At 39.5% G+C, this 288,358-nt stretch overlaps 6 protein-coding genes across 10 annotated transcripts in view; 4 read left to right on the forward strand and 2 right to left on the reverse strand.

Annotated features, from left to right (window-relative positions):
• Positions 1–3,636: 3,636 nt before the first annotated feature.
• On the reverse strand, positions 3,637–12,275 carry bhmt (betaine-homocysteine methyltransferase). Its single transcript, XM_041811795.1, has 8 exons — positions 12,119–12,275; positions 11,838–11,970; positions 11,623–11,735; positions 11,270–11,461; positions 7,490–7,637; positions 4,538–4,720; positions 4,231–4,459; positions 3,637–4,156 (listed from the first exon to the last, which is right to left on the reverse strand). Exons 1-8 carry the CDS (start codon positions 12,140–12,142, stop codon positions 3,976–3,978), a joined length of 1,203 nt encoding a protein of 400 aa, XP_041667729.1. The 5' UTR covers positions 12,143–12,275; the 3' UTR covers positions 3,637–3,975.
• An 11,431-nt stretch (positions 12,276–23,706) lies between these two features.
• dmgdh (dimethylglycine dehydrogenase) lies at positions 23,707–57,019 on the forward strand. Its single transcript, XM_041811824.1, has 16 exons — positions 23,707–23,956; positions 24,261–24,429; positions 29,200–29,298; positions 29,389–29,553; positions 30,011–30,215; positions 40,823–41,071; positions 42,667–42,865; positions 42,946–43,115; positions 43,215–43,368; positions 47,972–48,137; positions 48,318–48,448; positions 52,891–53,108; positions 53,304–53,461; positions 53,774–53,833; positions 55,759–55,893; positions 56,274–57,019. The coding sequence occupies exons 1-16, from the start codon at positions 23,838–23,840 to the stop codon at positions 56,484–56,486; spliced, it is 2,610 nt and encodes an 869-aa protein (XP_041667758.1). The 5' UTR covers positions 23,707–23,837; the 3' UTR covers positions 56,487–57,019.
• Positions 57,020–58,174: 1,155 nt separating this feature from the next.
• Positions 58,175–85,420, forward strand: arsb (arylsulfatase B). The gene is made up of 8 exons (XM_041810051.1): positions 58,175–58,637; positions 59,433–59,619; positions 60,282–60,478; positions 60,880–61,087; positions 67,306–67,549; positions 70,859–70,929; positions 82,517–82,636; positions 83,690–85,420. Exons 1-8 carry the CDS (start codon positions 58,377–58,379, stop codon positions 83,953–83,955), a joined length of 1,554 nt encoding a protein of 517 aa, XP_041665985.1. The 5' UTR covers positions 58,175–58,376; the 3' UTR covers positions 83,956–85,420.
• Positions 85,421–95,594: 10,174 nt separating this feature from the next.
• On the forward strand, positions 95,595–173,133 carry lhfpl2a (LHFPL tetraspan subfamily member 2a). Of its 2 annotated transcripts, XM_041810236.1 has the most exons (4): positions 95,595–95,805; positions 127,760–127,833; positions 152,164–152,951; positions 172,100–173,133. In XM_041810236.1, exons 3-4 carry the CDS (start codon positions 152,531–152,533, stop codon positions 172,354–172,356), a joined length of 678 nt encoding a protein of 225 aa, XP_041666170.1. In that variant the 5' UTR covers positions 95,595–95,805; positions 127,760–127,833; positions 152,164–152,530; the 3' UTR covers positions 172,357–173,133. The 2 variants fall into 2 exon arrangements, with proteins under 2 accessions (XP_041666170.1, XP_041666171.1); XM_041810237.1 differs by lacking the exons at positions 95,595–95,805; positions 127,760–127,833 and adding an exon at positions 142,906–142,973.
• A 10,292-nt stretch (positions 173,134–183,425) lies between these two features.
• On the reverse strand, positions 183,426–207,216 carry LOC121525301 (secretory carrier-associated membrane protein 1-like). Of its 3 annotated transcripts, none has more exons than XM_041811203.1 (9): positions 206,971–207,216; positions 197,796–197,873; positions 195,399–195,506; positions 194,815–194,926; positions 191,707–191,835; positions 189,267–189,426; positions 187,046–187,147; positions 186,442–186,559; positions 183,426–186,258 (listed from the first exon to the last, which is right to left on the reverse strand). In XM_041811203.1, exons 1-9 carry the CDS (start codon positions 207,025–207,027, stop codon positions 186,097–186,099), a joined length of 1,026 nt encoding a protein of 341 aa, XP_041667137.1. In that variant the 5' UTR covers positions 207,028–207,216; the 3' UTR covers positions 183,426–186,096. The 3 variants fall into 3 exon arrangements, with proteins under 3 accessions (XP_041667137.1, XP_041667139.1, XP_041667140.1); XM_041811205.1 differs by having other exon boundaries at positions 207,130–207,196; XM_041811206.1 differs by lacking the exon at positions 206,971–207,216 and adding an exon at positions 203,354–203,562.
• A 1,628-nt stretch (positions 207,217–208,844) lies between these two features.
• Positions 208,845–288,358, forward strand: part of ap3b1a (adaptor related protein complex 3 subunit beta 1a) — a 91,485-nt gene continuing 11,971 nt past the window's right edge. Inside the window, exons 1-26 of one of the 2 annotated variants that reach the window (XM_041810989.1) lie at positions 208,845–209,137; positions 222,389–222,464; positions 222,570–222,644; positions 229,726–229,821; positions 231,574–231,734; positions 233,198–233,264; positions 240,546–240,728; positions 241,615–241,770; positions 244,400–244,497; positions 244,623–244,677; positions 244,762–244,833; positions 246,770–246,832; positions 246,964–247,096; positions 247,220–247,329; positions 247,562–247,738; positions 248,194–248,380; positions 251,325–251,455; positions 251,981–252,125; positions 252,519–252,696; positions 257,331–257,484; positions 258,737–258,785; positions 261,344–261,447; positions 274,374–274,602; positions 279,785–279,869; positions 280,474–280,571; positions 285,958–286,096. In XM_041810989.1, the coding sequence (XP_041666923.1) occupies positions 209,010–209,137; positions 222,389–222,464; positions 222,570–222,644; positions 229,726–229,821; positions 231,574–231,734; positions 233,198–233,264; positions 240,546–240,728; positions 241,615–241,770; positions 244,400–244,497; positions 244,623–244,677; positions 244,762–244,833; positions 246,770–246,832; positions 246,964–247,096; positions 247,220–247,329; positions 247,562–247,738; positions 248,194–248,380; positions 251,325–251,455; positions 251,981–252,125; positions 252,519–252,696; positions 257,331–257,484; positions 258,737–258,785; positions 261,344–261,447; positions 274,374–274,602; positions 279,785–279,869; positions 280,474–280,571; positions 285,958–286,096 (3,149 nt within the window). In that variant the 5' untranslated portion in view covers positions 208,845–209,009. Of the gene's footprint in view, positions 209,138–217,829; positions 218,495–222,388; positions 222,465–222,569; positions 222,645–229,725; positions 229,822–231,573; positions 231,735–233,197; positions 233,265–240,545; positions 240,729–241,614; positions 241,771–244,399; positions 244,498–244,622; positions 244,678–244,761; positions 244,834–246,769; positions 246,833–246,963; positions 247,097–247,219; positions 247,330–247,561; positions 247,739–248,193; positions 248,381–251,324; positions 251,456–251,980; positions 252,126–252,518; positions 252,697–257,330; positions 257,485–258,736; positions 258,786–261,343; positions 261,448–274,373; positions 274,603–279,784; positions 279,870–280,473; positions 280,572–285,957; positions 286,097–288,358 lie in introns of those variants that run through there. The other variant, XM_041810988.1, reaches the window with a different exon arrangement.

The following is a 288,358-nucleotide window of genomic DNA, read 5'->3' on the forward strand; positions in this document are numbered from 1 at the left end:
ATACCCTGAACATTGTGACAATAATAATAAAAAGCTCAATAATAATAAACTTAGAATTCCTTGCAGTTTCACTTATCTAAGAGCTTTGTGGAATTATTTACTAAAAAGTTAACTGGCATATATTAAGCTATTGACATTCAAGACAGCCACCGATAAATCAATCAGTGCAAACATATACTTCCCCATGTCGCCTGAAGGCAGCACGGTAGCCGTTTTATGAAAGCAGTTTGTTTAACAAAAGATCAGAAAGAGACACTAAACAAATCCACTGCAATTCATTTTATCTTTCTATATTTTGATTTCCTTCATTAAAAAATTTGACATTTCTCCTTTATTCTACCTTTATTCTCCGTACATCGTGCTCTCTGCTCATGTACCTCTCTGGCAGACGTGCACGAGGAGCATAAACATCTGCACGTGGGTAAATCCATGACGCAAACGCGCAGAAACGTCAAGACGTAGACAAGCTGTACGGCAACCCAACGGGGACAAAATACATTAAACTACAGATGAAAGAAAAAATAAGAAAGAAATGCCAGTTTCAAACTTATTGGTACCATTCAAACAGCGAAAATACATTTAATAAATAATAAATAAACTTATACTACTTATATTTCCAGCTAACTTATTATTCAAATGACTATTTTTGGTTTGCTCTGTTTTTTGAACAACGCTATTTTTATTACGCTGTGTACTATTTTTGGCTAGTTGCTATCCGTTTTTCATGGTGTCTAAGGTTTAACAGAAACAAACAATTCAAACTTCATTTCTGGTACAATGCCAGGATTTCCTGTCCACAATAGGCATCACCGCAGTAAAGTGTTTTGACAAGCAACAAGCACCAGTACTAACATACTGTAAGATGAGACATTTTAACTGAAATTATTTTTTTAATAAACTCTAACAAAACAAACATATCTGGTAGAACATCTACAGCTAGATGTGTCTGCCTCAAAGTCATTTGACCTCCTCTAAAAAGCATCCCAAGCTCATTTGATTTGAGTTATGCTAAGGTCTAGAGCAGATATTAAGGCTTTAAATCCCCTTTAGGACTTTATTGTGTTTAAGTTTGGGGTCCTAACATTTCAAAGCGCCTACTCAAACAGAAAAATGCTGGATGAATGTTCACACAAGTGGAAAAATGTACCTACAAACTCGGTTTCTGCCGTTGTTTTTTTAGATTGTTCAAAAATATGTTGCAAGGTTATTGAAAAGAAATACATATGGCTCACGGGATGAAGGTCATGCATTATATCATCAAAAGAAGTCAGCCAGTGGGGTAATACCACATCCTTATATTTTTCCACAGCACAATGACTGCCCACAGTCAGCTGAATAAACACAGGAAATCACAATACCCAGTGGACGTCTGGTTGAAAACAGGCCAGAGTTATATAACAGCGTGAGGCGTGTGGGTTTTACAGTCACACACACTTAGCATGAGATCAAATTATCAGTCTACAAAAAAAAGGCTGCTTAATTGTAGAGCATAAAGAAAATACAAAATAGGAATATTTCCTCATTTACAGGAGTAGGAAAGTTGTCCTGCTGTTATGGTAGCTCTCCTTATGGTGGCAGCAGAGGACCTTTATAGATTAATCACTTCCTCTTTGAAGAAATAATGGCTAAATTGAAGAATGGCAGTCTTGATAAAGTTAGGTCTTGCATTGGCTGTGCTACTCTTTTTGGTAGTTAAATAAACAGAAGCAGCCTGTCCCAAACCATGTTTCTATGGCACAGTTTTTGAAGTAGTACACCCAAGAAGTCTTCTGAGAAGAATTAATGACAATTGTAGCTATGGTGTAGCATGCAAATCAAGACAGACAGACAGACAGGCCAGCTAATATAGTAGTAAAATACCTGCCATTCACCCGATATCTCCACTCACAGATCTCCACCCATGGCCATGGAAGCTCACAGCTCTACTCTTGTTGGCACAGAGGAGAGGTGCTGGGTGAGAAGAAGGTCATTTGCATTTAATTTAAAGAGATTCAAAACAGGACAGCCAGCGAGAGACACAAACCTTGGGAAATGCTTTAATGCACGACAGGGTTTCAATTATTTTAAAACTAAACTTAGCAAAGATAGGAAATCATTTGAGTAAACTGTCACTGGAAAGTATATTTATTTCACAACACTTGGGGTCCATTATTTCTTTTCTAGGAAACACTGATTTAAACAGAAAAATGTAAGTAACCAGGATGATTGTTGAGTGACCCTCTTCAGCTTTGTAGGGGCTTTGTAAACCTAAATCTTTTATCCCTAATAAGCGAGACTATAATGATATACAGGTGCGTCTCAACAAATTAGAATAGTATGGATATAAATCAGTGATTCAGTTCAAGAACTGAAACCATCTTATATGCTAGATTCATGTCATACAAATTGAAATATTTTATGACAGCTTATAGCTCATAAAAATTAAAATCCCCTGTCTCAAAATTTTAGACTATCACAAAACAGAAGTCCAAAAGTCCAGTCCAAAAAATGTTATAATACAGAATTGTCAACCTGGAAAATGTGCTCATTTATGCCCTCAGTAATTGGTTGGGGCTGCTTTAATTGCATCTATGCGATGTGGCATGGAGACAATCAGTCTGTGGCACTGCTGGGGTGTTGCTCTGACAGCAGCCTTCAGCTTGTCTGTATTGTTGAGTCAGGTGTCTCAGTTTCGGGTAGTTTTGGCTTCACTGTGGGCAGGTGCCAAGTCCTGCTGGAAAAGGAAATCAGTATCTCCATAAAGCTTCTCCGCAGCTTGAAAAATCTCCTGGTAGACGGCTGACATTGTTGGCTCTGGACTTGATAAAGACCAGCATATGATATGGGACCCCCAACCATCACTGACCGTGGAAACTGAAAACACTGGACTTCAAGCACCTTGGATTCTGTGCCTCTCTGATCTTCCTTCAGAATCTGGGCTTTGATTTACAATCTAAATCAAAACGTACTTTCATCTGAAAACAGGACTTTGGACCACTGAGCAATGGTCCAGTTCTTTTTTCTCCTTAACCCAGGTGAGATGCTGATCATGTCTGGGGTTCAGGATTGGCATGATACTAAACCAAGAAGCTGGACCCATCTGTGCGGAAGCTCTTGATCCACCGACTCCAGCCTCAGTCCACTTCTTGTAAAGCTCCCCTATGTTCTTCAATCAGCTTTAACAGTCCTCTGAAGGCTGAGCTGATCCCTGTTGATTGTGCACCTTTTCTTACTTGTCCCTTCCAGTTGTCTTTCCATGAATCAGCTTTGATACAGCCTCTGAGAACAGCCTGCCCTTTCAGCAGTGACCTTCTTTGGCTGACCTTTCTTGTGGAGGATGTCAACGATCGTCATCTGGACATTTGTAAAGTCAGCAGTCTTCCCCATGATTGTGGTTGTGTGTACTGAACCACTGAGCTAATGAAGGCTCAGGAAACCTTTGAAAATTTGACTTTTCCACAAAATTCTAATATTTTGATAGTGGATTTTTTTGTGCTGTAAACCAGATTAAAACAGAAAAATGCCATGCCGTTTGTGTGAATGGAACTTCAAATAAACTTGATTGTCCCATTTTCTAAACTGCATGCTCAATTAAACATGGTACAGATGCAATTAAACAATCATGGCTTGCTGAATAAACACCAACTCAAGTGCTCCTTTGGTTCAATTATTTTTTATTATTTCACATCATGTTTTTTTGTTTTGCAAGACAACATTGAGCAGATTTGGAGTGTTTAAGGCATTATCTGTGTGCATTCACAACTGCTCTTTAGAGTCACAGTAACTTCGTGATTGAGAGGATCTACACAAAGCAGACAGTTGTACTCTAGTCTGGAAAGCTAATATGAAGCATCAATCATCAAAACAGAGGAAAAAAATGGTCCTAAAAGACAAACAACTTCAGCATTTTTGATATTTTTGGTATGTAAACGTAGGGGAGTGTTGAGTACGCCACCCCTCGGCTTTTCCTTCTTTTTGGACGCCTTTCAGAGGAGCTTAGTGGCATTTGTTGGCCTTATCAAAGAGCACCTTCAGCTGCTCCTGGCTGGTGGCCTCCTTCTGTTGCATCAGGTCAGCATGGCCTTTGGTGACACCCCAACCATCAGGTTTGGCCATCGAGGGGCAGAAAGGACGGCCGGAAGCAGGCTTCAGCTTTTCCCAGTAGTCGCGACGAGCCCTACAGAGAAGACCAGTTATATTTTTGCCAAACTGAATGGATTTAAAAAAAAAAATTGGGGGAAAAATCTCTACCTTGCTCTGACCCAAGGCTTCGTGTGCATCCCCAGGCCGCTGCCCCAAACGCCATGCTTGTCTGACCCTGCAGGCAGGAAACCCCTCTCGGCTGCCAGCTCCTCGGACAGAGCACGGATGTGATAGGGCTCAAAGCCACAGCAGCCTCCGATGTAACGAATGCCGACGTCGTAGGCTTCCCTGGCGTATCTCTGCATGTCCCATCTGGTCAGAATCCTCGGCTCCAGACCTTCAAGAAAAAGCACATTTGAGCGTATAATTTCCTCTGCTAAATGTTAATCTGCAGCAGATTTCAGTGTTTACGTACTGAAGGGGAACTCAGGCAGATCGATGAAGCCTTGGCAGTTGCAGTCAGGAGTGTGGTAAGCCAGAGGCTGGCACATGTAGTGAGCCTTCAGGCCGGCTTTCTCCACTCCCTCCTTCATCATCTTTACGGTCTTCACACAGGTCGCAGGGTCAAAGTGGCAGTTAATGCCAACAATCTGAGCACCTAAAGAGAGAAAATGAAAACTTTTAAATCTGGAAAAAAACTACACCGCAGGTTTGAGATGCCTCAATTGATCTGAAACCAATTATAATCTAAGTTTTTAGTAAAGACGTGATTGATAGACAGGAATTCATGGTCCTGGTCACCATCACCTATAGTTAACTCTGAACCAGTCATATAAAGTCCAAGAATCCTCTCAGAGAGCTTCCAACTCAGCTTAAAAGTTATTTAAAACATCAAAAGACTTGTGTGCTTCTTTATCAGGTAACACTGCCACCTGTAGGCAGCTGTAGTGAACTACAAAGCTGCTTGGATGAAAGTATTAATGTAACTAGAATGGCCGTCAGAGGCGGCAGACCCACACCTAAGCAGCGCCACCGAGGAACTCACGCTCCCATTGATTACTATGGTGTTCAAAATTTCGAAGTCCAAGAAAAATCGAACGGGTGCTAAAATTTACCTTCAAAATTTGAAAGAAATAATCAAGAAACTATCTCAAGCCCGTTACAGACTGGGAGCTTGTTTTGCTGCTTGCTTGTGTCACATGTGTCAGCTCCGGCTCCTGTTGGTGAGGCTTTCACAAAGGGCGCGAGTTTGCTGGTGTCAGCCACATCTCCCTGCTCTCAAAGCCCTGTCCTTCATAAGTTTTACCTGAATAAACCCCCCCTACAAGCTCCTTGATTCAGTGTATAGAGAAAGTGTGTCGGTATCTATTCAAAACAAAAGCATCTTATACAAGTGAAAGGAGTTTCTCTACAGACATGCTAAACCAGCCTTTTAATTTGAAAAGCACAAACCAGAAAAATACTAAGGCTATAGTGTTTAACTTTCCTGTGACTTTCCAAGGCATTCTACTAGTGAGGAGACAGAAAGTTTCACTTATAGTAGATCTTTAGAGAACAACTTTATAAAACAGACACATTTAAGCTTGTGGTCTTCCTCAGGGTTATCAAGAAACACATTGTAAACATATTCTATGTGCATATGTGCCATAAAAATGTAAATATGGCTCTCCAGTTATCATTTTCCTGTCTAATATGCGCGGAAAAAAAGAAGCGAGACTTCGAATCTCTGAACTCCCTGCACCTGAGCTGGGCGTATTTGGCGCACAAGACGCGGCACACATGCAGACAGTCTGAATGCCCTGACTCGTTAATATGCAATCAAACTGAAAATCTCAACGTGCGTGTCACACTCCCAGTCTGAAACGGGCTTAAAACTTGCATGGGAATTATGGAAGAGGGACTCACTTTAATTTAGTGGATTTATAGACAAAATTACCAAAAATTACCCAAAAATGACTTATGAAGAAAGTTTATGAAATTATGAATGAAGGCATTCAGAAATTACCTATACGTTTCTTTATTATTCTGGATTGACTCACTTAAATTTAGTAGGCCAAAATAAATACATTGCCTGAGGATTATCAAGCAGCTTTTATAGAAAACTCTAAGAAATGACTTTGTGAAACACCACCCAATTACAGAGATATTACGAGGAATTATTTTAGAATAAATACATTACTAGGTAAATACTTATTACCACATTCCCTAGTAATTACTGTTACATTAAGTAATTACTTCCCTTTTCTTGAGAAATTAGAGGATTAAATTTACCATAAAATTACTGTGCAGTTACTCTCAAATTACTTGGTAATTGGAGCCCACAAATATAAAGTGCTACCAAAATATTATTTTGGTAGCACTACTGTAAAAACTTCAAGTCTTGTATTTTAAGCTACTTAATATCTGTATGTTCTGAGTTGAGAAATACACTCTTCAAAACCACTAATCAGTATTAGCCAAAAAAAAAAAACTGCTGCAGTGTTTGGACCACTAGAGGGCAGCAAAGTTATGTTTACAAATCCCACGACTGCTCGCCACAGTAGAAGCGCTTTTACCTTCTGTCACTCCAGCTGGAGGAGTTTGGTGTAGTTTGATATGCTTTTTAAAAATTCCTGTAGTACTTCAAACAGTGCAGGTGGGGAAAAGGATGTTTCATGTTTGAAGCTTTATCTATACAAGGTTCACAACCCCCCAAAAATGCAATAGAGAAATTCGAAAACACCAAAATGTATTCCTTTTTAAATAAAAAATACAATCTTAGGCTTATTTCACTAAAACACCAGGATTTGGCCTTAAATGGCAAAGTATTGTCTATGTGTCCGCACCATGCTGCATTTACATTATAAGGATCATGTGAAAGCATTTCATTGGTTTTAAGAATGTTTATGCGTTACATGAAAATCAGATTTCCCCTGACCATTGCACCTCCTTTCATTCTCTAAAGAGGGAACACTTAAATGCAAAGCCAAGTAGTACTCTAAATTTAACAGTTACTGATTCAGAAAACTTTTTTACTACCGTCATTTAAGTGCTTGAAAAAGTTTGACTGAACAGCTTGTTGCTGGATTGCCATGTTATACTTAATTTTCAGCAAGTTGTTCCCAAATTTCCTGGTAACTGCAGGGAATTTCAACAGATGATTGCCATGCCTGTATTCTGCCAAAAGTTGGAAATGTTTAAACTCTCCTCAGTGACTCTTTTGCAGAGTCAGACCTTAGACTGTACGTTCTTAATATTTAAACTAGAATCACAAGACCAGAGGTCCTTAGGATGTTTGACTGAGCTTGAACCGTCACATCTGTCAGTGATGGGCTCGTCTGTAGGCTGAACCTTCATCTTCCATTCAGGCTAATGATCTCTGCTGATGAAGCTGAAGGGCAGCACTGTAAGAAGCCTACACACCCAGATTTATCCTGACATTTCCTACCAGCTTTCACGAGTTTGACGGCACATTCTCCAGGGCTGACACCGTTCAAGTCTCCTTCAGGTCCGATGCACAGAGTCGCAGCCACAGGCAATTTGGTGTCCTTCAGGATTTGGACTGCCCATTCTGCCTCTTCAACGTGCTCAAAGTACTGCAGGGAGGCAAAACAAAACATGTGAATGTGAGAACAGAATCTGAATCTTTAAGCTGCAATGCTCAAGTTTTAAGATTTACATTATGAACAGGAAAACCCAGCTGGTAGTTACAGATTGAATACTGAAGTTCCATTTTCTGTTAGGCCACAATCTGAATATATATAATAATGCACCAGACATGATGACGGCCTGAAGTGATCAACTTTCCCTGCTCAACGTTTTTTTCCTGCAAGTAGAAAAAGGTCTAAACCTTGGTGTAGTAACTGCTCAGGAGGCAGCAAATAAAGAACAGCATTAACATAGCTGAATTTTTAGCAGCTTTAAGGCCATAAATGTCCCTTTGGAGCAGTAAGAGCCAGAAAAAGATCACATGACCTATCAAATTATATGTTCAGAGATGGATCTACACATTTCAAAACAGTTGAACCTTTATCCATCTTATTCGTTTTTCCTTCCAATTTCCCTCAATATCCATTTCCACTGCTTTCATGGCTTTAATTTACGCTTACACTTTTAGACTACTTGGCTTTTTCAGTTTATAACACTTATGGCTTTTATTTACGTTAATGTTCTTTCACTGTAGCTCACATGAACTTATCTTTCGTCTTAGTTCATGTTCTTAAGTTCACATGCTGTTTGGGTATTTTTTAAATTTTGGTTATTTTGCTGAGTCATTTTCCTTTGTATGGAATCTTTTTGCAATAGTAAAGTCCTTTTAAAAAGAGAAACCCTGCATGTTAAGACATGTTGACTACACACGTCTTGTGGGCATGTTGCATACAGAAACACCAGGTTTCTACTTTGAAGTTAAAGTTGAGAATTCATATGCTGGGTGCCTTTTTTGTGCATTGCACCTTAGGTTTTAATGCCATCTGGCTGCATTGTTCATCTCTATCTAGATCACAACAATTTCTTCTTTGCTAAAACTATACTCCGGTTTAAAATTAAAAAGGTCTTCATTATTATACTCTATAACGGGGAGGACAATGCAGCCTTCATACTTCAAACCTTTTCATTTTAGACCAGAGTGCAGTTTTAGTGAAGACAATAAGAAAGAAGTGACTGTAATTTAGATCCAGGCAAGTACAGTCCAAAAGATGTGGGGAAAAAAATACAATGCAGCCAGATTAAGTCACTACCCAGGGTGCATTGCAAAAAAATGGTACCCTACATGAGCATCCCTTTTTCTGTTTCCAAAATTGACAACTCTAGTGTTTCCCTGTACAATATACATAGAGAAGAAATGCTACTCTAGTGAGGTCAATATTTTTAAAGGTGCAGTGTGTATAATCTAACTGCTAGGTTCTAGATTGCATTGCTCACTTCTTATGATAACTGTAGCATTCAGTGGTATTAAGAAAAATATGCATTTGTTATTTGGTTCTTTCTGTGGTACAAAAATCCAAGATGGTGGCGTCCACAGAGGGGATCCTCCCTGCGTATGAATGAAGGCTTATTTCAAGTTAAATATAAAAATAATTTTATATTTTCAGGGAGATGAAACCCTAATTTAGACATGAGTACTTCTAAAGATTACATTTCATTTTTACCAAGTTTTTTTCTGCTGGATGCAACTGAGCTAAATATTTCACACTGCACCTTTAAAGTCTTGGTTCTCAACTTGTGGGTCACAGAGACATCTTTAGTGGGTTGCCTGGAAAAACAATGTGAATTTGAGGTTCTCTTTTAAAGTGAAGTCTGTATCCGTTTCATCACGTTTTTGTCCAAACTTTGCATTAAAAAATAGTTTGATAAAATATTAAAATGTTTGGGTTGTCAAAGGTTGGTTGGGAGTTGGTGATGGGTTCTGATGCTAGGTCAGATGAGATCAAAGGATTTATTTTTGAACTTTTTATGCCTTTATGGTGGATTAAGACCATGTGTAGAGTCAGATAGGGCACAACCCAACAAACAGGACATCTGTGTCCCATCAAAATCCTAAAAAAAAAATCCTTAAAAAAAAAAAAAAAAAAAAAAAAAAAAGTTCAAGGCATCTGTTATCTAAAAGGTAAACTTGTTGTGCAGACAGGAGTTTCAGCATTCCCAAGACAGAACAAAAAAATTGCAAAACTGATGAACAAGTCAGGACAAAGATGAAATGCATGTTTTATAAAGTATTTCATCAGATTGTGTTCTGAAATGTTAATCTGTTTCTCTTTTAATCTTTGCAATGCTGAAACTCCTTTCTGCTCAAGTTTAACTTTTTAGGTACTAACAGAGATACCTTGAAGATTTTTTAAGATGTTTAACCATCCTTTTAAATCTACTACAGTGCATGCCAAATTTGCTTGCTGCTTCCCTTTATTGGCCATTAAAAGATTTTTGGATTTTATGCCTTTATGGTAGAGAAAGACCAGGGAAGATTCAGATAGGGCAGGATGTCTGTGTTCCATCAAAGCCCTGTTATAAAAAAATCTGCTTTATTTTTATTTTAACTTTATTTTCCAGCATGTCAAGGTTGCTTGTATTTGCTGCCCGTCAGTGGTTATTTGAAAGATTTTTTTTTTTGACTTTTTAAACCTTATTTTAGTAAAGGAAGTGTCCAAACTTTCTTCCACATATGGACACTTTCATATTCCTAGCCATGAAGATTTTAAACTTAGTAAGAGTAATCCAATGTAAGGGTAAAATAGGAGGCAATAATCAATTTCAATCAGGTTTCAGACAGCCCTGTTTGGCCGTGGCAACCACTGGCTTTGCCCATGAAATGTTACTGATGCTGCCATAATCCATCAGGATGTTATCAATCAAGAGCTCTTCTTGTCAAAATGTTTGTTTACAGAACAAACACGTTAGCACTGCATTGTGCTGAAACTAAACAATACAATATAGTTAAGCACAAGCTTCATGTTTTAACGTGGGCCACATTTAGTTTCATTGCTAGAATTTACTGCAGGTCAATCAAAACTGGGCTGCATTTGGCCCCTAGACCATAGTTTGGACACCCCTGATATTTGCACCCAACATTTCAAATTCACTTGTCATCTCAAACCATTTCCATCATGTCCAGGTGCTTTCAATCAGCTTTAAATGGGATAAACCAAACCTCTTAACATACAAAATGCTACTTCTCTGTAAAAACATGCTCTACCTCATTTGCTTGAACAGTGAATTTAATTTAAAAAGGTTAGGATGACACCCAGTGATGCACTTTTGCCATTGGCCAGATATTAAACAGAATCTAGTGATTGATTGTGCCCAAATTTCTAGCCGATTTGTGCTTTGATTAAATTTGTCTTAGTCAAAATAGCTCATCAGTCCCATATTTTTGTTCCTTGGCTGAAACAGCTACATAACTGAAAAATCAGAGTACCTGCATGCAGTTATTTGCATCTACAGTCTGTCTTGAGGGGCTTGATTAAGTCCAAGACTAGCTTCAGCATGGACTTAGAGTGAGGGAAAGCCTGATTCACAAATTTGGAGGATGAAAATTTATGGTGCAATTGGTTCTAGTCTACTCAGTTTGGGGGTTTTAACTAAACTTAAGCCTTCTTGGATTTGCTTGGCACAGGTTGAACATCATTAAATCTTGTCAGCAGGTGTTTCCCTCCTTTAAATTTTTAGGTTTCATGCCAAACTTAGCAGCAGCTTGGAGACAAAGGGGAACAATGCAGGTTTTTCTACATACCTCTGCAATCAAGAAGTCCACCTTTTTATTGACAAAGACATCAAGCTGCTTCTTGAAGATGGCCTTGACATCATCCTCGCTCTTGCAGCTGAGGTAAGAGGGGGTCTGAGAGACTCCACCGGCCACCAGAGCATCTCCCTCATTGGCCACCTCTCTAGCCAGGTCACAGGCAGCTTCATTTATCTCCTTACCCTGAAGTTTAAAGACAAAAACAGTAGTAGTAGATCAAGAGCTCTGTTCCCGTGCCTTTCTGCAAGCTCTGGAGTCATGCCAACACTGCTGCCAAGCTGCCATCTCCTCAGCATGAGGCCTGAGAGCAGCTGCAGACACATTACCAGCTTTACTCTACTCACAGTGAATGTCTGACGGTTGCCTCTGTTCTCCAGTTTGTCATCGCTGGCGTAGAAAGTGAAAGTCTGCATGACATTTGCGCCAGCTCTCAGGAACTCCCTGTGCAGCTGTCGCACTGAAACGCAAAGATTCATAAGAGTCAGAAATCTTCACAACTGCATTTGCAGGTTTCAACACTCATAATTGGTTAATGCATGCAGAACGGAGCAAAAAGTACCTGCTTCAGGGTGCTCTGCTGCAGCCTCAGGTGTCCATGGTCCTGCCTTGACGTAGCCTCTCTTTTCAAGGGCGAAGACAAAGCCTCCGTCTCCGATGACGATCTCTCCAGCATCCAGACGCTCCAATATACCCTACATGGAATTAAAAGCGTGCAACAATGCGCTTAGTTCCTACTTCTACAAGTTTCAAGTCTGCAAGCTACTTCCTTCTCCCCTGCAACAAGTTAAACGTAGCAGTTTACACAGTCGTCTCCCAGTCTAGCCAGCGGGCGTCATTTACCTTCTTTGCTCCACCTGGTGCCATGATGATTTAGTTGCAGTAGTGACCTGCCCTCTCCTCTCAGCTAGAGTCTCTCTGAGTTTGGAAAGGACTTTCTGCAGGCATCCATGCTGCATTTATAATCAGAGAGAGGGGCGCGGTGCTCCTGATGTCACTCCAAGAAGCGCCTGCCCACCAAAACAAGCCATCCTGCTTTTTACCACTCCCTTTTGGAAAGTTTGCTCAAGAAAACGTACTGTTTGTGCAAACTGCTGCACCTTCTAATAAAGTGTTACCCGTGACATTTTACTGAGTAAATGTGTGCATGGACTTAGCGTTTTAATGTGTGAGAACAGGATGATTATTGTTGGGTGAACTTTGAGAATCTGACTTATGCAGACTATCAGGTTTTGCATGCTGAAACTTGGATGCTATTTTTTGAACACATAAAGCCAATCTAGCTTTGGTGGAGCTGGTGTTGACAAATGAAGAGCAGGCCTTCATTTAAACAGTCCTGGTCTCCAGGGATCTACTTAATCATAAATTACTTGATATGAAGACATTTTTGGGCCTTTTTGAAGGGCTTAGACGTTGCTGTTGGGGACAGATATCTTTCCTAGGAATTTTTGGATCATCAAACTCTCTTCTGATGCTTTTTTATTCACTCTTGGGCCCTCATTTGTATTTCAAATCCACTTCTTAATCAGTGAAAGTGATTTCACACTCATGCCTCATAGTTGATCCACACCCAGAACGACTATGGCTTGGCCCCATGACACCTCTTAGCCCTACCCAGACATGCAGTACTCAGGCAAACCCACAGAATGGGCCCTCTGCAGTTGATAATATCAGTGTATGTTGGATCAGTAGCATTGGGGCTAGCTAACCTGGCTAACAGTTTGGAGTTTGGTTACAATTTGGAGCTGAAAGGTGTTTCAAGCTTGGATCTGATGTTGAAGTTGTTAATTTGTGCCACTTTTAAACTCTTTAAACACTTTTTTAGCCTACTTCTGCAACTTTTGTTTGCCACTTCTTATCTCTTTTGTGCACTTTTTACCCAATTTGCCATTTGCAATTTAAACCACTTTTTCTGCAATTTTTGCATCTTTCAACCTATCATTTTACCTCTGTTAACCCTTTTCCCACCTTTAACCAATTTTTGAGAATTTAAATCAATTTTTGCCTTTTTTTTTTTTTTTTTTTTACCAATGTGCATGTCTATTATTCACATTTCACCACCTTTTGTGCTCATTTTGGGGGATTTAAGCCATCTGGCCAAATTTGCACCACTTTTTTTTGCCCATTTTCCTTCTGTTAACCCCTTTTCCCCCACTTTTGACTGTTCTGTTGCCCATTTTAACCCATTTTTGCATTTTTAAGCAATTTTTACACCTATTTATAATATTTTACCACATTTTGTACTCATTTTCAGGGATTTAAGCTATTTGGCCACATTTTCACCACTTTTTTGCATCCTTTGTCTCTGTTAACCCCCTTTCCCCCATTTTAAAATGTTTTAATGCCCATTTTGAACCCATTTTTGCCTTTTTTTAAACCAATTTTTGTCCCTTATAATGATATCAGCCTTCAGTGCTGAAGCTCCCACCCTCTGGAACACTCTTCCTGCAGACATCCGTAGCGCTCCATCTCTGGACATTTTCAAAAAACGTCTCAAGCACCACCTGTTCACCACAGCCTACAGTCTTCACTAAACCACCCCTTACGTTCATCCTACCCCTCACATAGTTTGTCCATGTCTATGTGTTCCTGTAAAGCGTCCTTGGGTTTCTCGAAAGGCGCTATATAAATTCAAGATATTATTATTATTTTTATATTTCACCACTTCTGTTCTCATTTTGGGGGATTTAAGCCAATTGGCATCTTTTGCACCATGTTTTTTGCCCATCTTGCCTCTGTTAACCCCTTTCTCCCCACTTTTAACTGTTTTTTGCCAACTTAAGCCAGTTTTTGCCCTTCTTTAACAAATTTTAGTGCCCCTATTACTCATATTTTACTACATTTGGTGATAATTTTGAGAGATTTAAGCCATTTGGCCTCTTTTGCACCACTTTTTGCACATGTTGCTTCTGTTAACCCCTTTCCCCCACTTTAAACCTTTTTTTGCTAATTTAAACCCATTTTTTTCTTTTTTTTATTTCATAATTTTTGCACCTGTTATCATAATTTACCAGCTTTTGTGCTTATTTTGGGGGGATTCAAGCCATTTGTCCATTTTTGCATCACTTTCTCCGCCCATTTTTCCTATATTAACCCAGTTTTGCCACTTTAACCCATTTTATTCTGTTTTTAGAAACTGCGTTGATATTTTGAAGAAGGCTACATACTACAGCATAAATAAATAAATTGTTGGAGTGGTTCTTACTAAGGTGAAAAAATAGATTATCATTACAGTTATCACAGCTTAAATTTTCAATGGATCGTGATTCTGCTGACCTCCATGGGCCCCCACATTTGGCTGGGCCCTGGAAAGCTCTCCCCTTTAACCCCTTCTTGGTAGTAATGCCTGCAAAACCACTTTCTATTAGTGATCCATCTAGCCAAGGATAAATGGCCCGTCATAGACTGGCCTTGCCTAAAAACAGGCCTGTTGTATTTGATACTCAGCTTCTGCTGTAAGGTAGTCAGGTTGTGAGGAGGGACATGGATTTATGATGAGTGAAGCAAACTGATAGAAAGTAGTGCCAACAGCTCCTTTCACGTAACAAAGATATCCCATAGAACTGCAAAGTGTAACAGCCTGTCTGACTCCCCCTCTGATTGGCTTAGCCTGTTGTTTTTTTACCCAACCAAGCAACGAAGGCATAGCAAGTACTCACCAATTAGAGGCAGAGTAAAGAGGGTAATGTCCCATGTAAATCTCAACAAAGTGATGTGCAGAATGATGTGCCAAATTCGTGTGTACAGTCTGTATAGCTTCATATGCATATGCACTATGACCCTGCACCTGCAGAGTCTAGATGTAGGGTGTCTTGATTCTTGTTTGAATGGGGAGGAGCAAGAGGTATATTGGCCTTTAAATGGACATTTTCTAGAGGTATACTCCAAACTGAGTATCATGGGAAATCTCCCAACCTACAGGTGTTTAAAAAACACCTGTAGTGGGAATGCTGGGTATTGTAGTTACATCTATTTATGTATAGATCATACACCCCATCTCCTCCATGTTAATAGAAGGGACATGGGTCTAACTGCAAAGGTAAGAAGCATATCAAATATTTAAACTTTTATAAGGTCAGAAAAATACGGTGGCTGGTAAGCAAAAACACAAACAGCCAAAGCATGAATGCATATAACAAAGAGGTGCAACACAAATGCATATTCAAAAATCAAAATGATATTGTATAAAAGCCTCAGATGACAATGACTGGCTTAAGCAATAGAATTGATCCAATCTAAAGCGGCTGTCAACTTTTACACCAAGACTGTAGATTCAATAAAAGGTAGCTGTGGAGACAGGCCTATAAGAGAGGCACCACAGACTCTACTAGTGCCTAACACCTTCAGCTCTGTTTTACTTCCATTAAATGTTTAAAAGCTTAAAGCCATCCAGGCTCAGAGTCTCTAAGATAGTCTGGTGTCATGTGCTCATTAATCCTGGGCCAGTGTGAAACTCACACAAGTAAAGAGTTGAAACTTGAAGCCTGTGAGTAAAAAAAAAAAAAATGATGACTTCAGTGCAGGTGAGAGGAGCTTGTGCCAAGTAGTTAAACTTTTCATAATTAAACTGTCATGATTTCTGCATGTTAACTGGAAGGGAAAAAACATTTTGAAGAAGAACAAACATGAAAAAACTTTAAGCCAGACAGGGTGTGTTTCATAGCTGTTGGAATTGTTACCTAAACCCTCACCAGTTCCCTCCATATGTCAGTGAACTCTGCAGACTTTGTCATTCCTCACGTGTCCACCAGAGTTTCCCATTTATTCACCTTACCTGAACATACATTCAGGCTACACCTGGCCCTGACTACACCAGCATCAGCTGTGTACCTGCAGATTAAACATGGATTTAAATCCTGAGAGCAATCAGATATTTACTTTTTGCATGCAACTTAAGCAAAAGTTCAGTCTTAGACACCATTTTTGACACCAACTCTTTTCTAAATACTCAAGTTGCCAGCTAGATACTAAAAGGCAGTATGTGGACAAGGAAGTCTTGCCCTGATGTCCTCTGTCCATATGTACTGGTGGACTGGAACCTTTTAATATCAGCTGTCATTCCCAAAGGCTTCCCAAAGGATGGGACAGCCTTCAAAGCACTGTGATTGGTCTTTAAATTTGCACTTAGAAGGATGCATCACCTGAATTGGGACACAGCAGACAAAACAAACCTACGGGAGCATGTACTGGACTGAAAGAAGAAGCTGGAGTGCCTTTGGAGAACTTGGAGGGAGAACATGCAGACTAATAGAAAAGCTCCGGTCCAACAGGGGATCTGAACTTGAACCCACCTGTGAAGAACCGGTGTGCTACTATGCCACACTGACAATCAGTGTAAAATATCATATACAGCTAAAACTTAAATGCACAGCAGTTGCATAAAAGAATAAAATGAGGTTTAAAATGCGCTCATGCATAAGATCTGGTTTACTCTTGCTCAGTCTGATAACGGCTTTAATAAAAGAACTGGTTTCTAAGGATCAAGACTCAACCTGTAAAGGGATGAGTTTATCAGTATTTTATGCAACAATACACCCTGAGGGGCCTCCAGATAGCCTCCAGATCTCCAGACAGTTGCTCCTACAGCAGCGACTTTCCCTGGCAAGCAGTCAAGATCAGCACAACAGGCAGAGTCATGGCAACCAGTGGTATGTCGGTATGAGTTGGGGGTTTTTGAGGACGGGGGGATTTTCTTTAAGAAGCCACAGAGGCTGAATGAAAGTTTGATCAAGGAGAACACCACAGGACAGCAGGGTCACACTGATCAGTGTGTTTTTTCTTGTTTAGGGATTGCTGATTTAACTGTTAATAATATGCAATCCAAAACTTTTCATACCTTTATGTCAAGCAATGTTTCTGTCAAAATTACAAAGACATATAAACATACATTTAACCCATGATTTATTTCAATGATTCTGGCTTTATGATACAATTTGACCATGATTTACTGATGATTTTCTAATGTTATGCACACATGAGATTAAAAAAAATTAATGAACATCATTTGATATTCTATCCTCAAACAGTAAAACTGCAATATATCCTTCTTTCTTTTCTTTTACACCTTCCTTCCCTGTATTTTGACGTTAAATAAGAGAAGCCAAAAACAGACAGCACCCTCTACTGGTGTAGAAGAGTATTGCAGTATACATTTTGTCTCATCTGTTCAAACTGTCCTGTATTTACAGTCATGGACGAAAGTATTAGCACCCCTGAAATTTTTCCAGAAAATGCAACATTTCACCCAAAAAATTGTTGCAATTATAAATGTTCTTGATATACACGTTTATTTACTGTATGCGCATTGGAACAACACAAAAATGATAAGAAAAAAGCCAAAATTGACATTATTTTACACCAAACTCAAAAAAGGGCCAGACAAAACTACTGGCCCCCTTTAAAACTGTGGGTAAATCATTTTATTTTAAGCATGTGATGCTCATTTAAACTCACCTGTGGCAGTAACAGGTGCTGGCAATCTAGAAATCCTTCCTGAAGCCAGTTAGAATGTATAAAAGTTGACTCAACCTTTGTGTTGTGTGCCTGTGTGTGTCACACCAAGCGTGGAGAAGAGAAAGAAGAGCCCAGAATTGTCTGAGGACTTAAGAAGCAAAACTGTGGAAAAATATGAACAATCTCAAGGTTACAAGACCATCTCCAGAGATCTTGAAATTCCTTTGTCCACTGTGTGTAATATAATCAAGAAGATTATAACCCATGGAACTGTGGCTAATCTCCCTGGATGTGGACGGAAGAGAAAATCTGAGAAAAGAATGCAATGCAGGATAGTTGGAATGGTGGATAAACATCCTCAGTCAACTTCCACACAAAATCAGGCTGTCCTGCAGACTCAGGGTGCAAAAGTGTCAGCCTCGGACCATATGTCGTCATCTGAATGAGATGAAGCGCTATGGCAGGAGACCGAGGAGAACCCCACTGCTGACAAAGAGACATACAAAAGCCAGACTGGAGTTTGCAAAAATGTACCTGAGTAAGCCTCAATTCTTCTAGGAGAACATTTTGTGGACAGGTGAGACTAAGGTAGAGCTTTTTGGAAAAGCACGTCATTCTACTGTTTACAGAAAACAGAATGAGGCCTACAAAGAAAAGAACACAGTGCCTACAGTCAAACATGGTGGAGGTTCAAAGATGTTTTGGGGTTGTTTTGCTGCCTCTGGCACTGGCTGCCTTGACTGTGTGCAAGGAATCACGACTATCAAAAAATTTTGGGCCGCAATGTAGGGCCGATTGTCAGAAAGCTGGGTCTGTGTCAGAGGTCATGGGTGTTCCAGGACAATGACCCCAAACATACCTCAAAAAGCACCAAGAAATGGTTGGAAACAAAGTGCTGGAGAGTTCTGAAGTGGCCAGAAATGAGTCCAGATCTAAATCCCGTTGAACACCTATGGAAAGCTCTCAAAATTGCTACAAGAAGGCACCCTTCAAATCTGAGAGACCTGGAGCAGTTTGCAAAAAAAAGAGTGGTCCAAAATTCCACTTGAGAAGTGTAAGAAGCTTGTTGATGGTTATAGGAAGTGATTGGTTTCAGTTATTTTTCCCAAGGGTGTGCAACCAAATATTAAGTTGAGGGTGCCAACAATTTTGCCCTGCCCATTTTTTAAATTTTGTATAAAATTATGTCAATTTTGGCTTTACAATAGAAGAAACAGTAGTTTTGGCTGACTGCTGAGGTCAGCCTTACAGATGGGTCTGTGTGTGTCTGGCTGACTGAGTGAGTGATGCTATGTTCAGAGCCGTACATACAGAGTTGCACTGTGGGTTTAGTTGTACACAAAGCCGTTTATAAAGGCTGCCTCCACTGTGGTGATTAAACTGGATATAGCTTTAGCAAACAGTCAGTTTTACTGGAACAGAACCACGTTTCTGTATGGCATAAAGAATAAAAAGAACCCTAAAAGCTTTTCATGATGTGAAGTATTAGATGGTTAGGGGGAAAGGGTTAGTTTTTGTGTGAATGCTTGTATACAATGCCTGCTAGTGGAGTGATTAGCTCAGACTTAGCCACAGAGGCAGTTTTGTCAGACCTTGACAACATGTCTTTATTAGAACAAGGGTAAGGAGCAACACCAAAAGCTTTTTGTGACACAAAAGATGTTTTTGCTCTTCTCCCTGTCTGCTTCGGCGCAGCTTTGCAGTTTTTACAGGTGGGGGTGGCTACTGCCGTGGTAGCTGTTAGCTTGGATGTAGCTTTAGGAAAGCGGCAGCTAAACTGAAAATGGACTGCATTTCTTTTTAAAACAAGAGCATAGAGCCACACCAAAAGCTTGTCTTGGCAGAGAAGATGTTTTTGCAAGTCTCCTGACCAGCATCAATTATATTCATCGAGAAGCTCCGCCATTAACAATCTACAGCAGCAGTGGCCTCAGCTTAAGAGTTGCGCAAGCGCTCAATGCCATTTTGCCTTGTCTAGGCAAAATAGTCCCTGATTGGCTTGTCACGCATGTGACAAACAGAACGTTCCTCCAATGACCTTTTGAGAATTTTGGAAAAGTCCTGCCCTTCCCAAACCCTTTCTATGGGAGCTTTCCCAGATAAATGTGAAATAATTTCATGCAACGGACATAAGAAACAGTCTATCTGGCTGTTAACAGGTTAGCTGTTTCCTGCTGACAGGACTCTATGTTTTAAACGTTTAGGATCGTTCAATTCTCAACCCACAGACATTAGGGATGTTTTCAAACTTCATTCTCTGAGTAAAGGACCAGCATGGTTTGATTTTGGAGCTCAAAGGCCAGGGTAACTGTGACCTCTTATAATCACAATATTTCAAGAATGCATTTGGAGGATTTTAGTCAGATTGAAAAAAACCTGCACTTTGATTTGAGGGTGAAGTAATGACATTTTGTAAACAAAAGCCATCATTATGCCTTAATTTGATACCTATACACCTAATCAGCTCTGTAATCCAACACTTCTAACAAAACATGCACCTACACCACCTAAGAAATAAGATTTATTCTATTCACACCTCCACAAAATCCATGCCCAGGCCTCCTTCTCCACCCACCACTCTACTTCCAGTTTGTCTTTGTATACCTCACAGAGACGTATAAACACCAGGGGTAGTTCTAGTTTCTTCTTCCTTTCCAAAATGCTAACACAACAGTCCATGACACTGCAGAGAAATTGTTCGATAATTAACTCCACTTTACAGTTGTGTAACTTTATTTGATTAAGTTGAGTGCACTATTGTTGCTGATGCTAACCTTTTAATGTCAAATCTGCTTTATTCGCTCTAATCCCCAGGCAATATTTTCCAAATGCCTGTTTAATTATTGACATCAAGACCGTCAGCCATATCCAATTTTAGCTGAATACTGAGATTATCTTAAAAATGATCAATAGAGCAGACTTGTTCCTCTCAATGATCTGTTAAATCAGTTTTGTGCAGACCTTGAATCCTCTGTGTGGGCTTAAATGTTTCATGCTGAAAAGAACTCATTAACCCATAAGACATGTGTTTTTGGATTTCAGTGTTTATATAAACCAGCTGTGAAGATAAATATCCAGTTCAAACCTGCTGCAGCTGTTTCTGGTGGGCTGGAGACTGTTTTGCAATAAATGGCTCAAGGACCATGTAGAGATAAAAGTTTTGCTCAGACCGGATCAGAGGCTTCCAGGTCAATTCTTTTTAAACTTTTTTGGTGTGCACATTACATGAACCAAGTTAACAAAAAAACTAGTGCAAGGGGCAGGGGTGGATCAGTGTTGACTTGCAATGTTATGCTCTTTAATGGTAGTATGCTAATTCAGGGTACACAAGCTTATAGAATAGACCTGTTACAGTTCTGAATTTGTAAGGTCTACAACAAACCAGGATGGCAGACAAATCAGCAGATTCAGATTATCTTTTGTCATTGGTATTTGTGATGGGAAGTATAAAGGAAGAAGTGTTTGCAGAACACACAGTCAGCACAAAGTTGAGTACAACAACTGCACTGATAGCAATGCAGGATATAAACCTCATCACCCTTGCCCACTCACTTGTGGAGAATTTTCCTGCTGCGTTCACACTTCAGCTCGGCCCGGTTTCTCTGACATTTAACCTTGAGGTTGGCAGGAAAAGTCTGGATCACTCTGGAGTTATAAAATTCAGCAAGTTAAATCCTTACATGCAGCCCGTACCAAAAATCATGGGACAGTTTAAGGACCACAATGCCTAACTAACAGAGCTAACAAAACAAACTTTAATAAAAGTAATGTATATTGATATGCATGGCAGAATTTTATAATTAGTATTCTCTATATAAAACCTAAAATAAAACCCCAGGGCCAAAAAAATTGGGATGCTGTGTAAATGCAAATGAAAGCAGAATGCAATGATTGTCAAAACTCACAAACCCATGTTTATTCACAATAGGACATAAACAACATGCTTGATGTTGAAATTGAGACATTTTACCACTTCATGAAACAATACTAGCTCATTCTGAATTTCATGGCACCAGCACGTCTCAAAAAAATAGGGACAGGGCAAAAAAATGGAGTCTGTCTGGAGTCTCTCAGTAGTCAAGATGGGTAGAGGTTCACCAATATGCAAAAATGCATCTAAAATTTGTGGTACAATTTCAGAAAAATGATCCTTAATGAAAAAGTGTGAAGACTTTGAATATCCCACCATCTACAGTATATAAGATCATCAAAAGATTCAGAGAATCTGAAGAAATCTGTGCAAAAGGGACGAGGCAAAGGTCAAGAAGGTCATGATCCAGAAATGGCACCACCTTCTCTGGGCCAAAGCTCATTTAAAACAGACTGAGGCAAAATGGAAAACTGTTCTGTGGTCACATGAATTTAAAATTTGAATTGTTTTTTGGATGCCATGTCCTGGGGACTGAATAGGAAGGACCATCCAACTAGTTATCAGTGCACAGTTCAAAAGCCTGCATCTCTGATGGTATCAAGTTGCATTAGTGCCTATGGCGTGGGCAGCTTACAAATCTGTAAAGGCACTATCAATGCTGTAGTATATAGAGGTTTTAGAGCCACATATTCTCCCACCCAGTCTCTTTCAGGGAAGGCCTTGCATACTTCAGTAAGACAATGCTAAACCACAGACCACATCCATCACAACAGCATGGCTTAACACAGGGTTCCTATGTGCTTTAGAAAAAAAATTCAGACCTAAACTGAGAAAATCACCTCTTTTTGCAAATTAAATGGACAAAAATCAATGGCACATGAGATTTGGGTACACCAGATCAGAGCTGAATTTTCTGATTTAATGTATTGTTTATGAAATGTCAAATGGCACAGAGCAAATATATTTTTTGGCCATAAACACCAAAATTTAATAATTTCTGGCACATTCAATGCCACTATTCCATCAATATGCCGTATACTGATATAAATCATACATTTTAGCAGATGTACTAAGCTGATTCTAGACAGTGTGACTATTAAAGCAGAATAATGCTTTTTGTCAGGGAAAACCTACTCAAGGGAGGGCTGCATGGATTTTAAGCGGGAAACCTGGTAGCCCAAATGTTAGAGAACAGGACTAGAGCTTTACAACAGTACAGAGTCTATTTAATCCCAGTGAGTCAGATAAAACCATATAGGGGTCTGGAGTCCTCCCTCTGGAAGTTTAGACCATCCAACACTGAATTCCCTGAATTTTGGAGATGAATTATGCAACAATTTATGGAGGACGTGGTTTAAAATCATATAAGGTTGGCTAGAAAACAAAGATTGGATATGAAAACGTCTTAGTTAAATTTAAGACCTCTCACTGGTAAAAATCGGACTTTTTATGACTTTCAACTGACTTAAAATTCAAATGTGCAATTTAAGACTATTTAAGGAGTCTAGACCTTTCAGCAACAAAACATATAAAACAGATACCCTACAAGAATGGGACAACATTCCTGCTACACATTGGTAACAAGGCCCTGTACCTACTTTCTTGAGAGTGCTGCTGTCAATGAAATCCATAAAGAGCTAATAATTTATGAAATGGTAAAATGTCTCAGTTTTAACATCGGGTATTTTGTTTATGCTTTACTGTTAAGAAAATATGCATTTACAAAACATTACATTCTGTTTTAACTTATATTTTACACAGCAACCCAACTTTTTTGGAATTGGGGTTGTAAATTGATAATTAAAACTTTTTTATTTATTTTCTGTAAATAAAACCAATGTCTGATAGGAATTATATGGAATAAGCTAAATGTAACACATTACTAGCGTTAGTGTTGTTTACCTGCTAGCAAAGTTTAGCATGCTAGCCAGACGTTAACAGCCTATCATTAATTGAAAACAGAATCTATACCCATAAACCATCCTTACATGTTTTCCCCGGATTATGTGACCTACATTTGGGCTAATGGCACTCAAAGTGTTAACCTGGCTGAGTGTTGATCTGGGTAAAGTTTCTTACTCGGTCCTCAAACTGTGGGCGGGTTAAACACGGCTGTCAGTGCAAAAGAGGGATATTTGTAACAACACACGACACTGCTGGGTCCACTGAGAGGGGGAGGTAATGCTTTAAGTTACGTGTACAGTTAGTTTTTATATTTTCTAACATTTTACCTCAGACATGTCGCGGCTAATAAATTTATTTAATCATCTGCGGAGGGATCTGTCGGCGTGTGGAGGCATTGCACGGCTTCCTTTAAGGACAGTCTCTACAACGTCAAGAAAACAAGCCGAGGAAGGGTGAGTTAGATCAAGTTTCTCCATAAATTTGCTTTGCATTTACTTAAACACGAGATTTTAGGCAAACAAAGCAAAAGTAACTTGCATTTATGCCTCTAAACCAAACAAACCAGCACAGCTGCATGCAAAGATTTAGTGCCTATTTCTGCAGCAGTTCTGGTGACCCTGCGTAAGTTCACACATGGTCAACATGGAGACAACATCTCTGGTTGCAGACATGTTTGAGTCGTGGCACTAATGCATGTCTGAGCTGTGATTACTCACCTGTAACTTTTACTCTTCCTGTGTTTTCTCTTTATTTCAGTGATGCAAACACAGTTTTGGGAAAAAGATGGAAAGACACTGCAGAAACTGTCATCATTGGAGGTGGATGTGTGGGGGTCAGCTTGGCCTATCACCTGGCCAAAGGTGGCATGAAGGATGTGGTGCTGCTGGAGAAGTCTGAGCTGACTGCTGGATCCACCTGGCATGCTGTATGTCTGACAAACTCTGCTTTTATGTATTTAATTCAAGCATGCAAGGGTATTGTAGCAAAATATGACCCTGGGTTAACCGCAGTTTAAACACATTAAGATTAGAAAAAACTGTTATTTATTTAGAAGTAACATTAAGTCCATTGAGATCTGAAATTGTGAAAACTGATGGACATCTTTATAACAAAAAGGCCTGTATTTATCTTAATTTCACTGCCACAATGCCAAATTGTCACAAAATGCAGGAGTAGGGGTTATAATTACTTGTAGCATATTGCATCTAAATTCATTTTACCAGCTTTATTATCTAAAACTTAAATGCAAAGCACATAGAGCTAAATACAGAAAATACAGAATTAAAGCCAATTTAAGGCACCTTTTCAGTGCAATGAAAATAATATTTACTATTTTTAAAAGGTATATATTAAAGTATATATATATGTATATATATATATATATATATATATATATATATATATATATATATATACCTGTCAGTGTCCCACACATTGACCTGTTTAGGCCACCCAGATGTTTCTAAAGCCACCCAAGTTTATTTGCCAACCATTTTCCTTAAAAAAAAAAAGTATATAATTTCAATGCATACATAAGAAAGACATTCATTTGCTCATCGCTCTTGTAAATGCACCCATAGAGGTGCAGTGTCTCATGTGCAAAATTAAGCTTCATATGCTGTCATTTCAACAGTTTCTGCAGCTTCTAGTGCCAACGTTATCCTGTACTCATGCACTCTAGGATGATAGTTTCATAAGCTTTGGCATCAACATTAAGCATTCACAGATGCAGATGCATAATGGATTTTATGTTAAACATTTAAATGTGAGTGTTGTAGGGATGCACAATATTGGATTTTTGCCGATTCATTTTAGCAGATACTGATATGGACACTTATATTTAAAAATGTTTTACATAACTAAAAATTCAGTCCTTTGAACACGGTTTAAGGTATAGAGATGAAAAAAAAAACCAAACTGTTTTTCTTAAAACACACTCCACTAATTCATTAACATATGGCCAAATTTTACAGTCTATATATGCTGATATTCATGGCCAAATATCGGTTGTAAATATCAGCAGAAATTTGGACATCTGCCGATAGCAATAGTTGCCTTTTTTAGTTAATATCTGCAGATATCGATATCAGGTCAATAATATCATACATTCCTAGAGTGTTGGTATTTGGGGTTTTAACACAGTGTACTGTTAATGAACACTGTCAAAGAGCAGAAAATTGAATATGAAAAAAGAGGCAGGTAGGGATGCACAGATGCATTGGTTTAACATCAGTATCGGTCGATATTGGCCCTGTTTACAAAGATCCGGCAGATTAAATAAATGAATAGTTATCAGTCACCTGTGTTTATCTGTTGTGTCCAAACATTTTATGCTGGCATCTGGTATCTAACGTCTAGTTGCTACATCAAATAAGATACTTTTCGCAGGATAGAAGAAATGACAAGTTAGACAGACTCTGGTCTGTTTTCTTGAAAATGTTGACATACGAGAAGTCTTACACCGGAAGCTGTGATGAAAAAAATCACTGGTATCTGCATCTGATCAGTTTTTAAATTAAAAATTGGTTTCGGTATCAGCCCTTAATTTTCACACTTGATGCATCTCTAGAAGCAGGGCAGGATTTCCATCACTACTGCAGAGGTACAGTGTCAATCGGTGGGAAAAGCTGCCTTTAGTAATAGATATAAACACGTTTTACTGATTTAAATAAATACAGCCAATTTTATCTGTAGTGTTTTGCACTGAGCTTAATATAATAGTGTATTTCCATGTTTTATAGGCAGATTTTGCCTTTTTTTCTTTATGTTTACAATGAGGATGAGGGATATATGTTGTTGCCAGCTGCCCACCCCTGCACTAAAAACCAAAGTTACGTCACCAGATTGTTTGTTTTGTCAAAGCGACGGTCCAAAATCCATATTTATCCAGGTCACTGTCACAAAGGACCACAGCCACATCTAATTGGTATTTCCATTTTTTTTTAATAATCTGCAGCCAACTTTCCCAACAGAGTTCAGGCCACAAAAATAACCCAGAAGTGACAGTTTAAATTCCCAGTTTTGTTCAACCTTAAATAAAAAAAAAAAACAGATAGAAAGAAAATCAGCAATTTTATAGCTAGAATAAAGGTACATTTTTTCATCTTTGCTTGAAAAATAGAAAACAGACTAATTTACCTTTCTTGTATGCCATCTTTACTTATAATATTCCATTTTTATAGAGTAATGGTCTCTTTGAAGTTTGAAAATATGACTTTAAGAGGCCTCAAACTGCATAGACATAGCATCCATAGTGTTAATAGGAAAGGTTGCAAGGCTAATTCTTCGACAGTCTCATTTAATGTATGTGTTTACAGCCCCGACTTTAACATAGCACACATTATGAGCATCTGTTAGATATTTTCAAGGCATTTGAGGTCTTGACCCACTTTCCTGTAACTCATTCACACAGAAGCACTCCACTGTATCACTATAAATACACGTTTAACATGTCAGAGGGGGGGCTTACTCTTATTCAGTTACTGTCTTCATGTGGGTGGGAGGGGGGTGTAGCATATGTCCACATGTTTGATAAGAAGCAGTTGTAGTATGGAGGTTTTGCCATCTTTTCATGCAGAATAGTTACATTTTGAATGCTTTTTTTTTGCCTCGAAAGACAAATATTCCTCTTGGTCCAATGGGGGAAAATCCATAGCCTTGTGTTGATATTAAATCTGAATTATCTTCTGAATTGAACAAAATCTTTGCACCAGCTTTTGTCCTGCTCATAATTAACAAAAATTTGAAATTATTCAGATTTTTAACCCTTTCTGTGCCAGCTTATGTCCACGCTGCCTTGAAAATATTGGTTATAAGAGTTGTAGTCTTGTCAGATATTTTCAACAAAAATGATGTGTTGCACATTTATAGTTTTCAGTGTCTGGTTAAACAAAAATATCAACTTGTCATGCACATGTGTGAAAATCTCTAGTGCATGCTTTTTGGCTGTTTAAGGAGAATAAGGCGTCTAGAGGAAGTCTACAGAAAAAGAGAGAACACAGAGCCTTTTCACAGCCATGTTTCTTGTAGTGTAAGACAAACTAATAAATAAGCACATTGAATACAAAGGTAAAAAGATGAAATAAAGATAAAAAATAAAGATAAAAGATAATGCCAAATGCTTTGTTAATTTTTAGTTCTGTGGAAAAATCCATTAGTGGAGCATGTAAGCTGCTAAAATAGATAACTAATGTTCAAGAGCTGGCTCTTAATACCAATCCATGCAGTCTCAAGCAAAGAAGAGAAGAGGCAGAAATGTTCCCTGCAAACAGACACAGTTAGCAGCACCCATGTAGCTAACACAGAGGAGCTTTCAGGAGCCAGAGAGATATTTGTCTGAGGAGTTTGCAGAGGAAAATTCAGGGCCAACAGAGTAAATATTAGACTTGCTTAAAACGACACAGAAACCACTTCAAATGGGCCATAACGCTGCTCTTTCTCAGAGTTTGTAGATTTCTATTTACAAATCAACCCAATCAACTTTAAGGTGAGACTGTATCAGTGTAACTCTCTGCTTTCCTCTGAAAACCATTTTCCTCTTCTACAGCCTTCATTAAAAAAATAATGATTATTCTGGAAAAATCATTAATTTTACTTGTGTCACTCCACACTAAAAATAGGAATAATAAAAATATATTTAAGTGTTGTGCACACTACATTTCAACAAACAAATACAAAAATGCAATACTAATGATAACTTTGCTTCTGTTTGATCTTTATTAAAGACAGAAAAGTCATAAAAACATAAAGACGACAACAAAATGGAAATGGAAGGATAGAAATTAAGCTATGCATGAGTGATATAAAAACTTTATCTGATCTTTACAAGCTAATTTTTGCCAATACTGGTATAGATACCAATATACGTTTTTCCTAAAACTCCACAAACTTTAGTAATGATTTCACTGGCTGTTACCTTGATATTACTTTACTTTAAATCTGTATTTTTGACTTTTCATTCACCATCTTTACTCCATTCTTCTTTGCCAAATTGCTCAAGCTCTGTCAGGTTGCACAGGGATTAGTCATGATCGGCCCTTCGCAAGTTTAGCCTCAAATTCCCTGTTGGATTGAGCTCTAGGCTTTGACTTGGGCATTCCAGAAATTCACCTTGTTATCTTTAATTCATTTATGCATCATTGTCTTGATGGGAAATAAATCTTCTCCCAAGCTGTAGTTCTCTTGCAGACTGAATAAGATTGTCCTGCAGGATTTCTGTATATTTTGCAGCATTCATTTTACTCTCTACTAGGGGTGGAAGAAAAAACGGATACAGCATAGTGTCGCAATATTTTGCCTGGTGATATATCGTATCATCTCGTCCACCAAGAATCTATGTTTTTTCAAAATCAGTTGCTAAGATGAACTGAAGTCTATGATAATGGAAAAATAAAATCCATTGTTCGGACAATTGTTTTGTCCAGTGAGGTCTGCAGAGGTAACGGTCATAGAGCAGGAGAAAGTTAGTACAGCAAACATGCCAGCACCAGGGGACATTGGGAATGAGATGGACATGGAAGAAGTGCAACATGAAAATAAAATACTGCAGAAATACGAATTTTTGGCCCAAACATGCTTGAAAAGTTTTGTGTTTGTTTCAAGTAAATAATGCCTCCTAAAAAGCTGTACCAGTGTGTTGTGGGATGCATTTTCCTACAGATGTAACATGCGTTTTCTTTCCTTCTGTATTCTTCAGGCTGGTTTGACAACATATTACCATCCAGGCATCAATGTGAAGAAAGTGCACTATGACAGCATTAAATTATATGAGAGTCTTGAGGCTGAAACAGGACAGGTGAGGTGCTTCACTGATTTTTTTCACCTTTGAATGTGTTTTAGTGAAGCTTATATGGTCACACGTGTCAATGTTGTGTTTTCTCTGCAGGCGGTGGGCTTTCACCAGCCCGGTAGCGTCCGTATTGCTTCAACGCCAGCTCGGGTTGATGAAATGAAGTACCAGATGACAAGAACACACTGGCATGTGACACCACAGTTCCTCATCGGACCGGAGAAAGTTCATGAACTTTTCCCTCTGCTAGATATTAATAAGGTGTGTATGAACCATGAGACAATACAAAAATCACCAGTTTGGGTTTAATAACCTGCAGTTCTTTGAGTACAGGTGCAATCTACACCTTTAGCTCTTGAATCTCTCTCAGGCCATACGTTTTTACATACAACAACCTGTGAAAGTCATCATACATTCAGCCAATTGTAAGGAGTTTTAGCACAAATATTCTTGATCCCTTGGAGATTATTAGGTCTAGCACAATCATGAGATGAATGCAACTCTGTTCTCAAAAAGTGCATGGAAATTCAGGCATTCATAGAGGAAAAACACTCTCTATTTTGACTCAGTCTGCTGTCTACTCCACATCAGTGCCCCCTTTAGTATTTTGGTTCTAGGATATAAGACCACGTCAAAGAGCATAATTTTTTGATTATTCTTCGTTTTAAAGATCATGTAGTATTTGTGCTTAGAGGAAGGTTTCTCCTTGTATTTCCAGGTGTTAGCAGGTCTGTACACCCCAGGAGACGGCCACATTGACCCGTACTCTCTGACCATGGCTCTGGCTGCTGGTGCGCGAATGTACGGGGCCCAAATCTACAACCCAGCCCCTGTCACCGGCCTCACACCAACCACTGATGGGAAGTGGGATGTCCAGACTCCTCATGGAACAATCAGAGCAAATCGCATTGTCAATGCAACAGGTGTGTACTTAAATGTTCCCATTATAAATTCATATTTACTTGTTTTCACCTCGTTTTTTTAGACATGTGACATTCTGCATTTTCAGATGTGAGCAGGGTTGTTTTTTGGCAACAGTGCAGACTCATGGGCTCTGTCAGCCCCTCCCACCAAAACAGCTCTCACTTTAATTTAAGTGAGGAGCAGAGAGAGCCACAGCACACTCGAAAGGTTAAAAAGCATAGAGCTAAAAAAGATTAAAGAAAAGCTTTTAAGAAGTTACCTAAAGGAAATATTCAAGGACATGGAAAGATGGTCAGTATTGATGTTCAAATCTCAAAGAATATTTCTATGCTGCACAGCTCTGGCATTTGATATGTTCGTGTGATACAAAGTACTTCACAAGATGGAAGAGGTTGTTCTGAATGTGGAAGGATGTCATGATAGCAAACAGACGAATGTTTAAAGAAAAAGAGGAAATGCTAGACCCAGTCACTAGGTTCGCCTTGGAAATCTGGTTCAAAGTAGTTAAGAGATACAACTTGGAGAAAGAAACAAAGAAACCTGTATGGACCGAATAATGGGGCAGGTATCAGGGAAAGCGAAATGTGGAGTGTCATTTGGCAATGTGCAGACTGATCTGGACTTTGCTGATGATGCTGTGACCGTTGCAGAGACTGTAGACATCCTTTTGGAAGCTCTTTACCTGCTGAGTGAGGAGGCTGTAGCGTTGGGAATGCACATCTGCTGGGCCAAAACAAAGAACCGATGCCTCGGATGAACAAATAAATCTGTGTCTATGAATGATGAAAGCGTGGAAGTTGTGGAACAGTTCACCTTTCTTGGCAGCGTAATCCACTGACCCGCTGACTGCAAGCCTGAGAACGGTGCAGACTTGGACTCATGGGGCGATGGTTTCACTGAGCAAGACAGTGCGGCACTCTGGGCACCTGAGTTTGTAGATGAAAGTCTACAGTCTATTGGTCCTTCAGGTCTTACTATACTCTTGTGAAGCCTGGATGTTGACTGATGACCAAAGATGCCTGCTTAACGTCTTTTCTCTTTAGTGCGTCTTTGGGTATCCTTGGCTAGACCGTGCGTCTAATGCTGATGTGCTCAGGGAAGTGGGGATGGGAAGGGTCAGCTGTTAGATATGGGAACTGCAGCTGCTCTTTTACGGGCATCTGGCGTGCATTCCCAGGCCTGATCCAGCTCATAGAAAGGCACTGTCTGATTGGGATTCAGACCAGGAGCCTTCTTGCTGTGTGGCAACAGTGCTAACCGCTTACTGCACTACCTCACAGCACATAGTTCCTGCACAAAACAGCATAAAAATAAGCATTATCTCAGTTTTAATCAAACTAATCATGGTTAGATTTACCATAATTGAGCAGCCCTACTTTCACATGAACTGTAAGGTGTAACACTGTATCATTATTTCACTTAATTTCTGCTGATTTAGGACAAAAGCAGACACATCCCTTGGTCACTGCTCCATAAATCTTATCTGTAGACCCTCTGCAGCAGCAGCAGCAGACCTTTGCCCACACGGACCACCACTCACAGAGTTCAGGGAAAGTGAGATTTTGCTTTGAACTGGGTCATACCAGTTCTGGGAAGATTTTGTTGGCTGACACTCCTTCCGTCCCTGCCGCTTTTACTTATTTGTCTGGCACAGGTTCAGGAATTCGCTGCAGCCTCTTCTCTGTAGAGGATATTGTGTAACTTATGGGAATTTATGGGTCATGCTTCAATTTCCTTAGTCAACTTTTCTTTGAAGTTTAAATCAGGTGAAACTGCTTTGACAAGAAACGAAGGAACTGCCCTGCAGTGCTAGTCACATAGAAAGTTTGTAATGATATACACAGTTTGCATCTTTAAATCAATGCCTTGACTGCTGTTGTGATGCAGAAACTGTCTGCTTAAATGATCCAGCACATCCACAAGCATTGCATTGAGAAAAGCTTTGCAGAACTAACCTTCCCATCTCGTTCACTTCCTCCTGCTTCATATTTTCACCCTAAATTTGCACATTCTGTACTCTGGTTGAAGCAAGATTTATCGTAGGTCATGTTGGCCCTTTGCCTTCTCTGTGTCTGGCAGCCAATCCAAACAGGCCAGCAGTTCACATTTCATCCAATCTTGAAGCAGCAGCACATGCACACCTCCTGACACAGTTTTCTTTTCACATCTAGCTGCTTTTTGGATCCTCAAACCTAACCATTACACTCCGCCATATCACACTTGTGTTTCCTTGCAACTTTTTTGACCCTATTTCCAAAATTAAACATGCATTTTTCACAAAATAAGAACTAGATTGCTTCAGATATGTGGAGTTTGTCGATGAAATGTAAAAGTTTGCAGTAGTTGCTGGTTCTTTGGAGGCTGCAGAAATGAGCCTCATGAGATAGCAGCAACTTTTATCTCCTCTGCGAAAATCCCACATTGTGAAGGAGGAAAACAACTCCCTAAACAACAGCAGCCTCAGCATTTTAAGAATGCATTGTGCTCAAATTGTTGCTCCACAGCCATTACCCACAAGCAGCTCAGTTTTTTGAGCTTACATAACATCAGCCATCCTCAGCTAAACTTTCTCCCAGCTCTATCTGGGTTTTTTTTTCTTTTGCATACTTCATCTCTCCCATTCTTTACCTCCACCCCCACAAACCTCATCCAGGGCCTCCATTGCTTCTTTTGTATCATCTCAAGTACTTATTTTCTACTCGATCATTGTTGAGACTCAAACCCAGGCATCATCTGGAATGGAGGCCATATCCCCCCTGCCAATAAATTTCCCCCCAAGCAAAGAAAGCCTAAATCAAGGTCAAAGGTCTGTTCGAAGGAATGTAGACCTCCCATAAGATCTGTTTCAAAAGATCAGGCTTGAGACCTGACAAAAGGCAAAGGTTTGACCATTTTGAAAACCTTAAAAGCTTTTGGATTTGGAGCCCAGTAGCTCCAATGTGTTGTATGGTTTTCAAAATGTTCAAAACTTTAAAACTTTTAGCAACCAGAGGTTTTATAATGATGTAATCTCCCTTAGTTTTATGTTTGAAAGTTTGGAAGAACCAAAGCATCACTAAAAAGTGCAAATTGCAGTCATATTTAAGATGTAAGGAGATGCAATAATGGCAAAAAAAGATTGTAAAAGGACATTTAAGACTGGTTGCATCTTGACTTTGTCACCATGCATGTTGAAGTCAAGGCTGTCAGACTGCCTACATGTGTGCAGCACCTATTTTTTCCACAAGCCATGCATGTCTCTCAGCTAAAAAATGTACAAATAAAGAAGAGATGTTTACCTTCTTTGAGTAGTTATGAATGTCCACATGGGTAGAAAATGTTTGCAATGTGTTTCCTTAAGACCCAGATGAAAGCCATGAGCCAAAATGCCTCTGTCTGTTCTCTAAACTTTTAACTATTATGGGAGCTTTACGTTTCCTGTATTGGTAGAATGTCACAGAGAAATAAACTCTATATGATTACACTTTTGGATTGTGCTTTTCTGTGTAAAAGCCTGGTTTGGAATTTCAGTGGAGAAACTCGCCTTGTTTGAATTTTTCCCCGCACAGTTATAAAATGAAATCAAGTCACTTGAATGGGGGTTAATTAAGCTAAAACTTATGAAGAAAGACAGGGCTGTAGAGGTGCTGTAAAGGTTCAAGTGAGAGCGTACATGTGCCACACCTGTCATACAGCAAACATACACCCTGTATGAAACCGGCATTAGGGACTGATGAGAGAATATTTTAAAAATATTTTCCCATTCCCTGTTTTTGGGGACAACCAAAGGCACTGTCTGTTTGCACAAATACACTGGCAATGTTTTTCTTGCATTTTTTATTTTAGAACAGCAGAAAAAGAAACTACCTTATATTTTAGCACTTTGAATTTCCATTTTTAACCGCTTTTCTCCCTCATTATGAGAAATTCATCCATGAAAAGAAAACAGTGGTTTACTGTTTAGTAAATACACCTTATGGAGTGAAGTTTGTACATAGCAGAGCGGTCTGTTTTAAACAAGAGTTAAGCAGCAGAGGTGAATGGAGCTGACCAATGCCTCTACTCCACATAAAAATGTCTAGTGGGGCCACAGTGTCACAGGATAAGGTTTGGGAGGATAGAGTTAGGCGATACAGGGTTAGCTAGATCCCACAGTGGGTGGTAGAGAATAACTTTACATATTTTAGGTAAAGCATAGACTGTTATTTCTCTAAACATGTTGACTCCAGCCATCACTACCCCTGGTTAACCCAGGGAATCAGCTCTTCCTGCAAACCTCGAGGAAAGCATGTTCCTCTGCTGCCTGACACCTGCCTAAACTGCCTGGAACCTTATCTGGATGTTGTGTGTTTGCACCCCCAGCCCCCTCCTCAACTGTAGAAATAGTTCACATATGGTGCATTATAAATAGAATTTGAAATGTTAATGAGCTGCAGACTTGTAAGCAATCTAACACATTAACTCTTGAACTATAACACACTTCAAGTGGGATTTATATGACTTTAGATTTACTTTGTAAAGCAGTGTTTAGGAGAGTTACTACTCTTGCGACACATGGCTGAAGATAGCAGTGAGATCAACAGGTCTGTGGCGGTCCCTGGCCTCACTCTCCAGGTCACAGCAGCTGAGTTGGCACAAGTCGGACATTGATCTTTTAACGTTTACATGACCTACTTAGAGCATGTTTGTTGTGCGACTGCCACTGACAAAGTTGGTGTTTCTGTTTGCTACCTGGGAAGCCATTTGACATAGTTAATGACAAGATGGTAGACAAAGTAAAGCATTCAGCAGCTCTAGAGCCAGATATTTCCCCCACGCCTTGATTTAATTGGTCGTTGCATTGGCAAAGACCTAAAACAAAGTTATGTTGGAGGAAATTTTGCACTGAGATTAACTGGAGGTGTAAGTTTTGTTGTGCAGGGCCAGTTTGGGGGGCTGGTGGTGAACTGGGGTTCCTTTGCATAATACCTTTCCTAAGTGTTACAACATGAAAACTTTGGTTCTTCCACTCGATCCTTAATTTTGACATGTTTTAGTGTTACAGTCAGCAATTTTTCTGGCTTCATTTTTAAGTGCATCTTCACTGGATTTTAGAAATAAAACAGTTTGTTTTTAGATTCTCTGAAGATGAGCCAGAGTCATTGGGTTTAGGTTCTATAGAGCAGTGGTTCTCAACGTGGGGGCCGGGACCCCCTTTGGGGTCGCAGGACACTGAGAGGGGGTTACCAGATGCCTTTAAAAAGCTAAGAATATTTTTGTCATGTTTAAAAATTGTTCATTTTAGCCATTTTATGGCCCCTGACAACCCCATAGAATGGGCCCTGCCCAGCTGTGATTTATTGATAATATTAATGCATGTGTGTTTCATCAATAGCATTGGTGTTAGCATTCTGAATAACAGTTACCTCATTTTGGAGCTGAAAAGTGTTTCAAACTGTTAAAGGTGTTAATGTACTTATTTGTGCAACGTTTAACAGCTTTTCCTACCCAATTTCGCTACTATTATTTGCCACTTTTCATCAGCTTTTGCACAATTTTTGACCATTTCTTTTCCTCTAGCAACTTTATATGGATGCATGGGTCGTAGCAACTTTGCTACTCATTTTTGTCCATTTTATAACCTTTCCTCCATTTTTCTTTTTTTTTTTTGCCACTTCTAAACCAATTCTTGCCACTTTCCACTTATTCTTGCCTCTGTTGACCCATTAATGCCACTGTTAACACCTTTGGCCACTTTATGGGCCAATTTTTGACAATTGTTTTCACATTTCATTTTATCATACCTATTTTTGCCAATTTCTGCATATTTTTGCTTCAGTTAACCCAGTTTTGCCCTTTTAAATGACTTTTTTCCATTTTAAATTGCTTTCACCACATTTTCCGACATTTTTTGCCACTCTTTAAAAAAAATTCTGTTCTTTTTTTGTCCCATTTGAGTACTGTATTCCTGTTTTTCCACTTTAACCAATTTTTGCCAATTTTTTCCTATTTTTTGTCATTTTCAAAATACAATTTCTCCACCTAACCCATTTTAGCAATTAACCCACTCTATTTTGTTTTTGTTTTTTTTTAGAATTATTTTGAGCATTTTTGTGCTTTTATTTCATAGAGGAGGACAGTGGATAGAGACAGAAACAGGGGTGAGAGCGGGCGAGAGACATGCGATAAAGGGCCCCAGGCTGGATTTGACCCCGGGCCGTCCGCATACATGGCGTGTGCCTTAAACCACTAGGCTACCTGTGTTCTGTTTTTAAGAAAAGGGATTTACATCTTTAAGAAGGCTTTTTACTTCTGCACGAATGAATAGAAATATTTCTTGCTTTGATAAGAGTGGTTATTATTCATATTAAATATAAAGAATAGATATCACAGCTTAACTTTCCAATGGACTATGATTTCCCAGACCTCCATCGGCCCCCAGGTTGGCTGGGCCCCAGATAGCTCTCCCTTTATCCTCCCTTAGGGCAGTCTTGTCTGCTCGACTATTCTTGAATGTGCATGGCTGTGTTCAACCACATTCAGGTACAGTGGGGGTCCCGAGTCTCTGGAATCTGTATTTTGGGGGTTGCGGGGGGAAAAGGTTGAGAACCCCTGCTACAGAGTAGTCAGATAAACCCTCCATCAGCTTGTAGCAGCTTTTAAAAATGGTAAGATTTGCCTCTTTCCCTAAAAAGATGGTGATATAGCATGACTGATATGTCTTCAAGTTGCTCAAAATGAGTAAATACTGTACATAGTATTGGCTATAATTAATATGTAGATATCAGCATGTCGGATACAGTCAAAAATACGATTTCATGTACAGTTTTAATCAGGCATTGATCTTGACTAAAACTAATGAGCATTTACATTTGAATCTCAAACAGCTGCCAAATCAAGTCTAAATTAGGGCAGTAATGAAGTTCACCAAGCATGTCATTTCAAAAATATCCTCTCCAGCTAGTAGAAAAGTCCCGGGACTCTTCTGAAGGATCATTTATTGTCCATGGTCTTTTAATCAGATAAAACCTTCATGCTGTTAAAGAAAGCTGTCTTAGTGTTGCGTGTCATATTACAATCGCCTGACTAATTCTTATATCTTGATCATGGTAATCTCAGGAATTTAACAGTGGAAAAACATAGGAGCCTTTAAAAGGCTGAGCTGTAAAGAATGGCTGCGGTTATATAATGTTTATTGTATACATCCCTGAGGGTAACTGCTGCTCCACAGAAAATATTACCCACTGTTCTCACTCATACGTCAGGTGTCGCATGACAGTGTGGCTTTGGGCTGCTACTGTTCCAGCTGTTGGAGTGAACATAGAGTACGAGCACTCGCTGAACTTTAATCCAAGTTTATACACATTATATATTCAGTATAGGCCCGTGATTCTTTATCTTACAGTTAGGAAATCCTTTTTGGGGGTTTAAAGTGTTGGCTTGAAATAGTTTGTTTTCCTTGTGGTTGACAATGCAGAGTTTCTTCATGCATACATTTGTCAGCATCTTGAATATACAGTACATGTTTTCCTTCTACCACAGCATTTAGTGTCTATTTTTGCAGCTGTGTGTATTTATATTTTCTACACGTTTGCATGTTTTTTTCTTGGAGACCTTTTTTTTTTATTCTAACCATAAAATCACAGGACATTTGGTGCCTTGTAGAGATGCATTGATACCACTTTTTCCAGCCCAAGTATGAGTGTGTAGTTAACAGTCTGCTGTACTTTATTCTCCCTTCTTTCTAATAAAATATCACCAATCTGCAGGCATGGCTCCAACCTCACCTACCTGCAGATATGAGTACTTGGGCTGCAGATGTACTTGCTTTTAATTAAGCCTACATGCATGCATGATGGCTGTCATGCATGTTCTAGGGTCAGTTTGGCGCATCAACTGTGCACATCCTCAAAAATGAACCTGATGTGGGCGCAAGATTCAGTGTGCACATGTGTGGCAGGGGTGGTGTAGAGACACAGGGGATGTGAGCGTGAACACAGCAGCAGGAAAATCAATCAGCATTGAGGGAAAATAAAAAAAAAAAAAAACGTATTAACTGATCTCACAACTGTCCATATCTTTATGATGTGTGATCGAGCTCAACAGCATGGTTCAGGAAATAAAAATCCCATTTATTTTATCTGTAGTGGATTTGATTATGAGACATAATATAAAAAATATCCAAGTCACACTTACCATAAGCTACTTGAGCATGAAACAATGGTATAAACTCCTGTAGAAGACAAAATTCGATAAGAGATGAACTTCTTTTTAAGCCAAACATCGTCAATTTGTGATCTCAGCAAAAATAAATCGATACAAAAAAATACAGCACCCACAATCCTAGACTGGAAATATCTTCCATATACCTGTGAATGATGACTGTCAACTGACTGTATATGCTGCCATAGCATGGTGCAATCTATATGCAAACTACGATAACCTTTGTATTTCAATGTTATAATTCTACAACCCCAGTTCCAAAAAAGTTAGGGCAATGTGAAAACGGTGGATAAAAACAGAATGCAACCATTTTCAAATCTCAAAAACCCATATTTTGGTCACATTTGGATAGAGACAACATATCAGATGTTTAAACTTGGACAATTTACCATTTCACAAAAAAATATTAGCTCCTTTTAAATTTGATAGGAGAGACACATACTAAAAAGTAGGGACGGTGCACCAAAAGGCTGGAAAGTAAGTGGAAAAACAGCATTTTGCAATAGGTCAGTCACATGACTGGGTATAAAGGAAGCATTTTAGAAAGGGTGCACCAATCAGAAAAAACTGCATCTAAAAAAACCATAGAACTTCAGAAAAATGTTTCTCAATGTTAAAATGCAAAGACTTTGATTATCCTACCATCTATAGTCTATGATATCATCAAAAGACTCAGAAAATCTGGAGAAATCTCTGTGCAGGAGAGACAAGGCCAAAGGTCAGTATTAGATGCCAATGATCTTCAGGCCCTTAGGTGGCACTGCATTAAAAACAGGCATGATTCTGAAATCACTGCATGGACTCAGGAACACTTACAGAAATCATTGTCTGTCAACACAGATGGCCATGCCATCTACAAATGTAAGTTAAAGCTGTGTCATGCAAAGAAGAAGCCATGCCTGAACATGATGCCATCTTCTCTGAGCCAAAGCTCATTTAAAATGGATTGAGACAAAATGGAAAACTGTTCTGTGATCACATGAATCAAAATTTGAAATTCTTTTTGGAAACCATGTCTTGCGGACCAGAGAGAAGAGGGACCATCCAGCTTGTTATCTTGGCACTGTTCAAAAATCTGCATCTCTGATGGAATGGGGTTGCATTAGTGCCTATGGCGTGGATAGCTTACACATCTGGAAAGGCGCTATCAATGCTGTAGTATATAGAGGTTTTAGAGCAACTTATGCTACCATCCAGACAGCGTCTCTGTCAGGAAAGGCCTTGCATATTTCAGCAAGACAATGCTAAACCGCATACCACATCCATCACAACAGCATGGCTTCACAGTAGAAGAGTCCGGCTGCTGTAATGGCCTTCCTGCAGTCCAGACCTTTCACCAATAAAAAACATTTGACACTAAATAAAGGGAAAACTCGGGCAAAGAAGACCCAGGACTGTTTAGCAGGACGAATCCTACAAAATCATTCACTTCCCTACACCAAACCTGTTGGGCCTCGACCTAAGTGCATCATTTGCCCCAGACAAACTATAGCCAACTCCCATCAACCGCTCAATCCCACTCTTCACACTTCGCTATTAGGCCACAGATGCAAGACTCTAAGATTGATAGGGGCTCCATCAGGAGGAGCTTTGTCCCTACAGACACAGCAGCACTCAATAACCTCCCACACTAATGATCCACTGTGTCTACTTCTAACTAAGCCCTGCATTTATGGTGTGTTCAACATGTGCTCATGTGTTCATGTGCTTCTGTCCATGCCAATACTGAGCTCTACTCTACAATGAGGCAGAACCCTGTGAATACAGTTAAAAACCCATGTCTTTTCTGCTGGTGGTTTTAATTTAGTTTTCTGTGCCATGAGTTTTAGGTCTTGGGATTGTCGTCTTTCAACCAAATGCAATAAAGGCATCAATGTATTCTAAATTTCCTGTGTTTTGCATGTATCATCTGTATATCTCTAAAGAAACTGGAGTTCATACAAAAAGCTCTGTATGAAAACCTGGGGGAAACTCTGATCATGGTCTGAGGTTGGTAGTTGATGTTTCTCCGTCAGTACAGAGCGTCCTGTATTGAACATCAGGTAGAAAAATGGCACCGTCAGCACATTCTGTTTACGTGGAAAAAATGATTCACTACCCCTACAGAAGAGTGAAAGAGGGGCGTTTCATGGGGAGTAACTTCGCATGTACAAACCAAATCATTCATCAAACTTTGTGTCCCCACCAGGAGACATAAACTACGGTATATTACAGGGCCAATAAAACATAGAGGTGGTGGAGAACAGGCTGTAACAGCCAAATTTGACAGGTACAGTGAAAGCAGGATGATGTAAGGAAGAGTCGAAATGTATAGACATGACGCAGACTTGATGGATTTTCATGTGAAGAAATATGATGAAATTGTTTGTGTTAGTCTTATCTTACCTTTCCCTCTGTTCTTGTTTTTTTTTTTTTTTTTTTTAAGGTTTCTGGGCCCGGGAGGTGGGCAAGATGATCGGGTTCGACCACCCCACCATCCCCGTGCATCACCAGTATGTGGTGACAGCAACGGTACCAGAGGTGAAGGCTCTGAAGAAGGAACTAGCTGTCATCAGGGACCTGGAGGGCTCTTACTACCTGCGTCAGGAGAGAGACGGCCTGCTGTTCGGCCCGTATGAAAAGATGGAGAAGATGGTGCTGCAAGACTCCTGGGTCAGAGAAGGAGTCCCTCCAGGTCTGTTTGTCATAACGTCATGACTTGCCTTTGCTTCTCCTCCATTGTGTGGTTTTTAGGTGTAATTCAACAGACTTACAATGATTAAGATGCACTTTAATACCCTTTGTTTCATCTAAAAAATTGTATAGGTCCTTAATACTGGTACGACCCATGCATCACTATAAAATGTCGAGACATTCCCCATCAGGTTGTATGTTTCGTGATAGGGATGTGCATGATTAGCCAGCTAAATGGTTAAGCACCTGGTCTCTTGGTAGTCTGCTCCAGAATTACAAGATGGTAAACCTAATTTGTTATATTTTAATGATTTAAGACCCACAGTCCCAATTAGATGCTCTGTCTAAATTGTGACACGACCGCTTTGTGGTTGTGCTAGTAGCCACCGTAGCTTTAGCTAAGAGCTACTTCCATGCAGCCACAGTGTTCACAGTGTAAGCTGAAGGTAAACAGCAATGAACAGATAGCATTGATAGCATCTTTATAGAACAGGGAGGTTTAGCGCCATTCAATTATACTCACGTAAAACCCCAGAACAGCTACCACTGCTAACATTATAGGCTAACATTAGCCACATTCTACAACCAACTTCCCAACATTTACCCACTGGCACTCCTGACTTAAATAAATGGTGCTTAATCATCCATTTTTTCCTGAGTATTTTCTTAACCTTCAACCAGTCAAAACAGATAATCAGATTTGAAATGATATGACTAGGTAGTCCAAGTAGCATATACTAATCATATATTAGCAGCAAATGATCAAACCGACCTTCATTCATCAAATAAGTTTTTTAGGGCTCTGGTTTTGCTCAGTTGGTAGAACAACAAAGTCTATAGTCCTTGACACAATGGTGCAGGATTGAATCCCAATCCTGGTGCATGTTTGGTAGATCGGTCCCCACTCTCTGCTCTTTCTCTTCCTGTCTCTGTTCAGCTGTCCAATCTAATATAGGCAATAGCCCAAACAATCCTAAAAACAAAAGAAAGAAAGAAAGAAAGAAGCCTTTTTGAGGAAAGACTCTTGCAGATTTTAGCATACTGAAGTCCGATTAATTGTAAGTAAACCACAGGAAAATTGGTGCCTTTTTTGGTTCGTTAAGTTTATGCAAGTCAGAGTGAAGCCTCTGCATACTGACTATTTACAGTGGAACTGGGACTCCTCCAATAGGATGCTACGTATAAACCAAGATCTTCATTTTGCAGACATATCTGGAGGAGTAAATTTGCTTTGGTTTTGATCTGAACACACTCCTAGCATTGCTGACTGGTCTGTAAACAATAGAGCACACAGACAATTTAGCCTTGGTGTTTAGTTGTTGGCATCTGTTCTGTGAGGAAGAAATCACTCTCTGTTGATAACAGACAGTGATTTTGAGACAAACTTGTTTGTAATCACGTTCCCAAATATTCCCTTTGTTTTAGGCATGATACATCTTTGCACTGTGGTAAATGTTGACTACTTTTTTTTTAACTGATTAAGAGGGCTTCCAAGTGCACCAGAGTTTGGTTTCTGTTTGGTTTCTGAATATCACCAAGTCTTATCAGACTCTATGCTAAAGACAGTTAAGAGCTTCTCTGTTGGGTTTTCTGCAGGTTTCGGAAAGGAGCTGTTTGAGTCAGATCTCGACAGGATAATGGAGCACGTTGAGATGGCGATGGAGATGATCCCTGTGCTAAAGACCGCTGACATCATCAACATCGTGTCTGGACCAATCACATACACCCCTGACCTGCTGCCGATGGTCGGACCACACCAAGGAGTCAGGAACTACTGGTGTGCCATAGGCTTTGGGTATGTGTTGACACCTTAATTCTTTTCTACCTTTTATATTTTACAAGAGGGATATCTGCCAAAGCTTTGACTGTCTTCAGGTATGGAGTCATCCATGCTGGCGGTATGGGTAAGTTCCTGAGCGACTGGATTATAAATGGAGAACCTCCTTATGATTTGGTTGAATGCGACCCCAACCGCTATGGCACATGGGCAGACATACCTTACATGTGTGCTAAAGCTCGAGAATCCTATGGCTTCAACAACGTAGGTGAGAAGAATCTGAGATAATAAAAACACATAAATTTTCTCTTGTTTACTGGCACTTCATGCATTGATATGTCTTCCTGAACTCTGTCGGTCCTTCCAGTCGGTTACCCCAAGGAGGAGCGGTTTTGTGGTCGACCAACAAGCCGGACAAGCGGCGTTTATGAACTACTGAAGGACAAATGCTCCATGGGCTTTCACGCTGGATGGGAACAACCTCACTGGTTTTACAAACCTGGAGATGACATCGGATACAAGTAAGACTTACTGGCAGGAGAGCTGAATATGATATTTATATACAATCTAAATATGTGTAATAACGATGCTTTAATCATGATTTGCATGCTGCCAGTATCATTTATGATTGAGATTGGCAGAAATGGATTGGCAGATCACCACAGTATTAAACACTGTTCAGTCAGGAACACTGGTCATACCTTTAACCATGTTATTGCAAAAATGGATCTACAGTTTTACTTGGCGGAGAAGGCTCTGCTCAAAAGATGTGCTATGGGTTAGTCTAGAGGAATGCTTTGACTTTCCAGGGAGTGCACGACTAGGAACCTCCGTATGGATAGATGCATTTATGACAATGTTAATTGAATACAATAAAATTAGTTCAAAAGCATTTAATCCATCATTGAATGAATCTGAATATGAGGGTGCAACAAACTTTATGCTATAAAGGATGACGCTGGGGTGGAGGAGGTTACGCTTTGCCAGCAGCAGCAGCAGCAGTGTGGTGCATCAGCATTTATGCAAGCAGGGATTAGTGAGAAATATATCATGTTTGATCAGTTTTGGTGATTTGTGACTTGAGGCTTTAGATCCTGTCTATCAATCACATTTTTTTAAAATTCAAAATGGTCAGTGATGACTGGTTCTCAATCAATTGGGAAATCCCTTATACCCTGGTATTAAACTGTTTTTTTTGTTTTTTGTTTTTTTTGTTTTTTTACTGGAAAGAAAGTAGTAAAATCATTCAAAGATGAAGACATTCAAAGTATTTCCTATCTGCTGTTGTAGCTCTTGTTTTGTAGTTACTTTTAGTTAACTGGCTTTCAAAGTGTGAGGTGGGCCTTCCCTGGGGGAGTGCCCAAGAACTTCAGGGGAGGTGCAGAACCATAAACCAGAAGGTGATTTGCTATGCTAACTTCTGCTGTCTGTGGGGCAAAATGGACAGATTTATATTTCCTACAGAAACTATACTATAGACTCGACTGTTAAAGTTAGGATTTTCCTGCATTAGTCTTGATGATGCTCAGCAGCCACAGTGTTGAATTTGCAAAGATGAATAAGCTGATGACAGCATAAGGCTATGTATAAACTCTAGGGGCAGAGATAAAGCACTAAGTCTAGTGAAAAAAACCAAGGGAAGTTTTTGACAGGTAGTAAAAGGAATTTTGGTGATTGAAGGTAACAGACATTTAGTGCCATAAACAAGAAGACAGCCACAGCATGTGCAGGTTTTTGGCCCCAAAAGCATTAGGCAAGGCTGAAGGTGGAGGATGAACTGCAGTTATGCAAACCTGCATCACCTGCATAGATGCAAACTCATAGATCCCATTAAAACAGAGCATAAAGCATAAAAAAATCAGGTAGTATTCACACTTAACTCATTACTGAAAGTAAATGACTGATTGCCTTGGTAAGATGGATGTTTAAAGACAAAAAAAAAGATTTAAAAAAACATTAAAAATTTAAAAATGTTGAAAGATGAAACATAAATCTTTGAAAAATAGTTACTTATATTTTCATTATCTTGTTTTTTATGGAGGTGGGGGTCCACAGACAAATTATTTCCTCCGAGGCGAGGCTCACTCTCAGACACTTTGAAAACCCTGTTTTATTTTAATTGCAAACTGCCATTGCAGTCCTCTAACTAGCTGTCTACAGCCACACCCACCCAATCCATTCTGAAATAACCTCTTACTACAATAGAGGAAGAAGGACAATAAAGTTAAAGCTCCTGAGTATTGACCTAACACTTACCAAAGATTATGCACGCAGAAAAAGATTCTGGTGGTGTCTGGTGGAGACGCAACCAGTCTGAATAAATATTTGAGGTCACTGCGTTCCTCGCTAAAGATGGGAGGTTTGCAGCAGAGGACAAACAAATGTGCTCATCCAGAGCTCCCTGCCAACCTCTGCAGAGACAAACTCACCACAGGTCATTTCACAGTTCCTGTATCCCTGAGCAGCAGCACAAGAGGACCATTTAGATGTTATGATACCACTCATAAAGAGCAGGACAGCTGCTAACAGCACATGCAGATGGCTGCCAGTGACTGCATTGGACACAGCCACACAATGTGCAAGATCTAAGTCTCTGAGTCCAAACCGTGACATTTTAAAAACCACCATAGCAGAAGTCTCAAGATGATTCAGCATGTGTTGGGGTCTTGACAAACCCTTAAGTGTTTGGGACTGCAAACATGCTCAATATCCATTAAATGGAGGGTTGTCATTAACTAATGTCGAAACCCGGTCATGATGTTCTGGCAGCATCATGCCCAGACATTTTCATAGAACATTTTCAGTAATAGCATCAGCTTGTCTCTAGATATGGCAGTGTAGGATGGTATGTACGTTATTTGTACACTTGCTAAAAGATCTCAACAGCTATTGAATTTATGACAATTAAATTTTGTGCATATACTCAATGACTTTCAGAGGATAAATGACAATGTTTTTGGCGAACCCTGGAATTTTCATGTAGCGCCAACATGAGGCCTATTTCTGGTAATTTTGAGACACATTGCCACAGTATCCCCTAGTTTTTATTTCAGCTTTGTCATGTCAATAAAAAGAATTACTCACCCATTTCTTGCACGGCAAAAAAAGTAAAACATACCAGTTAGCCTTAGGTATATTTCAGTGCTAAATAAATATGAGCATGCTGTGACATGGTTAACAGTCAGTCTTCTGGATATCAGTGCATTTTCATGTCATAATGAGGATTTCAGCATCAACATTCATTCCAAACAGGAGCTGTTCTCTTTGGGTACTCTGGCCTCCTTCCACAAACCAAAAACATGGTCGTTAGGTTAATTGGCAGCTCTAAATTGCTCGTGGGTGTGACTGTGACTGGTTGTTTGTCCCTGTATATCAGTCCTATGACTGACTGGGGACCAGTCTTGGGTGTACCCTGCCTCTTGCCCAATGAAAGCTGGGATTGCCCCCTGTGACTCCAATCAGAATAAGTGGTGACTACAATGGATGCACGCATGGATTTGTTTCAGGCACTCATGTAAAAATACAGTCTCATAAACCTGTTAACTTGGCAGTATTCACACTGCTCTTGTTCTGGAGCACACTCTTCTTTATTTTCATACAGTACATCCCAAAAAAAGTCCTTGTCGATGCATATAAAGTGAAACGTTGCAAGCTTTTTCTGTTTAAGTCTTGATTATTATGGCTTACAGCTCATGAAAAAAGGATGGAAAACACACTTTGCTCGTCTGTTTTGTGTAACTTGTGTTAAGGTTGATGTGTTGAACGAAAAACCTCCCACTGACTGTCTAACTAGCAAATAACTAAGCGTAGTGCAAGTTCAGGCAGGCTACAGTATTAATTAGCACAACATCACTAAAAAACAGCTGTCTTCATGCAAGCCCTGACATTTAGGTGATTCACCTCTTGGCATCCAATTGAAAAATTGTACTTTCACTGCCCTATTTAAGCTGCTCTAGCTTGCCTGCTCTTTGCTGCTCCCTCTGTAAGCTGCTTGTTGGCATCCTTCCTCCAACCAAGCTCCTCCATTATGATAATTCTGACTTAATCAAAGTAACACTGTCATTGATGCCTGCTCTGTTCTGGGGTTTTGCTGCTTCTTTACCTGCCTCAGGTTTTCCCTGTATGCACGAGAAGGGCAGACGTGTGCTACTCTTGCTCAGTGCTTTCCATTTAAGCACAAGGATGGGCAGGTTGATCTCAGAATTTATAAATAACTGCTGATTAAGTCCAAATTTTAACTGCTAATAAAGCTCATTTTAAATAACTGCAGTTCTGTTTTTGTCTTGATAAAGTGGTCCTGGCTGAAAAGTCATTTGGTCAGGGCTCTTTTAACATAGATTATAACATCAATGCATCAAGGAGGCAATCAGCCTGTGGCACTGCTGAGGTTCCTATAAAGGCCCAGGTTTCTTTGATAGCAGCCTTCAGCTGGACTGTATCGGTGGCTCTGCTCTCTCTCCTCCTCATGACAATACTCTCTAGATTCTCTATGGGGTTCTAGTCATGTCTGCTGGCTTGCAAATCAAGCACAGTAAAACTATGACCAGCAAACCAGTTTCTTTTGTCCTACTGGGAAAGGAAGTCAGCATTTCCTGAAAAGTTGTCAGTGGCTGGAATCATGATGCACTGTGAAACCTCCTGGTCAGCTGTAGTGACCAAATGAATCATCTCCAACTCTAGCTGCTAGCTGTTGCTTAGGGGTTGAAATCAAGGTTCCAGAGTGGAGCAAGAGCGGAGATGCACTATAAGGTTTAAGTTAAGTGTAAAATGTCCACATTCGGTGATGATTTGAGGTGCCATGTCATCTGCTGGTGTTGTTCAACTCTCTTTTATCAAGTCCAAAGTCAAAGCAGGTGTCTAAAAGGAGATTTTAGAGGCCGCAATATCTCTATAGAGCAGTTACCAAGTTTCTCACTGTGATTATAGAGTGTTATAATATTCTAGCAAGAAATGCCTCATTGTGCCTTTGTGCTAGAACAATGTTCCTCTTCATACCCTCACATTGGTTTGGCATTATGCAACATGGTCAATAAAAAGAAGTAGAAAAGATTGGTTCTGCTTGGATTTGTCTTAATTAACTAAACAGACACAGGTATAAAGAGAGTATTGTTTTTTTGTTATCAGGCCCAGTTTCAGACGCACCAACTGGTTTGGACCGGTTGGCAGAGAGTGCAAGCTGGTGATGGAGAAGGTGGGAGTGATCGACCTGACTCCTTTTGGCAAATTCATTGTCAAAGGAAAGGACTCACACAAGCTGCTGGACCGCCTGTTTGCCAATACCATGCCCAAGGTAGGGCATATACACACGCTGATAGCATTAGTGCTAGCCTGCGTAGGTGAAACCTTGTGTTAAATGGTTTATAATCCAACATCTCAGTGCTTTTTGCTAGACATCATTCAATCATTCTTGAAAAGAAGTTTATATGGATACTGCTCATTAATTATGTGAATTTTACTTGTGTGTTTTCAGGTGGGTCTGACTAACATCAGCCACATGTTGACACCTACTGGAAGAGTCTTTGCTGAAGTTACCATCACCCAGCTGTCTCCAGGAGAGTTCCTGCTCATCACAGGCTCAGGATCAGAGCGTCATGACCTCAGGTAAAACTGTTAATACAGGCTTGATCTGAGATAAAGTCAATAAGTGTCAGTTATCCAAACAAGCTCACACTGTCTTGACAAACAAGTTTTGCATTACCTTGACATGTTTTGAAGTTCCTGCGGTCTCCCTCAGAAGAGTCACGTGTTGTTGCTGTGACGTGTCCCATCAGCTGATTTTATGCAAGTTTGGGGACCATGCCCCCTGCTGAACAGGGAGGAGAGAGCTTACTTGTTGCCCAACACTTGGGATGATGTCCTCAAGAAGCTGCCAGACAGCAGGGGGTGTGGTTGTCCATACCTGCATAAGATCAGCTGATAATGCATGTCATAGCAATGTCACAGGACTCTTCTGAGGAAGACTGCAGGAACTTAGCAATTTAAACATTTAAGGTAACACAGGAGCATACTGGTCTGTACTATAATTAAAAGGTGATGATTTATCACCATTGTTTACAACTTGTTCCAACTTTTCACCAAAGATAGGAAAATATCAGCCCATTTTCCTCCAAAACTTTGGCTTCCTCGTCTAATTTCAATCAATGTTCAGCCAGTGTTCGCTGTTCAGCCAAGCTGCAACATTGCCCAAATAAAGCTAAAGCAAAAATTTTCAAAGATGCTTTAAAGAACTGAAAGACCTTTCAAGAATCATTTAGTAGTTGCATGTGCATTACGATGCCAACACATCAATTTCCTACAAGTATTTTAAGTTTCCCACCGAGTGTTGTTCATTTTAGTTTCATTCCTCAGAAGTTTTCTGTTATGTCTTCTGAAAAGCTCTATTCTAAGAGTTGTCTGTTTTGATGTGGCATTTCCAGGAAAACTCTCCTCGGCTCTCATTCATTCACACCCGGGCTGGAGTTGAGAATCAAGCTGTGCTGAATTAAACTCTCTCACAGTCTGTTTTATACAGCAGAAACTTAAAACCTCTCAGCAGCTGTCAACACAACGCCCCTCCATCTGCTCCAATCAGAAGTAGCACTTTAAATCACTTAGTTTAGACCAGCTCTCTCCCCAAGTACAGGACAATTTTATGCTGTGTAGCAGCCTCTAGTGGAGAATTCAAGAACTAGCCTGTTAGACCCAGGCGGTTTGGATACTGGAATTTTAAAATGCAATGTTAGTAAAAATTTAACAGTGTTAAATCCTTTTTTGATACTGTGGCTAACACAGGGTTCCTGCAGATCCTTGAAAAATCTTAAAAGGTCTTAAATTGAACTTTTTAATTTTAAAGCACTTAATGTCTTCTTGAGTAAGACGTGTCTTTAACCAATCTTCATTTCTAGCAAGATTTATTTTATTCTTTTTGGGTGTACATGCTTTTTGCATATCACTTTATGTTATATTGATAGAAAAGAGGTATTAAATGTGCCAGAAATAATAAAATTTAGGGTTTTATGACCCAAAAATATATCATATCAATTACCTCCTTATTAATCTAATTTTTGACCTTTTACTATACAATAAGTAGTATTTATTTTTCTCAGCTAAGGTCCTGAAGAAGGTCTTTAGGTCTTCAATCTGATTCTTAAAATTCTGTAGGGGGCGCGCAGATGGCTTAGCGGTCTAAGGCCCAACCCATGTATGCGGCCCGGGTTCGAATCTGGCCTGTAGTCCTTTGCCGTATGTCTCTCCCCACTCTTGTCCCATTTTCAACTCTGTCCACTGTCCTCTTCTGTGAAATAAAGACATGGAGAAGCCCAAAAAAAAATCTTTAATCTTAAAAAAACAAACAAATATATCTGTAGGAACCCTGCTAACAAATAGAAGTAAGAGGTGTTTGAAATTGTTTGAAAATAATCTTGAAAATCCTCAGTGTTTTCTGAAAACTGCACAGAATTTCAGTGTTTATTATTTTACAGCCTTAGCAGCAGATAGAGATGGGAATAAACGTTTAGGAATTGGTTGGTCAAGTGTCTTAAAAAGTAATGAGATCATCCAAACTCCACTGTATCACATTGGATCTTAAAGTTTTGTAAATGCAAATGTTGCATCTGGTCTAAATGGGTTAATGAACAAAAAACTGCAAACAGACTCCTGCACACTGACTCAGTTGTGCAGAGATATGTGCAGATAGTGCCTTCTCTCTCTCTTTGGTCAACATTATTACTATAATTACTTTATAACTGTAGCACTTCTTATACTATCTTTGATAAAGAAAACAGAGGTTTTGTCATTTTAAAACATGTGATATCAGGTAGTACAGAAATATTTGCAGTAATACACATAGATTTTTTATTCGGCAGGTACATTTCAGAGGACTTTGTGACACATTGCAGGGGAGATGTTTGTACCAAGAAGTCCTGTACGAGATTTTTACCCATTTGTTGTGAGTGTTTGCTCCTTCTCCTGCTGCTGTTTGCATGTGTGAGTTTCTCAGGATTGCTCAGACATTTACACACAAACAGCACAACCAATGAAGGAAATTAGTGCTTTTAAGTACCTATTGCAGGGAAATGAAAGCAGCGGTTCATGTGCACTATGGAGATCTGGTGTGGACAGACAGGTTTACTTTTACAAAAGGTTGATCCAACTTTCTCCCTTCTCTCTCATCATGTCTGCATTCAGCACACAGGTTACTTTCAGCATTTAGGAACTTGACATCCACCCAGCCTATTGTTGACATCTTAAACAGCATTTTAAATAGTGAAGATATCGTCTCTTCAGACACATTCTTAGTTGACTTACTCTAACACACCACGCAATGCAGGAGCAGCGAGTGTCACATGAAAACCTAAACACTCAGACACATGCAAACTAAATGAATAATGTGTATGTGTGTATGAAACTGTCGGAGCTCAAATGAGAAAATCCTTGATTGCAGCAGATTTGTTACTTGCAGACAGATATTTGCGAGGTTTTTTGTAACTTAATGAACAAAACTGTCAAGACCCATCAGCAGGCCTGAATAGGGGTGGGAACTATAGCCTCAGTTTCACATTTGTGATTGTAAGGTGATTGTAGTGCTTTTTATGGCAAGGAAATGTAAGGAAAAAGTGCATGTGACACAAAAACACAGGGTATTACTTTGGCTGGTAAGCCAAACTTATGTGCTTGGTGGATTTTTAATCTGCTTGCCAGTATGGCCGTGAATCAAAGTTAATTTCTTACCCTTAGCAAAGCAATGACATATGATGCATTTACAGCTCCTAGCATGACAAGAACCCAGTGACAATGGCACATGGACATCTGTAAATGCATGTGCTCTTAGATCAGTAAACCAAAAGGACTCACTGATGACAGCTGTTCTCTGTTGCCCCATTTCACATTTTAAGGGTTAAAAGATTTTAAGAGTTTAAAATGATGCTGATTTTGGATATTTATAAAAAAAAGAAAGCAGTTCTAATAGATCTTATAAAGGGCTAACTCTCACATTTGCAGCTAGCAAGGCCTCTTTCTTGCTCTCAGTATGCATCAGTCTCTTTCTGTTTTTTTAAAGCTCTTCTCTTGCCATTGTTCCTTTTCCAAGAGCTATGCTTATATGTCAGTGACACATGCCTTTATGGAAGTCTGATGTCTGCAGCCAGACGAGTATTAGCAGCAGGTATTCTAAGGATGACTGTTCTGCATGGATATTACCCGATGACAGACATGGAGTCTGGCAATTTCCCCTGCTTTGCAAGTTGATTTTACCCAGGAATGGCCACATATTACACAATTTTAAGCCTGACTTTAGGAAAGATTTGCCCCCACTGACGACTGGGGGCATGTCTGTGTCGAAGTTCCTCTAAAATGATACTTTTTTCAAATAATCTTCCAGTTTGTGGTGTCAGAAGGATTATTTTACTGCTCCTTATTGCCTCAAAGCCTCCTTGACCTCCAATAATATATCAAACATGTTTGATATTTCTAAATCTAGCTCATAATTCCTCCAACAGTCATGCAACACAACTATATCTTCATCTCAGTCAGGATTTCATCCTCATTCTTTGTCACATTTTTTGATGCAACTTTGAAGTCTTACGAGACAGCCAAACAAGGATTTTAATCTTTCTCCATGTTTTTTTTTTCTTCTGAAGTCACGTTTGTGGTTCTGTGAGATCTCTTGTGTGCAGTACTGTAAAATCTTACTACAGATGTGTGGTCTTAGGGTCAGACCTCATTGTCTATTGTGTGCATTTGGAGGATTATACGATGAAAAATTGCCTTACGTGAAACAAGAGGCGCTGCCGTTGTGTAGTGGTGGTTTTTCTAGAAGAGGACCTTCAACAAAAAACACTGCTGTGGCTACCGTTTAACAACAGATGCAGTCTTTGAATTTGGTAGTATCTAATAGCAAATTTCCTTGTAATGTGATATTTTGAGGCTCCCCCTACCCTAACTGATGACTTTGGCTGAAATGAAGATGTGACAAAATGCAACATTCTTAGTTGCTACATGTTTGAATAATGTGTTAATATTGTTTTTATCTGCTTAAAGTTTTCATTTTGGGGATTTTAACTCAGGTGGATAGAGGACGAAGCTGCCAACGGTGGATATGACGTAGCTATCACAAACGTAACAGACGGCATAGGTGTGCTGGGCATCGCTGGACCAAACTCTCGCACCGTTCTCCAGAAACTGACCGACGAAGACTTGAGCGACGCTGGATTCAAATTCCTACACTGCAAGTCCATCCAGCTGGCAGGCATTCCTGTCAGAGCTATCAGGATCTCATACACAGGTGTTTGCTTTCATAATTATCTAAAAGTCAAATTAAATCCTCTGTTTGATTATCTCAAAATGATGACACATGAAGACATTTGCATGTGACTGGAGGAAGATTTGTTGACTTGGACTGAGCAGTTTCCTTGCTTTTTTTTTCATGGTTCTGGGGACACAAAGACACTGTAAGCTGATGGCATGTATTTGTGTTCAGGTGAGCTTGGCTGGGAGTTGTACATCGACCAGAATAACATGGCAGCTGTGTACCAGGCCATGATGGAGGCTGGAAAAGATGAAGGAATCGACAACTTCGGGACGTACGCCATGAACTCTCTCAGACTGGAAAAGGGCTTCAGAGGCTGGGGAGCCGAGGTGCACAGATTTACACATCTGCATTTAAAGTTATAGTTTAGGATTATAAGAGTTGTTCCCTGGTAAAGTTTCCTGCCAAGAGAGACAGCTTGATTGGAATCAGATAGATAAACCCCTCTTTTGTATCTGAGACTTACGACAACCCTCAGACATAAAATGTGATATCAAGTATTTTTATGACTTGACTTTGGACCGAGTCAGAATACCTGTTTTACCTCTTCTTCAGTCATTTTACCAAATTAAGCCAGGCAACTTTACCATCCTTAAGGTAATGACTGTAGCTTTGGTTACTTAAACTTTCTATCATTGCAGATGAACTGTGACACCAACCCTCTGGAGGCTGGACTGGATTATTTCATCAAACTGAACAAGGTAACCATCCAATTTGATCAAAATCAAACTGAATGCTTCTTGGCCATAAGTCTTATACTGTTAGAAATGTTGTTTATTTCCCTTTTAAATGGTGCCATATTTGTAAGGAGCATGCATTTGCAGGATGAGCAGCAGAGCTGAAATGTGGGTTGCGCCCATGCAAAATTTGCCATATCTTCTCTATCAATGCCAAACAGTTTATTCTGTTATTGACTCTTGTTCGGTGTTTGGTGGACTGGATGATTGAAGTCTGAAGAAACAAGACATATTGGACACATAATTTCACAACTATTCATTCAACAAACAGGAGCCTCAGTAACGTGTGAAAGAACCATACACAGCCACAACAGCCTGGCACCTCCTCCTCATGCTGGTCACCAGCCTGGTCACACACTGCTGTGGGATGGCATCCCATTCTTCAACCAGCATTTGTTGCAAGTCAGCCAACGTGGTTGTGTTGATCACTCTGGCAGGAACAGCATGCCCAAGCTGATTCCACAAGTGTTCAATGGAGTTGGGGCCATTCCATCGTCTCCACTCCCAAATTCTGGAGGTAGTCTCTGATAAACCCCACTCTGTGTGGGCGAGTTTACTCATCCTGAAGGAAAGAGTTTGGACCTGTCCTATGGAGATATGGGATTGCCACCTGTAGCAGATTCTCATCTCAATATCTCTCTGCATTTAGATTGAAGATCAGAGTCACCTGGGGGGGTAACAGAAGCTCAAAACAAGAGTCAATAGCAACAGCAGAATAAGTTTGTCATAGGCAAAGATTTGGCAAATTTTTTTATGGGTGCAACCCACATACTCAGCTCTGCTGCTCATCCCACAAATGCATCTATCTCACAATTGAAAGGGAAATAAAAAGACTTTCCAGCTGTATAAGATTTACTGCCAAAGAGCACTGTTGCAACAAAGAAGTAATCTACCAAACACAGATCTCCTTACATTTTGTCCTATGTTTATATTAAAGAAGACTAGATAGTGTGTTTAAGAGATCTCGTGAGTCTGAAATCACCACTGTTTAATCGTTACTACAGAAAGCAGGTGTGTGGTCTCAAGGGCTGGCCAAATTATCTTGTGCACTCATTCCCAAAATTTGGGTCCTAACCCACCTGTGGTTGACCAAAGAGCTTTCAGAGTTTCTTCCCTACAGCATTTATATATCTTTTACTGTATGTCTGCACTACACATTAAAGCCACATGAGGAGCTCCACTCTAGTAAACTCGCCCACTCCACTATAATAAAACAGAAAACAAGGCTCTACAAGCCACTGGATTAAAGGAGAGCTAGGCATTTAAAACTGGCTAATAAAAAAGAAAGAAACCTATTGTGTTAGGCCAAACAGCGACGGAAGGTCCTATGTTGCAGAGGAGAAGTGGCCCCTTCCAGGCTTGTAAAGCAGAAAGTGCAAGGTCAAGACCAAAGCAAGTCTGTCAGCCACCAGTTCAACTAACCAGCCGAGAACAGAATTGAAGGCAGGCTTGATAAGCAATACAACTATACCATGGGTTAGAAACTGTATTGAAGGGGTCAAACACATTTTTCATGCACAATTAGCCTAACTAATGAGATACACATGAGGCCAGTTTTGGACTGGGTCACAATGGCTTGCACCTCCTAAAAAGTGGGTCACCAGGAAAAAGTTTGGGAAACACTGATCTTGTGTTTACATTCAGAGGATTATAAAGTAAAAAAAAATGCTTGAAACCGTCCTTATATCTATGGTGTCTCATGTTTTACAGCTATCTAAGATTTTCAAATCATTTAGTGTGCATTAAAGGGACATGCAATAAAGAAAGTATCATGACCGAATACAAGAAAGGTCTGTCAGTGCACCATCACCATCAGTTTTTGAGCTCTCTCTTTACAGTTGACTTAACAAAGACAAAATCCTAAAAGCCTACTTTTTGTTTTTGTCCAGCCGGCTGATTTTATCGGCAAAGCTGCTCTTCAGGAGATCAAAGCTAAAGGCCTGAGGAGGAAGCTCTCTTACATCACACTGGATACAGACGACATCGACCCTGAGGGCAACGAGACGGTCTGGTATAACGGCAAGGTTAGTGAGTCTCACTGGAGGGATCACTTGTAGCATTACTTGGCTATTTTGTCCCTGTTTTTTCATGTTTTTGGTAGATAATGTGCTTTTGGCTGTCAGCTGTTGGTAGAATGTAGTTTTTAAACTGGTAACCACATATTCTAAGTGCAGTCAGATTCTTTTGCCACTGTGGTTTTCTTTTCTTACCCTTTTACCACCCCTTTTCTTAACCCTGTGACTGCTTTCACTGTGGAGGAGTGGCTAGGAAATGACTAAGGGTTTAATTATTTTTTAACTTTTTTGAACAAGCTGGTGGTAATTCACCCACACAGTAAGGGGGTGTAGCTGTGGCCCAAACTGTCCCCTTTCTTACTTAACCCTTTCCTGTTTTAACCCACCAGGTTGTTGGCAACACAACATCTGGAGCATACAGCTACAGCACTCAGCAGAGCCTGGCGTTCGCCTATCTGCCTCTGGACCTCTGCTCTGTGGGTCAGAAAGTCCAGGTGGAGCTGCTAAGTAGGAAATACAACGCCATGGTCATCCAGGAGCCGTTGGTCCTTACCGAGCCGACACGGACCCGGCTGCAGAAGAAAGCAAAGAGCAAGGCATAAGCATGGCCGATGAAGAACGATGTGATGAAATGAAGTCTTATTTTTTTAAAACAACATGTGGTCCATGTACTGAACTGTTTGTGGCTTCACAACTTCCTCTTCCTGTCCTGTCTCTTAAGAAGAAGGAAGTTAAAAAAAAAAAAAGATTCAGTATGTGAGAGAGCTAAATGTGCCTTATGTATGTTTTTCAACAAAAGGGAAATGATAAATTGATATTCTTGCACCATAGAGTCCACAGTGTTAAATGTGTAATTCGCTTACTGTATTTCTATGGGTAGATGTCAGTGTCGTATGCTTCAACAGCTGGGCATTATGTGTTAAAATAAGCTTAATTCTTGAAACAGAAAATCATATTTGTGTTGATTTGAACTGCATCAAAATAACAGTGCTGCATTTTACATAATGTTACCAAACGCATATCATCTGAGACAGAATGCAAACTTGTACAAAGATTGTTTTATAAATCTTTTTGTATTACTAAAATGTAATGTCATTGGTTTACATTAATATCTTGATAATTAAAGCAATGCACTCACTGCTTTGGGTTTGACTTTTTGCCTTTCTAATGTCCCCTATCTTATTCAAAACCTCTCTTTATGTCTTCACCATCCTGCAGGTCCAGTGATCCACTACATAGGGATGAATAAAATAGAAAAAAAAAAAGTTTAATCCAGTATAACTCAAATATATTAAGCTAGAAGAGTTGTCTTGCCTATTATCAAAGAGAACTACATAAAAAATTACAAATAAACAAGCCTCGAGTTTATAGAACAGATACAAGCAGATAATTAACTTTTGTTTGCCTGTGTATTCATTTATTTTGACCAATTTTGAACTGAAATTTAAAGGCAGGAAAATCATTGACAACATGCTTTCTCTACAGACCCTAATTATTACTAATCTTTGAAAATGGTGAAGGATTTAGTAAAGAAACAAAATAATATAAAACTTTTTCAATAAGGTCCTTTGAGAATTAGGCCTAGTTATTGACCAGCCATCGAATAGTCCAATATATTGGAGGTACAAGCATTTAAATGTGTTTTAATGTTAAGAATATTAAGTACAAAAATGCATTAAAGATCATTTTTAAAGACTACAAATAAATACACATGCAAATATTTTAAAAAAATCTAAAAAAAACCAAGGCTTTTAAGATTTGCTTCTCATATTTCTAAAACATCAGTTAGATTTTTTGTAGCATTTTCATATAAAATAAAAATGCCAGTTGTCCCTTAAATCCATTAATACAGTTTCTGTCTTTATAAATTTACATTTTAGAATTTAAAAAGCCATGAATAAACATTGCATTCAGTGGAATTTGAATTTTTAATACTACATTATGATACCAATGGTGCCTTTTCAGGTTGTATTTAAAAATACAAAAACTGGAAAAAATGTACATAACTAATGAAGTAATAATAATAGTTATTATTATTATTAGTAGCAATAGTATCATCATCATTATTAGGAGTAGTAATAATTTATAACTTTTTCCCATATTTTTCATAATTTTTTTTTAAAGTATATAGAAGAAGAAAATAGCAGCAGGAATATCCTGTTTAAACGCTTTACCAAGGAGTTGTTTTCATACATTTTCGCTTTACTTCGTACATTTCCGTATCTTTCCGTACAATCATGTGATCTGATTGGCTGCCGCAGCAAAAGGCAGGGTTTTCAAACACGGAAGTGACAGCTCGGTGATAGTAACGGTTGTGGTGTAAAGACTTAAAAGCTGTATTTGTTTTAATACATTGACGAAATGTAGCCAGAACTACCGGGTTGGCTTGGCCTCCTCTCAGCTATGTTTGTCTTCATCTTATCGGTCACACCCTCTCACGGACTTTATTGTTTACTTTAGGAAAAACTGATGAGAGTGTTTCTAAAGTTGAGATGGATGAAGCACCGTCTTTTTATTCGTTTCTCATAGCTCTCTTTCTTCTGAGTTTTCATGTAGTTTCAGCTGCGAAGCAGCCCAACATTGTGTTCATATTGGCGGATGATTTAGGTTATCATGATGTCGGGTACCACGGCTCTGAGATTAATACACCAAACCTGGACAAACTGTCAGCCGGAGGAGTCCGCCTGGAGAACTACTATGTCCAGCCTCTCTGTACTCCATCCAGGAACCAGCTCATGACGGGCAGGTACCAGGTCAGATATCTACTGTATCCTTCCGCCACGTACATTTACTTCACTACAGTGCTTAGCAAAGGTGGAAAGAGCACAGGAATATTGTACTAAATTAAAAGTACAGATATTTTGAAGGAACCTGACTCAATTATAAGGAAAAGTACCAGTCAGTCTATTTAAGTGGTAGCCTATAAAAGTGCTTTCTTTGAAATTTACTCACAGCAAGAAGCAGGCTGCTACACAGGGTAGGATGGCAGAGGGTAAACAAAGAGACAAGAGGATGTGAAACTCAAACTAGGTTGTTTGAATTAGCTTATATGAAACACAATGTATGCAAGGTACAGTTTCCCTTGTACCTCAGTGCTTCATTTAGTAGAAGTCCTTCCATCTGCTGAACGTTGCCCACATCTTCAGTCCATCTTCTCAAATCCGGGCAAGTTGTTACTTCACATTACCCAGACCTGTAGAGACAAATGAACACAACAAAACACTAATAATATAACTGAAAAAAGGTTAAATGTGGGTCATTTTCCTTGCCTTATTACAGAGGCAAGAGTGATGGTGCCTGGCTTTATTTTTGACTACTATCTGGTATCATTTATACCACTCATTTGTAGGAAACTTTGGAGGAACAAAATCTATTTTTGGGTGGAAAATAGAACAAGGCATAGACAGCTTTCCTTCCAGGTTGTTAACTCTTAAACCTTTGCAGAACCACCTAAATAAGTTATGTTCCTTCTCTATTTTTTACTGTTCCTCGTAATCATTTACATTTATCTCCTAAAGATTTATGTCGTGTATTCTCATCCTTGACAGATCCACACTGGCATGCAGCACCAGATCATCTGGCCCTGTCAGCCATACTGTGTCCCTCTGGATGAGAAACTCCTGCCTCAGCTGTTGAAGGAGGCGGGCTACTCAACACACATGGTGGGCAAGTGGCATTTGGGCATGTACAAGAAAGACTGCCTGCCAACGCGGAGGGGCTTTGACACTTTCTTTGGTACATTTCTTTAATGATAAATCATTTAAAATAGCTGTAATGTGTCCAAGAATGCTGTTTATGTATATAACCACTGAACAGTCACTGAGTGACTCTCTCAGAGAGAATGCCCTCTCTCTTTTGCACCTGGCTGCTTTGGGTTAAGATGTGGCTTAAGCTCCAGCACTTTTTGATGCTATCAAACAATAAATTAACAGAGCTTTGAACATTTTAAGTGTTTGATTTAGAAAAATAAGAATGCTTTAATATTTTGACAACCTTAAAGCTCCTGATGAAACTTTAAACTGGTTATAAAATCATCTGGAATTGAAACTGATGCGTCTTTATGAACTAAAAAAAAGTAAACAAGTCTATCAGCAATGGCTGGCTTTTTATATATTATTTTTAATACTAAATTTGTTGTTGCTGGGTAGGTGTCAGATTAGACGATCTACATCAGCAGACCTTTTTGATGTGTCCTGTTACAATTATCCACAATAAGTGAAAAATGTGACTATTAAAAGAAATCAGGATGGGATTTTTTGTTCAAAAACCCCTTACACAGGTCCACGACAAGGACAGCAAAGAAAAATCATGATGTCCACAGGGGGTGCCAGAATCTATACAAAACCAAAAGTTCCCTCACAGGAGCTCTAATGGCTTCTCCTCTCTTTGGACTGCAGGATACCTGCTGGGCAGTGAGGATTACTTCTCTCATACCCGTTGTGTTGACATCCCAACTCAGAATCAGAATGAGCACCGTTGTGCGTTTGACCTGCGCGATGGTGAAGAGGTCGCTACAGGATATGAAGGAGTTTATTCTACTGAGCTGTTCAGCAAGAAGGCTGCTGATATTATCGAAAAACAAGACTCAGACAAGGTGAGAGGAACATGCACACACAGTGTCAGTTTTAGTATTGTGAAACAGAGACAAAAGCAGAAACTTTAAAAAGAGGACCTTTTCTTATCATTGTCGGACATCCTCACTGTGTCACTGGAAACAAGACCAATTCTGGCTGCTTTTTTTAACATTTATGAATAATCTAGTTACATTTATACAATTCACACCTGGTCTGGAGTGGGCCTAGAAAATATCCATTAAGATAAGATAAGATATTCCTTTATTAGTCCCACAAGGGGAAGTTCCAAATTTACTGCAGCACTTGAAGGGTTATGTTGGCCTAGCTCGTCAACCTACTCCTTTTTGTCTTTTATGATAAAAAATAGCATTTTTTTGCAATCCAGAATAGATTATTTTAATGTTCTTCTTTAAACTTTCAGCCATTCTTCCTCTACTTGGCGTTCCAAGCAGTCCATGACCCCCTGCAGGTGCCTAACCGCTACCTGGAACCCTACAGCTTTATCCATAAACACAACCGAAAGCTTTATGCTGGGATGTTGTCGGCCATGGATGAGGCAGTGGGCAACGTCACTCAGGTTCTGATGAGGGAGGGACTCTGGGACAACACCATCCTGGTGTTTTCAACAGGTTTGTTTGATTAATTAACTAGACTGTCCTTATCTTTAAACTGCTCTAAGTAAAGTGTTGCACAATTCTACACTGCAGGTAGATATGCAAAGATGTGTAACACTGTTATAATTACTCTGTACAACTTTACATGTGTTACAAAAAGAGTGATATACACTGATAAAACTTAATCTTCTATAGATTCTGATTCATGTTGCTAAAGCACTGGATCCTCCTGCCCCATTAGATTTCACTTCAGACCTTAAGATTATGCAACCAAGATGAAAGAACACATGGTTTGGATAATCAGGCAAACTCAGCTTAAACACTAATAAAGTTTCCACAGCTTTTTATTTTCCCCCTCTGACGCTTTGATGGTGAGCCAGAGTGGAAACGGAGTCAGTGAGTGCTGAGTCAAGACAAACAACATTTCATGTTCCTGACCTCAGAGCTGCGTTTTCACGTTGCATCACAGCTGAATTTATGGATACTGATGAGGTTCAGGTGACATCCTGGTGACAGGTTTATTGATTTAAAGAATCAGAGGGTTAGGTAAGACTTTTTATTACACAACAAGGTCAAAGGGCAGGCAGTGGAATGGATAGCTTTGCATGTTTTTTGTGTTTCTGGGAGTTTTTATGCCAAATTCACCTTTATTTTAAGGTGACAATTTTTCACTGATTAGCTGCTCATTAGCATGCTAATTAGAGCTTATTATTACCTTATTCTACAAGACTATTATCTAAGGCTAATAAGCCATTAACTAAGAGTTTTCCCTGAATAACCTCCTTATTACTGCATATTAATAGCAAATTATGATGTTTTTTCACACTTTTTATATGCTCTGCTCAGTATTGCCCTTATAAGGTAGTATTACCATAGGACTAGTTCTTCTCCTATAATTACTCTGAATAATTTTGATCTATTCTCATGAGATTAAACTTTAGTAACTCAGAATATGTACCCCAAACTAAAGTGAGGTCTTGTTCATCATTAACCCCCTGAGGTCCGAGGGTATTCCCTCCATTTTTACATTATTTTGTAATTAATCATTTTAAGGCACTTGCAAATGATTCAATCCCAAAGTGTTCTATATCAAAAATTTCAGGACAACCTCAGCCCGTTTTTGTCCTAGAGGACTTAGCCCAAATGCTGAATTTTGACATCCAAATTTTGAAAATGTTTTGAAAATTTTGAAAACACACCTTCACTCATGTTAACAAATTGTTTTGGTGCTTGAAATAGGTTTACCAAAGTCTTAGCTTCATGGGACGTATGAATAAAATAAAAGGTAAGTGCAGAAAACATTTCAAAAGTGACATTTTGTTGTTTTGTTTTTTTTTTAGCATAAATGTCTGTCATTCTGTTTTCACCCAGATGAAGGTCTAATTCTCTCCTCTTCCTCCTGTCTCTCGCCTTACCTCTCCTGCAAAACTGTGATAGGGAGGGCCTTAAGGATTTCAGAATATTTTTGACATTTTGGTCTGCACTTGTCTTTGAACGTACATCTTACCCAGGCAATCGGTAATGAACTTATTGTCAATACTTCCTGATTACAATGCTCTACGCTTGAATTTAGAGGAAACTATGAGTTTGCATCTATGCAGCTGATGCAGGGTTACATAACAGCAGATCATCCTCCACCTTCAGCCTTGCCTGGTACTTTATTTTGATCATTGGTTGAACCAAAATCCTGCACTGACAGTGGCTAAATGTCTCAGTTACCTTCAGTGACGGAAATGCCTTTAACTTCCTGTCAAAAAAAGCTGGTTTTGGTTTCTAGACTTAGTGCTTTTGTCTCAATATGACCTCAGGGTTCTTATGCTGTCATTAGCTTGCACATCTTTGCTAATTAAACACTGTGGCTAATGAGCAACATCAGGACCAATGCAGGAAAATGATTGTAAAAAGCACAGCAAATCCCTTTTTTTTCCTGGTTCATAGTTTCACGCCTACCCTGAAGTTTGGTGGGTGCCCCCCTAGGAGAGTACTGCTTCACACTTTGAAAACCACCAGTTAAGGGTATATATCCTGAGTTACTAAGGGTTTAATTATGAGGTATTTGGATGTTTATAAGAATATAGATTTTATGCTTTGTCTCATACCTATTCAGAATAATCAACAATTAATTCGGTAATACTTGATGGTAAAAGATAAGTCTTCAAATCTATATAGGTATGGACAAGGTTCAAGTTTTCAGCAGCTCAGGCTTTACTGTAAAATTATGTCTATGTTTCACTGGATGTCCAGTAGAGGGCAGTGTTTGCTGAGTTAGTTCTCCTATGTGTCAGAGTCCCTGTCAACAAAAGGTGTGTATTTGCACAACCTCAGAGAGTTTTTGATCAGCTTTTCCTTTCATGTGAATATTGTAAAACAGCCACATGTTGATCTTTAGATATGGAGCATAGTATGCCCAAATTGAGGTTCTGCAGCCTCATCTAAACATCTGCCTGCTCACGGGTTTCCACACGTGGAACTTTTAATGAATTGCATCTGAAGTAGGTAACTCCTTTGAGGGTTATTTTTAGGGTTTTTGGGGGGAGTTTAAAGGCTAATTAGAAGACAGGAACAATGCTATGAAAGTAAAGTGCGAGGTTTTTAAATGCCCGTGTAGGTGGCCTGTTTCATTGTTCTTCCAGCACATTTGGTTGGCTCTGACTTAAAAAGAAGCAGCCAGCCATATGCCAGGCAGACACTGACTCTGCTGAATTCAACTGAGGGGGAAACACTCAAAACACTTCCAGCTTTGGTGCCAAGATGCTGCCCTGCCACATCTGACTCCTGTGATGTCTTTTAGGAATGCTTAGAAATCACACGCTGAGAAACAGCTCCAGAAAAGTCTCTCAGTGGCTCTGATTTGTCGTCACTGACCCACATTTGTCAGTCCTAACAGGAAATAAATGAGCCCTAACCTTAAAATTCCTTTGTGATGAAATTTCTACAAACAGACTTCCTCACAGGGACTTTACTGTAAGAGTAAATGAGCTAAAAAGCTTCAGGGGGAAACTGAGAGAGAGAATTGGCCTTCAGAGAGCTATAGCAGCTTGAAAAGGCATTAAGGAGCAGACGGAGTCTTCCAGAACAGTTCAGGAATCGCCAACAGTCTACTTCCTGGACTCGCATGAAACTGCTGTTGAAAGGAGAGCCTTGTTGGATGTGATTGGTCAAGTGTGTTTATACTAGAGAGACTTATTGGGATGATGACAGCTACTGTAGCTGCCTGTGTGCATGCAGTTGTGTAATGGTTGGAGAGTATGCACAAGTGTTCCTCTAACAGGGGAGATGATTAGGTCTCAAGGCCTTTGCACACCAGATGCTTTTTTCCTTGCAATTACTTCACTTTTTGCATAATTTTTGAGCTTTTTACGCCTTTACTGATAATGAAGAGCAATGGATAGAATCTAAAACAGGCATAAGAGAATGGGGGAGAGACATGCGGGAAAGGGGCCACAGGCCAGACTTGAACCTGGGCTGACCACATACATGGGATGCACCTTAACCCAGGGGTCATCAGCTACATTTGTACAAGGGCCAGTTTTTTTCTAAACAGATACTTTGGGGCCAAACTTTCAAATAAACTGAAGAAATTTTCATAATAGTCAAATTTATGTATTTTTGTATATACATGCTTATTTTCTTTCAAATGTAAAATTTTTTTTTTTAGTTCAATCAGTGAGATCAGTACCTATATCGCAGCCAGAGGATGACTGACATATTTTATCTAAATATTTCTGTGGCTGTCAGGTTGTCTATCACTTGGTTTGATGCTAATATGCTGTGTAGTGATAAGTGAAAAACCCAAGCAGGAAAATTGCAAACACTTTAAGCCAAAAGTTTCCATAGAAAACAGCAGTTTTTTAAAATCAGGAATCAACTAAAAAAAATACATTTTTTAAATTTTTATTCCCATTATTATATTGTATTTTTTATTCCCATTACTGAATTTTTATTCTTTTTTCCCCCTTTTTATATTTTCATGCTTTATTCCCTTTTCAATGTTTTATTTTATTCCCACTTTAATATTTTTATTCTTGATTCCCATTTCAATGTTTTTATTTATTCCCATTTTCACATTTTTTAATTTTTATACCCATTTTTATATGTTTCAATCTTTTTTTCCATTTTTATATTTTTATTGTTTACTCCCATTTTAATGTTTTTAATTTTTTAATTCCATTTTCATATTTTTATTCCCTTTTCCATCTTTATTATGCCATATTTTTGTGCCTTATTCTCATTTTAATGTTTATTTTTTACTCAAATTTTTATGTTTTTACTCTTTGTTTATATTTTAATGTTTTCATTCTTGATTCCCATTTTTTATTACATTACTTTATTCCCATTATTATATTTTTTTTCCATTTTTATATTTTTATTGTTGATTCCAATTTTTATCAAGAATCAACTGATAGATATATGTTTAATATACATCATTGCCAGTAATGACTAACAGGTGGATTTCTAAAAATGAAACACAAAGTTATTCCTGATTAAATTGATTTAGTCTCCATTGTTTTTGGAGTTGTTTAAATAGTTGTGGGGAGTTTATTAAGAAAATAAAGTATACGAATTTTTTAAAAAACATTCCCAAAATACTGCAACTTTTTTCCTCTAGAATTATTTCTCAGCACATTTTTTGAATTTGATCATGTTCTGGGGCCTGATGTGGCCCCCGGGCCACCAGTTAATGATCACTGCCTTAAACCATCTGCACTGCTTTGTTCAAATACTGACACCAGAAATGTAACTTAGACAAGCTTGAATGCAGATTTTATTTTTCCAAAGTTTCACACCAAGGATGCATCTGATCAATCAGAATGCTCCTTTTTGGAGCATTCCCTGGATATAGTAGGCGCTCAGTAGCAGAGGCTATAGTCCTCAACGCACTGGTCACAAAATCTAGTCCTGGTTTTGGCACACTGTTATAGTATGTCAGCCCCCATTCTCTCTCCCCATATTTCCTGTCTCTCTCTTTAGCTGTACTTTCAAAATAAAGGCAAAATGCCCCAAAAATAATCTTTAAAGAAAATGTCTCTCACTGCCTGTGGTAAAAAACTTTTGAAGCAGACATAAAACAGGAGCAGAAACCTCCTCCTTTAAATAAAACTTACCAGTATGATGTAAAGTTTCCTGATCATATAATAATTTGTCTCTAACCAGTGCTGAGGAATTTTGGTCCTTAATATGGTATTTAGTAGCCTGAGACGGGCAGCCCAGCACAGGTCAGGTCAGGTCAGGTATGAGGTGATTTGCCGGTTTGGCTCTTGTCAACCATTTGCCCGGGCCTCCTGATGGCCTTCATCCAGGCCTATGCCCCATTTCTCCAGGTATCCTCCCAGCTGACTTCTCCACGATGCACTCAGCCACCCCATTGTCTACATTTGGCCCAGGGCCAGTGCAGCCTGCAGTGGATTGGCCCACAATGAAATCTAAAAAAATTAAAGTCCCTGTAAAGTGATAAAAAAAAACAGTATTTTATGTTTTTTTCTATGACAGGCCACTGTGTTATGAACCACCTGGCCAAATTTCATGCATGAGAAACAACTCCAAGTTTGTTAAACCTCACTTTAAAATCATGAAAAATGAGGCAGTAAATCTGCTCTAGGATGGAGAGGGTGTGTCGGTTGAATGAGCTGAAGCCACGCCCACTCAGGAGAAATTCGATCTTCTCAAAATTTAAGAAATGCTTCTGATCAGAGCACAGCTGCCTGGCTCTATGCCAGAGCAAAGACAGGTTGGGGTTAAGTTTACTGTTTTCTGGCACAAAACTCTCTGTTATGATACTTTTAAAGACCTATAGGCCACTTTGGCTGATAGATTTGGGAAATTTATCTCACAGTGAACAAAAACACAGCATGTAGCTGGCTGTTAACTTTCAATGAAGGCAGTGATATCAGCTAACAACAGACTGTACTGAGATGAACGGCTCAGGGATTTTATATCATTGTAGCGATAGGGGGGCTGGGTAATTCCCCATCAAGACTGGTGATGTCATGGGCTCAAATATTTGCCCTAATGGTCTAAATCTTTAGCTTTTTGGATAACAGAAATTAAATGAAACAAGCTAACACCACAAAGAGTTTGCATGTAAAGAAAAATAGAAATCCTGTTAAAATACAGCCATTGCATTCTCCTATTTGAAGGGGATGTGTTGATTTAGATGTAAATTTTTCTGTCTTAGCCATCCTTATTCCTCTGTTTTGGTGTTGTAACATTTTGTCCATGTGGTTGTTGGACAGATAACGGAGGCCAGACGTTAGCTGGCGGTAGCAACTGGCCACTGCGAGGGAGGAAGTGGTCACTGTGGGAAGGAGGGATCCGGGGAGTTGGATTTGTCGCTGGCCCGCTACTGGAACAACCCGGATCTGTCAACCAGGAGCTCATCCACATCTCTGATTGGCTGCCAACCCTTGTTAACGTGGCCGGAGGGAGAATCAGCGGTACAAAACCACTGGATGGATTCAACGTGTGGAATGCAATCAGGTGAACTTTGAAGCTTCTCTGTTTTGATGTTAAATTCCCAGCTGAGAGATGTTTCTTGGGTGTCAGGGCAGGCTGCGGCTCTGAGTTTGCAGCTTGAGCAACAGCAGCTCTTTAGTTTGACAGCCGTCCTCCTCTTTAGGCCTCTTTCCGATCCACCTCCCCCAAAGCGCTCTCACTCCAACTCCCTCTGCCTGTCTCTCTGACCCAGCGTCTTTTTCTTGTAGGAGCCCCTGCTCCTTCAATAAGCCCTTTGTTACTGTGGCAATGGGAGCTCAAAGACAAGGAAATTCCATCAGTCATTCTCACACAAATCCATAGACCCTCCATCCCTTTCTTTTTTAACCCTTAGCCTCTCTCTAACTCCACCTTTGCTCCTCAGAGGTACCAACGCCTGCCATCGGATGAGCTTATTAGCTTAGCAACGACATTGTCACGTAGAAACAAACATTAGATGTTTGATTCTTTTATACAACTCTAATTCCAAAAAAACTGGGATGCTGTGTTAAATGTAAATAAAACAGAATGCAATGGTTTGCAAATCTCATCAACTCGTGTTTTATCCATGATAGAACACAGACAATTTAGCATTTGATGACAAATATTAGTTCATTTTGGATTCGATGGCAGCAACACATCTCACAAAAGTAGGGACAGGGGCAACAAAAGGCTGGAAAAGTGAGAGGCGTCTGGGTGCAGGCCGTACTTTTCTTATGGCCACGGAGACATTCATCTGAGAGCCATATATCTTAAAAGGAAGTACCATAATTTTATGGTACAATATATTTCTAGAGTTATATTTTTTAAATTACAACTTTATTCATAAACAATGTCTGGCAGTTACACTCATGAAACAGCATTGCAGACATCTAAACTGGCATTAAATTATGTTTAGAACTGTTGTAGCAGTAATTACAGGAACTGTGGCTCACTTTAGCTTTGTTAGCTTTAGCTGAAGCTAGCATAGCTTCTCATTCTACATTATTAACATGACATAAGCCAATATAGCAAAGACTTAGCAATAGGAGCTTTAGTAGATGTAGCTAAAGCTAATGTAGCTATGTAGATAACATAGCTAAGTTAGCTCCTTTGTGAGCTCAGCTTTAGCTATGTTAGCTATGCTAGTTATGTAACTACATAGCTATGTTATCTATTGCAAAGTTAGCTTTAGCAACATGAACTTTAGTAGATGTAGCTAAAGCTAATGTAGCTATGTAGATAACATAGCTAACATAGCTGCTTTGTGAGCTCAGCTTTAGCTATGTTAGCTATGCTAGTTATGTGGCTACATAGCTATGTTATCTATTGCAAAGTTAGCTTTAGCAATGCGGGCTTTAGCAAACATAGCTTATCTAACTTAGCTACACAGATAACATAGATACATAACTTACATATCTGCTTTGTGAGCTTAGCTGTAGCTCCCCTATCTATGAAGCTCAAGCAGATAACTGAGCTACATAAGTTACGCTGGCTACATAAGCATATTTTCATTCAGGACGAGCAATTTTCCTGCTTTTCCTGCTTTGTTAAATGTTCTGTAATCAAGTTTATCAGGTCAGGTTTTTAACTTTTGGTATACTAACCCTTACTGTAACTCTAAATGGAAGTTTAATCCAATTTTATCTTGAAAGTTTTAATGTGTATTTCAATTCTGAGATATACAACGTCTCAGAGGGACAATCTGCAGCTAGACTGTCTTTGCAAAGTTAGTGGTACTAATGAGAAACAGTTGGAGGAGCATTTTGCAACTAATTAGGTTAATTGACAACAGGTAACAGGAGCATTTAAGAGAGGCTGAAACTCTTTGAAGTAAAGATGGGCAGAGGTTCACCAATCTGTGAAAAACTGCATCCTAAAATTGTGGAAGAATTGAATATTTCCCCATCTACCGTACATTATATCATCAGAAGAAGCTGGCACAATCTCTGTGTGCAAGGCTTCAGGCCCTTAGCATTAAAGCAGGCATGGTTCTTGAATGGAGAGCACTGTATGGGATCAGGAACACTTCTAGAAATCATTGTCTGTCAATACAGCCATCCACAAATGCAAGTTAAAGCTGTATCCTACAACAAAAAGAAGGTGAGTGTGAACGTGATTGAGAAGTGTTGCCGTCTTCTCTGGGTCAAAGCTCATTTGAATGGATTGAGGTGAAATGGAAAACTGTTCTGTGGTCAGAAGAATCAAAATCGGAAATTCTTTTCAAAAACCATGACCGCTGGGTCCTGTGGACTTGGAGGACAAAGACTAAAGAGGGTGCTGAACTGGCCTGCCTGCCATTGAGACCTTTCACCAATAGATAACATTTGGCGCATCACAAAACTAAAAAACCTAGCAAAGAAGACCCAGAACGGTTGAGCAGCTAGAATCCTACATCAGACAAGAATGGGGCAACATTCCTTTCCCGAAGCTCCTGGTCTCCTCGCTACCAGACATTTACAGATTGTTGTTAAAAGAAGAGGGGATGCTACATGGCCCTGCAATGATAAAATGTCTCAGTTTCAACATTCAATATGTTGTTTCTGTTCCATTGTGAATAAAATATGGGTGTATGAGATTTGAAAATCCTTGCATTTTGCTTTTATTTATTTTAAAGAGCATCCTGACTTTTCTGGATTTGGTGTTGTACATACCAAATCTGTTTAGTACTCTTAATGAGTTGAATTCAAATAAAGCTGACTGATTCTCGGTGCGTGTTGCTCTTAGTTCAGGTCATCACCCTGGCTGTCATCGCGTCCTGTTCCACTGACACATTATATTTGTAAACTAAATGTAGACACAGTCAAGAAGGTAAAATTGAGGGCTGCAGCAGAAAATCAAGGCTTAGACCCGGACCACAAACTACCACTCACAGCCTCCACTTGACTCGATTGGCTGGCTCACGTCACCTGACCGCCAGGCTGCTGCTGTTGCCGTGTGAGCTACACAACAAACTGCCGTTTGTTTTCTCTCTTTTACGGTGTCATTTTATTTTTAATTGGCTCGTGTGTTGGAGAAAGCAGCAGCACGGCAGCTCGACCTGTGACTCTAAAAACCCAAATGAAGGTTAAAAACGGTAGGCAGGCGGGAGAGAGTGAGAGTTATTTTAGTTGTGTTATCAGACGCTGTGGTCAGAGAGAGCAGTGTGTTTTCTCTGTGGTCGAGTGCGGTCAGAGCATATGACTGCCTGGTGAACGACGGCCAGCTGCTTTAGATTTACAGATCCCAGTGGGTTTTACAGTGCATGAGTCAGACGTCACAGTGTGCATGTGTGTGTGTGAGCGTTGTGGTTGTGTTTCCACATGTTAAAGAGTTAAAATGCTTTTTATCTTCTAGCAAAGGGGAGGCCTCACCAAGACAGGAGCTGCTGCACAACATTGACCCTCTGTATGTTGACATCGCCCCATGTAAGTACACATGTGTCACTTTACATGAAAAGGTCTGCTTTTGTACTGTGATTCATATTCATTAGGACACGTAAGGCTAAGACTCAGGGCCTCCAGCAGGGCTTCACTGATGAGACCAGACCAGGGGTTGCAAGAGGTTTTTAAGGTCAAGACCCATATGAGAAGTTTCCTCTTTTTCTGGGAGTTCCAGAAATGAATCATGTTTTGCAATAGCATCAACACTTTTAAGAATTTTAAAAAAGAAAAACCTCAAGGGCTTTTATGCTATTTGATATTCCTTTTTGGACTACTGTTTCCCATTTAATTCAACGGAGTTTGTAGCCCAGCTGGAGCAATAGATCAGACCTCAAACTGATGGTTTAAGACACTTTTTACATTTTCCTTTAAATTGTGCACATCGAGCTGTGAGAGGAAAAACACAGAAAGAAAGACATTATGAAACTTGATCATCATTATGTAATGACAGATATTTGCAAGATAAAAGGTATTTAAGAATACATTTTACACAATTATCTGCTAAAAACATCCATTAAAGATACAACAGTCGAATCAATATCTCAGTCAGGAACACTCTTGTCATACATTTTAGCATTTTATTGCAAAATGGATACACAGTTTTACTTTAGTTTTAGTTTTTTTTGGTTTTTACTTTGTTTTACTAGGCTCTGCTCAAAAGATACTTCCTGGGATAGTCAAGCAGCATGCTTTAACTTTCCAGGGAGCGCTCGGCTAGAAACCCCCAAATGGATAGATACTTTAATGACAATGATTAATGAATACAATAAATTAGTTCAATAGCAATTAATCAGTTGTAGCAAGAATCTGAATATGAGGTTGCAACATGCTTTATGCTATAAAGCAGTGGTTCTCAACCTGGGGTCCGGGCACCCATTTTGGGGGGCGCCCCAGATTTCAGGGGTGACGCAGGAGCCTGTCTGCCCTGACCTTGTCAAAATTAGATGAACATTCAGTGCTTAACAAATTTATTAGACCACCCTAACCCTAACCAAAGTAAGGCTTATGCCACAGCTGCCCTAAATTAACAGCATTGGTAATTACCAAAATCATTTTTATGTTTCTGCAATGGTTAATACACCAATATGTAGAAGCTCTTTAACCCAAATTATATTTTTAATGCTAAAATTTAATTATTATTTTTATCCATGAATTTTCAAATGTACTGATTTACAAAAAACCTGAAAAAATAATAAAGCACATTAATATTTCTTGATGAATATGTCAAATTATAGTTATTTACTTGCATTCCTGAACAGAAATATTCGTTTTAGTGGTTGAATGTTGTGTTTGATTAATTTCTGACTTCTCAGAGAAGCCCAGTGAGCCGGCTCAAATTTGGGTATAAAAAGGTGAATTCAGTTTGAAATTCCTCATTCCTGGTAAAACGTGGAGAGCTCACTGAAAATGAAAGAGTCTGCATTAAAGCACTTCGTGATGCTGGATGGTCTCTGAGACAAATATGACAGGTGGTCTAATAAATTTGTTAAGCACTGTATATATATATTTTACATGAAAATAAATCTCAATTATAAAACATAATGTACAAAGGCATATTAGGACCACCCTTAAAGTTGAAAAAAAAATTAAGAGAATCTGTGAAAAGTGATTTTTTTTTTTTTTTTGGAAGATTATAAAGTCAGATATTTACAGAAAAAAGTTGTATTTCCAACTTTATAAAGTCTTAAACTTTGAACTTAAAAACTCAAAAATTTCAGGTCTTTAAAATCCTTAATTTAACACTGTATAGGCAAAAAATTACTGGAAACCAAACTGAAAAAGGGGGGGGTTCAACTGTTTGACTTTATAACTGTTTTGGTTCACGCAAATGTAAGACTATTCAAGTAAAAAATTTCAAGTGATGCTCTTTTTCCTTTTTTTTTAATAACGATTATTTTTAGTGTGGTCCTAATGTGCTATACTAATAATGGATAGTTTATAAATAGCTCTTTTTTTCCAGAACAGTGTCTGTAGGCTTATTATGTTAAGATTTTGTCAATGAAAACAATTATTTTGATGTGTACTTTTTCCAAGTTTCAAGGGTAGCTTTTCTTAGATACGAGTAGGGGGGGCCCTAAGAAAAAAAGTTAGGAACAATGCTATAAAGGAGGAGGCTTGGGTGGAGGAGGTTAAGCTTTACCAGCAGCAGTAGCATGGTGCAGCAGCATTAGTGCAAGCAGGAATTAGTAAGAAATACATCACATATAAATACACTGCTGTGTTGAGAGAAAGAGCTGCGATTGGCTGTGGGAGCTGGAAGGTGATACTTGGGATCAGCTGATCACAGCGAGCTGTATGACTACCGTGTCCTGCACAAACTAATGCTGAGCTTCGTACAAAAGAAATGCAATGCTAGTCATGTATTGAAGGCAGTTACAATGAATTTTGTTCAATAAGTTGTCAAACATACATGGAAACTTACAGGGCTTCAAAACAAAAGATCAGGCCAGGACAAAAACAAAAGCTAATCGCTAAGGTAGCTGGCATGCCAGCAGCTAAGCTAAACAACACAAACGGGACACTGAAAACATACACAAGGGAATGAATCTCAGAAATGCTGTACAGGTGCATCTAAAAAAAATTCAATATCATGAAAAAGTTCTTTTTTTGCATTGTTTAATTCAGGAAATGAATCTTCCATATATTCTATATTGATTCTATATTCTAGATTCATTATTACAAAGGGAAATATCTTAAGACTTTTTGATTTTAATGTTGATGATTAAGGCTTACAGCTCACACAAATCAAAAATCCATTATCTCAAAATGTCAAAACAGTCCAAAACAGGATTTATAATACCGATTGTTGACCTTCTGGAAAATTATGCTCATTTATGCACTCAGTACTTTGTTTACGCTCCTTTAGCATGGCTTATTTTGGTATTTTTGCTCTGTCTTGAGTGAAATTTACTTTATTTTCCCTCTTGTTTGCATAAAAATGGACTTTTAATTTGAAAGAGACAAAGGGCACTGCTCAAAAGCTGTGACAGCATCTGAGAGTGTGAACGTAAGCCTAGAACAGCAGAAAGGAACTGTAAAAGTCAAAGCGTTTGTTTAGTCTCCCTTTGAGCTGCACAGACAGACTGGTTGTTGACTGGAATTAGATGGTTTTGGGCCTGCTTGGCCATGAACAGTGACAGGCCAGTCTGCTCCTACCTTACACTGGTATTGGATTTCAGAGCAACTCATCTCGTACTTGCACAATCTGACCAAGTATTTCAGGGATATAGGAACCTCTGGATATCTCCACTCCTCTCTGTGTGTACATGATGTCTATCATGAGTATTTTTCTGTTTCTAATGTTGTAATTCCACAGGTTTTTGTCTCTCTCTCCAAAACGGCCACAGGAATAAAAGACTCTCATTGTTCAAGCTGGTATTTCTCAAAAACCAGACATCTTGAATCCAATTAAGTCAAGTCAAAGCAGACTAGAGCCTAAGAATAGCATGTTACATAACATTTGTGAAAACTCACTTCAGCATTTAGACATCTACTTTATGTTTGTTATGAGTGTTTGACTTTTGTTTGAGTGGATTAAGAGATTGTGGGAATTTCGCTGGATGAGTTTCCAGGAGGGGCTTAGTGAAGGGTCAATACAGTCAAGCTAACAGATTCACATGTGCATCTATCAGAGAGAAATTCTGATTTTCTTTGAATTATTGCCAGTAACTTTAAAGATTACTTTACCTTATTTTTTAAATCTTATGTGTTTTGGCCTATAAAGTTAACTTTATATGCAGATGACATGCAGCTTTAAGTGAATGTCCAAGGTTTTATGATCTTCAATGAAATGATTTTACTCATTCCACCACATGAAGTGGTATTTATTCCTCTGTTTTCATCTGAGGCGTGCTGATAAGAAGCTATGATCTGTCAACAGTGTTGTAATCTGAGATCGTTGACGTTTGAAGCGAGTGTGTGCTAACTCTGTGATTGTAGGGAGGTTTCCAGGAAACAGGTCTTGTGACTGCCCTTTTTCTGTCAGACTCGCTGAATTGCTCTCATTCTTGTCTAAACCACTTAATATTAGGGGGTCCTGTATCTGGGCTCAGGTCACTATTTCTGACTGTGTGGAGAATGCTGCACCTTACATTCCAGCTCAGAAATAGTACAGAGGTATAGGAGGAGTACATTTTGGTTCTGAAATTTTTCACAGATGTACTGAAATGGGCTGACATGAGAGTGGAAGGCCTACTTTGATCTCCTGTAAAGGTATATCCTTCATCCTCTGGAAGTACAGTGGTTTTCTTCTCTGTTAGCATGTAGCAGACATGGCACAGGACTAATTATAACTGATTACTACCGTATGCGGCACTGATGTGTAATTTGGTAATCTGATGCAAAAGTTTTGAAAGTAGATTTTTGAAATCTCTGAGATGAAATAGGGAGTTTCGTTGACATCAATGACCTGAAATGTCAACCTTAAAGTGTTTGTAGATCATACTTACCAGCTGTACTTTGATGCTGTCTGCTACTCATTTCAAAGTTAAAGTCTCCTGCCTTCGTTTACAGAGATCTGGGTTTATATCAGCTTCAAAAACTGCAAGCAGTCTTGGTCTTGCTGCAGCAGTAGCGACAAACTGATCGGTCAGTGTAATTTAGGATACTCTGCTGTACTCTGATTCTGAAAGAGAGGTAGGAAATCAGTAGGTGTTTTGTAGGAAAGCTGAGGCGATGCTTAAAAGTAAACTGTTCTGGTTTTCATTTGCAGTATGAGTTAAATCACAAACAAGTGTTCTAGCCAAAGGCAACCTCAAATGTTAAAAAATGAAGCCAATGTGCAAATAAAATCACAGTTTTTCCACTTGAGGCTGGGTCCAAAATCTAGGGAAACCTCATTAGATCCCGTTTGAAAACGGCAGTTTTTCAATCAGAACAAGATGTTCATTTTTACAGCAACTATGACATACATTTTATTTTAGTTGGGTTGTTGTACTACAGACCCAAACAGATGATCAGTGCTCACCAGGCAGAGTAACACCTAGCCCATGTGGTGCCAAAGTAGCTTGCTAGTGTTAAAGTAGACAACTTGGAGTTTTGTCTGCATTAAATACATTTACCTCAGGTGGCTTTTTAGCCCTCTTTTCTCCTTAAAATCAGCTAAATTACATGATGCAAACCGTCTCTCTGCATTGCCATAAAGCCTAGCTTACATGCCTACACTCAAGCCAGTGTTTCCTTAAAGGGGCCACACTGACCAGCATCTCCTGTGTCCAAGGCTGTCCATAAGGGGGGGATAAAGGGGAGAGCTTTCTGGGGCCCAACCAAATGGGGGCCTATGGAGGTCAGGTAAATCATAACCATATTTTATATTTAACAGGAATAATAACACTTATGAAAATAAATTTTATTTATTCATGTAGTAGTAAAACATAGCTTTTTAAAATGTAACCTCTATCTTAAAACAGAATTACCTTTTTTTGGTAATGCTAACAGCGTGGATGGGCATGTTGATTAAACCTCTTGGAAAGTAATGTCAGACTGCTAAGCCATGGTGTGCACAAACTAAAAGATGCCAGAAAATAAATTAAAAGGACTGAGACAACTTTAAGGGAGAAATAATTAAATAATTGCAAAAACGTGTTAGAGTGGGAAGAGTTGACAGGTAAAGAGATCAAAGGGTGGCAAAAATGGGTGAAAGGGGCATTAATCAGATAAAAGTGGCAGAATAAGTGACTACAATGCGAAAAGGGATGGGAAAATTGTGACAATGACGTTAGAAGTGGCAATAAAGTTTCAGAAACGGGTTTAAAGTGGAAAAAATTGGTTAAAAGAGGCAACATTGGGATTAAAAGAGGCAAAAATTGGTAACTATGATTGAAAAGTGGGGGGGGTAGTTGGAAAAATGGCTGTATGTTGGTAAAGAGGGGTTAAAGAGTGGCAAAAAAGAGCAAAAAGTGGCAAAAAAAAAGTTGCAAGAATGGGTTCAAAGTAGTTACAATGTGGTGGTAGTGGTGAAAAGTTGCTACAATGAAAAAAGGGGCGAAATGGTTTGTAATTGGTGAAAATGGGTTAAAAGTGGCAAAATGCTACTATGATGCAATGGGGGGTGGGGAAAATGGGTTCAACACCTGGGTTTAAAAGTAGCCAGTTAAAAATGGCCAGATGAAGTTGTGGAACAGTATTTAAGAGTGGCAAAAATGGGCGAAAAGTGTAAAAAATATGGTAAAAGGTGTAAAATTGGGTTAAAAGTAGTTATTGGCAACATTGGCAAAATAGTTTTTAAAATTATATAAAGTGTCAAAAAGTATCACAAATGGATTAAAGTAGCAAAAAAGTTTGGGCGCAGGTGGCCTAGTGGTTTTAGCAACGCCACACGTACACAGTCGGCCTGGGTCTCGAATCCGGCCTGTGGTGCTTTCCCGCATGTCTCTCCCCGGCTCTCTTGTCCCTGAAATCCACTGTCCTCCTCTATCAATAAAGGCATATAAAGCCCGAAAATAGATCTTAAAATAAAGGGGGGGGGGGTTAAAATGTTCCAAAAATGGTCAGATATGGTAGTGGAAGGGGGTTAAAGAGTGGCAAAAAAAGGAGTCAAATGAGGCACAAATGGGACAGGGGCAAAAATGGGTGGAAAAAATATTGAGATAATTGGTTTTAAAGGTGGCAAAAAATGTTTAAAATGTCCAGAAAAAAGTGGTGAAAAGGGGTTAAAGATTGGCAAAAATTAATTAAAATAGGCACAAGTGGGATAAAAGTGGCAAAAAAGGGGATAAAATGGGTGGAAAAAAATTTGAAAATAGCTTAAAAAAGCAATAGATCTATAAAACATTAAACTGGTGTGTCAGCCCCACTTCATAAATACCTATTATTTTTTTAAGATTGCTGTTCCAAACAGCCAGTCAGACAGCCCTCCTCGTTCCAAAACGCTCCCAGGCTTTAAGACTCTTTGACCAATTTCTTATTGAGATTTTTCTTTCATGTGTTTTTAAAAAAAGCTTCTAAGAGAAACCTCCATCAGATTCATGACATGTTCTTAAATTGCTGAATTGTTTTCTCCTGTGTTCTTAGATTGATGAAGGCCATGTTCTCTTAAGCTGGACGCTCATGCACTTTTTTCTCAATTAGCCTAAAGACACAACCCTTTTTAATCACTGACAAATAAACTTTGGTAAATATCAGAACCTTCTGAGAAATCCACTTTCTTGGTCTTAACAAATTCCTTCTTTAGAACAGTTTGTGAATGAGGCCCTTTGAGTCCCTGCCCTTCGATGTTCCTCCTCATTATGTAACCCTCCTATTTCAGTTTCTCTTCTTAACTCGTGAAAAGCCTTTGTTCCTCTTCTACCATCACCTACCACTTCCTTTCAACTCACTTTATCAGTATCTTTTAGCTAATTTGTTCTCACTCTCTGCTCTGTGAGACTAACCAGGTCACAGCGGGGTCCCTGGGCTTCTCGCAAGTGGTGAGAGAGAAACTGGAACTGTCCCAAGCCTTAAATCACCCCCAAATATCACTTCCATACTTCCCAGTTCTCTCAGAGTCTCTTCCCGCTGAGCTCCCCCTTCCCCTCTCTCCTCCCCGTCGAGCCAACTTGTGGATTCTCCTGCTGTGGATCCAGATGCTCACGGCCTCTTACAGTACAAAGAAATCCACTCTGAGTGCATGTTGGGGTCTGAGGCCTCTTTTCCAGAGAGGGTGTCTAGAGACCCAGAGCTCCTAAATCTTCACAACCCACCTGCTTACATAACAGAGTCAAGACCTGAATGGAGCATGACGTCACCGCCACAGATATGAGCTCTGCATGTCTCTAGTCTCCACTAATGTGTGATAACTCTGCCCCGGGGATCGTTCCACATTAAGCAACCCAGATTTAATGCATGTGAGAACAATTAAGATGCCCACATGTCATTTGCGCAACAATCATTGGAGAATTGGATGTCAGAGCTTTTATCATGTGGTCATGAAAAACGCTGAGATCGGAAATGTTTTAATTCTCCAGTCATGTCGCTGTGGTTGAATTGACTCCATAAAACAAGCTCTGATGGGACCATGGGATTTATGTGGGTGTGGATTTGTCTATATGCAGAGAATGTGAGGAAATGCTTGTGTTTGACAGTGTTAGGACACTGAATTACTTCCAAATCTGCCTAATCAGGAACATATTGTCAGGGTCATCCATGGCATAAATCTGACAACAGTCTCAAGGCCAGATCTCTTTGGGGCACATAAAAGAAAGCTTGTGGGAGATATTTTCTCTAAGAATAGAAATAGCCTGTGGCAAGAGCCTGCAAAACAGACAGCACGAAATTTGAAGGTATAATAATATTTTCCTTTATTTGTATAACACCTTTCAAGGATAAAGTCATTCAAAAGCAGCGCTCACTTTGCTTGTGTTAGTTAATCTCACTGGGCCACCCAAAGATTCTAACCTTGCAGACCTTGCAGACTCCATGTCTGTATTCAGGCAGCTCCAGTCCACACCGTTTACTGTTCAGACCAATCAGTATCATTTGAGTAGAACCAATGGTAGGTATGGGCAGGGTTTAGTTGGGTGTAGCTACAACATAGCGGCATGTTCTGAGTTTGACCACATCTGTAAGAAATAAGGAGTATAACAACACTTAGAGTTTTTTATGATGGAAAAGATGTCTTCACTTTTCTGCCGATCTGCTTTGGCAACAATTTCGGGGTGGTGGTTGGTTGTACTGTGAGTGGTTGTATACAATGGCTGCTAGCAGAGGGATTAGCTCGGGCGTAGCCACATAGCCAAGAGAGAAGAGCCGCACTGAAAGCTTTTCATGACGGAAAAGATGTTTCTGCTCTTCTTGCGGTCTTTTTCGGCATGGGTTTTGCCATCATCCCGGGTGGAGTCTGACGGTGTATCCTGCTGCCTTGGTACACACGTGGACAAAAGTGTTGGTACCCCTCTGTTAATGAAAGAAAAACCCACAATGGTCATGGAAATAACTTGAATCTGACAAAAGTGATAATAAATAAAAATTCAATGAAAATTAACCAGTGAAAATCAGACATTGCTTTTGAACTGTGGTTCAACAGAATTATTTTAAAAAACAAACTCATGAAACAGGCCTGGACAAAAATGATGGCACCCTTAACTTAATATCTTGTTGCACAACCTTTTGAGGCAATCACTGCAATCGAAATGATTTCTCTAACTTTCAATGAGACTTCTGCACTTCTCAGCAGGTATTTTGGCCCACTCCTCATGAGCAAACTGCTCCAGTTGTCTCAGGTTTGAAGGGTGCCTTCCCCAGACGGCATGTTTCAGCTCCTTCCACAGATGTTCAATAGGATTTAGATCAGGGCTCATAGAAGGCCACTTCAGAATAGTCCAATGTTTTGCTCTTAGCCATTCTTTGTTTTTTTTTAGCTGTGTGTTTTTGGTCATTATCCTGTTGCAAGACCCATGACCTGTGACTGAGACCAAGCTTTCTGACACTGGGCAGCACATTTCTCTCTAGAATACCTTGATAGTCTTGAGATTTCATTGTACCCTGTGCAGATTCAAGACACCCTGTGCCAGATGCAGCAAAGCAGCCCCAGAACATAACAGATCCTCCTCCATGTTTCACAGTAGGGACAGTGTTCTTTTCTTGGCACGCTTCATTTTTGCATCTGTGAACATAGAGCTGATGTGCCTTGCCAAAAAGTTCCAGTTTTGTCTCGTCTGTCCATAGGACATTCTCCCAGAAGCTTTGTGGCTTGTCAACATGCAGTTTGGCAAATTCCAGTCTCGCTTTTTTATGGTTTGTTTCCAACAGTGGTGTCCTCCTTGGTCGTCTCCCATGAAGTCCACTTTGGCTCAAACAATGACGGATGGTGCGATCTGACACTGATGTACCTTGACCTTGGAGTTCACCTTTAATGTCTTTGGAGGTTGTTCTGGGCTCTTTTGTTACCACTCAAATTATCTGTCTCTTCGATTTGTCATCAATTTTCCTCCTGCGGCCACGTCCAGGGAGGTTGGCTACAGTCCCGTGGATCTTAAATTTCTGAATAATATGTGCAACTGTAGTCACAGGAACATCAAGCTGCTTGGAGATGGTCTTATAGCCTTTACCTTTAACATGCTTGTCTATCATTTTCTTTCTAATCTCCTGGGACAACTCTCTCCTTCGCTTCCTCTGGTCCATGTTTAGTGTGGTACACGCCATGTCACCAAACAGCACAGTGACTACTTGTCACCCTTTAAATAGGCCAACTGACTGATTACAAGTTTGTAGACACCTGTGATGCTAATTAGAGGACACACCTTGGTTGAATATGTCCCTGTGGTCACATTATTTTCAATCTTTTCTAGGGGTACCATCATTTTTGTCCAGGCCTGTTTCATGAGTTTGTTTTTTAAAATAATTCTGTTGAACCACAGTTCAAAAGCAATGTCTGAATTTCATTGGTTAATTTTCATTGAATTTTTATTTATTATCCCTTTTGTCAGATTCAAGTTATTTCTGTGACCATTGTGGGTTTTTCTTTCATTAACAGAGGGGTACCAACAATTTTGTCCATGTGTGTAGTTATTAGATCTGTAGCTGGGAGGAAAACAGCATATAGAGTCAAAAACAGGGATGAGAGAGTGGGGAGGGAGCCGCAGGCCAGACTTGAACCCGGGCCACCCATATGTATGGGGTGCAACCTAGGCCATCTGTGCCCTAATTCTCTGAATCTTTTGATGAAAGTATGGACTGTAGGAAGTGAAATCTCTAAATTTCTCTTCCTTGCAGTTGCACATTAAAGAACATTGTTGCCCACACAGTCTTTCAGAGGACCTTGTTCCTTTCAGGAGTTCTCCTTTTAAACCCTATCATGGTACTGTCACTTGTTACCAATCAACCTACTTACCTGTGGAATGTTCCAGGTGTTTTCAAGCACTCTTCAACTTTTCCCAGCCTTTTCCCTACCCTGTCTTGTTTCATTTCAAATTCCTGACATTCTGGCCTTTGTATTTTTAGAAACATGCTTTTCACATGTTAATCACTAATTGTGTGCAGTTGAGTGTCATCTGCATAACACAGAAATCAATACTTTATTCGCATACTTTTCTTAGAGAACTTATAGATATAAAAAGGCAAAGGAACAGTGACTGACCCCTGGGAAACACCACAATAATGCCAGATTTCACTGTTGTTTCTTTCTTACTGACTATTGCCAAATAAAACCTGTTGCTGAAATACCAAATTATTCCTAGTTCTTGGCAGAAATAGAAGACTGGTGCTTACAAGGCCAGATTTTCACCATATTAGTCAAATTCCTCCACCCCCAAAAGGTCTGTGTTTTCAAGAAAATTCCTTCAAATAACATTTCTGTTTTTAAAAGGAAGGATTGTTTTGGACTGTTCAGTTCCTGCTGTGTCATTGTTGATTTTACAGCACAAAAAGAGCTCTCTCTTATTGATACATTTATTTTCACACCTACACTTGATACCAGCTGTGATTCCCAGGTATGCACTTATATTTGGAGCCAATCTTTGTCCTCACATGGTTTACACAGACATCCACAGAGGGTGCCTTGTATTCAGTGGTAGTTTAATATTGACCTAATCAGCAGTTTTACCAAAAAAAGATGGATGAGCTCCATGGTCAGCCTTGTTCTTGTTGCTCCCTGCAGGTCCTGGCAGACAGAGATTGTGTCCCTCAGTTCAACAGTCCTGGAGCAACGTCGGCTTCAATTTTTCCATTCATGCAGCCATTCGATATATGAACTGGAAGCTGCTGACTGGATACCCAGGTCAGTATCATCGGTCACCCATAATGGCATGTTTAGTCTAAGTGGGAAGCAGAATATCAAACATAATTAAAGCATGCTCACTTCTCATCTCTGTTAATCAACACTGGACACTAAATGCAGATCCAAACTTCTTGTCAAATTACAGATGTGTCTTTCGCAAAAATGTACCTACGGGTACAAAAGTAGGATACATACAATACACCACATCAAAAAAATATTCCATGGTAATCAGAATCAGTTTTATTAGCCAAGTTTTCTCATGCAACAAGGAATCTGACTTTCAGTGTAGTTGCAAGAATGCTGACTAGGCATGATCAGAAGTATAAAATATGCAAGGATGTGGGCAGAGTAACATAAGATAGATAAGAAAATTTTAAGTAATTTACATTGTGCAAATGTAAATATTCTAACACAATTTGAATACAGGTAATTGATTAATTAGGGCAAATGTGCATGTCTGTGTTTGAGCTACTGTAAATAGATTACTTTGTGCAAATGTGCATATGAGATAAGATCCTTTAGAATGGTTTAGTTTATTAAATGTGAATGTGCATATGAGGTGAGGCATTTTACCACAGTGAGCTACAGCAAAGCGGTAAGAGACAGTGCAAGATGTTTTACATTAAGCAGGGCTAAGGTTCTTGTGAAATTAAAGTTTGTTTTTCTGAAAAGAATGTCATCAGAAATATACAATTAATTACAACCCAACTTTACTGCAGTTAAGGTCAGGTTTTATCTCAACAACTTAGACACAAAAATTTCATAGAAAACAAGCAGCGCCTCTTTACTCTCCACTTGTCTACATTTTAAGCTTGGGAACAGTGAATTAACTATAGCTCATAGAAAAATAAAGTGGTTGTTATTTCATACATTTCATATTCTTATCAGGATACACAATAATGTTTGTAATTTCCATATCTGTGGATACAAATGAGGGACATTCAAAGCAAATATCTGCTGATATAGATTACTATACTGATAATTTGCTTCCCTGGTGTGTTACATACTTCTCTGATACTTTTCTTCTGATTCTGATAATCTTTTGTCCTCCAGGCTGTGACGTCTGGTTTCCTCACCCTAATGAAAGCAGCGTTAGCTGGGATACCTCCTCTGATGAGCCACTGAAGCCTGTGATGCTGTTTGACATTGAACAAGATCCAGAGGAGAGAAACGATGTGTCTGAGAAGCACGCCGACATAGTAGAGGGTCTCCTCAGCCGGCTCAGCTACTACCTGAGCACTGCTGTGCCGATAAACTATCCCAAGCCTGACCCCAGATGTGACCCAGGCCCCCAAGGAGCCTGGGGACCCTGGGCTTAAATTACAATGACGACAACAGAGGATGTAGCACCTTTGATTTTACAGTGTTTACAGCAGCATCTCTTTGATGGGGAAAAATCAGGACTGGACACACTGTTGCTTTGAAAACTTCATATGGGTGTTATAGGCTAGTGGTAATCTGTGGGCCCTACAGTAGCTGTTGTCCTCAGAGTGGGTGACCCAGGTTTGAATCTGGCCTGTGACTCCTTTCCCACATGGCAAACCACACTTTTTCCCATGTTCTACTCTTTCTACTGTCCCATTAAAAATATAAAGGCATAAAAGCCCAAAAACTGAAATTTAATTTGATCAAATTAAAGACTGTTGTTTGAACTCAATCATGCAGCTTTGTGAATATTTATGTTTTACTTCAGTGTTTGACTGATGAATTGAAATGTTTTTAGCTGAAGGCAGAGACAATCCTTAATTGACCGGTGTGGCTAAAATCATTCATCATTGTATTTAAACTGTGTTAGCGACATGTTGTAACAAAAAAAAACACAAAAAACTCTTTACTGTCAAAGTGAAAACAGATTTCTATAAAGTTATGAGCTATATTTTTCCACATTCACTTTACCCTCTACCTTTACAAGCTTTCTGGTGTTGGCTGCTGAGAAGCATCCCCACAGGATGATGGTGCCACCCCTGTGCTTCACAGTAAGAATTTGTTTTTATTTATTTATTTATTTATTTATGTATAACAAGGGACAATGCACATTAATGAACTTAAACATGTAAATGTGCCAGATTGTAGCCTTTGGCTAATTTCCATCTGTAGTCCCCGGCAGGTTGCTACATAAAAATCAGACAGCACCAAAACCAGACAGTTTGGACAGTACAATAAAATACAAAGACCCAAATATAACAATACCTAGCATAAGGCAAGACCGAAAAAAAGTGACCAATGCAGTTAAAGTGCATAAGGGACATAATAAAGTGCTTAAGTGCTAAAGTGCAAGTGTGCTGATATATTGCACATAATCATGAGTGTGCTTAAAAAGGCCCTTGCACATCACCCTTGGCCTGGTGTGTCTGTGGTGATGTGTAGTGTTTGGTGTCTTGTCTGATGGCCGAAAAGCAACATTCCAATCTCCCCACACCAAAAAACCGCCTTCCACTTGACCATGGAGTCTCACACATGCCTTTTGGTAAACTCTCATCTAGATTTCATGAGTTTTCTTTACTAGTGGCTTTCTCTTTGCCACTCTCCCATAAAGCTTTGACCGGTGAAGAGGAAGAAGTCATAGAAGTCATAGGTGTCTTGGTGGCCTCTCTCTCACTCTCAGTTTGCGAGGACGACCTGATCCAGGCAGATTTACACATGTGCCACATTTTTGGTGATGTTCATTGCATTGGATTTTTTTTTGTATCCATCCCCTGACTTTTCAGTAACATTTTCTCTAAATTCCTTGAGGTGTTCTTTTGTCTTCATGGTGTCATGGTAGCCAGGAATACTAATTAATCAATGACTGGACCTTCCAGACACAGGTGTCTTTATACTACAGTCCCTTGAGACACTCAGGTGATCCCCATTTCACTAATTGTGAGACAGCTAGCACCATTTGGCTGGACCTCTGTTCAATAGGTCAGTCACTTTAAAGGAGGTGAATATTTATGCACTTGTTTTGCATTTTACATTGCATATGTTTGTTTAATTGACATTAATCTGTAGAAATCTGTTTTCACAAGTGTGTTTTTTTGTTATAAAATCAATTAAAGGGTAAACTATCAAGGAGTGAGTACTTTTTCATAGGCACTGTAGTTCCTACTTAATGGGTCAAGAATTGGGTGATTATTTTGCTTTAAATTGATTGTACAAACAAAAATACAGCATGTATGTTCATTCTGATAAGAGGTTTTGATATGTTACAAAATTGATTGAAATTGAAAATGACCATTTCCTCTTTGAAAACGTCATTACAAATATTAAACATCTTGCTTTAAAGATGAAAGTTGAAAAAGTCCATAATTTCCTGCAGTAAGTATAATATCTGGCAATGCACCAAGCTAATTTTACTTAAGTGTCTGGAAACAAGTTATCTGTATGTAATTTGAAGGCATTTCTTTTATGTTTTTGCTCTTTTAGTGGTGTTTCTCTGACTTGAGCCACTTAGTAACTGCTTTTTGGGTGACTTGTTTTGTTTACAGTTGCCCTTTTGTTAACAAGTAGCTGCTAAATGGTTCTTATAGTGTATTTCTGTTTTCCAGGCTGAAAATTTCTGGAATTTCTCGAGCACTTCAGGCATCCCTGATGTTATGTCTTCAGCTACAGCTCTCTCCTGCCTGCTCTGTTCTGACTAAGGGGATTTAGACTGAGAATTATGTTATGTGTCTTTACTTCAGCTTTTCTTTTTTATTTATATCACATCTCATCAAGGTCATGTCATCACATCATAGAAGTCCAACTTACTGAGGAGTAAATATTGAATTCCTTCAGAGAGATGATTTACATGTTTGGAACTAAGCAGGAGAAACTAATTTCCTCCGTACATACACCCTCTCTGACCGTTGACCCCTTTGTGATTGACCTCCCACAAGCAGCAGCACACAGACTGACACAGGAAGCGCTCCCTGCAGAGAGCTGGTGGGCCCGTCCTAATGTGGGCTGTGACCCTTAACCTGTCACGTGAATTGATTGACAGCTGAGCAAGGAAAACAACAATACAGGTTTCACTGGAAAACAGTTTTTCTGCTTTAGCTGTACTCATGTAGATTTTTCCTGGTGAGCTGCATGTTTGAATGCAAACAGACCAAACTTTTTCTCCAAAACTTTTTCTACCAGTCCTCCAGTGAAATTTCTACAAGGTGTTGGGGTGAGCCGATGCATGAATGCTATGACAAATATTGAGAATTCTCCTGACTGATGATTTTTTTTTAGGTCTAGGGTCACAGTCATTGAGCCTCATGGTCATCCTTTTGTTAGGGTAATAGCTCAAGAAATGTTGGAGAGATTTTCTACAAACTTTGCACCAATGTCCACCATGACTCAGGGATGTGCTCATTACAGTTGAATTTTCACAGGTCAAAGGTTAAGGCCATGGGACCTCATGTCTATCCCTTGGTTGTGAGTTTGACATCTTAAAAGCACTTTAACCTCCTGAGACCCTGCATATTCATATGAAGACATTACATTTTGGCTCTCCTACAACATAGCAATACATTCTGCTGTTAGAGTTTTAGAAATCTTTGCCTAGATTAATATAAAATTAAAGGAATTTGCCTGGAATGTTGAAAGAATTACTTTCAAATTTTCATGACATTTTGGGGGCATATATGTTTATAATCTGGAGAGTTTGTTTTGAGGGGGTGTTTTGGGGGGTGCTTTAAATTTTTAGGTGCTTTCATGGGAATTTAGGGAGTTTATTTGCATTTTTTTGGATTTAATTGGAATATCTGGGGGGCATTTCCTTCAGAAATTTTTCAGCAGTTTTGGGGGAAATGTATTTGTTAATTTGGGGGAATTTGCTTTTGACTTTCAGGAGACTTGATGGAAAATTTCCAGGAATTTTCATGGCATTTTTGGGTACAGTTTTGTGTTGAAATTTTTTAATTGGAATATTTAGGAGGAATTTCCCTTAGATTTTCCCCTGAATTTTCATGGAAATTGTGGGAATTTGTTTGGAAATTTGCCAAAAATGTTCAACCGTTTTGGGAAATTTCTTTTTTTCTTTGTTAATTTGGGGGAATTTGCTTTTGAATTTCAGGGGACTTGCTGGAAAATTTCTAGCAATAATTATCCCAATAATTTAAGACAGGTCTATTGTCATCACTGCAGACATGATTTTTTGGTGAAAACTACTTCCTGTACAAAGATATGGTGTTGGTTTTATACATATTGTATTTATCAGGTTGCACTTGTCCTAAATAAGTGGAAGAAACTAAAAATGCATTCCAGACAAAAGCTTGGGACTTGGGAGGTTAAAAGATTTCCTTTAAACTTTGCACAAATGTCCACTGTGACTCAAGGATGAACTGATTACACTTCAAGGTCAAATGTAAAGGTCACAATGCCGCATGCTCATCCCTTGTTTAAGAGAGTGACGGCTAAAGAATGCTTTCAAGGATTTTCATCAAACATTGCACAAACATACACTAGGACTTTAGGATGAAGTGATCACATCTTTGACCAATCATCATGCACCAGTCAGATTTGAAATCTGTCATTCTCTCTTTCAGTTGTTGTCTGCGGACACTGCCACCCTCCTCCACCCCAGCCACCTCCATTCAGTTAATCAGCATCTAGTCCAAATCCTCACAGGTCTACTGCTCATCTCGTTCTGCATTCCTCAGTCTCCTCCTCCATGCCGGTTCCCGATCCAGCTTCTCAGAAGTCTACTCCTCTTCTGGGCCTGCATCTCTCAACACCACCTCCACACTCCCTCTTCATCTACCAAAATCAAAATTATCTTAAAGTTCCTGAAAGAGTCTTCTTTGGAGAATTTGGGACACTATAGACTGAATTATTTATCTGGTAGCAGTTCACCCATATGGCCTCCCAAAGGCAACACTGCAATGCCACTCACTTGTTTAAAATGTAAACTCTTACCTACATTTTGTGATGTATTTTCGTGCACTTAAAGAACAAATGATTCTGTTTTCAAGCATGTGACTGCATGGAAACATGCCAGACAGAATCTGTGCATTGAAAAAAAGAAAAATTCAACCAAAGAGGTGGTTAAATGTAATCTGAACTGGGATTTTGGTAATGGCAGCTTCCCAGAATCCCACATGATTATTTGATGTTTCTGAGAAAGCGCTCCTTAGGCTGTAAATTTGTCACTCGTTTGTTCTGTTAGTTTACTCTACAATCCAAACTCAGCACTTCAGCACGATGGGATCGCTCCTTTAATTAGATGTTGCCACTGCTTGTGAAGCATCCCAGGCTTTCTCAGACCACTTTTGCACTTTTCATACCCCGCTTGTGGTGAGCTGCCCCTCCTGACGAGTTATTCCATCCTCACCCCCCCCTTGTGAAGCGGTGGTGTCAGAACTCGTCTCCTCCTCGTACTTTTCAAAGTGGTCTTGGTGTGTCTTTCACACTTAATCCTGCTCTCTGACTTGGCCCCTGTGAAGTCTGCTGTGCTTTGACTCTGAATCAGCGCTGTGATTGGCCGGCTGTGACGTTGCCCCCTCATGGTCTTTTGTTTTTTCAGCTGTGACAGAGCTATGTGTGCCATCAGAGCCTCTGGTGTGATGACCCTGAGAGATATGACAGTGATAAAGCATGATAGCCTTACATGTTTGGATGATGAGCATATGTAGGAAACAGAAAAAAAAAGGCTGCCACCCTTGATTCCCCTCTGGTATGTCCTCGAGGAGACACTGAAGAGTCTTAAAGTGAAGTGAGGCAGGAATTCCAAACAAGATTGTGTCTGTCTGAGCTGCCTGCCTGTGAAAACAGATTAAAATCAAACTGACCAGTGCAGCCAGGAATGTGTTGAACCTTGAGCCTTGAAAGGGGGGAAACCCAACAGCTCATCACACCTAACAATGAAAAAAAAATCCCCAAAAGCCTCTCACAACAGGCAGACCACCGCAGAGCAGGGAAATAGCTGCAATCACATGAAGTGTTACTCTAATTGATGACAAATGAAGAGAAATTAATGGCACTGTTTCTTTGTCGTGTGCTCCTATATGGCAGAATATGTGGAACAATTATTTACTTTCACTTTTGGCACCAATGCTGCAATTATTCTGTCATTGCCGAGACAGAAACAGTTTAGCTAGCTGATGGTTAACAAGCTTCATCAATAGTGAAAGTGCAGTTTTAGTTGGAAAAGCATGATGGCATGGCACCATAAATTACTCAATAAAACAAAACATGAATGGCACCAGTTTGTCCCCTCCTTTAAACTCTCACAAAAAGTACATGAATAGTACTTTTAAGTAGGAAAAAAAGTTTATTTTGAAGTATTTAGAGGAGCTTATTTCAAATCAGCCCACCACAGGAACAGCATGGGGCAGACTGGCTACATTAAAAGGGGTTCAATTCTTTGTCCACGGCCTCCAGCAGAGTGTGCTCATGTAACACAAAGCACCAGTCCCAGTTGAAACTCATTGAAGCAAACTTCAATGTTGTATGTATTGTATTTATTTTATTCTGTCGTTTATATCGTATCGCATCACCTTGTATTGTATCCCTGTAAAACATATCATCTGGTATCACACGGTGCTGTACCCTACTGTATTGTATTGTACCCTATCCTATCCTACACAAGCCTGTTGTTTCATATGGTATCACATCATATTGTTTCGTATAGTACCATATCATGCCGCATCCTGTCGTCTCTTAACAAATTGTATTGTATCTTAACGTATCGTATCATATTGTATTACTGTACTGTTTGATATCCCAATGCATTGTATCGTATTGTACCGTAATGTATTGTATCGTGATGTATCAAATCATATCGAATCATATTGTATCATTTCTAATGCCATTGTAATGTATTATATTGTATCATCATATTGAATCATATTGTGTCATTTCTAATGCCATTGTAATGTATTATATTGTATCATCATATCGAATCATATTGTGTCATTTCTAATGCCATTGTAATGTATTATATTGTATCATCATATTGAATCATATTGTGTCATTTCTAATGCCATTGTAATGTATTATATTGTATCATCATATTGAATCATATTGTGTCATTTTGTATATCAGTGAATCGTATCGTATCATCATATCGTATCATATCCAATCATATTGTATCTTTTGTATACCAATGAATTGTATCGTATCATCATGTTTCTGTATCGAATCATATTGTATGGTTCTTATCCCATTGTATCGTATTGTATTGTATCATAGCATATTGTATCATTTCATATCCCAATGTACCGATCATTTTGTATGATCATATGGTATTGTATTGTATCAAATCATATTGTATCAATTAGTATCCAATTGTATCGATCGTATCATCATATCATATCGTATCGAATCATATTGTATCATTTCGTATACCAATGAATCATATCGTATCATCATATGGTATCGTATCAAATCATATCGTATCGACTCGTATCCCATTGTATCGATCGTATTATCATATTGTATCATATCGAATCATATTGTGTCATTTCTAATGCCATTGTAATGTATTATATTGTATCATCATATTGAATCATATTGTGTCATTTCTAATGCCATTGTAATGTATTATATTGTATCATCATATTGAATCATATTGTGTCATTTCTAATGCCATTGTAATGTATTATATTGTATCATCATATCGAATCATATTGTGTCATTTCTAATGCCATTGTAATGTATTATATTGTATCATCATATTGAATCACATTGTGTCATTTTGTATATCAGTGAATCGTATCGTATCGTCATATCGTATCATATCCAATCATATTGTATCTTTTGTATACCAATGAATTGTATCGTATCATCATGTTTCTGTATCGAATCATATTGTATGGTTCTTATCCCATTGTATCGTATTGTATTGTATCATAGCATATTGTATCATTTCATATCCCAATGTACCGATCATTTTGTATGATCATATGGTATTGTATTGTATCAAATCATATTGTATCAATTAGTATCCAATTGTATCGATCGTATCATCATATCATATCGTATTGAATCATATTGTATCATTTCGTATACCAATGAATCATATCGTATCATCATATGGTATCGTATCAAATCATATCGTATCGACTCGTATCCCATTGTATCGATCGTATTATCATATTGTATCATATCGAATCATATTGCATTGTTTCTTATCCCAATGTATCGATCATATCGTATCATCATATGGTATCGTATCAAATCATATTGTATCAATTTGTATCCCATTGTATTGTATCGTATTGTATCATCCTATCGTATCGTAGCATATTGTGTCGTTTCATATCCCATTGTATGGTATCGCATTGTATGATTGTTTCTTATTGTAGCACATTGTATCGTTTCAAATCCCATCATATGGTATCATCATATGGTATCGTATCAAATCATATTGTATCATTTCCTGTCATCTCAAATCATATTGTATTGTATTGTGCCATAGCATACCATATTGTATCATATTGTATAATAATGTATAGTGTTCTGTTGTCTCGGATTGATTGTGCCACACTGTACCATATCATCACATATCGTATGGTATCATTCCATACTGTATCATATTGTATAACATTGTATTGGACCAAATCGTATCCTATCCTATTCTATTTTATTCTATTGTTTCCTATTTTATCATATTATATTTTATTGTTTCAGGTCTTATCCTATTGTATTTTATTCTACTGTTATGTGCCATCTCGCCTTGTATCAAATTGTTTCATAACCTACTATATTGCCTTTGGCCATATTGCCTCATCCTCTATTGTATCGTATTGTATCCTTTGTTTTTTTGTCAGTCTTCAGTGTTTCTTGTTCTGTATAATCTTAAAGGTTAGAGGAGTCAATATTTCCATCATGGCAACCATGATCATTTGTGTTCAAAACAGTGGCAACAAATTCATGTATTTTTTTCTCTCTTTCAGTGGAGCATATTCAACAACTCAAGCTGCTCATTTGCAGCAGTTGCTGTCTCTGCATCTCTGATTGACCCTCCCCCTGCAAAGACAACATTCACACAGTATTACATGAACATTATGGTAGTCTGCATGTCACATTCCCTCTAAATCTGTGTCTTAACCTTTACCAAGAGGCTAACAGCTGAACCAAAGACGCTCGACTAACAGCAGCCGATGCAGATTGCTCACATTCTGAAGGCTCCATCTATTCAGGTCTGACATATCTATGTCTATAGGCTGCACAGCAGACATCAGACATACTTAGCATTATTGCCAGACAAATGTCTATGCATGTTCATCTCCAATTCCCAAGCCTCCAGTCTTTTTTTGCTGCAGAAATCCATGTCCACAGAAGAAGCTGGCTCATTCTGAGAGCAGGAACAGTTCAAAACAACAACTTTTGTACGTCCATTTATGCTTTGCACGACACAGAACAAGTCTGAATGGACTATTTTGAGACTGTTGTGACTAGGAGGGGACAAACTGGTGCCAGGACCTTGGTGCCCTCTTATTTGAGCTCCTCGCCCGGTCAAATGGGACTTGAATGGAGTGAAAACAAAAAGGGAAGTCTCATGACTCGCTCGGGGAGTTTCAGGCCAAACCGCTCTGCAGTCATTGTCAATAATAACAGCCCTGATGTTATCCATCCACGTCCTGGGATCACTGTGACTCTGAATGACTTGAAGAGTCAGAGTAAAGCATTGTGTGCTAAAACTTCCTAATAAATCATTATTTCCTACTATTAATGCTGTTTCAGCTACAAGTTTAGCTTTCTTCTGAGATCTGAACTGACTTTAAACTCTCACAAAATTCCACATTACATGTTTTTTCCTGTTTAGATTTTAATCTTAATACACTGATTGAAAGCAATTAAGAAGATGTGGTTTGGATTTACAGTACAGCGCACTAATATAATGTAACTGTTCGCATCATGAGGAATCAATTAAGAACAAAAGTGGTACTTAAACCAGAAAGAACATTTACTGCTCGTTAAAAGGAAAGTATAAGTCATTCAGACATTAATGGCTTTATTGGGAGTCATGCACTGTATAAAAGATGGCCTTATCTTTGTGACCCCCCCCCCACCACAGAAGAAGCCCCAAAAGGTTTATTTGCTGTCGTGTGACAAAATGAGGAAGACAAGTTGTCAATGAGGTGCCGCTGAGAAGTTAGTCATCAGTACATCTGTCATGTGATAAGTCAACAAGACAGTCTCTGCCTCCTGATAATTCTACACACTCTACAATTGGCACAAATCCCTCCTCTAATAACAAGGACATTAACAATGTCTCTTGTTGAATACAAAAAATTGAAAAACCCAGTGGAAGGGCCCTCCCTTGTTGTGATTTTGTGTGTTGGCTCAGTAGCATTGGTGCTAGCATCCTGGCTAACAGTTATCTGATTTAGGAGCTGAAAAGTGTGTCAAGCTCTTATTGGGTTCTGATGTTCAAATTACTTATTTGGGCCACTCTTTAGCACCTCTTGATCACTATTTCTGTCATTTTTTACCACTTTTTCCATTTGTAACTCAATTTGCCATTTTGACCAATTTTAGCATCTTTTGACACATTTTGGCCACTCTGCGCCCACTTTTCACCATTTGTTTGCCAATTTTAGCCACTTTTCACCAATTGATTTCACTTTTTAGCTGCTTTTCACCACTTTTCACCCATTTCTGTCCTCGATTGCCTTTCTTCACCAATTTTTGATGCCTTTATCTCATGTTTTCATCTTTGAACCCTTTCATGCCACTATATAACTGCATTTCACCACTTTTCCACCAATTTTTGCCCTTGTATGCCTATCTTGATTGATTTTTGCTGCTTTTATCCAATTTTTGCCTCTTGTAACCCATTTTTGCCACCTTTTAACCACTTTTCACAACTTTTTCACACATTTTTCCCATGTTTGCCTATCTTTACCAATTTGTGATGCTTTTATCAAATTTTTGCCCCTTTTAACCTTTTATGCAGCTATATGTTTCACCACTTTCCTGCCCATTTTTGCACTTGTCTATCTTAATCATTTTTTTGCCACTTTGAGCAAATTTTGCCTCTTGAAAACCCATTTCTGCTACTCTCCAACCACTTTCCACCACTTTTTTGCCAATTTTTTACCAATTTTTGCCACTTTTTTAAACCAATTTTTTGCTACTTTTTCCATCCATTTTTGCCCTTGATTGCATTTCTTAACTTATTAATGAAGCCTTTAGCCAATGTTTACCTCTTTTAACCAGTTCTTGCCACTATATAGCCAGATTTCACCACTTTACCCCCTTTATTCCCCCTTGTTTGCACATCTTAATACATTTTTGCAACTTTTTTTCAATTTTGCCTCTTGTAACCCATTTTTTGCCACTCTGTTACCAACTTTTGCCACTTTATAACTGCTTTTCACCTCCTTCTCACCCATTTTGCCCTTTTTCCCCTTTCTCAACCAATTTTTGTCACTTTTTCCAATTTTTGCCTCTTTTAACCCTTTCTTGTCAATATATAACTGCTGATATTGTCCAGACAGGCAGTAGGGTTGCCACAAGCCCCTGATCATGCTGTGGATATCCTAAGGAGCTTAAAACAACAAGAGGTCTGGGCGTAATATCAGGGGTGAAAAAGGCCCAAACAAAAATGATGCCATCCAGCTTGCCCTTGGATGCTTAGTGACACGTTTGTTGACATGTACTGAGCTTGACTCTTTTCTCCTTAATTTAGCTAGTTTTTGGGTAAAAATGGGCCACAAAACAATCTTTAATCAAGCGTAGGCACTATCAAAAAAAATTTTTTGAAGCATGTTATTTTATACTCAGAAAGCCTCTGTGTTTTTGTCACTATTGTGCAACATAACCGGTAGCCAAAAGCTGCAATGCAAAATAGTGGCGAGCTTTAATTTGAGACTGAATTGTTTCGTCTTGCTGTTTTATTGGATCTTTCAGCCTCCAACACCTTCTTCTGCATCACTGAAGTGAACTAAATAATTGATGGTCAGCAGTTTGTTGTGAGTTGAGAGCGGCGGTGATTGGTGGACGGTGATTGGTGGATGGGGGGAGGGAGCAGACGGAGCAGTCACTCCCATCCTAACAGCAGTCTGGCCGGGCAGAGGCAGCAGGGCAGCACGGAGCCATTCATTCTTCTTCTTCTGTGGTCTGAGAGAAACGTGGAGGATGAAGAGGACACACTAAGAGGAAAAAGGAACCAAAAGGACAAACTTTAACAGCACGAAGACAGAGAGAGATACTCCAACTTTTAAGGATATCAGAGACGACGCTTCAAATCTGCACCACCAGCAGCTTTACACGTAAGTAGCTCAATTTGAAGAAAAAGTCACCGTCTTTTAAAACATACTCTCTACAGTAACAATGCATTTTATTCTCATGTGATATACGCCTAAGTAAAGACATTTCAGCCACAGTTATTGAGACTTTCAGTAAAGTTTTTACACATGTTTCTGTGGTATTTTCTCCCGGAGCAGAGAGGGGAAACTCGTGGCAGGGAAGCCGAGCAGACTGATGCTTTGCCAGGCGAGGCAGCAGGGCATTACGACCCTGGTTTATGTGAAAACCAGCCAGTGTGGCTCTCAGCAATGGCTATTTGCCTTTTATTTGCGCCATTTTTGCACTTTTAAGTCATAAAAGTGTTCCTAAACGTCTTTTAAACAACTGACAGCTCCAGGAGGGATCAATTTCGAGACGGAAACTGGTTTCTACGTCGACTCAAGTCATAAAAATGCTAAAAACAATCATTTTATTTAGATTTAAGTCAGTAAAGGCAATATGAGCGTTTCTGTCATTGATTCGGGGTTTAATCGACTTTGTAGTTGCATCGTTGTTAATCAATTAATCGACCTAGACTTATACCAACCCAGAAAAAACTGCATTTTATTCATAGTTTTACATCAATTCCAACTTTTTGAATCAATAATTTTCTTATCCTCTTCTTATTTCTAATTATTGTTAATTCCTACCCCCTTAAATTGTTATGAATGATGATTAGACCCATCTAGAACATTTATAAAAACACTTCTGACTTTGTCCAGAATATAGGGATCACAATAGCTCAAGAGTTCAAACTGATTAATAAAAAAGTCTTGTTTTCCCAGATCAGTAGCTTCAAACCCAAATGTATAAAGGTGACTCACATAAAACAAAGACCAGCTACATATCCTCAAATAAAGTAGCTTAAACCTGTAATTTATTGTGAAATAAATCAACAGACGTGTAAAATCCTCCACCAGGAGTGCCCAGTTAACATAGAAAAGTGCCCATCAGCTGCCAGAACTCTGTTGCTTCCTTGTTATTTGAATTAAGGACTGTTTTTGATAGAAACCGCACCCACTAAGGCATATTTTCTAAACAGTAAATCACCCTTTTTGTTTCACTGATGATTTCACATGATGAGGGAGAAAAGCTGTTAAAAGTGGCTTTCCTGCTTTGCACCTTGAGCTACACACAAAGCCACTTTTTGACAGCTTTTCTACCCCAATATGAGAAATTTGTCAATGAAACAAAAACTAAGAATGTATGATAATAGATATTTGGCAATATCTGATTTGCTGATGTTTACAAATAAATTCAAAGCCCACACTGATGTTTGAATATAGTTTAGACCTAAAAATCTTATTTCTTAAAACCCTCTGTTTAAAGTTTTACTATGAACAAATCAACAAATTTCAGTCCTTAAAACAGGCTTCAGGACCCACCATAAACTCCCCAATGAGAAATGGCAACACAAATTCCTGATATTTTTCAACCAATCAGGTTTATTTAATGAAAAATTGTACAGTTCGGACCTCTTCAAGTGCAAAATGTGACAATTAAAGAGAACAAAGCCTCTTTAAAACAATCCTGTTTTGAAGTTTTAAATAGACTTTTTGGTTTATTTTATTTTTTCAATTAAACATTTGCAACTCACGGGAAAGAGCTCTGTGACCCATTATTCCCGAAAATTGAAGCTGATATGGAAGTGCATAAAATTGCAATACAGCGAGTGTCCACTTAAGGCTGGCTGCAGGAGCAGCGGAAGTCCCATCTGGACACCTGTTAAAAAGCTGTTTTTTACACAAGAAATAAACTGGTTTACAGCCTGGTTCAAAAGACCAAACGTGTCTCATTAGCAAATGTCTTCATGTGCTCTCACTGTACAGGGGGGTGAATATTTTTGTACCACAATCGTTTCAATTATATTTGGGAAAACTCTACCTGCGCACTGATTGGCGTGTCTCATTTGATTGACAGATAGCTTGACAGGCAGAAGCTACCTATCTGTCAACCAGAATGATAGCTAGCTACCTTACAGGAAGTCAAGCTTAGTGGGTGGGCCAGGTTCCAATTCAATATGGAAGCTGCCCCGGATTGGCTTCAAAAGCAGTTTGAGTCCACCTATTGTACCAACTTTTTAGTTCATATGGTCAGTATGATAAAGGCAGGTTTATAGCCAAAATATGTAAATACAGACAAAATTTTCATATCTGCTGATGCAGATAATTCACCTTTTAAGCTTATATATATATATATATATATCATGCTGGTAATATTGTACTTCCCTAACAATAATGGTGGTTTACTGTTTTGTAAATACACCTTATAGAGTGCATTGTTGAAATGTCTCCTCAATTCTTTACAGGAAGTAAACAGGGGTGGTGAATGGAGCTGAGCAGAACTTCACTCAACTTGGAAACGTTTAGTAGGGCCACATTGTAGCCTGATTTATATTTCTGTGTTGTAGAAGTAGCATTCACTATAGGTTCAGGTAGCCCTAAATCTATGTTGACATGCACCTTTGCAAAAATGCAGCTACATATTGAAATGATGCTAACCATAGGTCCCATGATTGGTCTGCTAGGAAGCACTGATGGCTGCTACTCTGTCATCTGGCTAACTGGCTGAAGATGTCAATACAACAAGTCATGTCTACTCGCCAGCATCAGCCCTGCATTTCCTCACACATATGTCTCTTTCAGCGGCGCAAAAGCTTTTCTTTCAGCTGATTCAGCAGCAGTGCTTCTAGTCTCTCCTCTTTCTTACTCCTTTGCTACAGTATAACTGACTGCTGCTCAGTATTTATCAACTCCAATCTCAACATGATGTGCTGGGTTTCATTTCCCATGTTTTCTTGTGCACAAACTAACAGGAAATGAGGCAATGGGACCAGGAACTGGCATAAAAATCACACTGCTAAGTAGCATTTGGGGGAGGAAATCATGGTCCATTGTAAGTAAGAAGCAAAAGGAGGTACAGCAACAGAACGGCAAACTTGAGCAACATTTTTCCCTTACTTATGTTGCAGTTTGTAATGTAACTACCAGAAATATTTAAGATTTCATGTCTGCAATGACAAGATATATCCTAGTACAAACATAAAAATGTGGGTACTTTGAGTACTCAACAACAAAAAAAGATTCTTTGTCATGCAACAGTTCTCCTTATTGTACCTTTGAGTTAACTTTCTGCCAATAGAAAACAGGAATCTATATCACCAGTGTCCCAGCTCTGTTTTATGTCCCATCAGAGCTCCTTTCAGAGCATCATTAACCCTGAACACCCGATCCTTTCACTGTGTTTATCTCTGTCCCTGAGCACATACTGCAGGTGTAAAGTTGCTGTCTCTATTGTCACTTAAAGAGAAAGTGTCAGCGGTCCTGACAAAGTGCAACACAGATTCTTGTCTTGTTTTGTGTTTCAACAGTGAACCTGAGAACTGGTGCCACCTGTAAACCCCTCCTGTGTTTATGAGTGAGAGAGAAAGGGTCCCCTGAGGGCATGGACCTTTTTTATTTAAAGTCCTCGGACCACGGTGTAACGAAAGTCAGGAATGCACTAGTTTATTCTGCATAAAGACAGCTTTACTTTGCTTATGCTTTTTGTGTTTTCCCTCAAACACAGATTTATTTTCCATGAGTGATGGCCCTTATTGCAGTGTTTTAATAGAAACAGTGTTCATGAGGGATGTACTGTTGTCGTTCCAAACCTCAGCCACTGATTCATTGTGGTTGGAAAAGATCACACCCATATGAACTGTTTTTCCACGTGCAGTATGCTCTTTCTAATATATTAGCTCCATGTCACAATAGCTTTTATCGTTTCTTTTTTTCCAGCCTAGCAAAGCCAGTTCTCAAATGAAAATAGATGCCTCTGGACTTCAGCTGCTAGTTTAAATATCCAGATTATTTGGCCGCTTTTTAAAAAATATAATCTAGGGTTGTCTCAATGTTAATCAGATGTCATAGACGTAAAAATGGAACCATATCAACACATCAACAAGAATAGAAATCCTGGGCACCTAATTTTTTAACCTTGCAAAGCAGATGAATTGGCCAGACTCCATGTCTGTCATCATGCAAATCCATCTTGTAAAGCTCCAATCATCAGTTCACAGTTCTGACCAATCAGTGCCGTTAGAGAAGAATGAGGCCATAGCTACTGGCAGATTTAAGTTGTACTGGAAGCCGACAGCAATGGCTAACACCGGTGTAGTAATTAGTTTTGATTTACCTATAGAATCATGACAGTTTATTTAAACCTTGACCAAATTTCTCTATTAAACGAGAGCAAAGAGCCACGCCAAAAGCTTTTCTTGGCAGAGAAGATGCTTTTGCACCATTCCTCTGTTGCTCTAATTGACCTGTCATGAATATGACAGACAGAACATTATTCCAACCATGTTACAAGTTTTTTTTTTTTTTAAGTCCTGCCCTCACCAAGCGCTTTTTATGGGAACTTTCCCAGATGAATGTGCAATATATCCAACAGTCTGTCTTGCGTGTCAGGTTGCCCAATATTGGCTTATGGCATGTTTTTGGCTACCAGGAATGCCCGGTTTATGCTGGTGTTTACTTTTTGATAGATAAATTAATTCCAGTGGACTTTTTCTCTTAAATGCATGTTCTTTTTTAGGGCGTTGGTACTTTCTGACACTATCTATGGGCAAAATAACAGACACTACTGTGTTAAAACACTTGGTATCAAAAAATTTGACAACCCTATTACATAAGCTTGGCCACTGGAGGCCACTTGCTAGGGTAGGTAGCATCAGCAATGTTAAGCCATCCTAAAGTTATGGAGGCTGACCAAATGAAACATAAGCAAAGAAAGGTTCTCTCTTGACAACCCTGCCTTTTTGCTGCCCATCAGCACAGTTAACTTAAGGGCACAGTTGTGCTCCCTGGGCCCGGATCTTTTCCGTTGGGGACAAGTGTCTCATGTATAGCAGATTCAAAAAGGTTCCTGGGCAACTAAACTGTTGCATTTAAATGCATTGTAGTCACTTTATAAGCAGCTGCACAGTGGCGCTGGTGCAGCCACTGTGTGGTCTCGGTCGTGAGTCTACATTCTGTAATTAGCTTGAACCATTTCGCTGCAATTTGTTTCTTATTTAAAAGCATGCAATTGATCTTTCCGATGTTTAATGATGCTTAGGTCATCTCTGGAAAAGTGACTTGCATAAAAGACGGTGGTGCATTGCACTGGTCAGGGAATTGCCGGTTGGTTTAAGCTCCTATGCCAGCTAGTGCACGTGGTTCCTCAGGGCTCCGTGTTCGGCCCATTAAAAAGCATGGGGCTCATTTATTACGACCCTGCTGAACACTTTATTCCTCTGTTTTAGGCCACAAGAAAGGCACAAATGCACTTTTTTCTCTCTTTTGGCTGTCTGGCAGCACAGATGCTTGGGGAAACTTCTTTTATGTTTTTTTTCTCCTTAACTGAATGGCTAAACTGTTATAAATACTACCAGCCTTCTTTTTGCATATGCTGTCCATACTTTTCAGGCATGTTTCAGAGGATAAAACTAAAAAATAGCTGTGCATGCAGAACAAATTATCTTTTGTGTTATGTTTAAGTAATTTTGTCTTTAGTTGGCTTTAGTTTGTGGGAATGGCCAGAGAAATTCTCCTGGAATGAGGACTATTTTCAGTGGAGGATTTGATTTACATCTTCTCCCGACTTTAGGTCCTAAACAAACACTCGCTTTTATGAGTGTAAATATAACTGAACGATGGAAATCAGACCTGGGCACTATCAGTGTGTGCTTGAAACTGAAGCCAGGATTGTGGTGTCACCATGACCAGAGTGTGAAATCCACTAAATGAACGGCTGCTTCTGTGTCAGAGGTTAAACCAGACGACTCCAGCAGGCTGGGACTAACATCTGGAATACAGTTTGTGGCAGAAAAGCCCTGTTTCTAGCATAGATGAGCCTGATAACAAGGCTGCTTTCCTTGCATATGCATTCAAACTAGTGTGATTGTTGCACTTGTGCACAAAGCTGCAGCATTCACGTGTTTTTAATGACGAGTGCTTTTTTCTTGGTCATTATTTCACTCCACAATATTCTTTTGTTTCTCACTGGGTGCAGTCAATAAAACTTTCAACAGAAGCATCCAAGGAAGCGCTCTAATGAAACCAACACATAACAGGAGATTTTTTTATGCTTGTTAGCCTTAAGATTGTTTATTTGGCTATAAAATTGATGTAATGCAAGGAAGACTCTTAAAAACACAGACAAATCTAAAGTGGGTCACATTACGTTATGAGGTTTTCCATTCCAAGCTTCTAAAAGCAGTATTGCTGAGTGAATTAAAAGCAGCCGTGTGTCCGAGATTGTTTCTCTTTTATTGAGCTGCTTCAGAGATTGGACTTACACCAGTACTGGAAAATTCTCTGTCACAGTCTTTATATTAAGAGGATTGTGGTGTCCTAAAGGCTTTGTTCTTTGACATTCAGAACCATTTTTTTGTTTCAGGGCTGTTCCTATTTCATATAAAAATATTCTTTTTTCAACCAGGGATGTTCCGGGCAAGAAAACACTCCGAAAGCAGACAAAAGTAGGCAGACATTGTCCAACGTGGCTAAACATGGGATGAGTGCCTGCAGGTAAAAATGACATTGGTTTGTTGTGCGTGGCTAATGTTAGCAGTGCTAGCACCACCAGCCTTATGCTTGCACTTAACATAGTTACACATTGCTTTTGTCGGGGTAGTGGAATATTATGATAGCCACTAGTGCTGCAGTCTAGGCTAATAGCGGTTAGCTGCTTAGACTTAACAGTAAGTATCGCCATATATTTGAGATCACCTGATCTCACGCAAGCCCTCATCAGCTGACAGCCAGCAGATTCACTCTAAGCACACTACTGGCTAATTGCACTCATGCTACCATATTTAAACTGCTCTAGCCTAGCTATGCTTCTATTTGCATCCTCCTCCACCCCGGCCTCTCCTTTATACTTTATCTGACTTAATCAGTGTCATTCTGTTGCCACTAATGCCTGCTCTGCTTTGGGGCAGGCTTTCCTTGTAGGCACAGGAAGAGCAGGAGCGTGTGCTGTTTCTACTTGATGCTTTCCACATAGGCTCGTGGTGATTCCAGAACAGCCACATCACCAAATATAAATAATAGCAATGACAGCAAATTAATAACTTCAGATAAAGAGAAAATGTATAAACTGCAAATCATGTGCGTTTCTTGACAAAGTGGTCCTGACTGAACTGGCTACATGGTTGAATTTGGATCCTTTGGTGGTTGGCAACAGAATTATGAGTCAATGAAACTGATTCTTAATATTTTCTTATCAGTTCAGGATGAAATTCTAGGTCTAGACTGTACTGCAGCTTGCCAATTGTAGTCCCTGTAGCTGTTCTTAAAGGAATATTTCTGTATTTTTAAAGTGGGCCTGTATGAGGTATGCAGCAGTAGGTATTTGCATTAGCCTCCAGTGTGTTTTTGGTGAAAATGGGCCAAAAAACAATATTGGCTCATGTACACACTAGTGAAACTTTTGAAGCCTTTTTTTTACCCAGAAAGCATCTGTGTTTTTGTCACTATTTTGCAATGCAAGCTTTGGCTACTGGTTATGTGCTCTTGCATTGTGAAACAAAAATTATTTAACCAAAAACTCGCTAACTTCCAGGGAGAAACTGTACCCATCTCTTACACTGTATAGCCTAGCTTCCTGGCAGGTACAACCTGTGAGCCATTCTTAAAGGAGCAATGCTCACTGAATCGCTGGAGGCTAATGCCACTTCTACTGCTACATACCTCATATGGCCCAACTTCAAAAATACTGAAATATCTATTTAATGACTACTGCCTTGCTGCCATAATCTGATGTAAACAACAGTGAACTGATAGCATTGATAGCAGCTAGTAGGAACAGCTTGGTTTAGCACTATTTTGATCTAGAAAATACTAAATGGACATTTGTTCTTAGAAACAACTCATTTGATATTCTCAATCAGATTATTTTCCCAGATTGTTCAGCCTTACTCCAAAGATGGTCAGCAGGGTCCAAGTCATGGCTCTTGTCGGGACAACATTCACAAATTTGTCCCCAAGCCAATCCTGTGTTGTCTTGGCTGTATGCTCAGGGTTGTTGTCATGTTGAAAGGTGAACCTTTGGCCCAGTCTGTGGTCCTGAACACTGTGGAACAAGATTTTATTGAGGATATCTCTGTACTTTCAGCTCCCCCTCAACTCTGACCAGTCTTCCAGTCCCTGCTGCTGAGAAACACCCCCACAGCATGATGCTGCCACCACCATGCTTCACTGCTGCGTTATTGGGCAGGTGATGTGCAGTGCCTGGTTTCCGTTTAGAATTGAGGCCAAACAGCTCAGTCTTGGTTTCACCAGACCAGAGAATCTTGTATCTCAGTCTGAGAGTCCTTCAGGTGCTTTTTTTGCAAACTCCAAGCAGGCTGTCATGTCTAGCCACTGGAACTTTGTCCCATGTCCACATAGGATCTCTGGAGCTCAGAGAGACCATCAGATTCTTGGTCACCTATCATAACAAACCAATGTGACCAAAATTAGGTCAGCTAGAAGTATCATTTCATTTTCATTTTCTTTTTCCTTTCTTTTTAACGACAAGCTCTCATCTGCCTTTTAATTTCCCTTTGAATCTGCCTTTTTTGCTTTTTGTTTACACTTGCAGTGAGCCACTGATGTTTTAAAAGTTATAAGTAGCGCTAATAGGGTCCATCCAGCTCATATCCATGTGAAATGTGACAGTGTCCGGCAGTGTTTTCATTCTAACCTTTCTGTGTGGCCTCGGTTTCTGTTCTAGCTCTGAAAGGACCCTCCAGAGCTCTCTGAAACTTGACCAAACCTCTCTCCTCCATGCTACGCTGTAGGGCAGTCATGCACACTGATTAGATTAGGCAGCATGGAGCTAATCACCCTTCTCTCTCCTGTCCCCTGCTATTCTCCACTCCCTTGTTCGCTCTTTTATCCCCCGACTCTCCCTGTCCTCGGGGCCCCCCTGTGGCGCCCTGAGATGAGCCTCTCCTGGGGGTACACCTACCTCCAGCAGCTCTTACAGCCTGCTGTTTACGGGAAAAACCAGCAGGGTGGGGTCTTCACAATAACAAAGCCCTCCACCTATACTTGTCCTCTCTTTCTTTTGAAAGCTGCCTGTGTGGAGAGGAGGAAGAAAGAAAGAGACATCCAAAGAAGTGAATGACTTGTGGAGAGCAGGGAGGGGGTTGCCGGACCCCTCCTGTCGGGTGAAATGAGGAGAAAGAATCTGCAGTGGGTTTTTGTTCCTTTGTGGTGGGCTGGGGGTCAGTCTCAGGGGAATGCACGGCAGACGGACGGTGGGTTCTGCAGCTGCACGGCCTCCAGCACTTAATCTAGTCCCAGAGCAACTGCGGGCTCATTAAACTCTGCCGGTTGTGTTCAACATTCACTTCAGTTTATGTCTCTCAGCCACCGCTGTGCCTCCTGTTTTCCTCCTTTCCTTTTTTAACCAGCTAATACTGTATCAGGCATGCTTGAGTGTTGATTAATCTTGGACCGGAGTCAAGTTTGGACTCAGTAATCCGTACAGCTGTATTCTAATGATGAAAGGTTACGACCAGCTACAACAGGCAGTCTGTGTAATGTGTGATAAGGAGGTATCATATGTTCAGTTTGGCTTAGGTCATGGAAACGGCTTTAAGCCGTATGAAGGAGATTACACCAGATTGCTCATTGTGCTTGTACTTGATGTCATGATGTCTGGTCTCTGGTTTAAGACAAAGAAAATGAAGCTATGTCGCATGTGCAACTTCTCTTTAAACTTCACGGTTTGCATAAGGGATGCAACAATATCGTTCAGTACTTACCTTGGTTTTTGGTCACAGTTTGCTCTGACGTTCTTAGGTATTTTAGGTGAATTTTATAGGAGCAGCAAAAGGTTAAGTAGCAAATTCATTCGTTTTTGTTTATGTCGCTGGCTACCTGTACATCATGGCCTGTCTTAGACCAGTGCTTCCAACCAAAGGACCCACCAACAAAGTGTAAAACTGAAGAGATTCATTCTTGTCCGCTTATCTGGGGCCGGGTCGTAGTGGTAGCAGGCTTAGCAAGTCATCCCAGACATCCCTCCCCACTGACAAATTCCAGCTCTTCCTTGGGTATTCGGAGGCATTCCCTGGCCAGATAATCCCTCCAGTGAGTCCTGGGTCTACCCCGTGGTCTCCCGGTTGGGTGAGCCCAGAAGACCTCCACAGGGAGGCGACCAGGAGGATTCCTAATCAGATGCCTGAACTACCTCAGCTGGCTCCTTCTGAGATGAAGGAGCAGCCGTTCTACTCCCAGATCCCTCTGGATGTCTGTGCCAGGGATGCGCTTGGTTAAACAGTTAAATTTGTTCATCAAATTAGCCGGCAGGAGATTTACGAGTTAGCTAAACTAGTTACCTATCATTTTTTAACACAGGCTTGAAATCCCGATGTATAATGCTCTTTGACCTGCATGACTGACAATACAAACGTGCTGTATTTCTGCCTCTTCTTGTTTTTAGGGTAGCTACTTTTGGAGGGCAAAAATAGTCCAAAACAAGTGCTCTTGAGTTAAGAAGAGACAGTAGCTGAAGGCAGCCTAAATTCACTGTGTTTGTTTATAAATGACTGTAGCCACCATCTGTCACACTGTGAAACTTTAGATCAGGTCACTGTGGTTTCACCATTTACTCGAAATATTCTCCTGATAAGCCGTTTGATACCAGTTAAGCTTTCTAGCAGCTCCCTCTCTTACTCACATTTACTGTAAGATGTCCAAACAACTCAGAAATCCTCCAGCCGGTCGACCTTGTGTTGCTCAAACCGCAGGTTTAAATCCCCATGTTTAGGTCCAGGTTTCAGCAGCACCATGGAAACCCTATTTTTGTTTGGACTGGCAGACTGTCGCCGGTCATTATCACCACTGCACACAGCAGCCAGAGCACAGCAGCACGACCCATTTGTATAAGGCTCGCTCTGTTTTTCTCTGCATCCTGCCTTGGCAGACGCAGTTTTAATAGAAGTGACTCATGATAAAATAAAAAGCAGGTCAATGGAGTGACCTAATCCTGCTCACGTTACTAACTGTATTCACAGCAGTTGAACGTTTGCCCCCGTTTGTAACGGCTGCTCTGTCTCTCAGGCTCTCTCCTCTCATAATCATGCAGTTTAGGTTGATGTTAACTTTCAGGACTTTTGTGCTCAGGAAAACCTTCTTTAGAGTATTTCCCATGCTTAGATCTTGCTGAATCGACACCCCTGGACCTTTAAATGCTGATAAGAATCGAGTGTCGAGCGTCAGGAGCATCTGACCCTCTAATCTCCACCACGGTGACTGAGCAGAGGTCTGCTTAACGCTCTGTGCAGCTGTGAATTGATTTGTAGGGTGAGGACTCCAGGTGAGGGTGACTACTCCACTAAAACTAGGTTGGGATTGTGTTACAGCACCTGTGGGACCACACAGACAAACCTCCTAAACACAGGCACAGGAAAATCAGCCTGTTGTTTTTATCTATTTCCAACTGTCACGGTTAAATCAAGAGATTTTATTCAACCGAAAACATGGTCAGGCTTGATTTTTGAAGACTTAAAAACATCAAACGATAAACCCCAGAGCTCCAGCTTTGATATGAAAAGGCTTTATTGAATTAAAGCGTTACTGGTCAGGCTGGTTTTTCCCATTAGCAGATGCTTCTTGTTTAATTCAATCTCAGGTACAATCAGCATCGAGAAGGCTCCGGTTTGAAAAAGCCTTTAATGTTGAACTCCTAACCTCGTAACTGTTTAAATTAGATTTATTTTACAAGAAAAGCAACCCTGGGAACAACATGTTGCTGCATTTTGGATGATTCTGGTGCTATCTGTGGTTAGATTTTCAAAATAAAAGTGCTACTGTGTCTTATTTCTCTCCAGCTGGACCTGGACTAAAGCAGGTCTTTCTGGACTGAAAATCATACCCCAATATTTTTTTAGCTGAATGGTGATACACAATACTTTTTTTCATTTTTTTCAAAAGAAATAAGAAATAGTTGTCATAATACCAGAACTAAAACTTTAATATGATTCTAGCAGATATCAAACAATGCTGAAACCAGCAACAAAAATAGAAGTCCTCGACACCCAAGATTGAGAAATTAGTGACATGTAACATAAGTTAGTTGTCCTTTTGTAAGCTTTTTAGCTATTAAGTAGTATTAAAAGCACACAAATAAGAAACCAAATAACTTAAGCATCATGGATTTGTTATTTTGGAGCTCACAGTTTCCAATATGCCTGTCAGGTTTTTGTGTGGGGATGATAAAGATGTGGCATGGTTTGCTAATGCTACAGTTAATGTAACCTGTCATCATCCTGCTAGCGGGCTAGCCAGCTAGCTTGTTTGCTAATCTGGATGTTTTGTACCAGAGAAGTCTCCAAAGTCACAGCAGCTTTAGCATGCAGGTTTAGTGAGTTTGTTGGTTCAGCGTTCTGTTCATCGTGGAGCCGTTACAGTATCTGCCTACCTTGCTAAAACTGCCATCTTGTGGAGATTCGTGTAAAACTTTTAAATCCTCCCAGCTGACATATTTTTCTACTGGTCACTTTCAACATTTGACCAATGATTAGAACGGCAGGAAATGCTTTCGTTGGTGTCAAAAGCATCAAAAAAGTGGATTGACAATTCAAGGGGGGTTCTCGGGGTCTTCCAGCACAAGATTTTTTATCAGATTTCCTGCAGTTTGAGTATCCTGCTGATGTTAGCATTAACCTTTGCTAACCGAACAATGAGGCTGCAGAGACTATTTTAGTGAACAAAAGCAAGGCTGTAAGCAACATTTGAGTTCATTACCAACATTTAGGTCGTTTTCACACCTGATAGTCCAGGGGACTCAGTTTGGTTCGGGGCTCAAATTGCGTCATTGTTTCACTTTTGTGCGGTTTGATTCGTGCTCACATTGAACTTGGTCAAACAAACCAAATCGTCTGGATAATGTAAAGCCATTTTACATTTGTGGCGCTGTTGTCCCAAGCAAAGAGCGATGAAGATGAAAGGGAGATGTAGAAGAAAATGAAACCGGAGATCCGTCTCCTTCGGCTAGTCTTTTTTTTTCCCCACATAAACTGTGAAAAAACAGATTTATGCTGTCTTTGGATTTCTGCTTTTTCTTTAAGGAATTACGAGCAGCCAATAAGTACAGGAGAAAAAGGTGAGGAAATGTGAGCAAGAGACTACAACGTGTTGATATGGCTACACAGATGCTGAGCAATGTACTGACATGTATTTAGGCTTTAAATCACATGGATAAATCCAAAAATCATGATGCTTTATGTCATGCTCTGCCTTTGGTTCACAAGTTAGTTGCTTTCACATCTCAAACAATAAAGTTTGTTTGGAAGCGAACTGGGACCCCCGTTTTTAAGCAGACCAGAGTCAAATGAACCAGACTATCCAGGAAAACGGGTTCTTTAAAGCAGAGCTGTTTGGTCTGATTGGTGTGAAAGCACCCTTAGATAAATGTCACACTTGTGGTGACATTTTAACACCCAGATAACTTTTTGTGCTCTGTGTGTTTCTGCTGAGTGCCGGTATTGGGCTACAGGTAGCAGTGATAACCAGACATGGAGTCTCTCTAAATCAGGTGTTTGCTCATTGAAAAAGTGGAATGGATTACAGGGTGGAAGTGAAAATGTGGCATGGAGTCTCATCAGTTTAATCATTTTATTGAAAGTGGATCGGATTTGACCGAAAGCACAGGATGTGACCAGGTTGTGCCCCAAAGTGAGGGGGTCCAAATAGGTGACTTTAAAAACCACCAATCTACCATGGGTCCAATGCCCATGAATTCTGGTACTGTACCATATTCGATAAAAAGTACAGAAATTTCAATATTGGAGCCCTACCATGTAACAAATTCCATTTACCTAGCATTGCTCCAAGTCCAAATTCTAAACCAGAGTGGTTCCATATGACTATATTTTCTATCCAACATTCTTTTCAGGAATCTGTCTCAGCTCTCTTTCTTTTCAAGCTAGAGTACAAGCAGGGACTCTCTTTGCTCCTCACTTAAATTTAAAGTGAGAGCTGAATGTGGCAACAAAGTGTGAAGTGTGATTTGGTGATGTCCAAGTCTGGATTTTGCTGATGCTGTGATCCTTAGAGGGACTATAGATGTCCTCATAGGGGCTGAAACTCTGGGACTGAGCATCTCCTGGGACAAACAAACAAAGATCCAGGCTTTTAGGGACGCCTTGGATGAACCATCAAATCTGTGCCTCTGAATGGTGGAAGTTGTAGAGCCGTTCTCCTACCTTGATAGCCTGATCTATTGATCCACTAACTTTTACTGAGCATGACCCCTGGCATATAAATATTTTTGCAATCAAATTAAACATACATTTTATCGCCATAAACAGCATTGTCATACCCTGTAACCCATTTGAAATGAACTGATTTAAATATGTTGCCTAGCCCAACTCTTGACCTTTGTTTTGTCTCTTCAAAGCCTTTATAAAACTTGAGGGCTGCTTTAGAGGGGGAAAAAAGAATTCAGGGAATGAGTCTTTGTTTGTTGTTGTCATTTAGGGCGGCCCTCAGCAGCTAACAGTGGTATTTGTCATCTAAAGATGGAGATTACGCCGCCCCTCATTGCAAGGACACTGTGGAGTAAACACAGGCACACGGAAAGTGAATCATAGAGGGCAATAATGATAGCGTAGGAGACAAAGAGCAGGCAAAGAGCAAAACAAGGGTGAGACAAAGAAGAAGAAAGGAGAGTTTAAAGCGATTATAGAAAAGAAAGAAGGTAGAGCTTTTGTTTAAGTGGAGCGTCCCTGGGTCAGACATCTGTGATCCATCTCCCAGGGGCAGCCGTCTGGAGCTACCCTCTCCCCCCCTTTTCCCTCAGTTCTCCAGCGTCGTGACTTCCCTTTGACAAGCCCCCCCACTCCAGAGATCACTCACTCTGAGGGGTTCCACTTTTTTAATAGCTACCTCTGACCTTCATCCATCATTCTGTCCTCACTGATATTGTTTGGAAAGCACCGTTTTTTCCTCTGATTTGACTTTCTTTCAACACTGAGCTGACATTTTTGATCTCTGAACAGACAGATTTTTTGGTAAACGCTCCCCAAAGTGGATACATGTGAAAATACCTGGCCCTCCATATGGGGGTAGTTGGGGACAGAAGCTGAATGAGGGGGCGAGGGCAGAAAAGACGGGATCAGACAGCATATGGTAGGGCCGAAAACAGCTTCAATACATGGTTAGAAATCCCCTTTTTTCTTGGCTGGAACAGCCTTCAGGAGAACTCTTCATCACTTCATTCGCTGGAAGGAGCCTTAAAGAGCACTTAATCACACAATCTGTTTCTAGGGAACTTTACAGGTGACTACACTGTATTTTGCTTATTTTAAAGCCTGCTTTGGTGCTTTGCCTTTTGTTTTTTCCGTTTGAAGGATCCTGAAGGAGGAACTTCATCACGTTTTCTCTGTTTAGGGGGAATCCTTAAGTTCATTTCTTCCATTTAAAGAGAACTGTTTATTGCTTGTCATCGAGTTTTCTCTAGAGGAAGTTCATCGTTAAACACAGCAGCATGTTTTCTCCATTTTTTGGGGAACTGAGTGTACTACATGGAGTTTTCTTCTCTCAAGAAAATGTTTTCTCCATTCTCCACCAGAATTTCACCCCATCTTCCACAGTTAGGTTTCCTGCATTTTTGAGCCAGCTCTCTTTCAGATTGGAGGATTATTGCCATTCTTCTTTGCCAGTCCTCACAAACTCAGTCAGGTTGGGTGGGGGCCATGAGTGGACGATCCGTTTTCAGGTCTCCAGAGATGTTTGATAGGGTTCGAGTCAGGGCTGAGCCACTCTGGGGCATTAACAGCTGGGGCTTCTCCACTATGACTTTTGGCTGATCTAAACCAAGCCATGCTGATTTCCTTTTCCATCACCAGTTTGTCTGCGCTGGGCTACACCAAGCTGTGCCAGGAAAAGTCCTGCTCTGGGGCATTGCCCAAAGCAAAACCAGCCCACCTTCAAGTGTGCCATCAAAGTGGTTCGCAGGGTGTGATTTCCCTCCTTCTGCTTCTGATATCTCATCCTCTGATTATAAATTTGATCCCAAAGGGGGATATGTTTTATCCTTGCCCCTGCTCAGACTGAATGCATCCGACTCTTTAATGGTGGTGGTAATCTCAGCATTCACTGTGCAACTGAAACGTTTACCCACGACCAAAACCAGGGCTTTATGTGCTCACAGTTGCACATGGCCTCAGTACTCACAAAGACCAGGCACAACACCACGATTATAACTTTGTCTGGGCCTACTAATAACATAAGTTTACCCCTTCTTATAAACAAATGAGTTCTTGTTTTTTTTTTTACATAAAATGCCATCTTTCAGTTCTCATTGACCAATTCAAAAATATGATTGTGTTCAGTTTCTACTATCCTAGAGACCCATGCATCATTCAACAAAAGACTGCTCTTTAACTTCTATATGAAGATTCCCTTTTTTGATGATAAGCATGAATTATTTTTATATTTATCGCATTTTATTTGTGTTAAAAAGAAACCAGGGAAATCTCATCTGACTCTCTGCAGGTGCAGTATTCGTAACCTTGGATGAGATCGATGAGGGCTCAAACCGTCACATCATCATCTCTAGATCCTCAAAGGGGTAGCTCAGTTGTGGGGAGAAAAGTCGCGCTGTGCTGGGCTGCCATGCCGAGTCAAACAAAGTAGAGCTAAGCCGCTCAATGTAATGGAAAAAGCCACTCCTGTGTTGTCTTGACTGTCGCTTATGGTCATCGTCATTTTGGAAGTCTGAGGTCCTTAGTGCTGTAGGACAGGTTTTCATCGAGGACATCTCTAAACTTTGCTCTTTTCAGCTTCCTTCATAAACCCTGACCAGTCTTTCAGTCCCTGCTGCTGAGAAACACCCCCCACAGCATGATGCTGCCACCATCATGCTTCACTGCTGGGGTATTGGGTAAGTGATTAGCATTACCTGGTTTCCTCCAGACTTAGTGTTTAAAATTAAAGCTAAGCATTTCAGTTTTGGTTTCATCAGACAGGGGAATCTTATTTCTCACCATCTGAGAGTCCTTCAGGTGCTTTTAGCAAACTCCAAGCAGGATTCAGATCAGTGGAGGGCTGCAATGATGTTGAACTTTGTCCCATCTCTACACAGGATGTCTGGAGCTCAGTCAGAGTGACCATTGGGTTCTTGGCCTTGTTTTAGTTTGGTTTTTATTAGTTTTAGTGTTAGTTTTGCTTTTTTTCAGCAATACTGGAGACCCACAAGACCCAGAAAAGTAGAAATCAGATGATTTTTAAAAACACATTCAAATAGACAACTCTTCATTATTCATACTATTTATCAGAATTTGATGTTTGAATCAAACTAAGCCAAAATTACCCGTGTGAATTTAAATCACATGCCATCAATATGTGAAACAGTCCATTTGGCATGCCCTTTGTTACTCCTTAACAGCATCTTTGATGGCACAGCATTACATTTACCATCTCAAGGTCATCCCTCATCCTCCACACAACATTTTCCCCACTGAAACAGAACCCTTAAAGAGCGAAGCATCATTTTTTTTCCTGTAGAAGTGAACCTTTCTGTGCAATGAAATGTCTTCTTTTCTCTTTGAAGGTATCTGACATGGCACTGCATCGTAATTGTCTCCATTTGAAGGGAAACCTGTGCATTGAATCTGGTTTGTCTCACTTATCTCTAGGAGAGACGTGCCAACAAAGGATATGACTGGAACTACTTTCCATCAAAAAAATAGTCCACATAAAAACTGTTAAGAATGTGCACTGTTTACTATCTGAAGTAGCAGGGAGACTGTTGCTAGAGTGCTTTTTTGCTACCTGGTGTCTGCCTCTCTTGTGTTTGGGTCCATAAAATCAAAAGAACAGTATCTATAAAGAGAGCTTTCCCCACTTAAACAGCATTATAAAGTGTAACCCCTTCAATGTTGACAGCTTTCTTCAGGCACTTTAATGGCATGCATGCAGTCTCCACTTCATGTAAACACTTCCATGATGCTATCTTCCTCTCAGGATGGTTGGGCACGTTAAAGAAGCCGTTATGGCCTCGTTACTGCAGGGCCATTAGATTCCTGGGGGCCGACAGCCCGTGACACTGAGTGGGAATCATTATCAGTGCAGGCCAGACAGGAAAGATGATGCCTCTCTGTCTTTGGATAACACAATTTGGCTGACATTAGCGCGGCTGCAGCACATGCATGGTCCTGAAGGGAGTGAGCATGCTCACGTGAGAGCTCTTTGCCCATTATGTCTGTCATCATGTCTGGGACAAACTTGGCTCAAGTTCAAGCCAGAGAAATTACCTTCCTATCCACATTAAAGTTCACTTAATACACCTGTCTTTTATCATACAGAGGCACTGAAGTGATGACTTCACCACATCTGAACAAAACCTCTATTTTTCAGCCTTTTTTCTTCTTTAAGCTTTAATAAGAATTATAAACCCACCTCCCAGAATAACCATCTGTTGTGTTTAACATTGAGCTAACGGGCTAATCACTGTAAGGTGATGTCATGTGTGCGGTCTGTGGTTTACAGGCAAACACACATAAATGCATGTAGGCGCACACACACTGGAGGAAATTGGATAGAGTGTGGATAATCATTGCATTAGTGCAGAGTGTGTAATCAGCGAGCGCCTTCAGGGACTAAAACACACCTTGTGTTTTTACTTTACAGACCCAGTGCTTTAGTAGCGGCTCAGGCTGCTGTGTTAACTGTTATTTGTTGAAGCGGGGAGGGCTGTGGGTTTGTGTCAGAGGGAATTAGAGGCTGAATGCAGAGATGGAGCTGGACTTTAGTGGTCTGACATCATCGAAGAGAGGCGTAATGTGACTGAAGATTGATTTTTGTTTGCAGGAAGTCATTTTAAAGAACACACTGGGAGAGAAATGGTGCTCCTTGTTGTCTTCGATTCCCTGATGAAAGGGAAACTGACAGTGTAGCATTCAGCATGCACATTTATTGACCTAACTTCCTCTGATTGATATTTTCTAAAAATGACTTTACTGCTCTTAGCTTTTCTGTCATGGGGCAGTAAGCTAAAATCCCTCTCCCACCTGCAGCTTTAAGCCTTGGCCAATGGTCATCCATTGCATCCTTCACCCTAAAGCCATCAGCATCAATTCTTTAAAACATAATTGATTGGCCAGATTCCATGTCTGTCATCAAGCAAATCCATCTTGCAAAGCTTCAAGCTGATACCCTTGTTCCCGATCAGAGTATAGCCCAGCAAATCAGCATCATTTGAGGGCTATGAGGCAGTGGCACAGGCGTGGTTAAGTAAAAATGACTGCAAACCTGTAAACAACAGTGGCCAGTGTAAGGATTAGCTCAGATGTAGCTATAGCAGCAGTTTTAATCAGAATTGGACCACATTTTTTATTAAAAGAAAAGCAAAGAACTACACTGAAAGCTTTTCTTGGTGGAATACATGTTTTGCTCTTCTCTCGACCTGCTTCAGCTTAAGTATCTTTCACCAACTGCCTATTCTAATAGTTCACCACAATTGTGACTACTGTGTCAAGTTCACCGTCAGAGCTGCTCATGCCCAACTCGTCAGATGTTACATTGCTCCAATTGGCCTGTGATGAATTATACAGGAAGAACATTCATGCATGGACTTTGGGCTCAAGTGCGCTCGGATCCGGATCCGGGACCGGGCCCCTAGTGAGAGCCACCCATAACAGTCTTATTTGTGTATCCATAATCAGTCCATTTTTGGGGGGCACAATTTTCTTGGTCCTGATTTTATTAGTAGGTCTGAAGCTAACTTGCCATATCTTCTTTTAATGTGTGGTAAATTTAAAGTGATCAGACACTACAGTCCGCTGCTCACTGGATTGTATCATGATCCTGGCTAGGGCTGGGCAGTTAATCGCAAATTAGATTAAATCGCAATGTGGACTTCTGCAATTAAATTGCAGAAGTTACAATATTTCTTAAACTTGAAATGTGTCAAAATACCAGTTTAATAAATCATTTTTTGCAGCAACAGAGATTTTTTTGCACATCATGCAAAGAGTGAAGTGTCATTTTTTATAATGGTTTACAAAAATCCTCCTTATCGTGTTTTATGTAACAAATTTATTAGACCACCCTAACCAAAGTAAGATTTATGCCACAGCTGCCCTAAATTAACAGCATTGTTAATTACCAAAATCATTTTTTATGTTTCTGCAATGGTTAATGCACCAATATGTAAAAGCTCTTTAACAGAAATAATTTTTTTTAATGCTAAAATATAATTGTTATTGTTATCCATTAATTTTCAAATTTACTGATTACAAAAAAACTGAAAAAAAAGAAAAGCACATTAATATTTAATGTGCTTTTTCTTTAATATTTATTAATGTGTCAAATTATAGTTATTTACTTGCGTTCCTGAACAGAAAAGTTCGTTTTAGTGGTTGAATGTTATGCTTAATTCATTTCTGACTTCTCAGAGAAGCCCAGTGAGCCGGCTCAAATTTGGGTGAATTCAGTTTGAAATTCCTCATTCCTGTTCAAAATGGTAAAACGTGGAGAGCTCACTGAAAATGAAAGAGTCTGCATTAAAGCACTTCATGATGCTGGATGGTCTTTGAGACAAATATGACAGGTGGTCTAATAAATTTGTGAAGCACTGTATGTTTTCCTTAAACAAAATGAATGACATAACAATGCTAATTTCCTTAAACAAAGCACATGACATCACATTTGTAATATGAGCAGAAATAGTTAGCTCATTCTAAATAAAACTGATGAGGCCTACATTACTTCACGAAAGTAATACCCCAGCTGCGATCAGCTGGTGGCTAGACTCACCTCCTCCACCCCAGCTGCCTCCTATAGAGCTTAAAGCTAGTCAGATTCATGCTACTATGTATCAAGTGCTTCTGAAATAATTTCATTTTTAAGTGCACATGGTCTTATTTATGGAATGACTTATTGCTTGAATTTGTCGAAAAATACTTAAGATAGACCTAAGAATAATCACATATTAAATCGCAATATTGGGGAAAAAACTGCAATTAGGTCATTTTTGCAAATCGTTCAGCCCTAATCCTGGCGCTGTTTGGTGCGTTTCGCTCACTCTCTCTCCACACATCTGCTGTCTCTCCTCAGCTGTCCTTTCAAAATAAAGGCATAAAAGCTAAGACCTAGCCACGCAAGCTCTTTTGCAATCACAGTAAACCTAAAAGCAGGGCCAGATGCATAGATGTTGCCACACATTAAGGATATTATCAACAGTGAAAGTTTAAATGGGCATACTGAAAGTAGTAAAAACACCTCCAGAACCGGCCTCTCCCTCTGCACAGCTCTATTTGACATCTTTATGAGGCTCACTGTGAGTGTTAAACAGCATTGTTTCTGCCCTCCTGGTCTTTGTAAACAGTCCAAGCTTGCACCCAAACGTGAAGCGGAAACTGCCCAGGCACCAGAACCTTCAACCGGTTTTCCTTTTTCTCTTTGAAGAGCTGCTGGCAGAGCGTTCAAAGCCTCTCAGTCTCTGCGCTGGCTCCTTCAATAATGTGCTGCAAATACAACCCAGCTGAGCAGGAACAGACAATACTTATTATTCTACCCAACAATAACTCCTTTTTTGTCATGCATTCCATACATTATACATGATGAAGTTAAGTATCATTTAAATGCCACTTGTATTTAATTTAACAATATTGGAAAAAGTAGTCCCACGTGGATGATAGTGAATCCACGGAGCGGTTTTTGTGGTGCTGATGCAGCAGCAGTTTCCTGCTCCTATAAAAATGTTCCAGTGACACAGACAGAAATACACACAGTCTCACACACAGGCTGCTGCTGAGCACAATGATGAGGTAATTGTTGGTCAAGTCTGTTTTGTATTGTATGACAGCAGCTGCAAACCCATTCACTTCCATTTTTAAGACGGGAGGGGGGGGGTTATATAACCCGGGTTACTCTTCCAGTATGTATTGTGTTTCTGTTAATGCCAGAAACAGATGTTCCCACATGGTTAACAACTGTGGATGCACATTCATATTGTTCACACACACTTGATAAGCATTTTAGGATTGCCCTGATGCCAGCGCATTAAACTTTGATTTTTACAAAAATCAAACCATGCCTGATTTGACTCCAAAGCATCAAAAATGGAAGTCTGAGGCAAGCATTGTCTAATTTCTTATTTCAAGTATCAATAATTGCAGACTTCACACGGTCCAAATAGTGCAAAAACATCAGCAATGTTTTGGTTCCATCTTTGCACCACCATGTTTACTCCAGGAAGTCCTGAAGTCAAAATTCGTGATACTTTTCTATGCCAGATATATTTAAATGATACAGTCTTGGCCTAATAAGTAAAAGATTAAACATTCTTAAGATTTACAGTCATATTACTAACCAGAAGCTGCTGCAAGTGAAATAGAAAGACTACTGGGTAAAAAGCAAACAACACAAATGCCTATTTTGATATCATGGCAGTAAAAATTGAAGTGTAACCAGCAAATTCTGCATACTTCGTGTCTACAGTGTTCCATACATAAAGCAGGTTTTGCCCAAGATTCTCACCCAAGGATGCATCACTGAAGCACAGCATAGCCCCGAGCAGCTGGAGAAGAGAGATCACAAGACAACTATCAATTCATGCAGTAACTGCAAAATAACACTATAATGAGTCCACCATGAGAGTAGCATCTAAAATGCAGGTTACTTTGCCTTTCTTAAGTTGATTTCCTGTTCACTTCAACATTATTTCATGATTTTTTTTTTACCTCTATCATGGGTGAGTACATTTGGAAGTTAAAAAGTTTATATTTCTAAAAAGAATGTGTGGTTTCATATACAGTTAAATCCTTTGTTTTTTCAGTTCAACCAGTACCAATATCGATACCAATATTTAAATATGCTTTTCGGACAAGAAATTTCAATCCTTTTGGGCATACTTCTAGGTTTGAGGATGACCAAGGAAATAAACTTTAGTCCTTAAAAAGCACTTTAAAGTTTAAAGAATGAGGATAAATAAATAAAGTGACCTCAACTGATATAGGTCTGTTGGTTCAGCTTAAAAACTAACTAACTTAGTAGTATATATGGACAAAAATTACAGTCAATGTTTGCTGAAATGCACAGGGAAAACATCAACTGCAGAAATTTTGATATCTGCCGATACAGATACCAGACCGATAATTTCATGCATCCCTAGATTTAAAGTATAAGAACTTTTAATCTATACCTCCTCTGTTGTTCTCTCCAATAAAGACCTGCTGTTTTAGTAAATTCCATGTAGAATACTTACCAGCCCTTACAGAGTATGTGGAATTTAAGGGTAAGGGTGGTTTCACTGTATGTACCCAGGCTTAAATCTATGTACACTTGACCCCAAAGTCTTGTTAATTTTATCAGTGTGAACAGAAGAGTACTGGGCCTTAGTCCACTTGTGGAGATTGTATGTCCGGCACAAATCATGTGGACCTGGGAACAGTATTCAGGAGATTTGATCGCAACTGTGACTTAGTAGAGGGTAGAGCTGTAAATGCAATATGTAATGTCTCCTGTCTCTTCTTGTCTCAGCGCAGCTTGGGCTTACTTCATCCTCTGAGCTGCACGGCAGATGTGGAAGAAGGAAGAGAGTCTTTGTTGGCGTCTTAAGATAATGAAAACATCCACAGTAGCCTGCAGGATGGACTTCATTGTCTTCATGGAGCATAAACAAATGTAGACCTGAGTGGTGGCCATGTTTGTCTATGCTGCCTTCTTCTTCTTAGTGGATCTATAAGTCAACAAGGCAGAGAGGAGAGGGTGGGAGCTGTCACACCAATGCATAGAATGGAACAATCAATAAACAAATCGTCCTAAGTTACTTTATATTTGATAATTAATTGATTCATTAGCTATCTGGCATGTCATATCTGAAGGAAAAACACCAGAGGCCTAGCCTTTATAGAGTAAGTCCATCTGGGTTCAAATCTGACCTGTGGCTCCTTTCCTGTCTGTCATTCCCCACTCTCTCTCCTCAGTTTTCAACTTCATTCTCTCATGTAAAGGCCTAAAAAAGCCCAAACATAAACCTTTAAAACACAAACACATCTGCTTGTATTCTTGAAATCTGCCTCTATTTACATTAAATGTTTTCCTACAACTTCTCCAGCCCTCGCCTCAAATACCTCGTTGAACAATTTGCAGAAGCCGTGCATTTTAAAGCGATTAGTGTTCCGGTTTAATTGGAAACTATCTGCTTCCTCACACCTGTGTTGTTGTAAGTTAGCCTGAGGGATGGAGGCTCCTGAGCTGTTTTATTTTAATGAGAGTGCTCTGTGTTCAGCCTCACATGACTCTCATTACTGCCCAGAGAGTGAAGAGAAGAAGAGATGATTGGAGGAATGAACGTTAAACAGAAGCAGACGGGAATGAAAGACTCGTCTTATTCTTCTTCTTTCTCCAGGATAAAAAAAATAGGAGCATGATGTATCACAAAGCCTGGAACTCAGGGATTTGAATCCCGGCATTTGTAGACACTGCAACACTTTTTGGGAGGTATTGTAAACTAGTTTCTAGCTTATGTTAGTTCTAAAGATTTTGCACACTATTGTTGCAGTCAATTGCCATGCACGATTTAGGTTTTCTGAGGAATGAAGGGTTGCCACACATGCTAAATCTATCATTATTCTCTGCATTTTTCAGGATAACCAACTAGACTCATGATACCAGACATGGATTACACCTTACTTGAAAAGTGCACTATTAAATCATGCCACACTAACAGCCATGCTCAGGCCCGGTTTGGCTTGGAGCAATGTGAATGTGGGCCAGCAGAGGCCAGGGGAGGGAGGGGGAGCCTGCTTTGGCATGGTACAGGTTAACTTGGCCTAGTGGACTGTTAACCTGTTAACCAGTAACTGTTTAAAGTTGTGTATCAACTTATAACTTACTCTTTTTGCCTCCAAAGTGTTTGAAAGAGACAAGCTGTGACTCTGATGGTGGTCAAAGAAAAAGCTGTAAATACTGAAACTGCACACTTTCCCTGCTAACGGTAGCTCTGCAAAAGCTATTCAATGATAAACATGTTATATTAGACAACTACTCAACAATAACAGTTCCTGGTTGTTATGTTATTTGAATGGTTTTATTATGAAATGGCCATATCAGGAAATGGGCTGTTTTGAATAGCAGCTTAACACAACTTCCCAGGAGGGAAGATAAAGTGATTCAGCCGAACATACTTGGTCTTAACAAATCCCTAATACACAGACATAAGCCAACTGTCACATCACAGTCTTTTATGAAAGGGGAGCTGGAGGGTCATAGCCAGTCCTGCACACAGAATTAGCAGGGCTCCTGAAAAAACCCAGTGAATGGGCCATCTCCAGCTTTAATTTATTGATATCTATGCATGTGTGTTGGATCAATAGCATTGGTGCTAGTATCCTGGCTATCAGCTACTTCATTTTGGAGCTGTAAAGTGTGCCAAACTATTACTGGATTCTGATGTTGGAATGATTTATTTGTGGTACTTTTTAACCACTTTCACCACTTTTTCCATCTATTATTGCCACATCTTTTTGCCACTTTTAACCCCTTATTTGCCCTTTTTCACCCATTTCTGCCCCCTTTTTGCCCATCTGTACACATTTTTCCCATTTTTTGCCATTTGTTGCCACTTTCTTCCCATTTCTGGAATATCTTTTTGCAACTTTTGGAAACTTAGCCATTTTTTGCCATTATTTTCCTGTTTTTTTTTCCAATTTGCTGCTTTTCGCCATTTTTTTTTTTGCCACATTTTTGAACCTTTTGCAATTATTATTCCATTTTTGCCCTTTTACACCCATTGCTGTCACTTTTCATCCACTTTTTGCTAATTTCTGCAACATCTTTTTGCCTACTTTAGCTTGCAGTCTTGCCAATTCGCCCATTAATGCAACTTTTGAAACATTTTTTGTACCTTAAACCCATTTTGCAACTTTTCACCCATTTTTGCCCCTTTTTGCTACTTTTCTGCTCCTTTTTTGACACTTTTTTGCTCATTTATGCAACATATTTTTCTATCTTTTCACCTACTCTAGTTGCCTTTACACACTTTTTATCCATTTTTGCTGATTTTCACTGATCTTTGCCACTTCCTGCCAGTTTCCTTTCACTTGTTGTCTTTTTTTTTGCCACTTTGAGCCTGTTTTGCCAGTTTTTGCCACTTTTTGACCATTTTTGCCAATATAATCGCAATTTGCAACCACACATTACTAATAAAAAGGGAGTTCTGTTTTGATTAAAGGGGTTTATATTTTGAAAAAGGCTATGTATAGAGTACTACAGCATAAAATGGTAAGAGTGGCTTTTATTCAGGTTTAAGATAAAATATGGTCATCACAGCTTAACTTTACTATAGAGCATAATTCATGGGCCCCTAGTCTGGCTGGGCCCTAGAAAGGTCCCTGCTTTATCCCCCCTTATGGATGACCCTGGTCATATCGTCTGAACATGCATTTGAATGTATGACATATACATTTCAAGTCATATCTCCTTCACTAGCTTATAGGAATGTTTTGGTGCTCAAACCCAGCCAGTTTAGCTGCCCAGCTTCAAGCCTTTATGCTAAGCTAGGCTAATTACTTTCTTTATGTTACAGGAGTGGTGTCACTCTTTTCATCTAACTCTCTTTAAGAAAGCGAATAAGCGCTAAACCCACATACTTCCCCTCCATCCAGCTCCCTTGTTCCCAAAGGTCTTAAATACTCTAAGAAAGACCCTTTTGTGGTGGGTTTGAGCTGCAGACATCCCCCCTCAGTCCCCACATAATAGCCTGCCCCCAGCTGTGGAAGGGTTCAACAGATCAGCTCCAGTCTAACACCGCTTTAACTAAGAGCTGAGGCCAAATTTAAAGCATGTAGGGGCATTTTTGGCCCTGCTTTAAAGGGCCAGAAGAGAAGCTGGATTGTAACCCTTGAAAGGAAAATCCCTTGAATTCATTTGCCTACTTCTGTAATTGGAAAATGCCTGGCAAGAATTCACTCCGCCGAGGTTCTCCTGAGGACAAAACTCCCCTGAACATAAATCTGCTGATGGAAAGCAGGAAAATATACAGTGCTGTTGTATTTTTCATTCTCCATTCACAAGTTACAGCGATGTTGTCTCTGCAGATATCACTGTTTCTATGAATTTCATGGGACTGATGTGTAAAATTGAAGTTGCTGCGCTTTATCAGATCACACATCAGATCTCAGCATGGGAAAAATGGCAGAATCAGGTGTGTAAACTGGCTGGGAAAGAACTTTTTCACTCTCACATTATTTTTATTCTCATTTAAACGTCATACTAAATGATTTACAAGCAATCAAAGCTACTATAGAAACAAACCCTTAGCTTTTTATGGGGTTCTTAATCTTTCCAGCCAAACAAAGATTTAAAGACAAAAGTATGGGTGTTTAATTCAATGAAGGAGCATTAGTTTGGAGGTCTGCTGTATGGCTGGTATGCTGTTTATTAGTGCAGTGATTCCACTGAAGCTCCTGTGAAGATTGTGTATTATTTCTAGCTTATTCCAAAGCATGTGTGGCAAAATGCAGCTTGTTTTTCCACCGTTCATAAACCTGATTCTGCTGTAGATTATACCTTTTTTGGTTAGGTTATATTTCCTTATCAAAAGGATCACTTTACGTAGAGACAAAGTATGTAATATTAGTGTTTTCTCAAGGTTTTCCTCGGCCACACCTGCTGATGTGGGTTCTTCAGGAACTGAGATGAGTTTGTCTTATTCCTGTGTTAGATAATATCCTCTTTGCTTCAGTCTCGTGGAACCTTATGGGAGAATCTTTAGGATTTTCTCGGTGGGAAAAGAGGACTTTCATAGCTGAGAAAAGAAAGCTTTGTTCCTCCATGTTGTCAGCAATCATGGAAAGCATCCAGAATGTTTACAGTTAGGTTTGGCTATGGTCATAGCTCAATTAGGCCATACTTTCTTTTTATAAGCGCAAAAATAAAAGCAGTATCTCAAAATGTTAGAATATTGTGAGAAAATCCCATTGCTCATTCTCTCTCTGGTTCAGTACAAACAACCATAACCATGGGGAAGACTGCTGACTTAAAAGTCGTGCAAAAGACAATCACTGACTCTCTTGAGTCAGTTGACTGGAAGGAAAACGTTTGGTAAGAAAAGATGTACAAGCAACAGGGATGACCCTAGCCATCAGAGGGTTTCCAAACAAAGCAGATTCAAGGACTTTAGGGTGATTCACAAAGAGCAGACTGAGGCTGGAGTCCACGGATCAAGCGCCACCACACTAAGATGTGTCCAGGATTTGGGCTACAAGTACCATGATCCTGGTGTCAAGCTGCTCCTGAGCCAAAGGCTACCTTGTCAGCATCTCACCTGGGCTAAGGAGAAAAAGAACTGGACTGTTGATCAGTGGTTCAAAGTCCTGTTTTCATATGAAAGTAAGTTTCATTTGTAGATCAAGGTCCCAGAGTCTGGAGGAAGATCGAGGAGTTCCAGAATCCATGGTGCTTGAAGTCCGGTGTTTTTGGTTTCTACAGTCAGAGATGGTTTGGGGTGCCATGTCATCTGCTATTGGTCCACTGGTCTTTATAAGTCCAGAGTCAACACTGTCAGCTGTCTACCAGGTGATTTTAGAGATCTTCTTGCTTCCATCAGCTGGGAAGCTTTTGGAGATAGTGATTTTCTTTTCCAGCAGGACTTGGTACTTGTCCACATTGAAGTCAAATCTACCAGAAACTGGTTTGCTGACCGTGGTATGAGCAGCCAACTTATCTTCCATAGACTGGAAAATCTCTGGGAAAATGTCAAGACACCAGACTCAACAATACAGACGAGCTGTAACCTGGGCTTCATAACAACCCAACAGTGCCACAGACTGATTGCCTCCATGCAACGCCTCATTGATGCAGAAATTAGCACAAAAGGAACCCAAAAGGACAGAAAAGGTCTGTCTTACTTACTTGTTATAGAATGAAATGTGCCTAATATATCATCACTGTGATTTGGGATGTGCAGCCTGATCTCAAATGTGAATTTTATTACAGATGCAGACATACCTGGTTGAAATATCTGAATTTCTTACACCACCTGCCGCTGGCTTTTGCTTTGCCAATGTAAACATGGATGTCTTTCAAGAATCCAAGAAATTGAGGAGGGTTTGAAGAAAAAAGAGAACAAGACAGGGATATTGATAAGTATAAACTGCACTCCAGAAACTGGAAGCCACGCATATTGCTCAACATTGCCTTGGCTTTTTCAAACACATGACAAACTATGCAATAACTTTATACAATATCTGCTTCCTGATAGAGGGAAAAAGAGATGCTTTAAATCTGAAATGTGGTTAATCCATCAAACCAAACACAGATGCATGTTGCAAAACCCTTGCAACCCATGTTGCAACCCTTTCTGTTCAAGACAAACCAGGCCTGTAGATTTAGACTTTCATTTACTTGTATCATGAATTCTGAAACAGGCTTAAGTCAGCTCGCTGTTTCACTGAGTGACTCTTATTGACAGTTGTGCTCCTGCTTGTGCTGCCAACTGGAAACTGGATCTACAATGGGACCAACCATTAAGCACCATCCTTTTAAGCCTCTTTGTTTACCTGTTAGTGTTTCACTTCTGTTGTAAAAGTACTAAACGACCCCCGAGGCCCCTCTGGTGATCAATCCTCTGATAGATTTAGTGCACTGTCGGTTAAAAGTGTCCTTCACTCCACCTTCAGCATCTTCTCCTGTTATCTATGTCTGATAAAGAACCAGCAGCTTTCACCGCCTCATGTGTTACGTTTAACTCTTATTGGAGATTCTGTTAGTAGAAAGCTCTACAATCACGTTAGTGCTGTAACTATTGAAGCCGGACTATTGAGCTGACTGTTAACTGGGCTGCTTTAATCAGACAGTATCCATTAAAATGCCTCAAGAGAGAAGGGGAGAGAGTTTGCCATTAGTTAATTATCTACAGCCTGATGTTTGTGAGCCATTAGCGGGACGAGTCCTCGATCTGCTGCTGACGACAAACATGCTCGATGGTTGGAGATAATCCTATTGAGTGTTTGTTGGTCAGACTTAAAGGGATAGTTGCTTTTTTCTGTCTTAGATATTTTGAGACTGCATCCTACAGTAGTGAAAGTCCTACTGGTAGTTAAAGTGGGAGGTTGGTTTTATAATATCCTGTTAAAATCAAAACTGTTTCTCACACTTATAGGCCACTGTGTCCTGGAGATATTTCTTTGAAACATTTAGCCAGTTGTTTATGTGCGGACAGCTCTTGAGTCATATACTAATTTATCAACTGGTGCAAGTAGAGCATGCAGCTCTTATTGCCCAATGCAAAATTATGATCTTGTTTATTTCCTGCTATGCTAAAGACCCATAAATTAATTTTCTGAACACTTCTTTAACTCCTATGTAAAAACATTTTCTCTATTTGATGACAAAAATGAATTATTATTTTGTTTATACAGATAGCAGAGAGGAGGAGAGAGTATGTCCATGGGAAAACACTGCATCATGCTGTTTATATGCTTATGGAGTCAGAAACTTTTTGATTTTACTTTTAAGACGGTTTAAAGACAGTCAGATCAGACCCACATGCTTGGGTTTTTATTGTTCCAATAATAAATGTTAATTTTAATTATAAAATGGTTTTGAAATCAGCCTTTGGTGATCATAAAACCTTGAGAGCTGTCTTTTACCAGGGTGAGGGTAGAGTCTCTCTCTTTCACATGCCTCTCCATGCCTCATGGATCCATCTGCAGAGCTGAGAATTGTGGTGTGTGTATGACCACAAGCACACCAGTGCTACTTTTACAAGCCTGGGTAGCCCGGGTACTCAAGCTCTCTCCCCCCACCAAAGACATGCTCGTTAGGTTAACTGGTGACCCTAAATTGGCCGTAGGTGTGAATGTGAGTGTGCCTGATTGTCTGTCTCTATATGTCAGCCCTGTGATTGACTGGCGACCAGTCCAGGGTGTACCCCACCTCTCGCACAATGACAGCTGGGATAGGCTCCAGCCCAACGGGATAAGCGGTATCAAAAAATGGTAGATGGAGTTTGTAAGTGTCAGCACTTTGGATTTCAGGAAAGTTCACATATTGTGCAACCCTAGGCCCACCCTTAAATCCGTCTTGTGCCAAGACAAGTCCAGTTTTTAGCACCTTTTAGCTCCTTTTTTGGTTCCCCCCCCCCCCCAAGAACCTGTGAGTATTTGTGGCTATAATTGCTTGATACTCCTTTATAGTCACAAGGCCCAGAGTGGGTAAAAGTCTCAAAATATGTTGACAGGCAACATATACATTTCGAGAACAAATAATGTAATGCTGCATTGGACAATGGCAACATCAACTTTTACAACTGGTTAATTTCTTTGATTTCTTTGACCAATGAATCACCTCCTGTAGTCATCAAAAATGGGTGTTACAACACCTCATAATACATCATCTGACTGCTTTCTTTTCTCTGATAAAACCTGATAAGGTGCATTTCACAACTGTAATCTTATAATAATAATCTTGGTCTAAATGTTTGGGAGAGCTTCCTAAGAACTGGACTTTTTAAGGTGAAGTAAGTTTAGGTTTTTAAGGTGAAATGAGAAAGAAAAGGTCATGGAAGAATGGGTGAATTCAGTGTAGTCTTTGTGTTCTTTGAAACACCTTTCACACGGAGCTTATGCCTTATCCCTCTTAGTGACTTTGTCTGGATTATCTAATAAACACACCGTGATTGTGTTTTGTTGTTTGTGTTCAACATTATGCAACTCTCTTGAAGAGACCCGTCAGTCAGACTGCAGACATCAGCGTCTCATTTTTTATGAACATGTGAAAGAGTTTAAAGGTTTTCTCCAGGTGCACGGGCTCGTCTGTCTCAGGTTAAGATGGAAAATACCAATGAGTGACAAAAAAAGGAAAAGATGCTCATTTATCCAGCAATAATGAAACGATGCTCTCTGGAGATGGTATGGTTTTCAGATTTGGACTCATCTCTGCATTGTTTCTGCTCTCCTTACAGGTTGAAGGAAGACTCTGGCATTGTTTGGATTTCACTGAAGATTAATCTCTGTGGTGAAGGATTCCACACAGGAGGTTGGTCTTTTTTAAGTATTTTTGCAAAAAACTTTTACATTTCACCATTGACTTTCAGCCTAACCCTGCTGACTAACCCTAGCCATTGCTTTTACCTTACTTGAACCCTAATCTTTGCAAATATGACTCATCTCACGAACTTTAAGGACATTTTTCTCTATACCTAGGCATTTTTATGATCTTTTGATTTGTTGAATTTGTTGAGGAGGAAAGGATGTATTGAAAAGTTTGTCACAATAACATTTTTTTTTTATCTTTAACAATATTGATACCTGATTTTCTACCATGGTACAAAAATAGAGGTCCTAGACACCCAATATTGGGCAAATTCACTTGCCCCCCTTTCCCCCTTATGAGTAGCCTTGCCCTCCTGTCCATTCCATCAAGAATTAGGACACCGTACCCCAAGACTTGGATGTGCAAAATGTAGTGGTAGTTCATCATTAAGTGACTTTTGATAAGTTACACCTACCATTGAAGTTCAGAAACAGTCAGACTTTGTTGTAATTGGTTAAGCTGGTTGGGTAGAAATACACTATATTGCTAAAAGTATTCACTCACCTGCCTTGACTCACATATGAACTTAAGTGACATCTCATTCTTATCCATAGGGTTTAATATGACGTCAGTCCACCCTTTGCAGCTATAATAGCTTCAACTCTTCTGGGAAGGCTTTCCACAAGGTTTAGGAGTGTGTTTATGGGAATTTTTGACCATTCTTCCAGAAGCACATTTGTGAGGTCACACACTGATGTTGGACGAGAAGGCCTGGCTCTCAGTCTCCGCTCTAATTCATCCCAAAGGTGTTCTATCGGGTTGAGGTCAGGACTCTGTGCAGGCCGGTCAAGTTCATCCACACCAAACTCTCTCATCCATGTTTTTATGGACCTTGCTTTGTGCACCAGTGCACAGTCATGTTGAAACAGGGAGGGGCCATCCCCAAACTGTTCCCACAAATTTGGGAGCATGGAATTGTTCAAAATCTCTTGGTATGCTGAAGCATTCAGAGTTCCTTTCACTGCAACAAAGGGGCCAAGCCCAAATCCTGAAAAACAACCCCACACCATAATCCTCCCTCCACCAAACTTTACACTTGGCACAGTGCAGTCGGACAAGTACTGTTCTCCTGGCAACCGCCAAACCCAGACTCCTCCATCAGATTGCCAGATGGAGAAGCGCGATTCGTCACTCCAGAGGATGCATCTCCACTGCTCCAGATTCCAGTGGCGGTGTGCTTTACACCACTGCATCCGACACTTTGCGTTGCACTTGTTGATGTTTGGCTTGGATGCAGCTGCTCGGCCATGGAAACCCATTCCATGAAGCTCTCTACACACTTTTCTTGAGCTAATCTGAAGGCCACATGAAGTTTGGAGGTCTGTAGTGATTGACTCTGCAGAAAGTTGGTGACCTCTGCGCACTATGCACCTCAGGATCCGCTGACCCCACTCCATTATTTTACGTGGCCTACCACTTAGTGGCTGAGTTGCTGTCGTTCCCAATCACTTCCACTTTGTTATAATACCACTGACAGTTGACTGTGGAATATTTAGGAGCGAGGATATTTCACGACTGGACTTGTTGCACAGGTGGCATCCTATCACAGTACCACGCTGGAATTCACTGAGAGCGACCCATTCTTTCACAGATGTTTGTAGAAACAGTCTGTATGCCTAGGTGCTTAAATTTATACACCTGTGGACATGGAAGTGATTGGAACACCTGATTTCAATTATTTGGATGGGTGAGTGATTACTTTGGCAATATAGTGTAAGATAACTTTCACATTAAGTGAAATAGAATAAACTATACAGCGTATATATGGTGAAGTCAGGGTTTGGTTTCCATGTCAACATACACAGCATATACTGTAGAACTTGACCCTTCATCCATTACAGCTTCCTCCTAAGCGGACTTCATTGACCTTTAAACCGCATCACTTGTATGTTTTTGACATGCATGGATAGTTAGTGAGCAGAGAGCAAATGGTTTAACTAGAAGGACAAAAATAAAGTAAAAAGGTTGTGATCATACTGAAGTTACTAAAGAAGACAATTTGTTTTATCAGCTAGCCCAGGCTTACATGAGTGCAGAGCTTTTCTCAGGGGATGTGAGCTGCTGTGGAGTTGCTCAGACCAACAAAACAAACAAACACGGCTTCCTGCTTTTCTTGTTGTGATATTATTTGGGTTCCTGTCACCTGTCTGTTGTGAGGGGAAACACAAGCTGAGTCCACGGCGTCCATTGTTCCAGCCAGGTGTTATCTGAAATCACAGCTTCAAACAGTGCAGTGGGCTTTTTGTTCTCTGAGCTAAATGAAGCTTGATGGGATGGAAATGGACAAAATGGAAGTTAATTATGCTTAATGTGTAAATATAGCCTTATAAAAATGTTCTGAAGATTATTTTAGTTTCACTTCTGTGCTATTTTTATGTTAAAGCAGCAGATCTATGAATATTTTAAGTCACTAAGCAGCTAAAAATGCATGAACTGATCAGTGCTGCTCTTACTGTCAGCTAACTGATAGTGAAATATCCCAACACCTTCAAGTTCATGCTGTTTTTAAATCATCTGCCATGCACTGATTTTAAACATCTGTCCAGTTTATTTATCATGAGGACCTAGTAGGAAGTCGGGGGCTGACTGTTTTTCCAATATGTAGGAAAACAATGGAGTGAGAGATAATGAGCAGAGACCACCTGTGAAGGTCATTTCAAAGTGGAAACCACCGCAGAGACAACAAACAGAAAGATCGTTCGTCACTACGCTCCATAAGCAGGGAGACTCCATGTCAGCGGTCCACTTCCTGTTATCTCATTCTTGTTTTTGACCAAAGAAACTTTGTTTTAACATTTGCATTTCATAAATTTTGTTTGGATTTACATTTCTCTTATTTATAGGCCTTGTCACACATTTACTGCTGGAAAGTTCTGGAAAATTTTAAGGCAGTTCCTCTGGAAACTTCATGAGTTGCTCTTTGGCATTTAGACAATGCATCATCAAGGATAAATGATGCATTCTGGTCAATCGGATACCAAGTGACTGCACTTTCACTTTTGGGTCCTTAATAATTCGTCTCATATTGAACTTGCTTCCTTGCCTCTTATGCAGACAACAGCTCATACATCATTTCAGTAACTCTCTTACTTTGGATCCTTTTATACTATGTGACATTAAGTCTCTGGCAGGAAGAATTAATGGGAGCAAACTAGCTACTAGCTAAGAGGCTAGTAGTGCCTTTGTAACAGCTTTTCTCCATCATTTTGCCAAAATATACTATTTAGTAAATAAACCTTACTGGTTAGATTGAAATGAAAACTTGTTTTAAGTCCACAAGTTACGAGGGAGTTGTGATTTATGGTTTTTGGATGATCAGCTTTGAAGAGCTAGCTCATGTTTGAGAGAAAGTGAAAGAAACCCAGAAATTGAGTGGATAGGGAGCGACTTGCCCTGCGGTGTGCAGTAAAGAAGCTTTACTATATTTCTATCTCTTTCTGTGTGAAAAGATGTCTCATTTATTCTTGAAATATGAGATAAATAGTCTTTATTCTTCTTCTTATGTTGGCTATAATAATGACAGATTTGTCCTGTTTCTGTAAGATTTCCTACAAGCTTCAACACTCATCTCTTTGTCCCGGAGAGAAAGCCGTTACTCATCTCATTTTTCTCCCCCTGAAGCCGCTCTGACAATAGACACACACGTCTTCATTTCTCAGCTTCCCACCTCTTTGTTTTGTCTCCTTTTCACTCCCTCCCCCGTCATTTGTTCAGTAGGATTTTGGCAAGATAGATGATACTACTTGATACTTTTATTATCAGAAAGCAGAGAAGATCCGGTGCCAGCTTTTCCCAGCAGTGCTTACTTTTTATTTTGAGCCGAGTATCAGGTTTTATCTCTGAGTGCCCACAACAGCGACGTGTCTGCTTCCTCTGAGACCTGGTTTGGCTGCTTTATCCCAACGCGTCCCGTCTCAGTTTGCAGGGGGAGTTTGTGTCAGAGCCGCAGGGGAAGTTGGGATTAAACTGCACTCATCCAGAGCTCCAAACACAGCCAGAACAATGCTGTTAACCCCCCAGAGAAACAAGGCCAAATACCATCCAAACCAGCTCAGCAGAGTGGCTGATTTCCTGAGTCTGGAAAAAAGGAGCATGAGGATTTGAAGTGGAAGGACTTTTCTCCTGTGACCCCCCTGTGTTTATGGCCCCCAGGGCTGTTGGTGGGGCTGGAAATGGTTAAACATAATAGAGGCTGTGTTCAGCTGCAGGGCCCAAACTGTGCAGAGCTCCAACAGTGGGAAAGGTAAGGGAAAGAGAGGTGCTGGGGCTCCTCAGGGCTTCCCAGTCCATCAGCAGTCTGAGAGAACTGGTGTGAGGAATGTTGCCTCAAATATTAAGATGGTTTTTTACCTTTAGTTTAAGAAAGAAAAGGTGTATGGTATGATGTTAAACGCATCACCAATAAGATGAGATTTGTCAGGATTTGTGTTGTATCATGTCATATGTATCCCATCATATCTTATCCTATCCTATCCTATCTTATTGTTTATATCCTTGGTTCCAAACCTATGGGCCTGGGACCCCCCAAGGGGGGCACGTGGCTCTGTCTACCTTTAAGTTGTTAAGATTAGATTTGTACATTTTAACAGGAATCATGCTGTAACACTTACAAATAATTCATACAATAGTTGTTGGGCAATACTTGAGGGTCAAAACAGTACGACAGTACGGTTGTCTACAGTTGTTAGTTGCAGCTGAGCATAAATGCCAGAATCAAGTATTACTAATTTGAATCAGAAAGTTGTTAAGATATTTAAGTTGTGACAAAAGTTGTGGACTCAAACAAACTACTTGTTGGAGGCTCTGTGTTCACACAACAAACAGTCGTAGTTGTTATCACAGTTTGAGAGCACTGTGCCATTGTGCTTTGTCTTATCTCTGCTGTCTTTTATCCTCGGGTCAAACAGAAACAGCTCGGGCTGATATGTAACTGCTCAAAGACGACACACAGACCCGGTCAGAGCAGGCACCAACAGCACCCAACAATCTTTTCACAAGATGGATATCCAGTATCCAGCCCCCCTCCGAGTCTGTCTGTGGCGGTCCGCTCGGCCACCCACTTTGAGTCCGGACTGTGAAACGTCAGATGCTCTTTGTTTTCCACCACCCTCTTAACCTTGGTGTCGCAGGCCCGCCATGCGAGGCCTGTTATGGTCAACATGAGAAGACGAGGGACTGTGGACCTCCGCCTTCCTCACAGCTGAAGAATTACCCCATCACCTCCTACCGCTGGGACTGCTGCTCCAGCTTGGAGCAGACTGACACAGCCACACAGATTGTATAAACAGATGTTGTCAGGGGGGACTGTTGACCACTGGAGCTGACATCAAATAGAGGTGTGCATGTTTAGTTTGCCCAGGTCCACATGTGTTCATGTGTCTCTGTGTTTTTATTATGTTCTATGTTTATATCGGACTAAAATAAGACTCCTGGGGTTGGTGGAATTGTTTTCTTTTCCCTCATTCTCCTTCACACTCCTCAGTCTTTTCCAGAGGTGTTATCACTCCTCGACATGTCAGCGCCACACCTCTCCAGGTGAACTCCCCTCTGACTGGGCTCTGTTGAACGCTCGGCTCTCTGCACCATTATACTTCTTTCCCTCCTTCTCTCTTTCCCACGCTCCCGTCCCGCTTCCCCTGGAGCTCAGTGTTGGGATTTCCTCACCTTCAACACATCCGTGTGTTTATGCTCCAGCTGCACTCCCCAGTAAGTTCATAAATTAGCAAAATAAGCCTCGGAGATAACTCTCCCACACCGGGATGTAGTGGGGTACAGCAGACGTTGACATGAGCATGATGGGTAATAATCATGTGGCGTGACCTCGGTGGGTGAAATATATCTGCCTGTGGCCCTCAGCTGTCCTATTAAATAAATGGATTTGGTGTAACATATAGGAAGGAGATGTAGAGGCTGTCAGGAAGTAGCGAATAGTAGAAAACATTTTATGCAGCTTAGTAATGGAATGAATGTGTTCTGTGTTTGAATTCTCTGTTTGGTTTTTGTCCATAAATAGAACTGTTACAGGGCAGAAGCTGTGATATCCAGTGAAACAGTTAAACCAGGACCACTTTGTCAAGAAACACTTGTGATTGCGGTTGTAATTTTCTTTATTAACAGTTATTAACTTGCAATTATTGTTGTTATTTATATGTGGTGGTGCGGCTGTTCCGGGATCCTCTGTCCTTCCACGAGCCTACGTGGAAAGCAGAAACAGCACTTGCCCCGCCTTTCCTGCTCCCACAAGGAAAGCCTTAGGCAGGCAGAAAAGCTGCAAAACCCCCAGAGCAGAGCAGGCATCAGTGACAATAGAGTGACACTGATTAAGTCAAAAACAGAATAAAGGAGGAGCTGGGGTGGAGGAGGGTTGCAAAAAAGTGTTGTGTTGTGTTGTGTTATTTCATTTCATATAATATCATATTGCATTGTAAAGCTAAGCTGTGATATCCATATTTTATTACCTCCGCCAAGGAGGTTATGTGATCGGGTGGGTTTGGTCGTTTGTTTGTTTGTTCATTTGTTAGCAACAACTCAAAACTCAAAAAGTCATGGACAGATTTTGATGAAATTTTCAGGAAATGTCAGAAATGGCATAAGGGAGAACTGATTAGGTTTAGGAGTGATCCGGATCACCGTCTGGATCCAGGAATGTTTTTAAAGGATTCTTCACTATTGGAAGATAGGGCTGATATTCATTTATTTTTCAGAAAAACCTCTGTTATCAAAGCAGCAAATACTTTGTTTATTTATGCTGTAAATCCCTTTTTTCTTAAAACAGAATCAAAATGGGTTAAAAGTGGCAAGAAATGAGCATAATAAATAGTTAAATGTGGTTAAAATGGACAAAAATTGGTATAGAGTAGGGCTGGGCAATTAATCGCAAATTAGATTTAATCGCAATATGACATGCTGCAATTTTCATATCCCAGACAGTGCAATATTCCCTAAACCTGAAATGTGTCAAAATACCAGTTTGGTAGAATCTTATTTCTTTTTTCATGCTCTCCCCATTATGCACACATTCAAGTGTCTTTTTTGTTTTTTATTTTATTACAAAAAAAACTAGTTTTCTTGTTCATGTTTTTGTTTTTCTTTGTCAGAATGAGATTAATGTGAAAAAAATTCTCCCCCTTCAATATCTGATATCAAATTTGCTATACAAGCGAAAAACTGCAGTGAGATATAATTTTTCTAAATCATTGCTTATATATTATATATATTGCTTATATTGTAGAACCACACATATGATGAGGAAACTAAAACTAACCACATATTAAATTACAATCGCAGCATTCAGGGAAAAAATTTGATTATTTTCAAAAATCGTTCAGCCCTGGTAAAGAGAGTGGTGGAAAGGGGTTTATAGTGATAAAAAACAAATGGGTAAAAGAAGGCAACTATGGATGGAAAGAGAAAAAGGTGTGGAAAGAGTTTGAAAGTGGTGAAATGGGGTTAAAAGTGGCAAAAATTGGTGTAAGTGGTAAAAATGGGAAAAACAGGAGGTGAAACTGGATTAAAATGCTGCAAAAATTGGTAGAAATAGGCAAAATAACCACAGTAAATTGATGAAAAGTGGCAAAATAGGCAGAAAAAGTGGTTTAGAAGTGGCACAAATACATGATTTCAACCCAATAACAGTTCGACTTACTTTCCTGGTCTAAAGTGAAGAAACTGTTAGCCAGGATGCTAGCATCCAATGCTACTGATCCAATACTCATGCTATATAGATCAATAAATCACAGCTGGAGGGGGCCCACTGTCTTGGTTTGTCAGGGGCCCAGACTATTCTGTGGGCAGGCCTGTGCACATTTTAATATTTCTTTATTTAGATGTTATTGCTGATTCTTTAAAATATGTATTATTTTTCAATTTTTCAAACTAACAAAAACAAACATTTTAGCCAATCAGAGTCAAGCAGAATTGAGAGTTATGCAACTTTACCATGCAAAATTGAGTAACCTTGTTTCTGAAGTTGATTCAAAATTTGCCGTAATTCAGAATTAGTTCTGTGTTACATGTCTTCTTGTGTTTAAACAACAGTTAATGAAATATCTTTGTATTAAGGTAATTATGACATGATTTTGTAGTCATACTTGTAAAAACATGTGGTATTGAAAATGGTAATTCAGCACCAAAAACTTGCGCCATAAAAAGTGTAATTGTTAAATAGTTCAGAGAACACCCAGCTCTCTCCAGGCTGTGTTGGATGTTAAACATCTGCCTCCACATGCCTGCTGATGAAGCCTTGAAGCAGCCGCGGCCTTGAAGTGGCCAGATGGTCGTAGCTGCTCCCTCTGTGGCGTTCAGACTCGGCTCAGGTTTCTCTTTCTGCACAGAAACAAAAAAATGCAGCAGTGACGACTTCCCGGCATCCATCTGTCAGTTTGATACTTAACTCTTGATTGGATGAGGTAAATGCCTGAAATATTTGAATCAAAACGGTACACTGTTTACATCCAAAGGTTTACCATTTGTTTCCTTCTCTGCAGAGTTTTCCTTGTAATCCACATGTGAGCTCACCACACAGCGAGCTGTCATTATTTTTCACCACCGCTGGAAACTTTTCAGAGCCAAATATTCCATGTGCCTGTGTCTCTCTCTGCCATTTATTTCCACGTTGGTTTTTGAAAGTGAACCCTGCACACGGGCTTTGTATCGCTCGATGTTGGAGTGATGTAACAGGTTCATGAAGCTCAGATTGAAAACATATGGAGATAAAAACCTCACTCAGATATCTCAGACACGTCCGGGAGGGATACGCGTCGACATGAGCCAAGATCAGACATTTGGTTTCTGCAAGGAGAAATCACTTCCTTCCTCTTTCATACTTTTATGCTTTATAGCACTGCAGCTTTGGCACACCTGGATGGTACAGTCACAGGTGTATGGACCCAGAATGCTTTGTTACATTATGAACAAGAGTATACCAGCTTTGTCTTGATACAGTTTTTTTAATCACTCGTACTTCTTTGTTCTCAAAGATCAGGGATTTTGAGAACAAAGACGGGCATAACAATGTTTTCATGTTTAAGTGGCTCTATATCTTACCTTAACTGTCAAGTGGATTTCTTTCTTCCTCACCTGTTATCTGCCTCTTATCAGTTTTCACTCTGCTTTGCTTCAAACTCGTCCACTTCCCTCAGATCTACAAGATACTATTGATCAGACTCTGACACAGAAAGATGAATCACCAGCCGGACTCTCTGTCAAAGCAGCATGAATGATGGCAACTCCCGGCGTTTGTGCATGTGTGCTGATGTGCTGCCACGATCCTGACTGCTGAAGATCTTTCCCGGCTGTCTCGTCTGATCCTCGGCTCTTTGATGTGAGGGTCTGCGCTCTGTCCGAGCTCCTGAGGCTGCCAAGAGAAATCTCACGGAGCCTCTTTGTGCAGCACAGACGGCTTTCTGTAAGTCTGTAATAGGATCTGTGGTCAGTCTCTGACTGATCTGTATCTATATCTCTAAATCAGAAACATGATCAGGTAGAATAAGTTCCTCTTAAAGTCTGGTTATCTTCAAACTGGCCAGAGATACTGGCCAGTCGTATCTTATGTGTAACCTTGCAAAGCTGATAGATTGGCCAGATCCATCGTCTGTCATCAGAGAGGTCCATCTTGCAAAGCTTAAGTGTGAAATGATTGTTCGCGTTCTGAGAACGGACAGACCGTTCACTCTCATTTGAGGAAAATGAAGCAAAAGCCACGGGTAGAGAATCACCAGTTTCATCACAATTCCATACAATATTGATTCTTTGAATCATAAATTATTTCCAACATCACAAAATCAAAAATGCCATGAGATGATCACGATTGTATGGGAGATATCAGGCAATTTTTTATGCACAATTACCTCCGTTACAGGAGATTTGATTTCTGAAGGGATTTAGCCTTTCAGTGAAAAAAGACCTGTGTTTCACTGTACAGTACCATTTTCTTTAATGTTGCAGATCTTGTTTTTAATTCTTAAAATGTAGGGCTCCTGCTAATGAATGAATAATAAATGTAACAATAGACATTTGTAAAGAGAGCAGCTGTCTTGCTTGAATCACGTCAAGGTGAAATAGTTTATATTTTTATGATAAATTTAGCCTGAGATGTCAGACTACAGTGTATCAAAGAGAGCATGAAACAGTGAACTTTTTTCTCTGTTAGCTGCAGAGCCTGTATCAGACACCACTTGCACTACTTTAGCCATTGGTAGACAACAAAGAAAGAGTGGTTTCTGTCTATAAACCAGCTCATATGGCAATCATATAGGGATAAAATAATGCAAATGTAGTCAGCAAAAAGTTGATAGGTCCATCCCGGTGTAGCTTAAATTGAAAATACTGTATGTCCACACAGCTAAGACAGGAGTGGATATCCTTTTAATCTTGGCTGCTAGCTGTTAGCAACTGCAGCTACTGCTCACTTGTTTGAAAGTTGAGGATGACATATAGCTGGGCGGAAACTGTCGACCAGCATGCAAAAGGGATTTCAAAATAAAAGTATAGCTTAAATGTTATGATGAAAAATTATGTTTTGATTTTTCAACAGTCTGGATTGATCAACCAGCTAATACACAATAATGAATCATTGCACTCAGCATTTATGGATATATTGACAATGTTTTTAAGTTTATGCTGTAGTACAAATATCACCTTTTTCAAAATTTAAACCTTTTTCTTAAAACAGAACTACTTTTTTACGGGTGATGATAACAATGTGGATGGGCATATTGAACTAAACCATTTAAAAAGTATCAGACTAAGCTATGATGTGCACAAATGTCAGGATGCCAGGGGATAAAGCAGAAAACTGAGACACCTTTTATAAAGAATAATTACTTAATTTTGAAAAGAGGCTACACTGTAGCCTACGTAGCTTAACAACTAGAGCTGATACAATCTACAGTTGACAAGACAGCTGTAGTAATTTTAGCGTTTAAACGGCTACTTACTGGCCAGCAATGGTTACTTTGGTCTTCCTCTGTCTGAACCGAAGGAAAGCACGGCTGACTTTTAATCCAAAATCTAAAAGTTTGCTGCAGTTTTATGACTCAAAAGTTCAGAACTTTAACAGCTGCACATGAAAGGAAAGCTAACAGGCAATAACAGTGACATCTAAGTGAAGCTAAGCTAATGGCCAATTGTTGTTCAGTGAGAAAGTGCCTTTCTCTAAACTTTCTAGAAATTTGAGGAGACTTAGTGTGGCTCTAAAATGGCCCATTAACCTCTTCCCATCCAATTGAAAACCCATGGGGTGGGGATGAGTCACCAGGATTTATTGGAAATGGGTCAAAGGAGAGGTTTTATTACCTCCAGGATATGTGCATCTGGGGCTGAAAGGACCTATTTTAGAAACTTCCATTCAAACTGATAAGAAAAGCCCCTTCCTCTGGCTTTCTTTCTGTGCTGCCTTTTAGTGCCTGGCAGGCCTATCAGCATCTCTTCCTGTTTGAGTCTGACCCTTTTTTTCAGTCATCATATGGTTCTAATTTGTCTCCCTGTGTGAGGGAACACAAAAGTCAGAAAAATGCTGCATTTGACCGTTATGTTGGCTGAATGCACCCGGTGCTGCCGCGAGGAATCCTGTGACACTTTTCTCCCATCAGCCACAGAGGTACTCTATTAGTCAGACTGTGAACTTCTGCCCCATTAAACAGTAAACTGGACCTCCAGCAGCCAGGAGGAGCGAGGATGACGGTTGGTAAACTAAAGTTAAGTAGGAAGAACTATACTAGAAACTAAATACACAATTTCTAGTATTCTTTGAGCTTTCTTCTTGTATACTAAATGTTAAGACAAAATATTTGAGATATGCATTAGCCATGCATCTTGTGTGTCCTTTATTTACACTTCATTTGGAAATATTGGCTACTGTTGCTTGCAAGATATAAAACAATATGTAAAACTAGCCCACGCTTCAAGCATACCTCAGTCTTTTGGTCATGGTTTTGGTTCGGATTGGTTAGGTCGGGTTTGGACATATGTATCTGCCGTGTGTCATGTGCAATCATTGGCAATTGCAAACATTCATAGAGGTTTGTCAAATTCAGCAAGTGGGTCCTTACTAACTCATTGGATAACTTCACTCGTGGTGCAAAAGCACGTAACATCAAAAATAACAAGAATCCACTAGAAATATGAACAAAGTATTCCCAACAATGATCACTGTACAACAGACAACATCCGAAAAGACCTAAAACACATCTAAACACTCTGCCCAAGGGCATGATGGGAAAATTCTGACCCAAGATTTGACTTTGCAAACTCTGTTGATCACCTGTGTCTTCTCAAGGCCAGATGTAGTACTTTGTGAGGTATGTCTAATTCAACAGTTGGGACCTTACTAACTCAACGGATAACTTCACTCATGGTGCATCTAACATGAAAAACAACAAGAATCCACTGGAAATACAAGCAAGGCAATCCTTCTGTCTTTTTGTATACTATACATTAAGACAAAATATTTGAGATATGCATTAGCCATGCATTTTGAATGTCCTTTATCACACTTTATTTGGAAAGAAGGGCTACTGCTGCTTACAAGACAACAATACACACAGCTAGCCCACAGTTCAAGCATACCTCAGTCTTTTGGTCATGGTTTTTGGTTCAGGTTCGTTGGTTTCGCCTTGGTTCTGAAATGTGTCTCTGGCCGTCCCTGCATCATATGCAATCAATCGTAATTGCAGACACAAGCAGCGAGGAAGGAGAAAGGTCGTTATTGGCAAATGCATGCTTATTGCTGCTCTCATTTATTTGAAAATCAGTCTGTTTAACCTCAATATTGGCATGTGAGAGACAAGAGGTCTCTTGGCTGCAGCTGTACTCTCAGGTGTGTTGGTATGGTTTGGGTTTTTCTGATACTGGTGCTAAATTGATGCTTTTAAATCAGTGGATTAAGAATGCTTGAATCTATGCTTTTCAGTAAGGAAACACAACTCTAGTGACTTTGTGCCAGTCTTTGACTCAGAAGCTGAAGGGTTGAAATGCTAAGTGTCAAAGTGTAGTCATGTAGCACGGTGTTGTCTGCCTTAAGATCCTTACAAAGTTGGTGGTATGACATTCATCTTATTTGTACCAAGAGTAAAGCAAAGATTCTGTGTGAAATGTACAGATCTGAATGCTAATGGGTAATAAATTGTAGTTTCCTGAGTAGAAAGGGCAAAGATGATTTAGTAGCTTTGGATCAGATATTTAGTGAATGATACCTGAAAAAGTACCTAAATCTAAGTTAGGCTGTGGTTTGGTAGGTATTGGATGTGTTGTTAAGGTTACCATACTGGCATCACTTTACGAATCCATCCCTCATACAGGGAAAAAGTAGCAGAGGGAGGGGTGAATCAAACATGATTCAAGCTCAGCATAGTTTTCTAATATGTAACTACTTTGGTAAAACATCTACCCATGTGGTGTTTGGTCCTACTGGCAGTGATGAGTTTCCTCATCCAAAGGCGCTGACTCACAGGCACTGGCAAATACAACCAGTTCAAAGACATATGTCATACATGGCAAGTACACAGCAAAATCATCAGTGGGAAAAATAACACACTTTCCCTAGTTTATATAATTCTCACGGGTGTAAAAATACACTTTGGAAAGTGTTAAGTGTTAGTTGTTAACATTCTGATAGTTATTTTATTACACACTTATGTGTACTTTTAACATAACAATGTGTTGCTATCCTTAAACTTTGCTTGTTGACCCTTTATGGTGCAAGTGTACTTTGTTGATTTTCACTATAATAAGGAAAATATGTATAAAACTGTCAAAGATAAAAAAAAGTTCTTGTGATGTGCACCAATAATATTCTAGGGCTTAAGATTTCAATTTCCAAGTATATCAATGAGTGCCTTAGAAAAGGTTAATATAAGTACAGTAAGCATTTATTATTAACACATTGCACTGTTCTTCTCAGACTTAATTGACTTTGCCATCTCATGTTGATTACCTGTGACAAGCTGTGGTGTCTTCTCAAAGCCAGGTTAATACTTATTGAAAGAAGCAATATTCAACAGGTGGGACCTTACTAACTCAGTGGATAACTTCAATCATGGTGCAAAAGCATCAAAAGTAAGAAACAACAACAATTCACTAGAAATACAGACACCAGAATCCCAGCAATGATCACAACATCCGCCAAGCACCTAAAACGCATCTTAACACTTTTCCCAAGGGCATGATGGAAACACTGCCATGCAATTTACATGCACGTATTGAATCGTGGACACTGTACCAAATGGTTCAATATTATATTTACAATTGTTGCATTCCCACTGCTTCCCTCTTCTTTGTTTCAGGACTGAATTTCACACAGTGAGGGAGAAAAGCTGCTAAAAGTGACCTTCCTGGTTTAAACTGGAAGTGATCTTAAAATACAAGCAGCACGCCTTTACTCATTATCTTTGGTTATTGTTTTGATTGAGATCAAACTTGAGACTTTTGTACTTGTAACAGCTGACACAGAACACTTACAGTGTTTTACGAGTATTTTAAAGAGCAGACTGTAAGCTTTAAGCACCCATAATGTGCAGCAGACTTTGAAATGCACTTATAAAACTGAGGCTTGAGCCAACATGGTTGGCAAAAAAGTTTAACTGTCCACTTACAAGTACACGAAAAGTTTCTCGAACAATAAATTAACACACGTAAGTACCCATAATGGTGCACTTACTGTTTTTTTGTAAAGGAAGTGAAAATGCATTTATGCTGATAATCAGCTGTTTACGTTGGCTGATTGAAAGGGTGCAGAGAGCAAGGAAAACAGAGCGAGGAGGTGAGAGAAACTGAGACAGAGAGAGAGAGGGAGAGAGAAAGAGAGGAGAGACCCTCGGCAATCCAACTCTTGTTATTTTAACCCAGATTCAGCTCTGAAATATGGCCACCATGTGGACTCTCTCAAGAAGTGTGGCTCCAGAGTCGGCCCCGGCCAATCAGAGGAGATGAGGGGAGGAGGGATTTGGATGGGAGGGGAGGGATTTGGGAGTCAGAGAAAGAGAGAGAGAGAGAAAGGCATTAAAGTGAGCAAGCGGAGGAGGAGAGTCAGGGCAGAGAAGCCACATCTCCAGGAGAGCTGGACTATCACAGACAAATGGAGACAGGTTCGACTTTTGTCTTATTTCCCTTCTTTGTTGCCTCTTTTTTCATTTTAAAGTTAAAATTTTAGTCACTCATACTTCTAAGCTAAAAGCTGGCTTCCTTTCATTCATAAAGGGTTAAAAATACTCTGTGTTAGGTCTGAACTAGAGCGACTCTGCAGTGTCTCAGAGCTCCTGGATGCTGAGCAGATGTGCAGAAGTGTTAGGAAAGACTGGCTCCTTTTACTGTGGAAAACCTGACCAAGGACTCTTTTGTTAATAACTGCTATTATTACTGGTAGAGTGTGCACTTTTCCTTAAATAATGACGGCACTGCCAAGACTTTTCCTGTCTTTTTTCTTGGAGCTTTGAAGTCTTTCAGCAGCAGACAGGCAAACCACAAACCTGTGCTTTTGTTGTATTTGACATCTTACCATGTGTTTAAATCAAACAGAAGCACTGAGGTGTGATCCCACCTCCATGGCTGATCATCTCCAGCATTCCCTTCAGGGTCTTTTAATTCAAATGGATCCTCTCTGATTATAAAAACTCTCTTTGTTTTAACACTGCTTCAGTGATAGGTCATATAAGGTGAAGAAAAGAAGGCTGGAGATTTTTAAAAAAATGGAGGATTTACTTTAGAGTAGTTTTTGTTTAGCACTCTTCTCTTTAAGCATGCAAACGCAGCGTAAACTCTCCCTTAACCCCTCATCCAGCTCTAAACAAACAGTCTCCATGGGGACGCGTTCCTCCACTCATGGCATGTCCATACATATGTAGATTGTTTCCTGTCAGCAGTGGCGTGGAAAGACGTTTCCTGCCGTTTTGTTGCCGTGATAAGAGAAAGGCTGAGTGGACCGTTTGAGCTGGAGTTGTGTGCTTCAGCTTTTTTGGACATACATGTGTTGGGATAGCCAGGCTTTAGCGACAGTGATGTTGATTGTTGGGCTTGTTCACCACTTTAGGATTGAAATATCCCAACAATTACTTAATGGATTTCTCTTCATACTCCCAAAAGGGTGAGTCCAACTGACTTTAGTGCTCTCCCTGGAATTTCCTGCCACAAGACTCATGTTTTTTGTCTTTGAGTGACTTATTGAGCAGAGACTCATGACCCCAGAGGATGGACCTACAGATTTAGGTGATATCCAGACTTTTGAATATTTCGCCACCATGACGCTTCCATGTTGTGACTTTAAGTGACAAGTTTTGACCACCATCTGGCCCATTTACATGACTTTTGGTGCGGATATTCATGGTCACCAGGGGATGAACCAGCACATTTTGGACATTTGTAGACTTTTACCACTTGGCCACCATGAGGTTGACATCTTTCATCTGCAGTGAAACTTGTGGACAATTGTTTGGTGCTGTTGACATTTCACAAGGAAATTCATAGTCTTTGTAGGATAAATCTATCTAACTTTGACAAGTGTTGATTCAGTTTTAATGGAATACGATGGCTTTTGGTGTTATGATTATGGTCCCTTGAGGATAAACCTAAAGATTTCAGAATTTCTCTTGAACTGACAAGTGTTGACACTGTTGTAATGACTAGCTATGGCTTTTCCTTGCAACTTGTCATGGTCCCTAGTGGACAGTCCCACATATTAGCTTACTTTTACCTATTTACCATCATAAAGGTGTCATTCTTTGGCTTTTAGAGACAATATTTTGATGGATCAGCATGACTTATTGTGGAGATATCAATTGTCTTCTTAGCAAACAAACTTAAATTCCCAGGGTTGTGGCTCTTATGTGCAGAGACTCGTGGTCCTTTGAGGATAAACCTTAAGTTTAAGAAATTCCCAGTCTTTCTGGTATTTTTCCACCATGAGGTCAACTTTTTGACCTGACACTACTGTAATGAATTACTATGATTTTCTTTTGCAATTTGTCATGGTCCCAAGAGGATGATCCCACAAGTGATTCCCAGACTTTGACCGTTTTGCCATTATATTCTTGTCATTTTGAAGCCTTTGGGACAGACTGCAGACAAGAATTTGATGAATCAGCATGACTTATTGTGCAGATATTCATTGTCTTCATAGGATAAATTGATCAAACTTTAATGCCCTCCATAGTTTTTCTATGTCAGTCACAATGAAGTTGTCATTTTTGCCTTTGAGTCCCAGAATTTGAAGAATTGGCTTCTGATAATCTGATAATCCTAAAAAATGTAAAAACTATCCTTGACAGGTCTTAACAATGCTGGTTGCCGTGCCATGGCATTGGTGCAGATACTCATGGTCCCTTTAGGATAAACCTAAAGATTTAAGAAATTCCCAACTTTCTGGGGTTTTTCCACCAGGCTAAATTTTGTTTGTCTTGGAGCGACAAGTTGTTGACACTATTTTGATGAATAACTTTGACTTTTTCTGAAAATTCTCATGGTCCCAAGGAGATGATCCTTCAGATTTAAGTGATTTCCACACCTTTATTAGTTTAACATCTTAAGGTTGACTTTTCTTAGGCCTTTAGAAACAGGTATAGGCAGTAATTTAATGGATAAGCATGGCTTATGGTGCAGATATTGATTGTCTTCAGAGGATAAATCTAACAAACTGTAATGCCCTCCATACATGAGATTGATAGTTTTTAGTCATCAACCAACCAACCTACAGTACAACCAACTGCTTTTTCTGATGTCCAGACTTTTTCTGTAAGGATGCCATGAGCTGAAAATAATCAAGCTGTAAGTGACTGGCCTTAACAATGCTGGCTGCAGTGTCACGGGATTAGAGCTGATATTCCTTTAGGGATAAAGATTCAAAGACTTTCTTGTGTCTTTCCAGCATGAGGTTGACTCTTATTGTCTTAAAGTGACAAATGTTGCCACTATTTTGATGAATAACCCTGATATTCATAGTCCCAAGGGGATGCTCCTCAGATAGAAGCAATTCCCAGACTTAAACCATTCCCAATCATAATCTTGTCTTCTTTTTTTTTTGGCTTTTAGAGACAGACTGTAGACAGTAACATTTAATGCCCTCCCTTCTTTTCCGGGTCAGTCGCTAAGAGGCTGATAGTTTCAGCCTTTGAGGGCCACATCCATGTAGTTTCATTACATTTGTCTTAATTAACCATAGTCATAGGATATCCAGACTTTATCTACACATTCACCATGTGATGAAAATGTATTAGCTATAAGTGAATGGCCTTAACAAAGGCTGGTGGGATTGCAAACACGTTTGGTGCAGCTACTCATGGTCCTTTAAGGATTAACCTAAAGATATCAGAGATTGCCTGACTTTCTAAGGATTTTCCACCATAAGATTGACATTTTTGGTCCCTTTGTGATTAGTGGCACATTTTTTAACAATAAACACAGCTTTTTTATGCATGCATTTGTGTTCCCTAGGAGGTGAATCTACAAATTTGAATTATTCTCAGACCTTTACCATTTTGTTGTCATGAGGTTGTCATTGTTTAACAATTTGATGGATAAGACCGGCTTATAGTGTACATATTAATTGTCTTTATATGATAAAACTAACAAACTGTAATAAGCCACTTACTGTTCCAGGTGAGTCTCAAGGAGGTTGACAGTATTTTTGCTTGAAGTGAAGGTGATGACAAGCAATAGCATACTACCATACTGTATATCTGGTTTGGTTTGGATGATTCTGGTTTTCAAAAGAGGAATCCAACAGACTTCGCTGACCATAGGGTTAAAGTGAAGTGGCGTTTAGAGTCTGGGCGTCTGTGGGTGTCTTACAGTGACATTTAGAGCAGGTACTCATCGTGTCTGGAAAATGAAGTGTCATGGTTATAGTTACGCCCCTGACATTTCATGTTGTGCTACTTTGATGTTGACTTTTCTTGCCTTAAAATTACACTTTTCTAAAACGTAGTGATGGTTGTATAATTTTGTGGATGCTTTTATAGTCAGGCTGAACCCCTTTGACTTTGGTAAGTCGTGACCTTTCCTTTTGTGCTAAAATATAATTTACAGATTCTGGCTATAAAGGAGATGTCTTGGTTAATCCTTTAATTATTATGATGAACTTTTGTTCAGATATTCTTGGTTTCCAGAGGTTGAAGTTCAGTGACTTCAATGATAAAGTCTGACTTTTCCTGTATGTCTAGAAATTCATGTGTTGGCTTTTACTGACTGAACTGAACTGATTTGCATTCAATCCTGATTTAGATACTCATGTTCCTAAAGCAGTGAACATCAACTGGTGGCCCGGGGGCTACATCAGACCCGCCACAAGATCTGATCTGGCCCCCAGAAGATTTTTAAAATCAGAAAATATGCAGAAGAACATATGTGGTGGTATTTAGGGTTTCATTTCAAAAAATCCCTATAGACTCTAAAACATTGACTTAATATTTGGTCTGTTTTACAGAAATCCATCTGTCTGTCATTATTAGTGAATATGATGTATGAAAAATACACTTTTTAGTTTGTTCTTGATTGAAACTGCCATTTTCTCTGTTTTCAACTTTCCATTTCAGCCACTTTGAAATTCAATTTTTCCTGCCAAAGAACCCCCAACAATAGACCCGATTCCTGCTGGTTTTTCCCACCAATCACAACACAACAAGAATTAAACAATTAAATGTTAGTTGGACCAAAATGTATTTAATTTTGTGTAGTCGGGCTTTGTCAGTGTCTTCCAAGGAAAAAAGCTGGCCCTTGTACAAATGTAGTTGATGACCCTTGCCCTAAATGCAAATCATTGGTGATCTCCTGACACTTCCCGTTATACCACAAGAATACAAGTGACATTTCTTTGTAAATGAACACAAATCTTTGGCGCAGATATTCCAGGTTCCCAGAGGTTGTACCGTAATGACTTTATTGATTCTCTGACTTTTCCAGCACTCTAAGCAGACCAAGTTTGTCCATCTATCCAATGAGTTATCTCCACAACGAAGTGGTTGATTGGCCACCAATTTGGTACATAAATTCATGGTCCCCAGAGGAGCCATCTCTATGACTTTGTCATCTCCTGATAAGCCATTTAGCACCTTTAACAGGTGCACATTTTTGATAATAGGTTGTACATCTCAACACCTATCCAGTCGGTTCCCATAAAGGTTGATCTACACATTCGTGGCCTTCTTAGGATGAATGGCAACAACTTTGGCGATCCTTTGGCCATGCTGCTTGTACCATGAGTGGGCCAGAGATATTCTTACCCAATGCTTCGGTTTTCAACCTAAAATCCTAAAAACCAGTAACTTTTCCATAAATCTTTCAGCACTTCCTTTATTTGCCTATCCTTTATGTGCTCAGTGGTGAAATCAGAAGCTTCAAAGGACTACAAGCATGCAAATTTTTCTTGTAAAAGTGCAAACTTCTGAGCTCATGGTGGTTCCTTTGCAACTGGTTTGGTATGGAAACAGATGATTTTTTATGACTAAATCTCAATTTTCTAATCTCTTTTTTGGTAAATGTTGCAGGGAAACTTCAGCCCAACTGTGCAGAAGCTCTCAGTCATCTATTTGACACTTTTGAAGAGCATGTGTGAGATAGCAGGAAGTCTTGTAAGTGATTGCACGCATGAGGATTAGTGTTGGGGTCAGTGGGATGGTGGGTGCAGTATGTGGCTGTAAACTCTTCTGTCCATGTAAACCGAGCCTTGAATAATCCTTCGTCTCCCCTTTGGTTGCTCAGGGAGTATAAAGAACATCATAAATCCACCTCCAGACTCACAGTTGTGGACTACCATGCTTCGGTCTATCTTTGGAAACTTCTGTTTGTGATAACTGCTCAAATCTGTGCGTCTGGGAGCAGAGAGCAGACGTCTGGGCATTAGCTGTGACAAATACCAGGTACATTAATAGAAGCAGGCTTGTCCGGGCTTGTTTAACCCACATTCAGACCCACCAGTAGTGTAACCAGCAGGCTCGTGATGCAAACACAGCACAGCCAAGTGAAGTCAAAGGTTAAGTGACCAGGCCTTCAAAGCTCCATATCTCCAGCTGGTTTGAATTGTTTTCAGCTCCAAAGTGTTTTCAAACAATATTCCTGTCAGGGAGGAATTAGTCTTTGCAACTGGCCAGCAAATGTTTGACCCTAAACCTTCGGCCTGCCCGTTTGTCTTCAATCCAAACGTCAAACACCAGCCTCGTCAAGGAATCCGCTGGGACTCAACCCCCTCCAAACGTCAACGAACTCTCTGCGAGGGGGGCTGCTTCCAAGAAGTTCACTCAGAGATTGTGAGTCGGCATCTGTTCCTGCATCTGTTCACGATGACGCAAAGAGAACGCTTGTGATTCATAAAATTAATTTAGGTCCAAATCCACAGAGGCGGCTGTCTGTGCCTGTTCTTATGATCTCATCTGTTTTACACAGTCCAAACATACTCGACGTTAGCGCATACATGCACCACCCTGCAAGAGACCGCAGATCTGGGTCATTTTCTCCTATGAAAAAAGGGAAAAGGAGGGAGAATGTTGTTGATATCCCAACAGGATGACAAAGATCAAAGTTTGTGTAACGCTCTGACTCACTCACACAAACACGCTGAGTCCTACTCGCTGACCTCCAGGGACGACCCGTGGCTCAGTCGACCCTCACTGTAAGGGCACACCGCGGATTGGAAACCTCGCCGTTTGGGGCGGCACACGTGTCAACGGCAGCCCCCGGCCTCCTCTGCTCCGCTGCCAAACGCTGCTCGGAGAATGACTAACAGACTCCCAGGAGGCAGCAGGGAAATGAGGGCAGAAAAAGACTCAAAAGAAAAGAAACAACTGTCAGCTTTGGCCCATCGTTGTATTTATAACATGAGCACAAAGGCCTGCACAGTGTAAGCATCGTTTAATCTTCTCTGGCATGCCAACTTCTGTGCTCTGCTCAAATTTGTTAATGTCCCTCATAGATCAACTTAAATAGAGTTAGTGTTTGACTGTTTAATCTCTTCAGATCTTCATGGTCTCCAGAGGGCTTTAGACAAGGACCCCATGGTGCAAAAACGTGCTTTTAGTCTCCAACTGTGTCGTCTCTTCCCACAAATCAGAGGATTATGGCATGAGAGAAAAGGCTTCATCACAAACAAGTCGCATTAAAACTCTAACTTGGGTGGCTCAGACTTTGGATGTACTTTTTGTAGATATAAAGTAAGTCTGTAATGGAAGATTATCAATGAAACATGACCTTTTTAACAGTTAATGTTTCTTATTATGGGGATAGAAGAGGGAAAAGCTTTGACCAGGGTAAAACTTTACAGATAGAGATTGTGTATGTATAAGAATGTGTTAAATAAGCTCCAGTAGTCACTTTTTAAAAAGCACAGTCCTGTAGTGAAAAGGTAAGCTTTGGGGCTTGTTTTACCACCACGTTTTGTCTACATTTGGATTTTGGTGTGATGTTCTACAGCAACTTTGCTTGAATATTCACCTATGTCTTACAGGCCCTTTTTTCAATACTATACTTCATTACAGGCCAATAGAAGTGACCCGAGCTCGATAGACAGGCGCTGCTGTAGTCTATGAACCTTGGTGGTGGATAAAACTCATGGGAGAATACATGAAATTTCATTGCATGGGATATCGGAAGGTGATTGGAGGAATGTTCAGTCTGTCTTCTTCATTACAGGCCAATCAGAGCTGAGAAACATGTGATACAGAGTAGCTGCTGTCATTGCTAGCTATCAATGGAGCCATCCAGTGAAACAAACTCATGCCAAAGCTGGTACAGAGAAGAGCAAAAAAAATCTTTTCCACCAAGAAAAGCTTTCAGTGTGGTTCTTTGTTCTTCTGTTAATAAAGAAATGTTGTCCAGCTCTGTTAAAACCGCTGCTATAGCTGCATCCAAGCTAATTGCTACACTGTTTGCCATTGTTTACCATCCTGCAGTTCACATACACCCCGCCCATGAAATCCACCTTGTTCATCACAAATGACACTGATTACTCCTGTGTGTTCTCAGACCTTGCACAGAAATCATAGATTGGAGCTTTACAAGACAGATCAGCCTGATTATAGACACAGAATCTGGCTGATCCATCTGCTTTGCAAGTTTATCAACACTGGAGGAACTGCAGTTTTCTGCACTTCCATACTGACTTTATTTCTCTGCATTTTTTTGCAGCAGAGGCTTGGATGAGCTCCAGCCGCACAAACTTCATGTTGGCAGCCTAACACATCAGACTGAGATATTCAACATGATACATGCTAAAGTGCTTGTTAGCATTGCCACATGCATGCATATGCTAGCTCAGACTATTTCAAAGCCTTTTATACAAGTTCCTCACAGAGATGCTGGCCCTTAATTGCTTGCTTAAACCTTGATTACTTTTATCTTTATCACTGTCTTTAGTTTCTTTTAGTTGCATGCAACCATGGAAACCATAATCAAACCTCTATTGCTGCTCCCTGGGAAACAAATGCTTGTCTTATTAATTGTGCACTTGAGAATTTGCTGATTTTTTTCTTAGCAGGTTAAAACTTTGATTACTTTTAACTGTTAGAACTGGCTCCTAAAGGTAGCAAAGTATTTATTTAATCAGAAGTTTAATCATCATTGGTCATTGTAATGTAGATTTTGTGTTGTACCAGGCTTTGCTGTGATTCTCTGGGTCAGTGTGTGTTAGATTTTGTCCTTAATGATCTGACACCGTTTGCAGCTTCCTCCTCATGGTGTCACTGACTCAGCAGAGCAGCAAGGCTGATATCACCGAGGTTATCAGCGGTCCTGTGACAGCCGGACGGTTATTGTGTTATCAACCGTCGACTGACCTGGGGTCAGCTGTGTGGGCTGCTCAAAGCGAGGCCTCTGGCTTGTTTTTCTGTCTGCATCCGCTCCTCGCTCCGCTGTTTCCACGTCTATTTTAACCCTCCAATCTCCATCTCCACCTCTGCACACACACAGGGAGATGTGAGCAATGTTTTTCTAGTTTTCATCTTTGCAGCCTCGGTCATGCAGACCCGCAGGGAGTGGAGGACATGACGAGAGCCCTGATCACAAATCCTTTAACATAAACAGACTGAAAACAGAAGAGGCCCACTTCAAATGAGCACACAACTCATTAAACCCTCTCTTTCACATCCACACCAGATGCCTCCACTCCTCCTCCACACGCTCCTCGTTATCGGCATGTCTGCTTCTCCAAAATAAGACAAAAGGAGAAGCAGGAGCAGTATTTCATCAAATAAAAGGATTACAAATCATCTTGGAGATTTTGCATACTTGTAATTAGATTTTATGCATGCAATTAAAGCGCTCACCCCGTTGTTCTGCTTCTCTGTTTTTATGTTTTAGGTGTGTCTGATGTGACGCCAGCGGGCTGGCTCAGGGAACTCAACTTCAATACAATGTAGACACCAAAAACCAGACTGGAATAGCTTCTGAGAGCAAAGCCGACTGAAGGAGGGTGAGTGCGAGGAGGAGGAACGACAGCTGTGCAGAAACAACAGAAGATAAGGAGTGAAAGAAGGAGAAGAGGGAAGCAGCAGGCTGTGAATCATTGACCTGAACCTTGTGTTTACAGCGCCGTCACCTACTCTTTCCCGTCAAGTCTTCATTTACCCTCACAGCTCAGCTGCAGAAGGATCACAACCCTCGGCTGCTTGGTCTTCTGACCCACCTTTTCACCTCTCAGCGCTGTGAGACTCCAGCCGCCGTCAGCATGTGCCATGTGATCGTCACCTGCCGCTCCATGCTGTGGACTCTGTTGAGTATCGTGGCCGCGTTCGGAGAGCTCATCGCCTTCATGAGCACTGATTGGCTGGTGGGATTCCCCCGCACACCTGATGCAGTCTTCGGCCACCATGGGGCCACCACAGCTGGGGAGGCCTACAGGCCCACTTTAGGTATATACGGCCGCTGTATAAAACTGCCTCACATGCAGCGTGGAATACTGTGTGGACCATACGCCATTCACTTTGGGGAGATTGCCAGCGGGTTCTGGCAGGCGACGTCTATCTTCCTAGCAGCAGGGATCCTGCTGCTGTGTGCCGTGGCATTTATCTCCGTCTTCACTATGTGCTTCCAGAGCATCATGAAGAAGAGCATCTTCAACGTGTGTGGACTGCTGCAAGGGATCGCAGGTGAGAAAAACAAAGACCTCCCTACTTTCTGTAACTTTTAGACTTTCTAAGATCCCTAAGAGGTGATTTTCCTGGTGTGAGATTAGAAGTTGATAAGGTTTGAGATCAGCTGTGTACTGCTGTTGTATATAAAAAGTACAAAGGTGATAATTTTACACCTTTAAGTCATCAGTGGAGTAAGCAGCAGAGCTGATTTGAAGGTGCTTAATGAGTGAGTCAGCAGGGTAGGACAGGCAGACTGTTTTGAGTACATTATATGTGGCTGCAGCAATCATAAAATGTTCATAAATCAGTGAGACTGTGCTGTTTCAGAGCAGGAGTTCCCAAACTTTTCAGCCTGTGCCCCTTAAATAACAGAACTCGAGACTGTGGACCCACATTATCCCTGGTGGTTAGTTAAAGTGTACGATATTGCACAAAACATCATGTGCAAATTTGCATTTTGGGATGTTTTTGCACACATTTCTTAAAATTGTGCCAAAAAAATCTCACTTAATTACTATTTTGAAATTTTTTGGAAAGCATCTGTGACCCCCTTTCAGTGTCTCACGACCCCAACTTTAGGAACCTCTGTTTTAGAGCTCCACAACAACCATGGCCATGGATGAGCCAAGATCACAGCAAAATTAGCGGCTGCTTTCCACGTCATACCTCCCACTCGACGTCAACACTGTTATGTAAAATGTCACACCTCTTTTGCTTTTGTACAGTCAGCATAGTTTAAACCACTGGTTCCCAACCTGGGGTCCCAGCAACCCTAAGGGGGATGCCACAGATTTCCAGGGGGTGGGGCGGTGGGACCCTGTCTGCTCCAAGGTTATTACAGTTAACTAAATCTAACTAAATAACTAAAAATAGAATTCCTTGGTGTGCTCTAACCTTATCAAACTTAATTGTAGGTATAGTTTTGAAAATGAAAATAAATAATGGTTAGAAATATGATGTACAAAGGTGAATTAAGACCAACCTTAAAGATTAAAAAAATCAAGAGGATCTATTTGAACAGAAAATTAAAATGTTTTGGGGAAAAATTAGATTTTTTTAAGATTCAAAAGTCAGATATTTGCAAGAAAAAAAATTTGAATTTTAGAGTTTAAAAAGTTGTAAATATACCAAAAAAAGGGAAAATTCCAAGTTTATAAAGTCTAAGATTTTGACTATAGAAATGCAAAAATTTCAAGTTTTTGAAATAATAAATTTAGAGTGTTGTAAAAGCAAAAATGTACAAGAAACCACACTGAAGACAGTGGTTTAATTTCCAACTTGTCACCTTTATAATCTCAGATATTCAAACTTTTCATTCACTTACAACTTAAACGGTTAAAGTAACAATATCTATTTTTTTTTTTTCATAAATGAACAACATTTTAAATTTGAGAGTTCTGATTTTTGTCCTAAAAATGAACAGATCCTCTTTATCATTACAGTTGTTTTTAGGGTGGTCCTAGTAGGCCATTGTATTAATTGATAGTTTACACATAGTTCTTTAAGAACTAGTGTCTGTAGGCCTGTTGTTGGGATTTTGTGAATGAAAACAATAAAAAATGCTGTAAACTTTTTCCAGGTTGGTCCAGGGGGGCTTAGCTTTTCATAGATAGCAGTAGGGGGACCTTGTGGGAAAAAAGGATAGGAATCACTGGTTAAATGACTGAATACTTGAAGCGCTATGCATTGGGTTCTATGAAAAGTAAAAGCTCATACAAGGCCTTTTTGTAGGTCTTTCAGATAAAATGATGTAGCTGTTTCAGTCAAAGTGGCATCAACCGTCAGTGTGAGAAAAGAAGCAACAAAACTGCAATTCCTCAAGTGTCCACTGGAGGCTGGTTCCAAAAAGCAAGGAATCCCCATTAGTTTCCTTTCATTTTTATAGCATAAATTAACATGTTTACAGTCTGGAAAAAGGTTGAGTTTTGGTATCTCTTGCTCATTTTTTTATTGGACAGATTGTTGATGGGCTATCTTTGACGCTGCTGATGAGGAAGGGTTACATATAACTCTGCAATATTGACCCTTTGTTGGCCCTCTGATTGGTCTGCTGACCCACCAATCAGGACAATCTTTAACAGCATCCATTGTCCAGCCTTGACAAGCATCTAGAAATAACGTTGATTGGGTAGGGAGTAAGTCAGTGAGAACAAGACAGCTAGCAACTGAGGAAGGCAGCTAATGCTAGCAAACATCACTGCTATCAGATATTGGTAATACTTCACGACTTCTATTAGTTTTGTTTAAGAGATCGGAGTTATCCTCAGAAACCCTACTTTATCCAGGTCTTTCTTCTTTCACTAAGACCAAATTTATAAAAGAAATAACTAGTTTAAGTCAACATTTCCAAAATGGCAGCCACCATTGTTTGGTTTCATAACACCTCTTTAGAAACTAGCAGGTGGGGTCACTGTGCCTACATCTGTGTTTTATACATCTTGATTTGTAAGATACTTGGTACAGTTTAAGACTACCTACAGAAAGATACAAAACAAGATTGCAGAGAACTTATTTTTAGTCTACTGTCCCTGGATTTGTTTTTCAGGAGGCTCCTCCAAGTTTTCTGAAAACACCTCGATGACAAAGATTTGTTTCTATTTTGCACAGTCTCAGCTCAGGCCATCTAACCTGTATTGTTTCTTTTCATTGTCTAGTGTCCACCACTCATCAAGGTAAATGAAGAGTTTTGCTTTCAGTCAAACACATTCATTACCAGCGCCACAACTCCCACTCTAAGAGTTATGTTTGATTCTGGTGGCGCCTTTTGTGACTTTTTACCCCCCAGCAGTCAGATGTTTGAAACACTTACAGGCTTGTTTCCACCCTCGGAGCTGTCACTGGAGCAACTGCCACCCAAATATTTACCCTCTGCCAAGTCAGCTGGAGCTCTTTGACTTGAAAGAGCGAGTCAAACACGCATGCGTATCTCTGGTTGTGTGTGAAGGGTGTGTATCCTGTGTGTGGGGTTGTGTGTCTCCGGCCACTACGACTCACTGTGGTGAATTATAGACGGGAGGAGGCCATGAGATCAGGCTCCTGAACCTCCTCTTTTCTTCACAGACTGGAGCTTTCAGCTCTGTGGTGATTATGGCCATCCTCCCCCACAGTTGTTTATTTGTCTCAGGCCCAAACAGAGAAGAGGTGGGTGTGTGGTGAAGGACATGCCAAAGCTGTAAACCAAGGGCTGTTCATGTCTGCTGACCAAAGGAGTTTCATCATATTTTCCTCACATATCTCTTCTATAGTCAGATTTAGTATTGAGTAAGGCCGTGCCTTTCTAAATGATTGCTCACTGTGAAAGCATTTATCATGTCCTGCAGCTGTGAGCAGTTTAGCAATCAGTGCATTCTAACATTATTGGATTTTTAGATTGCATTCATGTCCCCATGGTATAATTTATCTGACCAAAAACTAATTAACTCATTACTTACATGGACTTTGTCTTTATAAAGTTGAATAGATCATTATGAGATGTGACAGTGTATTATTCTCTCTTTATAAATGTCATAGAATAGAAGGGAAAAAGCTAGAGATCATTTAAATAAAGTCCAACAATGTCAAAGGAAGTGTACAAAAAAAGGGTTAAATAGCTGTTGAGCTGTATAAAGTGGAGAATTCCAAGCAGTGAAAAATGAAGCTAATGCAAAAGTGCAAAACTGCAGTTCCGCAAGTGTCCACTTGAGGCCTTCTCCGAAACCAAGAGATTCCCATCAAGTACCATGTTAAAATCCATGTTTTTTACTGTTATGTAAAAAGTCACACCTCTTTTGGTTTTGTTCAGTCAGCATAGTTTAAACCAGTGGTTCCCAACCTGGGGTCCATGTACCCCTAAGGGGGATGCCACAGATTTCCAGGAGGGGGGCAGGACCCATCTACTCTGACATTGTCAAAATAAGATGTACATGCATTTTTGAAAATGAAAATAAATCATGATTGGAAATGTACTAAGGCATATTAGGGCCAAACTTAAAGATTAAAAAAAATCAAGGGGATTTGTTCATTTCTGAGCAGATGAATGAGAAGTTTCTTGGGGAAAATTAGAAATTTTTAAGATAAAAAACTTGGATATTTACAAGAAAACAAACTCAGAACTTCAGAGTTTAAAAAGCTGTAAATTTACAAAAAAAATCGAAATTGCCAAGTTTATAAAGTCAGATTTTGACAATTTAAATGCAAAAGCTTCAAGTTTTTAAAATCATTAATTCAGAGTGTTGTAAAAGCGAAAATATACACAAAACCAAACTGAAGACAGTGGTTGGATTTTCAATTTTTCAACTTTATAATCTCAAAAATATAAAGTTTTGGTTTATGAACAATTTGATCTGTTAAAGTAAAAACTAATATTTTTTTCTCATAAATTAACAACTTTATAAACTTGAGAATTTTGTTTTTTTCTTGAAAATTGACAGATCTTCTTCATCATTATTATTGTTTTTAGGGTGGTCCTTATCTGCCGCTGTAAAACAAAACAAGGAATCCCAGTTAGTTAGTTCCCTTTTAAAATGCTTGTTTTTTCAGCATAAATAAACATATTTGCAGATTGATACAAAGTTGAATTTTGATATCTATAGCTCTTTTTGCAGTTCTGCGGTTCCACAAGTGTCCACTTAAGGCTTGCTCCAAAAGCCAAGAGATTCCCATCAAGTCCTGTATTAAAATCCCTGTTTTTACAGGAAGGGCAGGTCTAGACCGTACTCTCTGATATGACGTATTATAACAGACCAGTGTCATTATTTTTATAATAAAGACAATACCTTATTATAAGAAGACCAGCGTTAATTTATTATAGCAGTGAAGTCGCATTCCACTTGGATTCAATGAAACTGTTTTAGTAACGATTACAGATGTGAGTTGATGAGACTACAACCATGATTTGTACAGCCCAGTGGGGATTCCTCTAACCACAAAGGAACAATTCAACCCAATTCAACAGCACATCCTCCTGCCTTTCACTTTTGAGATCTTGAATTTTGAGGGTTTGAATCAACTGTTGAGTTTTGGAGACGTTACCTTATTAGCAAGTGAGATTTGCTTAAGTTGGCTGATTGCAGAGTTGCTTGCACTTGTGTATATTATCCTAAAATCAAGATGAACAGGACTCTGGAATCCTGGGTATTTAAAGGAAGATACCGACTCAATTTTTCATCAATCTTTAGTTGCATTTTTCTCCGGCAATACTGTATTTGCTGTTCTTTAACATGTAAACATATTGAGTTGAGGTTTATCTGCCTTTAAAATAAGTTGCAGCTGACAAAGCTAATCTTAGACTACATCAAATGCATACGGAAGAGTTGCAAAAGCTTCTGCAGGTAAGGGTGCACAGAAGTAGACAGCAGTATCATCAGCATAAAGTCAAATGAAGAATTTGGTGTATTCTATCCAGTTCGATTAATTTAGATTGTAAATAAAAGTGGCCCCAAAACTGAACCTTGTGGTACGTCTTTGTGCACTTCTAGTATTTTTAAAGTGACACCCTTTAAGATAGCTGACATGCATGCACAGTAGAATGAAAAAGGCTAGCTAGCATTAGTTAGCTTTGATAGGTAGCATTTCTAGCAGATCTGCGCATGTTCCTGTGTTTTCAGAGTACTTTAAAAACTCGATACAAATTCCAAACTCTTTCTTAAGATCACATCACACTGTCAAATAATTTGTTCGTTATTTTAGACATTTTGATTAGTTTTTAGTCCGTAACCTTTTCTTAAATATAAGGAAAGAAAATGCCCCACAAATCAAAGATTTACAGTCTAATTTCATCATGAAGAAACCTCTGAAAAAGCTTCTAAATTCTGAAATAATCATAGGAAATGTGAATAATTTGATAGCTGATGGTAACTGATCTTGAAATCACAACAAAAGAATGGAAGTCAGCTCACAGCCATATTAATAGAGCTGTTTTTATTGTTGTATGACTCAAACCCCCTCTATCATCTTTCAAAGGAAAAGCCGTCAAAGCTACAGTAATATAAGTGTGGAAATTCACTGCTGAATCTCCTCATTGTGGAGAGGATGAGGATGTTAGAGAGGAAGAGGAAAGGGGGCCAGAGGAGCTTCAAACAGCTTAGGAGGCAGGAGGGTTTCCTCCAGGCTTGTGGAGCTAAATGCCGATAACCTTTTACTCATTGCAACCACAGGAAGAGATAAGGCCGCGCATCTGTCACTGCTTTCTCGTATTTACCTTCATCTGCTGTCGTTTCATGAGGCCCATCATCGATATTGCCCTCACTGATACTACAACCTCCTCTCTTTTCTAATCACTCTTTCCACTAGTCCTGCCGACCCTCCTGTAATGAGAAAACTGGAGCCAGACGGCAGATGTTTGGGGAAGTGATTGACCTCAGATGGGAAGATTGTGTTGCTGTTGCCAGAGATGGTCACGTCATTTCACTGGAGTTGCTCCAAAGCCCATTGACCTAGTCTTCACTTACACTGATGTCACTCTGACTTTTTACTTTTTGTCCCCCATGACACACTTTCCAATGGATGCAGATTCCTTTCAAATGACGGTCAGTTGGAGCTCATGTGGTTTTGAGATTGGAGCTCAAGGTAGATCCATTCTCTTCCTTTTATGTAATCAAATGGATAAAACAGGCGAACCTCTGCTAAAGGGTCAGCCAGGTACTCTTTGTATCCTCCACTTCACCCACCTAAAAGTGAATTTTCTCCAGAAGTTTCTCCTCACTCGTGTCAAACTTCAGCTAAGAGTGATTAGAGAGAAAACAGCAAACAACCTCAGCCATAAAACTGTCACCTATTCATGTGTGTTTGGTGACGAATGCTTTTATAACCTGCTGTGACGTTTCCTTTCAGCTGTGAGTCACAGAACTCGTCACAAGTTTGAGCGTTTACCGTGACTCAAGCCAAACAATTTACAGGAATTAAAGCAGCATTCCTGTGAGGTGGTGAGTCTGACGTAAAAAGTTAAAGGGGAAAAATAAGGCCTACATTTCCTTTGAGTGATAACAAATGGGATTTCCATTGATGTAATAGCTTTTACCAGTTATCTGTGTTTACAATGGAGGTGTAGCTCTTAGATAGAACTAGCCAAATGTAAACAACACACTGTACCAGGAAATCCTTTATTATTTTACACTGAAGTGTTTACAGTCACTCATTTTCCAGTAAATAGCTTAAGTGCCTATAAAAAGGGTGTTTTACCCTTCATTTGAATTTATAAATCAATCATATTCAATATAATTTAGCTTTTTTGACACTAAATTACAAAAAAACCTCTTTAATGTCAAAGTGAAAACAAATTTCTATAAGGTCATGTCATGTAAATAAAACTATGTGATGTAAAATAAGTGACTGCATAAATATTCACCCCATTCAACTCAGTATTTAGTTGAATTTAGTGAGTGATTGTTTTGCTGGAAAATAAATCTTCTCCCATACCATAATTCTCTTGCAGACTGAATGAGATATTTTTCCACATTCATTGTACCCTCCACCTTTACAAGCCTTTGAGGGCCGGCTTCTGAGAAGCATCCCCACAGCATGATACTGCCACAACCATGCTTCACAGTGAAAATGGTGTATTTGTGGTCATGTTCAGTGTTTTTTAGTCCACCAAACATAGCATCTTGTCTGATGGCCATCTTGTCTAATGTCTCATCATACCAAAGAACTTTTTTCCACTTGACCACAGAGTCTCCCACATGCCCTTTGGTGAACTCTAGTCAAGATTTATCTGAGTTTTCTTCAACCGTCTTTCTCTTTGCCACTCTCCCATAAAGCTTTGACAGGTGATCAGCTGATGAAGCGTGAAACTCTTTCAGAGTAGTCACAGGTGTCTTAGTGGACTCTCTCGCTAGTCTCCTTCTTGCATGGTCACTCAGTTTGTGAGGACGGCCTGATCTAGGCAGATTTACACATGAGCCATAGTCCTTCCATTTGTTGATGATGGATTTAACTGAGCTCCAGTGGATGTTCAGTGCCTTGGAATTTTTTTGTATCCATCCCCAGACTTTTCAATAACCTTTTCTCTGAGTTTCTTGGAGTGTCCTTTTGTCTTCATGATGTAATGGTAGCCAGGAATACTGATCAACCAGTGACTTGACCTTCCAGACATAGCTGTCTTTATACCACTGTCACTTGAGGAACATTCACTGCATTCACATTTCACTAACTATGAGACTACTAGCACCAGTTGGCTGGATTTATGTGGAGTTAGGTCAGTCACTTTAAAGGGGGGGAATATTTTTGCAGTCAATTATTTTAAATTTTATCATTTTATTTAATTGACCTTACTTTGTAGAAATCTGTTTAACTTCATTAAAGAAGATTTTTTTGTAATTTTTGTTGCGAAAAAGCAGAATTGTCTTGACTATGATTGATCTATTAAATCAATAAAAAGATAAACATCCTAGGGGTTGAATGTTTAGCAGCTTTGCTAGGCTACATGCTAACCATGCTAATGGGTTCACAATGACAGGCCAGCTGGGGAAAAAACAGCACAAAATGTCTCAAAAGCCAGTGCATTAGGTAAAATATAAAGACAAATATTCACACAAAATATCTGAAACAGCTTCCTTACATCACTACACTTCCTTTACCAGAACCACAAATCACTGCTTTAAGTAGTAATAAAGTTGAGGCTACACCTCTGTAATAAAACAACAAACTCTCAGTTATGTAACTTTCATGACTGAAGGGTTTATTGTAAGGCAGGTTCACTGGAAAAGATTTAGCAAGGTCAACCTGATAAACATAGAGGTACTGTATGCTTTATGAATAGTGTTTAGACTTTGGAGCAGAGCTAAAGTTAGTCTGTTTAATCTCTTTCAACTGGGCCCTCAATGATTCATCAGTGAGTAGGAAATTAGATTAGGGTAGCACCAAATGTTTCTTTTCATAACCAATTTTTCTTCATTTTTTAGTCTAGAAAGTGGAAAGATTGTCCAAGAGCAACAGTTTTGATTTGTTCTTTTGTCCAAAACTCTTTCCAGTCAAACCAGCACTCCATGTGGGGTTTATTTACTTATCACTATAACCTGGTTTTCTTTACATCCACAGTTTTGGCTTAATGAGGGAGAAAAGATGGCAAAAAATGATGCAAAGCCCTGCCAGTGCATGGCTGCACTTGTGGTCATGATGGCTTGTGTCTAAGCATTTTATATAGATTTCAAAGGTCACAGTGCCATATAGGACATAGAGGACATTTTAAATGAAATAATAGGTCTGAAAAAGTGCATCTTATACACTGGATTTTACAGTTCTCCTTACATTAGTTCAAATACTTCAAACAGTTTTCAAAGCCAGATTAACCCTTAGTTTTCATGGATGTATCTTGGCTGTCATGACAGAACAGTGTTTGTTATTTATCACAACACTGGATGTTAAACCAAAAGCCGCTACATATAAACTGTACTGGAAGCTGCCGTTCTGTTGCTGTACGTTACTCTTGTTTTTTGCTGCTCTCTTGTGAAGGACAACAATTATTCTCATTCCAGTCAGAATCTGTTTGTCAAGAAACCCAATTTTTTCTTTATTAGAAGTTATTAATTTTCACTTTTTTTTGCTATTTATATGAAGGTGTGGCTGTTCTGGCTCCCGCCCCTCCATGAGCCTAGGTGGAAAGTACCAAGCAGGAAAAGCCCATCTTCCTGCCCATCTTCCAAGGAAAGCCTGAGGCAGGGAGAGAAGTTGCAAAAACCCCTAAAGCAGATCAGGCATCAGTGACTGCAGATTGTCATGGATAAAGTCAGAAACAGGATAAAGGAGGAGCTGGGGTGGAGGAGGGTTGCAAAAAGCAGCTTGCAAAGGGTGCAGCAAAGCATTGCCAGGATAGGGCATGAGTGTGATTAGCCAATAGCGTGCATCGAGAGAATCAGCTGGCTGTCAGCTGATGAGGGTTTGTATGAGATCAGCTGATCTCAATTATATGGCAGGGCTTTGTGGCCTGGACTTACACTATACACTCAGTCTATCAGCTACACATTCTGTCACTTAAGCTCCCCTCTTAAAGTGCAAACTTGTGGGTGTACTCCTATGATTCCTTGTTAGCATGCCTTCTTTTGTAATTGTTTTGATTGGATATCCAAAGAGGAATTAGCTGCTGGTCAGGAAAGGTGCTGTAACTTGTTTATTTTGTCAAACTGATTTAAATCGTCCACACTTGCTTGAATTTTTTTGTTGTATAGTGATGTTTCATTACTTCCCAGCTCTCTCTCACCTCATTTAAGGACCAAACGATAATGAATGAATAGAGAAAATAGCTGACAGATTGCCAGTGTTTCCTGTTGCCCTCTCTCTGTCCCTTCTTATTTCCTCATCATGTGCCTCCCGGCAGTTCCACGTTTTTTCCTGGAAAGGAGAAAAGAGGCCAGATTTCTTGGAGCGGAGCATAGACCTGCTGTGCTGTATTACAGGGTGGAGGCTGAGGGAGCAGAGGTTAAAAGAAAGGAGGCGGGAGGGGGCGGCGGTGGCACGGAGGGAGACAGCGATCAGAAATGGATGGATGGTGGAGAATTGACAGTTTGGACGTGAACGAAGACGAGAGCCAGCGCAGGGGGAATCTTGAGGCTGGATGGGTGGAGTGCTGCGGGATATTAGGTTAGAAGGTCCAGCGTGTAGAGTGGGGATTTGTGTGTGTGCAGAGAAAGGGGAGGAGGAGGAGGGAGGGGGGTCTTAGGACGGGTGGAGCTGAGAATTAAAACCATACCTTCAATCCATCACTGGAGCCGGTCTGGATGTCAGAGCAATGCAGCAACATGTGGAAAGAATTTATGACCTAGTTTTCATTTCCTTGTTTAATACGATATTGGGTGCTTTAAGAGCGAGAGAACGAGGAGGAGAAAGAAAGAGAGGAAGCAGGGAGAGAGGGAGAGATTAGGAGAGAATGAAAGAAAGGAGAGTGAGACGCTTTAACCTCCAGGATTGTTTTTCTACAAAGCAAAGGCGGCGAGACAGAAGGGTGAACACATTAAGATTGATAGTCTCTGCTTTGTTTATTAGCTCTAATTGTATTATTGTAAATGCTTCCTCCTGTGCTCTGATTGGTGACAGACGCCTCATCTGGACGTCTAATTCATCCATTATTCCTGGAGAAAGTGCAGGGTTATAGATGAGTGTAGAAACCTAATGGCATTAATTTACATCAAGAACAACAGCGGCAACCTCTAGAGCAGTCAGCAATGAGACGAGATATTAACATATTACAGCATGGCAGGTTTTCAACTTTGTAACGTTTGTCTTAAAATGAATCAGGAGCATCCAAACTATGCTTCCAAATAGCAGTCCTCTTTCTTCTCTGTCTCAAGCTTTGATTTAAGGTCAGATCTGGCCAGATTTTGACCTGATTGCATCGTCATGGCCCACCAAACATCAGGCCTAAATATGAACACAGGGAATGAAAGTCACGCTTGTAATCCAGATTCCCCACAACCTGATTTAACAACACTGGCATGTCAGAATGTTTCTCGCAACTTCTGTCTAGTTTGACACCCTACCTTTGTTTTGCCATTTACCAGAGCGACACTATATAATTCGCTAAACTCAGTCTTTTTTCCCTCATGGGGCCTTCTGTTTACACACGGTGGAGCTAGCATAGCCAGGCTAACTGTACTAATCATCCTGACATGTTACCACATTTATTCCTCAAGTTTTATTTCTAGCCAGTCCATATTGTCCTCTTCTAAGGGTAAAGTGCATGATTGGTTGTTATTTGTTCTTTTCTTCTTTAGCATCAGCACCTCGCAAAGCAGATGGATTTACCAGGCTCCATATCTGTCATCATCTTGCAAAGCTCCAATCCACAACAATAGGTCAGAAAATGTAAAACAGTTCAGACCAATCGGCATCATTTGAGGAGAAACAGGCGGCAGCTCCAGTCAAGGTTTAGTTGATTAAAAGCTGATAGCAGTGGCTCCTGCAGCGATTAGCTCAGATATAGCTTTAGTATAGTTGCAGTTTTACCAGACCTGGACCCATTTATTGAAGAAATAAAGAGCAAAGAACAACACTGAAAGCTTTTCCTAACTGAAAACTTGCTCTTCTGCCTTGCATATGTTTGCAATTGCTACAGGTCGTGTTTGCTAGTATATACCAGTGGTTCTCAACCTGGGGGGTTGCAAGAGACTGAGGGGTCGCCAGATGCCTTCAAAAAACTGTTGTTGGGTTCTGTTGTTGAGAGTATTCATTTATGCCACTTTTTAACCACATTTCCCACCCAATTTCACCACTATCATTTGATATCTTTCATCAATTTTTCACAATATGGACCAATTTTAACAGCCACTTTAAACCTGTTTTTATCAATGTTAAACCCTTTCCACCACTTTTTTTCTGCCTGTTTTTGCCACTTAACACTCATGATTGCCACTATTTATCCCTTAATACCACTTTTTATACTCATTTTGCCATTTTAACCACATTTCACTACTTGTTATGTCCATTGTTGCAAGTTTAACATTCCATTTCTGCCAATTTCTGCCTATCATCCTGTGTCAGTTAACCCATTTTTTTCCAGTTTAAATCACATTTTTCTGCTTTGAATTCTCCTGTCACAAATTTTTTTCACTCATTTTTGTCACTTTAACCCTTTTTGGTCAAACTATATCACTTTTTAAGGCCATTTTTCCACCTTAACCACTGTTTTTTTGCCATTTTTTCTGCTACTTTAAATTTCCCCCTATTTTTAGCCCATTGTAGCATTTTTGACACATTTTAATTCTGTTTTTAAGAAAAAAGGAATTTTTGTAAAGATTTGTTTTGGGCTTTTTTGTGCCTTTATTAAACAGAGGAAGACAGTGGATAGAGTCGGAAATGGGATGAGAGTGGAGAGGGACTTGCAGCAAAAGACCACGGCACGGATTTGAATCAAACAGCCCGCATACTTGGGTCACGCCTTAGACTGCTAGGCCATCTGTGTGCCCAGAAAAAGGATTTTTAAGATTTCTGTATACCATGGCAAAAATGAAAAAAAAATTTTGTTGCTTTGCTAAGAGTGATGATTTTTCAGGTTAAAAATAAAAAATGGTTGTCACAGCTTTACTTTCCAATGGACTATGATTTTGCTGACCTCCATCCATATTCACTGTGCCCTAGAAAGCTCTCCCCTTTACCCCCCTCTTATAGGCGGCCTTGTCTGCACATGGCTATTCTTGAATGTGCATGGCTGCGTTCAGCCACCTTCAGGTACACTGGGGTCCCCAGTCTGTGGCACCTTTATTTTGGGGGTCATGAGCTGAAAAGGTTGAGAACCACTAATATAAACAATGGCTGCTGCTATGGTAGCTGTTAGCTTAGATGTAGCTGTAGAATAGCAGCAGTTTGGACCACATTTTTGTTTTGAAACGCGAGCAGAGAGCCACACTGAAAGCTAGTCTTGGCAGAGAAAATGTTTTTGCATGTCTTCCAGCCGTCTTCGGCATGAATTTAATTCACCGAGTATTCGCCGTCATATACTACTTTAACTTTAACCTGCAGGGTAGAACCAGAGCTGCACATATCTACAACTTTATTCAGTCTTGTCACTCTGATTGGCCTGTAATGAACATCACAGCCCTTCACAGATGAATATGAAATATATCCATGCAATGGATTCATAAAACAGTCAACCTGGTGTGTTGTGATGATGGACAGAGCCCCCCCGACATCAACGTTCAATGGCTGTTTGCCATCAATGAAAGGCTGTGATGTCAGCTGTTTTTCTCTTTAGGTTTATTTAATTGCCAACTGCATCTTAACCTCCATTGGACTGGATTTACTAACTTTAATAGCCTGGATGATGACTGTAAGTATTAAGAGAGTAAGGATGTAGTCAAATATAATGGTGATGTAAATGGAAGTTCAATAGCTTGTGCTTATGGGAAACTCCAGTAAACATGCTCTCTTGGACAAAATCCTGAGACTGATGAAGAGGGTTGATGTTAAATAAACAGGAAAAAGAGTAGTAAGAAGTCAGAGTTGATGAAACAGTGAATTTAGTTGACCTGACACAGTTCTGAGTTGTTTACAGCCCTAATGCAGAGAGCAAAGGTTGTGTTTAGATGATCCGCTGTGTCTGTAAGAATAGCAGTGTTTGTCGGGAATTGTTTTAAGATGTCGAAGCCAAGTCTGCACAAAGCGGCTGTAAAAGTGGGTCACGGTAAGGCAGGAAGTGACCCCATCCTTGCACTGAGACTCAGGACGCCGGAGGGTCAGCGAGTGACTGGAGCAGGCGGGAAAGCCCTCCGGCTACCTTTTCCTGTTGTTGTCCCGTATCTGTGTCATGTGCTGCTGAGCCGACAGATATGCGTGTCAAGATTCAGGTCTGGGTCTCTCTTTCCTGGAGGTACATCTGTGATTATCTTCTGGCAAGGGCAGGGAAATCATTTCATGCTGGTAGAACACTTTTTCAGTCCGGACGGGATGATCTGAATGCCATGATGGCACTTTAGGAGGAAGTGTTTTTGTGTCAGATGAAGGGGGAGTCACAAAGACCGCTGCTGTCATTGTTAACAAAATCTCAACATCCTGAACCAAGTCTGTCCAAATGTAAAATCCAGATGGTGATGCATAACATAAAGATTGTCTGAAGTTTATGACACTATGACATATTTTAGTACCACGTGTTTTACCATGTGACATCCATTATTTTAATAATTAAAAGTAGTCATATTAGCAGTCATATTTAAGTCAAGAAGATGCTTTAACTAAAAAATAGGGAGGCTTAATTGCTCAAATATATTAGAAAGATTTCCTTACCAAAATGTAGTCAGTGTCTTTGCACAATTAAGACAATGTGCAGGAATTTGCCTACAATTTTTGGTAAGAAAAAAATTTTCCAAATATTTGGTGTCTGTAGGACTTCTATTTTTGTTGTTGTACTGAAACAGGTATCGATATTGTCTTATTATAGCCACTATCATATGAAAGTTGTAAGGAACCCTGGATTTTTAATGTACTGTCATTATTAATACTCTCTGAGCTTTAAACCAAATCCACACATTGACAGCAGTGCATCAAGGGTCAAACTTCCCACCAGCTGCTGCATGTCCAGGTGTTTGATACCAGAGCTGAAAGCCCACTCAGGGCTCACCTCCTCTTGAAAGTGAAACGACAATAATAGCAGTGGTGTTTCACCAGCAGTTGAGGCCGTCTACTTATTTTACTTTTTGAAGAATAGATGGAGCTAAATTTCTGTTTCTGTGCTCTCAAACAGAGCTGCTACTACAGCAGCCCAGACAGACAGAACAGCCGGCCTTTTAGGAAAAATCTTCCAGTCACTGCCAGCTGTGCAGGGAAAAAAATTTTGGCATAAAGTGTAGCACAGCACACCCAAGTGTATCAACGTTCGCCTGGCTGTTGGACAGCACTGATGTGTTTCAAGCTTTTAAGTTTGCCTTGATTAAATCACATACAAAAGTAGCACGAATCAGAACTCCAGAAAAGTGCCTATATGGTCATTTTGTACATGCACTCCTGCATAATTAAAAGAAAAATTATATCTTTTTAAACATATTTTTCTAACTGTGAGTAACTAAAACATTCTGTGGTTAGTGGCAAATAGGAACTACTATGCTTCTTCTGATGAAAAGTTTCTATAAAACAGTGGTTCTCAACCTTGGAGTCAGGACCGCCACGGGGGTTGTGTGACACTAAGAGGGGGTCTCCAGATTCCCTAAAAAAAAAAAAAGAATATTTAAATTCCACTATTGCCACTTTACACCAGTTTTGTCAAATTTTAACCAGTTTGCATCATTTTCCCCACAAATTTTAACACATTTTTGCCATTTTAAACCCTTTCCACCACTTTTTTGCCACTTCTTAACCAATCCTTGCCACATAAGCCAAATGTTGCCTCTGTTGACCCATCATTGCCACTATCAATCAAATTTACCACACAGGATGCCCAATTTTCCCCATTTTAACCACATTTCACTATCTAATATGCCCATTTTGCCAGTTTGACCAATATCTGCCTATTATTTCTTTCTCATTTAGCACTATTTTGCCAGTTTATGTTGATTTTTCATCCCACTTCACCAAAATAGAGTTACATTTTTTAGAAGGCTATATTTTACACAAATGATTTAAAAAAGAGACTTGTTTCATTGATAAGAGTGGTTACTTTTTCAGGTTAGATATAAAATATGGATATCACAGCTTAACTTTACAGTAGACCATGATTTTGTTCACCTCCCTGGGCCCCCAGTTTGGCTGGGCCCCAGAATGAACCCCCCCTTATGCCCCCTTATGGACCGCCTTGTCTGCACATGACTGTTCTTGAATGTTCATGGTAGTGTTCAGCCACCTTCAGGTACAGTGGGGTCCCCAGTCTCTGGCACCTTTTTTTGGGGGTCGTGGACTGAAAAGGTTGAGAACCACTGCTATAAAAGTACCCAACTGTATGTGGTTACTGTGCATTCCAAATCTTGTGTAATAACACTTATTCTGTGGTTAAAGTAAAGTAGATGTCTCTTTTACTTCAGCAGATCTACACTTCTCACAGCTCATGCTTTACCAAACAGACTCCAGTTTTCCTGTATCGCCGTTTCATCTCTGATAATAATAAAAAATGACCGTGGGAGCAGGCTGGATTAAAAAAAGGATGTCATGGTCATAGTTGAGACCATCTGTCTGTCTCTCAGCTCACTCACATTTCTTGGTAGTGAGGAGGTTGTAGCAGCATCTGGTTTTCGGTTGGTTTCGCTGACTTAGCTAACATTCAGAGGTCGAGCAGCAGTGAGTCATGCTGCCCTTTGTTTCCATCACACTTTGTTTGGTTGTTAGGTAATCTGATACAAGGCTCTGTTTGTAAAATCCTGTCAGGTTATAGTCTCTGCTGCAGTGTTTTAACTGGAAACAGAAGGGGTGACTTTGCCTCTTGAGTAATTAAACATAAAGTTAGGATAAATACAAACCCTCAATATCAAGTACTAAAGGTTATAAATCAGTTTTCATCACAAGTTTAGTGTGTTTGTATTGAGCTCTGTCATCAATTTGTCTACACTGATTTGTGGGTTGGGTTAAATGAGGCTGAATCACTCCCTCTGAAACAAACACCCACAAGTTCACATAAAGTAACTTACTTTACCATCATGGCACGGTCTGGGCCGGGAGGGTTTTTGGTTTGGTGACCTCAGAATTTCATCTCCGCTTTTTGCAGATGATGTGGTTCTGTTGTCTTCCTCAGCCAGGACCTCTAGCAGTCACTGGGGCGGTATGTAGCTGAGTGCGCAGCTGTTGGGATGAGGGTCTGCACCTCCAAGTCCAAGGTCGTGGTGGATTGCTTGTGAGACTTTGCCCCAAGTAAAGGAGTTCAAGTATCTCGGGGTCTTGTTCACGAGTGAAGGTAGAACGGACGGGGGGATTGTCGAGGCTTCTGCAGATGGTACCCTGGACTGTTCTATGTTAAGCTGAGCCAGAAGGCAATGCTCTCAATTATCAATCTTTGTTCAAGCCTAATCTATGGTAGGGAATTCTGGGAACTGACAGAAAGAATGAGATTGCAGGTTCAAGTACGAAATGAGATTCCTCAGGAGGGTTTCTGGGCTCAGTCTTAGAGATAGGGTTAGGAGCTTGGAGGGAGCTCGAAGTAGAACCGCTGCTCCTTCCCCTCAAAAGGAGCCAGTTGGGGTGGTTCAGGCATCGGATGAGGTCACCCCTCTGTGGAGGTCTTCCAGGCACGTACAACTGGGAGGAGACCCCAGGATAGACCCAGGACTCGTTGAAAGGGAAAAACATTGCAGGGGAGAGGGATGTTTGGGCTGACTTGCTTAGCCTGCTAAGATAACTGGAAGAAAATGGATGGAAGGATGGATAATCTTAACTTTACTGGTTGTCTCTCAACTGGAAGGTTGGTGGTTTGATCCACAGATCCTGTAGCCACATATTAATGTCTCCTTGTGCAAGACACTGAACACCAAGTTGGCCTGACTGTGCTTTACTACTGAATCCATGCTATGCTTCAGCATTCAGGGACAATCTGATATCAGGACTCACTCTCCTGTCTGCTACACAAACAAGTCTGAACATCATGTCTGTAGCTTTCACACTGTGGCTTTATATTCCAACATGCTGTGTGCAGTAAAGCTGCTGGCATTAAGAATGAACATGAGGGGAAATGACCACAATCTAAGAGGCTAGTGGCACATCTTTAACAGGTTTTCTCTCTCATTTTGTCTTGCTTTAGAAGGACATTGCAATGCACCAATATCATATTACTTAGCAAATACATCTTGGTGGGTACTGGTTGGATTGAAATGACAGTTAGGGGGAGTCATAATGTGTTGTTCATGGACGATCAGGTTTTAAGAGCTGATTCCTTTTGTGAGCAATGGTAGGTGGTTCCTATTTGAAAGACTATTCTTTCCATGCGTGTTGTTTTGAAGATATAAAAAAGCCAAAATGGTACCAAATAAAGAACTGTTTGAAAACTGCAAGACCAGCCTTTATCACCTTCCTCAGACAAATCATTGAGATCTCTGAAACAAGCTGCAATTCCCATCACTGTGATTGATGTTGGACTGCCATAAATACAGCTTTGCTTTTGTTTACCATCAGATCATGTCATTTGACTGAGCAGTCTTTAATACATGCCAGTAATTGCTGCACCTACAAAACCCATCCAGTTTGGATGAAAGAGCCCCTCTATGCGCAGTCTGATCTCTGACATAAAACTATTTTCAGTATGCAAAGCATTCAAGATTACCTCTTGGTATACAAGAGCACAAAACTGATATAACTTTCTGTTATTGCATTGTTTATATGAGGGTTTAATCAAGTATTTATCCTCCAGGGACTCTTGAAAGATGCTTCACACATTTGTGTTATAAAGCATGTGCATCAGACAGCAAAAAAATCCAAAACACCTCCTGCAGATTGTCTAACTTGCAAGAAATGTCATTAATTTGCAGCTTTCTGGTATTAGACCATCAAGTAGTGACCTGAAAGGTAACATCAGTGCTGAAATTTTGCAAATTCTTTTTGGCATGAGTTTTCTTGGAGTTTCTTGTCCTCCAGGGACTGTGAGCAAAGCATGCTAGTAAAACACTAAATCAAAAGCCATATTTAGTTCAAATGATAGTTGCCTGTAGTCTTCTTCTTGTGCATTCAGAACAAATCATTTTATGCCATCAACAGCCAAGGCCAAAATGGAATTTCACTGCCCACTTTTGTGATATTTGGACCTCATTTAGTTAAAATACCCCCCCTCTCTCTGTTTCTCCTCTCTGCAGGTCTGTTTCTGATCCTGGGTCTAATGCTGTACCCTGCCGGCTGGGGTTCAGACAAGGTCCAGCTCTACTGCGGTCATGACGCCGCTCCGTACCGGGCTGGGCTCTGCTCCATGGGCTGGGCCTTCTACACAGCCATGGGCTGCACCGTGCTCACCTTCGTGTGCGCCGTCTTCTCCGCTCAGGCCGAGATTGCCACGTCCAGCGACAAGGTTCAGGAGGAGATCGAGGAGGGGAAGAGCCTCATCTGCCTCCTCTGAAACTCTGAAAACGGCAATTAACGCCGGACAAACGGAGGCGGCTGCATTGTTTACCACTAAAACTGACTCTTCTTTGTGTCCCTTTTTGTGTTTGTGTGGGAGAAATCTACAAGTGCCAAGTGTTTTCTCTGTCTTTGTCTTTCTGCCACTAGAGGTGCTGTGTCTGTCTATGTCAGCCATGTGGATGCCCCCACAGGCTCCACAGGCTCTGTAAATACGTGTGATTATATATATTTGTACATATCTTTAAATGATTGGTCAGCTTGATCCAGGCTGGTGCTGGTGATGTCAGTCTTGCCTTAAAAATAAAGCCAGCAAATCTGGATCTTTAAGCCACAATTGAGTGTGAAGTAACTCAACAAGGGAACCACTACTCAGCCAGAATAAACTACTCACAGAATCAGAGTGGATGTCCTTAAAAAGCTTACAGAATGTACTGTTATTTGAATGATTTATGTGTCCGTAGACCCTTGAAATGTATCGATGGGGATTGTTTTTCACGCAGACTGCACAGGGACGAGCAAAAAGAAGTGCCGAATCCTGAAATGAAGTGAGCTGAAGCTGAAAGCTGACCCGTGGAGGGTCTGCGTCTGGTCCTCGTTCAGCAGACAGCCTGTAATCTCTGCACAAAGACTTTGGACTGAATAATGAGGACACCAATGAAGTATTGCTGTTGTTAGTAACGTCTGGTTTCAGGGAGTGTGTAGAGTCATAGATAGTGTCCTATCTGTTCCCATTTGTTTCTGCCAAATGAATAAAGAAAAAGGGAAAAAAGGAGGCTTGCTCTGAGTGTTTTTATGCAGAGGAGGAGAAGCAGCAAGTGGAGCAGTCAGCTTGAGACCTCAGTTTGGCCCTTGGGGTGGGGGTGGGTATGTTTTCCAGCCAGCGGGTGATCAATTTTTCCACTGATGCAGAACTTCACTCTGCATGTGTGCTTCTCTGTGTGAGTGCTGCATATTAAGTCCAATTCTGGAGTACTTAACTTTACTTAAAGCTCCTGTATAGAGTTTTAAACTCATCATAGATCTCACAGAAAATGACATCGATGTCTCTTTATTCGCTACAAAGCAAACTGTGTCATCAGCATAGAGACTTTCATGAAATCCCAAAAATTCTATTTTAGCCTGGAAATCACTGAAAAGACTTTAAAATCTCAACCAATTGTTAATGTGAGAGATTTAACATTTTTAGATAAAGATTCATTCACCAAAAAGCAGAGTCAGCACTCTCAAAACTGCAAATCTTGCACAGTCCAACACAACTTTAGAGTAAACAATCTAAATGTCATCTTACAGTGCATTCAGAACGTATTCAATAAGTAAGGAAATTCAGAAAAAGTGAAGGGGGTCTGAGTACTTTGTGATTTTTTTCTAAGATGTGTAACACTCATGTTGTCGCAACAAATTGACATGTTTCTCATCCATTGCTGTCATCCTCCTAACTTTATGATTCACATTTAATATTGTGCCATGGCTGTGTTTGCTGTGCTTCCTCTTTCAGTCAGCTTGCTTCCTGATTGGCTATCGCTCCATTCCACATACAGTCCTGCTCATGCCTCCTTGGCTGTCATAATTGCACAATCCAACAACTCCAAAATGCTCTCGTGGACAAGTTGTGACCTGCACATTCACCAAGCTATGAAATAATAACGTATAATTATGTAACATTACGACACGTGAATGAAATACTCGGAACTATTTCTTGAGTAAACCACTGGGCGGAGTGACACAGTGCAGCAGCCATGTCTGGAGTGTAGTTCCGGCTTTGCATTTAGCTTTAAAACATCTCCGTCTTGTAATGTTCCATGATTATTTCATAGCGTGGTGAATGTGCAGGTCACAACTTGTCCACAAGAGCATTTTGGGATTGTTGGATTGTGTATTTGATGAGTTTGATGAGGACAAGCTGGAATATCGTCTGCTACAATAGTGTTCGCGGTGCAGCTGGTTTAATGGTACCCCCAGATCTAGAAACAGCTTGCACCAAAAACTAAAGGTACTGAACCTATTACTAAGACATAAGCGCGTTAACACTTGTGATTGATCTTGAAACCTTAATGCAGTGTTACTCAACCCTGCTCAACCAAAGAGCCAAATTGTTGAAAATTACCTTTGCAAGAGCCACAATCTAAGAGGTGAAGCAAAAATAACTTAAAGTACAGTAACAATAAGTTAAAGGTGGCAAAAATGGTCAAAAAGCAACAAAAATGGGTGAAAAGGGGTGAGAATGGGGAGGAAAAGTGGAAAAGGGGTCAGAAAGTAGCAAAAGTGGGTGAGAAGTGAAAAAAGATAAGTTATAGGTGACATAAAATGGTCCAAATGTGGCAAAAAAATGATAGAAAAGTGTCAAAAATGGGCAAAAAGTAGGAAACAAGTGGTATTTAGTAGCAAAAGTGAAGAGTGAAAAGAGGTGAAAAGGATCAAAAATGGGATATAGTGGCAAAAAAGTGGCAAAAATGGGCAAAAAAGAGGAAGCAAGTGGTATTCAATGGCAACGGGTAGCTAAAATGGGTGAAAAATGGCAACAAAAATGGTGAATAGGATCAAAAATGGGATAAAATTGGCAACAAGATGAGCTAAAATGGGCAAAAACAAGGAAAAAAGTGGTATTTAATTACAAAACGTAGCTCAAATGGGTGAAAATTGGGAAAAAAATTGTGAAAAGGGACAAAAATGGGATAAAAGTTGCAAAACTGTGTCAAAATGGGTAAAAAAGTAGGGAAAGGTGAAATTTAATGGCAAAAGGTAATTTAAATGGGTGAAAAATGGCAAAAAATGGTGAAAAAGGGGCTAAAAAGGTTCCCTTTTTCAAGGTTTTCTGGGTGAATAATTTTAAAAATTAAGACATAAAAGAGCCACATGTGGCTCAAGAGCCACACGTTGAGTATCACTGCCTGAACTTGTTAAAAAAATAAGGCAATTTCATCATATGACTAAGTTTGACCACAACTTGCTCCCATAGTCCTCCAGTGCGGATGTTTACGTGCCTGGGGGTGAAAAGGTGAGATTGTCAGACACAGCCAGCAGTGATGAGTGAGGCGACAGACCCAGGTCTGCTTAACAGCAATTTTCTTTTTAAAAAGCTGGAGAGTGTTGGTTAAGATAAAACCAAAATTGTGGGTACGTGCTGCAGTGATGAACTGTCTTTACACCGAAGCACAACAAGTCTTAAGTACCACCTTCGGGCAAAGCACATCTCTGCTAATGATAGCAAAGACGCTAACAACAACATGGGATCAAACCATGGCAATACCACTCTGTTCAGCTGCTTCAGGTCAGTTTTCTTCTTCAGCTGCTCAGATAAATGCTGAAAAGTGCTCCAAAGCTACGAGGAAGTCCTGTTTGTTAATAATATTAATCCAGGGTAGAAATCTGCGGTGGAATCGGCAAAATTGAAGTCAATTAGGGAACTTTATGAGCTGAAGATGGAAAATATGATGCATTCAGGTAACCTCAGTAAACTAAACAACTTTATTCTATATGTTATGATGTGTTCGACATCACATAAAAATGGGAAATTTTAGATTTTGATATGAAACTTCAATAAATACAGTGTATCCGTTTATATTTGAGGGATATACAATAGATGTGACAGACTGAATCATAGCTTTTTTATTTTCTTTTTAAGGTTTATTTTTGGACCTTTTCGTACCTTTATTAGACAGAGGAAGGACAGTCGATGGACTCTGAAACAGGGAGGAGAGTGGGGAAAGATGTGACAAAGGGCCTCAAGGCCAGATTGAACCCAGGCTGCCTGCACTCATGGGCAGCGCCCCAAACCACTCGACATCATATCTTTTTAACTCAAGCTCTACTCAGCTAAGACCACTTGTAGTTTACATATTTGTCCTTATTTTGTCTTTCCACCAAACTACAGAAAGTTTTGACAGTGTTATTGATAAGGACTCAGATCAGCACTTTAATGTGCTGTACATAGAATTAAAAGAATAAAAATAAAACACTTGACAACCTTTAAAAATCTAAAAACATAAAATATACTTAAACTATTTTTAAAAATATTGTGATTAATCAAGCTAATCACAGCGTAGTGATGTGATTAGCTTGATTATTTATTTATTTTTATCAAGTAACAGCACTAGTAGCTATAAACATGGAAATTGTACCTTAAAAAAGAAGAGTCGGATCAATTTATCCTCTGTTGTTGTTGTTGCTCCCAATTTTGGTTTGTGAGAGAGAAGGGACAAAAGTACATCAGCCATACAAAGTTAAACTTTTAAGTTAGTAGACTGAAATTAAGGCCATTAAGTGATGTATGGGTCTGAATGAGAAGCAAAGACAAAGCTAAATAACTAACTTTTTTGGCTAGCTATAGAAAAATAAAGCAAATTATTTTTTCTCAAAAACAAAGTAAAGACTCTGCAGTGTGTCTGAATTGCAACCAAAGGTTTAACATTTAAGGTGCTACTGTAGCAAGAGGTAAATTAAATGTTAAATCACTTCCAGTTCTTAAGGACTTTATATTACAAAATTGATACCATGGTAGTTAAAGAAAGACTTTTCACCAGCCATAAAAGCATTAAAGAAATGATAACTGAGGCATTTATCCAGGAAAAATGATCATAACCTTCTCACTGATTCATCTCGATGCTATCAAACTCTTCTCCTGAATGCAATGAAGCCAGGGGTTCCCAATCTTTTACTGCCTGGCCCCCCTTTGGCAGATGAAAATATAATCAGGCCCCCCAACCCCTAACTGAACATATCAACATGAAAAAATATGTGAATGTATGAAAAAGTCACGATTTTTGCCAACAAATTCCAACTGACTGCAACATAGCGCATCAAATTTTGTAGAAACAACAACCATCCCCTTAAACGGACTCTCTGAAGATGAACAATTCGTTGAAAAAAAACTTTTTTAAAAGATTTATACTTCCAGTCTTGCAGTAGTTTCACTGACTACTGTCAGTTTGTTTTGTGCTACAGTTTCTCGGGTTTCTTGTGAGAATGCCACTTTTTCAGTGTCCAGTTTTGATCTGTATTTTGTCTTAACTGCAGAAAAAGCATGTCAAACAGGTTGGATGTTGCAAAAATGAAGGGTGTGGCTGCTCTGCCTTGAAGTGGGAACTGCTTTTCCACTCCAGTCCAAAATGCAGACGTGTTGGACCTGAACTGTAACCTGGTTGTTGAATCTGATGAGACATTGATTAACTACGCCTCTTCTCCAGTGCTGAAGTCATCAACTAGGGTTGCTTTGCCTTGCCTTGCCACGCCCCCCTTATCATGGCCCCGTGCCCCCCTTGGGCGGTCCACGGCCCACTTCGGGAGCCTCTGCATGAAGCACAAACTGCACAGTTAGAAAAGTAAGAAGCTGATACTCATGGAAAAGAAGTCATATATGGGGGATAATTTTGATTTCAGTCACTAAAAACAGATTTCAGCATCTTTGAATTAAAGATCTATACTCCAGCCTCACTTTCCCCTCCTTTTTCTCTGTACAGTAACCCAATGCTCTTTCTTGTGCACTTTCCATGTATGCATTAGTGTTTATATGTCCCTCCCCAGATGTTCCTCCTCCATGTGGACAGCAGAGAAGCTTCTGGAACAACCCTGTGGCTCCCTTCATCCACCAGCGCTGCACTCAAACTAAACACAGCCCCTGATGATTTCCAGATTAGGCACGTGACAAATGGTGCAATCTGAGGCAGAAATGGAGGCTTGTTTCAGGGCCAGAGGCTTTTACTTTTCAGTTTCCTTTCATTTCATTTTCCTTTCTGTGGACGCAGTCAGAGAGGAGGAGAGAGTGGTGGGATGGAACCACGTATGTTTGTGGTAGACTGTTTACTACAGCACATGTACACATACTCTATAAAATACCTCATTATAATAAGAATTACATGTATTTTACAAATTATTATCATCAAAAATTGTTTGAAATAAGTTTATGTTTAAAGAGGGCTGTTAGTGTTAATCTCAGTTAATAAGTTCCTTTTGTTTATAGTTTAGCTAATGTTGTAACTTTCAATCTAGAAGCAGTTCCATATTTTCTTTCAAAATAAAAATCAGATTTTAAATGAACAGAAAGTAAGACACCTCTATCTGAGGACAGACTACATTACAAAATAAAAGCATAACAAAGATAACTTTGCAAAGCCACGCCTGTCATCAGGCCGATCCATGTTGCAAAGCTTTAATCTGACTGCTTGGTCACAGTCAGAGAATGAGCGGACCAATCAGTGTCATTTACAGAGAAAGGGGCGGGATCTACAGGAGTAGTTTAGTTGAGCCTGTAAACAATGGCGACCAGTGGTGCAGCTATAGTGGTGGATTTAACCAGAACTGGACATTTCTTTATTAAAAGAGGAGCAAAGAACCTGAATGAAAGCTTTTCTTAGTGGCAAAGATGTTTTTCTGCTTTTCTTGAGTTTAATTTACCAACTAGCTCCACTGATAGTGAACAATGATAACAGCTGCCTGTCTGAGCTTGTGTGAGATGTAAATTTACCCCCCAGAGTGGCAAACACCTTCTTGGTTATATGTTTTGTTACTCTGATTGGTCCACTATGAATGTTACAGACACAACGTCCAATCACATTCTGAGTTCTTTTCAAAGGTTCTGCCCTTTCCTAAATACTGTCTATGGGATGTTGCCCACATGGATGTGAAATAAATCCCAAACCATGGATGTGTGAATGTAAAGTGGCATGTCAGGCTACACCAAAGAACAGTTTATTGAGATAATCCAATCTAGTTTAAGTGGGTTGCTTGTAAAACCCCAATACCAAAAAAGCTGGGGCACTGTCTTACATGTAATTTGCGAATCTCATTAACCCATATTTTATTTCTAATAAAACATAGCCTATGAGATGAGTTGAGACGGAGATATTTTATTTTATCATGGTAAATATTAACTCATTTTGAATTTGATAGCAGCAACACGTCTCAAAAAGGTAGGGACAGGGCTTGCATAAGCTGGAAAAGTAAGTGGTACTGATGAAAAACAGCTGGAGGAGCATTTTGCGACAAATGAGGTTGAGTGACAACAGGTCAGTGACATGACTGGGTATAAAAGGAGCTTTTTAGAGAGGCAGAGTCTCTCAGAGGGGAGTCTAAAAACTGTGGAAGAAATTTATAACATTTTCCTCAATGTAAAATCACAAAGATTTTGAATATCCCACCATCAACAGTACATAAAATCATCAAAAGATTCAGAGAATCTGGAGAAATCTCTGTGCACAATGGACAAGGCCCTTGTGCACAATATTGGATACTGGTGATCTTTGGGCACTTGGGCAGCACTGCATTAAAAACAGGCACAATTCTGTGCTGGAAATGACTGCATGGGCCCAGGAACGTTTCCAGAAATCACAGTCTGTCAACACAGTTGGCCATGCCATCCAAAAATGCAAGTTAAATCTGTATCATGTAAAGAAGAAACCAGATCTGAACAGGATCCAGAAACACCGTCATCCTCTCTGGGCCAAAGCTCTTTTAAAATGGACTGAGGCAAAATGGAAAACTGTTCTGTGACCAGATTTATCATAAATTGAAATTGGTTTTGGAAACCATGGATGCCGTTTCCTGCAGACTAAAGAGGTGAGGGGAACATCCAGTTTGTTATCCTGGCACAGATCAAAAGCCTGCATCTCTGATGGTACAGTTACCATCATGAGTGCCTATGGCGTGGGTGGCTTACACCTAGAAAGGCATTCCCAGTCCTGAAAAGTAGATAGAGGATTTAGAGAAACATATGCTACCTATCCAGAAAACGTTTTTCAGGGAAGGCCTTGCCTACAATACTAAACCACATCCATCACAACAGCATGGCTTTACAATAAAAATGGGACTGAGCTGAAGTTTTGACCTGATCCTCAGTTGTACTTGCGAAGTTTCTAAAGAGGAGCTCAGTATTGGTCCAATCATCTAGCTTATGTAGGTCAAACTCAGCCACACATTTCCTTTAAACCTGCTTCTACTCACTGCAGACAAGAAATCATACACTGTATGTTAAATCTACTGACAGCTGTACGCCGAGCAGCTGAAGATCAGAGGAGAAAGAAAACCTCAGAACGTCTAACATCAGTTTACAGTGGTGTGGAGCTGTTTCCACTCTCATGAAGTGTCTAAAGGTCATTAAAGAAAAGAAGTCTCTCTCTCTGTTATTCCTCCTCTGTGCCCCTTCCTGTTGGCACTCACTCTGCTCTGCTAGCAGCTTCCTCCTCTGTGAGACCGTTTCTCTGTTTTACTTCACACACGTCTGTTTGAAGGACTCAGCACTTGGCCTACGATTGTCTCAAAGTGTGTGAGTGGACATATTTTATACTGGTACTTTATTACTGCTCCACAAAAAGGCCATCTACTCAAGTGCTCTACTTAGGGTTTTATGCTTGGTGCCAGTATTCTCTCAAGTTTATTAAAAGCTTACTTTTTTCAGTAGAAAATATCGCACTTTTACATCACTACATTTATCTGACAGCTCATGTTTCTTTAACAGGGCTGTTAATGGCAACACATGTGATATCAAACCTTTCATTTTTAATGGTTATCCACTTTACTATCCATAGCAAGTTCTTTTTCCCCTTGGCTGAGCTAATGTAACTTTTGATCTGCCAGATGTTCCTTATTTTCCTCCAAAATTAAAGCTAGTTTTATCCAAACAGGAAGTAATGTAACGTTAGTTTCAGACAAGACATGTCAAAATAAATTCATAAAAAAGAAGTTTGTTGAAAACAAAAAACAAACAAAAAAAAACTCCTGAAACATGTTCAGGCGGTCACATCAACCATCATCGGACTTCAATGAGTCATTTTGTACATGCCCTCCAACATATTTCTGCTGTCTTCAACCTCTAAGTCATGGTTTCAGACCACACTGGTGTAGCTGTGCAGCACTCATTTAAATATCAAATCTAAAAGTCAATATTAACTTTGTCGTCATTTGATTAACAAATCCAGAAAATAGCAAGAATTGATTCATATTGCTTATTTGGAATAAACTTTTTTGATCTTTTTGCAGCCCTGTTATGAACATAACATATACTGTATATTATGTGGTGAAGAGAGAGCTTAGAGAGTAAAACTTTCAATTTACCACTCCATCTTTGTTCCAATCCTCAGCTATGGTCATGAGCTTCAGGTAAAGACTGAGAGAATGTCATCACCAGGACTCTTCCGAGAGCAGGTCACCCAGCCAAACTGAACAATCTGGAGAGAAGGGCCTCACTAAGAGAGGTGACCAGGAACCCCATGGTCAGTCTGACTGAGCTCCACAGATCCTGTGTAGAGATGGGACAAAGTTCCAGAAGGACAATCAACACTGGAACCTTCCACTTGATTTGGGCTTTGTGACGGAAGCCTCTCCTCAGTGTAAAACACATTAAAATCCACTTGGAGTTGCACAAAGAACCCTAAGGACTTGACTGTGAGAAACAAGATTCTCTGGTCTGATGAAAACAAGATTGAACAGTTTGGCCTCAATTCCAAAGAGGAAACCTGGCAGCGCTCATCAGCGGCCTATTAGAGTGAAGCATGGTGGTGGCAGCATCACCAGGAACTGGAAGACTGGTCAAGGTTGAGGGAAAGCTCCATGGGAAAAAATACAGAGATATCCTCAATGGAATCCTGTTTGGTAGCGATCAGGACCTCAGACAGGGGACATTGGTATAAACTCATGGCTAAGACCACACAGAAGTGGCTTAGGGACAACTCCGTGAATGTCCTAGAACAGGGGTGTCAAACTCAATCACAGCAGGGGCTCAGAGCCTAACAGGGTCAACATGTAACCATAAACTGTAAACCCGTTCTCACAAGTAATGAATTATGGGGTAAAAAACTTAGCAATAACGATAAATGATAGAAAAAAAAAGTCAAAATGATTAGTTTAAAGGCTTAAAATTTGGAGTAAAAAGGCAAAATTATTAGCTCAAAAGGTCAAAACACAAAATCAAAAGTCAAAATAATGTTTTTAAAGGCAAATATGAGATTAAATGGTCAAAGTATGAGAAAAATTCAACATCATGAGTTTGAAAGGTCAAAACATTAGATTAAATTCAAAATCATGAGTTTAAAAATTTAAAATATGACTTTAAATCTAAACTTGTGAATCTAAATGGTCAAAAAATATTAAATAGAAAGTCAAAATCCTAGGTCTAAATCGTAATTGTGAGATGCAAAATTGAAAATCTGAAATGAAAACACAGTAGTTTTTTCCCACCTTCCTGACTTTTTAATCAAGTTATTTTTACTCTGTACCTTCTCAGAGTTTTATGACTGAACAGGGATATTTTAAATCATCAAGGTTAAATTTACATTTTTATACTGGAGGAAATCTGCAGACCACACACCGGTTGGCCAGTTATAATTAAAATATGAAATGAGCTTGCGGGCTGGGTATAATTGTACCACGGGCCAGACTGGGCCCCCGGGCCTCAAGTTTGCCACCCCTGCCCTAAAGCGACCCAGCCTGACTTGAGACACCTGAAATGGCTTTTCAATGATAATCCCCAGCCAACCTAACTGAGCTTGAGAGGATTTGCAAAGAAGAATGGCAGAAAATCCCTCAATCCAGGTGTGCATAGTTGCATCATATTCAAAGGATTCAGCTGTCATTGAAGGTACTTCAACTAAGATCTGAGCAAAGGGTCTGAGTATTTTGTCATTATGGTGGATTGTAGATTAATGAGAGAAATAACAAATTTGATTGGCTGTAGAATCAGGCTGCCATGGAACAAAAGTGAAAAAGTGAAGGTCATACTTTCTGGATGCACTGTCTCTACACCGCTGTAGAGCTACTTTAGCTCACCAGTTAGTTCAAGATCTGAGAACAACCACTACATCCTGTTCAACATAAAATCAAAATTCCTTTTAGATCATATGCCAATATATTTTTTCTATGCCATAATGACCTGAAATTAAGTCTCTTCAAACTAAGCTCTGGAAAACAGAACAGTTGGGCACCTGCTATAGAGTCTGAGGAGGGGAGATGGTGCAGATTTTTTGTCAACTACTGACCCCTTTTGGTTCTTCTCTGCTGGTGCAGCCATAAAAATGTTTGCCCTGAAAATGACAGAAAAACACAGCAAACATGAAAAGAAAGAGCATGAAACACATACAGAAGAAGGATTTTTATTTTGTGTTAATACAATAAATATACAAAACTCAAAGTACTCAACATGCGGCTGACGGTGAAACCAGAGTGCATTTTAAAATCACAGCCAAATTTGGAGCAAAGAGCCGACCGTTTGTAAATCGTACAAAATATACAAACATACCGATCTACGTCTTTTCCAATAGTTTCATTAAAATCTTCTAAATAGAGTTGACGATTTTCAGTTCAGTCCCAGTGTTTCCTACCACAGATCATGTTGATTATGAAGCTTAAAGCCACGGTCCATCTACTATACAGCACACAGGTCACATCGCAGTGCAGCCAAATGCCTTTCTTTAATTTAAACACGTGAAAAATAACAGCAGGAGCCACTCAAGTCTGATTCTTTTAAGATTAATCTCATGTTGCTTTGTACATACATGTACTTATAAATACACATGCACTGGTCAGAATTAAACCAAAGTGGGGAATAATGAAAGAAGGAAAAGAAGGCAGGAGGAGTGAAAAAGAAAGATCCCAGACTCACTTAAAACTTTAAAGGCCAAATTTAAACACACTCCCACTAAACACACATACAGAAGGCTTAACTGGCTTTAACATGAGACAATAAAAGACAATTCAACAGTTTGCAGCTCCAACAAAAGGTCAGTATTTTTTAGAAAAAGACACATTCAAAGCACGCTCAGATTTGATGCAGTATTTGACTGATGTGTTGCACGATTTCAGAGATAGTCAATCCACAAAATGCAAGCAGTTATAACCATAACATCACCGGCTGATATATCGATTACAGCTAAACATCGGGGCCAGTCTGTGTTCATACAATCAGGTATATTTTTGATTTTGTCATGCAAGTGAAGAGTACATCCTGAGTAAAAACTGAGGTAAGTCTCACAGGGAAAAGCTGGAGACGAGTCACATTTTTCCTCTTCAGGTCAGCTGTAAAAACATGCAGCTGTATTTACAGAGTGGTGGATCTCGTTTGTTAATGTTTTCAGACGGAATTAGAAAAAAAGTTCGGTTTTAAGTGAAAATTCAGTCAAACACAGCTGGTGTGTGCATGGATTAACAGTGATGCAAAGGAAGGCGTGAGGGCGGGATCAGAAATATCTTTATGTTTGCAGCGATTACAGCATGCAGACGAAGAATCTGAAGACAATGTTTAAAGTGCAACTTGGCTTTAAAGTGGATGACTGAAGGCAAAAAGAGTTTAGGCAAATGAAGATTTAAGATCAAACTTTCAAGAGTTCACCCAAATAAAATAGCTGTGAAGTATCAAACACAACTTGTTACACAGTTAGCTGCGTTGTTTGAAACAGCTCCTAACAGTGATACATTTTTGACATTGAAGAGTATATCAGAAAAAATAGGAACAATGCAAATATGCAGCTTAATCAAGGTTTTACTTGTATTTAAATCTGTTGGTGGTGGCCAACTTTGTTCTGCTGACCTCTGCCAAAGTCAGGCATGTGTTTTCATGAAGGATGCTACCTTCTAAGGCTGTGATTCCCTACCTTTTTTTTCTTAGGACTCCTCTACTTGGGTCTGAGAAAAGCTAAGCCCCCAAGACCCCCTTGGAAAAATTCAAATCTATTTTTATTATTGGGGGGGTCTGATTCTTCTGGAGGGTTGTAGGCAGGCCAAGGGCACAGAAAAGCCTAAAAAAGTGTTTTTTTTTTTCTTTTTGCATTATATGTGACCTTTAACTTTTTTGCTAAAAAATGAACAGATTCTCTTCATGTTTTAAGAAATCTTTAAAGTTGGCCTTAATTTATAATGTTGCTAATCATGATTCAATTAAAAAAACAAAACAAAAGATGTAAATCTAATTTTGACAACTTTAGAGCAGACTGGGTCCCGCAACCCCCCTGAGATTTTTGTCGCCGCTGAGTGTTTGATGCTTAACAGTTAAGACTTTGGGTGACCTTTCAATCTAAGAAAGTTATACTTTAAAGTCTGCAAACTATATTCAGAGGAAAACAGATGTAGAAGGCAAGGCAAAGAGCTGGAATGCACAGCATTCATCTTCAAAAGTACAGTTACTCCACTAGGGGGCAGCAGTGTTCAGTTATGATATGTGGCAGTAAGCAAAAGGAAATCAAAGAAGGCTGCAGCCTGCATGCACCAACAACTACAGAGGACTAGATGACTTCCATTTATCCAGTAATAAATTAATAATTATGAAATCGTTTAAAAGGAAGAGATAGTATTTGAGTTGATAAATTACAGACACGGCTGATGATCAGAAATGCCCTGGTTAAGCTGGCAAAGTCGGACTGGGTTCACTTTGATTACAGTCTGCCTACGGAGGACAGGCGTGATGTTTTAAGAGGCACGCAAACATTCACAATGTTGGCCACACACACACACACATGACCACACAAAAACAAACTCACACAGAGAAGGTCAATCTGAGCACGCTGGTTGAGTGGTAGAAAGAGTGCAGCGCCAGTGAGGAGGGGGTCTCAGAGTTTGTGATGAGAGTGCACGATGTTGCTGGGAAGATGGAGTCCAAAAGATGCAGAAATCCTGTCTGATCGTTTCTCTCTAGATCGTAAAACCACTTTGAAATTGTCAAAAGGCTGTGGGAGGCTCTCCATATGTTCAAAGGGGGGCATGGATGAAGAGGAGGGTTGAGTGTTGGACGGAGGGATGAACGACCTCTCTTAACCAATCAGATCTGCTCCTTGAAGGCTCCCTGTGCCGCTCCCTGTGCAGCCCTCGAGGCGGCGTTAGCAGCCGCCGTCTGGACTGTCTTGTTGGACATGACGCCTGTGGCAAACTCCTGCTGGGCACGCTCAAAGCTGGCTCCTGTGGTTCGGTATAACGCATGGACCTGACGAGATACAGAGTGGAACATTGGGATGCATTCTGAAGATGTTTTTACATGCTTTTGTTAAGAAGTCAGCACTGATACAACTCCCAAAATAAGTCAAAATAGAGCCAAGTTAAAAACACCTAAATGTGACTTTAAAGGAGGTACTAGGACTGATAAACTTCTTCTAAAATTGTTCAGTACCTTTTTAAACATGATGAGAGACATGATAGCCAGTGCGGTGAAGTCAGCAGCGACCAGGATCATGATAATGCCAACTGGGATGCTCTTATTCAGGCCAGTCAGAGCAGAGATCCACCCACTGAGGAAAAGGAGGTCATTACAGGATATGTTACAGTCTTATCTTTTTTCCCCTTAAAGATAAAAGTGTAGTTTCTCTGACTCTGTTCTACCTTCTGCCATCCTAGTGTAATAAAAACGACACAGTGTATCAAAAGTTTGTCATTCCACAGCTTAAAAAAAGTCCCACACTTTGACTGTATGGAAAAACAATCCCTTCTTTTGTCTTCCACTTTTGGTAATCAGCATGATTTTGAGAACAAAAATGCCTAAATGTCAACCACCAGGATGCAAAAAGCCTTTAAATTTGAGACACTTACCTTCAAAATTTTTAACAGAATTTATTAAAAAGCAAAATGTGCAGATTTATTTTCAACTGAATGACTTTATAATTGAAATACTTGTTTCCAAGAGCTTTGAAAAATCCCATAAATATTAAATTAAATGTTGTAATCTATGAAAATGTGGAATAATGGACCTTAAACGCTGCTGATATTTTCATTCTCACCTCGTGCCCCAACCAGCGATGCCGATACACTGGATGACATAGATGCCAAACTGACAGATGTAGACGAAGAAGAAAACAAAGAACCTGAATGAGCTGTCACTCCTGGAAAAAAGAGAGAAAAGAGGATTATTAGTAGTTAAATCAGGGTTCATCATTTTTAACTAATATCAATACATTTGAACTGTAATGTTAAATTTAATTTTTACGCTGACAATACTGTACTATACAGCTGACTGTCCATTTCAGACCAAGCTCCTTAAAACTTGCATTAATCACGCTTCAAAAATATCTATTATTAAAACTTGTTTTAAATGCTGACAAATCAGAAGTCAGTCTATTTTTAAATGCCAATCTAAGTTTCCGAGAGGCATCTGGCTGTAGACCTCTGTGGTGTTTTGGATTCATCTGTTGTAGACTTCTACAATGCTGTTATGAAGTGGCGTACTAACCCTTGTTTGGTTCTTCCTTGGTTTCTGATGTTATTTTTAATTTTGTCCCCTTTCCCTTACCCTAACCATAACCTTTAGAGTTTGGGTGTCTAACCCTAACCCTCTTTGGATTTTCTTAGTTTGTGATGAGTTAAATTAAAATTTATCCACCATACTAAAAATCTGATTTTTAATCATAAGATTCTACTGTTGTGAAAAACAGCCACTTATGGTACCCGACAACCTGTTTCAATTTTAGAATCAAATTTTGCTTTTTCTTCGAATCCAGGAAGAGACAGATTGCTGCCGCTATTATGTCTGTACAGCTTAGCTGCCCTTAGCACTATGTTTCATAGAGCTCTGAGGTTCATCACTGATTATGAAGCCCTCGCCCATCACTGTTTGTTATATGAACATGTTGAATAGGTTAATTTTTCCACACACAGACCTTATAGTGATGGTTTGCTGTCTACAAGGCTGTTTTAGGTCTGCCTCCTTTGTACCTTATTCATCACAAAGTCAGAACTGAACTGAGGAAAAAGACATTTAAGTTTGCTGCTCATTTTACTTGGAACAAATTACAAAAAGACCAGAAACTTAATGCTACTGGTTACTTGAATGACTTCAAGGCTGTAAATATTCCTCCTGATAAAATGACTAGAGTTGATTTGAACAAATATTTCTAACTTTACTCGTTATTCCAAGTCTTACAATGCATAATGTATCCTACATCATGTCTGTATGAATTGCTGCTCATTAAAGCTGGGTAGTAATACTGTACTATAGCTAATTTGGGCTAATTTGTCAAGCATCAAACCAACGAAAAGGAATCACTCTTGATATGAGCTCATACTCGCACATTTCACCATGGCAGCACGCTACTGCACAGCTCTTCTCAGAACTTGAACTGTAAAATGTGCATCGCTGGTTGTAATGTGAGTTTAAAACACGTTAATTCTTTGTTCTGGGGGTAAATCAGAAATGACAAACTGTCTGTAGATCTTGTTAACAACCATAAGTGCCAAGTGCTGCAGCAGCAACATCAGTCACAATTAAACCAAGTTTTTAAAATTTTAAAACACATGCAACCCCTTTTAATAGAATATTTAGATTAAGTTGGATATATTTGGGGCTAAATTAATCTATAACATTTTACATGCTTCCTGCAGAGTGAACTCTTGGCTGGTCAGAGCTTGTCATTGTTGTGCAATGCTGCAATAAGTAATATTTATGGCTTATGTTAATTTCTTTAAAAGCATATGAAGTATTACTTCAAAATCCTAGATCCTGTCTGAAAATAGTTTTGGTTCTTTATTCTCAAAAGACCTCTGAGTGAAGGAAGAAAAGAGAATATATATGCACCACTGTGCACAGAGAGAGAAGAAAAAATTGACAAAACTTCATTAGATCCTCTATCCTGATCTAACTCAGGTTCTAAGTGAAGTGTGCAAACAATGCTAGAACTATAGATCACCTCCAGCGCTTTAGACTAGAAGCATTTTGTAAAAGGATTAAGCAAAACATGAGTAAAGGGAATTTCTCTGCTCATTGTGCTTGTGCACGCATGCCAGCGAGTGCCTGATTCAACCTGCTTCTTGTATAATGTGGTTTTAAAATACCCAGTGGTAAAACTGTATACAGTGGGAAATGTTTTGGAAGGTTTACTGATCTCTTGATAACTGCACTGCTGCCTTGTCTTGTTAAGGAGTGATTTCTAATCTAACTGAGTTTGGTCATGGTTGCATTAAGGTAAAATAAAAATAAAAATACAACAAAAACCTAATGTTGTTTACCTGAATGCTCCATAAAGCGGTCTGTACCAGCAGACAAAGGAGCATGGCGTGAAGAGCATGAGCCAGAGGATGGACAGGCCAAAGTCCACCCCGCGTGATGCGTCCACACAGAACCAGGCCATACAGCTGATCAGGTTAGCCAGCAGCGTCCCTGTGTGAACTAAAGGAAACACATGTGCAGTTAAGAATCTTAATCAAGAGAAAGTGCAGCAGCATGGCTGCCTGCATTTATTGGAAACACCTAGAGGAAGAATTTTTCCAGGCTGGTGCTGCAGTGTCCAGTGTCCTGTGGGGTCAAGCTCAGGACAGAAATAAGGAAACACAGACGCTTAATATTTCAACATGTAGCTCTGTACAGGACTGAGTACAGAACATATACACATGGACATCTATAATTCATGACCACCATTTGTTCTTGGGGTCCTAACAGTGCTTGCATGTATGAAGCAACTGCACAGCTAAGGAGGCTGTAAAACTTAACAGAGGATTTTACATCACAGTGTGAAAAATGGCATCAGGCTGCTGGTAGGCAGACGGGGATGAAGAGAGGGTGAAGCTGAAATGAGCTCCTTCCTTAGGTATATTCTCTGCTTTTTCAGCCTCTAATGTGTGATGTATTAACAGAAAGATTTAAAAATTCAAACCTTAAAACGTTTAACAGTTTGACAAAATTCATCACAAGGCACATCAAGAAATAAAAATAAGGCATGCTTGGGTTGGTGTTCTTTGAGATCAGAATACTTCAACAAGAGTGGTTCATTTGCCTAGAAGAGAATACTTGTGTCTTACGTCTGCATCCAAACCAACCTTTAAGCTATCATCTGACCCAGTCCCTCCACCAGGCCACATGACTAAACCACGTGCCCTCAGCATGTGGCCGCAGAATGCCATTCAAAGCTGCTCATTCCTTAAATCATGGCAGAATGTAGAGGAACTTTTAAGCAAGTAGGCAGTGGCGGTTGATCATGGTTCTAGAGGGGATTAATTTATAGGAAAAATTCAGCAAGATGCGAATTTGATATGTAAACTTTTAAAAATCTTGACTTAAAAGATTTCATTTGAAGTTTACATGCATCATTTTACAAATCAAGTTAACAGCGTGTAACACCACAATATCAACTTGAAAGGGTATTAAATCTAATTAAACACTGTTTAATTTAACTACATCTTAACATTCCTCTTCTTCTATGGGTGTTATTTTAGCAGCAAGGACCTTCAAGTGCAGCTAAATGCAGCACATATTAACATGCTGACTGTTAAGTAAAAAAGCCTTCTATAAAGCAATCATATAAACCATCAGACCAAGGGTTCCAACCTTTTTTCACTGAAGCACTTCCTAAGAATACCAGAGCACCCGTAAGACCCACACAAAAAAAGAAGTTATAAATTGCTGTCAAAAAATCTGTTTAAATTGAGATTGCTTATGGCAAGATTCCCTAACGCCAAAGTAATCTTAACAACATGCGTTGATATTTGCAAGATATTTATTTTGCAGTGATCTAAGAGAGACAAATGAGGTAAATCCTTGAGACACTAGACAAAAGCTAAGTTTGAGATTTTTGCTCAGGATGTACTAAAGGCCTTGCACACTGAGGCAGTTTTTTCTGTTCTGAATTGCTGAAGTAAGAAATTGGTGACTTTACTTAAAACACTGTGATTTCCCCGTGTCTTACGTGAATATAAACCATGTAAAATCATAGCTGATAATCAGAATTTGCACCCACAGCCATGTAACAAATGGACTGGATTAAAAAGTTGCATGCTTTCCCTCCAGCTTGGCACAGTGCACAAGCTTGTGCAATTAACCTGAATATGTAGGTCTGGGTCAGGATGGACCAGAAAGACAAAGAAATTACCTTCACTATCTTTTTCTACGCAGTATCCCCCTGTATGGTGAATATTTGCAAAAATGCATCTGACTAGTTGTGCAAGGTTTGAGTGCATGACCTTTTATTAATCGGATTATCTGAAAACATCCTTAAATAACGGACTCAGTGTGCAAAAACCTTTACACTAGATCCAGTTGGCATGTAAGACAAGACAAGGGAAGTTTATTTATAGAGCATAATTCATAAACAGAGGAATCTAGAGTGCTTCACTGAGTTAAAAACAGGACATTTATAACTTTAAGATCATTAAAGATCTTCAGACATTTAGATTTTAGGACTTTGGGAGTGAAATGTCCTGAAGCATTGTATTGATTGCCTAGAATGACTGCACTCTGAAATAAGACTCATCAGCTACCAGTAATAGTAGCAAATTTGTTTGACCTGAGCTCAAATTATTTGTCTGTGAGTGAGCTTTTACATTGTTGGCTTCCTTTCTCACTTTTCTGGATTCATTCACTTCACTAACGTAATCATAACTCACCAGAAATCCTCGATACAAGTGGATGACATGAAAAACAAGGCTAAAAAAAGAAATATGAACATTTACTCACACATCCAGAGGTAATACATGATCTTGACTGTCTTCTGAAACTCTACTGGGATGTCCACTGTGATGTCGTGGTAGAAACAAGGGCCAACGGGGAAGTTTTCTGGGAGCGGAGGCCAGTTATTTTTCCTGCCTGGAATAGTAAAAGACAGCAGGACTGTGATTTGTTGTATGCCTGTTAGCATCTTTAGTGAAACAGACGGCACAGTGCAACAACACATGCTTGATTCTTTCCTGCCTGGATTCTTTAAAACTTTCAATAAACCCACCATATGGCTGACAAACAAAGAAGATCCTTTGACTTATTTGTGCTCAATGAGGTTTAAAATAGAAGCCGTAAGCTTAAAAATAGCAGCCATATGTGACAGCTCCACAGGGAAGGGAATTGAGAAGAATAGTTTCAACATTTTGGGAAGTATGTTTATTTTTTTTCCTGCCAGCAGTTAAAGAAGAGGATCAACCAACAAGTCTCTATGCCAAATATAAAGATAGAATTTTATAAAAGCTCATTAGGATCATCATCCTATCATCTCATTTCACAGCACTGAAAATGTAAGACTTAGTTAACTTCTGTTGCTGGTAAATTTATTCACATAGAATTGACCATTTCATTAATCAGTATGGATGCCCAGATCATTTTTTTCCTACCTAAACCAACTATCCATGAGTGAAGACACAGATACAGATTCTTGAAGTTTCTGGATAAATCAAACTAATTGGAATTATGAGTTAAAGGATTCCCTCAAATTACCATAAAATAAACTTTTTTTTGCTGTTAGGTGCAGAGAAAATGTTAATGTCAAGTCAAATTAAAAGCACAGTGACATATATTATGGATTTTATTAACCTAAATACTTCAGTTCACTTATAAAAATACATAAATGATAAAGAAACAACTACATGGAGACATAATAAGGTTAATTATTTAGTTCAATTATGTTGTTTATCTCTAATGTTGCACAGGAGAATAGTTATTTTCAGATTTGCATATATAAGTATCTATAAGACATTTTTTAATGTAACAATGGGCTATGAGTCATTGTCTACTAAGAGGAAAAAAAGGCAAATCTATGTAAAATTAGACATTTAAGCCCCCATGTAGTTGGGATGTAAAGATCCTTTTCCAAAAGCAGGTGTCTGGCTGTGAGATTAGCAGGAGAATTAAACAAACTCTCCAAAGTAGAACTTGTTTAATGTCAATGACCTGGCAAAGGCCTGGATTGTTTAAGCACATTTCAGCAAAGTATTGAAGTCTATATCTTTTGAAAAAACTGTATGTAGCTGTGTATCGACATATCTGAATTATTTTAAGTCACAGTATGCAAATTTCACAGCCAGGTGGCTTTCAACCAAAACAGTAACAAAAGATGATGTGAAGAGATTTACTTCTCAGCTCCATTACTTACTCCCTGTTCTGATTAGAGGACTAGAAAAGAACTCCAACAGTTGTATTTGCTAAACATTAGACCACTGTTTTTGTTTCATTGATGAATTTCCATAAATGGGCAGGAAAAGCAGTTGAAAGTGGCTTACCTGTCCAGTGTTAACTTTGGCAGCTATTTTTGATTTTAGTCTTAGTTTTAATCTTTCAATGAAATGTATTTTAGTATTAGTCACATTTTAGTCATTTTTATCCTTTTTAGTTTTAGTCTAGTTTTAGTCCACGAAAACTCAAAACATTTTAGTCTAGTTTTAGTCTATAAAAAGTCCTCATATTTTAGTCTTTACTTTTAGTCCAAGCATTTATTTTCTTGTCTAAATCTGGTACCAAATCATGGTACTGTGTTCTATGCAAGCTGCCAAACCTTGGGTCCCTGCTTTCTACAGCCGACAGGCAGAATAGCTACAGATGCATTGCATTTTTGACAGATTTACCCACAGTGGAGAAATTTCACAGATTTTGAATGTCTGATGAAAACTACTTTACATTTTAGTCTAGTTTTAGTCATCTTGATGAAAACTAAAATAAGTTTTTGTCAGTTCTGGTCATCACAGATCTATTTTTGCTAGTTTCAGTCTAGTTTGTCATGGAAAAAAAAGGCTGTCAAGGAACATTTTTAGTTATAGCTTTAGTTGACGAAATTAACACTACACCTGGCTATGAGTTAGGAGGGCGCTTGGGCAACAGGATGTGGAGCTGAAGGTAAAGAATAAAGGCCTGTGTCCACAGCTGCTTGTTTTTGCTGGTGGCATCTACAACCTCAGTTTTGGAGCACTTTTCACCAATGTTTATTGTTTGTTAGGTTACAAAAGTTGACTTCTGCTTAGGTAGTACCTGTTTTGTCATTTTGAAAGCATTGTGCACCTCATATTTTCCTCTATTCAAGGAAATCTCCTGTCCTGGCTTTAGCAGCAGTCTTAGACGTGGGAACTTTACCCTTAAAAAAATGAGTCTGACAGGGGTTTCCTCAACCATCAGTGCTGACAAGGCTGTTCCCAAAGTTTAACTGTTTTCAGGCACTGAAAACACTGAGCTACATTAGCCTTTTGTTGTGCAGCCAGCACAAAAAAAATAATGGCTGTGGACACAGATCCTATCTCTGACCTTCACAAGTAAGCAGCACAAAAAGATACAGCAGCTTCCATTAGAAGTGCTTCCTTATGTTCAGAATTTGGTGCAACATCCAGCATTTCCACAGCAACAATAAACATGTTGGTTCTGTCACAGCAGCTCAGTACTGGCGGCCATCATGGTAAGACACGTCCTGTTACAACTTTAACAATCAAGACTTTCTTTGAGGTAATGCAAGACCTCAATAAAAAAATATATGACATAGGAGTAGTCACATTTAATTAATGCAGACATAACAGACAGGAAAAAATCTTCATATTGTACCTTCAAGTGTCAGAATTTCTTAAAAAAGCCAATTGAAGCTTACACCTGAATTTAATTTTGTTTACTGAACTTAAAAAGTGCAGCAGCAAAATGAGGGACTGTCTGCTGGTTTCAGTGATAGATACAGTGCTTCCTCATAACCATGGCAACTTAAGTGAAACTGGCCAGAGAGGACAGATCCTGTTACTAAAAAGGTAACATTTTGAGCCTGTTCTCAGGCTATTTCCAGGTTTAACTGCACTAATCAGAAGTCGTGTGCTGGTGTTTGATGCTGACCTCCTGAAGCACTGAGTGACTGCATCTCTCTCTCCCGACGGTCCAGCTCTGCCGCCTTCCTTTCCAGCTCCTCCTGTCTCCTCAGCAGCTCAGCAGCTCCTCGAGACTGATCCTAAACACAAACACATAGTTATGAAACAACTGTCAACACAGGAGTGTGGTTGAGACTGATCATGAGGAATTCTCTGCTCCTGCTTTTGGGACAAATCCAATTCTCTCAACAGGTGCAACATCAGCCGGAGGGGAGACATCACAGCAAAATGCTCCCAGGAGGCTGCAGACAAAATAGCTGCACCATCACAAGTCATTTCCTCTGGCTGTCTGGACTTCTATCTCCATCATTCAGACAGAAACAGCCTCCTGCTGAGCGACTTTTCAGTGCACAAACTCAGCATGAAACACGGTGTCATGGTGATGTGTTTTCTGTCTGGATCCCTGCTGCCAGTGGGTGCAACAGATTCATTTGCAAGAGAGTCCAAAAAAACCCCACAAATATAATTATAATTTCCCACTGGTCCAACCAGCATTAAGTTAAGAAAACAAGACGTATACTGGCTGTAAGGCATAGACATGTTCAACAATACCTGTGCCTGAGACTGTGAGTAGGCTGGAGGTTCCTCTGTGGGTTTCATAATGGCTGGTTGTGTGTTCATGGTGGGTGCTGTAGTCTTGGGTGCCATACCTGCAGGAGCCTGTGGAGGGAAAATAAACCCATATAAATGGACAGATTCTGTTTATTGTCATGCATCTCCTTTGAAAAATCCCTGAGACAACACACTTAAAAGAATGCTTTCAAGTGTTTTTCCTCATGCAACTATGTGTTTGATCAAGGTTAGATTCATTCAGCATAAATAAAGTGTGTTCAGAAAGTATTCAAACCCCCTACACTTTATTCAGTTTGGTGATATTGCAGCCTGATGCTGCAGTCAAAAAAGCTTTTTTTCTTATTTATGTACTCTCAGTGCCCCATCATGACAAAGTGAAAATGTAATCTTACAAATTTTGCAAATGTATTGAAGAAAAAATGTGAAATATCAACCTGTGGTTAAGTGAACTGATTGGTTGATTTAGAAAAGCATGGCCAGTGACCAGCTCTTGGAAGAGTCCTGGTTGTGCCACACTTCTTCCATTTGAGTATCATGGAGGCCACTGTGCTCTTTGGAACCTTCAGTGCAGCAGAACTTTGTTGTAGCCTTCTGCAACCCAGATCTTTGCCTTGCAACAATCCTGTCCAGGCAGTTGCTTTGACCTCATGGCTTGGTTTTTGCTCTGATATATATTTTCACCTGTGAGGTCTTCTATAGAGATGTGTGTGCCTTTCAAAATCATGTCCAATCAATTTATTTTACCACAGGTGGACTCCAATCAAGGTGTAGAAACATCACAGCAAAGATCAAGAAAAAAGGGTGGACCCTAAGCTAAATTTAAAGTCTTTTTGTAAATGTTCTTACATCACCTCAGGTTGTGAGAGGTGGGTGATGTTGGTGGCTACACTCAAGGGCCTGATGACGTTTATAGGGATGCACTCATGGTGAAAATGAGGGTTGATACTGATACCAATGTTTATCATAATAATTTAACTGATCTTGATGCCAATATTAATGCTTTTATATTTTTGATCCCTTCTTTTGGTGTAAAACTTCTAGTATACCAACATTCTCTCACATTTTACCATTAAAATCAGATCAAAGTTTGTCCAACAGGTCGGTATTTCTGCCCAGCAAAAATCTCTTATCACACAAACATCACAGATGAACACTGATAACTGATATCTGTTCATGCCACATAATTTGGCTGATGGTTACTGTTTGTAAAAAGGGTCAATATCAGCCAGCCCGATGTAAAACTGATGCGCCTGTGCTTCCCTATCACTCTATACTGGTAAATTGGTTGAATCTGCTGACACAACTAACTTATAAGATGCAATATATATATATTAAGTGTGTCTACTACACTGGATTTTTTTCAATAAAAGTAAGGCAATTTTGACAAAAAAGACTGAGTGTAAAAAGGATTACTGTGAGACAGGGTTCCTACACACTTTCAAATGTGACACTTTTTAAGACTTTTTTTTTTTACCTTATCTTATCTTGCTGTATTTTATTGTTATTGTTATTTATTGCCAGCATGTTTCTTTTTAACTGTTTCTATGAGAGTCTTCTGCAATATGGATATGTGCAATATGTGTGGGTTATGTGATCACATCTTTGTCCTGGTCTTTTACTTCTGTGTCATCTGTGCAGCTCTTGGAGTCCAAGACAAATTTCCCTAAGGGGACAATAAAGTGTATCGTATCGTATTTTTAGGACCTGAGAAAAAATTAGTGCCACTTTTTGGGTGGTCAAAAATGAGAGGTGTGTGATATTTCTCAGTACAGGACAGAGCTGAATTCTCTAATTTAATGCACTGTAAATGAAATGTCAATTGATATGGTACATTTTTGGGTCATTAAAACTCAAATTTGATTATTTCTGGCACACTGAATGCCTCTTTTTTATCAATTTCATGTAGGGTGATATTAATCATAACATAAGCTACAAGCATATGAAAAAAAATTGAATAAATGAAGCCAGAAATGAAGGCTTGATAAAGACATGTTCGAGTCAATGCTGTCTAAAACCTAAGACCTCTCACAGTTTGAAATAAGATTTTTTTATGGCCTTGAATTTAAAAAGCCCAAACTAAGACCTTTTTAAACTTCCCAAGGATGTGCAGGAACCCTCATACAGACAATAATGATGATTGTGTCCCAGGTGATCTTGCCTGCACATGTTGTTCCCTGACTAAACATCTGATTCTCATTGTTTTTATGCTTAATCCACAACACACAATGAATCTTTGGCATGGAAATGTAAAAAAAGGATGCTTTGACAGCATGTTATCATTCACAGGCAGGGGTTACAAACATCTAAAATGGTTTGGTAGAAATAATCAGGTGTGCCTGTGATGGTCTCATTGGCTTTTTGTATAAAATGACTCACTGGTTTGGCATCTGTGAAGGGATTGTACTCCTCTAACCCCGGAGGAGCCGCCTGTCTTACTTGTGTCACTGATGGATCCTGAAAAAAACAAAACATCAGAGATAAGACATTTTTCATAATTAGACAATCAAGAGGAGGAACAGCTTAATAAATGATGGGAATTACTCAAACATGGTAAATAATTTTACTATGAGAATATCTCAGCCTTTATGTGTTTTTTTCTACATAGAAGGAAAGGAGAGTGCGGGTTTAAAACCCTTTATTACTCTGTCACATCAAGGCCGAACAGCCCTCTTTATTCAAAAAGAAGCAGGCCTATAATTCATTACTGGCAAAGATGGGTTGATTCCAATAATTTTCACAGGAAGCGGTCTATAAATAGCCATATCCCTGAGTTTCAGAAGGCAGGGGGTGGGAATGCTTCTGGCTGCTGAAGACAGAAATAAAAAAGGAGACATTGTTTTTCTAGAGTGCTGCGTTAGGCGCAAAATCAAAGCACTTAATGCCTTTTAAAGCACATTCTTGATGTGCAAGAAAAGCAAATTCAAACAACACTGTTCTCAAAAGCTTCTGAGTGAGCGCCCTTTCTACATGCTAGGTAAACACATGAAGTGAAGTGAAAGATGGAGCTTCATCTTGCTTAAAAATGCCTTCATTGTTCAGCTTCCCTGCAGTGAACTATTGTCTTTTTTAAAGGATAACAGTAGGGAGGAACTGTGTTTACATATGGCGGGTTTTCAACGACAGCTACCGAGCTTAAAAAGCAACACAATAAGCCACCATCTGCCTTTATTTGCATGCTAAATTCCCATTCTTGCAGACAACATAACAGTCACAGTTTCATTCATTTCTATTCAAAATAAGCTTACCATCAGCTGCTGTCAGTCACACTCCAGTTTCATTCAAATCTTCTGCCTGAGATTAAAATCCAATCCTGCAGTGCTATCCTCATCCAGTCTCAGTGCAGCTCTCTCACCGTCTCCTCTCAAAGACTCTTAAATTTCTAGAGCATCTCTTCCACTACCACACACACTCAAACACACAAGCAAGCAGCAACTTGTCACCAGACCGGGGTCATGAATATTTCAGGGTATGTTGTGCTTAAATTTTAATGTCGCCCTATTGCACAGCCAAACAAACATTCATACATATTCACCAAGATTTCATCTTCAATTCTATAGATACAGATGGATAATAATCAACCTGTTGCATCAGGGTCAAGGAGTTTCCTGTTTATCGATCTCTTCTAAAATAAAGAAAACTTGAACCTGCCTTGGTCCTGATGTAGCTGCACAAGTAGGAGCAGAAGTATGACTAAGTAATGACCCCTGACAAAGACTTAAATACTTACTCAGGCTAAGTGATAAAGGACAAATACGCCCATGGTACTTTTCTTTTTCTTAGAGGTGACTGTCCATGTGAGTCAGAAAGGAAAATTTCAAAATGCGGCAAGATTCAGAGGTACCCTGATAATGAGTGAAGCCTAATGAAACCAGACAGGTCTTTGGGTGTACTGAAATAGATGTGGTAATTAATGCCAGAATCGATACAATATGATACAATAAGCCTGACACTTGTGCTGGGCATTAATGAAAAAAAAAAAAAGATCATCGTGATTAAAACAATTACAATACCACAAGCTGTGTGACACTTGCTAATTTAGGTTTAATAATGTGGTAAATAATCATGTATTTGTTGTGATAATTTGGCTATGAAAGTAGTTCTTTTTGTGTATTTGTTGTTATTGCTTGTTTTTATTTACTCATATATATTTTTTCACATATTTCTATTCCTTTAAACCTTGCAAAGCAGATGGATTGGCCAGATTCCATGTATGTCATCAGGCAGACCCATCTTGCAAAGCCGAAATGACTATGCCCTGCCTGAAAATGGTCTCAACCAATCAGCATCATTTGAGGAGAACAGTGGAAGCTACAGGCCAGGTTTAGTTGTAATGGAAGCTGATAGCAAAGGCTGCAACCGGTGTAACATCTAGCTTGGATGTAGCTATTGTATAGCTGCAGTTTTATTAGAAGTGGACCACATTTCTTAATGAAATAAAGAGCAAAGAGCAGCACTGAAAGCTTTTCATGACAGAAAAGATGTTTACACTCTTCTCCTGACCTACTTTGCCATAAGTTTGGGATAATTTCGCATGGTTAAATGGTTGAAGTCGTTTGTCAAATTAGCCACTGCAAGATTTATGAGTCAGTTAAACTAATCAAGATTTTTTAATAGATACTCAAAATCCTGGTCTATAATGCTCTTTAAAACTTTTATGAACCTACCGCCACTAGACGCTGCTGTAGCTTCAATTAAATATATTTTTATTTATTTTGATTTATTTAACCAGGAAAGCCTCACTGAGATTACAAATCTCATTTACAAGAGTGTCCTGGCCAAGACAAGCAGCAGCACATTCACAGAGTTACAAACATGAAAATACTACAGGGCACAGATTAACCAATCCCAAGTCACAGATCAGAAAGTCATCAGTCAAAACATCTAGGTTACATCCTGATGCATTTTTCTCCAAAGCCTTCAGTCTACTTTTAAAACAATTTAAAGATGGTCTCTGCCTTCCTGTCTCAGCTTTCCTCCTTTAGTTTTCTAGGTAAAAAATGGAAATAAAGTTGTATGTAGGCTGTTGAGGGTCGAACTCGCATATAACTACTTATCTGAAGTGAAAAGAGGTCACATATCCGAGCACAATATTAATCTACTGGTGGAGCTAGCTGCTAATGTTAGCCATGCTCCAGAGTATATCAGGCTCACATCACACCTGCTGAAACAATGAAGCTGGGATAAATTTGACCATTTCAAAGTATTTCCTCCTCTTTAGACTAGTCAGTTAAACCCAATTTATCATAAAGTGTTCAGTCGAATGGGAAAGGTAGATGCCTGGGAACATCCCTAGTAAAAGAAGCTTTTTTGTTAAAGGTAAGTAAAATACTTCTCCTGAATACAGTTAAGTAAAAATACAAAATTTAAAAAGTGCTCAAACAAATAAAAGTGCACAAAAAGACACTCATTCACAGTAAGTAATATACTTATTGAGGACAAGATATACTATTTGAAATGTCTGGTCTCATGGGAATTATTCAGGGTGACATTTGGCATTTCGCCCAAGTGAACTTCACTTATTGAACTAACTATTCCTGTTATCTTATGCAGCAAAATATATTGAGATTTACATTGTATACTGTCACTTAGCTTTAAAAAAAAAATCAAGATGATTTTATGTTTTTTGTTCAGTAAAGTTCAGCCATAATACATGGATAATACATATACTACACATACGTTACCACATTCATGATCAAAAAGATAGGTGATTTACATGTACTACACTTGCCCATAGCATGTTTGTTTACAACTGTATGATTTATTCTTTAATCAAAGATGATAGTGTTTGAAAAACACTAATAAAAGCCATTTCAGCGTCTCTTAAATGCTTTTCCAAGAACAGGCACGTCCAGAGGAAAGTGCTAGCAAAGCTGCTGCTTGATTTAAAGTAAGGATATCTTCAGTATTCAATGTCCATGAGTTTTTTTAAATAGCCAAAGTATCAGCAGATGTCTTATTCTTTTCAAATTAATCTTGAAATTAAAGCAATTATAATGCTGGAAAAAGAGCTGCTAGCTGAGCTGACAATAACTGAATTAAAGTAGCATCATGTTAAAGTTTTTAAGTGATACTTTCCTGATCTTTGATGGAAAAGTGCTCGCTTTTGAGCCACACTTATTCTTTCACCAAACTCTTCCACGTTCTACACAGGCAGCTTGCAAAAAAGTCATCTATAGATCAGTTTTTCCTTGTTATCTGTATCAGTTTAATATGCCTTTATGAGACCCTCTAACACTTCCTGTACAGTATCTGATAGGAATGCTGCAACACGTGCCCCCGCTGTGTCAGAAGAATGAAAACCAGCTGGATGTTGGTCATGCTATGTACAGAACATATTTTTCTGCATGTCATTAAAGTACACATGCAACATTTTCTATTAACTTTTTATTTTTAATGAGCCTACATACAGAACTAGGCCAAAACAGAACAATGTGACGCATGACTGTGAGAGATTTAGCAGGAAGAAGTTGCCAGAGGGGACACAAGCACCACATGTCGCCATGATGGCAGCATATGATTTCATAAACTATTGAAGGAAACAGCTCACAGAAAGGAACAAAGCTCCATTTCTCCTCAGGCCAAAAATGAAAGAGTGCCAAATATGAGACAGGACAGGAGGGGGTTCACCAGCCATGTCAGTACATTAACGTGGCTCCATGAAATATTCACTTTTCTGGTGTCTTTACAGCCAAACTGTATCATCAGCTTCTGCCCCAACTTTTAAAAAAATGAAAAATAGGTGTAAAATGAGCCAAAACAAAGAAATCTCTCAGTTGAACCCTTGTTATGTTGCTTTTATGCCATTTTCGGTTGAATATGGGGGGCTCTTTGGGCCGTCAGGTGGCCCTGCATTGAAAACAGGCATGATTCTGTACTGGAAATCACTGCATGGGCTCAGGAACATAGTTTACCATGATATCCACAAATCCAAGTTAAGCTGTGTCATGTAAAGAAGAAGCCATATGTGAACACGATCCAGAAATGTCTTCTCCTTTCTTACACAGCGTCCTAACTTTTTAGGAAACAATGTTGTAATTCATTATCAAAATAGTTGCAGAACATTGCATGTTGCTTGCCTTATCAATTAGTCAGATAACCTTTTCAGCCTAGATAAAAATGCTAATTAGCCACTGCTCTGGTGCCACGTTCAGTACACCTGATATGAGGAGACGGAGAAGGAAACACCAGTGCAGGCCTGCAGTGAGGGAGGCTGACACTGAAGGGCTGAGCAGCACATGCTTAAAGACATGCATGCTTTTACAATGACATGACAGCTATCACAAGGCTGACTGTGTAATGACTGACAGTAAAGAAATGTACGACTAACCGCATTCATGCTGCATGCTCAGCACTCATTTACTTCTCTTTTTAACTTCCATACAGAGAACTAGCTGTTACAACAAAACTACTCATTTTGAAGTATTCTGTTATCTGGAGATCAACTTTAGGAGGCACCTAGGACAACTTTCTCTGACTAGAATTGTCTATTAGGATAACATTAAATTGCATTACATTAATACTGACATATAAAAGGCCACTGAGAGAACTATGCTTGGTTCGCTATCTTTTTAAAGCTCCTTTTATTATGTACAAAAAACCTCAAACCACCACACTCATAAAAATACTTGACTGTAATGATAAACACGTCATACCACAAGCATCTTCTTCTTTTTTAACCTCGGTGATCATGAGTGTGCTGCATGACTTAATGACATGCATATCTGTCCACTGCTCTCAAGGCAAAACTGCTCCACTAAACCACGTAAGACATCAGCCTTCCATAGCAACATAAGGCAGGTTTAAATGTACGAGTCAAAGGGTGGAGACGTCCTTCGGCAGAAAGGTTGATCAGACTCTTTGTTTTTAGTCTTTAGTTAGTTTTTACACTGATCAGAGTCTACCTCTGTACATAAAAAGACATTCAGGACTCTTACCGAGAGGATCACGTCAGCTGCCTCACTCCCACCTGCACAGTCTGATGGTGCAATTAGACAACGTGAGAATGTTTAAGCGTCCAATTACTTTCTGAAGACACTGCATGCTGCAAACTCAGCTGATCTGAACAGTCTGTTGGAGGGTGCAGGCAGAAAACCTGCCAGACCACTGTTTATCGTTGCTTTTGTCATATTTTAGCATTTTCTCTCACAGCAGCATGCAGATTTGTCTATTTTCCACGTTTGAGAAACATCAGCAGCAGCAGTTATCACCGTGTTTAGGAATTCTTGGACTGATGAGGGTTCACAAGGCCACCATCTGCCAATGTTGATGTTCCACCGATGCATCACCTCCAATTTCCACATACAGCGAACGTGCCGCAAACCGCCGGCGAATCATACTGCAGAGCACATCGCTCCCTCTCCAGTCTATCAGAGCATTTCTACAGCCAGCGCTCCAGTCCAGCAGTGGCACATGCCTAGACCGACACTTCACTCCGCTTCGTTCGAGATACGCTGCAAGTCTATTTTCAGCGCCGGCCGCTGCTGAACCGTGTCAATACCTGTCGATCAGAAAGCTCCAGAAGAGGAAGTCACAAGTGTAGAATATCCAGTTCTTTCAAAATACAACACAGTGCATGGACTCCTGATCGTAAATCATCACTATATCAACATTATGTCTCATCCTGCCATGAGAGCAAAGGGTCACCGAGAGGTCAGGGGGGTCACAGAGCTACAACAGTGCCATAGATGAGGAAAAGTTAACTTTTGGGGACATTTAGCCTTAGAAATTTACATAAACCACAGATCCTTTAAGCAAATATTAACCTTTTAACTTCCTAATGTACTCACTCAATGGCAGAAGCAATAATATCATTGACTTAGACAGGAGAGAATGATAAATTAACCCCAAAAGGTAAAATAGTCTGCTGTTAACATACTATCCCTGTGTCAACTCACAGTTCTCCCATGATCTCTTCCTGCTGATCAGGGCTGCGTGCCGCGGCGCAGCACTCTAGACTCGCTTCCAGGGGGCGAGGTCGCTCACCTTCGGTGGAGTGAACCCGCGGTATTTCGGTGTGCGGTGCAGTCGTCCTATGTGGAATTTGGACGTCAGCACGTCACTAAATAAAATCCATGAATCATCAAGTTACCTATGATTGCAGATTGGAGGCTGCACCCTCCATCAATAGTGAGTTTTAAAAAAAAGTCCATCAGTCAGTTTTGCATATTATAAAAGTCTGGTTTCTGAGCTTTCCAGTTCCTAAGTATTATCCACTTTGCAGACAGCTCTTAACTGTAAACCCATCATATTTCCAAGTGCATACATTAAGGCGTTTGGGAATATGAATGTCCATTAAAACCCACAGAACATCAGCTGCCCAGGTCCAGAATCTTTCTGCCACTGGACAAGATGAGGATAAGTGCATACGTGTCCAACCAATCCCACCACTGCAATGCTAATAGATGCTTTTGTAAATAAGTAAGGCTTCTTTTCAGTCACATGCATACATTTAAATTATTCTCATCCAATTCTCTCCAACTATTGACATCTTCAAGATCTCAAGAGTCAACTCAAAACTCATTTTCTTTTACCCCTTTTAACTGCCCACAACTAAACAAGTGTAAGTTTGGTGCTATTGAAGTTGCAAGGTTGCTATTAGCTTCCTTTTCACCACTCTTGATTTTAATCCCTTTTTCCTCCAGCTATCTTTCTTTTCCTTTCTTTAATGTTATCCTCCATGTGTACACTGTAAAACACTTTGGATCATCTGTGTTAACTATGTAGCTCAATCTAGCTATCTGTTACCCTCAGATTAATTGGTAGCATTTTTGTGGTTCTGATTGAAGATTCAGGAGGAAAAATTTGTAAACAGGTGTTAGAAACAGGGGATTAAAATATGTATTTATTTGCATTTCAAACCATGATTGCAATACTAACTAATGTTACTGTACAAGGCTTATTATTAACTTTTTTGCTCACCAGCAAATGTGGTTAATATTTTTCCAGAGTTACTAGCACACTCTGAATTCTCACTAGCCGAAATTTTCTTGTTAGAGATAACATTATTTATGATCGAGGCTGACTATGACATGATAAAATGAACTCGAACTACAGCCTTTGCAATGTAAATGAACACTGCGCCAACATTTTTTCCTCATCAACCCTGGAGAAAACAAGAATTGACCAGCAAAGTTTGCGGTCCAATATAGAGTAGGTACAAATCTATTACTTTGCAATTATTCCAGGACAAAACTGACCCTTGTATGTGCAATACAGCCTCATTGCAATGAGCATTTTCTATTGTAACAGTTCACAAACACTGGCACTAACATTCAAACCCAGTTAGAACAAAGCACAGGATGTGTCACTGATATATTCTGCCTACCTAAGTGGCTAGTGGGAGCCACTGCACTACCTGCCATGGGTGAAGTCCACCTGCATTTGGCTGTTGTCAGATGTAAAGGCCCTGTTACTGCACACTGCAAAGATTTCTCATTCATTACCGGGGGTGGGGAGCTCTTTAAGAGCACCAAATGTTCAAACTAATGAGTGTGCATTTAGACACTATGGTGCCATTCTATGGAACAAACTACCTGCTGACCCTTAGGTCTGTGGAAACTTCAAGTTTATTTAAAGACTGGTCTCGAAGCTCTGCTTCTCTCTCATGCATTTGGTTGTTAGACTTTGTGTGTGGTCTTGTGTGCATGTTCTTGGAAGAATAACCCAGGGACCATAAAACCTGCACTTTGAGTGTGTGTTTGTCAGCGTGCTGTATGGGTCAGTTTATGATCCCTATATAAATGTGTTTTAACATTATATGATCATTTCTGACTCAGTAAGATTATATTGATAAGGTATCAAGATCTAAAATATGTTGAAATTTCATCAATATTTAGCTCTGAGACTGTACAGTTATGCCAAATTTGTGTGTTTCTTGTTTGTAGCTTGTTTTGGCGTAACCATGTAAGTGTTTTTTTTCTGTTCCTCTGAAAGTTAATATTCAATGTTTATAAATGCGCACCTTGGTTAGTTTTCTATTCCTCATGTTTGGTTATGTTTCAGTTGCACTGAAAGTAATGGAGTAATGTTGTTGAGGGGTTCTTATCTTGATATGCTTTACGACGTGAACTACCCTAGACAAGAGGCAACACAGTAACAACAATGATTAGCTTGTAAATTTAAAGCTTTAGAAAATAAGAAGACAGCTAATATGTCAAACTGCTGTATGTGCAGACAGTGTACCATAGAGGCGACAGGGTTATCTAAAGCACAACACACAACCTGCTGCTGTATAAACAAACTGACACCACCTCCTGTACTACCAGGATGGCTAACACAGAACACTTAGCCGGCTAACACAACACTACCTGGTTACCTTTAAATGTTATGTCACACCAGTAAGGTAAAGTGTATCAATATTGAGTGACATATTCTGAACAACAAGTGAACTACAATGTCATAACAGCGCTTGTGAGTATTGTTAAACTTCCAGTAGCTTCACAAAAGGTGCTAAAGACCGAACAATCTGACTCTGAGTACCGTCATCCTGTGATAACTGTGAAATAAACCAGATGCTAACGCTAATGTGGCTAACGCTGCTAGCTAATGTTACCTGAAATGGGTTGCTGAACTCCGGGTCCGCAAACGGGTTGCTGTCGAAATCTGACATTCTCCCCAAAGGCTGTCTTTCCTTTTCGTTAAACGTTCCTCTTGAAACCGATAACGATAATGTAAGTTAGAGATAAGTACTTTAAAATGAGTAACGGCTCACTTTGAGGTAGACGCAGGAGATGTCACTGTCGGAGGTGAAGTCAAGTGTTGACTGTGTCCAGAGATCTTATCGAGGTGGAGATTGGTCACCACCAGCTGATCAGGGATCAAATGAGATACAACCGGATGTGGCGTGATGGCGTGCGGAAGTAAAATAAAACGCCACGCCCCAGCTGTGTAAAAAGATAAAGAAAATCCCCAAAACATTGAATAATTTTTATTCATGTTATTTGCCCCAGTAATTTATGTCTTTGACAAAGATTCAGTGTTAAAAGAATCGGAATATGTATTTTTTGTAGCTTATATATGATATTTAATGTCCAATTAGGAACATTTTTTTGAGAAAAAAACCTGATGGAGATTAAAATCTCCTTTTTCAATAGTGTCCTGGCCAAGACAGGTAGCTGTACAAGTAACACTGTATCAAACACATACACTGAAATGAGAAATAAAAAGTAAAAACTATGTAAGTGTCAGATAAGTTATAATTTAAAAAACAGTTTTATGCATAACTTAAGTATGTTTGAACAAAAAGTTGAGGCTGAAGTAAGGCGTAGATGTGGCAAGTAAGTCACCTGATGGTACTACTGAGCAGAGAGGAATTTTGACACAACCCCAGTAGTGCTCTGGATGTCCTTGCATATTACCAGGGGCATTAGAAAATAATGTGTTGAAAAAATAACAAAGTCCTTTAGGGTGGAGAAAGGGTTGGGTGTCCCAAGGGCCCCCAGACCCTCGGGGTCTCTGGGGGTATTACCAGGGATGAAAAGGTTGATTTGATTTGATTTGATTTGATTTGATTAATTTATCTCGAACGTACGTCGGTCTGGACAAAAGAGATGCCATTGAGCTTGACCTTGGCTGCAGAGCAACAAACGTTGACATGTGTCAACCTCGACTCTGCCCCCCACCTCCAGCCCAGGGCTGTGGTACATGTGAGCCCGTGATGAATCCTTAGCACTCTACATGCCTAAAATTTGTGCACATGACTATATAAAGTAAAAACATCTACAGCCAGTTAGGCCGATGTCTGCCATGACGTCAATCAATATCCTTGTAAGAGCATCCAATGAAGTCCTTACGGCTCTTGTTTTATTATATTATTATTTTTATATTATCATTATTATTATTATTATTATTATTATTATTATTAGTAGTAGTAGTAGTAGAATTGTAATTAAAAAAAAAACCTTTTGTTTATTTAACTTTGCCCATTTTACATAGTCAGAATTTGATGGCCATTGTTATTGATTGGTTATTGATAATATTACTTTAATCAAAATAATTTTCCAGTGTCATGATGTATTAGATGTATTTTTTAAATCATAAAAAATTGTACCTCATTGTAGACGGTAACGTATTGTTAACAAGGTGACTGTTTGATGCAACTTACTAATTTTTTCGTGTTATGACCGAATATTATTCACTCGAACAATCTACTATCCACAAATACATTGTTATTATTACGTTGAGTGTGAAGTTTTTTTGTTGTTCTGCCTTGGATTGGTTGACAAGTATACATTCTTTAATCGCCATCTTTCTTTCTGAAAAGAACCATAGTGCCGTTGTCACCATGACAACACAACGGCTCAGGCCAGTTTCAGCATAGATCTGAAAGTGGACTCGAGACTTTCTATTGGAACAGTTGTAGGTGCATTTTCTAGAACGCATGGATCTATGTCTCACTAACTTGTCATGTGACACCAACTTGTCCAGCTCACACTTCCGCTACTGCGTGGAAAAAGTTAGTTGAAATCTCGGAGAAGTTTGGTTCTGCAAGAACTTTAAACGCTACGTTACAGTAGTGAAATATCAAACTTAATGAACAGTTTTTAAGTCGAAAGGGTAGCAGAATAAAAGTAAACGTGTTTTAAATAAAGCATGTCGTCAGCCGTCTTGTACAACGACCAAGGAGGAGCAGAGGCTGGCGTCGAAGCGGGTCAGGAGAACACCCCGACCTCCTCCAACACCGGGGCTTCCTTTGGACTATTCAGCGCTGACTTTAAAAAGTAAGCTAGCCCAGCATAAGGGTCCACTTCTGTTGCGTCTGTTATTTATGAAGGTGAAGTGAGTAATTAATGAACTATGCAGCTAACTTCTACTTCAGCTGACTTGACAGGAGTCCAATAAGTCCCAGCATCATCAACAAGCTAGTTAGTGATGGCGACTGACTGTTAGCTGTTTACTGCGAAATATGAAAGTTGTTTTCGAGTAAAGTGTACGTTTAGTGGTAATTAAGGTTGTCAGGCAAACTCGTGCACACTGTGTAAAATTCTCAAAAGCATTTGCAACGTCAATATGGACTTAAACCAGTGCTGAAAGGCCACAGTTCACAAACTATGCCGCGTGCACTCATTGATTCAGATTGTAGTGGAGGTCATGATGGCGTCATATTTACTATAGCAGGCTTTCTGTGGACTTTATTATTACGTCATACTGAATAATTCAGAGTTAAGGCTTGTCAGTTTCCATTTTTTCTTTTTTTGTAACAATATCGTGACACATCTTGGCAGATATTATTCAGAGTTTGCAAACAAAAGAAAAATATTACTTTCACTCCAGCCCAAGCCCAGTGGCTGACTTAAGATGTTTGAGGGGTGGGGGAGAAAATGATTTAAAGGACACCTGCTGTATGTGGTGGGATGCCGTTGCAAAAAACAAAAACAAAAAAAACTAACATATTTTAGTTAAATACCAATAAACTCTTGTTACTTGTTAACCATTTTTATTACCGATAAAAACTGCCACTGTAATAAAACAGCAGAGGATTTATAGGTTATTAACCATTTATTTCACAAAGATGCAAACAACAATGATGTCAGTGAAGATGCGCTCATGACAATTTATTGCATTTTCTGTGACACTGGACATGTGCAAAAGAGGGGACACTGACAAATTTTGTCTACTTACAGAGCATCCAAAAGGGCACTTTGCCACATTTTATCTTCTTACAGGGCACCTTAGAGGTCTCTATGTCAAGTTTTATTCATTCAGAAGGCATCTTAAAGGCCACTTTGTCAAATTTTGTCTATTACAGGGCACCAAAGAGGTCCCCTCATAATGGTTATCAGCCTCAAAGGTATCCAAAAAGGCTCTTTGTCACATTTTGTCAACTTACAGGAATCCAAACAGGACGATTTGTCAAATTCTGTCCATTCAGAAGGCGTCTTGGAGATCACTGTGTCAAATTTATTCTACTACAGGGTACCAAAAAGGTCACCTCATAATGGTTATCAACCATAAAGGCATCCAAAAGGACACTTTGTTAAATTTTGTCTATCTACAGGGCACCATAGAGGGCACTTTGTCAAATTTTGCTCATTTAGAAAGCACATTATAGGTCACTTGTTCAAATTCTGTCTACTCACTGGATGCCAAAGTGGGCACTTTTCACATTTTGTTCTTTTAGAAGGCACCATAGAGGGCACTCTGACAAATATGGTCTTCTTACAGACAGGCACCTTGTAATGGTTATCAACAAATGGGCATCGAAAAGGGCATTTTTGCTGCATTTTCTCCGACACTGAGGCACCAGTTGGGGCAATTGACCTGCTTTGAATCCACCAACCATCTTCAGTGCTTTGCAAAGTTTAAACAGCTTACAAGAGTGAAGTTTTGGTGAATTCATTCCTCAAGTGAAAATTAGACTGTATCAATATCGGGCTGGAATACATGGCAACTAAAATAGAAGCCTGGGGGTGCAGATGGCCTATGGTTTGGTCACACTCTGTGTAGGTGGGCTGCCACGGTTTAAGTCTAGCCTGTGGCTCTACCCACTGTCTTGTCTATCTCTAGCTAAGGCAAAAAAGCCCCAAAACAAATAATACAAAAAAAGAAGTCACAGGCACCCAGTATTTAGTGTGTTTTTTTTAATCAGGAAAATTGCAGGGAGACTCCAGCACAAATTTCCCATCAACACTGGCAACATTTTGGTACTGAGAAGTTGGCAAATTAGACATTATGCAGGAGTAAACCTGTGATTTTTGGTGGGTCCTGTGCACCGTTTTCCACACATAAATGATTTTCAGGGAGGCCACTCATGTATCTTTACAACCACCCATGAATATTTGTAGAACATTTCTCCTTTCTTTTCTTTTTAACCATACAGTATATAATTGCCATCAACAGCAGAGATATGTGTGAGAGTGGGGGAGCCATCCTGTGGTCCATCCTGTGAATGCACCAGTGGTGGTATCACTGCTTCTATTAAACCTGAAGCTTCTTATGCTGTTGTTTTAGTATTTTTCTGCACCCGCTAGTTGCTGACGCAGCTTTGCAGCCACAGCTTTGGGTGATTGTTGTGATACCCTGTGTCATCAATAGTAAGCCTCCACACATGAGTTATCTGTTTATTTTGTTTATTTGAGCATTTTTATAAAGCATAGCAGAAAAAAACCCAAAAAGATAAATTAAAGAATGAGACAAGATGTGACAAGCCACTGTGTGTATTAACACATGAGATTTTATAGGAAACACTGCTTGTTTTGTAAAAAGTGTAGCTTCAAAAAGTTTGAAGTTTTGATAATATGGTCATCATTAAAATCAATTAGATTGGTTTGTATTACAAACATAGTCGACCTCAGTTGCTTTTCCATATTTTGCCCTATGTTCTGTTTAACCTTTGTGTGTTTATGCCTCTCTGTTTACATAATGCTTCTGTTTACAAGGGAGATCAGGTTTACTAAACCATGTTCACTGTTTAAAGTCAAGAACAGGTCAAAATACTGTATGTTAGTATGTTAGTATAGTATGTTAAAAAAAAGCCAAAGCACAGTATTTGCAAAATAATAGTCAAAGTTGAACTACTCTGATCTGTATGACTAAGAACCTTCATAAACTGAGCACTTGTATTCTTCCTACAATGATATTGAGAGGGGCTCATATTTGGGGAGAAAAAAAGTAATATTTCCTTGAGCTGCTTATTTGCCTGGAGTGAAGTGTTTTTTTTTCTTTTGTTACACACACAACAATTTGTCAAGAAATGTGTCAGCAAAACGCTATCTTGATTGAAAGCTTTATTTTTGATGATTTAAATGTGTTAAAATTTTCTCAAAAGCCTCGAAAGCCTCGAAAAGAATGAAAAATTGGCACAAATTTACCTGCAGTTATTCAGTATTGCGTTGCAATGAAGAGCTGAGCAGGCCTGCTGTAGTTGCATTCAAGACACCATCATAAAAACCTCTTTCACGGTTTGAACTAAAGAGTGCATGCTTTCAAGCTTGTGACAAAGAGCTTCGGCTAAGGTCATATTTTGACTGAACAACTCGAGTCTTCAAGGAAACACATCTTTAACCACTTCAGAGAGACTCAAGCAGAGACACAAGTAAATTCCCTCAGAAAGTTGGAAGAAATGACACTTTGGCTTGATTTTGAATGGAGCCCACATGTCTGTACTCAGGCAGACAGAATATATCTCATTTTGAGAGGATTTAGAACAGGATAAACAGTAAGCTGCTTTATAAAAGACTGATCTTAATACTTTTTTGAAGGTGTTGCAATCCCATGGTTAAAATTCTCTGGATCTACACACTACAAATACTATTTGATCATGCTCTTGTTTCATTATAACATAATATAGCCTTGAGCTAATGTTTACATAGCATGTTGATGTGATAATACCCATGCCTCTGTGCAGGAGGGTTAGACTGTCAGAGGCCTTATCACTAGAATTCAAATAAGAAAGAGGACGCATGAGAAAGCTACACCTGGTAGCTGAGTTCTTTCCAAGTTTTAACTTCTATCTAGAGCAGTGATGTCAAATTCAGTCACAGCAGGGGCCAAAATCTGAATTTAGATCTAACCCGAAGGCCCAACAGGGTAAACATTTAACCATAATCTGTAAGCCTTTTCACAGGTAACTAAATAAGGGGAAGAAAAACTGATATGTGATTTTAAGACTGTTTTGAAAAAGAAAAAAATGATATGTTTAAAGGCTCAAATTCTGAGAAAGAAGTCCAAATATTAGTTCAAAAGGTCAGGACACAAAATCCAAAGTCAAAATAATGTTGTCAGTAGGGAAAAATATGAGATAGAAAGTAAAAAACATGAGTTTAAAAGTCAAAATATGAGATAAAGTCCAAAATCATGTGCTTGGATTCAAGACTGTGAAGCTAAAAGGTCAAAATATGAGATAAAAAACAAAATTTTGAGTTTAAAAGTTTAGACATATTACTTAAAATTTAAGATATGAATCTAGAAAGTCAAAATATGAGATAGAACTTTAAATCATGGGTTTAAAAAGTCAAAATATGGGATTAAATTTGAATTTCTCAATATTAAGTTAATTATCCTGGTATTGGGAGATATAAAAATTACTGCTGATATTTACAACCAATAATATGCTGAAAATTACAGTCACAAGATGGGGCCATTTGTCCAGTTTGACAGGGGAGAGCCTCAACTAAAAAATGCACCTATAACTTTTTATTTATTTTATGATGCAATGCCAATCCTCGTTCAGAAATGTCATACTTTTATGACATATTTTTTAACTTAGTTGCCGTTGAATTTTGGCACACAATAACTGTCAAACTGTACATTTTTTGTATTTTAAGCCTGTGAATGACCCAAACTTTCCCATCCCATCTGGCATCATTTGGGGAAAATATCCAGATGGATGACTCTTATCATTACAAAGAAATCACACTTCCTCAAAGTGTGATTTAAGGACTGAAGTTGTGGGTCCAAACTATGTTTATACGTAGGTATCAAAATCAGGTATTGGCTAAAATGGATTTTTAAATGGTATCTTGCCAAAATTTGATATCCTGTATTCCTATTTATAAAACAAGGCCATCTTTATTATTTTGCATTCTCATGTGAAGTACAGAAAACAATACATCTGTTTCATAAGACAGGTACAGGAAGTGAGGTATTTGTGTATTTTAATCATTACTTGTAACATATTGAAATTTGAAAATATTAGTATTATGACAACTTTTCTTGCAAATTGTTTCTCCTGAATAAAGAAAAAAAAAACCTTCATGTAGCATTCAGGGAATTCTGTGCAAAATGTGTTGCTTTTGTGCCTCTGTTTTGTATTTTTTGTTATCATATCCAGACTTTTGGCATGTGTTTGTAGTAGATGCTTATTCTGTTTTATTAATGAAATTTTGTTCTTCTTCTACTTTAACGTGCCCTCTTAGCTCTTTAAAGTTGCATTTCATCAACCTTTTAGTAAACTGGAACTAAACTGCCTGCCTGCTCTGGTCGTGTTTTAGACTCATCCTCTAAATCTGCCACTAGAGGGCAGCAAATCATTAGTATACAGATCCTTTGCATTTAGTAATTTCCTGCAAAGCTAGTGTTTAAGCAGCCTATGTCACTGTGGTTTCATACTCTGAGAGTGTGATGAGCGTGCCACACCAGCCCTGCTAGTGCAGATCTAGGAATAATTAATCACATTAGATCTGCTTTGGTGGTTTTTTTGCGCTCACTTTTGGCTTTTGTGTGTTAATTCATTCAAAGGAAAATGCTCTCCTGAAATCTCAGGTTACACTTCAGATTCTCACTGTGTTCTGTGTTTTCTTTGCTGCACTATTAAGCCACTTTTGTCACTTTTTCTGAATTAAGTCTTGCTTAGTATCCTAAAGTGACCATCTAATCTGCCTCACATGACCATCTTCCCAGTTAGGCATGGCGAGGTTGTATGTCTGCCTACTTTAACACTATATCTGGAAGTCGAGAGAGAGAAAATAAGGATGAATGAATGATGCCTCTGTGTGTCTGTCTGACACAATTCACAGTACAAGTATCTTTTATTATTGTAGCTAGCACTCATACTCTATCCTTTCCATGTTTCTGTGCTTCATATTCGCCAAATTAAAACTGACCCAGCTTTTCTGAGAACAAATGAAGGGCTGTTTGTGATAAATTGAGTTGTGTTTTGTTATCTAAAACTGCTCAGCAACATTCCTACATGTTTGTGCTCTTATAGACTTCTCCTCACTGTGACTGAGCGCTCTGTGCCACGCAGGCATGGAAACATGTGACTAATTTATTATCTGTGACTGAGGAGGTATTTCACAGTGGCTGAGTGGTTTGGTTGTATGGATTTGTTGTGTGATTTGAGCTGCATGAAAGTGAGTGTTTGGATCGTAAACATTATTTTCAGATTGGTTTTGAAATATAAGCTGTTGGTAACAAGATGCTCTTTCATCCTACATAAAGAAGGGGATCATATTTCAGCCAGAGACTCAGAAAATGTACTGATATTTGGTAATAATTTCTGAAAATTGTTATATTTTATTCAATTATCATCATATCACAGTAAAAGGCTTTTGCACCTTCATCTTAAAGCTAGGACAGTAGTTAGTGTAAGAAACTGGGAAAAGAAAGAGAGAGTGGGGAGGGATATGCAGGAAAGGAGCCACATGTCCATGTTTGAGATCAGGTTAATCCATCTTGCACAGCTCCAATCTGACACTTTTTTGAGAATCAGCATCATTTTAGGAGAATGAGGCAGTAGCAGTGGGTGTGGTTTAGTTGCCAGTAAAAAAATGGCTACTGCCATTAAAGTGATTTGAACTGATGCAGCTGTAGTGGTAGTTTTTCAAACCAGAACTGGACAGCATTTCCTTAATCAAAGAAGAGAAATGAACCACTGTAGGGTTTTCTTCGTTCTCATCCCGAGTGGCTTCAGCTTGAGTTTGATTCATCAACTGGCTCCTCTGTTAGTAACCAACAACTGTCCCTACCTGTTGAGCTCAGGTTACAAAGTATACTTACCACTGCACATGCCCACTACGTCACTTTGTCCTTTTGCTGGGATTGTCCCCTGTACGGTATTTATTGCAGTGTCAAAAAACCCCAAAGACAACAAATATGCCATTTGGCTCCAACATGTTTACCAACCTTCTAGTACCTTCACCGTTCACACACACTGATGTGGGGAAGTGGGATTGTGAACGCTTCCTTGAGAGTCTTTTGGCCTGGCCAGATTCACTTCCTCCGATCTTTGCAGATCTTTTTGTGGTGGTGATTTGCCAAGTGGCTCCTTATGTTACACCATCAATTGTGTCTCTGAAGTCTGGCAGTGTCTCTGTATTGTTTTTTACTTGCCCGCCATCTTTTTCTCTCTTTTTCATTTCTTGACATCAGGAAACCAAAATGCTTCCACTCGTCAGATTCAGAGGGACATATTTTACCCTTTTAAGACAAGTTTATATTGGTCTCAGGTCCCCAAAACATGCCTGTGAAGTTTGTCACTGACTCCACCCCTCTCAGGAAATGGATGTGGCTCCTCTGATCATCCTCTCAGCTGCAGGAGGGCAGAACTTTCCCCCAAGTGGGGAGGACCAGCCAAACCTGGGGGCGGTGCTAACTCCCCACATGAGATCATGAGGGGAAAATCTGAAAATGGCTTGTTTTAGCACACATTTTCTGAAAGACTGAGAAAGAGAGGGGGGAGTGGATTTTTCTGGTACTTGAGGGGATTGTGGAAAGGCCAGGGGCACATATTTTGTTAGGAAAGCCTGCTAAAGTGATTTTGTGCATATTATGTCCCCTTTAAAAGTCATTGGAGCCTCCATAATCTCAAAAACTTAACATCAGCCATTTTCACCATGTTGGGTTAAGCCGGCAAATGGAGTGCAAACATGATTGGTAAACAAGTGATGATGGTAACTGTAGTTCCTGTTTCCCTGCGCTCTGCTCCGCATAAATACTACACTTTTTGGCCTGAAGTCCTGTGGTTTCAGACTGTCACATGTCCACAGTGGTATTGAGATGCTTCTGTCACCAAAACACCACAAAATTAACAATACATTTACATCTCTATAGCCTAATAAACTAAATATCGTCATCAGCAAATATGAACATTTCTGACGATACACTCGGTCTAATAGGGCTGCTCACTCATGGAAAAATTATAATCACAATTATTTTGATTGGTATTGAGATCACGATTACAGAACACAATTACTTGTTGATTTTACAACATCTGCAACACATGCACTCACTGAACTTAGACCAATTAACAAGTTGAAAAATGCAATAAATGCAAATGAATGTCTCAGATTAATGATAGATATTTACAATTATTCAACAAATAAATAACTATTATGGCCAAAGTAAACTATAACAACAAATGTTAAAAATTTCACCACATGACAAATCCTACTGGCAGAACTGCAAGTGGCACAGTAATTGTTTGATCAAGATTATCCTGTTTTATGAAGCTAAAATCATGATTGAAACTGAAAATCGATTAATTGCCCAGCACTAGGGCTCCACATCAGCACATTTACTTATCATTGCACATCAGCAAAATGTACAAATGTACCACCAGGTATTGGTGGTTGCCTCAGCTGCAAGATTAACTGTGAAAGACCTAATATAACTATGGTTTACCTAAACAAACAGTGTGCTTATGGTCCAATAAATTTACAAGCTTGTTAAAGTGACTGTAGTCATTCTCACTGAAAAAGCTGTAGTGGGTTAATTATGTGCTGTCCAAAAATCTCTGTGTAACATTCATGTTAACGGGTATTTCCTGACATTCAGTTTGCTGCTGTTATCTTTGATGTGGGTCTGTCCTGTTGGCTAAACTTGGCAGAGTATTTGCTCTCTGCTTAAGTAGATTATTGTGCAGTCACAGTGGAGGTGATGAAAAGTAATGCAGTGTTTACCCACCAGTGTAGATAAGGCCCTCCTTTTTCCCCCTAGAGGGAAGTGACCACAGTCACACAGACACAGAGTCACACACACAGACGCCCAGCAGGTGAGATGGAAACTACAGAAGAGAGAAAAGTCCACGTTTTTGAGAAGAGAGAAGCGACAACTTAGCAAGAGTCAACCACAACTGACCGAGAAGAAGTTTCAAGAGGAACGTGGAAGTGGAGAAGTGTCGTCTGAGTTGTCCCCCTCCACTGAAGTATGAGTATGACTTGTTGTTAGAGAGCTGACGGGGCATCTTGTGACTTTTTCTGCCCAAGAGAAGAGGAAGGGAGAAGTGAATGACAGGCAAGAAGCCAGCAGAGCGTGCGCCGTTTTTCCACTCTCTCCAGATCTGACAGTTATGAGCAAGAACGAGGGGAGAAGACCACTGTAAATAAAGCCGAGAGGGACACAGCCTGAAGGAAAGTTACTACTGCAGCTCTGTTTCACCCTGGAGTTACTTCAGACAGTGGGGTTTGTGGACGCTTTTAAGACACGCACTCACAGAAGGAGTGTTTCATTGGACAGCTGTGGAGGACAGGCAGTATGGATAGTGGTTTGTCTGCTCTGCGCTCGGAGGCGGTGGGAGCCATGAGGACGGCGCTGGTGTCTGCTGAGAACTTACAGCTCAGTCTGAGGACGGGGCTCAGTCAGGAAGAACAGGCCCTCACACAAACCAAGAATAACTCAAAGGAGGGACAGAAAAATGGGTACTGATCTGTAGTAGGGTTAACCACAGCACTCTGATGGTGACCAACAGTAAATGATGTCCTTTATTCTTTGACATAAGCTGCTTTTGTTAAAATATAAATTATAAATATGGTTGTTTATTGCTAGGAGAAGTATTTGCCACCTAGATTATCAATTAGTTGTTGCTTATTATCATTATTATTAAAATCACACCACTCTAGGTTACTTGAGCTTTAAAAATACAGTATAATACAGGCTAGCTTGTCAAATGAATTTATTATTTTAGCTGGCATTTATTGCTCATGGTCTTTCCTTCTAACTTTAACCCTACAATGATGAATGGATAGAATTGAAACCCCCATTAGAATTCCACAACAAAATTCTGTCATTATTACACCTTTGTCCTGACACAGTGTGTCTGCAGTGGCGTAACACTGATGTCTCAGTCTGTGATGTCACACTGTTGGAGCGTTGAAGAAACAGAAGAGGCAATATATATAAATACAAACTTCATATACAAAAATATTCAGGTACGGCTGGGAAATATAGTTTTTAATATATTGATATACTTTGTAAGTGAGGTATAGGATGGAGCACCAGTCACCTAGTGGTTTTGTCCACAGGCCCCACATACAGAGGCTGTTGTCCACAAAGCAGGTGACCCTGGTTTAAATCAGGCTTTAGGGTAAATTATTATTTTTTTATGTAATGTGTTTTGGGGCTTTTTATGCCTTTATTTCTAGAAAGGGTGAGACATAGGGGAAAAGAGTAGCAGACTGGACTTGAACCTGGGCTACATACAGCCCCATATACCTAAGGCACAACTTTACCCCCAGGCCAGGGGTGTCAGACTCAAGGCCTGGAGGCTTAAACCAGCCCACCAGATCATATCATATTTAATTATAACTGGCCCACCAGTATGAGGTCTGCAGATGTCCTCCAGTATAACAATGCAAACTTAACCTTGATGATTTGAGATATCCTTGTTAAGTCATAGGAATTAGAAAGAGTAAAGAGTGAAAATAATTTGATATAAGTCGGGAATGTGTTAAAAGAAATTTGTGTTTTCATGTTGTATTTTCTAGTTTGCGTCTCACAGTTATGACCTAAAGTTATGGTTTTGACTTTTTACATCATATTTTTAATTATAATCACAATCATAATTTTGAATTTTAATCCCAAATATTAACCTTTTTTTATTTAAAATATTAAATCTTGATCTGCAGCATTTTTTTACGGAGGTGAGAGGAGAAAAGTTCGCTCGTTGGGACTTTATGACCAGCACACATCACATTTTATCACCTCTCCTTTCTGTGTGACTGTAAGAGAAGCTAACACTTAGGTGAACACTTTAAGGGGATTAAAAAAAGGAGATGATACTACGCAGCCTATTTGCCGACAGGTGAATTAAACTGACTGTGGGAGTTGATGCAGTGAGGGGGGGCAGAGCAGAGACAGTCAGCAGCGGCACTTCAATACAAACAGCCTGCAACTTTGTGACGAGTTGATGTGTTGTTTCTGAGCGTTAGTGCTGTATAATATCAGAAAATATCCCACTCTGCGCAGCTTTGTGTACTTCTCTACCTGTAATGCCTAGAACTGCATCTTTGGGGCGGGGGGGATTCGCTGACCAGGTCGAACTAAAGCTTTTCAATCAATTAATCGACCAATCAAATTGAAGCTGTCAGCCCTAGTCCTTGAGCCATTTTTGGGATTTTTATGACTATGTCAGAGGGAAGGGCAGTGGATAGAGACGGAAATAGGAATGACAAATTGGGGAGAAGTGAAAGGAGCCGCAGGCTGGACTTGAACTCAAGGTGTGACCTAACTTGAAGGCCATTTGTGCCCCCAAAGTAAGGCATTGTCACCATGTCACCTCTTTAACACCTCTGTTGCTATCTGTTGGCAGATCAGACGTGCAGCAATTTTCAATTAAATTATTATTTTTTATTTTGAACATGTGAAAAGAAAGCAAAGTAGTGGAACAGAAATAAATGTTATACTAAAAAAGAAAGCATAACGCTTGATTGTCAAACTCTCGGTGATTCGGTTTACATATCCAGAAAAGAGTAGGAAGAGGTTTATGGGTTTTTTTAAATTCACCCCTTTTTCATAAATTGCTGACTGTTAATTATCCATCTTCCTAATGAGCATAAAACCTAACAATGTTTTGTTCTCAAACCTATAAAATAAAAGCTTCTGCCCCACTGTCTCACCTATGCATTCATGTTGCAGACAAGGTGTGACAGAGGTATAAATATCCTGTCTTCATCATATAAGCCATTGGTTTCCAACCTGGGGTCTAGGACCCCCTTTGGGGTGCACCAGGGATTTCGGGGGGGGGGGGGGGGGGTGCGAGGCTCTGTCTGCTTTGAAGTTGCCAAAATTAACTCGATCTAACTGAAATCATGATAATACACTGATGAATAGTTCATGCAAAGGTCTCTTCATAAGAAAACCTTTGTGTGGGGCTATTTTATATTGATTTGAACAATTAAAACTTTAAATTTGATGTTTGTTTGTTTTTTGCACAATGTTATCAGCCTTATATCAGTATCGGGAGATACTAGCTTTAAAAGGCAATTATTGGTATTGGGAGATATCAACATTCCTGCCGATATTTAAAACAGATTTTTTGGCTGTGAATATCAGCATAAATCGCTGATAAATTTTTGCCATTTGTACTAATGGGTTTGTAAAAGTTAGAGGCTGGATCAGCAGACCTACACCAGTTAAGGTCTCAAGCATTTTAACTCAAGCACTCAAGTTTGTTTCTTTGTTCATCCTTAAACATTAAAATGTGTTCAAAGGACTGATGTTTTAGGTCTGAAATACATATTTGAATATCAGTATCAGTATTCATATCGGTGGAAATTAATCTGCAAATATTTGCATATGGCAAAAATTTCAATATTGTATATCCCTAGCACAAAGCTTTCAAATTAAGCACTGATGATCAATCAAGTCATTGGCTAACAAAAGTAAGTAGGATTTATGCTTTGTCTGAATACCCTCTTATGTTTTTTATCACACTGAATGTTGCATGATTTCCATGTGGACTTCAACTATCTCAATGTGTATTTTAAGATTAACAGTGTTTTTGATACATTTTTGATCCCACATGTTTTAAACCAATATAACCTCCGTTATTTTAATGACCCATAATATTGGTATTGCTGAAGTGTTAAAAAAGTTACAATCATCCATATTTCTTACACAAAGCAAAGCAATCTAACATAAAAGAATTTAACAGACCAGAATTTATTGGCATCTCTTCAAAACAGACAGAAAGCAGAGTATGCAGTAATGTCTAAACAGCCCAAATACATCAGCAGACTCTGTTACTGAAATGTTGCTCATGTATTTTTACAATTTATACAATAAGCCTGGAGTTAATTTGCCATTTATGGTAATTGAAAATGCCTAAGATCTCTGCTTTTCCTGAAGTGTCAACACTGTTCTAGTGTCATATGGAAGTTTAAAAATCTTGTGTCATGACACCCTTTGTGTGTTAGCCAAACAGCTGATGATGACAGTGTGTCATAGCATTAACCAAAGAATGAACATTGTTGTCATGTGAGTGCAAATTAAGTAGAACTGGTGAGGCTGACATTTTCACCGTTTTGTCGGTGTCTATCTACACATGAGGTCTAACGTTGTACGGAATTGTTTGGTCTATAGGAGCTGATGTGAACCTCCATGTGTAGCCTGTAATCTGTGAAGCAGACACAGATGCTGCATACATGCAGCTTTCACACAGCCTTTGGTCAAGCTCCAGTTCTTGAAATGGATTAGTCAAGTCATGTCAGCAGTGCTCACCATGCCCTCCATAATGCTGACACTTATAGTTAGAGTGTAAATGACATTATTTATAAGTGTATAAAATAAGTAACAGTAAATAATTTCTGTCCTAGAAATGAAGACCTTAAAGAGATGTTGGAAAGCAACAAGGAGTCGCTCAAACTGGAGGCCATGAAAAGGGTCGTTGGGGTGAGTGCATCATGGGAACTGTTAGTAGCATCAGTATGTATTACTTCCGATTTTGGGAATTTGATGTTAGTGATGAGATTTGTTTTATTGTTTTATATGTTTCAGCTGATTGCCAAAGGAAAAAATGCCTCTGAGCTGTTTCCTGCTGTCGTGAAGAATGTTGCAAGCAAGAACATTGAGGTATGATTTTATTTTTAAATTTATTACAGAAAAGAACATCTTAAATACATTTGTCAGTTTAAGAGCTGGAATGTAAGAGTCATTTAATTTGTGTGACTAAGCATGTGATTATTCTGTGTGACGTTACAAAGGATGCTTCCTCATATGGAACAACAGAAGGTTCATTGAGCTGGTCTTCAAGTGAATGTCTTTGGGTTAATTTAAATGTTTAGTTCAGTTTAGAAGAGACAAACTTAACATTGAATAACACTCAAACCCATAACTATAGGAGTATTATGGCACAGTCTACCCATCTACATTTTGTAGATAAAGTTATTATAAGAAGCCTCCAGCAGAGTCAGATTTTGAACTCATTGGGAACTTTCAACACTTCCTGAACCAAAATCCTTTTTTCTTTGGACCAGAGATTCCAGCTTTGAACAATTCAACGCCATTTTTCAGAGTTTCCAATTGTAGTTTGGCTTCTGTTATTGTTTTGGGGGAAGTTTTACTGCTTGACAAATTCAGCTTTTCATGTTTAAAGCACATTTTGGGAAGGAAGATCTTTTTCTTTAGTTGCTGCATGAAATGCCTAAACTGTCCCTTAACAGCTGATAAGCCTTTTTCAAACATGCAAACGTGAGGTTAACTTTCCCAGAAATTTCACTTGCTTGTTCACTCTTGTCCCTCACAGCAGGGAAATTTCAGCATAAAGTCAGGGTAAAAAAAAACTCAGCTGTTTATATTTACACATGCAGCTTACCCAGGTTAACTCAAGGCATTTTCAGGAGTTTTGTGCAAGCATGAAAAGTTCTCATGTTACTTGTTACCATAACAGCAGTTTCTAAACCAGGATAGAGACCAGGATGACCCTTCAACTAGTAGTCCCACCTCTCTCAAATAAGTCATATTGGTCCTGTTTTACCAGTAAAGGCTATGAAAAATGTTTTCTTTTTTGCAGATAGGTTTGTTGTGAGCAGTGACTCCAGTTTTATTCAGATAATACAGGCTGTAGGGATAACTGTGACGGGATAAGATTAGGGCTGGGCGATTAATCGAATATTAGTTCAAATTGCAATATGGCCTGCTGCAATTTTCAAATCCCAGAAGTTGCGATATTTCTTTCTAACCTGGAATTTGAGTCAAAATACCTGTTTGAAACTTTTTTTGTAGCAGAGATGTTATGATTTACATATGTTGCAGTCATTCAAGACCCATTTTGTTTAGAATTGTCAACAAAAAAAATCCTACTTTCATCATTTTTGTACATTTTCTGATTAAATATATGGATAACATAAGTTTTCATTCCCTTCAATATAATAATTCATGTCTAATTTGCAATACGAGTCAAAATCATCCCAATTAATTTAGATGTTTTTTCAAAATTGTTCAGCCCTAGTTTTATCTGATGTTGTGTTGGTTTTTATATAGAATGATTTATTGCTTGTGTTTGTTGGAAATTACACAAGATGAGGTACTTAAATAATAATCGCATATCAAATCACAATTGCGATATTGGGGGAAACATCGCAATTAGATAATTTTCCCAAATCATTCAGCCCTTGATTAGATCATTCTTTATTTCATTTTTGATATTGCTTTTTTGTCATAAAAAACAGCATTTTTCATTATTGAACAAGAATCAAGTTTATTAGGCCCTGTCCAATTCTGTCTGTATATTTAATGAAGTTTGTGTTTCATGCAGAAACCTTCACAGTGTCTATTTTGATCATTTCTGATGTTGTGGGAATACATAAGAAAAACACAACTTCAGTATACCAACAAAATACTTCGAATAGTGTCCTGTCTATGTTCTGTGTGCTTATTGTCACAATGAACAAAGCAGATGACTTGAGTGTAATCTGTCTAAGAGCAAGAACTTAAATCTGCTGTGTAAATACCAACGCACCAGCCTGCAGACACACCTGGCTCTTAAAAGCAACTTAATCCAACCTCTTTGCATGTTAAATGTAGATGTACACACCTAAAATCCCTCTGTGTTGTGTAAAACAATGGACACAATTGTAGGATAAAAATAGTATTTAATCTTACTGTTAAAAAATATCATAAATAATATTATATAAAACTATAAAAACATATTGTGACGAACAATATATGTTGCATATAAGAACAAAATATGCACAAAAGCAATGTGAAAAGATCTGTACAGCTGTGCAGGAATGTGCAAGATGACTGCAAGCAAATACCTTGCTGAATAAAGTAAGACAGAGACTTGGACACAGTAGCTGATGCAGCAAGAGTTAAAAGTAGAATAGTAGTCTGTGTGTAAAAAAACAGTTAAACCATGTGATGTGTGAGCCATAACAGACTTCTTTTCAGACTATTCCAGTGCCTGACCAAACACTAAGCAACAGCTCGAGAGGGGTTCCCGTACCTAGAGCCGGTGAATATTGATTAGCAGCAGCAGAATAATCAGGTAGCGTGAGGGGCAGCATGTGAGCGGGGGGCCTGAAGCCGGTCGCTGTGTGTAAGGCATGCAGCAGAAGGAGCTCATGGCAGGGTAGGGGAGCAGGTGGGCGGAGGTAATTGGCGGTAGAGAGCCCACAGTCACGTCTTCTCTCTCCTGCCTCAGATACACCAGCTGCTAAAGTAGCGCAAGTTTCTCTCTCGCTCGGTTTCTGCTCCCACCTCGCCAACATTTCCCTCACTCACAGCATATTGCACTAAAAATGGCTGACATTGATCCACTCTATTTTGAAGAACAGTAGGAGGACATGCATGTAGTTGAAAATGCTACGTGATTTAGTATAGCAAACTCTGTTTACTGGAATCACTTATGCTGCTTGTAATACCACAATTCAGACCTAAATGTGTGTGCTGTGACTTAAATAGGCTTTAAAGTGAGTGTATTTTTATAAACTTTTATTAAAAATTAAAGCACTACAACCACTAAAAAGTCCTGCACATGGAAACGGTATAAAAAAGACAAAAAATAGGATTCCTCTGTAGGCCAGACTGTCTCATTTCAGATCAACCTTGGCAGTCTACACTGGCTGCAAAGGCCAGGTCCTTTGAAAGATACAGCTTCCGAAATGATCCCCTTGTTGTGTCACTCAGTCAGTACCACTGTCTTTCTTTAGCTTGCGGCAGCTTAAGGCTCTAAGAGATAGCCGATACCCAAACAACCACATAAACCTACATAGAGGTTGTTGATTACAGAGATTTAGGGGAAATAAAAATACATTTTCAATTTGTGTATTGATGGAAATTGGTCATGGGAAAATTCGCTTGATCAGAACAGTTCAATATGAGGATATTTTTTATGACTGACAGGATCAGACTGGACTTGTCAGCCTGTAATTGACTGGAATTACACCTACACACTGACCAATTTATTGGTCGTCAAAAAAAACAAAGGGCATGTTACCTCCAGGTCAGTGTAATCAGTGACAGTGTCCTCATTGCATTATCTTAGTAGTCAGAAATCATGCCTAAATTTTAAAACTTTTCAATCCTTTTTACTTATCATGAGTAAAAGAGATAAATAAGATGGAAACTTAAATAAATCCCTTAACTTACACTTTATTGCTGGAAAGCTAAGTGACATTAAATGTGTAGATCTAGGTCCATGTAGGACTCTGTACAACATAGACTGGCATGAATTTGAACTGATACTACTCTTTGACTCACTTTTGGGTCTGGACCCAGTTAAGAAACACTGGTCTAATAGGACTTAAAAATGTACATTAAGTTTTTTCAGCTCAATAATTTTTTAAACCTATTTCAGTCAGGAACACTCTCGTCATACATTTAACCATTTGAATAGAAAATGGATACACAGTTTTATTTGGCAGATAAGGCTCTGCTCTAAAGAGGCTCCCTGGGTTTTTCAGGCAGGATGCTTTGACTTTCCAGGGAGCACATAGCTAGAAACCCCCATATGGATAGATGCATTAATAACAATGCATATTGAATACAATAAAATTAGTTCAAAAGCATTTAATCCATAGCAGCGTGAATCTGAATATCAGGCTGCACTATGCTTTATGCTATAAAGGAGGAGGCTGGGGTGGAGGAGGTTAAGCTTTGCCAGCAGCAGCAGCGGAGCAGCGTGGTGCATCAACATTAATGCAACCAGGGATCAGTGAGAAGTACGTCATAAAATACACCGCTGTGTTGAGAGAAAGAGCTGTGATTGGCTGTGGGAGCCGGGAGGCGATAACTGGGATCAGCTGACTGTTGGCTGATCACAGCTGGGCGTATGGCTATCGTGTCCTGCATGAACTAACACTGAGCTTCATTATTTGAAATAACAGCTGACTCCAGTTTGACTAGCATGCATCTATAATTGTGATATCTGTGATCACTGCACAATAAATATTAAGAGTAATATGCAAAATAACCTGAAATGATTGTTTTTGTCTTATTTTTTTGTGATAGCTATTAATACGACTTCATTCCAGTCCATACTTTGTACTTTGTAATTGCTGCCCAAAGAGCATGCAATGTGCATTTACAGAAATAACCTCAAAATAAGTCTGCAGGTCAGGATGTAAAGAAAGCCTTTCAGGATTGAGACATCTCTGTAACTCTCTCTTATGCTCTCTGTCTGTAACAGACACTAATGTTTAAATGCACATTTTGTTGAGATGGTAAAGGGACTTAAACAATATGTGCTGACTGATGAATAAAACAGGTGGCATGAGTAGAGGCTGCAATGGACAATGGCCATGTTACTTTGGTTTGATTAATCGACCTATTAATCAACCAAAATCATGGAAATTTTTCTTTTAGAAAGATTATTTTTGGGGCATTTTGCCTTTATTTGATAGGCCAGCCAATGAAAGGAAATATGGGGAGCGAGTGGGAGAAGACATTAGGGCTGAATGATTTTGGAAAATAATCTAATTGCTATTTTTTTCCCATTTAATGCAATTGCAATTTGATATGCAATTATTCCTTAACTTTCTTTTATTCCCAAACAAGGTTTGAACAATTCTTAAGAAGAGTCTGATTCTGATGATTTTGACTTGTATTGCAGATTTGATATGAATTATTGCATTACAGGGTGTTTGTCATTCTTATATTCAATAAGAAAAACGCATAAAACTGAAGAAGGTAGGATTTTTTTGTACACTATTCTAAAAAATGGCACCTGAATGATTGCATGATATGTCATGAATAACATCTCTGTTGCAAAAAAAGTTTAAAACTGGTATTTTGACACAAATTTCGGGTCAAAGAAAGGAAATATGGAAATATTTGAGATTTTGAAAATTGCAGCAGGCGATATTGCAATTTAATCTAATTAATGGGCATGTTTGGTGCATGTCTTCTAGGGCTGGGCAATTAATTACCAGCCCTAGAAGACATGCACCAAACATGAGCTGAGACTGGGAATCGTTCCCACACTTCGTGCGTTGAACACTATAACCTAAGTATGTGAGGCCTGTTCTATCAACTGTGCTCTACAGTTTACAATTTACTATGGAATTCAGCAGACGCTTTTATCCAAAGCGACTTACATCAGGGACAGGTGTTCCTCACATTGAGGACCTTGCCCAAGGGTCTATACTGGATACTTGTGCTCTGACTGGGATTTGAACCCCCAATCTCCTATACCACAGTCAGCATTGTTAACCACTGATGCTCTACTGGCACCTAGCCCTAATAATTTTGAATCGGGCATCATTAAAGATGGGATCCTAACAGACATGTGCTTTGCATTATGGAGTGAGATGGTCCTTTGAAAGCAGAAACCGTAATTATTCTACTTTCTTAAAAGCCACAAGACTCCATTCACAAATACTGTAATTTTAAATTGCAGAACAAGGATTTCATTTGTCTAACGCTACCCCAGTTCATTAGTTTATTTTTGATATTGTGATAGACACACTGTGTTGGATCAAAACAAACTACTTAAAGCACCAAAAGCATGGGTTGATAAACAGTTGCTGCTTTTACCCGTGGAGTCTGGTGGCTTTGAACAAAATGATAAAACAGCTTTTTCTTGAAAAATTATTAGAAAGTCTTTGGCTCAACAAGGAAATTCTGTCTTGGCGAAGATAGTTTCACTAATGTTGTTAGTTAAAATTAAAATCAGAGCCTGTCTATGGTGGCCAAATCAACACTTTAAAGAGACATGAGTTTTATTTGACTGCAGGGATTTATGTTTGCAGCCTGTTTTGCTGCTTTTGCTGTCAAGAGGAACCACACTTGAAAGCTACAGGTCATTTTAAACCCAAAATATGTTAAAATAAGGCGCAGGTTTCTAATACCTGGATTGCCCTTTAAAGGCCAGATGGGTGGTGTCTCCTTTTATCGTGAGTAATGTCGTTAATTCCAGCAGTAATGACCAGAACGATGATTGAGAACTGTGGAGCACTGCTGCAGGTCGATACTCACTGCATTAGGAGGCATGGTGCTGATTACTAATTAAGCTCTGAGGATTGTACCTAAAATGTTTTATTACCCCTGACCTCGACCTTAAACCAGCTCTTAAGTTGATTTATAAATATAGTTCATGAAGTCTGCCATCGTTTCTCATAACTGCTTTGATTCCTTTTTATTATGCTGAAATGTGTGGCCTTATGGGAAGAAATCAGCTGTGGTAATTGTTCAAATAAGAATAGCTTTTGTGAATGAGCAGAGGTGCAACCTTTGGCCTCTGGTTAAATTTGTCAGAAAGCAGCACAAATGTTGTGTCAGGCTTTCCTGTGATGAAAGAAGAAGTGTAGAAGCCAAAACAGAAGATGAAAGGGAAAAATTCAATGGCAATTTCTGAAAGGAACAAAAAAAAAATCATAACTTTCTCTGCCTGTAACAACATGGCATGAAGTCTGCTGCGGGAAAACTTTCTATACCAACTCTTTTTCCACCCCTTGAAAAAATAAACTCAAATTTCCCGCAGAAGAGCGCAGACTAGACTCTCCCCGTTGTTTCCTTTATCATTGCTTGTTTTATTCCTTTTTTTAGCTGCAGTCTTTTGTCTTCTTTTCCAGGTAAAAACAAGCAGGCCGTCCTGTCACATAAAAGTTTGAGAACACAGCTGGTTTCACAGATTGTTTTCCCCATGTGCTGCTGTAATTTTCCTCCCCAGCTGTTTGACTTGATTGCTGTTTGATGTAATTGTCCTTTGCAGCTTAAGAAGCTGGTGTATGTGTACCTGGTGAGGTACGCAGAGGAGCAGCAGGACCTGGCTTTGCTTTCTATCAGCACTTTCCAGCGTGCCCTCAAGGTAAAACTTATTTTATAACCTTATTTTAAAATGTTTTAGTACAGATATTTGTCTTGCTTTGTATTGACTGGTGAGATTCTTCGTATGTCTTTTGATATTTATACAACTGGTGTTGTTGTAGTGCCTATACCACTTGTGTAAAGTTGCTTATAATCGCTATATGGCAGCTATTACATGTTTTGTATATTTTAGTTTAGTTTAGTTTGAGTGAATACGAAGTGTACGGAGTCCCTAAGAGGACATGGACATACAACAGTTTAAAATGCAGATGGAAATTATGTGAGCACCAGAAATGTAACTAATCAATCTGTTTTTGTAAAGCACCATTTCAAAACAAATTTTATCTCGAATCACTTTACTGAAAAAGCAGATCAAGACCATGCATTTTATTATGTTAGTTAAGTCCTCCCAACCCAATAAGACTCAACATTAATCCTGTGGTTTTCTACCTTTTTGCTTAAGGCACACCTAACATCAAGCCAAAATCTCAAGGCACACCATCTCCATACAAATAGCATCTTTGAAACACGTTACAGTAATTGGAGTTGTTGTATAGTTTAAGTAATAATGCATGGTTGTACAAATATTTACAGCAAACCTACATTTTCCTTAAGGCACAATAGTGAAGTAAAGATAAACTTACTGTAACAGGAAGAAACCTTGTGCAGAACCAGACTGATTTTGGCCTTCTGCTGAAGCTGTGTGCCCAAGAAAATATCACAAGGTCGCTAGAACGTATTGCATTTGTGCCCAAAAGTTCCTGCAACTTTATCTCATAAGAGCTTAATGGTCTTTTGCCATCCCTGAAGCCAGATTTCTCATAAGAGTTTCATGTCTGCATGCAATACTTCCTCATGCAAAAAAACATTCTCATCTGCACACCAAACATATTTTTAGGGGCTTCTCTTAAATACAAAAATGTGTCATGATTCACTATAAGCTTTTTCTATAAGCTCACTATAAGCTTTTTCTGTCCCTTTTTACCATTTTTCTGCAGTAAAAGCCCTGACTTGACGAGAGAGTTCATTACATTTGAAAAGGCATCTAATACCAATATAATAGGGATGCATACTATTGGATTCTTGCTGATAATATGCTGATATTTCCAAACTCATTTCACTTTATTGTAAAAAAACACCAAGTGTTTCCAGTGCAAATAGAGACTGAACCAAGCAAAGCTGAGGAGGGAGAAAATTAACAGTCTGGGCCTCCCTGAATTTGTGGCACCCTGGGGAACCATCAATACCTGATGACACAGCTGTGCGTTGTGCCAATTTTATGATAAGTACTGCTGATATTTATGGCTGATATTTTGGCTGTTAATGTTGTCAGAAATGGTCATACAGATGCCAGAATCATGACAGTAACATTGTACATCCCGCCATGGTACTGCATCTTATCTGGGCCTAACTCGGCAGATTATGTCCACACTTTCTCAGATTATCTGATGAATCAGCTACACTAAGCTTCCTCCTTCTCAGGTGTGCATTGCAGGGTGTGCAGGTAGAATTCAGAAATATGAATGTTATGGCCATCTCATTACTACTCTCTTCCACTGGGCTTGAGATCAGTGGACTCTGTTAAAAAAGAAATTTAAGACCTGCTTGTTTAGACTGACCTTGAAAGGTGCTATATAAATAAGCTTATTATCATTTTATGTATAGAAAGTATGAACTTTGTCCTGCATTTGTTGGAAACATCTCTCTGCATAATTACAGAAGATGTTACCTTTTTTCTGTATCTCTGCAACAGGACCCAAACCAGTTTATCAGGGCCAGCGCTCTGAGGGTTTTGTCCAGTATCCGGGTCCCTATAATCGTCCCCATCATGATGCTGGCCATCAAGGAGGCCGCAGCAGACCTGTCCCCGTATGTGAGGAAGACATCAGCTCATGCTATCCAGAAGCTCTACAGGTACATCTCTTTACAAAAGTTAAATAATGTGAGTGGTTTTGACAAATAGCAGAACTGCCAAGCTGATCACGGGTCAGGACTACACATGACACATGATAGCTTTAAAGTCTCACGGCTTCATTCCTGAGCAGTGAAGTGATCAGTTAAGGTAAGCGAATGTTTATATAACAGGTTTTTCCCTGCTGTTGTCTTCCTCATATTGACTGAGTCTTTCTAAGACTGGCATGGTTCAGGGAAATGAGCAAAATTAGGCTTAAATAGAGCAGTTGAACTTTTCATTTCATGGCTGATATGAGGTGGTACTTCTCTAAACACTATGCCTGAAAATCTACCACATTAAAATGCTGTGCATTTGGCTTGTTTTGCACCATTTCATTTGAGTACATTTTATTTAAGTGCTCTTGCAAATGCAGCCAATTGGGGCATTATTTTCTCAATAGAATTGGTTAGAATGACCGAAAATGGTAAATAACTCCCTAAAAAGCCCATCACAATTATAAGGGGGAAATTTTTTATACCACCACAACTTTAATACTTGCAAATATTTAGCTCTGTTGTTAGTTAGTAAGCCAGATAATATCGTATCACTGCAACTTTTAATGCCACTCTTTTAGAAATTTTGCAGAGAAGGTTTAAAAGTGTAAATATTTTAATGAAATACTGCTGATCAAATGATTGATTTGTTGATGAGAGTAACTGGGATGCCACTCCTTTCTGCAGACAACCTGCCAGTGCAATTGAAAGTGCCCCACCTTGAAGGTCATTTAAGACTTTACCTGGTAGTTAAATGTAGTACAAGGGGTCTTAAATGTATTCCTCTAGCAGAGTATGGCTGTCACAGTGGCAGAGTATCAAACATCAGCACAATACCAGTATAAACAAAACCATATTGATACAATGAAAAGCAAAATAGAAGTCTTAGCAGCCAATATTTGTTTGTTTCTTGTTTTTGATTATAAAAATTTTCAATCAGAGTCTTGAACACTGTTTGAATTTAGCCAAAAATATTAGCAAAGTTTGGTACTAAAAAGTTGCCAGTGTATTTGTGCAATTTCGGGTCAGATCATCTGCCCTTTGCCTGTACAAAATGCATGTAAACATAAGTTTTGCATCATTATGATTTGCACGAAGGAGAAATGAAACACTCTTGTTTGTATGCAGGGAGCCTGGGGTTAAAAATGACTCAAAATCTATATTTTTCAAAGTGTGTATGATACTGTTGATCATTAAAATAACGGAACTTGTATCATTTTAAGAATCGTGATAGCTCTGAACACTTTGACATCCTTTCTATTGAGTAAACAAATAAGTTCACATGGGCTACAGTGCTAGAGCTGACCTGACTGACCTGAGTCGCTGTATTCTGCACTCTGAGCACACAGTGGAGACATAATTTAATTTGTACGTCTATCAAGTTTTCATGTGATGTGAATAATTACCACGGTGTCTCTCTCTGTCCTCAGCTTGGATCCGGACCAGAAAGAGCAGCTGATCGAAGTGATAGAGAAGCTACTGAAAGACAAAAGCACAGTAAGTACACCCTGAATGGTTCTACAGTACATTTGACACATGCAGAAACATACAGACCACTGGAGGGCGCCCCAGTCAAGCAATTGTCCCCTCAGCCCTCCATCCCACAGCTCATTCAGCAATGCCACGGTTTGTTAACACCCACTTAAACCCGCACATCTTCAGATGCTCCTTGTTAAGTGTCCATTTGGAAGGAATTTTCGCACTGATGCTAGTGTCAGCTTAATTTTCTCAAAGGCCAACTTCTTCTCTTTTTTTCCCTTAAAATGGACCGTAAATGAGTTGGGCTCTAAAACTCTGTGTTTAGAGCAGTCACAGACACAATGCAGGCGGTTCATTAGAAGTCAGCAGGCAGCCCATTAATTTGAAGAGGTCACAGTGAATACTAAAGGGCCTTAAATGCCAATTTCAAATATTTAGACGTTGGCCACAGAATGCAGAGTGTGTTATATTTGTATGTGCAGTTTGTTGTCATTATGTATTCATAGCGTAAACCTTTTTGTTATACAAACAAAACAAAGCGGCTCAGGCCAAGGGGGGGATGGAAAGCCCAGTACCAGATGCATAGCATATTTAGCCCCAGACGCTAACGAAGACAGATGACTTCTACCCCGTTGGAGCTCACATTGTGAGGCTGGGGACGGAGAGAGAGGGCACCATCATCACACAGACACACAAGCACTATCAGTGGCTGATGAATGGTGGGAAGCCCAAACACAGCGGACACTTAAATAGCTATCAAGCCGTGCATTTTTATAATGCTAGAACGACACTGTGTAGCATTTAGAAGTCCCACAACAACGGTCGGTCTTCTTGCTGTTTTATCACCATCTCTTTTTGCTGTGAGTGGGGAGATGAGAGGTTGGCCTGGAGTTGTTTAAGTGCTTTTAGAATCTCTCAGTGTGTTACTGAATGTGAACGTGCTTTTATGTGAATGGGGACTACACAATTTTATACATAGCAGTCAATTTACTAGTCACAAGGAGTGCTGCAAGGCCCATTATAGTTGATTACCAGTCTGAGAAAATAACCCATGGTTAGATCATGAGTTTTATTTCAGCTTGGGATTTGTATTTGTAGCAGAAAGTTGTGTAGAGAGGACATTTTGAATGAAAAGGGCATAAGTCCATATTGACAATTTGAGGCAATTATTCCCAGTGTCTTGATTTAGGATTCACATGAATGCAAATAAATGCACTCTATGATCCTAACTTTCAGAAGTATGATTTAAATCAGCGCTGCACTGCTACACCATTATGGTCTGAAACCATGACTCTGAGGGAGGAGGCAGCTTTAAAGTTCTTATTCTCTCAAATTCACCATTTAACACTTTTACACAATAAGAAATATGCAGGAGTGCATGTACAAATTGACTTACTGAGGTCCAGTGTTCCCTGATTAATATGATAGCATTAACATTTTTCAGAAGTTTTATCATTTTTACTTTTCTTAACGAAGTGTACTATACTTCATGTTCAGATAAAAAAAAGTTTTTTTGAAAATAAAATAAAAAACTTCTGGTAGATTGAAATTCACAACCAAAAAAAGAGCTAGCAACAGATAAGCAACAGGTGCCCTTATTAAGCCAGTAAAAATTACAAAGTAAAAACATAAGGAAGAACAATTTATTTAGCATATCTCTTAGCTCAATTGTTAACCTTAACTGGGTAACATAAATCTCCTGAAAGTGTAAATGCTGTCATTTCTGTCAAGGATCATTGGACTTCAATGAATCATTTTGTACATGCACTCCTGCATATGTCCAGATTTACGGCAGTGTTAAAACACTGTTTTTGTGCATTGAAGCTGAAGCTTGTTAGAGTATAATTAAAGTTCCCAGTCAGGACAAGTACTGCAGTTTTACAGCCTCTTACTATTTTTGTTCTTCCTTTGTTATTTTATTTTTGCAACAAAACACCAAGTCAGATGCATTAACTGGGAAAACATACCTGTCAATAAACTTGATTCTCATTCTGAAATAGCTAAACAGAGGGGTAAAAAGGAAAATATTTGATGTTTCAAGGTGTAGATTGCTTTTGATTTGTCCACCGAGCTGTCTGCGAGTTTTTTAAAGTGAAGTGAGACATTGAAAATAGTATTATTGTCCTTACTTAACATCGCTGTGAAAACAAGATGATGCTATAGTGAGAAGTATTCAGTTGCTGATTCTTTACTATAACTACTGTGGGCTTAATGTACAAAAAATAGGTTAGTTAATGTGATGAAACACATTTAATATGTTCAGTTTTATCCTTGTTTAGTCATTAAGATATTAACACTTAGAACCATAATTTTTACTATTTTTTATTAATGATAACTGAGCATTATCAAGCTCACTGCTAAGCCATATGACTTATCCAACATGCACTACACAAGCAGCCCTATTGATATCACTCAACTGAAGTCAGTTCATGTAAGTTTTACCCCTAGAAAAATAGAACATGGGACTACACCTGGGTGTTTTTGCAGGATAAATAATTTGTCTTTATGAGGTGTTCAGCCAACTTGAATACAAACCCATTTGAACCTACAGTATAATGACGTCTATCTATTAGTCAAATTTTTAGGGGCACAGAGCTTAGATACAAGCTAACAAAAGTAAGGTACATTGCATTTTCATACTCCCCCACTTTGCTTTTAATGACCCGGTTTAACTTCACTCATCTAGCCAAATCCTAATGTCACTACGCTGCTGGAAGAAGGAAACATTTGGTTATTGTTCCCCTGTCTCGTTGTCTCAGCCGCTCGTGACATTTACCTTTACAGATGGGCCTGTTTGGTTAAATGGCTGTGACATACAGAAGGATGGGGAAGGGGGGTGGGGGGGTGTTTAGGGGTGGCGGGGTGTTATAGGCAAGATGCTTTAAAGAGAAAATGGGAAGGCCTGATGACAGAGACAACATAGGAGTTTGTGCAGCTGTTTTACCGTGATGGATCTATTATCCAGCCATTACAAGATAAATGATCGATCCCTCCCATCCTCCCTCCCCCTGCACCTTCTGCAAAATTGAAATGAGAACGGAGAGGAGGGGCAGGAGGAGGAGGAGGAGGAGGGTACTATGATTAGGGGCTAGGTGAGATGCCCATTAATTTAAGAGAAAAAGGAGGGAGGAGGAAAGAGTAGCGAGTGAAAGGGAGGATAGGCCGACCCCACACCGGGCCATCAATCAAAAAGGCGCACGTTGTCTCTGGCGTGATGACCCAGCACTCTCTGCCTCTCTGGCACCCTAATTAGAATTCATAGCAAAATAGATGCAAGGAAACGGTTTGGGCCCTTCATAATTTTATAGGAAATTTATTGTTATTAGAAGAACCATTTGCTTAGTGTGATTTTTCCATTACCAGCTTGTCACGCAGGGTAGATAATATGGTCGAGGAGGGGGAGGAGGGCTATGAACTCCATAGATTGGGGTGTCAGTTTTGTTGATGGTGCATGTAGTTTACCTTGGAGCGTGTGTCTAATGGGGGAAGTGGGTGGAGAATGCACAAAGCCTTGCAAAAAGGATCCAGGAGTTCAGAAAAGACGCTGCCTGTAATAGCCTTGGAGATGGGAGAGGACGACAGGGAGGGCGCCTGGGGAAAGCAGTGTAAAAATACACACTAGTGCACGCTGGAAGTGTCTGTTCTAATTGACTTCCTTGAGCAGGTTTATCTACAGTGTAATATGTTTGCAGAAATAACTGAAACTACCTGCTGTGCATCTGCTGCATGACTCAGAAGTGATGATTTTTTATATTTGGTGCATCATTACTTTGACTAGTTTTTTCTGGCACTCTTGTGCAAGTTTGATGGCTGAGAAACCAATCTCCTAAAGACAGGCTGATAGGCTGAAAGCTGTGCTGGTACCAATGCGCCTTGTTCGCATTGATTTGGCTTGCTTCATCAGGAAAGTGTGGCTGAAATCAGTAAATAATGGCCTTAGAACTGTTGCATTTCAACATTAAAAATCATCACCTCAATTTTTCCCATCAAATCTGACATTCACATTTTGCTTCAGGCTGTAAAAATGCTTAAAGTTTTGGCCTTGAATATATTTAGTCAATATGCAGAGTCTACAGTCCTTGCAGTCACCTCACCCCTTTACATTTGCTACGTAATGTCCCACATTCTCTCTCTTACCAACATTTTCTGTCACTCTAAACTGTCCTAATAAAGGCATAAAACCACCTGAAAAATATATCAAAAAGCATGTCAGCTTCAAGATTATCTGTCTGAACAAAATATATAAGCATCATAAACCTGTATGGACTATGGAGTTGGTCAGTTTCCTGGAGAGGTGCCAAGTTAGGCTATTTGTGCATGTGTATTTTTAGTTTTATCCCATGTATGTTTAGCATAACTGATAAGACCAGTACATTTGAATTTTCTAGGGTTGTTCTGATACAGTATCGGACATACGTCTGATACTGCTTAAAATGGTATCGGCAAGTACGCGCGGTTATGCACTGATCTAATACTGTTTAGTTTAGCTTTATATTTTGCTTTGTTTAGCCATGCTAACTGTTAGCACTATAAACCGGAAATTAGGGGTGCACCAACTGCAATTATCTGGCTGATCACTGATCTTTAAAAAGCCTGATCTGCCAATTCCAGTGTTGGCCGATACCGATTTTTTTTTTTTTTTTATAACTGACAGCATACACCTTTAATGTTCCAGTCTTATTTTATTGAATAACATTGAACTATACACGTGAAACAATACAAACTTGTTTTAACTGCACATGAGGTAGTTCTCTCAAATATAAATGAAAAGTTTAAAGCATTGCTGTCCAAACTACTAAATTATATCAGTTCCTTTAGTCTTTGATTTTTCACATTTTAGTAGGTAGAGGCATATGAAACCGATCTTATCCACCGATCTTATTTACAAGGATCGGCCGATTGCCGATCTCCTAAAATTAAGGAAATTGGTGCCGATACCGATTTTGGCTGATCAATCAGTGCACCCCTACCGGAAATCATTTCTTCTTTGCTGCAGGAAAGCACGTCATGCACGGGCTACCGTTTTAGAGCAGCGAAGAACCAAAGGACCCTCTGCAGCAGCAGAGAATGGTGACTGCGTGACAGTTTTTCCTCTGAATGTGTTTGTTAAAATGTCTTCCAAAATTGTCTATAACTTATTTATTTTAATGCCATTGCTATTGTTTCCTATGTGTCTGGACGTTTCTTATGTGAACCTTTTTTTTTCGTTCCTCTGGTGTGAGGAATTGTTTGTGTGGAACTGCTGGCTGTGAAGCAAATTGCCCCATGGGGATAATACAGATATCCTTGATCCTTCTTTTTCCTCACCCTTTTTTATCTTTGCCTTCTTCTTTTGCGTTCTTCTTTCTTGTCTTCACACCTGTCTCACCTTCATCATTTATTGTGATCTTCATATTCTTCAGCTTTGTCTTTTTCGTCTGTCATTGTCTTCTCCTTTTCCTTTCTCTTCCTTGTCTTCTTCGTCTTTATCCTCTTTGTTATCTTCTTCATCATCATCTTTTCACTTCATCTTTGTCTTCTTTGTTTTTTTTTCCTCTTCTTTACCTTTCTCCTCCTTCTTTGCCTTTTTGTTAACGTCTTTGTCAATTTAAGTTCAATTCAATTGACTTTATTGGCATGGAAAACATCAGTTTCATTGCCAAAGCAATGTACAAATTTACGATAATATTAATGACAGAAAAAAGTATTATGGTTGGTATCAAAAATCTGGGTTTAACTTTTAAATTCATCGTTTGAAAATAGTAGAAAATCTTGACTTTTTTTTAAATATGCCGAAAGTCCATTTCATGGTAGCTTGTAGTGATTGAGGTTCAACATCTGCACACTGTTGACCTTCACCCTGCAGATGTGGAAGCTTCTAATCATTGTTGATGCTGGTAAATTGTTTTGTTTGCTGGTGAAAAGTGTAAAGAACTTGTCTCTGATGTCCTTATATAAAGGACAGGTGGTTAAAAGTGCAGCTCTGCTTCCACCTCTGGTTGGCTGCAGTGGGTGCACGTAGTCTGTCTTCTTTAAAGATCCAGCTTTGTCTCTCTCCTCTCTCGATGGTGAGGTTGTGCTTTTTGGCTTTTCCTTGTCCTTTTCTTATCTTCATATTCTTTAGCTTCCTTTTCGCCCTTGTCTTTTCTTCTCTTTGCCTATGTCTTCACTTTCTTCTTTTTTTCCTCATCGTTTTCTTCTTCATCTTTGTCTTCTTCACAAAGGCAGTCCTTGTCCTTACACTACTTCAGCTCACTAGCTGCCTCTCTGCTTGAATATACAGGGAATTTCTTTGTGGCTCACTCAGTAAATCTGACTTCATAGAGTCAGCATGACAACATAAAATGTGCTTATTTGACCCTGAGGTAATCTGTTCATCAGTGTTGGTGTGTTCATGTCAGAAAAGCTAACTGTCATTTGGGTTTAAAGTCAGGATTTCTCTCTGAATGTACAGCCAGCAGCCATTCACACACATAAACCCACACATACGCGCACATGTTCTCACACACAATCAATGCAGGCTCATGACAATGCTGATGGGTAAATGCACCGGGCTCCCACAGGGCCACCAGGGGCCAGAAGGCTTTAATTGGGAAGACCAGATTCTGCTCCCCTTCTCTTCTTCGTCTTCACCCTCGCCTGCCCGTGATAATGCTGTTTGCATATTAATACACCGCCATGTCACTCACTCACTCGCTCAGTCAGTCACAGAGCCAGCAGGCAGTTGGGTAGTGGGAGGGAGGGGGGCATGCAACAGCCAAATGGGTTTTTTCCTTCCACCAATAAAACACGGTTGATTATTGGCTCTCTCAGCTGCGGCTGCCTCCTTCTTGTCCTCTTTTCTCCGTAAATTGAACCTAAAATGAGTTTTGTACCTGAGGAAAAAAATAATTTACAGCTGAAACACTCCCAATGATTGATTTCTATCACAGGGTTGTTTAGAATTAGTCAGTTAAAAGTTAAAACTCAAACATTTTCCTTCCAATTAACAAACTTACTACTTAAAGATTGCTCTGTGCATTTAGTAATCAAAATGTAAATTGGCATTATGTTTTTTTTAAGTGCAATTATAGTATGTTTTTGACCAGGGTCATCGCTGATAGCTGGTGTTTTATTTCCCCAGAGTCTGTATATTATGACTTTTCTTTAAGAGTTATAGTATTCATTCAGTTTGTGGAACAAATCAGCTTCTCTTAACAAGTTCAGTTAAGTTAAATGTTAATGCTGCAGACAAATGGAGAAACCAGCTTTTCCCTCATGAGTTGGTTTTGTCTGTGTGCTTCCCTGCATATTTATCCTCTTCATCTCTTCTTTTTGTAGCTTGTGGCCGGCAGTGTGGTGATGGCTTTTGAAGAAGTGTGTCCAGACCGCATCGACCTGATCCATAAGAACTACAGGAAGCTGTGTAACCTGTTGGTGGATGTGGAGGAGTGGGGACAGGTGGTCATCATCTCCATGCTGACACGCTATGCCAGAACGCAGTTTACAAGTCCCTGGAAGGATGTAAGTCAATTGTTAGCCCGAGGACTAAATAAGAGGAATAGGATCCCAAGAACCATAATGTCCAATCTCCATAACCCTGCCTTAAGCAGATCTCGCAATGTTAAAATGACTACTGCATCAGGTGAAATATTGTAAAGACACCTGAACTACATGCTAAAATGCTCTGCACTAGTGTATGATTGTGCAGATTTGGATCAAAGAAAGAGACCTACCTAAACCAACCATTAGTGGGCTTATCCTTAAAGGAATATTTCAGTATTTTTGAAGTTGAGTTGTATGAGGTATGTAGCAGTAGTGGTGGCATTAGCCTCCAGATATTATTAACATGCTCTTGCATTGCAACATAGTGACAAAAACACACAGGAATTCCGGATATTAAAAAAAAAAAACTTTTAAAGGTTTTTGGTATTCCATACATTTTTTTCAACATTGTTTTGTGGCCCATTTTTACCAGAAACTCACTAATTTCCAGGAAGAACTGTACCCAACTGTATAAACGTCCTGCCGGGTACAACCAGCGTGTCCTTAAATGAGCAATGCTCACTGAAATCGTTGGAGGCAGATGCCGCTACTACTGCTAGGTACCTCATATGACCCAACTTCAAAAACACTGAAATATCCCTTTAAATATAAAGGTATCTCTCAGGGGAACACTTATCTTCTTGTAATTTGAGGATGATAAACTTTACAGCTAATATAAGCACATCATGATCAAACAAGTATATATTTTTATCAGCTTACACGGTGTCTGATATGCATGATATTCAGAAAAGAGACATGTGAGTACATTATAAACAGAAGCTGTATCTGCAGAGTGCCATTGGCTTTAATATAAACAATACTTGACAGTATTTAAGTGTGTTGTATTTTGTTGATTGTGTTTTAGGGTGTCATGTTTGATGAGAATAACGAGAAAGCGTTTTATGAGTCCGACTCCGAGGAGAAGAAAGAAGAGACAGAAGCCAAGCCGTACGTCATGGATCCAGATCACAGACTGCTGCTCAGGAACACCAAACCTCTGCTGCAGAGCAGGAACACTGCTGTGAGTGAGCTAGACGACTAAACACTGACAGAAGTTAGATCTCCAACTAAAGTACACATAATTTTTTATTTCAAGATCTACCTTTTAAACTACATTTCAAGGAACTGAAAACTTCCTCTTTTTGACACTATCTTCAATATCCATCACCTCTTGGAGGCAAAATCTCTTATAGGGCCTAGACTACAGCTTTTACTCATCTATGAGGACTTCTAAAACTCCAGCGATATAAAAGAAGGTGTAGTCGTAATTTATTAATCCCGAGGGGAAATTCTTTGTTTTTTACTCTGTTTTCAATCATGCTAGACACACATAACATGAAGTCTAGAGTACAGTATATGACACACTTTAAACATCCATCTTTTTCATCCCAAAAGTTGCCTGTGTCCTATATACTGATGTGACCAATTGCCATTATAAGTCCTGAGACAGTCATAACCACACATGTATGTGGCCACTGTCACTCACTGCACCCAAAACTAATCCAGTTCATTGTGTACTGCAAGTGGTTGCTTTCCTGCTAAAGATGGGCTGGACATAACATCACAATCCAGGCCATCTGAGGTTGGGGCCACTTTTAATTGCTTTTCTCCTTTGTTAGTTAATAATCCTGCATTTTAGAAAAAAACATGGGAGTGTACTGTTAAGTAAATCAACCTTGTAGATTGCCGTATTGACAGAAAAGGCCACCCAGTTAAAGAAGAGTGGCAGGTAAAGAAGGCTAGAGCAGCTTACAACAACTACTACTACGGGCTGAACGCTAAACTATTGTATTGCTAGTAGATGTGCAAACTCCATAAAAACAGACGGTACTAAAATAGTGCTTTCAGACAGGCAGGGTTCTGGTTTTGATTCTGTTCTGGAGTCTCAGAACCTTATTGCTTATGGCGAACCAGCCTCTGTTCATACCAGTTTAAGCAGAACCAAAGTGGGGTGACATGATGAACATGTATCACCACATCCAGCTCCACTTTGGCCCAAGTCTTTCCTGCTGTCCCGCTATTCCTTCAGTTTCTTGAGTTAATTGATTATTTGGTCTGGTGTCGCTATCTCTTCTGCAAGTTCGGTAATAGTATCTTTCTTTTCCTTGTTCTACTCTCCAGCTTCACCTGGAATTCTGTCGATGCCCAGATCACTACCACACATTTTGTCTCCCCAGCAGACCAATTTTCTTCATTTTCTGTTTGTCCTTACAACCTAGAATGTGATGTGCCTGCTTATGATGTCATGGCTCCCAAGAAAGAACCAACTGTTTTTGGTTCCAGCTGAGAACCAACTTTTCAAGTTCAGAACCAGTTTGAACGTGACAGCAGGTTCAAAATTAGGTTCAGGAACTGGAACTAGCATGGAGCCCTGCTGGTCTGAAAGGCCTAAAAGAGAGGCACAGCTCCACAGAAATGTAGTTGACTTTGCAGAAAGAAATGGAAATTGTCCTGCAGAACAGCAGTTTTCAACATTTTCCCTTTTGGGAGACTAAAAAAAAAATAGCATTCAGCTCATATATGAAGTGACTTATGCTTATTCCAGAATTACTGGTATGTCAGGGGACAAAAAAAATTTATACACTGGTCGAAACTTGGGCTTGAACCAGTGACCCTCCTCCTCCCAACCTTTATCCCATGGATGCACAAGCATTAAAGAGTGCTGGTTCTAGGCTTCAGACTTTGTAAATGGTTGAGGTTATAAATTGCTGAGAGTGCTCGACCAATCAGAAATTCTTAGTATTACAAGCCACATCACATGAGGAATCTTTTGGGGTTGAATATTGTCTGATGTAGCCCTTGGTCCCTGTGGTTAAAGACCACAGAGTTATTGTAAAAGTTGTAGGCCCTGGGGAAGGTTGCTTATGTGAAAACATGGATATAGCTTTATTTAAGAGTTTAAGGCTCCTGAATGTAGCTGCTGCCCGTTTCTCACTGCTGTCGGACAGATAAAAGTAGCACATAAACACAATCTCCTTCAAGCACACTAATTAAAACACTATCCAGCTGTAATCTATTTCAGTATCAACTTTCTAACACAAAGCAACATGCAAAGCTTACCACAAAAAACAAAGAACCTATCAAAACATGCTGACAAACCTGCAGTGGTTCACCCCCCCTAAGGTTGAGGAAAGAAAAAAGATGGTGAGTGCAGATCTCCATCACCCAGGAGCCTCAAGGTCTCTGTCGCTGAGTAGCAGCAGGAGGAAAAATGCTCCCAAATGAAAGTGTTGATTAAAATGTGACATGCTGTGTCTTTACTTGCGACAAAACACTGACATCCTCCATCTTCATAGACGCCTGAACCCGTTCATCCTGCCTGCAACGACGGACACACGTCCGCATACTATTTAAAGCCCTGCTGAAAAATCTCTCATGGTGTTGTGTCATGAGTGCTTTTGTAGAGGCTGTGGAAATGATTAAGATGTTAACTTAAGTGCTATTATAACAAAAATTCAAAGCATTTTAAAGTTCCTCTTTGCTTTTAGCGGTGTTAAAATCCATTTAGTTGAGAAATAAAATACAAAGTTTTCAGCAAATACTGGCGGTTGGAAATTCAGACAAACAAAACGAGTGAAAAGCAAGAAAAATAAATAAAATGCTCTATGATTCATATATGTTTAAATCCATGTAATGTATGTTTGGTTTAGGTGGTGATGTCAGTTGCTCAGCTCTATTGGCACTTGGCACCCAAGCATGAGGTCAGCATCGTCACAAAGTCACTGGTTCGTCTGCTGAGAAGTCACAGGTAAAACAGTACAGTATATTCACCATTTCTTTGTTTGCTTCCTCCTGAGTCTGCTGCAACTAATGACTTGGAATTTATCTGTGCGTCCGTGTTATCGCCTGATATGTTCTTTCCTTTTTGCACAGAGAGGTGCAGTACATTGTGCTGCAGAATATTGCCACCATGTCCATTCAGAGGAAGGTAAAGTCTGCATGCAAACAAAACAAAACAATGATAATGTCACACTATTTGCTCTAACTAATAACATGACCTGTCTCCACACAGGGAATGTTTGAACCCTTTATGAAGAGCTTTTACGTGAGATCTACAGATGCCACACACATCAAAACACTTAAGGTAACTACCAGATTATTAGAGTGGTATTCACATATTGTAATATTAATGTTTTTAAATAAAACTGCAAGACTTTAAGCTTGGGGATCGGGGTTCAGAAATAATTTAACATCCTTGTGATTTTGTAGTATTAATTTTCAAGTGTGGGAAAGATATGCAGGAGAGTTTCAGGCTGGTGAATGTGTAGAAAGGATATTTGTTAGTAACCTTGAAAGACTGGTTCCTGGTCAGATTATGACCAGACCAGTCAGCATCATTTGAGGAGAAAAAGATGGTAACTACAGCCTTGGTTTAGTTGCACTGCAAGCCTGTAAAAAAAGGCAGCCAGTTAAGACATTAGAATGGATACAGCTATTGCAGCAAAATTGTTAGAACTGGCTAACTTTTTTTTTATTAAAAGAAGAGCAAACAATGGCAATAAAAGCTTGTCTTGTTTTGCTCCTCTTCTGGTCAACTTCTGCTGCTTCTAGAGTTTAATTTACCAACTGGCTCCACTGAGAGTGAGCAATGATAATAGCTGCCTGTTGAACTTGAATTATGTGGTTTCTTTCACCTTTTGCATCCAATGTTTTCTTGCTCTCATTGGCCTGAAATGAATGTGACAGACAGAAGGTCTATGGGGTGTATCCCAGGTGTATATGACGTATATCCCATGTCATTGTGTGCATAGCTGAAGTAGAAAATTGCATTAAACCAGATGCACAAATCATTTTTTACTTTGCAAAAGCCACACAGAGTGGATTTAAAGTGTATTAGATAAGTAATTAAAGGAAATCAAACAATGCAACAAGTCAACTGAGGGCCCATGGATCCCACAAGTTTTAGGATAGTGATTTAGTTAGTAGTGAAGAGGACTTTTTCATTGTGGAAACAAGCTTAAAGGTTGAAAACCTGCAAAATATTGTCCAAATGTCCTTGCAAATCTCTTCCATTGCTTAAAGCAATTAGATATTTTTCCTAACAGTACCATCACAGGTTTATAAATGGATATACACCGCACAAACAAAGACTCTAACACAGTGTTACTAAACCCTGCTCAACCGAAGAGCCAAATTGTTGAAAAATATTGTACCTTTGCAAGAGCCGCAATCTAAGTGGTAAAAGTCCCAAAAATAGTTAAAGTGGCAATAAGAGAAAATAAAAGTAGCAAAAGCAGTGAAAAAGTGGTTAAAAAAAGTGCCAAAATGAGTGAGAAGGGTCAGATTAGGCCTTCAAAGGAAAAAAATGGGTGAAAAGGGGCAAAAATATGGAGGAAAAAGTGGTAAAAAGGGCAGAAGGTGGCAAAAATGGGTGATAAGTGACAAAAAATGAGTTACAGGTGGCAAAAACGTCAAAAAGTGGCAAATCTGTAGCAAAAAAAGAGTGAAAAGTGACTTAAATGGGCAAAAAGCCACAAAAAGTTGGGAAAAATGGGCAAAAAACCGCAGAGTCGTGAAAATGGGAAAAAAAGTTGCATTTCATGGTAATAGGCGGCTCAAATGGGCAAAAAATTTAAAAAAAGGGAAAAAAATTGCAAAAAAGCATGATGTAAGTGGAAAAAATGAGCGAAAAGTGGCAAAAAGAAGTGGCAAAGATGGACTTAAAGTAGCAAAAATTGATTTAAAGTAGCAAAAAACTGACAAAAGAGGAAAAAAATGCAAAGAACGGCCATGAAAATAGACCAGAAATAAAGGCTGATAATTAAGTTTGACATTTAAAACCTACTGTATAAGTGTGGGAAAGAAACTGATTAATGTGACTTAAAATTGATCATTTTTGAGGTCAAAGTTTCCCTTTTTTAAGGATTCTTGGGGGAATAATGTTTGAAATTTAGACATAAAAGTGCCACATGTTGAGTAATACTGCTCTAACATCTCTCTGAACTCCATTTACCAAGCGTATCCTCTTCTTTACCCCTTATATTAACCTAAGATTAACCTCTCTTTCATGATTTTTGTAGTTGGAGATCCTGACCAACCTGGCCAATGAAGCCAACATCTCCACCATCCTGAGGGAATTTCAGGTTTGTTTTTGTTCCAATTCTTTACCAGTAACTAAAATACTTGCCAACACTAGTATCAACTCAAGGGTTTGTGTTTTGTGTTAAGTTTTCGAGATCCTCATTTCACTGTTTTCATCCTGTGTTGTTTTCAGACCTACGTGAAGAGCCAGGATAAGGCGTTTGCAGCAGCAACTATTCAGGCCATCGGCAGGTGTGCTACCAACATCTCAGAAGTGACGGACACGTGTCTCAATGGTCTGGTGCTCCTGCTTTCCAACAGAGATGGTAAGATACCTTAAAATAAATTACATTTAAATAGATGCAGTTGTTTTTATGTCCTTCTGTAGTGTTAGAGAGACATTGATGTGGGGTGTTGTTTTGAGAGCTTGGTGTATTGTCTTCATGCAGAGACGGTCGTGGCTGAGAGCGTGGTCGTGATCAAGAAGTTGCTTCAGACTCAGCCCACCCAGCACTGCGAGATCATCAAACACATGGCCAAGCTCTTCGACAACATAACTGTATGACTACTTTTTTTTGGTGTTTGTTTTTTATTATCAGTCAATATTGATTCATTCAGCAGCTAAGTTTGAAAGAAGACATGGGTCAGATTTAAGCCCAAGCTGTATGCTTTGTTGACTACAGCCTCTTTACCCAAACGCTAGGCCATCTACATCCAAATTTGTTAGTATTTTTGCTACCACCCTTTACTAACTCCTTCTTTTTTCTCTGATTTGTCACCTAAACCTACAGGTCCCCATGGCCCGAGCCAGCATCCTGTGGCTGATGGGGGAGTACTGTGAGAGGGTGCCCAAAATTGCACCTGATGTTCTCCGTAAGATGGCGAAGACTTTCACTGCAGAGGAAGACATTGTGAAGCTGCAGACGGTGAACCTGGCAGCCAAGCTTTACCTCACAAACTCCAAACAGGTAAGAAATGTTGCTACCGGGAGATTTGTGTTTAATATGAGAAAGATATCCTCTCTCTGCCTTTTTATACTTCTCTTGTGCAGGTAGTGAGCACTAGAAGGAATCTAAGTGCCCAGTTTAAATATACAGCTTTGATTGAGATGTCCTTAACCTAATGGAGTATCTCCCATCACAGTGTGGTGTCTACAGGCCTATTCGGTGAGATGGGGTGATTCTGGCCTCTGAGCTGGGTTTATGAGCCCAGAAATGGCCTCATTAAATGAGCACAATTACACTTTTGCTTCTCCTAATGTGCCAGTGGTGTTAGAGAAGGAGGAACTTTAGGGGCTATGCTTTAAAATCCAAACTTTACAGTTACTTTTTAATTGTTGCCCCCTTCAGATCCATTTTCTTTTCTCACAAAATGATGATTATCCTTGTCTACTGTCTGACATGCTCTCTCTCTGTCTCCATAGACCAAGCTGTTGACCCAGTACATCCTGAATCTTGGTAAATACGACCAAAACTACGACATTAGAGACCGAACTCGCTTCATACGACAGCTGATAGTTCCCAATGAGAAGAGCGGCGCCCTCAACAAATATGCTCGTCGCATCCTGTTGGCCCCTAAACCAGCCCCTGTACTCGAGTCTTCCTTCAAAGGTACTTCATAAGTGTCCAAAAACAACCCCTTTTTCTCATTTGAAACTTATTAAAGTATCTTTATAGACAAAGTGTTTAAGATTAGAAACCACCCCTCTCTGGTAATTCATCTATTTCTCATCCTTCGGCTCCATTTGAAGAAGTATGCAAAGTTGAATCAGGCCGTGGTTTTATTATTCAGCTGCGTCTGTCTCTCTGAAGGGCAGTTAGGTCAGACCCCTTTACCTTGGACTAATGAGATGGGTAAATAATTGAGCTAATGCTAACCTTTTTCAGACACTCACAGGGAGAAAAAATCTCCTTCATTTAGCTGTCTCTTCTCTCGCTCCCTCCTTGACAAAAGCTGCAGAAACAGCCTCCTGCAGCATTAAAATTCAGAGGCAGTTTGCACCTACTGGATGTTTATGGAGAGCGTTAACCATCCCTGTCATTCTTAATATTCACTCTTTTTTCTGATTTTGGTTAGCAAAGCACAGTTTCTAGAGCTTACCTCCCCAGGCACAGACACTGATTATTCTCCTGTGTGGGAGAGGAGAGTGAAAAGTGGTATTAAAAGCTTCTGAGATGAGGTACAGGATATGTAGAGCTTATATTCAAAGTGTCTAAATGTATACTGCCATATTAGTCACTGACTCATTCATTAACAAGGCTCTGACACATCCTGAAAAACCTTCAAAATAATTTTGCAGTCATGGAAAATGAGAGAAAAAGCTGGAAAATCTTGTGCTGCCATGGGAAAATAATTAAAAGTTTTCCAAATTTTTATATGAGATTTCTCCATAACCAATGACTTTGTCATCTAAAGGAGCTAAATTATGTTTAGGACTTATTTAATAGTGACTATTTATGGATTATAGTATTAGAGATTGTCTACACACTGTAAACACATTCAAGCTGCATCACATAGTTGAAACCTGCAGGCTGGATGAACTGGATTAAGATAAATAACTGCATGTATATCTAAATATTTCTTCTTCATATTTGTTGATGCCATTAATGGTGTATTTTAGCTACCTTACTTGCTTGTTATGGGTTCTGTAACACCACAGTTTCCCAGTTTGGAATCAATAAAGTACATCTAAGTTTCTTCATACCTAAACATCTACCTGCCTTTTTGCCTATGCTGCTACTGAGAACTCTAGATTTCCTGATTTGGCTCTTCATAACAAAAGCACTTGAAGTAACAACTGGCTTTGATTGTTAAAACCTTCTGGAAAAACATTTTGATAAGTGATGATTATAGAAATCAAGGCTGATGCTGAAAACGATGTTTAAGATGAAAGTTTACAGATGCCAATGTTTCTTTCATCACTTCTTTTAGTGTAAACCCCCCTCAAATTTCTCTCATGTTTGACCATGAAAACAGACCAGAGTTTGTCCAACAGGTGACTTCTTTTGCCAAATCACTTCACTGAATCAGCAGGTGGATGTGCTTAATATCAGCAATGAATTATTCGCAAAACAAAACACCTCTGATATCTGTTCGTGCCCACATGGCTGATGTTTGTCTTGTACACAAGAAGAGCTACATGTTATTAAAAGTGAAATAAGTTTTGAACCATAAATCTTAGCATCTTACTTTTTTTAGTCCCTGAAAGCCCTCTGTTTTGCCATTCTAATGACACTATCCACACATTTGTAGCTTTTATGGTAGCTTTTCTAGCAAGGCTGGAACTTGGGTACCTTTCTGGTGTCTTTTAATTTTAAATTCACAACAGTAACTCCAATACTAAATGCATTTTATCCACTTTTTAATCCATTTTAAATTGTTTCATATGCCAGCTTGGCATTAGCCAAAACATCACATGGTCTGTGACAACCAATGGCAGGCTGTTCTGTCGTCACATCGTGGTTTGCCAAACAGCGTATGTGCAAACACTTTGAAACTGAAGGAGACGGCCTAAGTAGCTCATAATGGAGAGAAAAAGAGACAGAGAGCCTGAGATGTGGCCCTCTGTGTGACTGCAGACATGTACTGCTTTGAATAATAGCTCATAATCAGCCGGTATAAAAAAAATCAAGTAATTTTCTTGTAAATATGTGAATATTTAGGAGACTTTTGTCACAGAATGATTATTGTTTCACTTTTTGGTCCCCAAGAGATGGGAGAACAAGATTGTGGAAAAACAAACCTTAGTCGTCCTTAATCTTTAATGTCTGTTTAGCCTTTTCTTTTGTCTTTATAGTCTTATAACTTTTTAAAATTCCAGTGACCTTGCTGCAGCACACATTTTCTTAAAGCCCAGGTTGACCTGAAAAAAAGGGACATTTAAAGCTCGACTGTACACCACAGAGTTGACGTTTAACAGGCTTTTTAAGACAATAAGTCCTGGCCAGACAGGATGGTTAAAGAATAGCTTAGGGCTCTGAGGGTTAAACTAATGCATCCCAAGTTTTTATCATCAAATTCATTAATTAAGCTTGAGTGTACAAACTTACAGTGTTTTTGACTGCTTTTTTTGTCCACAATCAAAGCCAGAGCTGGCCTTTTTGAATCATCTTTGGCTTAATAAAAGAGAGTTGTCAGTTAAATTGGTTGTGCTATACCCTCTGTGCCATTACACTGCCCCAACTGGTCAGATGTGTCTTGAATCAGTGTTGCACATGTTATGCACGGATGATGAGCTAATAGATGCAGTTAATGGAAGGCAGCTAGTAAATATTTCAACTTTGGATGACTCATCTGGGTAGTTTCTCTGTTGATGCAAATTTGTTGCAACAGCCCAAATCTGTTGAATATAGGGAGGTAGCAGTACATTCATTCCCAATGAAGCTGACTGTAATTAAAGTATGAGATTCATGAAATTCAGGTGGACTTTAAGCATGGCATTTAAAATTGTGTTTCACTTAAGTTTTTAAGGAAATGTTCTTGACTGTTTTTAAGATTATTTTCCATTGAACCAGCCAACCAACCTTATCAGAGTTATCTTTTCTCTGCCTTTAGATCGAGACCGTTTCCAGCTGGGCACCCTCTCTCACAGCCTGAACACTAAAGCCACAGGATATCAGGAGCTCTGTGACTGGCCTGAAGTGGCTCCGGACCAGTCAGTGAGGAACGTGGAGGTCATTGAGCCGGTAAGAAATCCACCTGCTTTAATAGCTATTCTTCTAACAGGCCAAAATCATCCACTTCTTAGGTGTTTATTTGTCTGGATTTTAAGAAAAGAAAAACTAAAGAGCTTTGTTTTTCAGTGAGGAATGTTATTGATTATTTTTTACTCTTGAGAACCAGCTCAAGCTTTATCATTATTACTCTGAGTCAGCTAATAAGATTTTGATAAATGATAAACAAAAATAAAGCAAGGAACAAGTTCAACAAACTAAGTTTTAAATATAGTGTTGATTTAAAAGAAAAGATAGTTTAAAATTCTGTTGTCCATGACAGAACTAATAACAGAAAAAAGTTTTAAGTCAGTCCACTGCATCTTATTAAAGGGATTACTGTTTACTCTTTGCTTTAAATGCTTGTCTCTTTCTCCAATTATTGAATGAAACTGGTAATTTTCTTCATGTTAAGCTCCAACAAAGCAAAAACTATCTGTCCACTGACACCTCGATTATGAATCCAAGATGTTTATTCACCTCTTTTTCATTCTCCAGATTAAAGAGTGGGCCCCAGTAGTCGGTAAGGCCAAGAAGGCCAAATCTGATAAGTTTTACTCAGACGAAGAGGAGGAGAAGGAAGAGGAAGGGTCTGAGAGCAGCGGGAGTGAAGACAGCAGCAGCAGTAGCAGCAGCAGTGAAGGTTTGTTTTTTGTTTAGTGCCAAGAGACCCAGAGCTTTATCCCAAAGGAGCAACCACCCCTGGTTAAGGTTCTTCCAGATGTTTTGCCTCTTCTTTTAAAGGCTTTTTCAGTTCTAAAAACAAGTGTTTAACAGAGGCTTATGTATCTCACTCTGAGTGTACTCAGCTGTCAAACTTTGTTGATTTGCAAGTACATGATTCGTGCATATTCCTTTGTGGATAAGATACTAAAATGGGGCAAATAGCGAGTGATAATTCTGCATAAATGCTGGTGCTATTTGTGGGAGTGATGCATTCTTTGTGGACCTTTTGAATAGGTTTTTGCTAGACAAAGAAGTGAACCCCATCAGGCTTTGGACTGATGTGCATGTTCTGTATGTTTTGTGTGTTTAGAGTCTGGCAGTGAGAGCGAGGAGGAAAGCAGCGAAGAGTCAGAAAAGACGTCCAGTGATTCTGGACAGAGCTCGAGTGGATCTGAAAAGAGCTCCAGTGAGTCCGATTCAGACCAAAAGAAGAAGAAAAAGACCAAGAAAACACCACAGAAGAAGAGCAAACCCGCTGCTGCTGAAAGGTAGAGTCAAACTCCTCCTGTCTGTCAGGCTGTGAAAGCATCATTTTTCTTCTCTGTGAGTTAGCCGGGTCCAGATGTTTCCTGCTTCTTTCTCTTCTTCTCCTCCTCGTTCAGCTAATTAGGCAGGTGTGAGTTTGTGAGAGGCTGCAGAGCTGCAGTCAACAACAAATGTGATCAGCGCTTTGCTGCTTCAATAAGCTCTAACTCCCATCTGTTCACTACTTCAGCTGTTTTTATCGTCTTCATGACAACCTACCTGCTGGCATGACACCTCCTTCTGTTCACTTGGAAATTGCTCCAGTCAAACTTCAGATGCTGTATTTTATCCTGGGCATTTGCCATGAAGGAACTGGAGTTTGTGGATTCTTTGTTTCTCTGTAAATAAAAGGAAGGACAAAGAAGCTAGGGCATCAGATGTGAGCAAGAACAGGAGGGATTCACTTGATCTCAATGGAATATCAGTTCTGTTCAAGACAGAGGGCTGGTTCAGAATTTTTCAAAAAGAATATGGGGTTTACTACATGACCTATATAAAGGTTAGAATACTTCCCTATTCTGAATTGTTGTCACAATGCCAAAACTTTAAACATCAATACGATCCTAGAAAAATCACACAGTATCATTACTTGTTTCCATAACAGGGCAACAAAAATTGTATTCCTAGCTACCTGATACTTACTGGTTTCTTGTTTTTATATTATAAAAACTTTGAGGCCAACTCCTGCGTAGCATCTTAATCACACTTGCCAATGTATTCATGTTATTTTGTCGGTATCCCTCCTCGACTCTCTGTTGTAAGAGACACCCAAAGGACTTAAGAATCAGTTGATCTGTAAATTTGAATGGGCCACTCCCTATTGCTTGTGGAAGCTTTTGGTCGATGTACGACTGAAGATCTGTAGATTTTTTTTCATGATCAAAAAGCAACAAAATATCAGCTTTTTGCAATGGCAATATATTACTTTTCCTAAGAGGTAATGTTGACTTTAAAAAAATCAAAGTTACACCTGCCTGTATTGAACATCTATCAAAATATAAACTTTTTTATTTATATCAGCACTGTCTTTACTTAAGCAATGCTACAGAAGTACATTAATTCATGCAGATCAAACAATATTTTTCAATAAAAGTGGTCAGAGCAGAAATGGCCTCTTTTGCTGGTTATTCAGTAAGCTCTCTAAAGTATGGAGGTTTTGGCTGCAACAGCAGGGTTTGGATCCTCCTCCTTTCTCAGCTTAACAAACAGACTGCAGGTAAACCCAGTACGCATTCATTGTAGCACCAACTCCTGCAATGCAAGTCAGTGGCACACTGGTGCCACATCATGATGAGAAGTTTCAACATCTCCCCCTAAATACGTGTGATATTATAGGCATGATATAGGTATGTGCTGATATCAACATTTCTGCTGATGTTTAAAACTGATATATGGGCTTAAACATCGGCCATATGTACTATACAGATAAGTTTGTGAAGTTTTAGGCAGGACCAGCAGACCTACAGTACTGTGCAGAACTTAAGGCATGTTTAGGCCAAAAAATGAGGCTGAAGTACAGCGTAGATGTGGCAAGTAAACTGCCTGAGGGCAAAATCAGGCAGGAAGGAGGACTGTCAACCTCGGCTGTGCTCTGGATGTCCTTGCATATTACCAGGGGCATGGGAAAATGATCTGTTGGAAAAATTAAGTCCACACCGTAAGAACCAAGTAAAACCTTCAACTTATTAGCAACATAGTGAATGTGCTCTTTAAAAGACAATGAAAGTTTTAATTGAGTGAAAACCCTTTAAAAGACGCTACGAGCTCAATTTCTTGACCATCTTCTGTGAAAATTTTCTCGGTGTTCCTTTTGTTGCTCTTGAAGTAGCAAGCAACATGAGTTTAGTTTTATCTACATTTAGAACTAGTTGCAGCTGGCTAAGCTGATCTTGGAGTAAATCAAAGGCATGCTGATGATGTACAAAAGCTTTAGCAGGCGTAGGTGCGATGCAGTAAATAACTGTATCATCAGCATAAAAGTGAAAATAAGCATTTGGAACATTCTGTCCAAGGCAATAGATGTTAATATTAAATAAGAGTGGCCCCAAAACTGAACCTTGAGGTACCCCTGTGTGGATTTGTATTACCTCTGATGTAACACCCTCTTACTGTACAGCCTGGGTTCTGCCTGTAAGATAGTTTGCAAACCACATGACAGCATGCTCTGAGAACCCAATAGCTTTTAGACGATTTAATAGGATACTGTGATTCCCAGTTGCTGTCAGAAGTTGACTCCCAAATTTTTTTTTTAAAGTTGTATTTTACATGATAAAACCTGGTGATTGACACCACAAAGCAAGTAGTAGTCATAGACTTCTATGCAAGTCCTTTTTTTAAGCTAGTTTACTTTTATCATGCACAGTTAATTATGTAAAAATGATCAACAGATCTTTTTTAGAAGAAGGAAAACCCAAGATAGCCAAATTTCAGCGCCCGTATTTGAGTCCTAATCTAAAGGAAAAATAACCCTGTATATCTTTGTGGAAGCACTGTACAAACCTGTTTCACTGTGAATACACCTTCCCTCTCTCTTCTGTCTCTATTTGTCTCTCTCTAACACGTGCACACACAGCCGAGGCTGGCAGAGCTGCTAGAATATCGTTAGTGTGAGTCCCATTAACAATCTAATCAAGGAGAATTTTCCTCCTGTAGCGTAACCCACATTTACATGGCTAATGGATAATGACTTTTGATTGGTCATTTAGCAGCCTGGTGTTACCAATGAATGAGATTTGAGTCATTACTACTGAATATGCTCACACACTCTCTCTAACACACCGGCACATTTAGTTTCTTATGCACTCTCCTTCATTGGCTCACGGACACACACGCTCACAGAACGTACCTGATTTCTGTGTGTGACAGGCCGCCTGCTGACCCTGTTCTCTCCATTAGAGAGAATAATTAGAGCAACTCACCCCAGTGCTCAAACACACATACACACAGTAATTAGAGCAGCTCACCCCAGTGCTTCCACAACAAACACAGCATAATGCCCTCATTATGGCCCAGTCATTTCAGGCAGCGCCTAATCAGGCCCACAGTGATTTATATCACTTTTTCCTGTTCGCAGCAAATGAAATCTGTAGGCCAAATTAATACTGGCTTTTCATCATCGCCCAAGTTAAAAAGCCAGTTACCGTCACAATTCCCCTCATTAATTTAACGGCTGAAAATCCCAGGCAGGCGGAGTAAACACTCATTATCAGGACAAATTGAAGAGGGACAGAGCGAGTGGAGGAGAGAGGAGAAAGATGGAAGAAATCTTTTTTTTTGACTCAATGCAATGTTGAATTAATTTCACAAACAAAAACAGATTGATTGGTGTTGTTTTGACTGGGCCGAGCGAAAGCTTTCAGTGAGGATGGGAAATTAGAGATTCACTTTGCTCGAGTAGAAATAAATCAGGCTCTTTCTTATTTGTCATTCCTAATTCGTAAGAATCTTTTATTTTAAGATTGAATTGAATTTTGTTTTTTATTTTCAGAACCAAATTCAGTCGAGTCCAAAAAGAGACCTATTGCTGCTACTTTTATGTCCATGCTGGACCTTTGTTATGGTCTTCTTTGAGTTTTCATGCTCAGGACATTAAGTCGTATAGTTCACGGAAAAAAACTCAGAATTTCAGAGTTTAAAAATCATAAATAAATAAAGACAAAACTTGAAATTTCCAAGTTTAGAAAGTCTTAAATGTTGACATTAGGTACTCAAAAACTTCAGATTTTTAAGATCATAAATGTTTGATATGTACGATTTAGGGTCTGGGAGGCAATGACATGATAATAATCGTCATGACAACACACACGAGAATTATTCAGACAAATAATCGTTTGCAACAAGACTCCACTCGCGACACGCAAGTGGCATGGATCAGGCTTAAAATCCTGTAGTGTGGGCCTGCCTTAATTGCTTGTTTTTCAAATTATTAAAGTGTCTACTGTCTAGGTTAAAAGACTGCATATGTTGTAAAATCAACAAGTAATTGCATTTCAGTACCAATCAAAATCAGTATGATTATGATTTTTGCTGTAGTTGAGCAGCCCTATGTGAATCCACTTTTTTCTGTCAAGTTTGATGCTTCCTACCATCACTTGTGCCATGTTCTAAGGACTGACAGTGCTAAGCGGAGTGCATCTCTTTTTGTAGAAATTCATCAGCTGACATTTTTTTGTAATTCACTTTTTATTGCCTTTTAGAACATTAACAGCAATGAAAAAATTACAAATAATAAGAGAAAACAAAACTAAATAGTAAACTAATTCATCACCTCTCAACTGTTCACATATTGGCAATGTCTTCCACTTTAACTGTCATCATAATCTCATATCAGATTTGGCTTTGGAACCTTTATCACAAAGGTGTCTTGACTTACATTACATTCACGTACATTACATACCTATCAGTTGACATTTTCAACAGTATAAGAGCAAGTACATCAGCCGATGTCCCACTGCAGATTAATTTCTCCATAAAAATCTTGATGACTACATTAATAATTGTATCAAGCAAATGTGCAGCTGTACCTTGCATACATATATTTTGTTACCTGCTCTGAATCAACCTTTTAGGAAGACTTTGCTGTTTTTGTGTGTTTCAGTGACAGTGATGAAAACGGTAATGGACCTGTCCCCCAGGCAAGCAGTTCGTCAGCTGAAAGCTCATCCAGCTCAGAGTCAGACTCTGAAGAAGACTCGGACTCAGACCCTGTCACACCACAGAAGAAGAAGAGTGAAGCCAAGGCAAAGCCCAAGGTGACTTTATGATTTGGTTTATGTAGTGAGTTACTTTTGATCTGAGGTTAGAAACTGTTTAGCTGAGCTTCAGACTATTATTACGACCAAATCTTAATGGTACGGTCTGCTGATCAGTCATGTGACTTATCTGGCAGCTCACTATCACAATATTGTGTAAAGATGTCATGGTCTCTTTATTTATTTACCTTAACTATTCATTTAATGTCATTTTAACTTAGCTTTTAACAAGCTGTTCTGTTTGTGTTAACTGTAAATTAAATGTTAAATTTCAAGTTGCAAAACTGAGCAACAACAGTTGCATTTTTAACTTTAACATCAGCTTTTATGACAGCTTATTCTACCTTTAACTACTTTTGAGTCATCAAAATGTCTGATATGACTGCAAACAGAATAATAGATGAACTCCAAGTATTATCACAATCACCCAGAGAGCTTTTGCCCCACACAAATCATATTTAGTTTTCTTGAATATGATTTTCTCCCCATGTTTGCTTCTCCTCTTCAGCCTCTTCATTTCCTCCTTTTACAGGTCTACCATCTTCCCCTACCTGTTACAGCCATCCCATTATCCCTCGCTTCCCTTCCTCTCCCTCTCTGCTCTATGAAATTCTCATTTCATACAGTTTGTCATTTGGACACGGCCTATGAATTATGCATCTTTCTCTCCCTTTCTCCTCTTCTTACTCATGCAGATTTCCGCTCGCTAACAAGGTTTCCATCTCTATTACAAACACCTGAAGATTTGATAAGACACGGCCTCTAACTTTATTGTTTGTTTTCACTCTCGTTCCCCACTCCGTCTTCTCGTCCTGCGTGTTTGTCTCCTGTCTGCTTAGCTTGGAGTGGAATTTTATGGTTCTTTATGTGACGTGTGTGGAGTCATGGTTGTGAAGGAGGGTGTGGAGAAAGGGCGATAAAAGTGCTCGTTATTTAAATGTGTTTTATTGGGCCTGTTGAAGTGCGAGTTACCAGGTTGTGTTGTAATTCCCACTAGTCAACACTTGACATCCTTTATTGTGTAGTTGCTGTGGCCGAACAGTTATCATGAATTGTCTTTGAATGTTCTGCAAACTTTGCCCACAAATGATGAGTATCTGAATTTTGATGTAATTTCAGCAAGGACAACAGAGGCAAATTGAACCATTTTACCACTTTATTGCAAAAAAATTGTAGTTTTTTTTAACGTCTTTTTTCCCACCTGGTCTTTGCCTTCATGTGTCATCGTGTTGCTGTTTGTTTGTTCTTTCAGGTGGAGGTGAGATCGAAGAAGGAAGTCTCTTTACTGGATCTAGATGACTGTAAGTTGTGTCTTCTGCCTTTAAATTCCCAGCCCCCCTTTGGTCTCTCAGTCTGTTTTAACTCATTTTTGTTTGTTGGATTACAAATTCTGTTCACAAAACTCACACTTTCTAGCATTATTAGTCTCCAAAAACCCCTGGTACCAACTTTATTCTTTCTGCCAAACTACAAACAGAGAAAGTTAGCAAATTCCTCAACTAAGATTTTTCTCTCTGGAGCTGAAACAACAAACTAAAGTTAACTTATAGGGTTTTATTTGTGAAGTGGCCACAATATAGCCCCAAATACTCCTCCAAATGAATGTCAGTATTGTTTTGTGTCAGCTAGATGTGTGAAAAGGCAATTTATAACGTTCACCACATGAACTTTAAAAGTAAAGGGAAGGTCCTGCTGTCCAAATTAAGCGCTCAGAGAAAAATGCATGACCCAACAGCCACAAATTTTAACAGTCTCTGCGTTGCCTTTGTTATGGCTGTTATTCATTGTTAAGCAATTGAGAAAATGGGAAAAAGTGGTCTAAAGTTTCCTTATCCCTGTCTTCTTCCTGACACTGTCACTAAAAAAAAATCTGTCTCTGTGTTTGACCAACTCCAGCTGGACAAATACATTTATCACTTGCCAAATATGAGCCTATTACAGCTGTACTTGTCACAAATAGATGTTTTCTGTTAATATTGATTTTATACTATTTTATAACAAGGCATAATAGAGAACACAACACTTTTTAAGATTCATCCATGGAACCGTTTGGCGATTATCATCTATCGCCATCTGATGAACAATAAATGCCTAAGAACAGATTATTCAGATGAAGCCAGAGGTTTACATTAGATTACTCCAAAGCAAAATTTCCTCTCCTGTGTGGCCTTTACATCTGTAAAAAAAAAAAAAGTCATCATTTCTGTGTCTCCAACATCCTGTAGAAGCACTGTTCACCTTTTCAGTCTCAGTTGATTGTCATTTTTACAGACGCTACATTTGTAATAGCTTTTTAAAAATGTTTTTTGAGGCTTTAATGCCTTTTATTGGATGATTATACTGTGTCAATGTTAACGGTTGTAAAAAGTCATGGGTAATTAACACCTTAGGCCACAGGTGTCAAACTCAAGGCCCGGGGGACAAATCCGGCCTGTGGAACAGTTAAATCTGGCCCGCAAGATGATCTCATATTTCTGTTTTAACTGGCCCATCAGTATGAGGTCTGCAGATTTCCTCAAGTATAGAAATGTGAACTTATCCTTAATGATTTAAGATATCCTTGTTAAGTCATAAAATATGAAAAAGTAAGGAGTAAAAATATTTAGATAAGAAGTCAGGAATGTGGGAAAAGAAATTAATTGTTTTTTAATTTCACATTTTCAACTCAGCATCTCACAATTAGGACTCAAACTTAGGATTTTGACTTTTAACTTCATACTTTGAGCTTCTCATATAATATTTTAAGCTTTAAGATTCATAATTCTAATTTTTAAGTGATATTTTGACCTTTATTAACCATTTATTTTGTATTTTATATCATATTTTTAACACCAAACTTTGACTTCATAATTCCATAGTTTTAACCTTTTAGACTCACAATTTAAAATTTTGAATAATATTTTGACTTTTAATTTCATGATTACAAATTTAATTTCATATTTTGACCTTTTACACTCATGATTTTGACTTTCTTTCTAATATATTTGCCATTAAAAAACATTATTTTTCAATTTCAGTTTCATGTTTTGACCTTTTTGAACTAATAAATTTACTTTTTTCAGATTGTGAGCCTTTAAACTTACCTTTTTAACTTTTTAAATATCAAAACTGTTCATCATTAGTGCTTATTTATTAATTTATTTTTTTCATATTTTATTACTGGTGAAACAAGGTTGACAGTTTATGGTTAAAAAGGTGACACTGTTAGGCCCTCAGGTTAGCCCTGAATTCAGAATCCGGCCCCTGCTATGATTAAGTTTGACACCCCTGCCTTAGGCAGTGCTATACTTGTATCTCAAGCTCAATACATACATTTCTTCATAAATGCATCATAATTATTATTTTTGGACACCCTGTCTTTGATCCAGGTTTGGAATAATAAGTGAGTATTGTTTAAGTATAAGGCTTCGCGATCTCAGCACCCACTGGCAATCCCCAGGTAGTACCGTATACCCGGTAAAATTTGGGGAGGGTATGACAATATTAAGAAATGGATACCGCCCAATCCTGGTCTAAATAATCCCATGTCAATCTGACTCAACCTGCCTGGCTTCAGCTGTACACTTTAGCGACTGTAGTTGAGTAACAACAAATTAAAAATGGTACCCGGTACCTGATAGCTGCTGTAGGGCCTTCAAAAATTTGTAGAACTTGAAATTAATTGGCAACATGTGTAACGCGATATTATGTCTGCTTTTTCTGTTGCATTGACGTTCCAAGAAAAATAATCATTGTGGCTTTTTTAGTCTTTGAAACAGCAAAAGACACTGGTAATGACAGCAGTACATGCTTCTTTCTTCAAAGAGCCTTTAACAATCTCAACATACATGCTTTTAATTTTGTGTCTTTTCTCCTTTAGTCTCTCCTGCACCCACAAACGCACCAAAATCTTCAGTCGTCTCTTCAAGCTTGCTCTCAGACCTTGAAGGTCTCTCTCTCTCCAATGTCGCCTCCACCATGCAGGTGAGTTGTCCACTTGGAGTGTTTCCACACATAATTTGGGCCAAGCAGGTTTATTTACAGCCACCCAAGTTTATTTACCTCATCAACATCTGCACTAATGAAACATCCTTGCACATTCCCTCTGTAAATGTACCAGTTACAGTGCAGTATCTCATGATTAAAAAAAAAACCCTACACTGAAGCATCATGGGTCATCATTATTGAGCCATCACTCACACATTTCACCTGCTAGGATTGTTGGATATCAGTTGAAACATTTCAGAAAGCAGTGATGAGCGTGATTAAACAACGTGCTGCTGATGAAAACAGAAACAAACGAATTGAACGTACAGAATAAGGCAGAGTGATGGCCATCCCTGCTCCCCATGTTAAGCATGGCTCTATGGGAAATAGTGGCTTCTGTGGCTGTTTGTGTTAGAAACACATACAGGATGACATTTCCTCCATCAGTGCATGTTGGGAGTCGATTGTTCCTGTGAGTGTGACACTGACAGAACAGCAGAGCAGAGTATGAGATGGTGAAATGAGCCTCTCTCCCTTGTGGAACATTTCTGCCTCAGACGCCAACTATTGACCTTTTCTGCCTTCTTATATTTATAGCCGCTCAGGACGATACCGCTGCTCTCCCTGTTTCCTCTACCTCTTATAGTCTGTCTCTCTCCCCCTCGCTGTCTTTTGCTCTTCCACACCCTTGAACTCTATTTCTGTGTCTCATCTAGAAGTCCAGCCGCTCCGTTTCTCTCTCTCTCTTATCCCTCTCCTCCTCTCTGTCACCTTCCATCTCTCTCTGTCAGATGTTGTGTCCCTTGTGTCTCAGTGTTGTGTATATCTGATGGTTGACCTTTCCTAGTGTGACGGCTCCTTTCTCTCCGCGGTGTCTGAGCAGCTCCTCATGTCTGTGTACTTTGTATCTTGTCTTTCTCCCCCCCTGGGAGGAAAATGTCCAGATCATTCTTTGTGCTGTAGCTGTGTCTATTTTGTGTCTGTGATAACTGCTGCTGGAAGATGTGACATCAGAATTTCTCTCTTTCTGTTGTGATGTATTCATCTTTCATTTTCTTTCATGTTCACTGTACACTGTCCACTTTGCATCCATGAAATATTCATTTCTGCTCTTTTGATGTCAGTTTTCACTTGTAAATAGTATGCTAACCACAGACTGTAAAAATAATTTGACAAAGCCTGTGTGACGTCAGCCATTTGATTACAATAGGCGCACTCAAACAGCTTTTGAAGCCAATCCGTGGCGACTTTCATATTGAAATCGTTGTCTCAACTGCAGACACCGAGCTCAACCCTTCTGTCAGCTAAGCTATCACTAAAGCTAGCCTTCTGGTAGTAGCATCTGCCAATCAAGCTTTCTGTCAATCAAATGAGATGCACCAATCAGTGCGCAGTGAGGTTTTTCTTAAATGTAATCGAAACGATTGTGGTACAACAAAAATCACCTCATGTACAGTGTGCTCATGAAGACATTAGCTAACTAGCTTTTTTGAACCAGGCTGTAAACCAGTTTATTTCTACTGTAAAAAAAAAAAAAACAGCTTTTTAACATGTGTTGTGTACATGACTTCTGGTGTTTCTGCAGCCAGCCTCAAGTGGACACTCGCCGTTTTGCAATTTTTTGCACTTCCACATTGACTACATTTTTCAGGACCAAGGTTGCCACTTGATGCCAACTAGGGCTTTTATTTTGAAGGCCAAGAAAACAGAAATGTGGAGCTCTCAGATGACTACAGCACAAAGAATGGCTGACGTGTTTTGGCATGCAGCCTTCATCAGGGTTATCCATTTACACACAGGGATACATTTACCCCTGGCGCAAAGACAACAACACAAACCCAGAAAGCCCCACCTGAGGACACACACTCAAGAGGATGACCCTGATGAAGCTACATGCCGAAACATGTCAGTCCAATAAAGTTGTTCTCTTAACTACAAGTGTTGCTGGAGATTTCTGTTCTCTGTAGTAGATAGTGCCAAGAAATAAAAAAAAATCAAAGGGATCAAAGGAAAGTCTTCACAAAGGATCCCAGCCAGCATCTTTGGCCATCAGTCAGCATCCATACCTTACAAGAGTATAAGACTTATTGGACCGAGGACCGTATGACTGACTTTCATCCATGTGGTCGGATACCATGAGTGCCACACTCATCGCTCTGTGTGTCAAAGCTGCATTGTAGTCTCACAGTTAATGGATTAAGGATTTATGCTGCCCGAATACTTTCACACTCTCCCCATCCACAGACACAGATTCGATGGCAGTATCCAAAGTGTCCCTGAATTCCTGAAGTGACTGATTTATTCATGTTTGTCAATGTCTGAAACCATCAGCAAGCATTGTCCATAATCATCTTATCAATGATGCATGCATCTGGGAGCAGAACTGAATTTCTCCGTAGTTCTGTTGAACCTTAGGATTTAAAACCTTCCAGGTAAGACTTCCTTTTCCGTGTGCCATTATGCTTTTAAATCTTTGTCCACAGCATTCCGGTGTAGCCTCTTTCACCTTTTGAGTCTCGGTGAACAGTACAGTGTAAGTTACGCAGCAGCTTTACCCACTCTCAGTGATATGATCTTAAAAAAGGAAACAATTTTGTTTGGATTTACTCACAATGAAGGAAATAAAGTTGTTTTATGTTGTACATAAGTTACTTCTTTCTTGAGATTTATTTTGAATCTTTTATGCCTTTAATCAGATAGTGCAGCGAAAACCAAGGAGGGAGAGAATGAGGAGTGAAATGTGGGAACGGAGCTACAGATTAGACCCGTTCTTAGGCCACTCACCTGGACAACAGTCTCTGCACATGGGTTGTATAGACGCAGTCACTAGGCCACCATTTATTGCATCTCTCATAGCCAGGGAATCTAAAAGCTGATTGGCTCTTACCACACTGTATCAAGCAGACATCCGTTGGCTGGCAAAGTTGCACCGTTCGATTGTTTTCCACATTATGTTTTTTATTTCTGTACACTGATGCTTGCTGATCTGTGGTTGGTCAACTGTGTAGAGAGTCTACATTTCTGTGTAAAATCTGTGCATATAGATTAGATCTTTGGTTTCTTATTTTGGTAAAAAAGAAAAAAAAATCTGTCTGCATTTGGACTAAAATGAACCTGCTCCATCCATCTGAACAGCCTCCATGCAGTCCCAGATTTAGCTTTGCACTTAGCTTTGCGTGGAGTTACTCTATATTCTGAGTCTGCCCATCAGTCCTGCCCGCCTGTCAGTCAGTATGATTGACGTCTGCTCTCAGGCCAGCGTTTATGCAGTCTTGTTAGTCGCTCTCTCCTCCTCAGGTGAAGGCCGTGCAGTAATAGAGAATAGAAATGCAGATTAGAACAGGGAACTTTTTGCACATCAACATCTGATTTAGAGTCAATTCTATGCATAAATACATGATGGGCATCGGGATTCATAGACAAGGGTAAATAACCTCACCTTTATTCACACCGGCCCCTCCCTCTGCATGCACACACTTACATATCAGATCACACACACACTGGCCTCTGTGTCATTTCTATTTCTCAGCAATCTGCCCATAGAGGCAGCGAGTCTGTCTCAGCTGAGCGCTCGGGCCCTTTTAGAGAATTACTGCATGGTTATCAAAGGCATTTAGATTAACCCCGGTCACTGTCTTTGACCCACCTCCTCTCCTGTCTCCTCCTCCTCCTCCTCACTTTCTGCATGGTACCGCTCTCTCTAATAACATTTTGACATTAGGATCTCTCACAAATGCCTCTTAAATCCCCCCCAACCCGCCCCAAACCTCTTCCGACCGCTGTCCGTGTGTGCGGCGGGGCGGCTGAGGCTGATAACTTTTCATTCATAATTAGCAGCCGGCGAATGGGGCTGCGTTGGGGGGAAATTGAACTGTCAGCGGCAGGGCGCAGGGCGTTTGACCCCATCACGCCCAGAGGGGGCCATCATAATTTGTTCATTTGGTGTCCATCAGGCGGGCGCCAGCTCTCCCCCTCCTCCTCCCCCGCCTCCCTCCTCACCCCTCTGACCTCCCCGTAGTGGGCGCTCTGGGTTCACGTCTAATTATGAATCAGCAGAAGGACCCTGAGCGCCACGAATATAGCAGCCCCTGCCCTGCAAACCTCCCGCTGCCACTCAAACTGCAGAGATTGCCTCTTAAATAGGAATAAATGCCCACACAGATCCAGCCAGTCACAGCAGAGGCCTACGCAGCAAATGGACAGTTTGGGAATGTTTTTAATGCAGCTGTTAGGGTGTTTCTTTTCCTATTAGCTGGTTTCAGTGACTCTGTGACAACAGGCTATGGTCCCTGGGATTAGGCAACCCTTATTTTTTTCCTTTTTTCTTTACATTTGTGTTTTTTCCAGGTTGGAAGGATATTACAGTATTCAGGATTTTTAGTGTTTATTTATTTCCCTCATGTGTGGGTGTGGAAAAAGCCTAAAACTGGCTTGTATGAAAGCCAAAGGCAAAACAGAACCACCAAAGTGAGGTATCAGACACCACAATGGGGTCCCTGGGAATCCTGATGTTTTCTCCATCAACTGCTACAACAACTTGACTTGATCTGTAGATTTTTAGAAGATCTCTAACAATTTACAATCATGAAATTTACAGAAAGATTTACTAAAGTCTGATTAGTCCTTATGCATTGAGGCTTAACCAAAGATCTTTGTCTAAAATACACAAGTCCTGTAATTAGTCCGCTGGGTAGCATTGGTGACTGCAAGTCTCTGAGCATGTCAGTGGGTATATTGGATATTGCAGGCATGAATACAACTAGTTAAAACAATTTGCCGACTTTTGAAAATATCAAACAAGCGTTTCCTCATCCATGTCTCTGTATGGCCGAACATGTGGCAAAAATTCCCGTCCTCTGCCTCAGCTGATACAGTGGTCGTACTGTCGACCTCCTCCAATGTCTCCTCTCTCTTCTTCTTTACAATAACTTCAGTATAATCAAGAGCTGCTGAGTATTTTTCAGCTTCAACCCCAACATAATACGCATGGTTTTAGTTGTCATGGATCCCTGTACACAAGCAAGCAGGAAGTGTTGTGATGGGACCAGGAACTGGCATAAAAATCATACTGCTGAGTGTGCAGATGACAGTAAAATGTTCTAACAAGTCCCTGTCAGTTCAGTTCTCAGTACTGTTAGTTTGAAACAGTATCCCGCTGAGAAGCTGCAACTAAAAATATATCTCCCTGATTCGCCTGTTCACAATAAAAATGTTTAAACTGCATAACAACTAAGAGTTTTGTTATGAATACTTGTCAGAAATAATGTGTTTATCTTTGATTTAACTTTGCTTTGGCAGTGATACCAGCGAGTGTACGGAGCAGTGTTTACAACTGCTAATTTGATGTAGTTTGGAGCCCGCCCACTTTGTTTTATTGTCACAGATTTGAAACATATGAATAATCATTTTAGCTGTTATAATATAAATCACTGCAGTGCTGAGCTTATGCCAAACTGAGTCAACTCTGACTGTGCCGACGGATGGCAGAGACACTTTGCAAAGTGAGGACACTCGCTACATGTCGCTGTTATTACAGGCACTGAACTCAGAGAGTGTCAAAGCAAAACTTGGCGAGGATGAGACTCTAGTTTGTACAACAGGTAGGAATGTTTTTTGTGTTGTGTGCACACTTCAGCTCAACCCGAGTGAAGCAATAACAGTACTGCAGAAACCCATTTCATGGCAAAAATTGTGTTAGTGGTGGTATTAATACCAGATAACCTACAACCACTGCCAGTAAGTTTTAAAACAAATCTGAAATGTTGTCCTTAATGATATTTCTTGCTCTCCTTTCCACTGTCTTTCTTGTTTTTTAGCTTTATTGCTGCTTCATTTGAACTGCTAATAATTGTCTTCAAAATTTTCTCTCTAAATGCAACAGTGAAATAATCAATCGTAAATTAAAGGGCTTTTCTCCTTTAAAGCTCCTGTACAGAAGTTTGAAACTGCAATGAAACAGACTGGAAAAAATACTGATGACTGTATGACAAGACAAGAAAATTAGCTTGATGACTGATTGTTTATGTACAATCATTCTTAATGCCTGAATCTGCTGCTGTGGGGTAGGTGTCCTACAAAAACCCTTTTCATTTTAATATCTGATGACAGAATCTCCCAATAGATTATACATTTGTACATTCGAGGATGCAGAAGGATTTATTTTTGTTAATAACAGCTTCTTAGACATATCCATCCATCCATTTTATTCCGCTTATCCGAGGTCGGGTTGCGGTGGCAGCAGGCTAAGCAGGTAAACCTAGACGTCCCTCTACCCCACAACATTTTCCACTTCCTCCTGAGGGATTCCAAGGTGCTCCCAGGCCAGATGGGATATAAAATACCTCCAGCATGTTCTGGGTTTGCCTCGGGGTCTTCTCCCAGTTGGACATGCCTGGAAGACCACCACAGGAAGGCACCCAGAAGGCATCCTGATCAGATGCCTGAACTACCTCAACTGGCTCCTTTCGACGCAAAGGAGCAACGGCTTTACTTTGAGATCTTTCAAGATGTCCGAGCTCCTCAGCCAATCTCTACGGCAGAGCCTAGCCACCCTCCTAAGGATCTCATTTTGACTGCTTGTACCTGCGATCTCATTCTGCGACGTAGATTGACCAGTAAATCAAAAGCTTTGCCTTTTGGTTCAGCTCCCTCTTCACCTCAACAATACGGTACAGTGCCTGCAAAACTGCTGATGTGTTTTAGACATGTGCAGAACAGAAAACTAAGATGCACTACTTTGTCCACAGGGGGCGCCAAAGTCAACAGAAACCAAAAATACTCACAGGAGCTTTAAATTAAAAGTTCAACTGCGGTACTCCAAAGGACTCCTGGTACTGGTTTCCCTGTTTGAGACACACTGGACATGAAAATTATTGGATTAACTGGGAAAGTAATTAGCATATTAGCTGATAATGAACATAATCATTAGTTGTGGGCCTTGTTTTATTAAATTTCATGCTTAAACACACAATCTGTTGGCAGTTTTATTAACAATACTTCCAGAGCTACATGAAGGACGATACAGTTTCTGAATAACACTCCTCTATTGTTGCTAATGTTCTTAAATGAAAAATTTCTAAATTAATTATTTTAGAAAATCTAATTTACTGACAAATTGGAGTAAATGAAGTAACCTCTGTCTGCGTGTGGTGGAGAGACTTCTTTTACATTGAAGTAGTTTAGGATGGCTGTAGTAACATTTATTTAATTCAATTTAGAGTCAAGGTCTTTTTGACATCCTGGATTAATTGTCATCTTCTGACTGGGGGGACAATTAGGCCCTAAAGTCAAACACGTCCCTTACCTTAATCCTTACAACTCCTGTCGAGCATAATGAAATCCTGTCCCTGCTGTCTGAAAACACAAATGGATTTTCAATATACGCCCATACATCTCTGCACTCCCCACACCACTTTCTTCTAAATTGGCCTTCTTCTTCTTCTGCGCGCAACACAAGGCTACCCGGCTCCCGTTAGCCCTCCGTTTTTGAATATGTCAGCTGGATTTTCAGGTCATTTGCCAGAGAGGATGCTGGGAGCGTGGCGTCCTGGCTCTGAAGGTGACTGCTGTCTGTGTCATCCATCACCGGAGCTTCCTTTAAGTTGATGCATAATAGAGCCTCTCAATCAACTTCCTCCCTCATTGTCACCTCCCTCCTGCCCGTCCAGGGCTGAAGAACGCGAGCCAAAGCCCCGAGAAAAAAAAAAGACGAACTGACAGAGAAGTCAAGGTTACATCCCTCTTCTTCTCTTATTTACACTTGAGGTGTTATGGGCTTGTGCTGCGTAACAAGACAACAATGGATGTACGAGTGGAGGGGCTCGTGTGGGCACTGGTGTCAGGCTTTAACTGTCCGCTGTGTCAAATTGGTGATAATAAGCGGTTTGAAGCCCGTGTCCTGTCTCTGTTCTCCATCCTGAGGCGGCAGACAGGACCTTGAGGCAGGATGTGTCTGTCAGGGAGGTAAATCTCTGTTGTGATGGGGTGGCAAACATTATGGCCGAGCTTTATCGACACCGACTGCTCTGACACATCCAAAAGTGGCCCAATAAATTTGCAGGCTGGCGGTGGCGTGACGGGCGCTTGTGAGGGCGCAGCGGCGTTACGGCACAGCGACAAATGTTTGTTTGACCTCCTTCACAGGCGCTCGGGCAGTCCGGGCACAGGAGACGCTGCTGCGCTGTCAAGGGGGGTGAGAGATGGTGTTGTGATCAGACCGTTTATTCTGTGTCGGATTTGGCAGGTTATTGTTGTGGTGTGTTTTATATTGGCGCCAGTATGATGGACAAACTCCAACAAGCTCAGAGGCATAAATACTGCTATATCTGAAGATGTACAGCATTTCAGGTCATGAACCAAATGTTGATATTGGGCAAAGATAACCCAAGTAAATACAAAATGCAGTTTTGAATGATGATTTTATTTATTGAGGAAAAAGAGCCATCCAAACCTCCCGAACCTATGTGAAAAAATTACCCCTAAACCTAAAAACCGATTGTTTCATCCTTGGCGGCAACAACAGCAAGCATTTGGGATAATTGGCAATGAGTCTTTCATATTGCTGTGGAGGAAATTTATGGCCCAGGTTGGAGGGTTTTGGAGCATAACCAGCATTATGAAGATCATGCCACAGCATCTCAAGCAGATTTAAGTCTGGACTTTGGCTAGGCCAAACCAAAACTTTCATTCTGTGTTTTTTAAGGTGGACTTGCTGGTTTGTTTCGGATCATTGTCCTGCTGCTTAACCCAAGTGTTTTTGAGCTTAAGGTCGTGAAATGATGGCCTGACATTCTCTTTCAGGATTTTCTGGTAGAGAGCAGAATTCATGGTTCCATCAATTACGACAAGTCGTCTAGGTCCAGATGTAACATGACTTACACCTTCGAAAGGTTCAGCTTTTGTCTCAGCAGTCCGCAGAATATTTTCTCAAAAGTCTTGGGGGTCATGTCTTTTTTTAAAGGTGAGATGAGCCTTTGTGTTCTCTTTGGTCAGCAGTGGAACTCTCCCATGGATGCCATTTATACCCAGTCTCTTTCTTATTGTTGAATTTTGAACACTAACCCTAACAGAGTCAGGTGGGGCCTTTTGGAGTCATTTTGGTAGGCTACCCATTACTGGGAAGATTCACCACTGTTTCAAATTTTCTCCATTTGTGGGTAATGGCTCTCACCATAGTTCGCTGGAGTCCCAAAGCCTTAAAAAGGCCTTTGTAACCCTTCCCAGATACCAATAACTGACCTCCAGTGCTCTTATCTGCTGATCAAAATACTGTGTGATGATACATGCATCCTTAATTAAATAACATGCTTTCAAATACTATAAGCAGGGTAAAAATGTTCTGAAAAACAGCAAAGCTTTTGTTGTAGTGTACAAAGTTTTTATGGTGTCAAATTGTCTGAATTTAAACTATTTGATGTAGCTGAGAGCTGCTGGACCTGGTAGCCACAGTAAAAACAAAAAAGACCCAGTAGGGTTGTCACAATACCAGAATTTAAACTTTAATACAAAACTAGTAAAATTCCCAAGATATCGATACCTGTGTTGATACTGTGAAAACAAAAAAAAGTCCAGGGTATAATCATGGGCAAGTCTTGTGCTCAGTTGTCAAAATTTGCAGGTGAAAAAGCGCTAAAACATTGGCAGGAAATCCTCCATGATTTGCGACAAGCCTCAATGTTATCTTTACATTTTTTTTTTGACGTGCAGCCTCCTAGCTCCACAACTTAGTGAATGAGTGTTCAAAGTCTTGACAAGTTATTAATAGTTTCATGATGGTGACTAGCTTCGCGATACTCCAGCGCTCTTGCTGTTTGTCAAACTGATTTTTCATCCTCACATGCCACATGAAGAGTCACAGGCTCTCTCATAGATTTGTCAGAACACGTCCAACTTCAATAAAACAATGCACACTGACACCACTGAGAGCTGTACCATCATGCCTGTATGTTTCACTGTGCTTCTTCTTGTCATATTATCAGTCATTTGTAATTGGCTTAATTAGCTCTCTGGATCTGTTTTTCTTTCCCTGACTCTTGTTTTGTTGTCATTTATTGTCATTACTAACTATTTTTGCTCTCGACTTTGTCACTTATCCACTTGTGTGAAAGTCAGGTTTTCTTTAAAGCTTTAAATGCTATTGTTTTCTGTACATGTGAGTGCTTCGTCTTTACCAGTGCATAAATACATCAAGGTGCTAAGTGTTACAGAAGGTGTTAAAGGCTGTATCAGTCCTCATGATTAATTAGCACTGACACTCAAGACAGACAGAAGAACTCTGGAGGAAAAAGAAGAAACTACTGAAACTTCCAGACTTTTTTAGAACTTTGTGTTGATGTAGATTCAGCAGAGGTGTTTATCAAGTTCATATCTTTCTATGTTTTTTTTTTCACTTTTCACATTGTATTTTGTCGCATCATATTGCTATGTATCATATCATATAGTAATGTATAGGGCTACAACAATGAATCGATAAATATCAATAAAATTGATAAATGGTGGCAACTAATTTATTTATCCATTTGTTGTGTTGCGCGATTAGGGCGTCACTTGGCGTGGTGCTGAGCTGTTTACATCACACACAGACGGCTTATTAACTTACATTTTGCTTAGAGTAGTACTTCTCTTGTTCTCATTAGCAGACTTATTGAAGAGAAATATTCATCAACGACCGTGTCTCATGATGGAGATGAGATGCTTGTGATCTATATCTATATCTCGCTGTCGTAAAATCTCTGGTGGAACTTAAGTTTCTTTCCTGATACAAGATGAGACCTTGTAAAAACAATAGCGACACACAGTCAGGCGTCCATCCAATCCATTATATTTGCCCCACTTTGTTTCTTAAGTCCCTGCTAAAATTTGAGTCCGACACGTCTTCACAAGCTAATGTTAGCTTGTTGAATAAGTGACTGACAAATGTTTGAAGTCATCATAATATCAATAACTTTAAGAGGCTGAGGCTTACCTGCAGCTCTTCTGGGATAAAACATGGGAAAGAGGATGCAAAAAAAGCATTATCCCAATATAACTGCAGTCTTTCATTTAAAGCAAATCCTCAGGTTCTTGTGATCCCAGGTGTTTGTGTATGTTAGTAAAGAGAGAGGCAAAACAAGGAAAAAAAGTCTAGTAATAATATTTTTTATTTCATCATTTATTATTTTTTAGTCCCCCTAGTTATGATACTTGCTTATATCAAAAAGTGTGCCATATATATATATTTTATTATTTTAAAGCACATTTTAAAGCAATTATTAGGGTATGGAAGCAACAGAAACTCTAAAAAAATATATATAATTATAGCTGATAAAAACTCTTACAAAAGCAGCTGATTCCACCATGATCCATAAGTATCTGCAAGAGAAAAGAACACTTGTGAACAAGATAAAATACTAACAAGCATTTTTAATTTTTTTTACTGGAGATATTTTTGTGCAGAAATATGAAGTCCCTTTCCTGTATAAGCCTTTCAAAGCATAGTCTTGTCTTAGGCAGATCTTAACAATTAGCTTGATAAAAATTTTAAGCACACTCATAAAAACAGGGAGAGTATCTGCCTCTGACAGGTGATTTGTCTGAAGAGGGGCTTGGTAAGTCAGGGCTGTATATTGCATTATATTTTTGGGAAATTTGGCAAGTGAATATAGTGAGTAATTTTAGTATTAGTTAAAAGACTTCTACCCTATATGACCAATACTTTTTGTATTTTTTTTGTATTTAATTACCAAAAAATGTAAGCAAACTGCACGTTGTCAAAATTGTTCAAAAAATGTTGACAAAATTAGATAGAATATGTTGCAAATATGTTCCAACAGTTCAAACAATATCAGCTCCTCTGCTCTTCGTGTTTTTGTGAGATATGAAAGCAATTTTTATAACTAAAGAAACTTCAGCATTTGCAGACCTGCACATTTGAATGAACCACCATTACTCTCTCTTGTACTTTCTTAATCCTTTGGTCCAAAAAGTCTAAATCCTGTGTCAACTTTGGTACATTTTAATACTACTGGTCATGAAAATATCAGATTGCATTGTTTCTAATCACAAATAAAATTGTACAAGGGTATTGAACATTTTGACTGCTTTATAAGGAATTACAGTACCCAGGCCTATAAATGCTCTGACTAATTTTTTACATCTTTTGAGTGAGGTTGCAGCTGACTTTGCATACCAACCCCTTCATTCTTCTCTTAAGAGCCACCTAAAGTGAAAAACTGAGAGCCTAGCAGTGTGAACAATGCTCATCCAAGTACCAAGATGTTAATTTTTAGGAGAAAAAACCTTTTCTCTTCCTTATCTCTCAAAGGTAATACAATTTCCTGCCTCTGAAAAGGTAAAAGCCCATTTATAAAGGCCTGCGAGTGGCAGGTTTGGCCCATGCAGGCACTTGTGTTTCTATTCATTAGAGGTTGTTTTTATTCAGCTCGGTTCAGCCGAGCATCCAGCCCATTTCCCTCTAACTGGGCTGATTGAGGACATTTCTTAAATGGGTTCCTCTTTACCCTACAGAGTTAATGAAGGGAGGGTTGGCAGGGAGTTATCAGCCAACCCTTTGGTCCCACTCCACTCAGAAGTGCTGCATTCTTCCTGCTGATTGGACACTCTGAATTGGTTGTATATAGGTTTATGGAAAGACCGAAGATTCTTGTATTAATCTGTCCTCCCGTGTGGATGCATTTGTGCTGTAATGTACGAGGCGTCCCTGGATGTGGTGTTGATGTGGAGGGCTTTATGCCTGCATGGACTGTTTTTCTCATCTGTCTTCTCTGCCTCTGCTCTCAGGCTTTTGTCTCCAGCAGCTTCAAACCAGTCCATGCTGCAGTTTGTGTCTCTAATAATCAAAAAAGTGTATTTTCACAAACAACTGAGAAAATCACAAGTAACATCTACTGTAAAGTTTACCCCTGTCTTTTTATATGTCTTTTCAGGTCACCACTCCATCCTTCGGCCCTGTGAAAACTTACGAACTGCTTCACCATATGACAGGAAAAGGCCTGTCAGCCAAGTACCATTTCCCCAGACAGCCCTGTTTGTACGAGCCCAGTATGGTGTCTGTACAGGTCACACTGACCAACGGCTCGGACCACAGCCTGGAGGAGATTCACATAGGAGACAGGAGTCCAGTGAGCCTCAACATCCACTGTTTCAACACCATCGGTGAGTTAATCAGATACTTAACTTTAGCAAAAAGATGCTAGCGACAGCAAGGACAAGATATTTGTTTCTGCTGCGTTGGACAGTGATACAGAGACAACCACTCTGGCAATTATCTATCAACCTGACATTACAGTGCACTGTAGTAAGAGTGTCTCTGTGTCAGAGCAAGAGAGGCAGAAATCTTAGATAGAATTTATTATTTCAGTCACAAATAAATCTGTAAAGTTTTATTTAATAATCTGGCTGCCACTGTGGCTTGCTGGTTGGGCAAATTTAGCCCACACTGAACAAAATCACAGCTTTTAGCTGGCCTCTAATTTCTGGTGAAGGCATACACATTGGCAAGCAATAGACCAGTGTTACTCAACCCTGCTCAACCAAAGAGCCAAACTGTTGAAAAATACCTTTGCAAGAGCCACAGTCTAAGTGGTGAAAGTGACAAAAAAGGGTTGAAGTGCCAATGAAAATAAGTTAAAGGTCTCAAAAATGGCCTTAAAGCAGCAAAAAGTAGCAATAATGGGTGAAAAGGGGAAAATATGTATAAAATGGCAAAAACTTGGTAAAAAATGACAAAAATGGGAGGTAAAAGTGGCCAAAAAAGGGTAGAAAGTGGCAAAAATGTGTGAGAAGTGACAATCAATGAGTTACGGGTAGCAAAAATGGCCAAAAAGTGGCAAATACATTGCAAAAATGAATGAAAAGTGACTAAAATGGACAAAAATCTGCAAGGAGTGGCAACAAGGGGGGGGGGGGCGCATTCAATGGCAAAAGGCATCTTAAACAGGCAAAAATTGGCAAAAAAAAGGGCAAATTCACAAATAGCAAAAATGAAAAAAAAAGAAAAAAATTGCAAATAAGGACAATGCGCTGGCAAAAAATAAAGGTTGACAATTAAGTTTGACAATCAAAGCCTACTGTATAGGTTTGGGAAACAAACTGATTAATGTGACTTGCAGTTGATAATTTCTGAGGTACAAGTTTCCCTTTTTCAAGGTTCTAAAGACTTAAAAGATCTACAAATGATCACAAATATCTACATGTGGCTCAAGAGCCAATGCTTTGAGTAACACTGCAATAGACTGTATTAAACAAAGTGCTCAGTGCGTTTATATCGCTGTTGCTTTTAAGGGTGGGATAGATTCGTTCTCGTGTTTCACTAAGCCGTACATTTATCACTGCCAGAAAATGTACCTCTAAAAGTGGTGAAAAACCTTTTAAGGGTCTAAGTCCAAATTCAGTCACACATAGTTCTCAGCCTCTTGAGATGTTTACATCAACTTTTTTTCCAACATATCTTGGGTGTTTAGAGCAATGTTTCCCAACCATTTTTCCTTGGAGCAAAATCAACATGATATTGTTATTATTTGGGTTGCAAATATGTTTACTATTTGCAGTGTTGTTTCAATTTAGTCACAAGAAAAATCAATAAATTCTTCTTGTCAAAATGTTGTTTACAGAATTAGCATAGTGGCACTGTCTTGTGCTAAAACTAAGGAGAAGAATACAGTGTAACACAGCTGTCATGCTTTAATGTGGGCCATATTTCATTTAATTCAAAGAATTTGTAGCGGGCCAATCAAAAATGGATTGTGGCCCATATTTGACCCCCGGGCCATAGTTTGGACACCCCTGATCTCAAGTATAATGGAAATTATGGTGCAGTTTTGCTTTTCAATTCAGTATGTGGAGCTCTGCAATGTTAAAAAGTAACATTTGTTTTGGTCTGTGCAACAATCCTACTCATTCAGGTTGGCTTTGTGGTTCGACTTTGGCTCTCCCTTTAATATTATTGTTTTCTCAGACAGATATTAAATGATTATTATGTCTGAAACCTTTAAGCCTGTTTGCTCTCAGCTCAGCCGCGTCCTGTTCCTCCAAGATAAAAACAGCCAATATGGCTTCAGCTAATCCCTGTTCATTAGTATCGATCAGACAAACAAACATGCACCATCTCCATATTTCTTCCCATATGATCGCTACACTCAGTATAATATGATACTGAGAGCACGGTCCCTTAAGGTTTTCTTTTTCATGCACACATACACACATAGATACACAGCGGTGGTGTGCGATGGAGCATGTTAAAACTGTCAATTGCAGGGGATTGATTGGGCATTGAAGGAACTCAAGCAGCCAAACAGTGGGTAATTTGGATCGATTGAGCTCGGCCACTGTGAGCAGCTGGCTGCAGTTGGTTTGGAGAAGTTGCAGAGGATGAAAACAGACAAAGCTTTATGGACTTCTGTTTTTATTCATCTGTGTTCTTTAAGGGATTAAATTCAAGAGTTTGTTTTACACAACAAGTATTGCATAATTTCTCCACCCTGGCCCTCAGTTCCAGTTGATGCTCATCTCAATGTCATAAATTTGTTTTAAAGGAAGTTGTGTTCAAGCTTTTGCCACAATTTTTGCCCGTCAGTGTGCCCATAGAAGAGGCTGGGCTGATCCAGAAATTGTAGTAATACTTATGATTAAAAAACACATATGACTGTAATTTTTTTGTGTTCGGGTGTAGACTGTAGATAAGAAGTTATCTCAGTGAGGTCACCCATTAGATTCCAAAGAAGTGCTTTGAGGCCTAACTTTGGTGGTTGCCATACTGTAAATGCTTTTTCCATATGAATCACAATTTTCCCAGGGTCTGTGTCTGCACATTCTGCCAGATTTTGCTGGAAACCAATGCAGGTACCCTATCTTTAGTGCAGCCAGAGCAGCTAGATCACATGTTTATGAAGGAATGAAGAAAAAACAGAAATAACATGCAAACGTTTGCCTTGGCTGGCGTGCTGATTAAGAGATGGGATACACAATTATCACTCTGTACCTGGTGTTTTATCTTGAAATTGACTGGATGTTCTGTGAGCTCTGATGTCTGGTTTCCTGCTGTGTTGGCAGTGGCTCTGCCGCTACAGACTTGGCTCTATCTGGAGCATAGTATAACAGAGTGCCGCTTCAAGCATGTACCTAAGACTAATGGCTGAGGATGGCTGTGGAAAAAAAATGCTGACCAGGAAGGCCGTGATTTGCTCTAGGGTGCTTGGCATGGACAGAACGATGCACACACAGACCCTCTGGAAATTTTGATCAATCAACAAACAGGCCAAGATAAAGAGGACCTGTATAGATTTCCACCAAGTGATCTTGTTCAGTTTGATACAGCACTGTTTATTTGCATTGCCATGATCAAAAGTTGCACAGGGTCCCAAAAAACAGACCCTTATCCTGTGTTTTTTGGCACCCTTCCATTGGCATGTCAGGCTTACTTAACCGTCCCAAAAAGATGGTGCTACACACACAATAGACGTTTCCACTGGCATCACTTTCAGCTGGGCTGAGAGCAAAGCACAGCTGTCTGCTCTATGGGGAGTGGGAGAAAATGGAAGAAAACAGACTAATATCTGTGTAAATTTTGAATATTTGGACCAAGAGAGATCCATACTATCTCCTGGACCGTGGACATTGGTATGTGGTCATAAATCTAGTTTCTTGATATTTATGTGTTGCCTGATTTTTAGCACACAAAGCAGAGCCTGACGCCACACATCAGCCTGGTTCATCAGTGATGGATGTGGAACTGAATTAATGTCAATGTCTTGTAGTTGCAAAACTTTTGTATTTATTTACTACTTATTACTCAGGGACTGGAACAGCAGAGACTCGCACTGCCTGTGATGTCACATGCACACCCTCTGTAGTCCACCCACCAAGTTAGGGTAAGGGTGTCTGTAGACATGCAAACTGTTTTGTGGCTTACCATACTGAACCATACCAAACCGTACTCAATCAAACTGGACCACCTGGTGGGAATGCGGCTTAAGCGTCTTTGCAAACAGCTACAACACCTCAACTTTTTGGTTAACTCGACCACACCCCTAATCATGGAAAACTTAAAGTCTTCGTCAGTCTCATGTGGATGTTTGAGTAACTGCAGTTTTTTTTGCACCTGTCTGTTCTGATTTATTTTGGGGGTTTTGCCTATACAATGATAGTATAGGAGAGAGGACAGTGTAAGAGATCAGGAAGAGAGAGTGGAGATTGACATGTTGAAGAAGAACCGCAGGTCTGATTTGAGCCTGCACCCGGAAGTCCATACTCATGTGCATGGGATGCAACCAAGCCGCATGGCCATCTGTGCCCCTAATTTAACTTTTTTTAGCATTTGTTTCATTTAATTGGGTTAGCTGTTGTACCTATAATCCACATTTCTAATGAAATCCAAGAACGAAGCTGTGTAACATAATACAACTTGCAGTTTAACTTGATGCTTTTATACCTTTTACTTTTACACCAAGTTTTATTTAAGGAGATTATGGTAGATGTTTTTAAGGCATCTTTGGACAGTGGCAGGATTACCATTTACCTATATGTCCAGTCTTTTCAGTGCCCTCTTTTAATGATTCTTCTGCTCTTTTGTCATAATGCTTGTCATGCATTGTGCCAAGCCCTTTGTGTTGTTTTTGTGAAGTTGTGGTTGAGAATGTAGCCTTTAACCTCTTGTTGAAGATGTTAAAAATGAAAGTAGGATGCTAAATTGTCTTTCTCATGGTTTAAAGAACAATAAAAAGCATGTTAGAGAATCTGGAGTCCATGATGGCTCTGTTTTTGGATCCTTTCCTCCGGAGTCTCTTCCCTCCTCTTTGTCTGTGAAAGAGTTGTACTGTAAAACATCCTCGCTGCTCCATGGAGAGTCAAGCAGGCAGACGGGGGGGAGCACGGAGGATGTTTCTGTCTGTCTGTGCTCCTCTCATCCTTAGCCCCCCTCCCCACTTCCTCCCTCTCCTCTTCCACTTCAGCATTTTTTGACTTTACTTGTCTCTTACCCGCTCTGCCTCCCTCCCTCACCCCGTCTCTCTTGATGCTGATGCCCTTTTTGACAAGCCTGTTGTTTTGGAAATATGCTAGTCCTTCATCTGTTTTTTTTCCCTCTTTCCCCGAGGCTGAAGGTGTGGAGGGATGAGATTGAAGGATAGATTTCTCACACACGGTGGCCTTGCTTTGCCAAGTAGAAAACACAAGTGGTGTGGATGCCTGTCTGTTCCACTCTGCTGCTGCCCCCCCTCCTCTTCCTCCTTCGCCGCTGCCTCGTCTTTTCTCCCTTTGCTCCATCCTTCCTCACGCTGCACACTGTGCCCTTGTCACTCACTCTTCCTTTTTTCTCCTCTTGTCTTTCCTCCCCTCTCAGAGCGGCTGGAGCAAGAGGCCTCTGTGACGGTTTCCATGGGTATTGACTTCAGCGACTCGACGCAAGCAGCCAACTTCCAGTTGTGGTAAGACAACCTGACACCCACTCATATCAAGTCAGGCGTTTGTTTTTTCCTTCCACTTGTACATCTTTTTTACCCGCTCTTTCTCCTACTGTCTCAGGATTTATCTCCTACATTTGCATTGTCTTTTACCTTTTCTTCTTCTCGTTCCTTCCTTGTTAATTCTCCTTTTCCTGCCCCGCTCTGTGCCAGCGCTCCCAGGTGAGACATCAGCTAGGATTGATCCCTGGTTCACTGGGATAACAATTATTCCTCCAGTAATCAGCCCCCGGTCCAAATCAGCCCGCTTGAATGCCATTGGCATGGCTGCTCAGCTGATCAATACCCTGATCAGAAAATCTGTTCAGGATGGGGGAATCAATCGGGCCTAAAATGCCATTCACAGAGCGCTGGTTTGCACAGCAATCAGAAGAGAAACATTTAATACACAAACAAAGTGAACAAAACCAAGCATCTCTAGATACCCAGAGTGAGATGAATCTGAGTGGTTTTTGATTTGAACTGAAAAGTTTTGCAGCACGCCTTCTTTAAAAGTTTCCTGCTTAATTCTTTATGTTAGACACCCTTTATACAAGTCTCTGTTCTTGTGTTGTTTCTTCTCCTTCAGTACAAAAGAGGACCAGTTCAGTGTGTCCATCCAGCCTGCTGTAGGAGAGCTGCTAATGCCGAGCAGCATGAACGAACAAGATTTCTGCAAGGAGCAAGGTATGATGGATATCCATCAGTGTTTGCAGAATTAAAACGCTATATTGATTGAAAAATACTCTGTTTTCGTCTATTGTATGCAAAAGCAGACATTTTTTTCTTCTGTGAAATATGCAACGTTTAAACACAAGCTAACACACAACAGGTAACATTAATGACTATAGAGGGAATGCATGTTGCGGCACAGTCAGTGGGGTCACTGCTGAGTAACAGAGCTGGTGGATACAATAGGATAGGACAGGATATGATCTAGTATGGTACAGTACTGTACAATGCAATAGAGTACGGTAAGGTTTGATACAGTATGGTATGATACAATTCAATGCAATAGGATAGAATACTGTATAGTAGGATAAGATATGATACGGTGTGGTACTGTACTATACAATGCAATAGGATATGGTACAGTATAATATGATACAGTAGGATACAATAAGATATGGGATGATATGATACAGTAATAGGATACAGTACAATATAATACTGTTTGATAACATAGGATATGGTGTGATTTAATGGTATGATACTACACAATAGGTTGGTATTGTATGTTCCAATACACTGCAATAGGATAGGATGCAATACAATATGATACGGTACAGTTCAATACAAAGTGGAACAATATGATACAATACAGTAGGATATAACCCTAGGTATGATATAATAGGACTCAATACAATAGTAAATGATATGGTACAATGCTGTACAATAGAATATAACATGGTGTGATCCCATACAATGTGAAATGATACAGTAGGATATGGCATCATATGGTAAAAATGCTACAGTACAATAGGATACAGAACTGTACTGTGGTACAAAACCACCGGATTATGTGATATGGTACATAACAGCAGTGGTTCAAAACTGGTGGGTCTGGACCCAAAAGTCAATCAATTAATCAATAAATCAAACTTTATTTATAAAGCGCTTTTCATACATAACATGTAACTCAAAGTGCTTTACAAAGACAAAATAAAAACATTCCCTCAAACCCACCCACCCACCCCCACCTTTTGCTTAACATAGACTATTAAAGTCATTCCCTCACACCCATTCACCTGCAACCCCCCCATCCCATTATCAGCCACCCCACAGACAACAGTTACATGTACACCCACTCATGCACACACACACACACACTAAAATAGTGGACATTAGGCTGAGTACAAGAGGCTGAGGGTCAAAAGTGGGTCACAGAGGGTTGCAATTGTGTGTCTGGAAAAAAAACTTGGCAAAGAAGATGATGAAGTAATTTCTCAAGGCTTCTGGAAATTCTGGAAAATAGTTATCATGGGAAAATGGGGTGTTAAACATGTGAATTTTGTCCTGTGCAACATTTTTATTTACTAAATGTGCATTATGGATATTTTTTGGAAAATTGGGTCTCGATTTGTCATCAAAAATATTGTTGGGTCCAGAGGCTGGACCAGTTGAGAACCGCTGCATTACAGTACCTTATGGTATGTTATGATACGGTGGGTCAGGAGTTCCCAAAATTTTCAGCCCGTGCCTCCCAAAATAACCATGTCCGAACGTCCACGACCGTGGACCCCCACCTTCTCTGGCGGTGGTTAAAACGTATGATGTTGCACAAAGCATCATGTGCAACATTACATATTAGGTAGTATTTGTAAATTTTACTTTCATTTAAGCAACAATCTTGCATAATACCTGCATCATTTATTTTAAATTGAACTCATTTCAACAATATTTCTACATAATGGATACAATTTACCACTTTAAATCATGTTAAATTTGGCTTTGTTTTTTTGGAAACATCCTTTGGGAACCACTGCTGTAGGATATGTTATAATATGGTACGATACAATGCAATATGGTACGGTAGGGTGCACTCTGATGTGATACAAAATGATAAGAGTTGATATACTGCAAGATACAATAGGATACACAACACAACATGCCATTACGCGTCTCATGTCCTCTCATGGAAATTTGTTTTAGTCTCAGTTGCTGCACATATTTAGTTGCCTCTACAGTAGAACCAACAAATAAAAACAATGATAGAAAACAGAAATGCACATGTAAATACAGAAGCACCTCTTAATACAATCCTGAATATTTTTTAAGTCTATTTTTAACCACTTGGAAATGCAAATATGCACAACATCCTAAAGAACTGCATTTTAAGTACTAAATATTAATGTTTGGATTTGGGAAATTATAGGTTTGATGACGATGTAGTTGCACATTTACTGCAAGTTTTCTCCCTTTAATTAATCATTTACTGTCTGATATTATTCCCTTTTTACCTCCTGTTAAACAAAGTTGATTAGGGTTGCTTTTCAGCCAAGCCAAGTAGTGAGTTTTCGTGCACCATGCACAGAGGCTGTAGCTTGGGAAATGTGGCCTTATTTTGCTCAGTCATTTCCCCTTGCCGTTCTTTACTTTCTAAAAGCATTAAAGCTTAGAAACAACCCTCAACTTAAAAAATAAATAGGTGGAAATCATGAAAATACACAATATTTTTTGCCTTCTGTAGATTAGATTCCTGAAATATTTCAAGAGTCTTGAGTGCAAATGTATTTGACAACGAACCTCTGCTGAGATATTTCTGGTTATAAGATACAACCAGGATGCTTCTGTGTTTAAGCAAATCCCATAAGACCAACAACCTGTTTGTGCCTTCATACTCCTGGTGTATTATATTGTGTCCACTGTGAAGCTGCTGTTTTAAGTGCTGTGTAAATACAGTGACTTGGCTTGACTTCACTGTTTTTTGTGGCTAACCAAGAAAATTTATACTGTATTTACAGTTAATACAGTGCTCATGATCTCACAAGATTAACCTAAATGGATTTACTGCAGATATTTTAGAGTTGAATGATGATGTATCACCTAGATTTATGTCATGGGATGAAAGTGAAACAGCTGTTTTTTCTCCTGTTCATAGGTTGTATCCATAAATTACACATATTACACATTAAATAGCCATAAACATCTTCTAACATTGACATTAAAATGCTCTTCTTTTATGAAGCACTCAGCCTCCTGCACAAACACACACCTGTAGAGCTGAGAGCATGCTCATATCTAAGCCATTAGTGTGCTCTTAAGTGCCACCTTAATGCGGCTCCTGCCTTAATTAATCTTCATGCTCTGTGTTCGGTGCTCTGCTGGATTCAGCCTGCACTCAGACAGAAATAAAAAGATTGAACAACATGTTTTTCTCTCTTTGCAAATTGCTGCGTTTTACAGATTGAGTCAAGTTAATTCATTCTTTCATTTAGCAGGTTTTCATTATATTTGCCTTTAGGATTGCTTTTATTCCTGTCTGAGTTGTGCATATTTATCTCCATTCTTTGTCTCAAATCTGCTTTTACTGAGGGCACATGAACTGACCATTTGCCTTGAGTTTGGACTCTTTTAAATCTATTTCCATTAATGATGAATAAGAATAAAATAACTCTTTATTTCCTCATTTAAGCCCTTGTTAAATCTAGTTTATTCCTTTATTTTTTCAGTACAAGCCTTGAACTCAAGTCTCAAAATATTCTGGAAACAAATTGCATACAAATTAAAAGACGTTGTAGGGTTATTTTGTTGGGAAGTTGTTAGTGCTTTATATTAACTCTAAAACCTGGTGTATAAAATGCACTTTAATACCTATTTTTTGATCTAAAAATTTGGCTTTGACTTGAGTACCAGTGTAGTTATTATACCAGTATGAAGTATTGAGATGTGCTGTCATTGCTGTTCGTGTTGCTGCCATTGTCACAAGTTGCACACAACCAGACGGTTGAAAATTCATTGTATATTGTAAGCATGCTGGAATACAGTGACTTAAGCTAGAACAGTGGGGATTGAAGCTACTTTTTACTACGTTTCTCCCTGATTTAATCATAATTCTGCATGCAAAGGAAACAAGGGTAAACTGATAAGTATATGCTCTAAACTAGTGGTTTTCAACTGCTTGGATATCAGGACCCATCTCGAGCCACCCTCGAGATATCACGACCCAAATTGTGAAATTGTTCAGTTATTCAGGTTTGTTCATGAAAACATTTCAGTTTTGACCCCAAAAGAAGCACAACATTACTGAGCAAAGGGACAAGACTAACAAACATGTTTAAAAAGCACAAAAGTACAAAAGTGCATGCATGCTATGGTCGTTTTTTACTCAACTTTTGTAAAACAGCTTGAAAATTTGGCAATTTCTTGGGGAATTTCCTGGTTATCTTTGGACAAACAGCTTTGCTACCCAACATCTGAAATGTGCTTGTCATTTTACCATTTTTTTTTTCTTGGCACACATTCACAAACCCACCTTTGGGTCCCAACCCACCAGTTGTAACCTAGTAGAGCGTTGGTTTGACTGAGAAGACGCCTCATTTTAAGACTATAGGTGACCGGAGAAGGTGGGCAGAGCAACTTGTGGGCTCTAAGTCCTTCTCCATGACAAACCGGAAACTGTACTGTTTCATTTTGCAAAACACTGTTGGACCAGAAACATTTTTCTATGAAAGGGGTCAAATCCTTAAATCTATTATCTGATCACTTGATACCTTTTACAAACTTCACCACTTTTAATGGAGCTACCAATTCCTGGTTAATTCAGCAGCGAAGCTACACTCATCCTGATTTTCTGTAAGACTGTCATTGCTAAATATGTTTTTGCTGTGCCTAATTCACCTTTTTCCACCTTTAAACCTATGGTTTTAACCTTCGATTCTCAAAAAAGTCCTTCAAGGGACAGGTGTTGCAAGAAAAGCATTTACTACAATCACTATTAATTGAATGGGATGGCTGTTCGCAGTTAAGGCCTTCGCACTCTGAGTCTGTTTTTTGTCTGAAATTGCTGCACAACATAAGAAAATGGTCTTATGTTGTGTTAATGATGTTTGCACACTGACACCAAAACTTTTGTCTGTCGTTATTTTTTTCAGAACAGGTTTGATTTTTTTGCTTTTTTCGCATCCGTCCAAGTCATTGAAACAGGTGATCGACAATTCAGAACAACGGCTGCAGCTCCAATTAGCAAAATTCTGTGAATTGTATCTGTCTCTAACAAATAAACCATAAATGGCCAAATTAACTCTAAAGAAGGAGATCTCAGATACCATGTTGTAGCTGGCAGAGGTGTAAAATCTCAAAGTAGATAGTACAAAAAGAGCTTTACGGCTGCACAGAAATGGCACATTGCAGCCAATTTCTGGATGCAATAGAAATGGTCTCAAAAGTAGATGGTAACAGCCTTTTTCCCCTGGGAGAGGCTTAAAACAGTCAAACCAGTGCAACCTATAATCCAGATTTTACAGTAATCAAGATTTTATTAAATCATTAAATTTATGATTTTAACTGGATTAAACTGTTGTTTGTGTAGGTCCTTGTTGATGCCTTAAACAAGCGCTCCCTCTTCTCTCAGGTAAGCTCTTGGGCATGAATGAGACCTCTTCAACCATCACCATGGCAACAGCAAACACCTCCAGTCAGGCCATCAACAAGCACATCCTATCGGTGGCCAACGTAGGAGTTGTTTCGTCCAGTCAGAACAACGTCCACAGGTAGGAACTTTTACATTTTTTTTTAATACTATGTCCTTAAAGACATTCTAATAATGGCATATGGTTATTTATATTATCAATATGTCACATTTATATTACCTTATGTTCCATAGGAGATATTTGATCCTCTTTATAGGTCTGCGTCCAATTACATAATGTGATAATTCATATATTTAATCATGTGTTTCAGTTTTAATCAGTCAGAGTTAATGAGACTTTTGAAGAAGCATTTCACACTTAATGGCAGATGTTTACAGTGTCTTCTCAGCTGTTGAGAAAAAAAATAAAAATAAATGAAAACACAGGAGGCAAACAGAAAGCCGTCCTCATATTTTTGGGTTCAGCATATTCATGGAGCCGTGATTCCTCCTGTGAAAAATTCCTAACTAAAGTTTGATCTTCATTATGATGTTTTATGTGAATGTTCTTCAAACGTGGTATGTGGGGTATCTTGGAGTGAACATGTCCATGAGCTGCCTCTCTTACATATACACTCACACAAAACACACACATGCCAGGGGAATGCCCTGAGAAGCCTGGCTGTGTAATTGGTGTACACAGAGTGTGCTAATGAGCTTCCTCCTCTGTCACGCACACCCGAACACCTGATAGATAATTACACCTCCCTCTCTCCCTCTGTTTCCTGCTCTGTCTCTCTTTCCCTTCATCCCTGTCTCACACACGCCGCTGTCTCTCTTTCACTTCCTCTTTGTCTCTCCCTCCATCCCTCTGAGCCGTACTCTCGGATCGTCTCTGTCTGTCTGTCTTTTGTTTCGTTGCTCCGCACCTCTTCGTCTCTGTGCGTCGCCTCTGTTGCTCTCTGTGGTTTGGGAGGGAAAATGGAGGAGACGGTGGATCAGTGAGGGACAGTCAGAGCAGCGCAAGGGCACAGAGAGCTGAGAGAGTGAGTGGAAATCAATGAAAGCCGGTGAGAGAGGCCTGTATCCAATAAGCCCATACTTCATTCAGAATAACCAATAGCTCAAATCAGTCCACGCCATCAATCTCTCTCTACGTCTGTGACAGATACAGAGGAAGATGTTCCCCCTCACTCCTAAAATAATGAAGACACTCCCTGTTTAATATTGTCTGTTGATGTCCTAAACATGAGCAGCTTTGTCTTTGAGAAGTCAAGAAAGCAGTATTTAGAGCCTCATTTCTCCAGGTAATTCTTTAAAAATGCATATTTATGGTTTTGATTTCAAGCCAACAACACTAGACGGACTCGAAATTTCAATTTGACATACTTAGATAATTTACAAAAGTGTTTTGTTATGACGTAGATGCTACAGTTGTTCATTTATATAATAGCTGGGCTGGAATAATGTTTGTTTGCAAAGATTTTACTGATTTGTAAATCATTTCAAGCATTCAAAGGAAAAGCTGAGCAAAAGCCACAGATTTCAGATTCTCAAACATCAGCATTTTCTCTTTTTTTGCTTTTGATTTAAATGTTAAACTTTGGGTTTTGGGCAGTAATTACTTACTATAAAGGCATACAAGCCGGCCAACGTATGCTCAAAATATTGACATTTTTCTATGTCTTTATGTTTGTTTATGATTATGAAAATTATGGAAATTGTTAAGATTAAGTAGTCACTTTAATGCTTTAAGTGTTGTTTATGAATTGAGGATATTTTGCTGATAATTGAGATATAATCATCATTGTTTTTGTGAAAAATAAACCAACATGATATTGTCATATCAGTTTGTTTTGTTTATAAACTGTTTGTTTGTTTTTTTTTAGCTCAGTCACAATATACTCCTGACCTCGCCTGCTCAGCCCCTGCCCTACATTTTGCACATTCACATCTAGGAGTAGGGCGTCCCGATTCTTACCGAAAGGGTGGGATGAAATGCTAGGGGTACATGGCCTTTCAAACTGAGATTTCAAGTTCAACTTCATTGTCCCCAGAGGTCAATTAGCCTGCAGCCAGGTAAAAAAAAAAAACACATGAGGGGCAAATCACCCAAACTGAGACACAAGGAACACTGATATACATACAGTGCATTCAAAAAGTATTCAAACCCTCTTCACTTTTTTCTATATTGCTGTGTAGCAGCCTGGTGCTGCAGTGCAAAAAACCACATATTTAAATCTCATCAATCTACACCATTGGTTTCCAACTCTGGGTTCAGGGACAAAAGATCTCAGAGGGGGATACATGATTAGAAACTTAATTTATGAGGGCCAACCTAAAAGATTTAAAAAAGTGAGGGGAATCTGTTCATTTTCAAGTTAAAATGTGAAAAATTTAAGTG

The sequence above is a fragment of the Cheilinus undulatus genome, linkage group 17, assembly GCF_018320785.1.
Source record: "Cheilinus undulatus linkage group 17, ASM1832078v1, whole genome shotgun sequence".
NCBI lineage: Eukaryota > Metazoa > Chordata > Actinopteri > Labriformes > Labridae > Cheilinus > Cheilinus undulatus.

Coding starts and splice junctions, on each gene's coding strand:
- bhmt (XM_041811795.1), bottom strand. CDS start 12,142: ATGGCACCAGGTGGAGCAAAGAAG. Junction 11,971..12,118: donor CACCAGGTGGAGCAAAGAAG/GTAAATGACGCC, acceptor AATTCCATGTAG/GGTATATTGGAGCGTCTGGA. Junction 11,736..11,837: donor AGCAGAGCACCCTGAAGCAG/GTACTTTTTGCT, acceptor TTTGCGTTTCAG/TGCGACAGCTGCACAGGGAG.
- dmgdh (XM_041811824.1), top strand. CDS start 23,838: ATGTCGCGGCTAATAAATTTATTTAATCATCTGCGGAGGGATCTGTCG. Junction 29,299..29,388: donor TTGAGGCTGAAACAGGACAG/GTGAGGTGCTTC, acceptor TTTTCTCTGCAG/GCGGTGGGCTTTCACCAGCC. Junction 29,554..30,010: donor CTCTGCTAGATATTAATAAG/GTGTGTATGAAC, acceptor TTGTATTTCCAG/GTGTTAGCAGGTCTGTACAC.
- arsb (XM_041810051.1), top strand. CDS start 58,377: ATGGATGAAGCACCGTCTTTTTATTCGTTTCTCATAGCTCTCTTTCTT. Junction 60,479..60,879: donor AAAAACAAGACTCAGACAAG/GTGAGAGGAACA, acceptor TTAAACTTTCAG/CCATTCTTCCTCTACTTGGC. Junction 82,637..83,689: donor GCTGCTGACTGGATACCCAG/GTCAGTATCATC, acceptor TTTGTCCTCCAG/GCTGTGACGTCTGGTTTCCT.
- lhfpl2a (XM_041810236.1), top strand. CDS start 152,531: ATGTGCCATGTGATCGTCACCTGCCGCTCCATGCTGTGGACTCTGTTG. Junction 152,952..172,099: donor ACTGCTGCAAGGGATCGCAG/GTGAGAAAAACA, acceptor TCCTCTCTGCAG/GTCTGTTTCTGATCCTGGGT.
- LOC121525301 (XM_041811203.1), bottom strand. CDS start 207,027: ATGTCAGATTTCGACAGCAACCCGTTTGCGGACCCGGAGTTCAGCAAC. Junction 187,148..189,266: donor CCGCTTTATGGAGCATTCAG/GTAAACAACATT, acceptor TCTTTTTTCCAG/GAGTGACAGCTCATTCAGGT. Junction 186,259..186,441: donor CTCTCATCATGTTTAAAAAG/GTACTGAACAAT, acceptor GTATCTCGTCAG/GTCCATGCGTTATACCGAAC.